The sequence below is a fragment of the Populus alba genome, chromosome 8, assembly GCF_005239225.2.
Source record: "Populus alba chromosome 8, ASM523922v2, whole genome shotgun sequence".
Taxonomy (NCBI): domain Eukaryota; kingdom Viridiplantae; phylum Streptophyta; class Magnoliopsida; order Malpighiales; family Salicaceae; genus Populus; species Populus alba.
In genome coordinates this window covers 5,953,865-6,192,850 of record NC_133291.1, presented here as the reverse complement: position 1 = coordinate 6,192,850, position 238,986 = coordinate 5,953,865, and the positions used below count along the sequence as shown (strand labels likewise).

General features: G+C 35.2%; 35 protein-coding genes, 2 long non-coding RNA genes, 1 other non-coding gene and 3 pseudogenes across 70 annotated transcripts; 18 read left to right on the top strand and 23 right to left on the bottom strand.

The window, feature by feature from the left end:
- Positions 1 to 562: 562 nt before the first annotated feature.
- On the bottom strand, positions 563 to 4,518 carry LOC118062391 (uncharacterized). Its single transcript, XM_035076118.2, has 3 exons — positions 4,044 to 4,518; positions 2,081 to 3,203; positions 563 to 1,293 (listed from the first exon to the last, which is right to left on the bottom strand). The coding sequence occupies exons 2-3, from the start codon at positions 3,142 to 3,144 to the stop codon at positions 1,101 to 1,103; spliced, it is 1,257 nt and encodes a 418-aa protein (XP_034932009.1). The 5' UTR covers positions 3,145 to 3,203; positions 4,044 to 4,518; the 3' UTR covers positions 563 to 1,100.
- Positions 4,519 to 5,092: 574 nt separating this feature from the next.
- LOC118062390 (magnesium transporter MRS2-5) lies at positions 5,093 to 9,424 on the top strand. 2 transcript variants are annotated; one of them, XM_035076116.2, is made up of 7 exons: positions 5,093 to 5,342; positions 5,934 to 6,541; positions 6,814 to 6,884; positions 8,029 to 8,157; positions 8,256 to 8,597; positions 8,954 to 9,001; positions 9,105 to 9,424. In XM_035076116.2, exons 2-7 carry the CDS (start codon positions 6,103 to 6,105, stop codon positions 9,333 to 9,335), a joined length of 1,260 nt encoding a protein of 419 aa, XP_034932007.1. In that variant the 5' UTR covers positions 5,093 to 5,342; positions 5,934 to 6,102; the 3' UTR covers positions 9,336 to 9,424. The 2 variants fall into 2 exon arrangements, with proteins under 2 accessions (XP_034932007.1, XP_034932008.1); XM_035076117.2 differs by lacking the exon at positions 5,093 to 5,342 and adding an exon at positions 5,381 to 5,759.
- Positions 9,425 to 10,069: 645 nt separating this feature from the next.
- LOC118062388 (uncharacterized) lies at positions 10,070 to 12,342 on the bottom strand. Of its 2 annotated transcripts, none has more exons than XM_073411006.1 (4): positions 12,191 to 12,342; positions 11,330 to 12,052; positions 10,774 to 11,159; positions 10,070 to 10,590 (listed from the first exon to the last, which is right to left on the bottom strand). In XM_073411006.1, exons 2-4 carry the CDS (start codon positions 12,039 to 12,041, stop codon positions 10,198 to 10,200), a joined length of 1,491 nt encoding a protein of 496 aa, XP_073267107.1. In that variant the 5' UTR covers positions 12,042 to 12,052; positions 12,191 to 12,342; the 3' UTR covers positions 10,070 to 10,197. The 2 variants fall into 2 exon arrangements, with proteins under 2 accessions (XP_073267107.1, XP_073267106.1); XM_073411005.1 differs by having other exon boundaries at positions 11,330 to 12,048; positions 12,191 to 12,311.
- A 696-nt stretch (positions 12,343 to 13,038) lies between these two features.
- LOC118062383 (probable inactive purple acid phosphatase 1) lies at positions 13,039 to 18,662 on the bottom strand. 2 transcript variants are annotated; one of them, XM_035076107.2, is made up of 13 exons: positions 18,278 to 18,662; positions 17,898 to 18,087; positions 17,599 to 17,690; positions 17,373 to 17,442; positions 17,154 to 17,276; positions 16,556 to 16,648; positions 16,159 to 16,288; positions 15,690 to 15,771; positions 15,233 to 15,365; positions 14,606 to 14,811; positions 14,402 to 14,527; positions 13,804 to 14,113; positions 13,039 to 13,491 (listed from the first exon to the last, which is right to left on the bottom strand). In XM_035076107.2, the coding sequence occupies exons 1-13, from the start codon at positions 18,319 to 18,321 to the stop codon at positions 13,186 to 13,188; spliced, it is 1,905 nt and encodes a 634-aa protein (XP_034931998.1). In that variant the 5' UTR covers positions 18,322 to 18,662; the 3' UTR covers positions 13,039 to 13,185. The 2 variants fall into 2 exon arrangements, with proteins under 2 accessions (XP_034931998.1, XP_073267105.1); XM_073411004.1 differs by lacking the exon at positions 18,278 to 18,662 and adding an exon at positions 18,196 to 18,214.
- Positions 18,663 to 19,496: 834 nt separating this feature from the next.
- LOC118062398 (uncharacterized) lies at positions 19,497 to 24,452 on the bottom strand. Of its 2 annotated transcripts, none has more exons than XM_073411007.1 (4): positions 24,315 to 24,452; positions 20,708 to 21,662; positions 20,519 to 20,575; positions 19,497 to 19,872 (listed from the first exon to the last, which is right to left on the bottom strand). In XM_073411007.1, exons 2-4 carry the CDS (start codon positions 21,519 to 21,521, stop codon positions 19,838 to 19,840), a joined length of 906 nt encoding a protein of 301 aa, XP_073267108.1. In that variant the 5' UTR covers positions 21,522 to 21,662; positions 24,315 to 24,452; the 3' UTR covers positions 19,497 to 19,837. The 2 variants fall into 2 exon arrangements, with proteins under 2 accessions (XP_073267108.1, XP_034932018.1); XM_035076127.2 differs by having other exon boundaries at positions 20,708 to 21,714; positions 24,315 to 24,446.
- Positions 21,874 to 24,789, bottom strand: LOC118062382 (pentatricopeptide repeat-containing protein At1g69290). The gene has a single exon (XM_035076106.2). The coding sequence runs from the start codon at positions 24,747 to 24,749 to the stop codon at positions 22,785 to 22,787; it is 1,965 nt and encodes a 654-aa protein (XP_034931997.1). The 5' UTR covers positions 24,750 to 24,789; the 3' UTR covers positions 21,874 to 22,784.
- A 73-nt stretch (positions 24,790 to 24,862) lies between these two features.
- Positions 24,863 to 24,936, top strand: TRNAN-GUU (transfer RNA asparagine (anticodon GUU)). Its single transcript has one exon. It is a non-coding gene; the product is annotated as a tRNA-Asn (tRNA).
- Positions 24,937 to 27,569: 2,633 nt separating this feature from the next.
- LOC118062373 (protein root UVB sensitive 3) lies at positions 27,570 to 32,836 on the top strand. 4 transcript variants are annotated; one of them, XR_004689739.2, is made up of 16 exons: positions 27,574 to 27,974; positions 28,083 to 28,140; positions 28,270 to 28,329; positions 28,423 to 28,461; positions 28,557 to 28,619; positions 28,774 to 28,830; positions 29,075 to 29,138; positions 29,303 to 29,386; positions 29,766 to 29,848; positions 29,942 to 30,071; positions 30,499 to 30,591; positions 30,821 to 30,959; positions 31,279 to 31,319; positions 31,437 to 31,624; positions 32,258 to 32,539; positions 32,752 to 32,836. XR_004689739.2 is itself a non-coding variant. In XM_073410733.1 (15 exons), the coding sequence occupies exons 1-15, from the start codon at positions 27,829 to 27,831 to the stop codon at positions 32,121 to 32,123; spliced, it is 1,287 nt and encodes a 428-aa protein (XP_073266834.1). In that variant the 5' UTR covers positions 27,570 to 27,828; the 3' UTR covers positions 32,124 to 32,240. The 4 variants fall into 4 exon arrangements, 2 of the variants coding, with proteins under 2 accessions (XP_073266834.1, XP_034931987.1); XR_012170453.1 differs by having other exon boundaries at positions 32,683 to 32,836; XM_073410733.1 differs by lacking the exons at positions 32,258 to 32,539; positions 32,752 to 32,836 and adding an exon at positions 32,082 to 32,240 and having other exon boundaries at positions 27,570 to 27,974.
- Positions 32,837 to 34,128: 1,292 nt separating this feature from the next.
- Positions 34,129 to 36,950, bottom strand: LOC118062374 (ureide permease 1-like). Its single transcript, XM_035076097.2, has 8 exons — positions 36,637 to 36,950; positions 36,091 to 36,382; positions 35,791 to 35,929; positions 35,525 to 35,699; positions 35,339 to 35,385; positions 35,143 to 35,240; positions 34,669 to 35,043; positions 34,129 to 34,565 (listed from the first exon to the last, which is right to left on the bottom strand). Exons 2-8 carry the CDS (start codon positions 36,316 to 36,318, stop codon positions 34,413 to 34,415), a joined length of 1,215 nt encoding a protein of 404 aa, XP_034931988.1. The 5' UTR covers positions 36,319 to 36,382; positions 36,637 to 36,950; the 3' UTR covers positions 34,129 to 34,412.
- Positions 36,951 to 37,392: 442 nt separating this feature from the next.
- Positions 37,393 to 40,753, bottom strand: LOC118062375 (ureide permease 1-like). The gene is made up of 8 exons (XM_035076098.2): positions 40,604 to 40,753; positions 39,974 to 40,282; positions 39,652 to 39,776; positions 39,344 to 39,547; positions 38,922 to 38,965; positions 38,766 to 38,830; positions 38,080 to 38,454; positions 37,393 to 37,902 (listed from the first exon to the last, which is right to left on the bottom strand). Exons 1-8 carry the CDS (start codon positions 40,604 to 40,606, stop codon positions 37,750 to 37,752), a joined length of 1,278 nt encoding a protein of 425 aa, XP_034931989.1. The 5' UTR covers positions 40,607 to 40,753; the 3' UTR covers positions 37,393 to 37,749.
- Positions 40,754 to 42,584: 1,831 nt separating this feature from the next.
- LOC118062372 (uncharacterized) lies at positions 42,585 to 45,060 on the bottom strand. Of its 3 annotated transcripts, none has more exons than XM_073410828.1 (6): positions 44,510 to 45,060; positions 44,021 to 44,088; positions 43,851 to 43,932; positions 43,260 to 43,474; positions 43,061 to 43,169; positions 42,585 to 42,925 (listed from the first exon to the last, which is right to left on the bottom strand). In XM_073410828.1, the coding sequence occupies exons 3-6, from the start codon at positions 43,869 to 43,871 to the stop codon at positions 42,785 to 42,787; spliced, it is 486 nt and encodes a 161-aa protein (XP_073266929.1). In that variant the 5' UTR covers positions 43,872 to 43,932; positions 44,021 to 44,088; positions 44,510 to 45,060; the 3' UTR covers positions 42,585 to 42,784. The 3 variants fall into 3 exon arrangements, with proteins under 3 accessions (XP_073266929.1, XP_073266928.1, XP_034931986.1); XM_073410827.1 differs by having other exon boundaries at positions 44,021 to 44,089; positions 44,895 to 45,060; XM_035076095.2 differs by lacking the exon at positions 44,510 to 45,060 and adding an exon at positions 44,174 to 44,497.
- A 4,019-nt stretch (positions 45,061 to 49,079) lies between these two features.
- On the bottom strand, positions 49,080 to 51,411 carry LOC118062371 (PLASMODESMATA CALLOSE-BINDING PROTEIN 2). The gene is made up of 4 exons (XM_035076092.2): positions 51,184 to 51,411; positions 50,528 to 50,770; positions 50,392 to 50,434; positions 49,080 to 49,591 (listed from the first exon to the last, which is right to left on the bottom strand). Exons 1-4 carry the CDS (start codon positions 51,233 to 51,235, stop codon positions 49,375 to 49,377), a joined length of 555 nt encoding a protein of 184 aa, XP_034931983.1. The 5' UTR covers positions 51,236 to 51,411; the 3' UTR covers positions 49,080 to 49,374.
- A 9,636-nt stretch (positions 51,412 to 61,047) lies between these two features.
- On the top strand, positions 61,048 to 63,124 carry LOC118062370 (uncharacterized). Of its 2 annotated transcripts, none has more exons than XM_035076091.2 (5): positions 61,048 to 61,358; positions 61,474 to 61,534; positions 62,140 to 62,191; positions 62,271 to 62,340; positions 62,753 to 63,124. In XM_035076091.2, the coding sequence occupies exons 1-5, from the start codon at positions 61,248 to 61,250 to the stop codon at positions 62,834 to 62,836; spliced, it is 378 nt and encodes a 125-aa protein (XP_034931982.1). In that variant the 5' UTR covers positions 61,048 to 61,247; the 3' UTR covers positions 62,837 to 63,124. The 2 variants fall into 2 exon arrangements, with proteins under 2 accessions (XP_034931982.1, XP_034931981.1); XM_035076090.2 differs by having other exon boundaries at positions 61,053 to 61,358; positions 61,462 to 61,534; positions 62,753 to 63,066.
- Positions 63,125 to 64,327: 1,203 nt separating this feature from the next.
- LOC118062368 (14-3-3-like protein GF14 iota) lies at positions 64,328 to 67,599 on the bottom strand. Of its 2 annotated transcripts, XM_035076088.2 has the most exons (8): positions 67,316 to 67,599; positions 66,613 to 66,699; positions 66,095 to 66,401; positions 65,615 to 65,702; positions 65,385 to 65,494; positions 65,132 to 65,280; positions 64,721 to 64,773; positions 64,328 to 64,631 (listed from the first exon to the last, which is right to left on the bottom strand). In XM_035076088.2, exons 2-8 carry the CDS (start codon positions 66,683 to 66,685, stop codon positions 64,626 to 64,628), a joined length of 786 nt encoding a protein of 261 aa, XP_034931979.1. In that variant the 5' UTR covers positions 66,686 to 66,699; positions 67,316 to 67,599; the 3' UTR covers positions 64,328 to 64,625. The 2 variants fall into 2 exon arrangements, with proteins under 2 accessions (XP_034931979.1, XP_073266868.1); XM_073410767.1 differs by lacking the exon at positions 67,316 to 67,599 and having other exon boundaries at positions 66,613 to 66,808.
- A 426-nt stretch (positions 67,600 to 68,025) lies between these two features.
- Positions 68,026 to 75,266, bottom strand: LOC118062367 (probable methyltransferase PMT5). Of its 8 annotated transcripts, none has more exons than XM_073410834.1 (11): positions 74,933 to 75,256; positions 73,727 to 74,620; positions 73,455 to 73,590; positions 73,007 to 73,247; positions 72,086 to 72,311; positions 71,658 to 71,817; positions 71,195 to 71,499; positions 70,420 to 70,552; positions 69,617 to 69,820; positions 68,710 to 68,869; positions 68,026 to 68,384 (listed from the first exon to the last, which is right to left on the bottom strand). In XM_073410834.1, the coding sequence occupies exons 2-9, from the start codon at positions 74,236 to 74,238 to the stop codon at positions 69,671 to 69,673; spliced, it is 1,863 nt and encodes a 620-aa protein (XP_073266935.1). In that variant the 5' UTR covers positions 74,239 to 74,620; positions 74,933 to 75,256; the 3' UTR covers positions 68,026 to 68,384; positions 68,710 to 68,869; positions 69,617 to 69,670. The 8 variants fall into 8 exon arrangements, with proteins under 8 accessions (XP_073266935.1, XP_073266936.1, XP_073266933.1 ...); XM_073410835.1 differs by having other exon boundaries at positions 68,026 to 68,370; XM_073410832.1 differs by having other exon boundaries at positions 68,378 to 68,500.
- On the top strand, positions 68,033 to 68,666 carry LOC140955847 (uncharacterized). Its single transcript, XR_012170497.1, has 2 exons — positions 68,033 to 68,240; positions 68,275 to 68,666. It is a non-coding gene; the product is annotated as an uncharacterized lncRNA (long non-coding RNA).
- Positions 75,267 to 75,717: 451 nt separating the features above from the next.
- LOC118062366 (protein KINESIN LIGHT CHAIN-RELATED 2) lies at positions 75,718 to 78,978 on the top strand. 2 transcript variants are annotated; one of them, XM_035076083.2, is made up of 3 exons: positions 75,718 to 75,984; positions 76,189 to 78,245; positions 78,398 to 78,978. In XM_035076083.2, exons 2-3 carry the CDS (start codon positions 76,213 to 76,215, stop codon positions 78,609 to 78,611), a joined length of 2,247 nt encoding a protein of 748 aa, XP_034931974.1. In that variant the 5' UTR covers positions 75,718 to 75,984; positions 76,189 to 76,212; the 3' UTR covers positions 78,612 to 78,978. The 2 variants fall into 2 exon arrangements, with proteins under 2 accessions (XP_034931974.1, XP_034931975.1); XM_035076084.2 differs by having other exon boundaries at positions 76,186 to 78,245.
- Positions 78,979 to 81,689: 2,711 nt separating this feature from the next.
- LOC118062365 (protein KTI12 homolog) lies at positions 81,690 to 84,097 on the bottom strand. The gene is made up of 2 exons (XM_035076082.2): positions 83,970 to 84,097; positions 81,690 to 82,887 (listed from the first exon to the last, which is right to left on the bottom strand). Exon 2 carries the CDS (start codon positions 82,849 to 82,851, stop codon positions 81,943 to 81,945), a length of 909 nt encoding a protein of 302 aa, XP_034931973.1. The 5' UTR covers positions 82,852 to 82,887; positions 83,970 to 84,097; the 3' UTR covers positions 81,690 to 81,942.
- A 4,721-nt stretch (positions 84,098 to 88,818) lies between these two features.
- LOC118062364 (uncharacterized) lies at positions 88,819 to 91,240 on the bottom strand. Its single transcript, XM_035076081.2, has one exon. It carries the CDS (start codon positions 90,544 to 90,546, stop codon positions 89,026 to 89,028), a length of 1,521 nt encoding a protein of 506 aa, XP_034931972.1. The 5' UTR covers positions 90,547 to 91,240; the 3' UTR covers positions 88,819 to 89,025.
- Positions 91,241 to 95,091: 3,851 nt separating this feature from the next.
- Positions 95,092 to 98,567, bottom strand: LOC118062363 (uncharacterized). Its single transcript, XM_035076079.2, has 3 exons — positions 97,901 to 98,567; positions 96,987 to 97,137; positions 95,092 to 96,858 (listed from the first exon to the last, which is right to left on the bottom strand). Exons 2-3 carry the CDS (start codon positions 97,129 to 97,131, stop codon positions 95,357 to 95,359), a joined length of 1,647 nt encoding a protein of 548 aa, XP_034931970.1. The 5' UTR covers positions 97,132 to 97,137; positions 97,901 to 98,567; the 3' UTR covers positions 95,092 to 95,356.
- Positions 98,568 to 99,896: 1,329 nt separating this feature from the next.
- On the bottom strand, positions 99,897 to 102,492 carry LOC118062361 (UDP-glucose 6-dehydrogenase 5). Of its 4 annotated transcripts, XM_073410806.1 has the most exons (3): positions 102,259 to 102,385; positions 102,187 to 102,218; positions 99,897 to 101,581 (listed from the first exon to the last, which is right to left on the bottom strand). In XM_073410806.1, exon 3 carries the CDS (start codon positions 101,577 to 101,579, stop codon positions 100,137 to 100,139), a length of 1,443 nt encoding a protein of 480 aa, XP_073266907.1. In that variant the 5' UTR covers positions 101,580 to 101,581; positions 102,187 to 102,218; positions 102,259 to 102,385; the 3' UTR covers positions 99,897 to 100,136. The 4 variants fall into 4 exon arrangements, with proteins under 4 accessions (XP_073266907.1, XP_034931969.1, XP_034931968.1 ...); XM_035076078.2 differs by lacking the exon at positions 102,187 to 102,218 and having other exon boundaries at positions 102,341 to 102,492; XM_035076077.2 differs by lacking the exon at positions 102,187 to 102,218 and having other exon boundaries at positions 99,897 to 101,599; positions 102,341 to 102,486.
- Positions 102,493 to 104,762: 2,270 nt separating this feature from the next.
- On the bottom strand, positions 104,763 to 110,810 carry LOC118062360 (beta-glucosidase 40). The gene is made up of 13 exons (XM_035076073.2): positions 110,239 to 110,810; positions 108,948 to 109,014; positions 108,153 to 108,211; positions 107,866 to 107,941; positions 107,695 to 107,766; positions 107,387 to 107,474; positions 107,044 to 107,299; positions 106,823 to 106,938; positions 106,264 to 106,496; positions 106,090 to 106,124; positions 105,700 to 105,802; positions 105,350 to 105,458; positions 104,763 to 105,252 (listed from the first exon to the last, which is right to left on the bottom strand). Exons 1-13 carry the CDS (start codon positions 110,371 to 110,373, stop codon positions 105,078 to 105,080), a joined length of 1,524 nt encoding a protein of 507 aa, XP_034931964.1. The 5' UTR covers positions 110,374 to 110,810; the 3' UTR covers positions 104,763 to 105,077.
- A 4,583-nt stretch (positions 110,811 to 115,393) lies between these two features.
- Positions 115,394 to 119,804, top strand: LOC118062359 (uncharacterized). Its single transcript, XM_035076072.2, has 9 exons — positions 115,394 to 115,596; positions 115,797 to 116,014; positions 116,636 to 116,750; positions 117,367 to 117,456; positions 117,681 to 117,854; positions 117,964 to 118,083; positions 118,867 to 118,977; positions 119,399 to 119,480; positions 119,686 to 119,804. The coding sequence occupies exons 1-9, from the start codon at positions 115,441 to 115,443 to the stop codon at positions 119,745 to 119,747; spliced, it is 1,128 nt and encodes a 375-aa protein (XP_034931963.1). The 5' UTR covers positions 115,394 to 115,440; the 3' UTR covers positions 119,748 to 119,804.
- A 2,232-nt stretch (positions 119,805 to 122,036) lies between these two features.
- Positions 122,037 to 127,429, bottom strand: LOC118062358 (probable WRKY transcription factor 57). 5 transcript variants are annotated; one of them, XM_035076067.2, is made up of 4 exons: positions 126,685 to 127,429; positions 125,294 to 125,440; positions 124,250 to 124,624; positions 122,037 to 122,466 (listed from the first exon to the last, which is right to left on the bottom strand). In XM_035076067.2, the coding sequence occupies exons 1-3, from the start codon at positions 127,056 to 127,058 to the stop codon at positions 124,264 to 124,266; spliced, it is 882 nt and encodes a 293-aa protein (XP_034931958.1). In that variant the 5' UTR covers positions 127,059 to 127,429; the 3' UTR covers positions 122,037 to 122,466; positions 124,250 to 124,263. The 5 variants fall into 5 exon arrangements, with proteins under 5 accessions (XP_034931958.1, XP_034931959.1, XP_034931962.1 ...); XM_035076068.2 differs by having other exon boundaries at positions 122,037 to 122,442; XM_035076071.2 differs by lacking the exon at positions 122,037 to 122,466 and adding an exon at positions 122,540 to 123,654.
- Positions 127,430 to 137,528: 10,099 nt separating this feature from the next.
- LOC118062357 (alpha-1,4 glucan phosphorylase L-2 isozyme, chloroplastic/amyloplastic-like) lies at positions 137,529 to 140,811 on the bottom strand (annotated as a pseudogene).
- A 234-nt stretch (positions 140,812 to 141,045) lies between these two features.
- On the top strand, positions 141,046 to 144,400 carry LOC118062356 (putative SNAP25 homologous protein SNAP30). The gene is made up of 6 exons (XM_035076063.2): positions 141,046 to 141,305; positions 141,928 to 142,436; positions 143,355 to 143,448; positions 143,529 to 143,653; positions 143,745 to 143,842; positions 144,060 to 144,400. Exons 2-6 carry the CDS (start codon positions 142,005 to 142,007, stop codon positions 144,157 to 144,159), a joined length of 849 nt encoding a protein of 282 aa, XP_034931954.1. The 5' UTR covers positions 141,046 to 141,305; positions 141,928 to 142,004; the 3' UTR covers positions 144,160 to 144,400.
- Positions 144,401 to 146,061: 1,661 nt separating this feature from the next.
- Positions 146,062 to 147,353, bottom strand: LOC118062336 (probable inactive purple acid phosphatase 9; annotated as a pseudogene).
- A 7,108-nt stretch (positions 147,354 to 154,461) lies between these two features.
- On the top strand, positions 154,462 to 157,590 carry LOC118062528 (uncharacterized). Its single transcript, XM_035076320.2, has 11 exons — positions 154,462 to 154,623; positions 154,721 to 154,868; positions 154,982 to 155,053; positions 155,237 to 155,308; positions 155,437 to 155,508; positions 155,596 to 155,739; positions 155,833 to 155,913; positions 156,006 to 156,077; positions 156,172 to 156,243; positions 157,073 to 157,144; positions 157,235 to 157,590. Exons 1-11 carry the CDS (start codon positions 154,536 to 154,538, stop codon positions 157,323 to 157,325), a joined length of 984 nt encoding a protein of 327 aa, XP_034932211.1. The 5' UTR covers positions 154,462 to 154,535; the 3' UTR covers positions 157,326 to 157,590.
- A 1,814-nt stretch (positions 157,591 to 159,404) lies between these two features.
- On the top strand, positions 159,405 to 161,874 carry LOC118062527 (uncharacterized). 2 transcript variants are annotated; one of them, XM_035076318.2, is made up of 6 exons: positions 159,405 to 159,940; positions 160,010 to 160,083; positions 160,291 to 160,536; positions 160,651 to 161,095; positions 161,292 to 161,376; positions 161,457 to 161,874. In XM_035076318.2, exons 1-6 carry the CDS (start codon positions 159,915 to 159,917, stop codon positions 161,646 to 161,648), a joined length of 1,068 nt encoding a protein of 355 aa, XP_034932209.1. In that variant the 5' UTR covers positions 159,405 to 159,914; the 3' UTR covers positions 161,649 to 161,874. The 2 variants fall into 2 exon arrangements, with proteins under 2 accessions (XP_034932209.1, XP_034932210.1); XM_035076319.2 differs by having other exon boundaries at positions 159,407 to 159,940; positions 160,303 to 160,536.
- A 2,589-nt stretch (positions 161,875 to 164,463) lies between these two features.
- On the bottom strand, positions 164,464 to 165,526 carry LOC118062526 (nodulin-related protein 1). The gene has a single exon (XM_035076317.2). The coding sequence runs from the start codon at positions 165,420 to 165,422 to the stop codon at positions 165,003 to 165,005; it is 420 nt and encodes a 139-aa protein (XP_034932208.1). The 5' UTR covers positions 165,423 to 165,526; the 3' UTR covers positions 164,464 to 165,002.
- A 2,853-nt stretch (positions 165,527 to 168,379) lies between these two features.
- Positions 168,380 to 175,240, top strand: LOC118062525 (uncharacterized). Of its 3 annotated transcripts, none has more exons than XM_035076315.2 (15): positions 168,380 to 168,655; positions 169,111 to 169,542; positions 170,272 to 170,349; positions 170,679 to 170,734; positions 171,239 to 171,358; positions 171,456 to 171,526; positions 171,843 to 171,936; positions 172,178 to 172,381; positions 172,664 to 172,915; positions 173,235 to 173,343; positions 173,494 to 173,561; positions 174,222 to 174,291; positions 174,367 to 174,441; positions 174,534 to 174,612; positions 174,962 to 175,240. In XM_035076315.2, the coding sequence occupies exons 2-14, from the start codon at positions 169,222 to 169,224 to the stop codon at positions 174,588 to 174,590; spliced, it is 1,575 nt and encodes a 524-aa protein (XP_034932206.1). In that variant the 5' UTR covers positions 168,380 to 168,655; positions 169,111 to 169,221; the 3' UTR covers positions 174,591 to 174,612; positions 174,962 to 175,240. The 3 variants fall into 3 exon arrangements, with proteins under 3 accessions (XP_034932206.1, XP_034932205.1, XP_034932204.1); XM_035076314.2 differs by having other exon boundaries at positions 174,530 to 174,612; XM_035076313.2 differs by having other exon boundaries at positions 174,521 to 174,612.
- Positions 175,241 to 178,958: 3,718 nt separating this feature from the next.
- On the top strand, positions 178,959 to 181,382 carry LOC118062524 (putative pentatricopeptide repeat-containing protein At1g69350, mitochondrial). The gene is given in 1 exon segment (XM_035076312.2): positions 178,959 to 181,382. A coding segment is annotated over 1 exon segment (2,247 nt). The 5' UTR covers positions 178,959 to 179,135.
- A 9-nt stretch (positions 181,383 to 181,391) lies between these two features.
- LOC140955841 (pentatricopeptide repeat-containing protein At2g03380, mitochondrial-like) lies at positions 181,392 to 184,070 on the bottom strand (annotated as a pseudogene).
- Positions 184,071 to 187,949: 3,879 nt separating this feature from the next.
- On the bottom strand, positions 187,950 to 194,711 carry LOC118062522 (uncharacterized). The gene is made up of 4 exons (XM_035076311.2): positions 194,051 to 194,711; positions 191,678 to 191,913; positions 190,769 to 191,588; positions 187,950 to 190,348 (listed from the first exon to the last, which is right to left on the bottom strand). The coding sequence occupies exons 2-4, from the start codon at positions 191,909 to 191,911 to the stop codon at positions 188,160 to 188,162; spliced, it is 3,243 nt and encodes a 1,080-aa protein (XP_034932202.1). The 5' UTR covers positions 191,912 to 191,913; positions 194,051 to 194,711; the 3' UTR covers positions 187,950 to 188,159.
- Positions 194,712 to 211,084: 16,373 nt separating this feature from the next.
- Positions 211,085 to 213,873, top strand: LOC118062521 (xylan glycosyltransferase MUCI21). Its single transcript, XM_035076310.2, has 2 exons — positions 211,085 to 211,477; positions 212,521 to 213,873. Exons 1-2 carry the CDS (start codon positions 211,339 to 211,341, stop codon positions 213,756 to 213,758), a joined length of 1,377 nt encoding a protein of 458 aa, XP_034932201.1. The 5' UTR covers positions 211,085 to 211,338; the 3' UTR covers positions 213,759 to 213,873.
- A 588-nt stretch (positions 213,874 to 214,461) lies between these two features.
- On the top strand, positions 214,462 to 217,745 carry LOC118062520 (uncharacterized). The gene is made up of 5 exons (XR_012170616.1): positions 214,462 to 214,551; positions 215,286 to 216,650; positions 216,885 to 216,998; positions 217,186 to 217,272; positions 217,378 to 217,745. It is a non-coding gene; the product is annotated as an uncharacterized lncRNA (long non-coding RNA).
- A 961-nt stretch (positions 217,746 to 218,706) lies between these two features.
- Positions 218,707 to 221,027, top strand: LOC118062519 (uncharacterized protein At5g01610). 2 transcript variants are annotated; one of them, XM_035076309.2, is made up of 3 exons: positions 218,707 to 219,111; positions 219,713 to 219,767; positions 220,471 to 221,027. In XM_035076309.2, exons 1-3 carry the CDS (start codon positions 219,106 to 219,108, stop codon positions 220,848 to 220,850), a joined length of 441 nt encoding a protein of 146 aa, XP_034932200.1. In that variant the 5' UTR covers positions 218,707 to 219,105; the 3' UTR covers positions 220,851 to 221,027. The 2 variants fall into 2 exon arrangements, with proteins under 2 accessions (XP_034932200.1, XP_034932199.1); XM_035076308.2 differs by having other exon boundaries at positions 218,726 to 219,098.
- Positions 221,028 to 221,635: 608 nt separating this feature from the next.
- On the bottom strand, positions 221,636 to 225,712 carry LOC118062518 (protein RETARDED ROOT GROWTH, mitochondrial). The gene is made up of 7 exons (XM_035076307.2): positions 225,298 to 225,712; positions 224,691 to 224,802; positions 224,315 to 224,471; positions 223,798 to 223,946; positions 223,374 to 223,525; positions 222,529 to 222,643; positions 221,636 to 222,069 (listed from the first exon to the last, which is right to left on the bottom strand). The coding sequence occupies exons 1-7, from the start codon at positions 225,588 to 225,590 to the stop codon at positions 221,947 to 221,949; spliced, it is 1,101 nt and encodes a 366-aa protein (XP_034932198.1). The 5' UTR covers positions 225,591 to 225,712; the 3' UTR covers positions 221,636 to 221,946.
- An 814-nt stretch (positions 225,713 to 226,526) lies between these two features.
- LOC118062517 (cell division topological specificity factor homolog, chloroplastic) lies at positions 226,527 to 228,813 on the top strand. The gene is made up of 2 exons (XM_035076306.2): positions 226,527 to 226,746; positions 228,064 to 228,813. Exons 1-2 carry the CDS (start codon positions 226,657 to 226,659, stop codon positions 228,652 to 228,654), a joined length of 681 nt encoding a protein of 226 aa, XP_034932197.1. The 5' UTR covers positions 226,527 to 226,656; the 3' UTR covers positions 228,655 to 228,813.
- A 241-nt stretch (positions 228,814 to 229,054) lies between these two features.
- Positions 229,055 to 234,774, top strand: LOC118062515 (mitotic checkpoint protein BUB3.3). 3 transcript variants are annotated; one of them, XM_073410655.1, is made up of 10 exons: positions 229,055 to 230,213; positions 230,311 to 230,447; positions 230,836 to 230,918; positions 231,590 to 231,841; positions 232,137 to 232,209; positions 233,007 to 233,087; positions 233,160 to 233,241; positions 233,337 to 233,437; positions 234,329 to 234,434; positions 234,567 to 234,774. In XM_073410655.1, the coding sequence occupies exons 1-9, from the start codon at positions 230,109 to 230,111 to the stop codon at positions 234,408 to 234,410; spliced, it is 996 nt and encodes a 331-aa protein (XP_073266756.1). In that variant the 5' UTR covers positions 229,055 to 230,108; the 3' UTR covers positions 234,411 to 234,434; positions 234,567 to 234,774. The 3 variants fall into 3 exon arrangements, with proteins under 3 accessions (XP_073266756.1, XP_034932194.1, XP_034932193.1); XM_035076303.2 differs by having other exon boundaries at positions 234,514 to 234,774; XM_035076302.2 differs by having other exon boundaries at positions 229,057 to 230,213; positions 234,329 to 234,774.
- Positions 234,775 to 236,354: 1,580 nt separating this feature from the next.
- On the top strand, positions 236,355 to 238,427 carry LOC118062516 (eukaryotic translation initiation factor 5A). The gene is made up of 5 exons (XM_035076304.2): positions 236,355 to 236,566; positions 237,233 to 237,355; positions 237,452 to 237,508; positions 237,585 to 237,659; positions 238,035 to 238,427. Exons 1-5 carry the CDS (start codon positions 236,444 to 236,446, stop codon positions 238,134 to 238,136), a joined length of 480 nt encoding a protein of 159 aa, XP_034932195.1. The 5' UTR covers positions 236,355 to 236,443; the 3' UTR covers positions 238,137 to 238,427.
- Positions 238,428 to 238,986: the final 559 nt, after the last annotated feature.

Genomic DNA, 238,986 nt, shown 5'->3' with positions numbered 1-238,986 from the left:
GTACAATTATTGAATAAATGTTTCCAATTTCATTGTATCTGGAGGACGAAAGAATTATTCCGCTGACAAAAACAGCAGTGATGGGCCAAGCTCTTGGCGAGATATTTCTTTACAAGGCATGAATTCAAGCAGAGCATCCTCTACATCGAAAACATTTACATTAATTCGTGGCTGAACCTTTCATATCATTCTGCAAATTTCTATACATTTCATCCAACGTCTCTTGTTGGTTCTGGACAAGGGCATCGACACATAAGATTCGGTTATTTTTGTAAGAAAGATTCGATACCTATATTATATAAATGATTACTCGAGCTGTACCTATTTTTCCCAATAAATCCATGACCATACCCACCTCTACGAAAGCATCTATCCCCAAAACTGCCATTGTAATTCAACCAATTGGAAAGAAGATCAGTCGTGTCTACATGCGCTATCATGCTGGGCATAAAAGAAAAACAAATGATGAAAACCATGAGACTGAAGAAGAAGAAGACTTTCATATGCGATCTTATGTTCCCCCCTCTCTCTATGATAATACACTAATTTAAGGATCCCCCCCCCCTGAATTGTAGATAATGTATATATTTCCTCCACTTGATGTACAGATAGAGTAATATCATCACAATCACACCATGCTTCTAACATCAGCAGAATCCAAATAATAATAATAATAATAAAAAATACCGCATATGCTTGAAAACAATCGTCTATTACAAAAAGGGCTATTAAACTAAAGGTTAATTTACAGCAATATAGACGCAAAAAAGAAAGAGTTAGTTATAAACTAGCTCTTATTCAAGGAGGAAACATCATACAGGTAATGGATTAGAGGTTCCCCTTACCAGTCCTCAGCGCCTTCCTTTTTTCCTGTCTTGAAAAGAACCAGTTTCCTTGCAGTCACACCAAGAACAACGCACATGGACAACAATTGCATTTTCAAAAGGCCTCGTGATGATTAAGTAGCAACCACTGTCAATGTCCCAATTTTAACTTAATTACCAGAACCTTAATTAAGGACAGCTCAGGCTTGCATTGTAAACAGGAAGCGCCTTAGGAGCTGAGATGCACTCTTCCATCATATGAGTAAGGAGCCAGTTCTAACGGCAACACTTGATTTTTCGACAGGAACAACAGCAATTGAAAGAACAACCCCGTGAGCAACATGAAAAGCAATGACACCAATGATAGGAAGCCGATTCTTGACTCACTGGGGCAGACGGTGACTCCAGATGCTGCTGCCGCTGCTCAATACCAGCTTTCACGGAACCATTTCTCATCCCATTTGCCAAACTGCAAAACCCCAAGAAATACAGGTCATGAGATTACAAAGTGTTATTATAAACCTTGTTTTATAATGTAGATGGAATGGCAATAGTTGTGAATCATATATGAACACAAGTGACGTAACTGGTATTAATCATGGCGGTTGGAAAAAATTAACAAGACAGAGTTTACTATTTTCTTGATTGTTATCAATTGACAGGGAGAGAGAGGATCATACACAGAATATTTATGACAACACCATCCTTTTCGGCCACAGTTCCAATAGTAGCAGAACGCCCAGCTACAATAAGAACACCTGCAGCTTGGCCACCTAAAGTAGCAGCTTGGCCGTTTACAGTAGCAGAGCGCCCAGCTACAACTAGAAAAGTAGCAAAATGGCCATGCATTTTTCTTCTTTCTTCTGCAACACAAAGGTATATTCCTCATTGACAAAGCATTAGGCTTGCGGAGTCTTAATTAATTAGGCACACACGCGAATATAATTGTAGAGTAAATCTAGACATCTTGTTTACATGCATGAAATACAAGCATGCCAAGTCCAGAGGCATTTCTGTCTGGACTGAATTCACACAACAAGTCGCAAACATACAAACATCCATGTATTCACTGTGTGCAACGTGAATGTAAACACAGATATGGTATGGACAAAGACTGGCGCCTTGCATGAATATGCATATTATGCATGAATAACGAGAGTCCACTAGTCTTTATGCACAATAGAAGTAATACGTAGTTGAGCGCGCATGAATTCTAGTATTTAAGTGTTTGCATATAGAGAATGGGAGCAGCTTACATTGGAAAAGAAAAGGACTCGATACTGTCTCCACTTTCATGTGAAAGGTTGGAAGTTCTAGGAGATTTCCAGGATACAGCTTGGTTTGGTTTATTTTCCTTATTTTGATTTTCTTCGGGATCCTTTATAGTATCATCTGATATTCCATTTGCTCCACCCTTCTGTTTGTAGGTTTCCAAGGCAGGATCTGAAGACTGATTATCAGTGGCCACCATTGCTTTTGGAGGGGGTGGGCTGAACATGACCAATTCACCTGACTGTTTAATATCTCCAGACAATCCCAGATCGCCCAACAATAAAACATGGTCTCTGGAGAAACTATTGTTTCCTACGTGAATGCTAAACAATGATTCATTGGAAGCAGCACTCCAATCCATTGGTGCTGGACCTTTATTTCTTTCAAAGATGGATGATGGAATCCTAAAAGGATCATATCCTCCTGGTCGTTCCATGACTTGGAGAGAAGGGGATTGTGTTGGTGACATGTTGTGCACCAGGGATTCACGAGTGGCATCAGAAACTGGGAATGTTAGCGTGTGATCTGAAGAGCCACACTCACTTTCTTTTGATTTGTGAGAATTTTCAATGGAAGTATCATTCTCATGATCTTCTGATGCTGGTTGAGTAATCTCGTGAGCTTTGTTGAGTGATTCAAAATCAGCGCATGCTCCAGGGTCAGCACTTTCTTTTGCGATCACATCAAACAGATCATACAATGATGAGCTAGAAGAACTCAGAGAAGAAGCAGAGGAAGGCGAGGAAGAGGAAGGACCTGACTTTACAAATGGCATGTGAAGATCCCCTTCTGTAGCAGTAAATTCCAGTTTTAACTCTCTTTGTTTACTACTAACACTTCCATCAATAAACTCAGGATTTGATTCTGAATTTTTACTGCCTTCGGTCCCATCAATTTTCTCTGGGCCTCTCTGAAGATTGTCACCACTTCCAACCCGAACACGAAGCTTTGGATATGTATCTTCATGATCACTGGTTCCGCTCCCATCACTAACCTCTGGATGTGATTCCGAATGCTTGCTGCTTCCGCTTCCATGTTCCAAGTCCATAACTGGAAAACATTAATCTGATCCAGCTTAGTTTTTAGTACTCTATTACTCCAGGAACCCTGCAGGATAAAGTTTTTTAGTATGAAAATGTGACAAAATTGTAGGTGAGATATGTTCAATGGATCTCAATCTCACAATTTACCACACATAAACAGCTAAAAGCTTGCTTGATGAAATGAAAACAATTTCTTTCAGAGACTAATACATGTGACTGTACAGGATACAATTAGCCGAGTAATATCAACAAATAACAATAAAAAAAATCGAAAGATTTAACGTGCTGTGATACTCAGTTTAAGAAATTAAGAACCCATATATAACAAAATAAAATCAAATTCAAGGGAGAGGGAGAGGGGATTGGATAATTAATACATAAACAAGTACGATTCAAGTTTAGATATGGTAAAGTGCACCTCTACTAGTCCACTGATTTACAAATGAATCTCTCTCTTCTTCCTCTCTTCTTTTTGTTTTAATAAAAAAATCTCTTTTCTTGCAATCTCCTTGACATGTTTGCTAATTCACAAACACTATGAAGCTAAACTGCCAACCACCAAATCTAACATCTTTAAAATTCGGATAATTTCCACACAGATTAAAAGCCATTCGTGTTCTGTTTGATGTTTTTTGTACCACAACTTCGATCATGACAACTCAAACGTTAAATAAAATTCTTTTCTATCTCATTTCCTTAATCCTCTTAAACGAAACAACATGCAAGAAGAAGCTCTTGGTTATTCAACAAAACAAGAATAAGAGCTTACTTTTACGAACCATCCGCAGCTAATTATTCATTAATTAATTTGCTTCTCTCTATATCTATACTAAAATCACCAAACAAAAACAAAGCGAAAAATCAAAGAAAAATCATTAGCAGTGATTTAAAGAATGTTCCTTACCTGAGATTTGATTTGAAAATGAACAGCCTAAATTGCTGTTGTTTTGAGAGATACATCCCCCTCTTCTTTTTCTTGAGGTTTTTAGGTAGGAAATTAAGGAAGCAAGAAAGCAGGAGAACGGGAATCATCTGATGACACAAGGCTGTGCTATAGTTCAGGGATTTCTAACTAACTATGGAAATCTTTCGCGCCATCTTTCCTCCTTTTTCCAGTTAATGAAAGGGTACTTGGAGTTTATTTTTGGGTTTTAATCTTGACTAACGGTAATGCGCCATGTCATCGAGTGAGGGACTGTCAGGTCATTTTATATTTATAGTTACTTGTGGCCCTCGTTATACAGGGAAGGAACGGGATTGATTGTTTGTCAAAAAGGAAGAAACTCTTGCCGGAAAAAAAAAATGGCAGAAGAAGAAGAAGAAGAAGAAGAAATGAAAGTGGAGGTAGTGAATCTCTAGATCGGATTTTGGATTTAGCCTTCTCCTCCTCCAGATCCAATTTTCCACTTTAGGTGGATGAAGTAATCACGGGTGCTTCTTTTATATAATTTGATGAAGTGGCGACTAAGAAAATTCCACTTGCTGTTGTTTGCTTTAAGCAAACCAGGTTTTTAAGAAAATGTCTCATCTCAATAGAGTAACAAAAAAAATTCATATTATTATCAGAACAACTGGATCGAAGGTTTCACTGTTTAAATTAGGTTAATATATTTTTTAGACTGTTTGATTGCAAGTTTCATAAATTTATATTTTAAAAATAGAAACATAAAATGTACTATATTTTAAATTTATTTTTTAATAAAATCTTATAGTTAAAAATTATTTTGAATGCTGAGAATTGAGTTTTAAATAGAATTTAATATATAAAAAATAATATAAAGATACTAACTTATTTAATTTGCTATACTTAATGTTAAAACCGATCTTCTAAAAACACTTATCTATTTTTTTCGAAAAACATTTGAATTAAATCTTATCTCGTATGAATTCAACTTTTTATAAATTAAATTTAAATTAAATATTAAATTCAATTATAGCATAATTAATTACAAACCGCTTAAGAAACTAAAGGTTGAGGTTGTTTCGCCTGGCTGTGGGCAACATATAAAATTCAGGCAGCGTGAGTGGCAAAAAACGGCGCAGGCACATTTGCTTCTCTTTCATGGTTACTGCAAGAAAACACTGTTCTCATCAGCTGGATGCCTGGATCTCCTTACAAAGAGAATATTCTTTTGCATTCTTTCTATCTCACCAGTTTCCACCCTGCAGCTTGGAAATTTAAACGATCTTTTCTTTTTAAATGGTACCAGTTCTCGTCTCTCCTTCCTGGGTTCATCTTTCATCATGCTAGTGTGTGTGTGGTGTGGGTGTATTCTTTCGTAGGCTTTCCTTTAATATCGATCAAAAACCTTGGAATGAAGTAGCGAGGTTTTGTCCTCTTATCTGTGTAATGTACAGTTTTTACACAAATTGATGTCGTGGTAATGTTAATCATTAGATGAGATTAGAAGCAAGAACTGTGGTGTAATTGATTCTTGCTCTTGTTTCTGTGGAGTTTTATTCTGGGTTTGAATAATTAAAGAAATTTGTTACTTTTCGCATAGAGTCAGAGATGGCTTGTGTCAATTCTGGATTTCTCTTACTGAAACACCCATGAGTAATCACGTTTGCCCACACACACACATCACCATCCACCTGAAATTTCAAGCTGCAGATTCATGTGCGTCAAAGTTTCAGTCTTTCGCTTTTTGATTATTCTTAGCTACCAGAAGGATTCGTTTTATCGCATTCATTATTAATTGAAGGATGTTACTTTCTTTCATGGGAACTGATGTGCATTTCAATTAATGAACTGATAGGGTTTATAATTATTATACGCCGCTTTACTTTTCAGGTCTGCGTTTAACCCGGAAATGTAAGAAGAACATGGATAACTATTGCTGAATCTTTTTTGACTAACTCAGATTTCATAGATTGGCGCATTAAAATCATCCAATGAGTGTTGGCCATAACCCTTCTACGAAATTTTGACTTGGAACCAAAAGAAGGAAAGTTGATGTCCAATGGAAGAATTCCAAGGTCTTCATGCACGAGCTGGTGTTCCTGAACCTGCTTCTTCTCATGGTAATGTAAGGCTTAATTTAGATGGGTATGGTAATCGTGGGTCTGGCTTTCCAGGCCTAAAGAAGAGAGGTCATGGTCATGGAAATCGCTCATGGATAAAGATTGATCAGGATGGGAACTCAAAGATTTTGGAGCTTGACAAGGCCACCATAATGAGACATTGTTCTCTGCCTTCCAGGGATCTGCGCCTTTTGGACCCTCTTTTTATTTATCCCTCTACAATCTTAGGTCGGGAGAAGGCTATTGTGGTCAGTCTTGAACAGATTAGATGTATAATCACAGCGGATGAGGTTATCCTGATGAATTCCCTGGATGGATGTGTTGTCCAGTACATGTCAGAATTCTGCAAACGTCTTCAGACAAATCGAGAACAAGCAGGTAAAGATATTTCTAATTTGGAACAGTTGTTTCTATGGCCTTGAAGCATTTGGTTGCTTTGTTGTAGGCAGATAGATGGAGTTTAAAACTTGAATTTCTTTTGATTAACTGGGCTTGAAGCTGTAGAGCTTCTTGCTTGCAACAGTAGTTTGCTCACTTCAATTTTTTTCAAACTGATTTCTGTTACTCACAATTATGACTATTTTTTACTTCTTGAAGTTTATAAAGTCATGCTGTACAAGCTGTATATAATTACTTTTGATTTGATCCAGAGGACTTGCCATTTGAATTCAGAGCTCTGGAATTGGCCTTGGATCTAACTTGCATGTCTCTTGATGCTCAGGTATGCTAACAATACGAGCCACTAGCTATTAAGGAAAGTGTTTCCATCTTTTTCTGAACATGTTGCCCACGCACACTCACAGACCAATTAAGTAAAGCCCTTAAACCTTTAGAAATCAATGATGTCATTGTGGAAAAGGAAGCCAGTCTTCCAATCAAAAGGTAATCTTGTAAAGATAATCCATGTCCAAGATTGTTTTCACTTCCCAAGATGACTTTCCACGTGGTATGGAATTGGCATTCTTAAATCAATGCCCTTTTTTAATATAAAATATTGTGGTTTTTTAAAGGTTGAGATGCTTGTGATGCAAGAATCGAACTTGATATTCCCTCTCCATATCAAACTTAATGATGCTAGAAAAATAGAAATGGCATGTGCTGCAGTCAGCCTTTTCTGGTTTGACACTTTTTACTTATACCATGAGACCTGAAGACAGTTTTTTATGGCTGGTCTGATGCTTTTTATCTTGTACTCTGAAAGAGGGGTAATTTCATGTACTCTGGTTAAAAAATTGTTTTTCTGTTACCATTCAATGAGTTTATTTAGCTGCAAGATAGGAGTTCATGACCTCCTGTCGATAATTTTGGGCATGCATTGTATTGACCAACCATGGTAGGTATTTGGTGCATACTATATCGTTTCATTGCATGATCAACTGATGCTGAGAAAGTTGAAATTCACAACATCTCGGAGGGCCTAATTGGATCCCTCTCTGTTATAACATTCACTAGAATAAATACATATAGCTTATGAAAGAAAGAAAAATGGTTTAGGAGAGTTGAATATGTAAACTGCCTCTCAATGCTTTTGCATGTATGGTTGTTACATGTCACTTGTTATTGGATGGTGGATTTGACCAAATGCAGTTCCAGAAACCATGTGGGTTAAGAGCGGGCAGCCATTTAACAATAGCTTTATGTGTGATGGAATTCTTGGGCTGCAATTCAGACTGGTCACTTTACGTAAATGTTCTAATGCTCAAGATCATTTTTTCAGAACACCTCTCTCCCTGGAATTCACTTTGGCAAACCAGTGGTAGTTAACGGGCCTTAGTGCACACAATAAAAGCAATAGATCAACTGGCAGTTTGAAATTTGAAAAATTGTGTGTAACTTCCTCACATTAAGGAGTTTTGGGTTGATAGGTAAAAGAACTGCAATTGGAGGTATATCCGGTATTGGATGAACTAGCAACATCTATTAATACTCATAATCTGGAACGTGTCCGTAGACTCAAGGGCCACCTCCTTGCATTGACTCAGCGAGTTCAGAGGGTAAATTTAATCTTCTTATTTTCCCCTTTTCTGTTGGTGATCTATTGTCTTCTTCCGCTTTCTTCCTCCATATGTTAGCTTAGAGATTGAAATTGTAGGTCCATGATGAGATGGAACATCTCATGGATGATGATGGTGACATGGCTGAGATGTATCTGACGGAGAAAAGACAGAGATCAGAAGCTTATGCTCTAGGTGATATGTATTTTCAAAATGATATCCCAGGTGAGGGCAGAGTGGTTTCAAAATCTGCACCTGTTTCGCCAGTAAGGTCAATTAGTGGAGCCCAGAAATTGCAGAGAGCATTTAGCAATATAAGTCCAAGTAAACATGGAAGCTTGATGAGTTCATCCAGTAATGGCGAGAATATTGACCAACTTGAAATGTTACTCGAAGCATACTTTGCTGCTATCGACAACAGTCTTAGCAAGTTGTTCTCGGTGTGTTCCTGCATAACACGTTTTTTAACTTATCTAGATTTATGTATGAGTTGCTGTGATTGGATAGTGCATGCTAATTGATATCCTACAAATGACCTGAGGTATAAGGCATGCATGACTAAAACCAACCAATATTTTGATTTTGACAATCCACGAATTAAATCAGGACGCCCCTCTTGGCAGCAAGCTGAAACACACAACCAGCCCAGGTTACTTAGAAATTTTATAGGTTCTAAAATGGAAACTATGGCGTCTTAATATTAAAAGGATGCTTGTATTTCAAAGTAGGTTTCTGCGTAGTGATGTGCAAGAATATTTACTGCATCATTATATTAATTGTTCTATAAACATTGCAGCTCAAAGAATACATAGATGACACGGAAGATCTGATCAACATTAAACTGGTAAGGGGTAATAATGACTTCTAATTTCTTACTGTGCCTTTCATTTCTGTTTTTGATCGAGGAAAAAAACATGAGATATAATTTTTGTCTCGTATATATACAGGGCAATGTCCAGAACCAATTGATTCAATTCGAGTTGCTTCTTACTGCTGCTACCTTTGTGACTACAATATTTGCTGTTGTGACAGGAATATTTGGGATGAACTTTGTAGCCTCAATTTTTGATTACCCGAATGCATTTAATTGGGTTCTGATTATAACTGGTCTTGCATGTGTATTCTTGTATTTGTGTTTCTTGTTTTATTTTAGATACAAGAAGGTCTTTCCATTATAAACTTTAGTTTATAGCACAAGCTGCTCCAGTGGAGACAAACACTTGATTTTTTTCATAGAAACCCATGATTCAATTTGATTTTCTTCTCACTCTCTGGGTCAATTTATGCTCTTCCAAGATGACAGGGGCTTGTTCTATGATGGTATGCATACATATATTGCATGAGGTTCTCTATTGAGGCGTGTAAATTCTTGCTTCAGTCCATAATTTTGGAGGTCCTCGTCAATGTGATACGAGGATCCAGTCTTCTGGAGCGGTTTGGCATCACATTTCTTATGAAGACAAATATCTGGCCTAGGGAAAGCACACCGTGCCTGGTCTGCAAGTTATACGTTTGATCCGAGGATCATCTCTGCTAATTTTGTAACTGGGATAGTGTATCAAGGGATTCAAGGCCTGTTTGCTTGTTAAAGTTCAGGCATAGCTCATGTACCCTGCGTCGAATGCAGGCTATTATATGACAAGAAGCTCTGGATAAAATTGTCCATTTCAACAGTACAGATATTCTCCTTTGAACTATAATGCTTTTAAAAAAACTAGCAGCGGAGGCCTTTTCTATTGCAACACCATAGGCTCTTCTTTCCTGGTAAACAAAGCAACCACCTTCCATTATTGGAAGGACATTTTCTGGGTGAATTTATAGGGTAATAAGCTATGGGTGGCATTGGAATTTCTGTGACTAAACTATTTTCCTCCTATTGGATCCGGACAATTTGAGGAGAGGATAGTGCATGTTTTAGAATAAAATTGTACATTTTTCTTCGCTAGTATAATAGTGATACTCAATCATCCCTGTTAGATACTTAGATCAACCATCAAGAACAGCATTTATTGAGAATTCAAGAGTACACTGTTCTCGTGTTCAGTCATCAGCTTTCCCTGATGTAGCAAATTGGCAGTGCACGCCATTGCCTTCACCAGTGAAGCTCGGGGCTTGCTGTATAGACGATGATTCTACTTCACCATGCAAGTCCATCTTAGGGCTTGTGCTATCCCACTCCAAGGCATGTAACCTCTTCTGGCTATTTTCAAGTGCAGCCTCGAGTTCCATGATCCGGACTACCAGCCTTGATTGAATTACCTCATGAAGACGCAAGCTGAGCTCCTTAGGTGATACGGCATAGTTTGCTGTATCAATGGGATCAGTAGAACTTCCACTTGCGTCATCGTCTGAATCGGATAAATCGTCAGGTTTCTTATGACCCATGTCTGGGCTTAGATCTCCCTCAACATCAAGCTCGAAGTTGGGGTCCATCTGCAGACAACAGCGCAAAACGAAGTGTGCATGTAATAAGGAACATGTTTAAATAGACTAGACATGCAACAGAAACTGAAACTTTGTTTAAACCAAGTACTGAATCATAACAGAAAAGGTATAGCTAGGTCTTGACTTCTTATCACTCACTTAAACTAGATCCATCGAGTCTAAAAAAATTACCTCAATTAAATCGAGCATTCTCTCTAAACTAGATGATTTCATGTTTAGCTCCAACCTCTCTAGTTCAGCTTCAAGCTCTGCCTCAATTTTACTCATTGCCTCGGAGTTCGCTGCCTTCTCATCATCTGGCTCTCTGCCATAAAATTTTATAGATTTATCCGATTCCTTTTTCGTGGAAACTTCACTTGATGCGCTGTTGCTTGGCTTTTCAGTGGTTCCCTGGAAGCTTGAACCCTCACTAAGTTCCTCGTTTAAATCCTGGACCAAGTTCTCATTCTGCTTCAACAATTCATTTAAGGAGTCCACTTCTCTTTTATTTGCGGCAACATGAGACATTATTCCAGCAGTTATCCCCAGGAAGAAAAGAAGCATTCTATCATAAGACCCTGCAGAAAGGAAAACCCGAAGCTCAAACAGAAGGAAAGTTAACTTCAAAGGAAGACATGCAGTCATATAATCAGCATTTGGACTCAGAAACCAAATTCAATGGAACCAAAAATGTCAGAAATGAAAATGTAAAGCAAGCTCATTGAGAACATGTGGAAAAGAACACAACCTTGTGAATAAAACAATCCACCAGTTACCCTTCTACTTGACCTGCTAAATCTCCTAGACTGTCCCATATCAAAATACTGCATCTGTTTTCTAGTAAGCATCAACGATCCATTTTCTTTCTCTAACGGCATCTCTTGTCCAAAATCATGGCTACCTCTGATTATCCATGGCTGTGCAATTTCTGTAGATGAAGATGGTAGTGAAGCATATTCATTTTCTTCAAACCCAATGTCTCCTCCATACAGTTCATGAGTGAGGATACTATCTGAAGAATCAAGGAATTTATTGATATACCCACTAGACCTATTCCCAAGTTGCCTGTCCGCTGTTAACCTTCGAAACGAACTCACTTCTCGTTTGATAGAATCAGGCAACAATTCACTAGATAAATAAAGAAAGTAACCCCTTCCATAAGGCCGATGACTCTGTAACTGTATTTCGCCTTTAGTAGCACTACTACTTGCAACCCCTATAAAATCTCTACCTAATGATTCATCAGTTGCTGAGTGCTTGCAGATACCTAGTCTGCAAAAGGGGCAAGTTTGCTCCCGTATTCGTTGCAGTAAATTCCAGGACTGGGATTGGCTGTGAAAATAATCCAAAGAAAAGGATTCAAATGAGCGTTCTCTTAACCTTGCTGAAGAATTCTTGAAGTAATTAGCTTTTACTGCATATCCCGCACCAGCAGCTACGGCCACTACCCATAAATCCATAACCAGCCTTCCTCTTAACAAAGAAATCAATCAACAATAGACTCCAAGAACGACAATCAAGTTAGGATCTAAAATTAAAGCCATTAAATAACAAATAGGCAGGGTTTATTAGAGAGCAAAAACCCAATGGAAGAAGAAACTGAACATACTTGTTTGAAAAACACAAGATCAAGGCATCAAAACAAAGGAAAACGAAGAGAAGCATTTTGATAAAGAGAGAGTCGTTCAATATTGCAGCTTTGGCCGCGGAAGAATGCAAACAAGATTTTGCCCCATGAAAAAGCCTTGAAAAGAACTTTTTGGCGCCATGTGGTTCGACTTCTAGAATTCCAAGCCACTTAAATTTTTATCACCCAGGAAAAAAAAATACACACGCAAATTGTTGATTGGTATCTTCTTGTTATCCAACTACTGACCAACAAAAAGAACGTGGCCTGGAATGTTCAATGCCCGTCGCAGAAAATGTTATGGGCAGGTCATATCACGCGCTGAAACAGCAAGTCCTTTTATTATATCATCTATCACCAACAAATGCTACCAATAATATGGCCTAATTAGGAATCCAGACAGTTCTTCGAGCAAAAAAAAAATGAAGGTCTATAAAACTTGAAGAAATATGGACTGGAATCAAATGAAGGCCAGGTGAACACTTTCAAGGTGAGACGGTAGGTTAAGCTTGCGACATCAAATATTTGACGAGTTGGGTGATACTGTCACCTCACCCCCTCCAAAAAAAAAAAAAAAAAAAAAAACCTGGTCCTAGTGTACAGCACATGGACACGGGCCACTAATTGGATTTGGATTACTTGATACAAATAAGGTTTTTATTTTATAAATAAATTGCTGAAATTGTAGGTATTTACCAGTCTTCATGCCCGTATCTAAGTGAATTTGTAAATCAGAGCAACTGCCTCTTGACATTTTTCAGTATTGTGATTTTTGTAATTTAATCGTTATTTCTTTTTCATTTTTTTTCAAAAAAGAAGAAGAAAGAAAATGAAAAACGAGCCAGGGAAGATGTTTTATTCAGACCTCTAAGTGGCTATTACATGATTATACAACACACAGCAAAAGGCCAGCGCTCTACAACAAAAAACTACAAATCCACAAACAATGCTCAAAGGATTTTCTTCATCAATGCAGGTCAAGATGCTAGGGTCATACTTGGGCAGCTGTCCACGGTGCAGACCGTGATGTCTCTGTAGCCCCGAGATATCTTGAAGGAGTCATAAACCTTCCCATCCCTGCTTTTCTTGTACTCAAACAACAGGTTAGAATGGTCAAATGCTGTAAGTTTTACAAATCCGTAATCGTGGTCTTTAAAGTAGCTCCAAGTAGTATTAATGGGGGTGAAATCTGCAAGGCTTGCTCCTCCTCCACCCGCAACAATATGTATTGTTCCATTAAAGGTGCCCTTATAGTAGGATTTCTCTTTGCTTGTGCAAATATTCTATGGCAATAAACAGGAAAAATAAATTAGATCCAATGGTAAGTGAGGTGTTGAATATATAAAATCCAGGTTGCACGTTCATTTGACAATACTTGACATACATAAACATCGAGTAAATTGGCAATTTTTACTAGAAATAAACTAACGTAGAGAGCCTGTTGTGCACTCACTTATTGCCCCTACTTAGGTTGCGGGCTTGGAGTGCCAGGCTTTAGCAATTTTAAATTGAATTGCCTTCACTTTCAGATTAATGCAGATAGAGCAAAGGGAAATAACTTGCTTAAGTGTCACAAGTGGAACTGTTTTGCATACCTGGTAAATGGGACATGTCCTTTCATAATTGTGAGCATGACCGTATATGGCTATATCAACCTTGTACTTCTGCCAAAGTTTTTGCAGGCTCTCCCTTCCCATAGGTTCCTCGAATGATCCTTCATCCGCGTAAAAGGTGGAAGAAGAATAACCTAGCACCCGATGAGCAAGGAAAATTAGCCAGGGTTGCCTTTGTCTATCAACAGAAGCAAGGCAGTGCTCAATAAATTTGTATTGCTCTGTTCCCTCCCTCCAATCATGTTCTGTATCAGCTATGCAAAATCTGAACATGCCATAATCAGTGGAATACCTGGTAGCAGGGATTCAGAGGATCAGCATATCCACTAAGAATTGCACCAGAAACTAGGAATCCATTAATGGCATGTTCTTCTAGGATAAGAAAAAATAACTGAAATGTCTAAGAAAATCCTCAGAATAACAGATTCCACCGAGGAAGAAACCAAAGAAGCCACAATTTATTTTTTCTTTTTTTTCTTTGTTTACCATTATAGAGGTTTGAACTAAATTACAAATGAGAAAAATCATAACACATTCGAGGTTAATTATATTAAAGTTTGTTCTGAAAAATTTCCCATACCAGAAATTAGCCCTGTTCTCAGCAGGGACATAGAACATTGTCTCAGCCAACACACCACATTCTCCTCCAGAATCCGAGTTTCCATAGAAGGATCCAGTTCCTGGCCAGTCACGCTCATGGTTACCGCTGAAATAATACAACGAAAATCACCATATAAGATGAAGAAGGTGAATAATACAAGCGGGAAAAAAAATTGAGACAAACCTTGCAACCATGTAAGGAACAGTTGATGCAATTGGCTCAACCTGTGCAGTAAACTGGTCCCACTGAGAAAGATACCCATTTGCATAGCATATATCGCCAATGTGGAAGACAATATCAATGTTTTTCAAGTCTTGAATAAGCTGCTTGGTAGTGTTAAGGGAGCCTCGCTGGTAATTGTTATATTCGTTGGAGCCATCAGCTTCATCCTGCAAAGTAAAAGGTACTTCAAAAGTGCACCAATGCTTGTGCAATGATTTGCTTACTATCTCTATTCATCCAAAAAAAAAAAAAAGCTTTACAATCCTTGAAACCGTGAAAGAATATATAGCTTTCTGACATACAGTGACGTTGACACAAGTATAAAGTTATTGAAGAAAGATATCTGTAATTTATGTCATTTAGACATAATAATGATGCATTTTTTTCTTAAAGGAGTGAGAAAAATATAAATTGGAAAATTAAAAAAAGAAAGTTATGTGTGTTGGGGCACCAAATCCAGAAATGTTATTTAAAAATTGCAACATCAGTGTGCATATCTTGCAAGTTACTAATGTTCCTGATGAGAATATCTGTTAAGGATGCGATTCTATATTTAGATGTGCATAATATTTGGGAGAAAATTTCAACCTTTCCCATGTCTCCAAAAATAACAACACGTTGTACAGAACTTTGACCCGGATATGGAGATGCTCTAAACTGGTACTCTTGACTCCAAACATATGTACCATTGAATAATTTATGCCCAAGCTTGTATGTATACCTGCATAATCAGTAAGGCAGTAGATCTTTAAAATAGTGCTAATCTTGTACAGATGATTAGTTTTGAGATGCTCATACTATTAGATGTGAGTGAGCTTCCTTTACTATCCTCTAAGTGCTCTATTGGAAACCATCACTTCAGCAAACAATTCTAAAAACCAAAAATATTTGCATATAACTAATGTAGCTCGTGCATGCATAATAAATGACATTAATCCATTCCTATCAACAGAGCTTGGCCATTTATTATTTCATGAGAAGTTAAAACACCAGAAATCAACATTGGTCCACAGAACATTGTAAGTTGCGATAAGGTATGACATACACAGCATTGGGCCATAACTCCTTCAGAAAACTTGTGTGTATAAATCCAGGATCACGCCACCCAACCGTCCTTGCTGGTGCACCTGACCATATACATCTGACAAGGTGAGTCATCTATCCATGGAAAAGAAGCAATCAAAACGTTTTTGAGAAAGCCAACCATATGGTAAACAATAAAAGATCTAGAGAACAACCAAGTTATAGGTGCAAGCTCAGATATTAGGATTAAACTAAATTGATAAATTTTTACCAATATGCTAACCAACTCAAAATAATGTAGCTAAATCTGTTGGAGTAGTTTTTTTTCTATTTTCCAGTGAAAAAAGAGACAGCATAGCATCTCTGACATGCCAATTCTAGCTGATGTACACTTCTTTGCATAGATAATCATAACCAAGATAGACAATGGGCTTTCATTCTAGGGTCACTTTCAGCCGGGTCTAAGTTCACAAGGTAAAAGAGCCACCCACCGCACAAGCTGTTACGATCAAAAGTCAGTGTCCCAGCCAGGGAATGTATATGATCACCATCTTTTCGACCCCATTCAACAAAGGGTTCTGCCTCATTGATCCCATATCCACTTGTCCATGTTACAGTCATCTGAGTTTGAAGTTCAGAACAAAGTTATAATGTCGAAGAAGAGTTAGCTTGACTACAATATAAAATATATTGTATAAACTGAGGCGACAAGGAAAAGATTCTTGATTTCTAACAAGCTTGCAACATTCATGAATAATTCATCAAAATATGTGATAAAAACACCCTTTGCTGTTTCAAGTTTTAATATATGCAACGAAGAACTTCAGATTCTCCTCTATGTATCACATGTGAACTTTTGGATAGAAAGGAAAGGAAAATTAGGCTTACTTCATTCCATATCTTTCCTTGTGCTAAGCGCGGGTAAACTGGTGCATTTGGATTGGTAAAAGCAACTTTATTTGATACTGCCATCAGCTTGGGCTATATGAAAGAACAGATAATTAGATCAAATTTGCAGCATGATTAACCATGGTGGAATGCAACCAACAACTGTACTCATCAAATAAATTTGAGATTATGGGATAACAGCGTAACTGTGAGAAAAAAAGTGCACACATTCAACCAAAATATTTTCCAAATAAATGATTGCATCCTTAAGGCCTGCCAGCTGATACTTCAAAATAGAAGGAAATGTGTAAGAATCAAACTCCTACATACAGCAGTGAGAGGCTAGCATACCAACAATCTCCCACACACACAAAGTAACATTAGTTAAGCTTGTGATACAATGATGGAAAGCGATTATATACTGTTCTTCCCTGCATGAGCTCCGCGGAACTGAATTAGGAAGGAAGTTTTACACAACAGAATTGAAATATGAAAAGAAGATTAGTTGGAAAATCAATCATTGGTGCCAATTACTTAATGTGGAATTATTTATTTATCACCTTACAAGTAAAGAGAGCATAGAAAGTCAGAAGCATACATTTGATAAACCTCCAGAAAAAAGCACAAAAGAGAAATCTGATCTCTGGTTAATTAACTGAAGCCTCAACGACCCCTTTCCTGTTTTTCTGTATCCTGGACTACTGTAGTTTGCATACTGATACTGCAAGATTAATCAAGTGTATTGGTATCCCTTATCACTTCAAGAAAGAGATACATTAAAGAGCAAAAGTCTCGCGGCAGGGAGGCCAGGATGAACCTTAATAGGTGCAGTACACAAAAATGGAGGAGCTAACTTCGAGCCATCATCAGGGGTGCAGGTGGAGGCACTGGAAATTGATAAAAAGTAAGCACTGTCAAATCGGTACATGATGTGTTGAATTCATTCAAACACTCACCAGAATATCAATGAAAGCAACCCAGATTTTGAAAATAGCAAAAATCAAGAAGCCGGGCCAGTTCCAAGATGCAAAAAATCCTCATACCTGAAATCAGCAGGAGAAAACACTCCTATCCAATCATCAATTGATGGGTTTGGAGAAGCATACTCCAATGTCACCCACTCAAAATTTCGCCCCTACAGCAGTGAAAGAAATTTTCAATCGCATAAAAAATTGTTTTCTCCATAGTGTTAGACCTCGGTCATCGCATCACTCAATTCAAAACCCAAATCCATATCAGTCACCAAAATATGTACATAACAAGGACCCAACTTGCAATAAAAAAAAGAAGCGTCGCTCATATATGGAAGCTGAATAAAAGAACCGGTGCTGCAAAAGCCTACCTTGAGTCCAAGAATTGAAGGAGAGGCCTTAACATAAGCATTTTCACTAAGATGAAGTTCTGTGTTTTGAACAACAATTCTTGAAAGAGGCTGCTCTCCATGTGAAGTTGTCACTTGTAGAAGAGTAGCGAGAACCAATAAAAATGCAAAGAATACAAGTCCTAATCCTCTCATCATCGGAACCCAATATCTGCCCATTCAAAGAAGAAAAAAAATCAATCCATAAAAAATGATAAGCTAACCTCTGAAACAACTCATGAAATGAGGTTATTTTTTAAACAATGACAGAAAGACTAACCCAGCAATACTGTGAATATATCAAGTAACGTAAGGACTGAACTATAATCAAGCAAAAGAAATGAAGTAAACAAATCACTAACCTGTAAAACAAGACCAATTTGCCGGTTAACGTATAGTAAAACATAAAAGAAAGAATAAAAGGGTCGCGGCTTTGATTGAATATGAATGGAGTAAGCAAGTAGGAGGAGGAGGAGGAGGAGGAGGTGGAGGGGTGGGATGGCAAATTATAGGAGTAGTAGGGTAAATATAAACAGGCTTGGAATCTTCTTTCGGAGATTCCAGTAACTTTGCGATAATGGTGGGCAGAAACTCAACCGTGTTGAGGCTACCTGGCCGGAGAACTATATCGCCGGGTGCATGAGACGGGGTGCGGACACCACACTTCACCGCTTTTCTGCCATCTATTTGTAGGTTCCCCCCCTCCCTTTATAATGCTATTCTATGCTTTTTTACCAAAAAATGAAAAAATGGCCACGCTTAAGTGAATTAGGCGCGCCTTTTTTCTCTTTATTATTTATATATATAAAAAAAGTTGGTTGGTAGTGCCTTTTATTCCGTTATTTTTTTTTTTTTGAAAAAAGCCATTTATTCTGTTATTAAAATGGGATAAAATCAAAAGTTATGCTTTGAAGTTGCATGAAGTTTTTCTTTTCGTTTTTTTTTTGTTTTTTTCGGGGGGAATCATTGCTTAGAAGCCAAGTATAAGTAGTATATTATTCTAAGACCATAATTCTGTCTCAGTGTTATGTGATTTTTATGATACAATGATATTTTATATTTATGATTTCGAGCAATTAACCTAAAAAATCATCAGGTTTAATAATAATATCTAAAAAGTATGTTAATAAAAAAAAATTTCAAATTTAATAATAATACCAAAAATTTTTTTCTAAAACCTATTTTTTTTATATTTAAATTTTTTTGGTCGCCCGGAATAGAACCCAGCATACACAATAGTAAGACACGTAAAAACTGATTTGGTCCAATTATTCATAGAAGAATAAAATTTGATTAGCAGTACTGATATCTTGGCTTAATTCTGCATTCTGAAACTTACGACCACTGCCGTGCAGTCCATAGTAATGAATTGGAATTCTATTGTTTTTTTAAATATTTTTTATTTAAAAATATATTAAGATAATTTTTTTTATTTTTTAAATAATATTTTTGAAATTAATATATTAAAATAATATAAAAATATTAGTTTAAAAAAAAATTCAAATGCTTTTAAAACATAAAAATAAACAAGGTTATGAGGAATCACATTCAATTGCAAAATGTATAGATGAGATCAATGGAGAATTGTAACACTTTTAATAATAATAAATAAAATAAAAACCTCACAAATGATTCCAAATCTTGCTTCTTTCTTTCACATTGAAACCTTCTTGACGAAAATACATAGGACAGGGAATGCATATTATCATGGTGTTTATCTGATATTTTACGTGTCAGCCAGGACATATTATCCATTTTAAACCTTTAACAAAATGGAACATAAGATCATGAATTGCAGCAAGCTAGGAGAATGCAGAATCTGGACATTTTCAAGAAGATTTTCCTGTCAATTACAGAGTGAATTGCTGCATTTGACCTTAAGAGCTCTAGGCCAGCTCTCGGAGATCTTTCATTTCCAATCTTCAAACAGAAATTAGCAGCCACAAGAGCAAGAGTCCTGGATAGCAATAGAAGATTAAAAACGAGAAAGTAATGGAGCACATGTAACTGGTATATGAGTAAAGAAAGGAGAGTAGCAAACAGAAAAGAAGTAAACTAGTATGAGCATCCCATTTATTTTTTGGGGGCGAGTGTCCCACAAGCTTGAAAAGATCAGAGCATTTTGCAGCTTAAACCCTATGCAAGGCTCCTTCTCTTTCTTTTTTACTTTCAAAAAAGTGATCGGTTGAAGACATGAATAGACTCAGTTGCTTAATTTTTAATAATCAAATAATAAGGCCTGTGAAGTTGTATCTCACCCAAATCTGCTGGCAGCACATTTAGAACGCAAAAATAAAAGAAAAAGAAAAAAGAAAATCTGTGCAGGCAACAATTCGAGATTCCAGACATATATTCAATAAATAAATAACGGATAGACCAGTTTGATGACCTCTTCTTTCTTTATTTGTTCCTTTTTATCCCTTTCCCTGGCTAATCTGACGTTCTCTAGCTAGGTGCCATGATTTATTTCCAAGATATAATTGCGGGAACAGGAAAAGGTATTTTGTAAAGCAAACAGTAGCAAAAAAATCCAAAGCATGAGAAGACTTTTTGTGCTCAAGCTCATCGGAATAAAAAGTAAAGCTTGACAAAAGGCACTATACCTCCAAAGCTGAGCTTGTGTAGAATTTTTGACTCCCGTGTCCCGCTCCACGCATTGCCTAATCAATCAAAGGCACGCATCAGCACACGGACTCGTACAGAAAGAGAACATGAAGAACAGCTCACCTATCCTACTGGATTAGACTTCATGGTTGAACAGAAAAAGGGCACAGTGTGAACTTTGAACTAACCTTGGCCAAAACAACTGGTTGAGGTGTTCTTTCCATTCTCACAAACGCAAGCAAATGACTGATCAAAACCTGTAAATCCACACAAGCCCCCACTGGTTTCGCAATCCTTGCATACATTAGAATAGTATGAATCATTATATTGAAGAGAAATCCCAAATTTCCATTTCATCGGATCCCCCTCACTTCCCCCAAAACTGTATACTGACGTATAGGAAGAGCATTGGAGCTTTGGAAGATCCAACGTGTAGCCTGCTAGTTGAATAGGTGACTCGTAAACACAACAAGTTGAAGGTGGCGCATTCTGTGGCAACCCTATGCCTGTCACTCCCTTGCAAGAATATAGTCCTCTACATACACGGGAGCGCGACCCCATAGCACACAAATCTTCAGCTGGATCAAATAAAGGAGAATTGGTAGAGCATCCAAGCAAAACAAATATATTTTCCCCTGTTAAAGTGAAAGGACTAGCTCGATCCAGGCTAAAGCTTCCTGAGTTCTGCATTGAACTACAAGTAGACATGAAGGGATCTCTGATAATTAAGATGCCACTTGAGTAATCGATTTCTGAGACATTGTAAATGCCGGTCCCGGTAGAGAACTCTAGTGTGCCAGCGTTGCATCTTACATATCTAGCAAAGTCCGGGTGCCCACATCCAAATCCGGAGCCGAAGGGGTACTTCACTGGTATCGTGCCACAAGTGTCATGACATGTGCCATTTATTGGGATAGGATTCACAGCAGCAGAGATGGTGAGATGGATGGGGAGGGAAAGAAGAATGTAGGTGACGATCCATGCATTTGAGATGGATGGCATTGGTGAGAGTTTGGGAGAATTAATAATCAATAAGTTTAAAATACGGAGCAAACTTCACTAGAGAATATTGAAGTTATGTTTTTAAGGAGGGCTGGGTGTTCTTTTCGGTGGAGCTGATCAATTTCGAACTCCTTTTGCTTCCTAAAAAGCAAACCATACACATGTGGGTTCTAGCTGTAAAGCAACGTACATCCTAGTAGAAGACCCATCAAACAGTAAGGAAGAGAAACAAGCTTGTTAATGTGAACAGGATTACCAGTAACTATCAAGTAGTGCAGGTGGAAGTGTAACATGTTTTTTTTAAAGAAAAACGATATTTTACAGCCCATTCAAACAGCGATATGATTTCCAATTTACAAGAATCACTATAGTTTCACACTGGATATCAAGAATTCGAATATCTATTTCAATACAAAATGATACATACTAAAACACAGAGACAGGTTTAAAGCCACTAAAACGAAATGTCATCCTAAAAGGCTGGCAAGGTTTACCTTGCTTTCTTAGCTATCTATCGAACTCTGGAATGGACAAGGGAGAAAAAAAAAACAAACAAACAAACTCCCTACAAGTGATTGCTTCAGCTGATTCATCCATCAATAGTGAATCTAGATCCTGTCTGAAGATATGGCCAAGTAAAACGCCCTCTCCAGCAAGACACAATAAGGAAGTTATGATGCAATTGATTGAAATAAGCACTGCACTAGCCTCGCCACAGGAGACAGTCCTTTACAGAATCCTGTATCATGACTAGAAGCCAAAGGGAACTCAGAATTATCTGGAAGCTAGTCCATTCACGTCATCCGAATAAAAGAATACAAATTTCATTTCCCTAAAGATCCTTCAAATCACCTTCATTTGATTTTAATGAAATTTAAGCAAATAGCAATCCTTGCAGTGTGAGCAGATTTTTCAGCAAGATGCTTCTGCATTCACCATACAGTTGAACCAACCCGATTTTCAGAAGCATTCCTATAGCCCACAGTCACACATCTTGGCAACATTCGTACATTCAAACCAGCCCAATTTCAGAACTACTCTTATTCCCCAAAGGTCATGCATCCCTTCCAGTTTAAATGTTTATACAGCCTATACTCTGCCAAAAATCATATGCCAAGGGAATAAAGTACTGAGTGACTCTTGTGTTCATTGGAACGAGCTTAAAGATTGAAAGTAGGTGCTTCAAATTTGAACTCGAAACATTGTGGTAAAACCTGTGAGCAAAAGCTCAAGCAGATAACTACCATGGAACATCCTTGAAACTCATGCATTTAGACCCACCCAATTCTTAAAAGCAACAAGTGCTTCCATTTTTCGGAAGTTCCTCTTTCTCAACTTTGATACTTTCAGCTTCTTATGGCTCTCCATGAACGCTTGCTTGTACCTCCATTTATCCACAAAAATCTTCATCTCCTGAGATTTTTCTACGACTTGCATCACTGCATCAAAGAAACCTCCTTTCACCATAGCATATAGGAATGCATCAACCAAACTTTGATCAAATTTAATACCCCTCTCTTTATCCGGTGAGACCTTTCGCTTAACCTCATTCCAGAGCATCAAAACACCGAAATATTTCTCTGCAGTCACATACCCATTAATTAGGGACAAATATGTTTGGTCATTTGGTTCAAACTGTAGGAAAGTCATTCTTCTGAAAGTCCTCTTTGCATCCTCTAACCGCCCAGCTTTACAAAAAGCATGAATAATTGAATTCCAGTCATGAGTTTTCACTTCAACTCGAGGGTCCTCAACGATTTCGTCTAAAAAAGCAGCCATTAGTTCAGGACGCTGTTTTTCCATTAAACCTGTCATAATTGTCAAATAACTTCCTTTCAATTCAGCTACTCCCTCTCTCATGTCCCTAAACAAAGTAAAAGCTGACTGGAAATCTTGGCTTGTCATTGATGCTTCAATTAGTGCATCATAGCTCCCCTCGTCTAATTGAAGCCCTTTGTTGCTAATATCCATGACCAGCTGTGTTGCTTCAGCTGTTCTATACTCTTTGCAATATGCCTTCAAGATTGGCAGAAAGACCCCAAGTCCCACAGAACCACCTTGAGCATCCATTTCATCAACAATACTGTGCGCCTTATCTGATAATCTAAGATTAACACAGGCACTAATAATACCAAACCCAGTTGATTTATCCGCAGCAATAGTTGCTGACTCCAACTTCTGAGCTTCAATGATCAAGTTTGCTAAACCCTTGATACCTCCATCTTTCATAAATCCTTTAACCACCTGACAATAAGTTTCCTCGCTAAAATTCAAATCTAGTCCATCTTGTTCCCTCAAACTACGTAGAATAGTTTCCGAAACAGCCTCAAAACTCCCTGACTTTACATACCCCCTAATCAAATAACTAAAAAATAAACTTTTATTCGAAAAACCAAAGCCACTCATTAAACCGTTTAACTCGATTATCTTATCTTTAAACCCCTTCAGTGCATACAAATAAGCAAGAAACCCAAAACTCAATTCATCAGGCTTAATACCCAGCACGGACATAGTTTCAATAACCTTTTCAGCTTCACTAACAGACTCAAGTTCGCAACAACACCCTTCTAGAGCCACATTACAGGCATCCATATCAGGTTTCATAAAATCCAATTTCTCATCAATAGCAATTCTACAACTTTCTTCAAAAACTTTCAAAAAGGCAATAACTTTATCATTTTTTCTACTAATTTCAATGAGAAAATCACCCCACAGTCGAAAAGGCATAAAAAACCTGTTCTTAAACATACATTTGATTAAAGCAAAAGCAGGAGCAGCAGTATTGGCACGTACCATTGAACCAAGAAACAGTTGTACCGTTTCAAAATCTAAACTTTTTGGGTTCTTCTCAATAACATAAACAATAGAAGCAAATGCCCTTTTGAGATTGATGGTGTCATTGAGAGAGGAAAGGTGTGTGATGAGTGAGTTAGTGAGAGACTTGGACGGGAAAGCTGAGTTTGAGGTTAATGACTTGAAAGACGCCCATGCCTCATTAGTGTTGTTAGTGATGAGGGACTTGTGAAGGGTGGATTCTAGATTGGTTACGTGATCTTGTGTTAAGATTTTCGGGGTTTGTCTGTTGGTGGTGGTGGGGGGGTTTGTGGTTGACGGTGGAGTCTTTTTAAGGGCAAAGATGGTGGGTTGCAAGAAAGAGTATAAAGTTGGGGTTTCGGGTGTGGTGCTGAAGGATCGGCGTCGAAGCAAAGGGAACACTCTTCTCCACATACTTTGATCACTGCGAATGTGTGACTTCTGTGTGTCGCCGCAGTTTTTGTTAAATGGATGGTAGTAGATTTTACATCAAATATTTATTTAATATAGTTAAGGTATCAACAACAGCTGGAATAGCTCAGTTGGCTAGAGCGTGTGGCTGTTAACCACAAGGTCGGAGGTTCAAGCCCTCCTTCTAGCGTTGAAAAGCTTTTTAGCAAACTTTTTGAAAATCATTTGATTTAATCTTGAAAAATTTTGACACTCGATCGTTGGATTTTTATGTTTTTTAAAATAAAAACTAAAAAATTTTCTTTTTTTATTTTCAAAATTTTTTTTCTTAAAAAAAAATGAGAATGATACCAAAGGTGGCCTAATATTTTAGAGTTTTCAATGATCAAATTAATATAATATTTTTTAAATGGATATGAGTTGAATCAAACTTTTATAAGAGCATTAAATTAGAGTTTTTAAGTTTTTCCAAATAAATCCATGTCATTTGTATTTCTTCAATACTCCATGGCAAATTTTAGAAACTTGATATTAGTATTTTTATTTTTTTTAATAAGAATTTATAATGAGTTTTGGTATGTGATGAATTTGAGAGAAAACTTAATATAAAATTGTATTTTTTCAATAGCTTGTGTGTCAAGACTTAAAAGTTAAATTTCAAGTTTTGTAATTGGATTTGAGCATTTTTTTTTAAAAAATAAATAATTCTCGTGAAATGAGAATTCTCTTGTACATAGATGGTAATGATGGAGATGGATAATGTAAAGAAATTTGATTTTCATATTGGAAGAGAAAGTCTTGCGGTGCAATATATAGTCAAAAAAAAATGTAGAGAAATATTAGGTATCATAAATTTGTGATCTAATAAGCTTTTTTTATTTAATAGGTGATCCAATATATTTATAAACCTTAGTCGTATTGACTGATCTCAAATATAGAGAGTGGTGTTACGATTGATCAATGAAAATATTAGTATCCATCATTAATTGTAGTACTTGACATTATTATTGATAGAAGGATTGGTGAATATCAATGATATGTTGATGAGAAATAAATAAACAATTAAAACAAAAGGAGGATTCACTGTAGTCTCTCTCATATTTTTTTTATTCATTGTAATGATTCTTTTGTCCTTGCATGAAAAATTGCATGCCTTTGGTTATTTTGGTATCTTTATAAGGTGCATTAATTATTGCTGATTTGTTTGGGGGTGTTAGTGTTCATGCAATGTTTTGTGAATAGTAAAATAAACAAAATACTCATGATAGTAAAAATATTGGTATTATACTGTGAATTATACATGTACATTTGGATGTAAGACATTTAATTCATTGTTGTAAGAGGCATTTGGATCTTTTAGTCTATGTTTTGTCGTTAATTATAAATTTGGTTTAGAATAATAATGTAATTCCTCTTTAAAATAATATTTTTTTCAATAAAAAGTTGTTGCGCGAGTGTTTGTTGAAATCGTTGCACACTTTGAGCGGGGCATGTGCAACAGTTTCTAACAATCATTTTTTTTTCTTTTTGTCATCCTTAGTTGATTCTTCTCTGTCTCCTTTTCCATTACAGACAATAGGTGTACTCTAAACGTGGCCGGTGTATTACCAGTGACCTTTTGTTCCCTTCTTATTTCATTTATCTTCTATCTCGGTAAATACATTATGATCCTCATTATTATTGTTTAAATATGATTTTTTAATTTTTTTTTGAAAAATATACATATAAGAAGGCATTGATTCATTTTTAAGGAAAAGGCAGTGTTCCTGACTCATATAGTAATGGCTAGTGTATCCTAAATTTGGTCCCTTTAATTTGTTTTTAATTTTAGATGTTATCCACCCTAATTTTCTTTTAAAAAAAAATAAGTTAGATGACATGTTGTTTGATATTTGACCAGTTTTGTTTGCAAAAAAAAATTGAGGCAAATATTTTTTTTATATATATATAAAAATCTCATTACTAAGCCGAGTTATGTATTTTCATTCATAACCTTAAAAAACTATCCCAATATCCGAAATCACCTAGAAATACATCTCAGGAACTTGATAAACTCCTTCATGACCTTAAAAGATTGTCTCAAAATCTAAAATCAACCCAAAACAAAAAAAAAAATTAACCGAGTGAAAAGATATGTTTTTCCAAGCAATTTCAAAATAAAAAAAACACCTATTGTGAGCTCTTCCTTGTCAAATGGGCAATTTAACTCCAATATCAATTATTTTTTAGACAAAATCGATGTCAAAATAATTTTTTATTGAGTGAAGATATGTTTTTTAGGCAATTTTAAGATAAAAAACACCTAATATGAATTCTCATTATTAAATGAGACAAATTGACACCAATATCAACTATTTTTATAAACAAAATCGATGCCAAAAGATTTTTTTTTTCTTAGAGTTGGATTCCAATAATTTTATTTCACCTCTCTCTAAACAAGGATCAAAAAATAAAATAAAAATGAAGTCCGAGACCAATTTGATTTTGCCCTTAAATTTTAGAAACTAAATGGACCCAGTATTTATAATTTGAAAAGTTTAGGGATTACAATAAACACTTGGCCAAAACTTTGATAAAGCCTTTCATTCCCTCGGTATTTGTCACTTTAGTCTTGCATTTTTCAATCTCGTCATTCCCATACAAATTAGCCTACAATTTAATTTAATAAGAGTCACAGAAAGTCAGCCAGTGCTATGCTATTTCCCTCCACCCCTTTTACATTTACCCGTTACTTATAATTAATTGATACTAAATAATGAATCCTTAACAGCGAAAAAATTGATAAAAAAAATAAATAAATTCCATTGCCCTCAATATGCATTGCACACACAGCAAGAAAAAAAGCAGATGATACTTGGAAATTTTTGAAAACCAAACAGACCCTGAACGGTAAAAAAAAAGACGAAGAAGAAAAGAAAAGGAAAAGGCCCAGAGCATTCAGGTCAGCTGCTAATGTATTACGTTGAAAACGAAGTCGTTTTCAAGGAATAATAATACATATTACAGAGGCAGCCAAGGAAGGAGCTGAAGTAGAGCAGAGTATCGAGTCCAGTCGAGTCAACTCTGTGGATCATCATCATCAATGGAAGAAAGAGTATCAGCAAATACAGAGACTAGATCATCATCATCATCATCAAAATTTATAATCGAAGAATGGAATGGATCTTCTTCATCAAAACTCTTTAAAACTGCGACTATAACTACTTCTCCTTATCTATCCATCCAGAGGTCACCTTTATATATACACACACACACACACACACACACACACACCTTCACTTCTCTTTTGCTTCTTCTTTATTCATCATTTTGAATTGAATCATGTTTAATGCGCAGATCTGGAAGTCGTTTTAATCATGTCTGGAGACGAATCCTTCAAGCATTTGTACCCGAGGCAAGCCCTCCCCCTCCCCCCCTTTCTCTTCTCTTAATTCTTCCTTGGCAAAAAAACAAAACAAAACAAAATTACTATTCAATTTATTTAACTAATTAATTTAAATTCCGTTGGAGTGAGGGAACGCAGGGATTTCCAAGCAGTGTAACACCAGATTATGCCCCTTTTCAAGTATGGGATTCATTGCAGGTATTATCATTAATTTATGAATTTTATTAAAAAAGAACCTTCCGTAGTAATCTATCATAGCTGATGAATTGGTGGCTTGATTTGGTTCTAAAGGGTCTTTCAACTTACATAAGGACCATGCTTTCAACACAAGTAAGCTCTATTTGATCACACTTGCAATAATCATATGATTGTCAAAAAATATATGTATATATATATAAAACTTGTTTCCTCAAATTGTGTTGAAGGCTCTCTTGAGTGCAATTGGGGTTGGTGAGAAATCAGCTACTGTCATTGGTGCCACATTTCAGGTACTATAATAGTTTTTTTTTTTTTTTTATCACTATTATCTTTGGCTTTCTACTGCTACAGATAATATGAATTGAAGTTTTTTGAAATTTGTGTGGGGCTTTTTTATTAAAAAAAGATTATAAATAATATTGAGAACTGAGTTTTTGTTTGCAGTGGTTTTTGAGGGACTTGACTGGAATGCTTGGAGGCATACTCTTTACATTTTACCAGGTTTATTGTTGCATTCTTTTGTGATTGCACCCCTTTTGTTTTTCTGGTCTCTGGGGATTATCTTAACTCTTTCACTTGTGAAGTGCTCTAGTTTTCCTGCCTAGTTAAAAATGCTCTTGGTAGAGTTTGGCGATTGATGCAAACCACCTTTTCTTTTGTTCTTTCTTTCTTTCTTCCCTTATTCTTTTTTTTTTTTTGGTTCATTTCAAGATTATATGAAACTGGGTAATTTTGTGCTTCTCAGGGCTCAGACCTGGATAGTAATGCCAAGATGTGGCGTTTAGTTGCTGACCTTATGAATGATCTCGGTATGCCCTGCTGTCTCCTTCTCCAGAAGGTGTACAGTGCACACACAAACTTTTGCTCCATATTGGCACCTGACATTCTATTTTGTAGTTATTCTCCATGGTTTCTCAAATTATTTTTTCCTTATGTCCAAAATTTATGAGAAAGTTTGTCAATTTGGCTGCAGGAATGTTGATGGACCTTCTTTCCCCTTTGTTTCCTTCCGCTTTTATTTTTGTTGTTTGCTTAGGAAGCTTATCAAGATCTTTCAGTAAGTATCCTCATAGCTTAAATGCCTGGTGTGGGGACCTGTAGAAATTGTCTGAAAACTGCTTATTAGAATTTTTGTTGTTTAATTATTTATATTGTCGGTCATAGTGATAATGTTAAGGCCAAAAAATAAATTAAAAGCCTAGTCTGATTCTATCTTGCTAATGAAATGGTTGATTTACTATTGCTGGCATTTATTATTTAAAAATATGCAAAAGAAATATGAAGCTAACAATAGAATTTAACTTGTTTGCTACAGTATATCTGACACACCTGCAGGATAGAATATAAAAAATTAGATAAACATAAATGCTCAGTGATCATCATTTGATTTATCTCCTTTTTCCTTTTTCCTTTTCCTTTTCTTTTGCTATCATTAGCTGGTGTTGCTAGTGGTGCAACTAGAGCTGCCTTGACTCAGCATTTCGCCCTTCAGAACAATGCTGCAGATATATCTGCCAAGGTACCAATTCTGCTATTCTGACCCTTGCATGACAACCTCAAGAGAGTTTTTGGTTGCTACTACAGCTATTGACTCGCTCCTATATATTTATAGGAAGGAAGTCAAGAAACAGTCGCAACAATGATTGGCATGGCCTTAGGAATGATCCTTGCTCGAATAACAATGGGACTCCCCCTAGCCATTTGGTTTTCTTTTCTTTCTCTCACCGTGTTCCATATGTATGGTAAGCTCTTGTGCTATGGTTTCTGACATAGAGAATTCTTTCTGACCAAGGAACATACTCACCTTCGAGGAACAATCAGGAAAATTATACATGGGTTCATGAATGAGTATGACTTATTCATATCAATTTTCATGTTGTCTTTATGGCCGAAGAACTAGATCATAATAATCTCAATGAAAAAAAAATTGGCACATAAATTGAAGGGTGGCAAGAGGTACACTTTTTCTGGTTTCTAAATCTATTTGCTTAGTTCAGCAATAGATGGACAGTAAGACTTGTCCTTTCATGGTGACAAACTCAGAAACCTATAGTTTCTCTACCTTCTTGTTTGCATAACCATGACTTGTAATAATAAAATAGTTTTGTGGTCATCTCATGTTACATCTGGCTTTATGTCTGCAATTAATGTTTTCATTTTCATGTGCAGCAAACTACAGGGCTGTTGGGTGCCTTGCTTTGACTTCTTTAAATATTGAGAGGAGCGCTATTCTCTTCCAGCATTTCATGGAGACTGGCCAAGGTAATGGTTTTGTCAATGGTGGCTAATCGCCCAAAAAAAGGCAACAAAGTTCTGGCATGATCATCCAAATTGATTCTTCTTTTCTTTTCTTTTCTTTTCTTTTTTAATGAAAACTCACTCTATTTCATGAGCTTACTTACCTGATCTCACCTGTTGGCAAGCTGGAGGTGAATTTGTTTATCTATCTATTTTTCTTGATTTTGACGCCATTATCTGAATTTGTTGCCAGTTCTCTCTCCTGAGCAGGTCTCTAGAATGGAACATGTTTTACCAACATGGATCACTTCTTGGAGTTCAAAAAAGGTCAAGTTACTACATGCCAATGTGCACTTGGGTGTGAGAGTTTCTTCACTTGACCACCAGGAAATGTGAGTTTTGGGTTATTTAAGTCATAAACTTTCCATTACTACAAGGTTTTGTTTCCTACTTGTACTATGTACCCTTGCTTTTTCTTTTTTTCCTTTTTACTTTTTTTGAATGACATTTATTCAGAGCAATTAGGTAGAAGCACCTGAATAATTGAACTACTGTTTGGCATATATCAAAGGCATTTCAAGCTAGGATTATGGCTTAAATCTTGACATATCTGCAAACAAAACTGATCTGAGCTGGCTTCTGCAAAATCAGTGCTCTAAAACATTTTGTTCTGTGTAAAAAACTAACTGTTCAAGCAATATTCTCAAACAGGAAGGAGGCGTTGCTTTCTGCAGTATCTCATTATCTTAAAGGTTAAGATCTAGTTTCTACCTTCCAGTTTTCAGTTTTTAAAATCATTAAAAAAAAAAACTTTGAATTTTAATGGGAAACCTATTGCTCATTTTGCTTGTCTATGCTGATCTTTTTAGCAAAATACTTGCTGGTGGAGAGGAAGGGAATCATCGATGTTATAATGCACAAAAATTCAACAGCTTCAGATGTATTGCAATCGTTTATTCACGCTCTTGTTATGGCCAAACTCATGCAAAAAAGTACATCTGTCTATTTGGAGAGCCAGTCATGGATGGATAAACATTATGAAGTTTTTCTTCAAAAGGTATCTCTCTCAAACTTTCTTAACTTCAATAAATTGCTCGTTTACTTGACCCTATGACCAAATTCTGAAGGAGAACCCAGAATGGATTCTCTTTCAGAGTACTGCTCTTTCCCGCCTAATTTGAGTTCTGTTGCTGTTCTTCATCGAGGAACTTAGAGGCACATTTTGGCTCTAGATGATTTTTATTCTACATCTGAGAGCTACACTGAGCAGAATTTCAACCAATAACTAAAAAGAACTTGTAATTGCCGTTCTGTTTCACAGTGCTCTGTGTCATAATTGGTCACCAAGTGAACCAGGAATTTTTACATGCGACTGAAATTTAATCCCTCATCTTTTATTTACTTATTTAAATAAACATTTGTATCCCTACAAATGAAGGGTCTAATCTTACTACATTAGCTGATCAAATAATGTCCACAATTATGTTTTGAGCAATGTGAATAAATATATCCAGAGATGTGAATCCATGATGGCTCTCCAAACTATTGCATTCTAAAGTTCCCTATATCGCCATTCTTCATTGAAGAACTTGGAAGCACCGCCCTGCTATTATTTGTCAAGGTAGCTACGCTATTTATAGATTAACTAACACATTTTGGTTCTTGTTCATTTCTATTCTTTATCTGGCAGCTAAGTTCGTTGGGTTGGAAAACAGGGCGCCTTCTTTCCCCTCCAGTCATCTGGAAGGCGAACTGGACAGATGTTTCATCAGATGATAAAATCGACTAGGTAGTACGTGAGTTCTGTTGCATTATAATTGCAAGAATTGCAGAAATTGACGACTACTTCATTGACATTCAAAGTAAATTAATTTAACAACGTGGCCATCAACTGAGGCTTTATACTGCCGTGAACACTGAAGAGCGAGGCTTTTTAGATGGTACACATCCGTGGTGCCATAATATGAGAACGGTAACTCTTTGTCTTGAAGTAGCTCCGCTATAGATGCTCTTGGTAGGCCTAGAATTATGAATTTTTGGTGTTTCCAGAATCATGTATACTTTAAGAAGTTGGATATGTCATTGGCTAATGGTCCAATGACCTCTTTTCTGTAGGAACTAGTAATACGAACCACTTTGATACTATATAGCTTTAGCTTGACGATCTGGGATGGTGGTTTGCAGTAACCAGAGGGAACTTGTTGGGCAGCACACCTGCTCCTGCGAATTGTTTTGGAGGCTATAATAGAGAATCAGTTTTTGCCTTCTGCATTTTGATGCATGTACTCCGCAGTCATGTGGTTTGAATTTGTCACCCCATATGGAGAGAGAGCGTCCCCATCAAAAGGATGTCTTCTGCATAAAAAACAGCCCAAGAAATTATTTTTGACATGCCGTTCTGCAGAAAAACAGACCTGCACTGCCCAACATGACATATCGCTTAGTGTTTGAGGGAAACTAGCACAAAAAAACAAAGTGAAGTGAAAATAACATCAGTTGCGTTTCCTTCGCAGATGATAATGTGAGCAATATGTCTTCCATATCTATGAGACAGCAATTGGGGATGGTCAAGGATGAGCTTGAACCATGACTTCAACATTCTAGGCTCTAGAATTAATTATCCTCTTTGTATGGAAAAATAATAATTAAAATGTCACCTTTCCTTATATTTTTGCATCTTGCTTTGCTCTTTGTTTTCCGTCGCTGGTTACATGGAAAGAGATCGATAGCCAGCTGCTCCCAGGGTCATTCCATATCCTCCAGAAATGTTTGCGTCTTTTAAAATTTCTCATAGTGTTTGTTTTCATGGTCCCAACCTGATTTTCAAAATACTTTCCCAACTGCTTTTTATCTAAAAAAGCATCAATTTTTTACGCACTTCTAAAACACTCTACACAACATTTCCATGTATTAGGACATGAAGAACAGCCAAACACATATTAGGACATGAAGAACAAGGATTCCCCAAGCGTAGTCTGTACTTGCACGGTCATAAACCGAAACCTGGGTTATTGATCGGTTAGATCCCGCACGTATCCTTCGAGCCCCGATTGAATTGACTGTAAAACTTGTTCAGGCCTGCGAAAATTCAGGCCGAGGCCTTAATTTTTCAACTTTTCATCTTGTTACGGGAAAAAAAACGAAGGAGATGTGAAAACAGAATGGTTCGACCGGAATTCACACAGTTTCTCCATGATAGACTCTGTATCTCTGCTTAATCGAAGGCTTCAATACCCAGTCAAAATATTGAAACCCTAGCCAAATTCGAAGACAAAGGAAGAGGAAAAAAAAGACAAAAATACTGAAACCCTGGCCATTGAAAGACAGAACGGGGGAGAGAGCAGAGAGATCATAAACTATGGATGGTCACAAGATATGACTCGTATCTATAACCCGTCAGGTAGCCCCGCGTAACTGTTACGCCCGGGGTTTTTAAGCTAATTAGAAACTTGGGCCAGATGGGCCTCAATTTATCCAATAAATTCGAGTGCTTATAAATTAATTCACGCTAGGCCCGTATTTTCTTATAATAGGGATGGCAGTCTTTTTCAAACACAAAAATGCTGAAAAGGGGAAAAATGCATATAAAAAAACAACCAAATACAACGTTATTCTGAAAAAGGGAAACTGATTAGGAGAAAAAAGGAATCCTGGTGTCTATACATTTCCGCCCTTGTCGAGCGGTCACTTTCCCTCGTTTCTTCCACAAAACCCATCCAGGGCTTGATTTAACTATTAAAAAGCATCTCCTGAATAATCCCCAAGTTATCAACTGAGTATAAACTTATAGTATTTCGATCCTCCTGCATACAATTTGTCTAGACTATGAGCAGGCAGTTGGTCACTCATTTTCGATGTCCTGACGATGCCATCAGAATCCCAACAGCTGCAATAAACATGAACAGCATATTTACAAGCAAAATGTATGTTCTTCGCGATGATTTTCTGTACTCTCCAAAGATGAGGATGCCCCAAAATGTGCTCACAAGTGGGAGTGCCTGAAACCAATACCCCATTCAAGTCAATGACCACGTAGAATGTTAGGACATCATAAATTCGAAATATATGTTATGCTCTTTTTAGCATGCTTAAAAGACTGACCTGAACAGCATCTGCTGCTGCATATCCTGCAGCCTGACCTCCCATAAATTGGAGACCATTCCCAAATCCACAGAGCAGGCCAGCCCCAAATGCCCAGCCTCTACCATTCCAGTCATTAAGATAAGCCTTAAGTGATGACCTCGGTAGGTTTAAAACAGGGCGGTAAAGGAAGGTGACATTTAGAATGATGGCAAGTACAAAACAAGAGACCGAAAACCAGAAAAATGCAGTGTAGACAACCAACTTAGGAACCCCTTTCTTCAAGGTGTGCCACTGATCATTTGTTGCCAAGTTAAAAGCTGGGGAGAACAGAGAGAAGCAAAAACCAGCAAAGAAAGTTATAGACAGTCCAATCACAGTGCTCCTTCCAAACACCTGTAAGGACAGCCAAACCACTTGTTTTACATTAAAGAGCTACACGCCTATTTAGAGGCAACACATTAAGAGAAATGAGTGCCAGGTTGAGCCACAAACCTTGATTGATCTTCTGTTCTCAAGCTCTACAAGGAAATCTGCTGTTCCAGCTTTGGCTTTCTCTGGAGCACTACTTACATTTTCCATATCCTTTACTCCTGTTCAATAATAAAGGAAGGCCAAAAAAAAATTGCCTTGTCATTCTAACCAAATGAGCTAAAAAGAAACGATAGAAGTGATCCAGCAAGCTATATACCCTTGGTTTGAGATGCTTCATTCGAATATGCGGAAAAACCTACAGTCCTGATAGAAGGTTAAAATCAGCAGTAGCATCAGCAAGAATGCCAGTTAATTCACCCAACTCTGGTCCAAAAAAGAAATTGTAACTTCATATGGAGCACAAAAACACTTTGCTTTTCTACATGAAAGGATGAAAGCATACTCTGTTACATTTTTGTTGTCACTTGTTATACCCTTGAGCTTTGCTTTGTTGTCGGCTGCATTAGATGAATGGACAGCTGACCCAAGACAAACAGCAATTAGGAAGCAACCAACACCCGGAAAAAGGATCTCTGCCTTGTTAATTTTGTCATCCAGGAAGTAATTCAAGGTTGTTCCTGTCAAAGAGAAATAAACAGGAGTGAAAAATACGAACCTTACAAAGACAGCCAATTTCCAACATGCCTGACTTCTTTCTGCACACACTACCTATAACAACAGTTATGCTGGAAGTAATGACTTCTGTCACTGACAAACCAACAAAAGCCCAGGCATACTGTGTGGATAGATTTCCAAGGCTGAGGACCACCCCACCAGCCATTGCAAACATAATAGAAGGCCAATTATCCTGCATCATTCAAGCCAGAACAATCAAACATCATTTGTGTACTTTTGCTTCTATGTTGCGGGTAAATTATGCCCAAATAAGTCACCTTACAATAATCAAAAGCAACAATAAGTGACTAACAGCGTACGAATAAGACTAATAATGTCGCAAACAGAACTTACCTGGGAAAGCTGGGTCGTAAAATTGGGCCTGCCACTGCCGATCTCACCAAAGGTCAAAGCTATAATAACAGCAGCCAAGAGATTTGTGATTGAATAATCAAGGTATGTGTGTTGAGGAAGCCTGCCTCTTCTTTCTAGTAGTGTCATAATAGCTGGCCATGTACCCAAGAAGAACAGGGAAAACAGCATGCATACTATAGCTCCTCCTTTGCTCTCCACTAGATACATGTTTAAGAGATAACTTCTAAATCTTTCGAGGAAATCAAAGGTGGTCTGATGCACCAGAAAAACTCTGCAGCAGAGAAGAGTTCTAAATTACAGAATATGAAAGGCAGTTGAAGTATAATTATGTTAAAAGGAGTATCATACAGAGTCAAAACTAAATTTAGAAGAAGCCAGTCGCTTTGTAAACACCGTTGACTCACATATACATTCATCAATAAGAATATCAAAGATGCCAGAAAATGAATTTCCGAGGAACATAAATTGCTTACAAACTAGTAGAAAGTAGTTGCAAACATTGAAAGAAAGCAAGTGCTAACGTACCAACCGAAAAAAAGAAGATGTGAAGCTGGATGCAGTATCTCGCGGAAAAAACCAGTGGAGGTTTCGTCTTGAGATTCTAAAGTTAGATCGAAATCTTCCATACATAACGGCAGATTCTTCTCCACTGATTCGGAATCTTTCGATTGATTAAAAACATCCTAGTATGAGACGGTAATTAACTGGCACAGTATTGCAAATGTGGAAAGATACTGAAAAAAGAAGCGAGACTCTAAAAGCGTTGGGTGTTCGTTTGTCTAAAGGGTAAAGTGTGGCTAAAACATTTCTGAAAAAAGAGAAGAAAGAAAAGGAAAAGGCCTGGTTAAAAGGGAAACACATCATCTAAGAATCCAATTCGTTTTGCACGTTTGTTATCTTCGGTGGCGGTCAAAGGACGGAACCATTACCATTTTTGTTTGTTTTTCTCTCGAGTCAATTTATCGCTGTCCAAAGGACGCCACCTCTTGACATTGGCTAACGTGTCTTTGACTTTTTAAACATAGCATCTCCCACTCCGTGGATGTTTGCAACCAGTAGGAACACAATACGTAAATTATGCTCTGTAGCTTTGTTTTTGTATTTTAAAAAAAATTATTTTTTTATTTTTAAATTATTATTATTATTGTATTTTCAGATATTTTAATATATTAATGTGAAAAATTATTTAAAAAAAAACAATTATAACAGCAATTCAAAACACCCCCTCAAACTCATTAAATCTCGAATCCCTGACAAGCTAGCAAACTGTAAATGTATTGAAAAAAAAAGAGAGAATACAATGAATTCAGGCATCAGAAGGATAAGATCACAAATGGGTTGCATTAATGGAAAAATACAGAGACAACGTGTTCCTGACTGAAGTTCCATAAAAAAAATCACTCCTGTTCTTCACATTTTAACTTTTCCTTCACCCACCCCCCTAATGTGTTATTGTTTATTCTTTTCGCGAAAGCAATTAAGAATCCGTGTTCTTGTGTTAATGGAAAGAAAGCATTTCCTTTCCATTGAGAGTATTGATGCATGGTATTTTCAATCTCAATCAACCACGTGGTCAAGGAGTTTTCTTCCTCCCGACAATATATGCGATCATAATTGAACTGCGACGGTAAACTATATTCATTTTCGATGCCCTGCTGATGCCATGAGAACCGCCACAGCTGCGACAAACATGAGCAACATGCTGGCAAGAAATACATACGTTCTTCGCGATGATTTCCGGTACTCACCAAATAGAAGAATGCCCCAAAATGTACTCACAAGCGGAAGCGCCTGAAATCACCAGTGTAAATGAAATGATCATCACTTGAAACGGTAAGCACATGCAGATCACTTTCTAAGATGAACTTAGGGTCAATGGTGCGTCCAAAATACCATGAAGCTATCAAAATTGTTTAAAATCATTAATTTGCAGCACTATCCCATGTGTGTGTGTGTATTAAAACTAACCTGGACTGCATCTGCTGCTGCGTATCCTGCAGCTTGACCTCCCATAAATTGAAGACCGTTCCCAAACCCACACAAGAGACCAGCAAAAAATGCCCAGCCTCTGCCATTCCAATCATTAATATACGCTTTCAATGATGATCTCGGCAAGTCCAGCACAGGGTGATAGAGGAAGGTGACATTCAGAATGATGGCCAGTACAAAACAAGAGACCGAGAACCAGAAAAATGCAGTGTAGACAACCAAGTCAGGAACCCCTTTTTTCAAGGTGTGCCATTGATCGTTTGATGCCAAGTTAAAAGCTGGTGAGAAGAGCGAGAAGCAAATGCCAGCAAAGAAAGTTATGGCCAGTCCAATTAAAGTACTCTTCCCAAAAACCTGCCAGTGATCAAAGACCAAAAAGAACCGAGTTGTTGTTTAGTTTTAAGAAAGAAAAATACATAAAACAATTCACCAGTATGCTGTGTTTTTTTTATCTGCCATAATTTCTTGTTTCAATTTTTTTTCCACTAAATGCCGATTTTTTGCGTAGCTTCCACTTCTTAATTAGTTTACAGTGTACTGTGTTTGGCCATGTGTTTGAAAATATAGCATCTCCTCAGATTAGGTGAAATAAGTGCAGGAGAGAGGAGGGCAGAGAAAATAATTCCGCTAGAAAATACAATGAATAAGTTTGTGAAACCACCAACCTTGATTGCTCTTCTGTTCTCAAGCTCTACAAGGAAGTCTGCTGTTCCAAATTTTGCCCTTCTTTCTGTAGAATAAAAGAAGGCAATAAATGGACAACTTCGATAAACAAAGTGGACGCAAATAATATGATAAGACAAATCCAAAAAGTAGCATACCCGTTTCTGGAAAAGCTTCTCTGGATGTGGAGATGTCTGTAGCCCTGCAAAAGCGTAATTTTAATTCTAACATCAGTGATATCCAAAACTCTTGCTTTTGGGTAACGAAATCGTCAATCAAATGAAAAGTAAAAGGGAAATTTATATATTCTCTGCAGTCGTTTTACTGGCTTGGCCAAAATTCCAGTGAATATTTTGCCCCATGAGAATAGAATTCTTAAGTGAACAAAATTCATCTTAGCATTGTCGGCATTTTCATTGTTTGCAAGCACTGAGATAAGATTTATGACAAAGATGAAGAATGAATAGCTAACTTTGACTCAAAAGTTCATAATTGACATGGAAGAGATAGCTGGGAATGTAAATGACTATGCATCAAATAATAGATAACATCAAAATTGAAACTATCTATAGAAGAAGACACATTTACAGCTGATTCGAAGTTTTCATCTGTATTGACAAACACCTGAGATAATTTGGCTCTATTATCAGCTGCATTGGACGAGTGAACAGCTGAAGCAAGGCAGACAGCGATCAAGAAGCAGCCAACACCCGGGAAAAGAATTTTGGCATTATTAATTTTGTCATCTAAGAAGTAATTCAAGGTTGTGCCTGTTAAGAACAACCAAAAATTGCAATAAAAGAAATTAGCCTAATGACATGCTATTGACTTCCATAAAAAAAAATTCATTCAGCATACAGCAGACAAACCCTATAAAAACAACAGTGTACGCTAGCAGTGATCACTTCTGTCACCGACAAACCAACAAAAGCCCAGGCATACTGTGTGGATAAGTTCCCAAGGCTGAGGACCACCCCACCAGCCATTGCAAACATAACAGAAGGCCAATTGTCCTGCATCAACCACCCTAGTAGATTTAAATACAAATGGTAAGTGATACGATGCCACTGCGAACAAGAGACCGAACCTAGCATGCCACAGAATCGCCTCAGAACAATCAACACTAAAAAGCAAGCAATGCAGAATACTGTAGAGGGCCATAATGCATAAATGCCTGATGGAGTTAGCAAGTAAATGCAACTCAACGTACGCTTAATTGAGAAAGCTGGGTTGAAAAGTTCGGTGCCTCATGCGTGCTCTTCCCTATCTCACCAAATGTAAAAGCAATAATTACAGCAGCCAGGAGATTCGTGATTGAATAATCGAGGTAAGTATGCTGAGGAAGACGGCCCCGTCTTTCCAGGAGAGTCATGACAGCAGGCCAGGTGCCCAAGAAGAAGAGCGCAAGAAGCATGCATGCTATGGCTCCACCTTTGCTCTCCACCACATACATTTTCAACGCACTACCGATGATCCCTTCTGTTGGTAGAATGATCGATGAAGGTATTCCTGAAAAACCCTTCAAGCAAAGAAACAAATTCAGCCACTCATTCTGCGCGGTGCCTCCTAGGAGGCCATACTGAGCAAATCTGAAATGATTTCTTCTGTCTTTTTTCTTTTAAAAAAATAATCATCGGGTTGCCTATAAAGAGTAGTAGTGGTTAGAAGTCAAAAATCAGGAAATAAAAAATCAAAGAAGAAGGTGTAAAATAGAAGAGCGTGTAGGAATCTGCAAGCAAAATGACACTTGGAAAGCATAAAGAATATACAGAATCAAAACAAGGCCTGCATATATAAGAATCAAGAAAGTCAACACACAGCGGCAACAGAAAATGCATACCATATTCAGATTCTAAAAACCCTGAAGAACCGAGCTTGAGTATTTAAAATCAGATCACTCTCCGTGTCCTAATATTATTTCACTTTCAAAAAAAAAAAAAAAAACAGCTAATAAGAAAGATAGAGAGAGAAGCAGGAGAAAAGAAGGATCGCCCACCGATAATGAATTATAAAACAATTTGAGCGACCTGGAACCCTTCCTTGTCTAAGTAAGTTTGGAATCTTTGAATTATCTTTTGCCTAACCTTTTGAAAGTGAGGTGATGTGACCCCCTCTGTTCACCTACTGTCAATGGTCAACGATATTTGTAGAGTGATTCGGGAAAATATCTGTAATAAGAAGAATAGCAATGTAAGAAAGATCGCAGAGAACTTGTAGATTAGAAGGTTTTATTTTTCAGTTTGTTTTACTTAATTAGTTTTTTATTTTAAGTTTAACGTGGTATTCGGCCAGCTTGCGTATAACTCTACTAATCTTACTAAACCTTAAAATTAATTAGTTATTTTTATTCCTATGACAGATGGTGTTCAACTTCTTCTTCTTATATATATATATAGATGGTGTTCAACTTATTCTTCTTTTATTATAATATATATATATATATATATATATATAGTCGCTACCATGGAATTATATACATAGAAGGTAGTCGCTAGTTGCTACCATGGAATCTGTAAGGATTGGATTCTGTCAGATCCACCCACCTTCCTTCCACCTCCGTATGCGTTGGCGTGGGAAATTTACCGGTAATCATGATTTCAATTTCTCGACTTGTGACTTCGAGCGAGTTTCATGATTTATTAATAATTATTTTTTACTCTCAATTATAATTTAAAAATTATTCTGTATAAATAGTTTATGATAAAAAATGAGTTAAAACAATTTAATTTATAAATAGCATCCATAGACATTATTTAAACATTAAAAAAAAAAAACAGATGTGATAGAAGTTATAATTCAAAAATCAAAATCTAATTTTTAATTAAATGAGATTTTGACACATTTTTTCTGATAAATTCTTGATTTGAATTAAATTTTAATTATTATTTTTTATAAATTGATTTAATTAGTCTTTTCTTATTTTTAAAACTCGTAAAAAAAATCATGACCCTTTTGTTTTTGGTTCAACGACTATAAATCAGTCGGTCACCAACCCAACTTATATTCTTGTTAACAGATCAGTCCCAAACCTTCTAAAATTACTAATTTGTCCTTTTTTCTTCTTTGATCTAATAATTCCATCTCCGCCAATTTCCTCGCCATAAAATTGAATCTGTAGGGATTTTTCAATTTCAAGTATATGATTTAGAAAAAGTTATTGATTATTTTTTTATCTTGTTAATTCATGAAATAATGTATGTCAACTCGATCTATTCCTACGTTTTAATTATTCAACAAATGATTGCACGTTACAACAATCCCTTGTGGATAACTTTCCTTTGATTAAACCAGAGTGTTGGGCTGAACTTTAATATAAGAATACTAATTTAAAAATAATATATTGTCTGACCAGAAAAAATAATTTTACGAAAAAGAATGTGAGAATTATGAATGGACATGATTTCATTTGCTATTGTTTGAAATCGAGATTGAATTTCCACTCTAAAAGGAGATGCTAACCCTAGCTCAAGTAGAAAATGTATGACGAAGAAAATTATATCAGCCATTTTTGTTGGGATGATTTTTTTTTTTTTTTCCTCTTAAAATCATTCGAGAGAAAACATAATTTTAGCTAATTGTATAAGCTAATTTCAAAATATTTTTTATCATGGAATAAAAAAAATATTTTTTATGATTAAAATTTGAGAATCCAATAAAAATCATATGCATAGCTGAAGGATTGATTCTAGTTCTGCTTAAAGTTTATTTTTGTTTTTTATGCTGGTGAGTTTGACTATGGTGTAGCAGTAGCACTACAATTTTAGCATGTGGACTGGGCAGAACTCAGCACAGAGATACTGTGAAGCAAAATACAAGAATAATTAACCTAAGAAAACATAACTAGCTTCTTTTTCTCAATGACATTAACAAACATATAGGTAACGTATATAACATTAGTAGCAACCATAAAATAACTACAAAAAACATAGATGATCCCCGAACCAAGCTTAAATGGAATGCAATCAGCAATTTCTCAACGTTGCCTTTGTTAGAAGCATGGGAATACGCTATTGGCCACATATTATGGACGGGTTGAAGATGGAACCTGTATTTCCGATCTCTCTCTTGATACTTCTTCTAAGTTCACTATTCTTGCCATCTCTCCAGACATCCTTTGCAGGAAATTTCCCAGCAGCCTCTGATCAGGAACCATGTTCAGCACCTGCAAAAAGAATATGCCATGTTAAATTTGTGTGTGTGGAGGTGCAGGTAGGGCGGACGGTCAAGTACAAGTGCATGTGTGCGTGCATGCACGTGGGAGGGAGAGGAAGAGAGAGAGAGAGAGAGAGATTAAAACCTTGTCCCCAAAGAAATTTTTTGTATTATCAGCTATGGCTTCGATAAATTTCAGCTCAAGAAACTGGGGAGTAAGCTTCAACTTGTTTGCTTCAGCTTCTTTCATGACCCTGAAAGAGAGAGAGCAAGGTTATTGATCCACTTTCATGAAATCGTGTGAAATACACTTAACTTGGAAAAAAGAAATGGGGAGTTTTCACCTATAGAAAGCAGCATCTGCCAGGCTCTTTTCATGAGCCTTATTCATTTGGTTCTCAATCTCTTGCTTCTGTCTTGCACTGTCTTTCTCCATCATCTTCTGTTCCATGAGAATCTTGCCCACATTGGCATTCTTCTCAGCCTCACTGACAGCCATCTTCTTTGTGGTCTCTGCCTGTTTCTCAACAACTCTCTGTGTCTCGATAGAAATTAAGACCTACACAGCAATGCACAATCTGCATCAATCACTCTCACAAATGCATGCATGATAAACTTTTACAGAGAAAATTTGGCATGCCAAATTGGATGTGTCCATCCATAGTATCCAAGTTTCTCAGTTGAATGAGGTTTTGCTATGTTCGTAAATACCATAACATCACTCTGCTAAAGCCGCATTAATAGACAAACTTAAACATACAAGCATGAACTGTCCGAGGGGGAGAGAGCCTCCATATCCATGGTAATCTCAGGAAAGATTTTCAACATGCATTATTCACCAAAAAAATCATCTTTTTTTTTCTTTTTTTCTGTCTCAAACCAGGTTTCAATGGAGGGAAAGTAAAAGAATGAATTTGACCAAGAGCATAGCAAACCTTAGTGCGTTCTTCTTCCATCTGTTTGAAATTCCTTATGCTTTTTAGAACCTCCTCTGGTGCTGCACGGAATATCCCTAACCTGCATTTTTCGAGATACAAGAAGGATTCAAGTATCAACACAGCAATACAGAGCTCTCAATCCTCATGAATTGGAAAACAAAGTGTACCTGATCTGTCTGGAGTGTCACCTGAACAGGATCATACTGGGTTATCAGAGGCATCTTTAGATGAAAACCTAAAAAAAAATAAAAATATGAGCCCGCAAGCAAAATTCCAGGAACCATAAAATGCAACTCATATAAACAGCCCTGTATTCACACCCGGATCTGTAATTGTCTGTAGAAGGGCACCTCCTCTCCAATATACTCCAACATGACCTTCTGGGACTTGGTGCAAGATAGATAAGCTATTCTTAATGTTTTATGACGACAGAATCGCTATCTATAACATTACCATAGAATGTCACAAATTACCAGGCTAAAGTACCAGATATTCCAACTTATAGGAATTCAACACACTTCTATAAACGTGAACCAGACAATGTTGAAAGACTAAAAAGCATCCGACCGCTCATAATCTTGGTCTGTCAAGAATTAAAAAATGAAGCAATTCGAACTCAAATACAAAATTAAAGATGATTAATTAAGTCAATTTACCATCAAAATTGGTATAGAAGATTCAGACTGAAGACCACCAGTTCAACTCAACTTAATATTACCATAGCTGATTGCTGAGCTATTAATTGGATAATAAATGCATTTACAGAGCGCGAACCCTGAATTTTAGTAAAATTACATACCAAAATCAGAAAATCAAACCAAATAAAGTAAAGAAATCATTATTAAATTCTCCACTACACCGCAGCACATCTAATTGGCAATACATATTAACACTTCTCATTTAAAACAAGACTGAAGCAGCATTAATAAAAAATCATTACTTAGCAAAAACAAACAAAAAAAAACATTTTAAGGACCGTCGACGTACACATACATATACATGACGCTGAAACAGTTAAGGACTGGCGAGGGAGAGATTAGCAAGGCGAATAAGGATAGGAAGGAGAGAAAGACAGTGAGAATCGGAGAGAAACCGCCGTTTTGAGGAGGACCATGCTGGGGAGCTCCTGTTCTCTGTTGCTGTGGATCCATTGAAGTGGCCAGTTGAAGAGACCACTTACTTTGGGGTTTTTTTTTCTTTCTTTTTTTTAATTAATGAAGATTGCGTTTTGCGCTTCAATTTATACAAGGAGACCATGTGATGTTCGGTGTTATTCAGCAGAGTATAGTTACGGTGTTAACAAATCATGATCGTCGGATTAGAATCTGGTGACTGTGAACCGCTTTGCTTGTCTACGCGGGTCCCTTATGAAAACAGCAGTCTATTTTGTATTTGTTTTGGGAAAGAGGAATGTGGGAAATGACGTTGCTCCTCGGTGTCCTCGTTGTCAATTTACCATCAAGATGATTATCATTTTTAAAGTTTTTTACTTGTAGCAGAGAAGGTGCAAGTTTTTGTAATTTAAAAGTATTTAAAAAATATATTTTGATATATTTTTAAATAAAAAAATATTATTAAAAATTATTTTACATCATAATACTTAATACAGATAATGTTGAAAGAAAAATACTTGAGTAGTTGAGTGTAATAAAAAAAGTTATTTTAGTGGTTTGAGTTTATTTGAAAGTGTAATAAATGTTATTTTTCAAAGGATTTTATTACTTGTAAATATATTAAAATAATAATTTTTCTATTTTTGATATTACTATATTAAAAAAATAAAAAACACTAAAAAATTAATTTAAAACTAAAAAAATAATAATAAGATTTAAAAACATAGTAAAACCATAATGATTTTAATTGTCCAATGAGTGTCGGTGGAGAAGCATTGATTCAGCAGCAGGGGCATCGATAGTTCAATTTCTCTCTACCAGTTGATTTCGTTTTAGGTATATGGTTTGCCCATGTCTTGGATATAAGAGTATATATCGTTTCCTATTTATATCGATTTAGAGTTTCCTTATTTAGAATTTTTAGTATCGGGCTAAATACACCCGAGCTTAGTGTGTTTGGGCTTGTTATGGGATTTAGCGCATGGGTTTCTCAGTCTCCCCTTGTTTTTTTTCACCTCTTATTTTGATTTTTTTCCTCTCTTTTTTTGGGATAAAAATTGGGCAATGATAATTTTTTTAATTTTAATAATGGAAAATAAGCTACAATGAGGGCAAAAGTCAAAAGAAGTCCCTGTACAGAATGATCAATGCCTTGTGATGACATTGTCTTGGCTAGAAGGTGCCTAGAAAGAGTCGATGGCGAAATTATTGCTGTTTATATTCGAGTTGCTATAAAAAAACAGTGTACTTTTGCATGCACGAAGGGACATTGTACTATAATACTATTGATGTATGCATTGAAGAGTTTAATAAGAGCATTTTTATTCCGTAGGTAGCTGAGAGTACTGGAGAGGCACGCATGCTGTGTTTTGTTCTCTTAGCTACAGCAAACTATACTCACAAGGAAAGAAACAGTGGTTTCATGTCCTATGGGTAGGTGGATTGGCTACTTTTTTCTTTTCTTTTTTTTTTCTTTTTTTTCTAACAGTGAATGTTCTAACGGATTAATAGGATTAATATTCATCTCAATTAATCTCTTGAAATTCTAAAATTAATAATCATATAAATTTTTAGTAATCCTAAAATTTATAACATTTAAACTAATAATATCTAAAACAACAAATTCATAACTTAACCTAATCAATAGAGCTGCCCCTTAATTATATCTACTTAACTCTACTTGTTATGTTATGTTTGGTCATAGCATGCCACATCGAGTAGGTAATGACACTATGCGCGTGGAAGCACGGGTATAAACAACGAGAGATGGAGCAACTCGGCCTTTTGGCGAAGCTCATGTGTAATATACCAGTTTAATACCTGACGTGTGAGTTATTGGTCCTGGTAGTTGGTATAATGTTTTTTTTTTTTAGGAGGAGGGCCCATCATAGTTCTTGCGTGTTTGTTTTCCGCCAGCTCAAATTAAATTTTTTATGGCGTATTTAGAAACTGTTTATACACTAGCAATTGTCTAAAAGATTTTATTATAGGTAAGCCAGATTTTATTAGATATTTGGAACTCCTTAATTTAATTAGCGCCAGAACATATTGTAAGCTATTGGAAATTTCAAAATTCCTTGTAAGATTAAATGTTGGTTCGTGCTCAATACTTCGACTTGAATGGAGGCTAATGCTCCAACGAGTATAAATGTTTTAATTTACAACCATTGACGAGACGACAATAGATCATTCAAGGAAGTTCGAGGTATTAATCTAAACCAGAATGAATTCATAAAAAAGATATTAAGTTAATTCAATTTTATGTTGAGAATATGATTGGAACACGTTGAATTTTATCTGAAAATATCCATCATGTAAAATAAAAATAACACGTATTAGCATATCTTTACTTCGAGATCGGTGCCTGTTATATTATATTTTTTATAGAATTAGTTTTTTGGGTTTATGGAATTAAACACCGTATTGTAAATTTGTAATTAATCAATTGTATTGTCAAATCATGCATACATATTTATCAAAAGATAATTTTTTTTGGTTCAATTGTAAGAGATCAATAGCAATTAATTGTCAATCAGAACTAAATTTTTAACTTTTCTCGTGAATTTGTGCTTGCATCAAACATTCTGGGCATTTAGGAGGAGCGACAGCAAGGACTCCCAACAAGTTGGAGGAATAGTCTTGCGAACATCGATCTTGCTCCTTGCCTTAAATTTCAAATTAGTTTGGTCTAGGACTAAATATATGGATACCGATAGTTTAATTAATTAGATTTTAAATTTATTTTTTAATGATTATTAGTTTGAATTTCTTCGAAAGTTATTAAAGTTTACATGATTATTAATTTTCAGAATTTATAAGATAAGTTGAAATATGTGTCTGATCTGGATACTTTTATATATATATATATATATATATATATGTGTGTGTGTGTGGATTTTGGCATATTAATATTTGTTGATATCAAAATGTGAATCTTTTTGAGGTTTTGGAATTCGATCTAAGATTATCATTAAAGGGTGAAAGAAGAATCCCACACAAGATCACAGATCGTGACCGTCAAGTTGGATGTCAACACGCCAGTAAACAAGACATGAAAGCTAAGGACACTTGAGGGTCTAGTCCATTGGTCAACAGTAAAGCTTGTCTTTGTGAAGGTCCTGGGTTCGATCCTCAAGAGTATCAGCTTGTCACCCCCGTGGTGCCTTACCTGCCTACTGGGCTTGCAAGATATTCAGTGGGCCCGGGGAATAGTCGTGGTGCGCGTAAGCTGGCCCGGACACCCCGGATTACCAAAAAAAAAAAAAAAAAAAAGACATGAAAGCTAAGGGAGGACACGTGCTCGTTCGATAATCACCAGTTTGGTTATCGCTGTGACTTTACTTTTATACATAGCTGTGACTTTAAAATGTTCTGTGATATTTTAAAAACTAATATCTCAGCCCATTAATTCCATGTTTTATTTCCAGAAGCTATAAACTTTTTAAAAATCATATTCAAAGCTGAAAGTGATTGCCAAACTTTTCCAAAAGGGCCTTTATTCTCCAAAGCAGAATTGAATTAAATGAAAAGTTACTCTTAGAGGACATGGCAAACTACATAATAAGTACACCTTGACGATAGGCGCGGGCAGTACAATTGAATGGAAGAGCAAAAAAAAAAAAAAAACACTCATTGCCATGCTTATGCAGGATGACGTGTATTTGTCCAGGTAATCATGGGATGGTAGAAATTTCATATCGCATCCTTTAACTTTAAGTTTGCCTGAATCAATGACAAAACTTGGAAACTTTTTTAAAAAACGCCATCGACGTGAAACGTGGCGTGCTGTGATGTGTTGTCACCAGGTTGGCTGGCCGTTCAGATGTCGTGCTCTCCCGATAAATAGACTGCTGATTTTTAACGGCTAGCAAGTCCCGAATTATTTATCAACACACCTCTTGACGCCGTCCGCATCAAAGATGTATGCATCCCGTCAAGTTACGATGTTACCGACCCAATGTGCATAGGTCGGCAACAACGAATGACCATAAGGGCTTGCGTGGAAGATTAACAGAGCAAAAACGATGTATTCTTGGACGATTAAAAACAGAAAAGAAAATTAACGCCTCCTAACTGCATGCATGCATCCACCACTAAAAGCAGAAGGCAAAAATAATCAAACTAGGCGTAGATGGTACGAATTTTTCATTAGATTGAAAGGAAAATAAAATACTACCACCTCTCTCTAGATATACAAATACTACTACGTACCCCAATCGCAGTCATATCAGCACTCAATGGGGAATCAAATTCCTAGCCTTTTCACATGGGAGGAAAGAAACAAAAAAAACCCTAGTGGGGTTTGACTCTTGATGACCCCCCCGGCAATCCCACCGTAAAACAAATGCCCCCCCGTCCTTCCGTGGCAAAATCTCATCCACATGTCAACCGCCCTTCCTTTTTTACCTTCATCCCCACAACAGAAAGGGAACTGAAAACAAGAGGGTTAAAGAAGATGCCATGAACCACAAGTTAGTGCCTTTAAATTGAGGAGCCACACCGCTGCCAACAGTGGTGCCCGTTGGGCCTAATCCGGTGAACAATGGTGACGGAGGAGGCGGAATTATAGAAGATGGCGTGTTTGTGCCCGTCGGTGCTGTGCCCGAGTTTGACGAGTTGCCGGTGCTGTAAAAACAAAAGAAAAAACCAGAAGGATAACTCAGACTCAGTACCCACTACCACCCACGTAATTAAAAAATCTCAGAGCACCCATTGTCCTGGAGCAACCACGTCATGAAAGCAAATGGATACCAAACTTAACAAAAACACAGCACGCACACAACTGTTGCATGATTGGCACTCAACATGTGGAAAACATACATGTCAAGCTGAGAGATGTCGAATAAATATATCGAGCAAGGAAGAAGAGAAATAACTTAAGAAATATCAACATCATGACAGCTCAAACTGTGAGAAAGATGCAGGCCCCTGACCTATAAAGATATGTCAATGCAATAATAAAGAGTGAATGATAGATCTACTTTTCTCAACCACTGTCTAAAATTTCTCTCAAGCCAGCATTATTAAAGAAACAGTTCTTTTCTTATACTGCTTATGCAAGCAAACTCAGATCAAATTCAAATATACCAGGTGGATCGCAAACGTACAAGTTTGACACGCAAGTGCAGAAAGTCTAAAAGAGACAGCAGGAAGTTAGATTCAAAATTAACAGCAACAGGATTTCATCAGCTTATAGATTCCTATTCGCAAGAAAAATTGCCTTCGCTAAACAATTACAAAGTTCTCTGAAGACAAAAAAAGGTATCCGAAGCCCTAAAAACAGATTCACACTCCACTCCCAGCGAAAACTTCATTTAAATACAATAGCCAAAATATCTGGCAAGATGAGAACAAAATTCCAAAATTGACACAGAAATCACCAACACAGGATGTCAGGATTACCAACTTTCTTTTAAAAAACATACCTTGAAGTTGCAGATGCAGGATATGTACACCCGGAGGCTACATCTGCACATTACATAAACATACAAAACAACGAGAGAGTTAGTGCCCCAAAAGACAGTTGGATAAAGAATGGGTGGATTGTGGGACTTCACTTACTTTGAGGTAGAGTGGCACTAGTCATGGCAGTTCCTGAAAAATCACAGGTCCCAACAGCTTGGCCTTTCTTCTGGAAGTAGCTGTTAACAGCATAGCTGCAGTGATCTTTTACAGTGTTGGGCTGGTAGCAAGGACCGCTTTGAATGATTTGGGTACAATCTGCTCCGGCTCCACAAGCATAATCCAGGGCTTTTTGCAGCTGTGTGTCAGCAATCCCATCCTTGCATATGCAGTAGGTGGCACCTACAAAAAACAGAAAACCAGCAAACTCAACTGTTAGTACGAAAACCACAACCTTTTCTTCTGAAAGCAACTGGGAATTAAAAAAAAAAAACGAATTCTAAACTAAATCAACAGATTAAAAGAAAAAAAAGGTGATCACTAGTGGACAGATGATCATGGATTAAGCTAAATTTTCCTCGGAGTACAAAGAAGAAGAAAGGAAGGAAAAACTAGAGCGCGAAAATAGAAAAACTCTTCCTTTCAAATAAATCATACCAGTATAAGAACCAAGAAAATAAGAAAGGAGATCACTTTAAAAGAAAACTAAAGAGACCCCATCTCATTAAAGAGAAATCCATTCATCAGTCCTTCAAAAATTTCTCCATCCCAGATCGGAAAAGTAAAGCAAGAACACAAGAACCTAATTAACTTACATGAATGACCAGTGAGTGCCCAGAAAAGCACTAAAAACACTAAAACAGCCATCGTTGATGTAGGGTTTTGGGGCTGAAATGAGAGAATTAGCTGTACTTTAAGATGATAGAACTTGAAAGATGGCTTTATATGTGAGTGTTGGGATAGAGGAGAGTGAAAGAGAGTTGAGTTTTCTAGACAACCATGGGTGATGGTGGGTGGTGAAGGTGTCTGTATCTGGTTAACTTTTTTTTTCCTCTACCTTTCGTGCTAAGACCCGATATTTTATTTCAAAACTCTTCTATGCAAATGGAAGTGGGTGACTGGGTTAAGGCAGCGTTTGCTTTCATGATAGCTAAATAATTTTGTAAAAAATTGAATATTTTTTAATTTAAAATAATTTTTTTAGATAATTTTAATATGCTATGTTGAAAATAAATTTTTAAAAAAATATATAATTTAAAATAAATAAAAATTTAAAATAACTGACGCTCTTGAAGTAATAACCATGTTATTATTACCTTTGTTTTTCAACGGTCATAAACTCACGTACATGGTTAAAACTTGACCACTACAGAACCCAACCTGGTTTGGGTTTATTGGCCTTTCACCGTTGTGTTCAAGGGGTCCTGCATGTGTGTTCTTTGTTCTCCTTTTCCTCTATGCTATGACCGTGAGCTTGCACCGGGTGGTGCCTCCTTTTTTCATTTTTCTTGTTCTTGTAAGGGGTTTTTTTATTAAAAAAATGAACACTGTTTAAAATAATAATATAGTAACACTGTTTAATTTATTTTTTAACAAAATAGCCGAGTTTAGTAACGAGAAACCCGATATCAGAAACAATTGTTTAAGGAGAGGGAAACAAAAACTTTTGATTACGGTAATTATGATAAAAAAAAATTCTATAAAATGAACTCAACAATACTAAAACAAAATCACGAAAAAAAAATCACCAACAATAATTAGATTGAGATATGCATGATAGGTGGCTTCCTAACCTATGAATAACAAATATAGTGCATTGTCACTGTTAGTGGTTTTTGTTGGTGTCGTTGAATTTATCTTATCTACATGTTTTTTATGGTATCAATAGAATTATAATCGGAGTTATAATAGAAGTTTCGGTGTGTCTTCAAATTTTTTTTTTATCTTCTCTCTCTACATTGTAATTGTCTACTTTCCTTTTTTTTTTTTAACTTGGTGATCTTTAGATTCATCTCGCGGAGATTTTTAGTATTGTATTAATAACGTCATCATCAAAATTTCATCGCCCTCTCATGATCTCTTTCTTTTCTTATATTTATATTGTCTCTAATAATTGCTTACTTGCCTCTAAACACGAAACACGAAGTGTAGCCCACTTTCACTATCATTGCCAACTTTTTTTTTCGTGTTGTTTGATTCATCATGTTATCATGTTCGAATGTTATTGATGTTGTAATTGGATTTTTTTAATGATTTTTTTTTAATTTTATCTTTATTGTCGTTTGTACGAGCTCGATTAACAATTCACCTTAAATGTTGAGTTTGATGACTTTAAATATCACATATTTCAATCACACATATATCAAACTACATTATTATAGGCAAAATTTCTTTTATTTGTGTTACTTGCATTTTTCTAAAAAACAGAGTTGAAAAGCGAAAGTACCCCAACATTAGCACCTAATTTACATGGTATGTTTGGCGCACCAGAAGCAATGGCAAGATATGACAGTACTTATCTTCACGTAGCATGCTCTGGTTACCACTGCTTTTTTTATTTTTTATTTTTTTTGTGTTGATATGTTTTTTACAAGTACCGACAAATTCTATAATTACATCTTAAGAATGCGTATAGAATCTACTTTTTCCCTCTTCTCTCATTGTCATCTGTACCAGTCAATTCATTACGCATTATTTTTTTTTTCATTTTTTTTGTAATATTTATTTCAATATTATTTTTAAAATTATTAGATTTAAACATTGCAGATATTTTTATACTCTGACCAGGCATTCTTAATCAGTCTATTTAAAGCCAATTATAATTTAATTTAATATAGTATTTAATTTAAATTTAATTGATCAACAATTTAAATTTAATTGATCAACAATTTAAATTCTTATTTAGAAAAAATAAATTTTATTTTATTTTATTTCATATATTATTCTTGTGTTCATCTTATTCATTCTGATATGTCTAAAAAAAAAAAAGGTAGATAGATACTTTGAGAAGTTAATTTCAATATTATTTTTATTTTATTTTTAGCGTGGTAAATTAAGGGATTGATCTCTGATTTACTTATGTATTATTTTTAAATATTAAATTTAATATAGAATTCAATTATGAACACTCAAATTATTATAAATATAAAATTTTATTAAAATTTTTAAATTCAATTCAATTAAGAGGTTACGAACACATTGAATACTCCACCCTTCGATTATTTGTCTTGTACTTTTCATGCCTAACCTCTTAATATTTATTTTATAATAAAACATGTCCGGATTGAGGTGAACGAGGGCTGAATTGAAAGTTAACCCTGGCTAATATCATCCATACTCAACCCCTGGCAGATGTTTTTAATATTTTATCCTTTAACTGTTTCTTACTTTTTAAGTATTCAAGAGTTTAATAATGGTTATATTTTAAAAAAAAATATATTAATATAATATATTTTTTTTTTTTTAAAAAATAATTTTTAATATCAGCATATCAAAACAATTTAAAAATAAAAAAATTAACTTTTAAATTTTAAAAAATATTTTTAAAATATAAAAATAACCGGCTTTAATTAAATGAACACGTGTTGATGATTAATATAAACTTTTTATTTTTTCATAAAAAAAGTAGACCGTATCCATTTTCTTTTCAGCTCTATTCACATAGCACCTCATCGATAGAGTACAAGAAAAAACAAGGAAGAAAGAAACATTTTACCAACAGTAGACATATATTACAGTACGGTTGAATTCAATTACTGGATGACCAAGCAGCTTAATTTTACTGGGTCCAGAAAATTCACCTAACTTCGCCATCCAATTACTGGGTCCACCAGTGCTCCATCCTGGCCAGTCAATCAAATCCTTAAAAACAAAATCAAACTATATCCAGTTGATTCACCTGGCTCAGTCATTCCAATTGATCGCATAATTGCTCAAGTGCTGGAGCATTTAATATCATCTGCATCACAGCAGATGCAGGACAAGTCAACCCCACCAAGAGGCCAACCAAACAAGCACGCCGGATAGATATAGCTTAAGATCACGTTTGGCTACGAGGTGGATGTTGTGTTTTTAAAGAAACGCAATAGCTGAGTGTTTGGTTAAATAAAAAAGGCTGTTTATCATGTATGGATCTCTTAATTTATTGTGTTTTGGCTGCAAGAAAATGAAAAGCAGCAAATTACTACTTTTTGCATGGCAGTTTCACTGTTCGCTGAACAGTGGAGCATGCCTCCACTGTTCGCTGAACATTTTTTTTTTTTACCAATGTAGTTAATTGATTTTCACTCGTGCTATTCAGGTGAACAACAATTTTTTTTTGTTTTTTTTTAAATTAGTTTAAGGTGAATTAAATTTACTCATAGTGTAATTTTAATTTTATTCTTGATAATATTTTATCTAATTTTGTAGTTATTGTCAGATGAATTTTGTACGTAATGAAATTATAGATAGTTTTTTGTTAAAATAATTTTTTTAAATGTGATTTATTTCATGATGTAATAGCAATAATTAAATCCATAAAATTAAATTAAAAACCATCAATATTAATATATATTTTTTAAAATTATTTTATAACCTCAATTTCAAAAGCATTCTTAACTAAACACATTTAAACTACTTTTTCTTCAATCTCAATTTTAACCACAATTTTAACCAAATATCTATTTTTTCAAACCAACTTCAACTAAAAGTACTTTTTATAAAACAATTTTTTCAAATCACAACCACAACAGTTACCACAATACTAAACACACTCTAACTAGTAGATGTTAAATTCACTTTTAATAATTATAAATTTGAGATTTTTTTAGTACCATTAAAAATTAATATGGTTTTTTAGTACCATTAAAATTATAAATTAATACGGTATCCGGTAAGCGCTGGGGCCGTTTTCTGGTGAAATGTCAAGTGCGATGTTCAATTTTGTGCCACTACTCGTTGCTCGTCAATCTGATTATTGCTATTAATTAATAGATTATACCGTACGGTACACTGCCAGTGTTTCATTCTAGGCTGCCATGAGGTTTATAATCAAATCCGTCCCATCGTAGTAATTAAACGATAACATATCGCTGTCTTGTAACACGTCCAAACCGCATTAAAAAAATTTATTATTTTTTTATTCCTGGACTGTTTCAATGTATTGAAATAAAATATAAATTTTAAAAATAATAAAAATATTATTTTAATACATCTTAAAATAAACAAATATTTTTAAAAATTAACTATCATGATACCCAGTCTAAAAATGAATTCAAGTTCAACGGTAAAAGAGAGTCCAAACATTACACACAATGCAGAAATATATCCTGTGCACCATCACTGAGGAATTTAAAGAATTAATGGCGGAACTGTACCCAGAAAAATACAGAGGAAGAAGGGGAAGAAGAAGAAGACGAAGAAGAGAGCAACGACAGGAGATTATCAAAGCAGTTATCTGGCTAACTTGGAATATTATTACAATAACAATAATAAAATTATAATACAATATGTAAAGGAGAAGAGATATTTCCCCGAGCAATTCTTTTAGATTATTAAAAAGAATCTACGCCAATGCTAGGCTGCCAGGAAGGTCAAAGGCAGGCTAGCATCCTCTAAACAGGCAAAACACTGCTAATCACACGAGGGAGTTATCAACAACAACGCATAACAGGTTGTATTTAAATAATTAAAAGGACAAGAAACAGAGTGCCTCTTTGGTTATCAACGGGGTCAAGAAAACAATCGAAGGTTAGGTGGAACCAAAGGGAATAACGCTTGGTCGTATTCCCTTTGAAATTATATACTTGCTTTTAGATCACTTTAGGCAGTGATCAGTTTCTAAAGTGCTTGATCGTGGTTTTGAAGTTTCTACCAGGAGGCCAAAAAGAGAATAATTGGACCACCGCCACAAAGGCAGATGCCTCCTCTGCCCTCCTCCATGCGCTGATGGTATTCTTCTTGGCAGCAGGATCGAACTTTTGCTGGGCTAGATCACGAGGAAGGTGCGGGGGCTCCCATCTTGATCGTTACGGTCCAGCTATAACCAGTCATCGATCGCCGGTGGAGGAACCTCGTTGATGGAAATGGTCCCAGCCCTGCGATTCCGCTTACAGGACGGAGCTCAAACGAATGCAACTTGAATTTGCGATCCTCTACAGTTGCGTGCTTTGATATTCCAAATTGGACGCTCTGGTCAATTTTAAAACATCCTAATTTCGTATTACAAATAAAACTAAATATATGCAAGTGTTTTAGGTATTTCAATGATAAAAAAATAAAAATAAACATTAATCCAAGGGTACTCTCGTGTCCTTGAAAAAACAAAACAGCTCATGTGGGGGATGTTTTTGAATTTTCATATTTTTTATAAAGTGTAATTACCGCATAGTCATGAGGTCTATTTCTTTTTTTCTTTTTTTCCAAGGCAGATGGATACTTTCAGTTTTTTAACCTTAGTTTTCTTGCGGTTATCTTGTGAGATTAAGAGTGTCATGATCTTTTTATAATTAAGGTGTTTGAAGCACCGCTCCATTTTCTACATGACGAGACAGCATATATCAGCATCCATGACATGAAAGAGCTTCGGTGGCAATTATTTTTATCCTTTCTTCGCCTCAAAAAAAATACTGAACTTGTAAAATTACAAAGTAATTCTTAATTTTTTAATTATATTAGATTTAATATTTATTTTTAATTTCATCCATTGACATTTGATTTTTTTTTTTTTTTTATATATTTAATATTTATTCTTTTGATTCCTGTTATTTTTTTTAATCTTTTTCTAATTGGATTTTATTTTTTGATTTAATCCATAATCATTTAATTTTAAATTTTTTAATTTGATCTTCATTCTTGTAATTACAATTCCTTTTATTTTTTATTTTCATTTTGATTGATTGTTTTGTGGCAATCTCATTGTTTAATTTCATTAAATTTTCATATTGTATTCGATGTTTTTTTTTTATCTTGCTTTTAAAATCTTGTCTAGGAGTCGACCCTCATCATGTCCGGGTCATGGGTTAGGTTGAATAATTGAGGTTATCGAGGTCAATTGAAATTTTTTATTGTGCATAAAATAAAATGACATTATTTTGATAAAACAATAATGACAAAAAAAAATCAAGGGGTGTTGGCATGATTTTCCCTTTGTTAATTGCATGATTTTTTATTTAGTTAAAAAGTAAAAATAATATTATTTTGATAAAAAAATAACAAAGAAAAAATTCAATTATGATCATTTTCTTTTAATTGGTCTTTCTATATTTTGATTTTTTTTATATTTTTTTCAGTTTCATCATTTTTCATTTTATTTCGTTTTGTTTTATATTAAATATAATACATATTCTCTTGATTGTTTTTTTTTTTAAAAAAATTATTTTCTTGTTTGTTTCCTTCTAACTATTATCCTTCAATATTTTATTTTATTTCCTTTTTTTTTTTCTGATTTAGTTTTCAATTTTTAATTTCCATTTTCATCATTTTCTTAATTTATTTATTTTTTCAATTTTATCTCTCATCATTTTTTTTTTCTATTCAATTTTGGTTGTCTTTCTTTTAATTGCTCTTTTTTAATCAATTTTTTTTTATTTTTCAATTAAATCTCTATTATTTTCTCTCATTAATCTTTATACCAGATCTGATCCTTATTATTTTAATTGTCATTTCTTTTATTTTTATAATAGATAAGAATTTTGTTTAAGATTTATTTTGGTATTTTATATGGTTATCCTAGTCTCATGACCATGATTGCTAGTTTCAAAGATTAGACGATATAACTCTATTTTTTTTTAAAATTTTTTTTTTATTTTATCATATGACTTTAGAATATTAGATCTTGAACTTTCTATATTTTTGTCATTTGTTTTATAAAATTGTCACAAACTATAAGTTAATCAAATAAATCTGGTTAATTTATTTACCACGTATAAATATCTCAACAAAATTAACCCTCATGACATGACAGCTAATGAAAAAAAAAAATCTAGTACCGACTACCAAGTGATTTCCAGCACATGCATAAAGATAAATCAGTTACGATTTCAATTCTAAAATATCAAAACCCAACCACGTAATCAATAAAATCCAATAGGTTTGACCCCGTATTGATAGGAGCCGTCATCCTGACTTCTATGATTTAATTTCAAGTTGGTTACGAGAAATAGAATTTGTTCGATGTGAATAGTTTATGAGCTTGTCTGGAGATTGGAGTTGTTGTTATAATTATTTTTTAAAATATTTTTTTAATTTAAAAAAATATATATATATATATATATTATTTTCAAACATCATCACATTAAAAAATAAAAATATTAAAAAATATTAATTAAAAAAAAAAAAACGATTTTTTTTTTAAAAATATTTTTGAAACACAAAAACAAAAACAAACAGTATTTATACCTTATTAAACCATTCAACTTAATTTACGTGTGTAAAATAGTAATTCGATAATACCAACTAATTATCAAGAAAAAAAAAGAAGAAAGAAAATTAGCAAGAGCTAGAACAAAGCGAAAACATACGAGGGCTGACAACATTTGACAGCACTTTGTGTCTCAGCATGGGGCCAAATATTTTCACCCAAAAAGAAGCCCATAGTACAAAACAAAAGAACGGAACTACACTATGATGGTGTTCAGTATTGTTCTTCAATTGTTTATTTTTTTAAATTTTAAATTGTTTTAATATATTAATTTTAAAAAATAAATTCTAAAAATATTTTAACATATTAAAAAAAATACTTTAAAAAACAATATCATTAACTAACGATACAAGATTTACTCAATCTTGTCAGCAACACAAACCCTATTTCTCTCAAAACCTTCCACTGTCTCTTTCCATCTTTCTCTTCTAACACTTTCTCCTATAAGTTCCTCGCTACTTTGATTTATGTTTTTTTTGGCTCTCTTTTTTTTTTTTAATTCTTTTCTGGTTTTGCTGACAGTGACAAATAAGATATTAGCAATTGCTTGGAAGTTCATGGTTGCCATATTTTGAGGTTTTTGTTGCCTATACTAACCCCCAGCATTGTTTCTGTTTTTGGGAATTAAAAATCAAGTCCATGATGGTTATGTTTTTTTTTTTAGCTTATCGTGTGGTTCTGGCTTGAACACTCGGGAACTGTTGTAAATTGTACTGTAGCCTTGTCTGACATTGTTTGATCCCTCTGCAACTAGAATAGCAAGTGTTTTTTTTTTTTTTTAACAAATATATATTTTCTTGAATTGTTTTAACAAATATTGGGCTCGGACGATTCAACGCAAAGATCTACCTTATTCCGCTCTTCGCAGGCTGGGCTCTGCATTTTCAGTTAGCCCAACAGTGTTTCCTTAGGATGCATGAGTTATATCAGGCTTCTGAGAATGGTTAAAGAGAGAGTTCATGAGTATATATGGTGCCTGTCCAAAAAAGAACGAGACGCAGTAACTAAATTTTGACCTTCATGCAGGCAATGGGAAATGGTGCTTATTCATGTAACTTAAAAAGAAAGGCAGTTTATCAGAATCCCAGGTCAGAAGCATGCAATAAGAGTCGCCCTAGTTCACTACATCCACAGTGATGCTACATGGTTGAAAGGCATCCATCAACGCGTCTTCTACATAAACCAATGCAACCCTTTCCAATGTGTTTGCGGCAACCTGCAATCGAAAGCTCGAGGTCACTGGGCGAAACAATGGGAAAAAAAGAAAGGAAAAGAAAAGAAAAGAAAAGGGCAAACTTAATTTCATATAAAAAAGGCAATGAACAAAGCAAGAGGTAAAGCATCACCTGCACGATATGGGTCCCAAGGATCCTTGGGACTCGGATATTATGGAATCAAACTCGCTGCAGACTCAACTAAATATTATTCAAATCAGTAACATCAAGAAACTAATTTAATTCCCTTGCCGGTTTAAGGCAAGGGAAACAAATTAGTTTTTATTGCGGTTAATTTGGAATAATATTTAGTTGAGTCTAGCGAGTTTGATTCCATAATATCCGAGTCCCAAGGATCCTTTTCAAATATAAAAAAAAGCCATTGATGCATTATATCTTGAAGAAGAAGATGGATTTTACTGTCACTTCAACTACATTCTCATTGGCATCGTTAGCATGTAATTAAAAAAAACACGCGTTAATTATCGTATAAAAGCGTGATAAAATACATACCTTTAAGTGCAGAAGAAATTTTTATTTTCAGGATACCGCTTGGATGCTCTTGAGTTATGTCCCTTGACGAGTTTTTTAAGGCAGCAAAATGGCCACTTGGGTGCTGGTGCCAGGTACCTCGAGTGCATGCACTCTTTAATATTGGTCATTCACAGTATGGATGACCCATTAAATATCTCTTTTTTTTTCTCCTTACTTCAGCATGGACCGTGCCCAATTATTATATATACTTTGCTGATGATTTATGAAGCAGGGAAAACAAAACGACATCATAATGATTCATCAAAGAAATCAAAACGACATCATAAAGATCAATATCACGATGAATATGTGACGGTTCACATAAATTACAAGTCAAATTGACTTGTCAATAAGAAGTCATCCATTAGCTTACACAACATAAATCATGAAGATTTTTTTATCAAGAGAAACTATATAAAGTTCACATCAAGCTTAAAAAGACATGAAATTGCATTGAAATGGACACATATTAAATCCACGGCTTCAAGTTTGGAAACCAGAACATTACTAGCCTAACCCATTGCTCTACCCAAGGCAGAACAAAATACAAACTGGCCCAATAGCCCAAACATCTCAACAGTCAACACCTTCTGCTTCAGTCTCTCTGTAATTTGGATCAAACGCTAAAACCCTAGAGAATAAACAACAGAAATTCCCTTCACTTTTCAATTTTAAACACCGAAACAATTTAAACACAAAATATAGATAAATAAGAAAAATCAGAGCTCAAATGGAAGGTGGGGTTGGTGGTAATGGAAATGAGAGGGAAGAGGAACAAGACGGCATGTCTATACATTCTCCATGCAAAGCTCCTCCTTCCTCTGCTTCCTCTCTCCCCAAGGTATCTCTGAATCTATATCTCATATATATATGTATATTGTTTTTTTGCGCGTGGAATTTTACCTGGATTAATTTATTTATTTTAATTCTCTGGGGCTAATTAGGAGCAATCACAGGTGGAATTGGAGCTAAGACTTTTAGAAGGACTTGAAATTTATCCTCCAGTCAAACTAAGAGGCAGGTTCTTCAAATTTCATCTCCAGTTTCAGTTTATCTAGTTCTGTGTAGCTCAATTCTCTCCATCACGGGGTATTTGATCAACTTGAAATAGGAATTGTGTTATTGTGTCACATTTTCTGCAATAGCAATTGTGTGGATTGAATTAAGAGTTGAATGGAAAATGTACATTGCATGTATGATGAATATGTCAGTGTGGCTGTTGTAACAGCTTGTGGAATTGAAATTCATATGTCGAGCATTATGAGATTATATTATGATGCTATTTGCTGGGAGTTTTGAGGAATTTTCTTCATTTTCTATTACTTAGTAGTGATAATTCTATTGCTGTGAAGACTTATGTGCTGGAAATTTGCAGTTTGGTATCAAGACTGTTGAGGTGTTATTTTGTTTTGATGATAAGGATACAAAGCATATATGTTCGAGAAGAAATTAGCTAGATCAGTACTTTCTATGTGAGAAGTTTCACGAGGCAAATACGAGTCATATCTAGCAATTAATTCACCTTGAGTTATTAATGAGACAATATAGATACCTCTAGTTCCACTTTTACTTTCATTTGTTTCTTTATTATTTTAAAATATTTGAAAAATCTTTTCATGCAGGCATGCATCGCCACTTTGTACTTTATGGTTTGATGGAATTTCTTCGGAGAAGGTTGTTCTGCCACTTACTCTATTTCCTTTTCTAAAAGTTTCCATTTACATGATTTAACACATTGATCACTCTATCACAGCTTTGATCGACAATTTTCTCCGGATGAGGTTTTGCAGTTGCTGGACCGTTTCTATAACATTGAAATGCTGGTACTGATTTCAATGATGTCTTTTACTTTTTATTTTTACGTTACAAATACAATGCAGCAATTCTCAGCACAGCAAATAATTCATCTCAGACACTATGCCACTGCAAATTCATTTTAAATAAAATGCTGGAGATTTTGATGCTAAATTTGACTCTCCCATTGCTAAACCTTGTACTGTTTTGTATAGAAGGAATGTAGCTCAAGATTTTAAACTATGTCTGTGAAGTTGGATGATGAAATATAAAGTGCTATCAGTTGAAGATTGAAGTATTTGTGAAATCAAGCATTTTAGTCTATGCCTTGAGAATGTCATGTAGTTTTTCTGCTTTTGCCTTGACACCTATAATCTCTGTTCTTGTTACGAGAACATATATAGTGTCGTTGATTTCAGCATGTTTCTATTTAAATTTCAGAAACCAGACGATGAAGAAGCAGAAATTCTGAATCACGAGGAAGATTTTTCCTTGCCCCAAAATTATTTTGTCAAGGAAGAGTGAAATAGACAGTTTTGATTTACATCTTCCCTTTAGGACTCCTCACAACAATCCTGGTTGCGAGCATTTTTCTCCATCATATTTGAGAGGAAGTCAATGTTGAGTGGAATCTCTAGAAGGACATTGTGAAAGATCCTTTTTGTTTTATTTCTTTTTTCTTCATGACTCGTCAAGCAAGATAAATATGTAAATTCTGGTTAATATAGTGCCATCTACCTTCTTAGCCACTATCATTTTTCAGTGGGTTTTGATTGTTGCCACACATATATTTATGGTTTTGCAATTTTGGTAGGGGAAGAGATTTTGGTGCCAAAGCTTTAGTCTGATATCCTGATTTTAGAAAACGGCAAAAGCAAGGTTGGGTGAGGGTCTAACAATAATGAGGACAAGGAGGTAAGGATGTGCTCTCATCTGAATCTCAAATGATTTGATTTTGAGTTTTGCTGATAAAAGAAATGGTTGTTTTATAAAATGTTTTTTTGTTTGAAAATATATAGTTTTTTTTTTATTTTTTTAAAATTTATTTTTAATATTAGAACGGTAAAATAAAATAATAATTTGAAGAAAAAAATCAGAATTTTTAAAAATTACAGAATGGCTGCAAGGCATAAATGGCGATCGTTTCCTCGTTTGTGATTTGTCTTCTACTGTGAAATCACATGTCGTTTGCTTCCATTTCACACTGACAAAAAACACATCCGTACGAATATTGGAACCTCCCATTGCATCCATATTGGAGATTATTATGTACCCTTTTATCAAATTATTTCACATCCTAATAGCTTGGAGTCATTAGCCGCAGGGAAATAGCTCCAGCTGACGAACTTTGTCTTACTGAAAGAAAACAAAATGAACCGCAACACACTGCAAAACCTCGTTTTCAAAAAAATTATTATTTTTTATTTTGAATTAATTTTATTGATACTTTTAGATAATTTTAATGTATTGATATTAAAAATAAAATTTGAAAAATAAAAAATATTATTTAATAATTTTCAAATAATTTTTAATAACAATCACTATCTTATAATTTAGTTATTTTCCATTTCAACACCCGTAGGTCTCATTTTGGAAGTTCAAAACTTCCCCCTGATTTTTTTTTCAATATTTTTTTTGTCACGTTTTCAAGTTTTTTACCGTCTATTTCTTCCAAACTCAAATGTATATTGTTGAAATTTTTATATTTTTAAAAAATTTAAAAAATATTTTTTTATTTAAAAATAATTTTTTTTATGTTTATAAATCATTTATTGATGTGTTGATGTTAAAAATAATTTTTTTAAATTTTATAAAATGTATTGATATATTTTTATAATCTAAATTTTTGAAAAACATACTTATAAATTTTCAACTTGTCAAGACTTGAGCAGATGTTGATGCAAATATATAACAAAATTATTTCATTATCGTCCAAATGATAATTACTTCCTGTTAATTGGAAGCTTAAAAAACGAGGAAGCATAAATGGCAAGCTGGGCAGATGATAACAGAAGGTAAAATAAAGGAGGTCCACGATTTTGATATGAAGTTTATGCGTGCAAGAACAATGAATAAAAACAAATTAAAAAAAAAACGAAAAACTCTGTTTAGAATAAAAGAAAGAAATAAAAAGGAAGAGCAATTGATAACATCAGCTTTTTGTAGGATTCAAAAAGAGCAGTGGCATAAAAAACTGTCATGACTGTTCCATCGAATCCCTGGCCAGGAAAGCTAATAAAAAGATGCCCACTTCTGCAAAACTGCAAAGTAGCTTGGCATCCACTTGCCATGTGCACCGTTCCCAAATCCCCCCTCAGTGCTGCGGAAAAATTACATTCTTAGCAGGGCAGCGGGAAAAAAAACCAGAAGTTTACTTCATTCAATAGAAGCAATTATACGAGAACTGACCTCTCCTTCGGCATGTTTTTCCTTTGATTCTTCACCTTTGAAGTCATCATCACCTGCATAATGCAACTTGTCTGAGATAAAGTTTAACAAGCATGGTTTTTTATTCACGAGTTTCAACCAACGGTATGCCTTGATGTGAGCCAATCTAAGGTGCAGAGATATAGAACTCATCCCTTATTGGGGCCAAAATATGAGGGGTGGCCAATTGTCCACCTCTCCTCTTACTTTTCAATGGTGATCGAGTCCTGATTGCTGAGTACCATTGAGTATAACATGGTCTGCCAGGGCCCGACTTCAGTGAGGCCATGATTTTGTAACGACGGTATTTTTTTTTCTTTCCAGTTTTCACCATGCTTTCCACATCATATAATGCAAATAAGACTCAATTTCTCATTCAGTTTATAAATGTACCTCCATCTTCAGGCAAATCAGAAGTCCAGAGAGTGAGGTTATCTCTTAACAACTGCATAATTAAGGTGCTGTCCTTGTATGATTCCTCACTTAAAGTGTCCAACTCTGCAATCGCCTCATCAAAAGCTTGTTTGGCCAGATGGCAGGCCCTGCAAGCATTAACATTAAAAAGTAGATCATTAGGAAGTCATGAACACAGGATAATACAATTTGGCAGCAGCCTTGATTGCAAAAAAAATATAATCTGACATACCTCTCAGGAGAGTTCATGATCTCATAGTAGAAAACAGAGAAGTTAAGGGCAAGGCCAAGACGAATTGGGTGGGTTGAAGGCAGATCTGTGCTTGCAGTGGCAGAAGCAGCCTAAGAGAGAAATGGAAACAGGAGGAACATGTCAGATGATTATAAAATTAATTAGAGCACGCCAAATAAATGGAATAATACTCTGAATATATTTATGAAAGAGAAACCAAAGCAACATGCCTCGTAACCCTTTAATGACTGATCGGCTGCGTCCTTCCTTTCTTGATCAGCCTTGAACTCAGCTAGATAGCGGTAGTAGTCACCTTTCCTGAAAATTCATGGATGTCATGACCCGATATTTTAAGAAATAAAAATATAAGAAGGCCTTTATATATCACTAAGTTCATGCCCTGCTACATAAAATACTTCTGGGAACTAATTAACTGAGAACATAACAAATCATTACACAATTCATGAAATTGCTGCTTAGACTTGTTGACAAGCAGGACCAGGGGATGAATCAGCAAAAGGAAATTTATGCCCCTTGTGCGCGCCACTTGTTCAAGAGGCAGGAAAAGTAACAAGTAATTAGATGGAGAGAAAACATTTCCCCTTTTCATGTATAGGAAATAGGATGCAAAGAGCAAAACATAAAAAACTGGCTGCAGGATCGAGGATAAAAGTTATAAAAGATTAGGTCTAAAGGCCAACATAACTCACATCTTGTAGTAGAACACGGTTGCTTCTCCTGAGGCGGAAGAAGGGACCAGATGGTCATCGATGATGGACAAGATGTCATTGCAAATCTTGGAGAGTTCCTCCTCCACCTTCTGGCGGTATCCCTTAATCAATTTAACGTTGCCGTCGTTTCCTTTAGATTCTTCCTTCTGCTCAATTGAAGACATGATCCGCCACGAAGCCCGCCTAGCACCAATTACATTTTTGTATCCCACCGAGAGGAGGTTCCTCTCCTCCACGGTCAGGTCACAATTAAGTTTGGCAACATTTTTCATGCTCTCAACCATCTCTGTTCCATCAATATTCAGATTTAAATTAAATTTCAGAGAAACTGGAAAACGGGCATAAATTAAATTAAATAAAAATAAAATGATCTATCTGTATGATAAAAGAAAAATGTCGACATGCAGTATAATTTATTTTTCTAAAAACGATCCAGCTAACCAAAAACAAAATGCCCTGCCCACAAGAAACGGTGAAGGAGCGAGAAATAGAGGTACCATCATAGCGCTCGGCCTGTTCAGCGAGCTTGGCCATGTAAACACGAGTCTCCCTCTCCTTCTCGGTTGACATTGTTGTTTTATTTGCTGAGAGAGCACAATGAATTCACAGACAAATCAAAATAAGAAGGTATGAGCTCTTGAAAGGAGAAATCTTTTTTATTAGAGGTCTGAAAGCGAAGGAAAGGTTAAATAAATAGAAAGGTGCAAGTGACGGGGGAGGTTGAAGACCAGATCTGGACCGTTAGTTGTTTTGAAAGAGAAAGCGCGCTTTTCGTGATTTGATTTCCTGGCTGAGCTTGGATCGATTCAATCCTATCTGTCGGAGGGGTACTTTCGAGATTTTACAGCGACCCCTATTTCTGAATTGAATTGAATGCTATCCGATCTACCTGTCCCTCCCTGTTCATTCATTTCTTTTATAGATGAATATTCGTGATATATTTCTAAAAATAAGGTTAATTCCAAGCCTGGCATGAATCGTTTACTCCTATGTATTTCTACCCAAAATTACCCGAAGAAGGATTTCTCTTCTGTTGCGCGGCATCAAAAGCCATTAACACTATCATCAATGAACAAAAGTAGTCTAATTAGAGCAACAATCACTGGGGGGGATGATAACAACAACATATCAGAATCAATCTGCTAGTAACTGACATCAAATCCCTGCATTTATTAAAAAGAAGGAAAGAAAGAAATAAACCCTAGCTGGCTTTCGAGGAAGAGAGAGCACAATAACAGTCAAAAGCAAGATACACACGTCACTGTTGAATTTGATGATTTCTTTCTTTTTATGGGGAAATGATGAAGCTCGATGCGATGGCGTGCAGATTTATAATAGACAGCTACTGGCAACTGCATGATTAATGAGTTGGTTTCATAAGTTGTTATATGTAACTCTCTCTTCTTGTTGAATTTGACTTCAGCACCCAAGAGGAGGAGGAAGAGGGCCAGGACTCTGTTACTCTATAAAATGCAAGGTAAGATTTAATTGTTTCCCCATTGATGACAGGGATGGCAAAACAACGTTTTCTTTTTTCTCAACACCTATTATTTAGCCTTTTCTTAATAGAGTTATTATTTAAATAAAGATCCCGCTAGATTGACAAAGTAACTTCTTTTTTTTTTTTACCACTAGCAAGCCGCCTGCAATTCATATCGTGCATTGCCACCGCTTCGCCAAGAAAAATCACAAAGGAGCATCATGACTTCCTCTTGCTTGTTGCCAAAATGTCATCACTGCCATTCTTCACGGGCAGCGTGGTGGAATGATTCCAGCAATACATAAAAAAAAAAAAAACAGGACACGTACTGGGTAGACTCTGCAACTCTCCACTTGAACTAATTTTAAGGCCTTTTTATTGGGTGTCTGATTCCGAAAGAACCAGCCTGTTTTTTTTTATATCTTTCATCTTTTTCAAATTATAATTTCTTTTAAGTTATTTTTCCGAATCACAGCTACAAAAGGTAACACAATCCCAGGCGAGAGCGTTTTTCAATGTATGTTGACAATCCAAGAAAATTCACATTTCTATGATCCTGTACAAGTAGTCTTTGATTTGCTAGTTCCGAAAGGAGTTCTCTATGATTTTCTCCCCCTCCTTTTTAACTGGACTCGCATTGTTGCAGTCGGAGCATCATCTTCCATTACCAAGCATACAGGTCGGAGCATCATCTTCCACTACCAACCAAGCATACAGATACTCTTTTCTTGATACCTGCTCAGCGCTTCCCAAACACATCACCAATGCCACAGAGCTGCCATTACAAAACTGCTCCCATGTGAGTGCTAAACCTCACAGCGTGCAATTAATTTGAGTATCTGATGTTAGAATTCAAGTCAATCAAGATTTTGAGATTTCTCTGGCTTCTTTTTTACTTCCCATCTCTGCATAAAAGTATTTACTTAAGTTGGGGAATTTCGAAGGGTCAGGGAGCAAGAATATATTTGTAACTATCATTTCCTTGCCGGTCAGTTATCACGCGACGGTGTAATACAATGAGTTGTCCAATACAGTGTGTCCCATACTGGAATAATAAAGAAATTAACACTCTTAAAAGAATTAAAAGAAAGAAAGAGCATGATGAAAGAATTACTACAAATGCTTTGACAAAAAATTTGGAATGCTTCGCAGCCCACTTCTGAATCCAGCCTTCTTCTAATCTACAGCCCACGCTTCCCTTACGTTTGTTTTAGCCATTGAACTCAAGCCCGGGCATTTATCACGCTGTGACGCTGTCAAAAATATTTCGTGATCTGGCAATAAGAGCATCACGATCAATTTCAAGGCACCGCTGTTAGGTCCAGGAAAAAAAAAAAAAAAAAAACCCTCCATTTTTCTCAAGCACAGATATTGAACTGCACCTTAACAGTAATGCTTTTTAGCCCTACGTGTTAGTCCCAGTTAACTCCATTATAGTTAACAAACTCAAGCATACATGCATATATGCACAAATCCCTTATCTAATTAACAAACTCAAGAACACGTTGATTTTTAAGATGATCGAAGGGCTTATATCTACTGTTAATCAGTAATGACCGAACGGTGCGGTATGGAGGGTTTTTTTTTTCCACCAAGAAACTCTGGAGCCCAGACAGTCAATGAAAGAAACAGATTAGAGAAAGAAACAGATTAGAGTCAGTGATTGGACCAGTTATCATTGGTATTGATCTACATGTTATAAAATGTTTATGGTGTTTTTAATGAACATGCTGCTTAGGGTCTTATGTTATCGTGAACCGACACAGACACAAACTGATCTGGAGTTCCTAATTCAAACTTTGTTTGTTAACCAGAAAAAAAACACTGCGCGCGCAAGCGGGCATCTCTGTTTTAAAGAAGTATTGCTTAAGGTGGAAATAGCACTCAAATCCTCAACCCCACGTTTTGCGAGGGTACCAGTGAGCCACGAGGCCACTGGTGAAATCTATACCATATTGAACAAAAAATTACCACCTAAATTTTTTATTGGCAAATTTTCCAGAGAGGATTAAAGGAATTACCGGAGCAAAATCATGTTCACTTCCATGGTCATGAGACTTCTGTTGCTGGATCACTCATTTTTTCACAAATGGTTTTTGGCAAACAAGCAGCCGCTGGTCACTGCCATTATCTAGGTCAATCACCCTAGCTTCCCAGTGTATCTGCATGGCAAGTGCCTGTGCCATCTCAATAGCTCCCAGTTTATCAGAAAAGATAACCCATCCCTGCAAAATGAGCTGGTTGCATTAGAAAAAGATCAAACATAGAAGAAGAAAAGAGAGTGACTTGACGCTTTTTTGTAGGTTGCAGAAAACAAGGTAAGGCAGCCAAGAACCACGGAAACAATGAATGGCAGCAATGCATCCTGAGAGGTAAAGTGAACACTTTTCTTTTCCTAATCAAATCCAGGCATGGGACCTAATCGCATCGTGGGGAGTTCAGAACATCAGATTATAGGCAGAATGGGAAGAAAATATTCCCAAGAGAAATGTGGTCATTGGTTATGAAGTTCGGCACATGTAATCACACTTTCAACTCGGCCAGCAAGATTATCAAGTATTATTGTTCCTCATTCCTTGTCAAATCTAGACATGGGAACTAATTGCACCCACGTATCAAAGCATGCATTGTATTGTATACTCTCAGAGTCTACATCATGGAGAGGAACATGGGGCATTCACAAAAAATAGAAACTGAGCGAGGAAATCTCCACACACCACAAAACCAAAACAAAAATGAAAGAAAGAAAGAGAACTGTCTTATAGGTCATTGCACAAAATTTTCAAGTATGGTTAAGAAATATCTGGAGGGATGTGAGATGTACCTCAGGGCGTAGAATTCGATCCATCTCTAAAAATAAATCCATCATGCTGCATCTTTCTGAACTGAGATGTGCGAGAAGCCCATTAGCATGAAGCAGGTCATATGTTCGGGGGTATGTGGGGAATGGCTCACACCTGCGCAAAAGAAGACAGTTTACTTACTTTGTTGCTAAATTGAAATAAAATAGCACTATTCCTCAACATGTTTTCATGGAAAAATTGATAAGATATGACCAGAAAAATTAGGAGAGGTTTATGAGAATAAAAGCATCATAAACAAGGTCCTGAATTTGCAGTGCCAATCCAAGGCAGAAGAAATAGTTTACTGCCAGCAGCATTCAACTCTTTAAGCTCAGGTTGGAAGTGTAAAGTTAATTAGCAAAGTTGATGTCCGTGATTTTTATGAATCAACTGCTTGAAAATGTAGCATCATCACTGTCATGATAAATGCATCTGCAGCATGGGTAAAAAAAAATTCACAAATCTTCTTTTAGGCAGGGCATCTTGAATTCCAGAAGTTGTTTTTGAGGATGTTGCTCAAGACAGGTGCACAGGCAAGAATTACAGAGCATTTACAAAGACTGCATTTAAGAAAAAATGTTTGGTTCACCAAAGTTCCTTAAAGAAGAAGACAAGTCCTGCAAAGTATTTAATTATCAAGGCATTCTTCAAATATCAAGAATAAGTCGGACAGCAAAGTTTCAAATGATTTAAGGTGAAACATACTTATAAACTACACTGATATAACAGCATGCATCTTAAATGGCACTAACATACCAGTCATGCAAGACACCAGCAAAACCACGATCAAGTATGAGAGGAAGTGTATTAGGAGCCCTGACAGGCACTACATTCATCACCCAAACTAATTTATTTTCCTCCAGCATTGCAGCATTTAAACCTCCATATCGAGCATTCATGTCCATGACGTTGCGTACCATGTTAAATGGAGGTGTTGGATCTTCATCACCTGGTCTCTTAGGATGGTCGGAGAAAATTATAGGTGAAAGTAAAGACCAGTAGTTTCTCAGAGCTGATCTCCAAAACTGAGAATCTTCAAAGTAATCTTCCGGCTGAACTCCTGCAAGGATGATAATGGATCAATAAACTAGGACATCTATATCATGTAAAAATTTGGAAAAAGAAAAGGAAACAAGAGGGAAAGGAACTTATACATTGAAAATGTCAGATAATAAAAGAAAAGGCAACAAAAATAAAATGTATTGAAATAATACTTTCCATGAATTTCAAGCTCTGCTGAGCTCAAATAGGGACCGGAGGACCTGTTCTGGATGGGAATCCAGCGGTTGCTGGTGGTCCCACTTATACATGACACAAGGGGTTGATAATAAGATGAAGAATCGTGGCCATCATTACAAATTGGTATAGCACCATGCTTGCTGCAGGAAAGACCAAAAAGAATAAAAAAAGAATTATTCTTGCTCTTCCAGAAAAATTGCAAGTCAGAGAAGAAAGGTGAAAAACACAGAAGCTCGATAATTCAAGTAAGCTGTATAATAAAAAGAATTATTCTTGCTCTTCCAGAAAAATTGCAAGGCATGTATTAGAAGCTATATAATAAAAGTTCAGAAGTCAAACCCACTCAATGTTAGCATGGGGAAAAAAATAATTTAGGGGATACTGGTGCTTTATTGTGAATATCCTCACCGAGTTTTATAGCAATGAACATCCACAGTTTTTTGCCAGATGAAAGTCTCATCCTGCTGAGCTATAAGATTCCAACAGATTTCTTCAGTAAATTCTTCTATTGGTGTCAGTGTGCTTCTCTTCCTCGTACTCAATGAACTTCCATGTGGATTGATTGCTGGTGAAGTTAAAACAAAGTAACCTCCAGGCTTGAGAACTCGATCCACTTCTATAAGGAACATACCATCTGTTTTATTAAGTCACTGTTAGAAAGTAAAGTGAGAAAAATTGAAAAACCAACAGTCCCTTCAAGTTCTCCAAATACACATATCTCAGAATAAGAATACTCGAAAGTCCAAGAACGTTATCAATAGTGACATTAAAATGAAACCTCCTCCAGCAATTCACACCTTCTCTCTTTAGGGGCTATAAATTCAGCAATACAAATATACAATCAACTAGCACATGAATTATTTTATTGTATCAATCTCTTAATCATTCATGTAGCCCCCAGCAATAAGAAATAACCATACTGTATTGATTTGGCACAGCATGTAATTATCAGCTTATTTATCATATAACACACAATGCACAAAGTTTCAAATCATCTCTCCTTTATGATGGGCACGTATTTTCTAGATGCAATTTTCTCTGAAAGGATTAAAGAGGAAGGGAAGACTCAGATAGATTTATGGCAGCTGATTGTCATTGTTGACTTTAGATCAGTTATCCAAAATCCATGGATGCAAATGGGTGCATTTAAGAGAACTAAAACATTTTGAAAAAGAAAAGGAAGAGTATTGTATTGCAGCAACAGAGATATCTGTTGACATATCAACAGGAGGCAAGATAGTAGCTATAAAGCTATTGCCAGCAGCACACAAAATAAGGCCATCAAGTAATTAGCAGAGAATATCCCTCATCTAGAAACTAATTAAATACCTTTTTTATCCCAAACAATACCGCATTGAGCACAATGAATCATATCAAATGACAATGATGGATATGGAAGTTGTCGTGAAATAAAATTGCCAATCATTGCTGGAAGACCTCTTTCAAGGGCCATTTGAACTTGGCTTCCGGTTGCCTCATATGCCGCAATACAAACAGACATTAGTTTCAGTGATACTAAATGAGCTCCAAAGCTACCAAATCCACAACCAATGTCTAGCACAGTTTGCACCTGTAATGAACAAGATATGTTAAAAAAGACTAAATAAACAGCAGGTAAGAAAAAGGGAAAACTAAAAGGCACCTTTGCTGTTATGGTCATGAATATTAATCAATACAAGATTATATCAGACAATAGAGTAATCTATTTTGTAATTGCTTGTGTTTTTGAAAACCAAATCTCCCCCAAAAAAGCATTAATAATGCTAAAAACACTTACACCAGCTTGAACAAATTCAGAGTCACCTCCTAATCCTATCATCTCTGCAACCTGGTGAGAATAATCTTTCACACCATCAAAGATCAATCCATCCTCAGAGTGGAAGGCAAATTGATTCTCTTCCAGTAACATCAACCTGTAACATTTTCTCTCTCAAAAGAAAGTAAATATATCAAAAAGAAAAATTGATAACCAGGAATACAATCATAACTTGAAATGACCATTCTGTTAAGGACCAGAATCCCAGTTAGGATCAATCAAAGAAGAGATACCTTTTGGTCATGCTTCCGGAAGAAAGAAACTGATCTTTGGTTATCTTAACATTTCCACTCCATATCACATCCTTACCAGCAGGCCACCTTAAGGGAATCTTATAGTCCTTTGGAGGGCGAACCAAGCATTGTTCCCTCGGTCTTGACATTTCACAATGCCGATCAAACTCCTCCCCATCTTTAAGCCCAGCCAACAAATTTGCTGAGACATTGTAACAAGGAACATAATTTTCTTGTTCTCTGCCACAAAGTCCCAGCTCTCTTTGCCGACCAGCTCCAGATGAGAGTGTTCTAAGCTCTAAATAGTCAACTGCCGCTTGCTCCTTTAACCTTCTATAATTTGAATAAATATCAAGCACGGGAGTGGGAGTCACGGAATCAAACGCACTCAGAGAAGTAGAACCCAAGATAGCTATCAGTCCAAGCACACAAACAACGCACAACAGCAACCAACTAATTGGCGGTCTGGGGCCAAAAATAGCAAGTGGTTTATTGAACCAAGGGCTTCTCATGTCCAAATTATTAAGCAAACGAAATTCAAAATCCACTAATTATCCGACTTAAACCTAAATCTCCAAGAAGTGCAGAAAACAAACCTATCATAGCATAAAAGCTTCTATATATGTTACCATTAATCCGCACAACTCCTACGAGCATAGAACACAACCTCCTTTACAATTCCCCAGCAACAAACTCGCATTATCCAAAGGACAGAAAACCAATACCGTTTCCTAATTGGGACAACCTGATTTCATTTTCTAGTTACGAATAGCAAATCCACGCAATATGGAAACAATGTAAGCTCTCGATGACGATGGATTTCAGATGACAAACAATGTCTTTTTTTCACTTTCCCAATCTCTAGAAACTAACCAATCAATCAAGATCAACCTGCTACAAGAGTCAAAAACACAAAAATCAGTCTCGCCCGATTTTGAATCCCTAACGGACTCTTTTGGATTCTTATCAAACAAACAGAAAAAAATGAAAATCTTATAACGTATTGGATTTGGAAAGAAGAATTAAGATGAAATAATTTCGACAGCAATTATCTCTCTCAGAGATCTCAAAAAGGAAATTAAAAGAAAAGGAAGATGAAGAATGACACGCAGATCAGATCCGAAAAGATGGAGAGAACCCGACTAACTAACAAACGCATTTGAATCATAAAAGCAATTAGGGTTTTTCAAGGGCAAGATAAATTACCGTTTTCGTTCCGTTGAAGAGGGCGTGATTCTTGAATGCGAGAACGAGAACAGAAGGGAGATGGAGATATTTTTTTGTCGTTGTCGTTGTTGAGAGTCCAATTTGATGGGTTGTTGCTTGTCTGGTATTGAATTTGTGTCTGTCACTCTATTGTGATGATAAATAAATAATTATATAGTTAAATCCAAAGGCTGTCCTATTTCTGAAATTAAATGAATTTTAGTTACTTTGTCTTTGTCGAAAAAGAAAGTGCTGGAAGGACAAAGAGTTCTAATCTATAACCAGGCTGTTAGATTGCTAATTAATTACTCCATTGATCTGTGGTTTGTGCGTTGCTGTATGTATATATAAAGTTAAATACTCCATTGATTGTGCTGTGCCTGTGCGTATATATCTACATCCTCACAGCTAAATAAACTCTTTGATACTCGGAATCTGATGGAGCGTCGAAATCCAATGTTGCTTTCTTTTGAACCAATCCAAGCTTACGGCATCATTTTTTTTTTATTTTTTTTAAGTGTGGTGTGTTTCTTCCGTGACAGCCAAAAATTTGCTACTGCATTACTCACCCTAATCTCGACACCATAACTCAATCTAGAAACTATCTTAGGAACTATAAGCAAATTAGTATTAATTGCTTTATTGCAAATTAATTATCGATACATGTTTCCACTTCACGACAGTCGAGAGGGTGGGAGAGGAGTCGCCGTCCTCGTTGCTTCCACATTGCACCTCTCTGCGCCTCCACGCCTACATATACATATGCGTGTATTATTTGCATCTTCAGGCCTTGCTTATTTTATTACAAATTCCTATATATTTTTCCCCTGCCAGTGTCTCCAAATGTCACCTTCTTCATCTTCAGCCTCATGTTTGTATAAATATAGGCAAACAGAGAAGAAGAAAAAATCAATGATATAGCCTAGCTCTAGCTCTAGCTCTATTGTCTGTTACAGCCAGAGCAGAGAACTTTCAGAAAAAGAGAGAGACAAAGTAGAAAGGTTTTTCTTCATCAGTATCTACTACAAAAAAGAATAACAGTGATCAGTAAGGTATGTAGTACGACTCATTTCATATCTCTTATCATATGAAGAAATATTATGTCAATTTGTGTCAGTTTATCTTTCAAATTTCTCTTATCTTCTGATGGTTTGCTGTTGATATTTTGTTTTGAGACATGCAAACACATTATTATATACATTCTGAACATGCTCTAATTCCTAACAACCTTTTTCTTTCACTGATTATTATAGCAGAGTTTGATCGATCCCTGCAGTGAAATGCCGGGACTAGCCATGGATGTTTTAAATGGAGGTGAATATAGAAGAGGAGATGATGATACAATTGGAGACTGCATGTCTTACAAGGGCAGTGATTGTAGCCACCGGATGATCAGGTCTCCAAGAAGCACATTAAGCCCTCACAGTCCATGTAGTGACTCCATTGATCTAGCCATGCATGGCATCGTTGACACCTCCATCGACCATCTGTATCACAATGTCTATAGGATGCAATGCTCTGATCCTTCTCCCTCCAGGGCTAGTTTTCTGTCATATGGTGAGGAATCGAGGATTGATTCGGAATTGCGCCATCTTGTTGGAGATATTGAAGAAACAGAGATAACCAAAGAGGTGACAATATCGGAGAATATAGAAGGGGATTGTGTTGCTGGCTTCGCAGCTTCCAATGACGATTATAATGGGTCTACTGACCAAAAAAAGGCTAAAAGCCAAGCTGCAAGCCTTAAGAAGCAGCTTTTCCGCATGGAATCAGAATCTGGTGCATCTGCAAGATGGAATCCTAAGAGCAGATCTTCTCACGAGAAGCCTCCGACCGATAGGCAGATGTTGGACAAGAAAATAAGAAGACCAAATGCAGTTTTTGCAGTGAAGAAGCAGGGAAGTTTCGCTTCTGTTCGAGAAAAGTTCCGGAATGGAATTGATCAGAATCTTCTGCAGACTGCGGGATTAGATAACCCCGACCTTGGACCATTCTTGCTTAAACTAACAAGGGATATGATATCTTCCGGTGAAAATCCGCAAAAAACCCTTGAATTTTCTCTTCGAGCAACGAAATCATTTGAGGTATGTGCAAATGGAAAACCCAATTTAGAGCACGTTATGTCTTTGCATGTTTTAGCAGCAATATACTGCAGCTTAGGCCAATATAATGAGGCAATTCCTGTTCTAGAGCGCTCTATTGAGATTCCAGTAATAGAAGATGGTCAAAATCATGCACTGGCTAAGTTTGCTGGTTGCATGCAATTGGGTGATACTTACGCAATGCTTGGCCAGAATGAGAATTCAACACTGTGTTATTCAGCTGGTCTCGAAATCCAAAGGCAAGTCTTGGGAGAAACAGATCCTCGAGTTGGTGAGACATGCCGTTATGTAGCTGAGGCTCACGTTCAAGCATTGCAATTTGACGATGCTGAGAAGCTTTGTCAGATAGCACTTGACATCCATGGGGAGAAAGGTGGCCCAGCCGCAACTCTTGAAGAAGCAGCAGATAGAAGGCTTATGGGCATTATCTGTGAAGCAAAAGGAAATTATGAATCTGCTCTTGAGCATTATGTTTTAGCAAGCATGGCCATGGCAGCAAATGGCCAGGACATGGATGTGGCCTCCATTGATTGCAGCATTGGAGACGCATATTTATCTTTGGCACGCTATGATGAGGCTATCTTCACTTATCAGAAAGCGCTTACTGTCTTCAAGTCAAGTAAAGGAGAGAATCACCCAGCAGTTGCTTCCGTTTTTGTACGTTTGGCTGACTTGTACAACAAAATAGGGAGGTTCAGGGATTCTAAATCCTACTGTGAAAACGCACTTAGGATTTACGAAAAGCCACGTCCTGCAGGGGGGGTCTGGCCTTCAGAAGAAGTTATAGCCAGTGGTTTTATTGACGTTTCTGCTTTATATCAGTCCATGAACGAGTATGATCGGGCACTCAAATTACTCAAGAAGGCTTTAAAGATCTACGGTACTGATGCTCCGGGTCAGCAAAACACAGTCGCAGGAATTGAAGCCCAGATGGGGGTCATTTATTACATGATGGGGAATTATGCTGATTCTTACAGAACTTTCAAGAGTGCCATAGCCAAATTTCGAGCAAGTGGAGAGAGAAAATCTGCCTTGTTTGGGATTGCTTTGAACCAAATGGGTCTAGCCTGCGTGCAGTGTTACGCAATAAACGAGGCTGCGGATCTGTTCAAAGAAGCAAGAAGCATCTTGGAGAAGGAATATGGACCCCATCATCCAGACACCTTGGGGGTTTATAGCAACCTAGCAGGCACCTATGATGCAATGGGCAGGTACTCTTTTCTTTTCTCAACTCTGTAGGATCCTGCTACATTAAACTGATCATTGAGCATGTAAATAATTACATACAATGTCCTTCACTTCTAGTTTAATTCAGGTATATATAAGGCTTCTTGTGCATTCCGAATTTGTAATTAATGGACAGGTTGGATGATGCCATCGAGATTCTGGACTATGTGGTTGGCATGAGGGAGGAAAAGCTAGGAACAGCAAATCCTGATGTGGACGACGAGAAGCAACGGCTAGTCGAGTTATTGAAAGAAGCAGGCAGGGTTCGGAACAGGAAATCCAAATCACTAGTGACCCTCCTTGATGCAAACTTTCAAATCATTAAGGACGATGATCTTGAGGTCTCGTAATTACTATGATAATCCATGATGAATGTAAGAACGAATTTTCTCAGGTGCAGGATTAGGTGGTTTGGTCTTGCTTGCTGTGTAAGGTTCCTGTCTGGACTACGGAGAATGAAATAAATCGAAATAGCAATCACAGGGTTAAGAGATCGGTTTCAAGCTTTTTTTCTCCTGGATAATACCATTTATTTGTGATGAGCAGAAAGGTGTAGCGTTCGAATCCTGCACTTCCCTTGTCGCAATCTCCTTTGTATGCCTTAGTCTTCAGGAAATAAATGTTGAGACATCATTTTCTTCTGCTGTTGTACCAAACTTCTCATTAGAATGCTTTTAGTTGCCTCTACCGTTTGTATAATATTTGTTTTTCAGGTCATTTAAGATATTATTTGTTTTTATATTTTAAAAATATTTTTTAAAAAATTATATATATATTTTTAATTTTTTAAAAATTTACAGATTATTTTAATATACTGATTATCAAAAATAAAATTTAAAATATATATAAAAAAAATATTTTATATATTTTTAATTAAAAATACTTTAAAAAATAACCATGTAAATGCGTTTTGTCCCAAGTCCTAAGCAGTACTTTCGAAATGAGAACATTAACTATGCATAGGGCAAGGATGAGATTATGTTTGAGCAACAAATAGGCCTCTCGCTTCTCGATAAAATAAAAACACACTTCCTATAAAAAATAAAAATGAAAAAAACTTTTTTTTTTCCAGGCAAAAACTACAAAATATGTATAGTTAACTAATTATATCAATTAATAGTCTTTGTAGATCACATACGCTGTTTTGGCTGCCAGCTTTGCCGCCAAGTCTGCTACGACAAATCTTAGTGGGAAAACATTTCAATGGGCGGGGAAAGAGGATGGTCGAATGACGGGCAAAGTAGCACGTGCACGAATACGGGATACAAGAATAGAAAATATATGAAATTACAAGAATAGAAAATTAGAAATCATGGTTTTTATACGATTATTAAGAAAAAAATTGGATGTCTAAAATTTAAATTATTTTTAAAATGATTGCACTGGTTATGAAAAGATGAATCATAATTTCATTTTTTTCTCTTTCAAATTTTTAGTGATGTTCATCTTTCTTTTAATTTGTTATCTGTGAAAAACATAATTTATTTTTTAATTTGGATATGATGATGTCATGTCTTGTTGTAAAATTTATATGAAAAATTATGTTGCTTATGTTTTTATTTTAAATAACTTGTGCATAACATGACCATATCACCAATCATAGTATTTCATAAAATTTTATTACTGTAAAAAATTATAAATAATTAATTAAAGCATTGAAGTAAGGTTATGTTTATTAGACATGGTTTTTTGCTATGTCGCAATCAATATTTTTTTTCATAAAAAAAAATAATATTTAAATGCTACAGGAGGATTTTAAATAAAGGAGAAAAATTAACTATTCGAGTAGTCTCAATTGAGGTTAATAAATTATTTTTTTAATATATATAATAAAAAAAATAAACAATTATGATAAATAGACCATTTTTTATAATAAAAAATGATTATGGTAGCCTATATATATAACCTTTGGAAGAATAAAAATGAGTAAAAATTAAGAAAAAAAAAATGGTCTGAGTTAGCCTAATAAACATATATCTTGGATGGTAAGAGAGAGTTAATCGTGGTTAACCTAGTAAAATGGCAAAAACAACCTTGGACCCATTTTTACTCCAAGACAATCCAGTAATACATTTAAAAATGAAAAGGGCAAAAAGATGCTTCTATATGCCGACTCTAAATATCTTGGCCCGAGGATAATTTTATATTTCTACTGTTTAAAAAAATATTAAAAAATCCTATTATCATTATCAGTTAGGTAAAATATTCTTGTCATTAAGGGTAAAATCATATTTTCAATATTACAATCTATAATGCGAATCTATAGTTACAGTGATTGGCATTGGGGATTTCACCCTTCTCTTACAGTTTATTTTGTTATTTGGTTTTTTTTTTTTTAAATCATGACACTTAAAAATATACAATACCAAAATGTATTTTAGCTGTATCCCCACATATATTATCGTCTTCCTATGCTTATGTCGACTACTAGTATGTGATTTCTATTTTCGAATTTAGACAGGGTCTCACCTCTCTATAAGCAGGGGTGATATCTTAGCCCCCTCTCTAAATATTTTCGACTACTTTAATGTTTTTATTTAATCACCTCAAACTATTTTTTTAATAAAAAATATATTATTTTGTTAATTTTAACACATGTCATAAAAACAAGATGTTTTTTTGAAAAAAGAATGAAAGGATGAAAACCTAGGAGAGGCGTATTATTATTATTATTATTATTATTATTATTATATCAAAAATAGTTCATGTGGTGTTTATATTATGGTTGTGATTTTTTTTTTGAAGTATTTTTTTACTTAGAAATGCATTAAAATAATATATTTTTATTTTTTAAAAATTTATTTTTGATATGAAAATGATAAAAAATTAAAAAAAAAATTAAAATTTTAAAAGCATGGTATCACTGTAAAAATAAACACAATCTAAATCTAGTTTGATGAAACACTCGGGGTAATTTTGGATTATTTAGCTAGAAATACATGATATTTAGTCCCTGTCTTGAGTTTACCCTGTCCTCTCGCGAAGTAATCAATGATGGAAATTTCTCACATGGAAATGGAAATGTGAAATGGCATGCAGTGCAGCATCTATTCTAATGGCCATATCTGCATATTAGGCTATAAGATAAAGAAGCCTATGCTGCTTGGTTGCTTGTTCAGAATCACAAATGCCTCGAGTTTTACTCATCCAATTCGCACGTTACCTTTCATAGTTCTAGAACCATAAAACAAATTTCTGTCGTCTTCAACACAAAAGTGCTGAAAAATTTCCAATTTCCATCTACAAAGCCTTTCGTTTATTGATATTGTGTTTTTTGAACAACCATTTACAAAGACAGTCGATTACTTGCTTAAGACAGGAATACAAACTTGCACCTTACGATAAGATCCAACAGGGACCATACGGTTGAGAGACTTTCTTGATCCAACAACACTACAACTCAAAATGCAGCACGAGAAAAAGGAAAATACAAGATCCAATGGTACACTGCTGCGTTATTAACAAAATATTGCTCAGATTTCAATGATACAAATAAGTAAAAAAAACCATATTTGTCGGTACTAGAACATCCCCTACAGTGGCACTACTTGCCCATGTTTGCCGGTACAAAAACTTGAACATCCAACACTAATTCAAAATGTAATTCTTATTGCTTCACTTGCACCAATGCCACTAGCAGTAGCAGATGAATGGGCATAGCATAATCCTCGTATTCCTTCTTTAAGTAGTTCCCAATTCCCTGTTCAAGTAATCAACAAACATCCTTTTTGCACTCTCTGCATCTGAAGGAGGGGGGGGTCCACTTAAGCTTGTCTGACCTGTCAACTTGATGAATGTCCGACGCAGTCTCCGTAACTCTGGCAGCCCAACTGATCTTGACATATTGAGAGTTGGTAAACCCTGGCCAAGAGAAATTCCATTTAGAGGTCCTCCGATTGACTGGGATTGTGCTTCTACAATGACATTGGTAACCTCTTGTGTTGCCCTGTCCAGCTCATATAGAGAATTTGCCTCTGAAAATCGTGTACTTTGTGTAGCAATTGTTGGATGTAAAATTTTAACATCCCGAGTTTTTGAGTCCACTTTTTTTGTTAAGTATGAAACAGCATCTACAATGGCAGCTGAAGATTTCTGAATACCATCTTTATATGGCGATAACTCAAACAGAGGAGAATCCCATCGATTTCTTCTATCTGGCCTCTCAAACCTTCTTGCCAGGTCCTCAAAGATAGTATCATCATATGTAGCTTCACACTTCTCCATACGTTGTTCATTCCATTTTTTACATTGAGTTTCTTCGACATCACAAAACAACACACTGTATCTTATTCCTGCAGCACGAGCCAAACACCATAGCTCATACCTGTAACCCTTGATGCTGTTCAAAGAATCCACTATGATTATATTGTCTTTTGATACAGATCTATCAACTTCAGACCGGAGCGCTCCTCTTAAATTCTTCTCTGCAGTCATGTTGGCATAACTTTGATTACGATCAAGATGAAAAGAAGCTTCATCAATTATTCTAATGGTTGAGTTAGATTCTGATTCTTTGAGAGCTTCAGCTAGGAAAAATGCAGCTGTGGACTTCCCACTGCATGGCTGGCCGCAGATTACAACCAAAGCCATTCCAAGGAAATTTCAAACTCCTTCAGAAAACACTGCCTGAAATACATGGAAAATGCATCAACGATGATCCATCTTTACTTGTGTATGCAGTTTCTTGATTGTGTACTTATCCCCCTTTTCGCTTGCATTCACAAAAGCATGCGTGATATTCACAGAATAGATTTGGAATAAATAGAGAGATTCCACACAGATAATTTGTTGCATGATCATCCTCGGTCACAATTAAAGAATAATAGCACATGCCAATCTCCAAAATGTTTATTGTGGATGTCGGTTGAAACTTTTAGTGTAGACAACATTGGATCGAAGTACTAAAAAAATAATGAAAGTGGTGATGGTAAACATTGTAACAGGCACATAAAAAGGAGGTATGCTTTGATTATTTTCACACTGTATAGACTACAGAAAAAGAGAAAAAAGGAATCTTTCCGTGTTTGTTGATTATGTTTGTCTCCTGCTCTTTTGCAGAAATTGATACAAGCACAACTTCTTGATATCACATCCTTCCCGGAATTGTGAAGTAAACACCATCAGTTTTATATCATGTAAGGAGTTGGCTGTTCCATTACAGCGGAAGTAATCGTATAGGATCATGATGAAGTGAATTGTTGCAAAAGGAAAGGACACGTTTGTGCATTGAAATACGGTTCTACTATTTATAAACAAAAAATAATACCAGAAGCAACCAGTTGCTCAAACTAATACCCGATTGGGCAGAAGGACCAGGATACCAAGAAATACATAGAATACATGAGACATGAAGGCAAACAACACACGAAGAAACCCATCAAAAAACCATGCCACAGATTCACAAGACAGTAAATGAAAAAATAAAATAAAAAATAAAAAATAAAAATAGATTTGTATCAATACATCAACAAACACAAAGACAACTAGAAACCTAAATAAAAATCACTTCAGTTATACAAAAAGAAAAAAGAAACACGTTTTTCTATCGTTGCATCTGATTAATTAATTTAGGAGAATCAAATTGAGGGCTGTGCGGGAGATACTACAGAGTACAGAGTAACCAAATAAAGATTATTATGAGTTAAAAAAGACAATAACGATCTCTGAACTTAAGTCAAATCTATTTTAACGTAATTACTGAAAGTTACCTTGATAGGCGGCAGCGGCAGCGGCAGATTGCGTGAACTTTAGCAGGCAGCAGCAGCGGTACAGAGACAGACGGAAAGAAAAAGGAAGCAAAGACCCACTATGAGTTAATGGATTTTCGAGTGATGTGTGTCAGTGCGTGTCTAGGTCAGACCAGGCCCAACAATCCCACTATACCCAGCCCACAGTACATTTCAATTAAAGTTCGAATCCCAAAGAAAAATCGATATAGTAAAACTTAGAGAGAGTTATTTGTCTTCGGTGTCATTTCTTATAATATATAACAAAACAGTATAAGTGATTCATTTTAATATTGTATTAGCTATTATTTTTTAAAGTAAAAAATATATTTCCCGAGAAAAAAAAATTCTAGAGATTAAGCTCCTGTTTGATTGCAGAGCATTTTTAAAAGCTGATGCATATAAAAAAATAAAAGGAAAGGGACTCGTGCTTTTTGCATGACCAGTGCTTTTGACCAAAACCATGGATCTTTTTTTTTGGTTTGCCTAATTTCAGTGTTGACTACCTTGAAATAAATTCTTTGTTTGAAAAATTATTAAAATATATATATTTATTTTTAAAATATTATTTTTGATAACAACACATTAAAATAATTTAAAAACTTAATTAGAATCTAAAATAAATTTATTATTTTTAAAAAATATAATGTAAACACAAAAACTAGGATAGTTATCTCAACAATATTTATTTTATTTTCATTAAGTTTAAACCCGTTTCTACTTTATTTTATTTTTCAGTGGTTTATCGATTTTAACAAGCATTTGAGTTTTTTATACAAGAAAAGGAAGAAAAAGAAAAGTTGTTCAGCTAATAGCCTAACACAAATAACATCGAAGAACACTCTAGATGGGAGATCATCATACATGTATTCAGCCAAGGTAATAAGAAAAAAATCCATCAATGATCCGGTTAATTTACAAGACACATGATTAAGACTTTCCACGTGCCATGCGAACATAGTTTTGACGTCTTTTTCTATGCCTTTTCCGTGTTACCTTTTTTAGCCAATCGCTTATCGTGACTGATATTTTTCAGCAATGATATGATATCTTCTACATATAAATGCACCCAGGCAAGCAAAGCTGAAAAGAGACCAAGAGATCCCATAACTCAATCCAAAGAGTAATTTCTAGCGAGCCGAGAAAAGCCAGCCTAAGACCATGAAAGCCATGTGAAACACTTCAAAAGGATACGCACTACATAAAACTCATTTATTTATATATATTTTACTCTACACGTAGTTCCATGTTTACCAGAGGACTTGTTTTTAAAGCAACTCCTCGTCGGCCCATTTGCAAAAAACATAAAACTAGCCCAGTGTCAACTCGGCTGGGTGTCTTCTATCAAACCAGCCCAGTGTCAAAGGTGATTGTTAAGCTATTATTACATATTGTAAATTCGAAATTCGAAATTCCGAACGTGACCGTTTCATGGGCTGGGCTGGGCTGGTTTCAGAACTTGCACTGCCACTAGTTTGAATCCAGAGATGAAGAGTCAAAATAAAATATAATAAAAATAAAAATATAGCTTTTTTTACTTGATTTTTCAGTTTTAAAAGGATAACCAAAATGACGTTCTAAAATAGTTTTTTTTGTTCTACAGAAAAGCTAAAAACATCATTTTTCTTAGAAAAAAATTAATTGTTAAAATAATTTGAAAATTATTAAAATACAAATGAATTGTTAAAATAATTCTTTTCCATTGAAATACATGTAAAAATATATATATTTATATTATTTTTTTAAAAAATACATCCACAATTTAGCTTTTATCGCTGAGATGCCCTGAGTCATGTTTTTCAAGTTGCTATAATTGGCCCTTGACCTTGATTCCCTACAATGCCAGCTGACTATCCTGCCACGTGTCACTAGCAAACAATTGAGCTGACGTGGTGTTTAATTTTCTCACCTCAATTGATTCTTTGACCGCACTTGGTGGCTGATGCAGGTCCATGGGTCCTAGAAAGTGGTCCTCTCACACCGGTCCAATGGAAGAAAATTGACAGCGGCAGTCTCGCGGAGATTTTCTTCTTGGAGAAATCGTTAAACTGTTTAACAATACATTGTGCTGTCCTCTAAAGACTGCCCAGATCACAGCTCTTTTTATTAAATTCATGTTTCAATTATATAACTCGATGGGTTTTTCAAGATAAAGATAATATTTGTGTTTATTTTGTTTATTTACTGCTAGTATTTAAAAAGATTTCACAACACAATTCGTGAAGCAAAACGATATAATCATATAGTAAATGATTTAGTGATAAAATTTTAAAATTTAAAGATTTTTTTTATTTATAGTTTTAGGTTCAAACCTTATTGTTATTAATATAATAGCTACTAGAGATTTACATAATCATTAACTTTAAAACTTATAAAATTAATCAAAATACATGTAAGATGGTTCGAATATCTATATTAATAATAAAAAATAAATAAAAAAACATTCGATTTTCTGTCCTGGCTCTTAATAACTTCATTTGTGGTTTTAAATCACGGTGGATGTGCATGGTTGTATGGTTTCGAGAACTATCCCTCCATCTTTAAATTAAAAAGTTGCACAATTAATATAAAATTTACAATTGTTTTTTAACGTGATTTAAACACGTAACATTAATTTACTACAACAAAATTACTTGATATCATATATCATTGATCCTGAATTTATTACTCCACGATGATAGAAAAAAACCGGTTATATATTAATTACAGCGTAGTGAATTGTTGCTTTGCTCAAGGGATAAGTAAAAAATTTAAAAAATTGATTAAATTGAGAAAATAAAAAGAAAAAAAAACGAACGTGAAAAAAATTAATTAAACCAATTAAATTTTTTTAAAACAACTAACCGGTTTGGTTTTGAATTTATAAGTCTGAAATCGAAAAAAACTCAACTGAATCAAAAAAACCCAAGTCAAACCAGAAAAAATCAAGTCAAATTGGTTTTGTTCTAAAAAAACAAAATCGAAATTAGTTGGTTTGAACTAGTTTTATTTTTTTAAAAAAATTAATTTAATTATTTTTTAATAAAAATAAAATCAAACTGAAAATAATCATTTCTTCTTTAATTGTGTTGTGGACTCATGAAATAAGATACAAAATTATAAAATTAGGATGTGCTTGGCATACAATAATATTTTTTATGACGTAACAATTACGCAAAATCACACTGAGAAAATATTTTGAAAACATGAAAAATAAATGTAATTAAATTTCATAGATACCGGGCATGACTGACTAAACATAACCTCTAATAAGGCAATTCATTTGTATTCGAAGAGATTGTTGTACAATTCACCAACCCATTTATAGATTGGGAGTGGAAATATGACGTGGATCAAAAGCTTCACGGTCCCACACGATGAAGTATAATACTGCAAGTTATCTTGTCTTTACTGTTTTACCAACGTTGTACTGGTTTGCGGATGAGTTGACATCATCGAACCATATAAACCGCTATGCTAAATTTAAATTTCCACGACACTACACGCAACGAAAATGTAAGAGATTTTTTTTTTTTAATTAAAAAAAACAACAACTCAAGTCCAGATTCCAGAATATGGCGATGAATATAGACAAAAGGCGAAGATAGATATGGATTCGGAGGAGCCATGGAGAATTTATATTTTTTAAAGTGTTTTTAATTTAAAAAATAATTAAATTAATGCTATTTTTAATGATTTTAATATATTAATGTTAAAAATATTTTTTATTTTAGTATATTTTTTTTAAAAAATATTATTTTGAAAATTATTATATATCACAATCTCAAAAAAATTCAAGCTTGGAAGAGGTTATTGTTGTCTCAATGCTAGGTGACTATACAACCAACTTGAGCCACAATTTATTTTCAATGATAAAAAATAAAAATTGATTCTTCTCGATTCCACGAAAATAAATCTTCAAAGGCAAGAGCAGTGTTCCAACCACTCCATATATTCCCATTTCAACGTGGATGAGGGGCCGAATGAGTGAAACAGCTAGTCACTGAGAATATCAGATATCCTGTAAATAATGCTTGACCAAGAAAACAGCAGTACCGTTACTTTTTTTGTACCTTTTTATCATCAAGGAAGCGTGATTTAGTGTTTAAACCGCATTTAATTCATTATTGCAGAGAGAAAACTACTTGGTGGCTGGTGCTAGGAGAGACTTTTTTTTTTTTTTTTTTTTTCCATTTTGTTCCGTGGAGAGAGAGGGAGCTAGGGAGACTCGAATATGAGACCTGTAGGTAGAAGAAAAGGCGAATTACAGAAGAAAACATGGGCGTGATATCAAGCTCGAGGCACGTCGGCACCTTGTGATGTTTCGTGATAACTTACGTTGTACCCAGATAGGCATAATTGTACAAAATATACATGTAGATGCGAAGGTGAAGACACGGTGCTTGAGCAAGTAAAGTGAAAAGGAAACTTCTCTTCCAAATAGCACTTTATATTGTAGTGTCTCTCCCCTCCCCATAAAGCAAGGCAGGAGGTGCGTGATTCTTTAACAGTGCATAAAACTCTGAAGACATGAACATTAAAATTGATTCTAGTTAACGATTAAGTTCAGTTGGGAATGGATTTTGCTCGCCGATAGAGCATACAGTAGGGGATTTCAAAACATATGTATGTTCAAGGCTTCCATTTCCATAGAATTCAAGAACCCATGAATCCATGGAAGAGTAACAGAAAAGAAAGAAATCCAAATACTATACATCGCACGTTTTCCAAAACAAAAGGACCAGTGAATTTAAAATTTGTAACGAGATAAATTGCTAGGATAAACAAATGAGATATCAAAAGAAGCTCTTAAGAAAGAGAGAGAGAGAGAGAGAGAAAAAAAAACCCAACAAAGTGAAAACACATGCTTCTTACATCTTCACAAGCAACGAATGGAAGAGCTACCTTGGCAAGACATCCTAGAATCTGAAGCAAAAGCATTCACCTTGTCTGTACACTCTAGCAGTCACTAGCATCTTCATCAAAAACCACGAGCAAAAAGTTTCTCCTTTGGAGATCTGACTGACCTACTTGCAGAAACTCATGAATTACCACGGTCCTAACCCATCTGACTCTCTTCCTCCATGGAGACAGGAAGATTAAGATCGATTAGCCCCCGCGTGGATATCTCAGGCACATCTTGCTCAATCACCACAGGTCTAACCCTGGCCGCTCCTATAAAATGGGACCTCTTATGACCACCCAAAGCTTGACCTGATCGGAAAACCTTGGGACAGAAAGGACATTCGTGTACTTTCTCTATTTTCAACCCCAATTTGTTCTCTGCTTTTCCAGAAGAATTCTTCTCAATTGGAGTTTTTCCACTTCTAGATTGAATCATCTTACTACTATTAGCAGTTGGATTAGGGACATAGTCAGTATCTACGCTGTTCTCCCCACTCTCATATATTGAATCACTGCAGCCATTATTAATCCTGTTATGGCTGGTTCTGCGTCCCCCAAGAGAAACACATTTGCTGCCCCTGTTTCGAACACTGCTGCTAAGATATTCGCATGACTCATTCTTGCATCCCTTTTGCGAATCCATCAAAGCTCTATCACCTTGATTATATACATCATCCAAAATGAAATCCTTCCCCAATTGAGTTCTAATATGCCTTGACATGCTTAATCTTTTCCCTGATTCAGCATCCAACTCATCATCATTAAACACAGAATCCACTTCTTGCTTCTTGAATTCACCATTCCTAGCAAACCCATGAACAGAAACATCTGATTCAACCTTCTTGGGACCGTTCCTAAAGTACCCGGAATCAGAATTCTCAGACTGATCATTCTCAGCAGAATTTACCCCCCTTTGCGTTGCTTTCTTCATCTCCAGTGACTCGATACCGCTGGACACGAAATTAATACCGTCATTTACATTAATCCTCATTTTCATAGATGATGATTTACCCTCTAAAACCACGGAATTGTTATCTGAAGAATCAGCGACTGAACTAAAACAACCTTTAAAACCAGAATCCTTGGACAACATCATCAAAGATTTAGCCACTTCCTCTTGTTCTTGCTCTATATCAGAAGTAGAAGATAAAGAAGCAGTATTTGTCAAAGATAATGAAGAAGTGTAAACATCAATAGCCTTGTACCTCTTTCTTTTGGATCTCCTTGGCTCAATCGGATCAGTTGTCTCACTATCTGACTGCTTGTCCATGATTATTCCTTTCAACTTCATAGTAGCCCCCGACTGGTCTTGAAAGAAGTTCTTAGAGTGACAAGCCATGTGACCACAAAGTGCTTTCAGTGATTGAAACCCCTTACCACATTCTTTACACAGCTTTTCTGGCAGTGAAGTAGTATTGCTGGAATCCGCCACAAACCTGGTTGTTTTCTTAGGATTCTCTCTAAGAACATAACCAAACTGACCACCAGCTTCAGACGCAGAGATTTGCTTACTTTTGTATTCGGTCGTGCTCATCTTAACCTTAGCATCTTCATCAGTTGAGCAAGTTCCATTAGCATTCAAATGGATCCTAATATGACCACCCAAGGACTTGCCACAGGGATATCTTTTGTTGCAATACTTGCAAACAAAGTTGTTCTTTTGATTGGTTTCCATTGATTGATCTAATCAAATTAACACGGGAAGAAGAACAAAATCAACAGCACAAATGTTACCTCGATCGCTGCATTTCAAGAAAGATAGGCACCCATTTGGTGAAAAAACGGAACCAGGACGGAGTCAAACCCAGATCAGGTAGCAGATAGAACAGATCACGAAGTTTGCTGCTTTGGCACTGATGATTGATCTAGAGAATCAAAAAGAGTGGAGAGATGTGACGGTCTTGTTAAAGTACAAAGATCAGACCCACTAAAAGAAAAGGCCATACAAATCCCCTTTCTCAAGTACACACATTAGACCTCTATAAAGAATTTAATGGGGGTGTTTTAATGCCAAACAAAAATCAAAGCTTTAATGAAGAAAAATGAGTCGAAAATGATGGGCGATGAGCAAGCTTTCTCCATGTGAAAGAACAATCAAAGCACGACACAACCATGGCTCTTTCTCTTTTCTCTCTCTAAAATAGAGATCCTCTAGCCCCCCCCCCCCCCTCTCTCTTATTTGTTTTTGTGATATTGTTGGAGGAGAATTCCATGCATGGAAGCAAAATATTGAATAGGGAAGAAAAGATAGGCAGCACGTGTACTCGAGCGAGAACCTTTCTGTGTGGAGATTGAACGGCCAAGATTAACTGGGCTTTTGAGGATCCCAAGGAATGAGGGTTTTAGTAGATACTACATTAACAACCAGCAACACTCTGACTGCACAGCCACAGCAGCATCAGACTCTTTATATCCCTTGTTTTGTCTTTGCTATATAAGCTCATACAAGTGAAGGGTCAGAATCTCTCCAACCGTTACCTCACTGCTCTTCCTTCATTTATTTTTGACCCTTTTCATATCATATGCAAATGCAGCTGCAATTTCTTTTTATTGATAATCTAATCTCGTCCTAAGAATTCGGAGCTTCTTCCTTCAAAATAATGTTGTTGCATCGTATAGGCATCCATGGACCGCTTGTCCCCCTAACCTAACCTCTACTTTCCAGGATCATTTATGCTTGAAATATCCCACTTCTCAAGGAAAAATGCATCGGTAACAAGTAGGGCATTGGATTTTCATGTCTATCATCTATATAGGACACATCTGCAACACCCATTTGAAAACAGCTAAAAAATCGAAAATCCACTCTTGCTGTTTACTTGCCCGTCTCTATTTCTTTGGCAATTCCAAGATTTCACAGTTAATTCCTGTTTAGTGCTATTGTTTTTCTTTTTTCTTTTTTCTTTTTTCAATAACTAAGAAAAAGGAAAAGTTATTCATTCGATTCCCGTGATTACTTCACAAATTACCTGACTTGCGTTATGAAAGGGCTGCCTGACTCATTGCCTGAACATGACTAGGGCATAGGATAATTTCATGGGATTTTATAATTTAAGTCATTTTCCTGCCCATCAAAATAGAGATGTTTCTTGTTATACCTATGGGGATGGTTGCTTTGATCAAGTCAAACCATCTTTGTAACGATCTTCTTGTCATATGCACGAAGATCATTGTTTTTTTTTTCAACTCGTTGCTTACCTTTTGATGTAATGCATCTTCCTTAGCTGGTCCCGTCCCTTTCGGTGATTTAAATTGACCCGGTCGTTTCGGGTTTTTTTTTTTTTTTTTTTCCATCCAACAGCCAAGAAATTATTTGAGGAAGCAAAATTTAGCAGCTCAGGATACTGATGTTGATAGCTTCTATCTACCACCAGAAACGTGTTAAAAAATTTCACAGTAACTTCCAAGATGACATCAGAGTCCGAGCAAAAAAGAAATAAGTATTGTATGTTTTGAACCGGAAAAAAAGAAAAAAGAAAAAAAAAGCAAGCAAGTAAAGAAGGAGGGTCCCTTGAGTAAAATTGCAGGCAACGTGATACTACCAATTGGAGATTGAACTTACTTTACTGGAATAGTTTTATAACTAGTCTTTTGACCCGCATTTGCCTGCGGGTTCAACTGTTTTTTTTAAAAAAAAAACACAAAACTAATGCCAAGATTGCAGGAATTGGTTTTTAAAGTATCATTAAACCTGATAAACTAGATGAACAATAATAATGTCATTTGGATATTTTTAAAAAATAAGATTATGAAAAGCTCTTTAAAAACAAATAGAAATAAATTAATCCTACATAAACCAAAACAAAAAAAAATTATAAATATCAAAATAAATTAAATACTTGAAAAAGATTTCAGTATCCCTTTTTTTAAAATAAAACAACGACATCATATTTGATCGACTTGGGCTTCACAGTCTAACCTGTCAAAGCCCATGATTCGAGTCATTAAATCCAATGAGTTTAATTTATTTATTTTTAAATTTTTTTTCCTAATCATAGGATAAAAGGCATAAAAAAATTATTTTAAAAAATAAAAGATAAACCAGAAGAAAAAAAATTAAATGAACAAAATGTCTAAAAACTACTTAAAAAAAAAAACATTGACATGGTGTTATACTAAAGCACCTCCGGTCAATCCATATCATCTTTCTATACCTGCTATCTAGATTATGAAACTATGGCAATCAATTAATAAATCAAATTTGACCAAATCAATTTTAGAAAAAAAAATTATGAAGTCAAATTCAAAATAAACCAAATGCTAAAGAAAAAATAAATCAATCTAACATATTTTAAAAAAATATTCGAACAAAAAAATATTGGATTGACATGGACTTTGTGTGTTAACTTGTTAAACTTGCGACCATAGTTATGGTCTTAATTGGATTTAATGATTTTTTTATTATTAAATTTACTTTTTACCTAAATATAAAATAACCAAAATTAAAAAAAAAAGTCAGAAAAAAGCCTAGTGTGCCTGGGCCTTATAAAGAAAAGGCCCGAAGGCATGGGCCTTCCAGCCTAGCCCACATGTTCAGGCTTGTATTTTTATATTTTTGTTTCTTAAAGCGGCAAACAACCTATTGCCACCTCTATTTTTTTTTTTTTTTTTTTTTTTTTTAAGTTGCTTGCAGATTGCAAAATTTAGTGATCAAAGGGTTTTTGAAAAATTAAGGCTTCATTTTTTTTTATTAAAAAACTATTTTTAAACCATAACACTTATAAAATACCTTAAATACTTTGATAACTTATTTATAACTTTAAACAACTCAAAAAACAAGTCAAAAACCCAAATAAAACCAATCCTAAAAATCTTCCTAGGGAAAGATCTACCTTCTCAAAAAAGTAAAAGTAAAGGGAATATTTAGATGAAACTCTCTCATTAAATAGAACTTATTAACACTAAAATTAATTATTTTTATGATCAGAATCAGCATAAATAAGTATTTTCTATCTCTATATCAAAATGTAACAACCCTCTCTTCCCCTCAATAAATATTGAAAATGAGAGAAATAAAATTTAATATTGAAATTGGATTGTTCACAACTAAAAAACCAATTATCTACTAATTATAAAGAAGAGAGGTTAAACTAAACTTGTCATATAAAATTCAAAATTACAATCTATCTTTTTTATTTTTTACTTTCAGTTTGATTTTATATCTTTGCGGCTTTTCCCCTCGTTGTAAATGAAAATTATTGTCTTGTAATATTCACTAAAAAAGCAATAAAGAGAACAAAATTTATTTTTATTGTAGTTGACCCACGAGTTAAAAACTTTAAAATTTCGCCGCCGTGAGAAGCCTTCACTTTAAACATAAATAAGAAAACTACTGATAGCATTATTAATTCATAGCTTATGACTATTGCAGTCTGATGGATAAAGATGCCTCCTCAAAGCGGTGTTTATTTATGCGACTGGATTGTATTTTTTTTATTTTTAAAATATCTTATTATATTGATATAAAAAATTATATTTTAATATATTTCAATACAAAAGGCAATTTTATAGTCCAAAAATCGCTCAAAATTGTTTGTGGTCATACATCACCTACTTTGTACACTGTCCCACTCTTGGTTGTTTTTTGGCCTCTTTTGGTGATTTCCCTTGGCATCATCCATTCCAAGTTCTTCAACATAATGAACGTGCAAAGAAAATGGACCCCTCGTACCCTAATCTCCCAGGCTTCATTGCGCTCATAGGAGGAGCACATGAGCAACCAAAAAGAGGTCGCACGAAACCGGCAGACTGATTTCTGGCAGCTGATTATACTATGATTGATGGATAACATAATATAAACGGAATAATGATGAAGGTGAGTGGTCCAGGTCGACTATAGCTGATTGCCGTCTTTATTGTGTCAACCTGAAGTCTTGGACCCTATGATTTACGCCTCGTTTGCTAGTCCTTGCAAAATCAAAACGAGCCTGGACAATGATTCCAGGACTGCTGCGTCGAGGCTAGGACAACTGGACAAGGAACCCAAATGACTTTCAGTGCCTTGCTCAAACAAGCTCAAGCAGTCCAGCACTTTAACCATGACTGAAAATATGACGAATTAAAGTTTGAGTCCTTTCCGGTGACGGGCTCAGGTTGAGGATCATACAAGTTGTAGCTGGTGCGATGCAAGGTTTTAATGGATTGGAATGACTTCAGCCCCACTTACAAAATAGGATACAGTTCATCAATAAGTAAGAGTTGTAAGTCATACAAAGCGGAAGGATGTAATGACTAGTGTGATCCATTAATCACAACGATTCCATTAAGAAAGGTTGATCATGAATGTACATTAAGCAGGACCAAAAACCAAAAAATTTTCCTTTTTTTTTTTCATTTTCTTCTTATACCCTTTTTGGGGGAAAACTCCTACCTCCTAGACAGTAAGAATCTTGAAAAACTTTCTTACAAAGAAAGACACCAGGATCCTGGTCCCTGCAGTGAATGCACATTTTGTACGCTAAAATGCCAGGAAACTAAGGGAGGCACTAGCTGATGCCATTGGTATCTCTTGTCTGGTTGTCACAGGTTCCTTGTCCAAAAATCTCTTCAATGATGTTACTTGTAGGAAGAAGATCAACACCCCTGATTGGACTAAAGTAACGGGCGTCCCAATCTTTAGCATCACAGAGGTCCAACAAGTATACCTGATCCTCATCATCACCACATCCATCTACTTTACTGGGCAAGCATTTGCTATAGTCACTTCTATTTACATGCAGAGCAGCCCTGGTGTCAACTGGACCACAAGAGTCAACTTTATCAGATTGGAACTCAAAAGACATGCAAGAGTCATCTTGAACAATGAAATCCACCCCATCTTGACCAGCATTATCGTCCATATGCTTAATAGCAGGATCGATACTGTTCATATCAAGTGTTTCTGAGGCATAATCTATCCCAGAATCTTCTCCTGTGGTGTCTCCACTACCATCTCCCACCTCATCAGAAGCACCACCAGCATCATCATCACTGTCCTCATTGATGTCATCTTCAAGAATATCACTGTCATCATTGATGTCATCTTCAAGAATATCGCCTCCCAGAGCTGCATGATCATATTGATCAGCAGGGGACTCGAGATCAGAATCTGCATCTTCTTCTAAAACTTGAATATAGGAGCCTCTATTGATCCGAGGCAATTCATCGTCATCACTGTCAATGTCCAGCAGGTTAGATCTGTTCTGAGCAGCTCGCTTCCGAAGCATAAAGACATTGAAGTAATAGCTGACAATTTCCTTTGTGGTTCTATCAGGAAACACTTGCGCCAAGTGCTTCCAAAAATTCTGGCCCAAGGACCCTGGCCTGGAATAAACAACTTCATGGAAAACCCGTTCCTCTTCCTTGGTCCATTTACAAGACACCTCCTCTCCCATGTCATAAAACCCCAAGTTTACAAAATTTTCATGCCCAGTAGATTTTAATAATTCTTCCCGCGCTTCCAGTATGTGCTGCCGCACACATCTGACAGAGCCTTCATCCAGGCACCCACAATCAATTCTGCCACAAGCAGCCTCATACCTAGTGGACAGACACGGTTTTGTATCCGGCATTGGAATGATACAAGTTCCCACCAACTTCTCTTCATTATCATTATAAATGTGATGGTCTGATTCAGACAATGAGGAACCATTTGTATTGAATGAGTCTGCTAGCTTATCCTTCTTCATATGCCTGTCCCACAATGGAATGCTGGCTTGGTGATTTGGTCCCAGAGGAACTTGTTTCCTAGGAAATTCATCCAAATAGGATGAGTAGACATCTGCCAGAGGTTTGGATGTTTTCTGAGGAAATTCAACCTCAAAATATTCAGAAGAAAGAGAAGAGTAAGCTGCTGGCCAGGACCCAAAATCTTCATCACTGGAACTGCTGGTGACTAACGACAAAGGAGCACTGGAGTCAGAATCTTTAGCAAAATTTGAAACTTCAATGAAATCATTCTCAAATGTCTCATGCCACTGAGTTTTGAAAAAGTTGCTCCCATAGCCATCTGCTTTACATGAAATGAAAAGAAATAAATAACCAAATCAACCAACATATTATTTCAACAGGTGAACAAAACACCATATTTACAGTTGTAGACAAACAAGAAGTGAGGTTCAAGGCCACAATTTCGACCTGCAACATCAGGTTTCTTAGGCACGTTACAATGTGCACCAGTTTCTGACAATTGAGTCAACTTATTGCAACATTCCACCTGTCTTGCCTGCTTAAAAGGAAAATCCTGAAACTCTTCATCATCAAAAGGCCGTTTAAAACCCATTTAAGCCTGAAATACAAAGAGCAAAAGGTTGAAGAAAAATTCAAGCAAAAAAATTGCCAAAAAAAAGTTTGCAACATATCTCATCCAGAGGAAGAACAGGGTGTGTGTGTGTGGGGGGGGGATGAAGAATAATTCCTTAGCTAGGAGTCCACAAAATTGAACTAAGCACAATTTCCCATATGCACGAGGATCCAGCACTGAACTCCCTTGAAAAACTCAATGGCACAATCGAGAATCGTAGGAGATAAATAACAAGCAAATCACCAGTAAACATGCAAGCGTATACTATCAACATTGAAATGCAAAAGGACATTTGTCCACGAGTTGTTAGATAATCAATACAGGATTGCTAAATAGCTTAGTAAGGGACAGCGGTAAAAATCAGGTAGCATTTATATCAGCATAGCATTGCAGCATCCAATTACTCGAAGCATAACTTAAGAACCTCTGAAATATTACTTTCTGACATTTACTAGCAGGGACATGAACGAAATTATCAGACCAGACACAAGCATGCAAATGTAACTGTAACCATAGACAGCAGGAGCATCATCAAAACCGTCCACAAACAGACACATAGTAGCCACTGCTAGCATTGTCTTCAACAAACAAAATCAGCATAGACACAGTTAGCGTTACGTTCAGTTAAGACAAGACACACGTACACGAACGGTGGTACAAAAAAAGATGGAAAAACTCATCAATACACAACTCTCCAACAACATAAAGTTAAGTATTTTGAAACAGTTGCCAATTAACAGTAATTTACCTTTACAATAAGTTGTATTCAAACTTCAAAGCAGAATAGGGCAAATTGATCGTAAACGACACTTATTATGCACCAAAGATGATTTATTGATGCGAGGAGACGAACCCCTAAATCAATTTCACCGAATAGAGAGTCCAAAAAAAATTGGGAAAAACCCTAACCCTAGATTTTGAGATCACCAATAAAACCGGTAAATTACGGGCAAAACAAGGAAGATACAGAGACCCAGTAACGAGATGAGCAAAACCCCTAAACTTATTAACAGATTCGAGCAAACCGGAAATAGATCGAAGACTATCCTCAACCCAAACGTAATTACAACAATCAACAAAATTGGACTTAAATTTTATGGGGAAATTACTGTAAAGACGAAACCGATTTAAAAAACATAAAGGATCGAGAGATTAGAGGTCCAGATGAGAAACCCTAACCCTAGAAAATTTTAAAATAACGGCTGGTATTAAAAAAGGTACCAATCGAAAGAGGATGACGCGAATTGAAAGAATTGGAGGTTGGATCTAAGTGGTAAGAGATAATTTGAGAAAAATCGGAGATCAATTTTGGGATTTAATTACGTTAAAGAGACGATGAAAAACGAGGATTTTCTTAAAGGTACGTGAGTCCCGTACACGACGCGGTCCGATATGCTAACCGGGTTAAATTTGATCAGGAGCTGGATCCTAATATAAGCTAGACCGGTCCGGAAGTATCGAAATTACATTAAGGTCCTTTCATAGCCTGGATTCATTTTATAGTTTTCAACGTCGAGTTATGTGGTTGGTCTGGCTTAATTTTCTCTCTTTTCCATTAAATTCAAAATTCTCCTTGATTTGATTTTTTTGAGGAGTAAATCTTGAATTGGCATAAGCCTTTTTTTTCCTTCATTGATTGTTTTTTTTTTTATTTTTTTTTTAATCAGTGTTTCGTTTTTAAAAATCAAAGATATAATGGGAATAGAATTCCAATTCCATTCTAAATAAAATACAATTTTAAATTGAAGGTATTAATTTTATATTTTTTAGTTCAATTTATTAATTACAATTTTTACCATGTTAAAAAATTATAATTTATATAAAATTATCTCAATTCAATAATTTAAACTATTAAATAAATTTTGAAAATATAATTTATATCATTTTCTAATATGATGAGGCAATATATCTCATCAAAGATAAAATCCTTTATTTTTTTATTTTAAAAAAATTTATAATATCTCACCTAAGATAAAATCACCATTTTTCTTTTAAAAATATACCTATTTTATATGAAATTAGTTGCATGTGGTGCATTTTGCTTTCGATTTTAAATGTTAGACTGTTTGTAAATAAGTTTTTCTTTATAAGAAATAAGTAAATATTATTTTTTTTTTATTAATGTGGGTGTCCGGGTCAGCTTGCGCGCACCTCGACTAATCCCACGGGCCCTGAAGTTAACGACCATGTAAGCCTCCAATGGCCATCATATGAGCAACCTAGGGTTTGAACCTGAGATCACAGAAGAAGCAAACCTCTTGGTCCCAAGTTTTTACCATTGTCAGTAGTTTTATATACACGCACACCATGACGTTGTCTACCGATTGTTTCTCTGTTTTTTTTTTTTTTTTCAAACCATCTAAAAGAAAAATGGTTACATTTTTAATATTTATATACATATGTTTGGGATTGTTTTTCCAAATCAAATTACTTATTTCATACTTTTACTTAAAATGATTTAATTAAAAGATACAATATATTTTAAATCTTCAAGAAAGATTTTAAAAATATATAAAAAATAACTGATAACGTTCTTGAAAATCACGTTACTACGGCATACTAGCTAACTCACCTTGTTGCGTTCTCCTCGGTCACTGGACAAAATACCGCAGGTTAATGACAATGTCGGATCCTACATTCTTCAACTGACAAAAGCATAACGTGATGCCCCCAACAGAATGATACTGTGTGTGTATATATATATATATATATATATATATAGGAGACAGGATAGCTGGAAAGAGTGCTAAAATTTCCAGATGTTCTGATTTATTACATTAAACCAATAAGAACAGATAAAAATTTGCTACCAACAAAAGAAATCCCAACACAATGGTGCCAGGGAACCCATCCATCACATGAATCCCAGAACTATAAAAATATTTATGGCTAAAAGCAGAAAAAATAAAAAATATACGATGAGGGGTCTCGAAATTTGTGATTCCACTACAACCTGCCCCGAGTCGCTTCAAAACATACAGGTCTTATGCCACAGCAGGCATGTCCTTCAGCCAGGCATCCAATGGCTTTCCAATGGTGTAAACAATAAAGCCAATTTGCCTCAACTTATCAACATCCACTACATTACGTCCATCAAAAACAAAAGCAGGCTTCTGCATATCATCATAGATCTTCTGGTAATCAAGAGTTTTGAACTCATCCCACTCGGTTAATATGCAGATCCCATGAGCACCCTTTGCTGCCTCATAAGCATCCCATACACACGTAACTTGCTTCATAGCCGTGGGGCTCGCTGGCTGAAGACGAGGAGGCCTATCCAATTCAGATTTGTGCATTGACAGATCCCTTTGAATCTGTTCCTGTGAAACCTGAGGGTCATATATGCTCAATATAGCCTTGTCACCCAACAAGCCCTGGCAAACACCTATGGCTGGGGTCTCCCTTGTATCACCAGTGTCTTTCTTGAAAGCAAATCCTAAAATTGCAATTTTCTTACCTGAGACTGTGTTGAACATGGAGGAAACCATCCGGTTCACAAAACGTGTTTTTTGGTACTCATTCACCTGAACAACCTGTTTCCAGTAGGTTGCAACCTCGGGGAGGCCATTGCACTCACAGATGTAGACCAGGTTCAGGATATCCTTCTGGAAACACGATCCACCAAAACCCACACTTGCATTCAAGAACTTGGGCCCAATCCTCGTGTCCTTTCCAATAGCATGGGATACTTGGGAGACATCTGCACCCGTGGCTTCACAGAGTGCCGACATGGCATTGACAGAAGAGATCCGCTGTGCCAAAAAGGCATTTGCAGCAAGTTTCGAGAGTTCAGCAGACCAGAGATTGGTGCATATGATCCGTTCCACAGGAACCCAATGGGCATATACATCTTTCAATGCTTGAATTGCCTTCTTCCCTTCCGGGGTCTCCCTGCCACCAATAAGAACTCGGTCTGGGTTGAAAAGGTCCTGAATTGCAGTTCCCTCGGCAAGAAATTCCGGGTTGGAAAGAATCTGAAAGTTGATGCCTTTGCTGTTGTGGGTCAAAATCTTTTCAATTGCTTCTGCAGTTTTCACTGGAACTGTTGATTTCTCAACAACAATTTTGTCAGTTCTTGATACATCTGCAATCATACGAGCAGCACTCTCCCAATAAGCTAGGTCGGCTGCTTTGCCAGCTCCAAGTCCCTGAGTTTTGGTTGGTGTATTTACTGATACAAAGACTATATCAGCTTCTGCCACATGCTTTTCCACATCTTTGCTAAAGAAGAGGTTCTTTCCCCTGCACTGTTTTACCACATCATCAAGGCCTGGTTCATAAATGGGAAGATGGTCACTATTCCAGGCAATAATTCGCGGCTCAAAAATATCAACAACCACTACTTCAATGTCTGGGCACTTCAGTGCAATCACAGCCATGGTAGGCCCACCGACATAGCCAGCTCCAAGGCAACAGATCTTCACCATATCTATATGTAATAGATAGCCTAAAATTAGAATTAAAATCACAATTCAGTGGAAGTGCACAATCACTTTTGCCTGATGATACAGGTAAGAGATCCTGGATACAAATTCTTCCTCAAATCTAAAATCAACTATTCAGTTAGAAAACTCAATGAGTACACGTGAACTTCGAAAACTAAAATCTTCATCCCATATCTCGGATCACACTATGACATGCTTTAGCATGCAATTAACATTCAGTTTGTTTCAATTTTAACAAGCTAGACTAATAACATGACTTACCTCATAGAGACATGGGGATTATAGACTCCATTACCTTAAAAATCAAAGATCCAACGTTGCCCTATAAAGCAAGAATTAAAAGTTTACGAATTTAGAGAAACCGGACAATTAAGTCCAACGTCTCCAAACTCTTCCTTCGAGTGTCAGGAATCTAGAGCAGGCATAGACCAATCATCCCATGAACAAAGATAAAAGCATAACAGATCCACCCATTATCAAACAGAATTGTGTGCTATACCCAAAACCAATGCCCATGAGCCAAAAAGAAACATGTGCACAAAGCAAGCAACGTACCAGATAAAGATCAGAGTGAAACTAAAACGGTTACCTTTGTAATCTTCTGGTTCTCAAAGTGAAATGGGGGAGGGGAGGGGTATAGACTAAGAAGAAACGGGAAATGCAGAGTAAGAGACAGAAAGGGAAGGCGAAGGCGGGAGCTTCTTCCGCCAAAGAATGAGGCAAGTGTAGAGGCTTGAGTTTACCTTGTATTTATTGTACTACTTCAAGATCTGTTTCCATGATGACCAAAAATAGCACTGACACGTTTCTACTTTAGATTTCTCCCATTTCACTTTAGCCACCTAGTTTTGCTCTCATTTATCTATCAATTATGAAAGCACAAGAAACCAAAAACAAAAATTCAAGAGAGTGCTTTCTACGATTTACTGTATCTTTTCTTCTTTCTTTTTTATGGTCAAACTGTCAAAACGTATATGTCACTCATGGTTATTATAAAAAAAATGCGAAATTGTGTATTCTATAAAAAAAAAAAATACAAGAAAAATAATTGTATAAATTCTATTTCAAGCGAGGTAAATTTCACACCCCCATCATTTTACTGAGGCTCCGACAGTGCGATCTGTATTGGGAAGTAATTTTGGTAAAAGTTGTCGTCGCTTCTACTGGCACGTGAGGATTAATTATTTTTTCTTTTTTAGAGAGATATGACAACTTGAATATATTTCCTAGAGGTTACTGTGTGGATGAATCTTATAAATCTTCTTAAATATATTCATGGACTAAGGAAGTATATGGATGTGCTCACACACGCATAAGCTCGTTTTCGTAGACTTTATACACACATATTATATCCTTGTATTACATTTTAAACAAAAATATATAAACGACAAACTCTAGCAATCAAATGATAATCTTTTTTTCAACAAAATCATTTCGAATTCGAGTTTTTTATGCAAGTATATTTTTATCAATACGTATGAAAATATATCCTGATAAATAATTTAAAATACAAAGCAAAATTCAGAACATATATACCTGTACTAACAAAATCATTTCGAATTCGAGTTTTTTTTTTTTTTGCCCCTCTCTTTGATGGTGGTGGCTCGAGGGGACTAGCCAACAAGTCGTGGTGGGAGAGATTGGTGGGTCTATGGAACCGAATGGTCATGAGTAGGATGGAAGCCACTTCAGGAAAGTATAAGATGGCAGTTAGAGATCCAGATCGGAAGGAAAGAGGTTGTCATGACCTCCAACATAAACTCATGCACAGTCTGTTCGAATGCACTTACTTTTTTTTTAATGCGTTATTAATCTAAACGTGAAAGACACTACAATTTAAATTAACTGAGAAGTGACAGAGACGAGCAGCAATGGACAGAAAGGGTTGGTCGTTGTTCAAGGAACTTGTTTAGGGAATTCAAGGTTTGGAATTTATACGAACCCAGATGTGCCATGTGCCATGCATGTGGCTGCTAATTTTGACATACAAGATGGATGGATAGACACATTAGAAAATAGAGACAAATAAAAAATAATAATTGATTAATATTATTGTACAAGGTATGACTGAATGTGTGTGTGTGTAGTAAGAAATAAAATAATGCTAACGAGACGTCCTAGTATACGTTATCGTTATAGACGGAAAATGGTAAAATTAATTATTTGCTACTCCTAATTAACAAGTTCAAGACAATGGCTGCCTTGGAGCACCCACGTACGAGCCATGATGATAAAGGTTCGGAGATGAAGTGAGAATATGCTCCAGCTTTCTGATCGCAGGCTCTCAAGGCTCCAAGCCAGATTGTGGCTTCATCTGTCTAATGTTAAGAGAAGAGAGATTTCTGTCCAATATTCAATGGCCCGAATCTTGTGGGGTTTAGTTTCTCTTTGTGGGCTCGTTTGGGCTTGTTGTTTATCTTTGATTCAAAAACCATGGATTTTGACTTCAATACTATCTTACAGGCCCATCTGTGTTCATTATCTTTTAGTATTCCGATCCAAACGGAGCCTAATATCTTAGGCAGTAGATAAAAAACACAAGATGATAATCTTTGGGTGCCAACCTATTACCCACATGGTAAAATCAAGCCATCTTCCGATGGCAATAAATTAGACTGAGATCTTTTCAAAAATTTAATTTTTTTTATTATTTTGATGTTTTATATCAAAACATAAAAAATATTTTTTTAATATTGTTTTTAAATAAAGAACATTTAAAAAAAAAAACATGTAACAAGAGAGGAAAAAGGAAAGGAAGAGAACCTGGAATTTAAACGATGTAGCCTTATTGACTGTTGAGGCTAGACGCGGGAAGTGTCTATTTATGTAGTGGATTTTTGTCGGAACCCACGTGGCTCCTTTCCTCGTACGGCGTTGGAATCCTTGTTTTAATCGGGTTTGGGATAAGATAAAGTGAACATTTTGGTACCTCTTTTTATAAAAGTTTTTAGTAACCGTCACTTTTTTATATTTACATTTAAGTACATATATTTCTTTTCTTTTTTCAAATAAGTCTATCTTTTTAAGTGTCTTATCTCTATTTTCTTTTCAATTAAATACTTCTCTTATAACTTATAAAATTGTCCAAGATATATCCTTTAAATCGATACAAGTCATCTTTATCGGAACCTTCTGTTAAAAAAATAATAATAACGAAGATGTAAATAACGATAAAGAAGGCATAATTTGCCTTGATTAAATACTTTGATTGAAATGATTAAAATATACCAGCACGATAAAGTAGCCAAATTCCATCCGATATTCAAACTGCCTACTGCCGCGACACAAACTCTAGCAGTCGAAAATTTGCATTTCTCTCCCAGCATTGAGGACGAAACCGTACTTAAATTGACATGTCTTATAAGTTATATAACATCTTGTTACAAAATTACGCTTGAAGAAAATTAAGACATGTAATTGTAAATCTGTGTGTGAGGGTGTCTGCATTTGCCCATTCAAATCTTCATTATTTTCTCCGCTTTAACTAGAAGTCAAGAACTTTTTGAACCATTGTACGGAATCCTTGGGGTACCTCTTCAGCTTGTCCTTGTAATCCACAAAGTAGAGACCAAACCTTGAAGTGTAACCAGCTGCCCACTCCCAATTATCCAAAAGAGACCATACAAAATACCCTTTCACATTGCAGCCATCTTCTCTGCGATAACAAAAACAATAGATTATTAGTTTGCTTGCAATACCATACTATCTCAGGAACATACATGTGCCGAGGCATGTAGGCGAGGGATCCATACTTGATAGAAGCTAGCAGGTTTGTCAGATAGTCATTGTGGTATTTGATCCTTTTCCCGTCCTTCAGAGCATCTTTAATGGGGGTCAAGGCGTTATTTGGATCGTCCATCCCTGAGAAGACCACAGAAACAGAAAGATTTACGGTTTTTCTTTCATGACAAGGCTTTATAAGGGCCCAGACATTCTTCATAATTCGAGATGAAGAAAAGAAAAGGTAGAGATCAGTTTCTATAAAATCATAACATGTCAATTGCATTCCAATTTTAAAGATAAATCGACACATCAGTTTATACAAGAAGAGAAACACAGAGAATGCCTTTTAACAGAACCCTATGATTATTCAGAAGATTACCATTTTCAGTTATAATGACGGGAGGATTCCCGTACTTTTGCCTGATGTGATTCATTAAGCTTCTCATCCCTTGAGGTACTATGTACAACCATATAGAATTCGCCTGCAGTTTTAGACAAGTGATAATGAATAGTTAGAAACACAGAACCCCAATGTGCTGCCATAAACGAGAGTTGAATATCAACGAACTTTTCTGTATCGGAGAATGAATAGACAAATTTCAATCCAGTGCAACTGGATTGAAGAAAGAAGAACGAAATCAGAAACAATGAACACTCATATGCTACTAGCTTGGCCCTGCATTTTCTTGCTTCTAGTTTTGAATTCGTATCGTATTGTTACTTGGTTTAAATGATGGATCATAATATTTCAGTTCAGAGAGTTGCATACCCGGTCTCCAATGGGCTTCTTATTTTCACCGAATGCTGAAAAGAATGAAAGCACACATATTACAACAGTTATTTACGATTTTTTTTAAAAAAATTACACTGCTGTTTCACTATTTCTACTAGGTAAAGGAAATAGTTGAAAAGAAATTATTTCGGAGGATTTTTGTTAACTCACGAAGGGTTATGGCACCAGAGTCCGCGACAGAGTCATTAAGGACTTTGCCAATTACATCGCCAAGTAGAGAGTCATTGCTTCGTGCATAAAATGTTGTGTAGTGATTGATACCAACAAAATCCAAAGACCCTTTAACAAGAGCAGCATCATTTTCGGTAAACTTCGGCAGTCTATCTCCGACTCTGTTTCTCATTGAGATTGGATAGTCGCCTAAGATCAAAGGTTCAATAAACCTGGAGGAAAAGTATAATGAATCCACAAATTAATATGGACATATTTTAGATATGTGCTACTTCTGTACTACATGAATTAAGCTTGCATGACTGCGTGTGGGCCTCAATTCTGATTGTGATTGGCTGTTCATAAGTATATTTATTAGAACCATAACAAATCGAGGGCATGATCTGGTCAATGGATAGATCATCAGCACTCGACTACCAGAAATTAGAGAGCGATCAATTCTTAATGTTTCTGAAACGGCCAAAAGAACCATCTCTCTCTCCTGTATAAGCTATTGAGAACCAAGAAAACTAGAACACGTATACGTGATTATAGATACCAGCCAAGCTGAAAATCCTGGGCTCTTTGGGCTGCTTCGATGTCTTTCGTGCTGTTCGTTGCTGGTTCAAACCATATCACATCAAGTGATATGCCCACACATCCTTGTTGTTTTGCCTGAAAATTTTCATATGATAAGAACACAAAATGAAAAAATAAAGGACAAAGGCAAGTTGTGCACCCTCGCAGCTAAGCTCAGGATAATATATATTTGCCTTTTACCTCGTACTTTTTCCTGTAAATATCTGCGGCAGTCCCGTGAGAAAGAAGCATGTTGTGGGCGACTATGTAGGGCTCAGTTGCTGAATTTCCAGCCCGGCAGAAGAGGTGGAGGAGGATAGAGCATCTTCCTGGAGCCTGGAGACCCACATCATAACCCTGAATAGCAACTGTATGAGGCTCATTGAACGTGATCCAATTCTTCACCCTGTCACCATAATTCTGAAAGCATGTGTCTGCGAATGTTGCAAAGTCCTTTCTGTAAATTAGAGAGATCATCTTAACCACCAAGATCATAAAGGTAATTCTAATTGCAATTTTGCAAAGTATAAGAACAATCTTTTACATGATCTGGGGGCTGAGCCATCCATTATATCTGTCGTGCAAGGCTTGAGGAAGATCCCAATGGAATAGGGTCACATAAGGCTCAATTCCTGCGTACGTTATGGAACATAGGCAATCTTTGACTGTTAAAAACTATATTAAACATCACTAACCAGTGACAAAGTTGAAGAATGTTTATTATGTTTACAAGCTATTGAGTGTTCTCAACATGGGACAAGGATACTTTAAGCTACATGATTTTCGTAGAACTCTTTCCTAGCTCCGAAGAACATGAATCTCGCTAGAGGATGATTTGATGCAAAGGTTTACCTTGAGCAAGTAAAGCGTTGATGAATTTGTTGTAATGATCAACTCCTGCCTGATTGATTTTCCCTGTTCCATCTACATAGAGACCACATCATTATTCCATGATATCACCCTCAAAAATGAATAACTGTAATTCACCAAAAAAAGAAGGAGGTAACTGTGCTGTAAACTTACTGGGATATATTCGAGACCAGGAAATTGAAAATCTGTAGGCATCCATTCCCATATCCTTCATAAGTTTTATGTCTTCCTGTTTCCAAATAACCACTAAGTAAATTGTTAAGATATATCTATATCTATAGTAAAATGTTTCGAAAAGCTAAAGAACACGTAGTATAATTGCTGGGTTCTTTTTAAAAAAACTTTATGCTGTACCATACCATGATTGACTTTCATATCTAAAAGTAATATTTAGTAGCTCAAACTTTCATAAAATGGGGGATTCATATGAGAAGACGTACATCAAAATGGTGGAATTGATCCACAGCCACATCGGCATTGCTGAAATCAATTATCTTGCCTGCAGGACCAATAACTTGATAAGCTTACTTACAGACATATCAAAGATTTTGAAACTACAACTTGACCTGACAACTCTCAACTTCAGAGCTGGTTTCTGAACTAGCTTGAGAAGCAAATTGCTACCTGACATTGCACAATTTTGCTTTATGCATTCAGCTACTACCTTGATGGGTGCAAGGTCAAACACTTTTACATGTTTAAAGCAGATATACAAAATGCAACGAATAGAAACCCCATATCATCTGATAGCAAGTTTGAACAAAAAAGCGGCAGTGGTTTTATGCAGACTCGGTACTTGATACCCAGGACTACTCTACTTCTACAACTAAAATTTGATTCAGTAATTTAAACTGAAATAGTACAGTAATAAACCAGGCACATGTCAAAGGATCTTCTTGCCAGAAAAATATTTCTTTTTTTGAGGGGTGGATATTCTCTGGGATGTGTTTAATTACCTTGGCTGTTAAATATACACATGCTAATTATGGAGTGGCCTTAGCCACTCTGAAAATGAAATAACAGATAAGTGCAGACTTATTATTTTGCTTGACTTGCTTCTTATGTTCAGGTTTCCAATGCAATGAACAATATTTCCATTAAATTATAGCTTTAAATTGATGCTGATTAATTTCTTGTGCAGTAATTATACCATAAGATTAGTTCAAATGCTAGAAAATCAGCTATTCCTATCAATGTTCAGACAGTGGACTCTGTTGCTGGTGATGAAGTATTACCAAAAGTATGTGAAAATTTGTCCCAAACACTCGGTCCCCTTCCACCCTCCTTCACCGCTCCTTCATACTGTAAATAAAATAAAATTAATTTTAGTAGAAGCAGTAAGTTGAAAACATCAAGCATTCTTCATGGCCTTTTTGCACAGCAGGGAGTTTTCTGTGTAAGAAGCAACATTTGCTGGAGCCGTCGTTCCAGCTCACTAAAACACGTCCGACAAGATACGGACAAATCATATGTGTGAAAGCAATATCCAAGAAGAAAAAAAGTAATCTAATTTCCGACAGGTTTTCGTCCAAAGATTCGGCCATTTTTAACTTATTCAATTTCTGTACACAATGATTAAGTCCGGATGCCATACTGAAGAACATAATTGGTGGTGTGATCAGCAGGCCAGCTCACTAAAGATTCTTAATGTTTGACTATCTTTTTGTTCCCCTTTCCTAATTAGGACAGTTGATTTAACAGATTGCTAGAGTCTGAACACGTTAGGGCTCGTCTAATTTCTTCGTCTAAACAGTACATCACATCAGTCAGATAAGTGATGAATTGTTATTTTATCTTCCCATGTGTTATATTAACCGTTGGATCTGCAACCCTATTTACGTGGGGAAAACTCTAATACTCCATGACATTTATTTAAATCACAGATGGTAATCTTGACCGGGGGTTAACATGCTCAGATTATTCGCGGGCATGTTTATCTAGGTTAATTATTTTTTTTAAATGTCAAACTATTTATTTTGATTTTTTTAAAACCATTCAAGTATCTAATAGGTTACGGGATAATCTGTTTAATAATTAACTAAATTAAATCAGGTTAATTTTAAATTAATACTTTTTATATCTAACTCAAGTTAGAAATGTATTAATCAAGTTTTAAATTTACATGTGGGTTGGAATTTAACAAGAATGATTTTAATTTAATAACAATAACATTATAGTTAATACAATTTTCATTTTTCCTTTCCTGTAGCGTTTCTATTTTTTTTTTTAATCAAGTATATATTACAAGCCATCTACGTTAAGCCATCAGGCAAGCATCACTGGGAGAGCCTGCTTTAAGCATGGGAGGGAGGTTAGTTTAATTTTTATTGTTGAACTTTAAACTAAAAAATAACACGAACACAATCTCGACAATATTTTCTTTCCCTCTAAACGTGAACGGGCTCTCTTTTTAATTAAAAAAATAGGGAGAAAAAAAAAGGCAAAATGTTAATTAACGAACAAAAACAGGCTCAGCAGGCTTTTTAAAGTAAAAGGTATAATCAATTAGAAGATAAAGAGACGAACCTGGAAAGCAGAAGAGGCCGTCCCAAAGACAAACCCTTTCGGAAAACTTGCCCTGTTAATCTGTGACAAGCATGTCTGGATCTGAAAAGCTACTGACACTATTATAACCAGGGCAATGCCTCTTCTCAGTAGCATCCTGATTCCTTTATTATCGATCTTTTGATACAGAAATCGATCTGGTTAATAATGATCGACGGGGAGTATATATACTGCTTTAGAGACACGCATACAGAGAGGGAGGGAGGGAGGGAGAGTTTCAAATCTGCACTGAGACGAAGAAAGATTTGGGTTTACAGGGAGAAGGAGATGGTATTGATATTGACTGGGATGCGAAGAACAATAAGTAATATATATAATGCAGCAAGAGCTAGAAAAAACGTGTATGGAACTAGCTAGCCACTGCTAACTAAGACTAGTAGTTTGGATTTATTATATAGAATTGGATATAGATTAAAAGGGACCAGACGATCAATTAATCACGACACAATATGAAATGGGATGAGAAAAAAACGGAGGTATGTGAAAGGTGATGATGGGATGGTGCTGCAGGATGTTTGAGTTTTTTTACGGTGGTGCGGATTACGAGATAGGATAGTGGTGGGGTGTTGACCACTGGTTTTTTGAAGGCCTGCATTCACACACATCTGTGTAAATTCCACAGTAACCATACATTGGATTTCCTTTATTGTAATTGAATCCCGGGTTGCTTTCCATGATTGCTTTTCTCCTTTAATGTTTTTCCTACGTTCCTTTCTTCTTCTTTTTTATGATTACGCTGTGGTACTGTTGGATTGTTGATGCTACATATTCCCACGTTGATTTCCAGGGAATTTGAATTCTCGTGATTTTCCCTTTAGCTACCCCACCCATTAATTACAAGACACGGGGGAGGGAGCAGTGATCCACTCATTATTAATCATGCTCAGTTGATGGCCAGTGGGTCGTCTTCTCTTTTCTCTGTGTTCTCACTTGAGTCACTTCTGGGCTCTAGCACTTCCAGTTCATGGCGTTAAAGATTTGAGTTTTCTCTATGGTTGGACCTGGACACTAACCGCGTTAGGTCCACACACCACACTCCACGCTGCCGAGTATATGCCAAGGGACATTCTTTTTCTTCGTTTTGCAATTTGAAAATGTTAGGATATAGTGCCACAATTGATGTCATGTATTAAGGCTTTCTTGTTCCACTAAAATTAACAAGTGTGCTAAAAAAAATTACCATTTAATGTCTATAAAAAATGTATAATTATTTGAGAACAAAGTAAAAATATAGAAAGAAAAGTGAAGAGAAAAAAAAAAAAAGAGAAGCTGTTGTCATGGGCAGCAGTATATATGAATTGGAAGTTGAGTTAGAGTAGATGTAATCCTTCTTTTTTATATATTTGTTTTGTGTTTTTTATTTATTTATAGTAATATTAACCTCTCCCGTGAACGTGGGTAATTTACCGAACTACTTTAAATATTGTATTAGTGTGTTTAGTCTTTAATGGACAACTATCAATACATCATCAGTCGGATTCCCCAACAGAAAATTTTCCTATTAATTTCTTCTTCTTTTTTTTTATTTTTTAATTAAAGATAGTCATGAGCGGGCTATCATGGATATATCTGGTTTTATATTCTTGGCATTCTTAGATACTTTATCAACCTAAAACTTACAAAACTTCTGTTAAGATCTCAAGGAAGCAGGTTTATTAAAGCGTCCATAAATTAATAAGCAATTTCTATACATATTATTACATTTGTTGTTCTTTTCAAGAACACTATAACACTCCAGTTTTTCTTTTCCGAGGAAAGAAAAGTAATATTTCTTTGGCTGTTTAAAACAAAGATTATATTTATTATTTTTTCCTCGAGGGGATTAACTTATAGATTGGAGATCAAACATTTTAATCATAAGACAACAGGTCTCGATGCTGCCAAGAGAATAATTTGTATTCCACACATAAAAAGAACAAGGCAGTTGATCTAATAGATGATCGTCCCTACGCACATGCCTACTGCCCTCCTATTTCAAAGGAGTTCAGTTCAAAACTTCATTTTATTCCGGCGATTCCTGCGATTGTTTCAGATACATCATGACTTCCTTGTGCATTTTAGTGGGAACTCGGAGTTTGGTGTGTCCGGCATTTTTATTTATTTTTTATATAATTAATGTGAACTAAAGATGCCTTTCTTCGCATTCTATTAGTTTTAGTTGACTTTGCCTTTTTGACGGCACCGGTTTAGCTGTAGTTTCACTTGGTGATCCCACTGAGTAGAGCTAGATTCCAATTTAATTTGATCCCCATTTAAGCTTGGATATTTTTTACATTATTTTATTCAATAATTAATAATTAGAGTGTTAATCTTCTCAAACCTAACTTGAAATATATAGTTATATTATATAGATATATTTGTAAAATATTTAGATTTTTTAATACATTATGATATATATAAATTTCAATATATAAAACATATGTATATGTATAATATTTATCATTTAATATATATATATATATATATTAACTATTTATTTGTTTATTGAGTAATAAATAATGAATACTTGAAACCGGTGGAGAATAATTTATAAATATCTAAATTTTTTATTTAATAAATAATAAATATAATATAAATTTTTTTAAAAAAATCCGACCCGCTTGTCCCATTACCTACGTTCCCAAATAAAGCACAGGAAAAATAGTGTCGGCAGGTAATTGATTCCTTTTTGTAGTGGCACATGAACTCCTTGCTTTCTAATGGAAGAGATGTTTTGGAAACAGCATGCTCTTCAATGTATTTTTTAGATTATTACTCGAATTTTTCAGTTATGAATGACAATGAAAGATAATCAATCTCATCACAATGTTCTTAGCCCACTATTTCAAACGATCCTTAGAAAACTGCCGTGCGTAGTTTCCTAGGAATTTGCTAAATGAAAAAAATGAAAAATGAAAAATATTATTTTAACTCTTTCATATTTATTTTACATGTTCTAAATGAAATGCTAAATAAAATATTAAAATGCCTTTTTAAAAAAATAATATTATTACTACATATTTTTCAAGAAAACTAAAACCAATGAAGAAGAGCCAACAAAAAATAAACAAATTAAATGCAGCCATTAAAAAAAAAACATCAAGGAAGAAAAAACAAAGCATTTGTTTCTCCCACTTCAATACAATTAGCTTTTTGAATTATTATTTTTTTTCATTAGAATATATATAATAAATGCTTTATTTTTTCCACTCCAATACAATTGACTTTTTAAATAGTTTTTTTTATTAGAGTATATATACATAATAATAAAAAAAAACCATATTTATACTATTTAAAATGCTATTTTCTATTACGTTTGGTAGAAGCACCACCCTTCACATATATATTTGTGGAGCTATAATAATTTGAGTGTTTGACCAGTGTTATGGAACCGGAATATCGGCATCGGCAATTTAGTGGCACCGCCACTGGATAATTCATCCATGTCGGTGATTAATATTGATTAGTGGATACGCAAAACATCCAATAAAAACTCATTGAAAGCCATAGAAACCCGGTGAAATTCAAATGGTTGGGACTTTTTTCTTTGAACCACTCGTGAGTTGTCTTTTTCAATGTTCGTCACAGATTTCTGGTATCAGCTCGCAGCAGTGTATACTGTCAACTTTTCGCCCTTACCCAGGTCCCCGAGTGAATCGATAATTCTCTGTTATAAAACATGCGTCTTTGGGATTTTTAGCAAGTTAGTAATCTGTTTAAGATTTTTTATTTTAACCTGCAAGACAAAAGTTTCTTAAACTTCGAAGCGATGCAACGTTATTTGTTTGTCTGAATTATATATATTTAAAAAATAAACAAAGGAGGAGGAAAGATAGAAATAATCTGCGTCCTTAGTGACGGAGTAGTCCTCGTCTGCTATCTTTTTCAATAATATCGTATACTGCAAATATATTGCAAATGAATTAGTTACGGTGGCGGCCGTAATAATTATAAGAGTAAAAACAAATGAATTATTATCGTTAATAATAATATATTATAAAACTATGTTTGAAGAAGCATATAATAATAAAATAATGTAATTAATAAAGAGTAAATAAAATATATAAAAACAATAGAGGTTAAGGGATAAAGAGAGAATCATATGAATTTATAATTATACATGTGTATTATATTCTCTCGATGATACCTCTATTTATAGGCACATATAAATAAATACTTGTAAATTTAAATTTTATAAGAAAATATAAATTTAAATGAACTTGATAATCATGAATGAACATAATAATAAAGGGTGTAAAAAAAGAACTTAAACATCCATATACAATGTATGGTTTTATAACATAATAATAATAATTATGGTTATAATAGTAATAATAATGATGATCACGATGATAATAAGAATAAAAAAAATGATAATATTAGTTATAATGACAGTGATAATAATTATAATAATAGTATAAACATCAACAATAATAATAACGATGATAATAACAACGATAATAATAATAGTGATGGTGATCACAATAAAAATATTAATAATAGTTTTGATGTTACTTATTAATAATAGTAGTAATGGTAATAAGTATAATGATAGTGACTATTAATAGTAATATCAGCAACAACAATAACAATAATAACAATGAAAATAATAACTGTTATAATAATACTAGTAGTAATTCATCATTCAATATTATATTTGTTAGAAATTGAGTTTTATTATTTTTCCATGCATGATAGTTTTGATCTAATGTCCCATATATCGGTTTGAAAAATTTATATGGCTTGATATTTTCTTTTAAATTTTGTATTTTTTTTTAATTTTATCAAAAATAAAAAAAGGTCATTTAGGTTTTTTTTCAAACCTGTTAAATAAATTAATTAAAGATTTATTATTTTACCTGATTTTGAAGCAAAAAATATCTGTACTATTAATATTTTTATATATATATTTTTTAAAAATGACTCGGTCCGGTGGAACACGGCAGATGAAATGGTTATTATATAAAATGAAAATGGTTTCTTTAGAGTGCTGTTTCTTTTATGCTAACCCTTTTTATATGGGCTGGGCTTGGTAGCTTTGGTCACCTGTCCCAAGGATGCTAGTGCATCCCCTTTGAGCGGGCTTTGGCATCTGGGCTCACTTAAAGCAACGGACGCACATTTTTATTCTTAACAAAGAAAAGGGAGTAGAAAGGAAAATTGAGGTGATTGAATATTTTGAAAATGGAGAAGGAAGAAGACGATGCGCCTCTCGCAGTTGAACTTGAAGAAATCGTACCGGTAAAACCCTCCTCCTCTCATTCAAAACAACTTCAAGGCGAAGACGTTCCTGTTGGAGTCACGGTCATCACGGGCTATCTGGGCTCTGGCAAATCCACTGTAAAATCCCCTCACAATCTTGATAAATTAATTTCGTTAACATTGACTGATAAGATCCTTCGCTTATCTGGGATTTATATTTCTATCTATCTATTGATTCGCATCTTCTTTCAGAAGAAAACGAGTGTTAGTAATCAAATGCTGTTTTGTCAAATATTTAGAGCTACAAATTTTATTGACATTAACGGGTTGCGCTGTAGCTTGTTAATCATATCTTGAATACTCAACATGGAAAGAGGATCGCTGTCATTTTGAATGAGTTTGGTGAAGAAATTGGAGTTGAGAGGGCAATGATAAATGAAGGAGAAGATGGTGCTCTTGTTGAAGAGTGGGTCGAACTTGCTAATGGCTGTGTATGCTGCACTGTTAAGCATAGTTTAGTTCAAGCACTAGAGCAACTTGTTCAGATGAAGGAAAGGTGCTGCTACTTTCTTTTTTCTTTAAAAAATGAATTTGATTTATCTGTATCTGTCACCATTTTATGATTTCAATTGCGTTCTTACATGTGCCATTCTTTTTATCATACTTTTTCGTTATGTTTGGAGAAGGCAAGGGTTTTCTAGTGAAGAAAAGGAGAGGGTATGCGTATGCGGGGTAATCCTTCTTCAGGAGAAAGATGTTCCTTCCTCTTCTTTACTTAGAGAGAGGAGGAAAGGGTTCGTTCATAAAAGTGAAAATATCCATCATTATTAGAAAGTGGAGGAAAAGGTTGGGTTAATGTTGTAAAGCATTTTATGAAATTACCAATCCAATCCTTTCCCTGGTTGTTAAATTATCAATATAGTTCCTTTCCCACCCTAAAACCCTAATTTGGGATTTTGGGATTTGGAGTTGTGCAACTTCTCCAATCACCCATTCCTTTTTCTTTCCAGTTCTTCCAACAAGGTTGAAAGATACGTGTCCTTCTCTTCCCTTTCCATCCTAACATAGTGTTCGTGGAAATAAGAGTTTGTCAACAAAATTCCCTTGATCACTACTTTAGGCTTATAAGTTATGACACAAGTTAATAATCTGTAAATGATCATTCTTTTTTCTGTAGACTCGATCATATATTGCTTGAGACCACAGGGCTAGCAAATCCTGCTCCACTTGCTTCTGTTCTTTGGCTGGATGATCAGTTGGAATCAGCTGTCAAGCTTGATTCTATAATAACTGTAAGTTTTGTTTTTGACAATTCAATTATTTCTGTCACTTGTCTGTCTGATTTAGAGCTTATGTTGTTAACCTTTTCATATCCAGGCCTTTCAACTATTCAAGCTGTTATCAAATTGTTTGTTGGATTTTTGCCATTAATCAGCTGCTAAAAATCAAAATTAGATGAAGATGCTAAACAATAAATAACAACATAAAATAGTGCACAGCCTTAGAAATAAAAAGAAGGAAAGAAATGTTTGAGAATGGAAAATAAAGTTCCTTCCCTTTCCTTCTATGGATATCGAGGAAAATAAATAATTTTTCAAGTTCATGCATAAAGAGTTTAAATGGGAAGCTTACTTCATGATCCAAGTTCTTTTTAAGTTTGTTTTTTGTCCTTTCCCTCATTTTTCTGAAAACCAAAGACAGGGATGTGGTTCTGCATGCAGTCCGAGCACCGTATTAGTGTGAGGCATTGATGCCCATCTTAATGTCATTCTGTGTACATACAAGTATAATATATTCTAAGTACTCCTAATTATTGTTTTTTTCTTTCTAGTTATCTTTTATTACAGCTTACCACAGTTTCTCCTTCTCTCTGTCTCCAACTCCCTCAACAAATTGCTGCTTGTGCAGGTTGTGGATGCCAAAAACCTTCATTATCAGCTCAGTGAGCTTCAGAATTCATCTTCGTTTCCTGAAGCATCTCTTCAAATAGCATTTGCGGTAATTCTCATTTTATTCTTCTTTCTTCTATAGTGATTTGGCAGCCTGCCATGTGCAGGTTCATATACAAATGTGCATATTTCTGTATGATTGTTTTACTATATGCATGCACATGCAATTTGTAATTGGATAAATTATTTTCTCGCTTCTTTTCCAATTTGACTTTATTGGTTATATTGATACATAAGGTTCCAATGACACATAAGTTAGGTTTTTTCTTGTAGGATGTTATCATTCTTAACAAGGTTGATTTGGTTTCTTTGGGAGGTTCTGGAGAGGCTTTGAAGGAACTAGAAAATGAAATACATAAGATCAACTCCCTTGCTAATATCATTCATTCTGTTCGGTGTCAAGTAGACTTATCTAAGATATTAAACTGCCGGGCATATGATTCCAAAGTAAGTCATATAAAGCTTTGCTTATTTTTTATCAGCATGCTATTTTCATTTTTTTATTGATTTTTATTTGAATGGATATTTTTTGAATACTTCTGTGTTTTGATCTTAGCACTTTGGTCATTTGGAAGTGTTATTAGAGGAAAGCAAGTCTTTATCTACCAGTGATCTTCATGATTCCAGCTTGCGAACTTTATGTATCTGTGAGTCGCAGAAGGTTGATCTTGATAAGGTAGTTTATTTGAAATGGATCATCAACAAGCTGTACAAATTTGTTGTGATGTGCTGCTCTTAGGTCCAATATTGCTGAAACCATGCCATTTGTCACAAGCATACACCCCAGGACTAGCATTTTCTTGCTCTGATTTTTACTCTAGTTCAGCTGCACTAGCAATTGCTATCATATCCATAAACATGAAGGAAATTGCAATTCTGTTTTGTTGTTTCTCTTAGGTAAAATTATGACCCTTTATATAGTGCACGAATGATAGAATATCTACATAGCTTTCGAGTTTTGATGTTGCTCTTTCATTGACTCAAGTCTTTGTGTTCCCTTTTCTTTTCAAGTCCCCATTTTGCATGGGTGCATGCTTGGTTTTTTGGGATGTATCTGTAACTGTATGAGCATATTCTGAAGGCCAATAGCTTCGGTTTTTCTCTATCATTGTTGCAAAATATTGTAGTATGACAGATTAAAATTTAGAAAATAGGATGAACATGGCAGAGAAATTGAATTTTGAATTTAGAGTTATCCTGGTTTGTGCTTGCTTGGCTGCATTCGTGAAAGCTGACAGTACAGGAAATAAGGGTTTCAGGGACACCTGTAGGAGGCTTGATCGAACATAATCTGATCAGATAATTCAGATATTAACATCCATTTGACTTTCTTGTGCAGTTAGGCTTATTTCTGTACTCTATTTTTCTCTATAAATAATTATTCCTTTCCTTCTCTGATGGCCTTTTTGTTGTCACATACATATCTTCTCGATGACTCCTGACATTCCAACTGCCAAAGGTTCGCCTGTGGCTTGAGGAGATTCTGTGGGACAAGAAAGATGGAATGGATGTATACCGCTGCAAAGGGGTTTTACATGTTCGAAACTCTGATGAACTACATACTTTGCAGGTAATTCTGGAAATTAAATGCCAAGAACTGTTTATCAAGTTGACTCATTTTCTGCTGCAGATTGGCTCTGAGCCTCTGACTATATGTTCACCAATGCCCATTTCTATCATAATACCTGTCAGTTTCATGATGATTTGTTTCGATAATGGAACCTTTTGCGGCCTCTATCAGAAAGGGTTGAATAATTTAGGAATACGGCTTACAACAGTAATGATAGCAGGGGGGTAGCACAGCAATAGGAATTCAATAGTAATTGAGGTCAAAATTTTGATTGCGTCAATGATTGAGGGTCTGAGCTGTAATTCAAAGCCTGCTCTGGTACCATTACCGATGCCTATATTTTTCTCGCACTGGAGCCTTTTCTTGACAAAAATTTATTTTTTGGTATCCTTAAATATGCAAATCTTTTCACACGTGGCAGGCTGTGCGGGAGTTATATGACATTGTTCCAGCTCGCAAGTGGAGAAGCGATGAAAATCAAATTAACAAAATAGTTTTTATAGGTAATTCTTGAACAATACAATATTTATTTATCTTGAAAATAGGCACACAAATTAACTCAACAGAAGAATTCTTTTCTAAAGCGAAAGGGGTTACTTTTAATATTGATTGGTTGGAACAATTAAAGAATGGTATAAAAAAAACATACAGTACTAGCTAGGAAACTATTCTCTTCTTTGTTTCTTACCTTTTCAATTTGCGTTGCAGGTCATAACCTGAAGGAGGATGTTCTTATTAATTCCTTCAGAGATTGTGTAGTAACAACTTAGCATGTAATGTTTACGAACGTATTGTTCAGTTCAACTCAATTAAGCATGACTTCTGTCTTTGTGCTCCCTTTTCTTTTCAAGTCCCCATTTTGCATGCATGAACTTGATCATCCAATACTGGCTGATATCATTAAAAATCTTTGCGCCTTGATTACAGGTGCTATACCACAAGAAAAAATTAGAAAGAATTGTTCGTTTATTTTTTAAAACTATTTTTCAAAAGTGTTTTTTTTTAATAAATAAATAAATTTATTTATTTATTTTTAAATATTATCATATTAAAATTATAAAAATATTAATTTAATAGTTTTTTCATATACTTTTAAAAAGAAAAAAAAATTAAAAAACCATAAAGCATCGTTCTTTATGAGTAAGTTGGTCCACAATCAAAGTACAGCGGGCTGTTCTTGTACAGACAACAGAGTTATGAGGTACAAATGGACCTGATTTGAGGTGACCAGACTCCAGCACTACCACTCCTTCATCTTGGACACGGGCTTCAACTATTCAGGTTGACTGGTTCTTATGATGGCTTCAATTTATATTTGTAAATGTTACGTATCAAACACAAATAGACAGAAAAAATTATCTGCCTAAGAAAGTTCAAACACAAACGTCTGAGAAAAGGAAAAGAAAAGAAAAAGAAAAGCAGAAAATGGTTTAATGGGGGGGCTCGCTTTCTAGCACGTCTTGTCGATTTGATGCATAACAAGTTCGACCTAACCACCCAGCTACCACCACCGTTCTTACAGAAAACCCTTCGGAAGTCTCGCGAGCAAGGGGCTGGCGTCTCATATGCCCTTCCTTTTTTGAAAACATCACACCGACTGCTATGATCAGATTGGAGAGACTCGTTTGCATTTATCATAGAAAAGACGCAAACCAAGTGATTATAAGTGGGAGAGTAACTTTACATTGTTTAATGAATCGACACTCATATATGAGAGCATAAAATCACACTAAAATTAATCATTGAATAATCAATGATTAATCAAATGAATAACGAATAATTAATAGTCTTACAAAATACAATGATGCTCCAAGAGAAACAAAGAGATATTAATTACCACCCCACTGCATGCATATCCACACCCAATCAAATAAAAGAAAATAGCTAAAAATAAGCATCAATATTTAATTATTATAAGAGTTAGCTACTGTGCTTAAACCAATATCCTTTCACCCCAAACTCTCATGTTTTGTTTAAAGCCATCAACTTAATTTATATATTTTTTTTCTATCATAAATGAAACAAATTTTGTGATTGTTTAGTTTCGGTTATGGGTTAGGAATAGGAGACCCAAGTTTTTTTTGGATGATGAGATTTTATGAAAAATAAGGAAAATTAAAGGAAGAAAAAAAAAAAGAATACAAAATAGCGAACTTATCGTGAAATTAAAGACAATCGTTGTCAATATGAGTCCAACGTTTAAAAAAGAGAGAGAAGACTGCCACATCATCGCAACTTAACAGTGCACAATGAAAAACGTTAACCCTCCGTCGGTGTTAGATCCGCCTTGAAAGGTGGCCAACAGGGTTACAGGGGAGAGGTCGGTCGCATTACTAGGTAGCCGGACCCTTTCGGTTCATCACAAGGACAAAGTTTCCCGGCAATCATGGATCATGCGTCCGAAGAGGCAACGTATCCATCGCGTAGGGGTTAGAGATTGGTGGTGAGAAAGCGTTCTGAGAAAAAGGAGAAGTAAAAAACTGTCGGCTGACTCTGAAGCAACATCGAAATCCACGCTCCTACTGATCAGCCTACGAAATTATGGACTGACCTAGTTTGCAGGGCCCCCCCTACTTCGGAGGCCTATATTCATTAATTATTCACGTGTGAAATTGACAGTCGTGTACGTATCATCAGTAAATTGACCGCACAGAACATCAGAAAAGCATCATAGATCGAAGATCACAAGCTGTTGAATAATGAATGGAAAGAAAAAAAAAACTATTTAGAACTTAGAAATGAATTCAGGTGTTTTGGGAGTGTGGTGATGAGTTTTTTTTTTTTTTAAGTGTTTCTTTAAAAATATATAAAATTATTATTATTTTATTTTTTAAAATTTATTTTTGATATAGTATATTGAAATAATTTAGAAATACTAAAAAAATAAATTTAAAGCAAAAAAATAAATTTTAATTTTTCATAAAAAATAGGTTAAACAATAACTCTAAATACAAAAAATATTTATACAGACGTTTACCCGTTGCAACGGTGCAATAGACCTTATTATTGTGACCTTATATATGAATTTTAATAATTTTAATTTATTGATGTAAAAAATAAAAAGAAATTCATTTCTATATAGTTTCAATTAAAAATCATCTTTAAAAGTTATTTTATATTACATTACAGAACACATACTGTACCTGCAAAACAAGTAATTAACACGAACTCGCTGTACAGTATATACATTAACTTGGAAATCTACATGCACAAATAATCAAAAAGTGGATATGACATAAATACCATCTTCTATAAGTGGCCAACGGCGCTTTACCATGAGCAACAAATACCTGATGCAGAAGAGCGCGCGCACAATATACATATCAATGTCAGCTACTGCCGGTGAGTATATATGGAAGAGTCTCAGAAAACTGAAGGTCACGTTTCGGGTTAAGAAATCAGGTTCGCCGCCCGCCTCGAGGAACATTGGGGCACACAAAATCTCTGCACTATATGGACACCTCCCTGAACATGTCGGGAAGGTTTAAACTAGATATCAGCTAATTTAACACTATTCAAAAAGATGCTGCACTCTACGCATATACATACATACATACATATATATATATATATATATATATATATATATATGCAGTTGTCCAAAAACTGAAACTACTACTATTTTTTTATCAAATAAGAAGAAAGAATTAAATCAGAAAAGTACAGTAAGTTAGTTTGAAGTAGTTGTTTGCTAATGTCAATATTACCCTTGCCGAGTTTTCCCTCTCTGAGTAGTAAAGAAGTAGATTCAACAACGAGTGAACTTCGGATTTGAGCATTCAAGTTAATTCTTGAAGTTCAATTATTCAAATACCCGTGGAAGTATGTCAGGAAGTGTTGTGCGAATAAAAGAAACAATAGAATATGCGTGCAATATTGTAGAAATTAAAGTTTTTAAAACTCAGATGTTATTGGAAATATTCATTAGGAGATTTCGGTGGTCGAGCATCCCTTTCTTCAAGTTGCTTCCGAAATATCCTCTGAGACCGTCACAGGAGAGCATTAAAAAGATAAGGCAGTTACCGTATATATGCAACCTATATAAGAAAATCAGAACACCTCGTTCTGTTGCTTTTCCAGCCAAAGAAAACTTTGCGAAACAAATGCAAACGCGTTACTAAAACACATTTCCAAATATAATCTCATCAAGCGATAGGAGAGGATAAAGTTCGAAGCTAACACTGGCGAGTTCTAAGATGTTCAGAGTTCTAAGCTTCACTAACAACAGCTATCCACTAAAAATTCAGAGTTCAGCCATGTAAAAAATAATTGGTTAATTTACGTACGGAGATCTCGTAGTCTAGGTCGCGTGGACACTTTCCCGCATATCAGAATCCATCCGCAATAACTTTCTTGTAATCAGAAAAGGATCATTATGCAAAAATCTAATAAGAAGTCGGATTGTAGTTGGTTTTCTTTGAATGGAATGAATCTGTAAATATTTTGATATTCTGCTAATAAAATGTTCTTATTTTTGCCTCCTTTTCCCCCCCGGTATATATTATGCTATTAAATTTAGTGAGGGTCCATTTTTACGTTTGACAGTATAAATTTTTGTTTTTAAAGAAACAAAGAGAATAAGATTACGATTGTCATTTCAACAAAATATGGAATGGAGTGACTACTTGCGGGGTGGTAATTAAAACAACGCTATTTCATGAAATATAATTTGTCCCCCTGCAGGAAACAGTGTACAATAAATGACTCGTGAAAACAGAATATCCGATAAATAATTCGAGACATCGCATAATATTTCGACACAAAAATGTCTGAATAAATACATTGGATCTTGACATATATTTAATTACATAACTAAATATCCTTAAACTTGAGTGGGTAGTGTGATGGTCTCCAGCTCACGCATGTAAACTAAGTATGTAACAGACGGCCCAGATTGTGAGAGTTGATTCATATTAACAATAACACTTCCCTGAACAATCCTACACACTCAAGCATGTTTTAAGGAGGATTTTTGCTGGCCATTTGTCGGTGGATGCTCAAGGAAGGGAAGCTTGAGTAATTTGAGGGCTTCATAAGCTGGCCTTGGATCGAGAGGTTTTAATTGAGATATGTGCAAATAGATATCTTAAAGATGGGATATTACTAAAGTTAAGAGTACTAAAACTACTAAAGTTGATTTCAGAACTATGCCATTAACGGACGCGTACTTCTCTCATACATGCCAAGAATGGAAAAGGTAACATAGATATTCATGCAATATTTGTAAGTTGAAATGTGTTACATTTATCAATTCAAGGCAAGTAATGAGTACCTTTCTCAATTTGATCAACGCATTCCAGGAGGTACGATATCCCCAAGCAGTCCTTCATCTGTTGGCAGTTGGGGAGTTCGCGTTGGCACTGTGTTGCACTCTCTTGCTCCAACTGGCAACGGTTGCGACTGTACCACAGTACTTGGAGGATTTTCTCGGGGTAACTGCATCCCGGGATAATAAAATTGCGACGTTGGAGGAGTCATGTGACTAGCAAATGTAGCTTCATGACTGATGATTCCTCCTCGAGGAAAACCAACTGTATGATGACAGTGTTGGCCTTCATATGTGGTTATCACAATGGCGGGATCTTCAGACGAGCGTTCAACCCTTTTCTTCACGGTGCATTTGCTATTTGTACAGCGATAGTAGCTCCTGAAGAATATTTGCGGGCGAGATGGAGAAAACTAAGGAATTAAGCTTTAATTTTACTTTGGAAATTGATTTTACAGAGAACGTCAAGTATGCATCAGAAATGTGAAAAAAGAAAAAGGATAAAAATGAGAATGCGAGATTACATATCCCTAACTCGGACCCCACATATATAGATTTTATGCAACTTGTTTCAAAAAGCACCCTAAGACGTAATTTTGAGTCAATTATAACAAGGGAGAAGTAAAGGATCTATATAGGCATTCATAATTACTTACTTAATTAAGAGAAAATTATGCACTGCAAGATCAAAATAAGGGTAAATAACTAAAAAATGTTGTGAATTTCAGTAAAAAACTGAGCTTTGTCCTTGATTTTAATTTTTTTAATTTTAATTTTTTATGTAAAAAACAAGCTTTTACGTTAATTTTAATTAACACGATAGTATCGAGAAAACAAGTGATTTGATAATGAAAAAAGCGATGGGGAGATGAAAACATGGATGAAGGGGCCTATTTTTTATATATAAATTAATTCACTTTACTCCAATAAAAAAAATTATAGTTTAGAAACTAAGTTGATTTAATTTTTCTACCTTTGAGCTCAACAAAGATAGGATGTATATATACTCTTAGGACAGTAATTAAGAAGAGAGGTGTAGTGATTACAGACCTGGGAAATGGGCTATTTTTAACTGCCTTCTGTCCATATTTCCGCCATCGGTATCCGTCTTCAAGATGATCAACTTCACTTTTAGTCATAAAAGCAAAGCGTGGCTGCCGGATTCGTTTTTGCCCCTTCTTTTTAACCTTAGTACTCCTGAAAAATATTTCACCTAAGATCATCAAAATAAATAAAAAAAACTAGAAAATTAAAAAGAAAGAAAGATAATTAAAGTAGATGTATTTTCTAATTAATAACTTGATTGCAAATAGATAAATCATGGTTTTTAGATTGTATTTTGTCACGTGTATTAATGTATATTTCTCTCTGGAAATCAACAGCCTGATGTGAACCACATCAAGATCTATCCAGTCTAAGTACACGTTCTAGTAGGATTAATTTGTCCTAAATGAAAAAATGTTATCTTTCAAATATTCAGAAGGGAAGGACGTACGTACTGAAGAGGAAATCACTTGTAAGCTACCTTCGTTGGCATTATATGTCTATAACATGCTGTGAGGGGAAGCATGAAATGATTGACAGCGAAGAAAATTAAGATTGTTACAAAAATTAACAAGAGAAGTAAAGCTAGGGAAGAAAATCCAATTCATAAACTACACATTAATGTATGAACAAAGGGCGAGATAGAAGAAACTTGAAAAAAAGAACGCATATTCTTGGCAGACACGCATCGCATTCAAAATGATTACAAGGTGTGCACCTCGACTATCATAGGGGGGGTGAATATAGAACATAAAACAAGCAGCAGCAGCTAGCAGCAGCACCACGAATTTTTTATAATAAGAAGAAGAGAATATCTCTTTACCTTATTTGAAACAAAAAGCAATGCGCAAGCAAATCGACTAAAGCAACATTTTCTCTATATTCTCTATCTCTTTCACTTACTAGTACTCAAAAAAATGATTCTTCAGTGCATGTTCATTGTGCAGTGTTAAAAAAAGATAGAGAGCACGCCATTCCCGCCGCAATAACGGCGGTGGACGTGGTTTCTCTTAATTATGCTTCTCACTTAAGCTTTATTCCGTTTAATTACCTCATCTAGCCCCGCACTTCACTCCAATTACGAAACTGCCTCCCCCCACCCCCCCCCCCCCACAACAACTTGCATGAACCAAACCCCCCACCCGACCCCTTTTTTTAATATATTTTTTAAAAAGTTTCTAGATCGTACGGACGCGCAAATTGCACTCTCTCTACCTTGGAAGCAGAAAAGGCTTTGCAAAAGGGGGGGAAATTCGATCCGGTTTCTGATTTTATCCCTCGTTATTCCAACTGCAAAATCTGTCTACTCTATATTTTCTTTCCTTGAATTTCAAGTTATTTAAACCATTAACCATATTGTTTCATGGACATTTGAATATCCAAACAAGTGAACTCACGGTATCTCAGGCGGTTTCCCGCCGGAGCCCGTAGACTTATCGGGCTGATCCTCGCTGGAGCTCGATGATACCGACGGGTAATTTGAAGTTGAAACGTCAGCGCCACCACCACCAGACCCGGCCGGACTTGCTCCTTGCAATCGCTGAATCTCTATGTTTCCCGCCAAATCGGACCTCTCTTCTGCTTCGACCGGATCCAGGTCCATAAACCGGGCTGGTTCATCCGATTGAAGATTCCAGCCGTATTCGCTGAGTATGGAGTTCTCTCTGTGGTTAGAGAAGAAACAATTGGCTCTATCCGAGTCAGGCCCGAGTGTCCAGCTTGACTCGCTGGTGAACTCGGGCCCTGGATCAGGATTTTCTGTATCGTCCATCAAATAATTTGCAGAGATCTATTGGGAAAAAGTTGAGTTTTCAGAGAGAACAAGAGAGTGAATTCGAGTGATAATACAGGAGAGAAAAAGTAGGGAGTGGGGAAAAACTGAAAAGATAGGAGTGAAAAAGGAGAGTGAGCGCATGTGGTTTCTAGAGAGAGATAGTTAGGGTTTTTGGGAGAAGTGATATGAAGGAAGTTCGTTGTGTTGGGAAAGACGCGTTGTTCTTAACTTTCTTTCAAAGGGTTCGAAGAAAGAAACCTTTTTGTCCTGTAAAAATATATAAATCTTTTATTTTTTTTTATCACCGAAAAACATTGATAGAGAGGAAAAAGGAGGGGAGAGAGAGGGAGAGGGAGAGGGAGAGGAAGAGATAAGATAAAAGACGGAAAAATTAGGGATGCGTCGACTGCAAAATAATAAATAATAATAATAATACGGGAGGCTGATAATAAGGGAAGGGGATGCGGGTGGGTCCCTTACGCGCATGAATAAATAGTACTGCTCCATTGTTGTAGTGGTGGTATTAGTAGAGGCTTCACTTTCTGACTAGAGGGTAGCACCCAGTTTTTACCTTCAACTCCGTGACGCTGGTTCTTTTGCCGATCTCTCCTTGTCTCCTCCTTCCGTGAGGATGAAGCTCTAACAACATCTATATGATTTTCCCCGACCCCCATAACACATTTGCGCATGACATGAAACTGCTTGCCAGTACTTAGCAGGCTACCTTCTTTTATATTTTTTAATTTACTTGTTGTTTCGTCTGTTTTTCTTAATTTCCCTTGTAATTTGTCTAAAATTTGATTGTGAGAGGGAAAGAAGGAGGGTTTCCCTTGAAGATGGATGTCGCAGGAGGCTGACACCATTTTCTTCATTTGTATGCCTTATTAGGGTGCGTTTATTTTGGTGTTTCAACTGGCTTTTTAAATTGCTTTTTATTTTAAAAAAATATTAATTTAACATATTTTGATGTTTTTCGTACTAAGTATATAAAGAAATATAAAAAGAATCATATTAATATATTCTTAATTAAAAAAAAATATCTTAGTAACCGCGTGGGTTCTAAAAGATGAAATTATTGCGCCGCGATAACTTGTTTGAATCAAAGTCTTCGGTTTATAGGAATCGCATTGTCTTTTGTGGTTTCGTTAAGAGGAATCTAAAACCTTGGGAAGGAAGAGAAGTAGAAAACAATGCGTATTTGACCGCATCCACTTTGAAGATTGGGCAAAAAAATATCAAAGATAATGTTTCTGGAGTACTGGACCATCTAGCTAGTTTCATAAGAACCACAGGATTTTATTCTAGTTAGGAAGGGAGGAACAAGCCACAAATACTAAATTTCACAAATCACTTATTCAGGAATACACACACTAGGAGTGAGATTAATTTCATGACATATATATACTTGACCCCCACCGTTATGTGCGTGCTTTCCTGCAGTTCGTGCATGATACGAAGCATAATTTGATCATGAAATTCTCTGAATATATACAGGGAACATAGGCGTCTAGGAAGGAAAGAGTCAGGCAAGCAAACGTTGTTGCCAGTCGTCAATTAATCAAAATCCAGATAATTGAATCGGATAGCAGCCAGAGCTAGCTTTAGTTTTGTCAAATGCTTTTAGAAACTTACAGCCATCAATCTTCAATATTGTCTAAGATAGAAATATGGCGACGGCGTCTGCGAGCGGAGGAGTTTCAACCAAACCTACGACTAGAGAATAGCTATCGTGGCCGTAGATAGGAAAGAAGACGAGAGAAATCAAGATCATCTCCGTAGGGTTAAGCAAGGGGACGGTCATGGAACAATTTGATTCCTAGGCCTTGGCCCACCAATACAACGATTGATGCCGACAACAAAACTACGTTTTGGGGTTCATTAATTCGAGCTTATCAAACATTAGGACATCTGTTAAATACAGAAAATAAGGATCAGCTGCACGAATTCATCCTCTAAATGACACTTATGATGACAATGAGATGAAATCATTTCTCATTTGGTTGTAAGCTTGAAATGGATAGCCATATCTCAGTCTTCTTGGAAGCATTATTTGACAATGGGATTATTCCTTTTATATGATGAAAAGTTGCAATCCCACAATGACGCTTCATTGTATCATGCTTGCCTAAACGTCAAGTAAATTTGCCATGTTACCTAAAAGGGGGGAAAACCTTTTTTTTTGTTTGATTGGTCAATTTTATAGCTTTAATTTGTGAGCAAATTAATTAGTAAGCTGGCAATTTGCAAGATTTCTGTAGTTATATGGGGGTAGGCCTATGTATTCGTTTGATCGGTCGATGTTATAGCCTTTTGCCAGCAAATCGGGTGATAATCTGCAAGGATTGTGTACTTAATTATACGAATTAAATTTCTTTCAAGTTTCTGCTAATTAACAGGATGCATCCATGTTAGTTAGTTTGATCTTAGCATTTTAAATTGAATAAAGGACTTATAAGATTTTATTAGTGTCTATGACTATGTTTCTGCTAATTTTATTTTAATTATTTATTGTTAATTTGATGGTAAGATGTATCTTCATACGAGCTTGCGCATCAATATCGATCGAGTTCTCTTTCAAAGCGATATTAATAAAGGCGCACATCCTAAACCATCTTCACACATTCAAAGAAATTTAATAAACTTTTTTTTGTTACTGCCTCCAAGATTTAAACCGAGAAAATCAAGGAATAAAGCAACGAATCTTCACCGGCAGGCAAACCATTTGCAGTTATTTTAATCATTTTATATATTTTTTTAGATGAGTTGGTGTTGGAAAACCACTTTTCCTTTATTGATTTTAATTTTTTCCAGTTAAATTCCATTAATTCCTTATGAATCTCAGTTTATCATCGCTGAAGAGAAGAACCAGGAATTTAAGATTGGAGGGAAAATAAGAAATCAAGTGATTTTTTGGATGCAAAACATGTGAAATTGAAGGATGTAATTACAAATTTAAAAATTGCAGGAATAAAATGTTAAATTTCCCAAATTTGGGGTGCCATGGCCCTCCAGTACCGTTCAATGCAGTTCCGTCCCTGCCGGAGTTCAACCAGTAAAATTTCTTTGAACTTGATGGACTTCTGACAGCCCAGGAAATAATTTTCAACAGCGTACAGGGATGAAGGGTCTGCCACGGAAGCCAACATGGTCCCGAAGACCATCTCTTTAATTAGTGGTGCTAGTTTTTCAACCGCTGGTTCTGCTTCTAGTAATAGACAGACCTAACCAAGTAACCACAGGCCAATGAACAGTCATGGAAACGATCCTCTTCCATCAAGGGAATCGCCGACCTTTAACTAGAGGAGGAGGATTCCCTTGTTAGATTTGTGGTTTCAAAAACCACACATAGTAGATCGTTGAAGGCATCGATCGCTATGAACCCCGAACTCTACCGTCTATTCAGCCACTCTATCATGTGCTACTTAATTCCCAGATCGTTAGGCTAAAGTGAATGGTTCTCTAGGATTTATCTATCAATTAATTAAGTTTTTAAATTAAAATGATTGTTTAATATAATATTAAAATCTTAATGAAAAAACAATTAAGAATTTAAATTTTACTGTCTTAATTTTTTTTAATAAAATCAAACATGAGATAATGACAAGTACATGTATATATACATGGAGAGGAAAGGGTTTCTCTGGCATATCTAACTACCCGAGCCGACTGGAAAAACGAGAGAGAAAGGGAGAAACGTAGCGTACGTGAGGGAGCCATAGATATATATTAAAGAGGCTAGATAGTGATTAAGGAAATAAATTGTTTTATTAAGTTGGATGGGATGCATAAATGGCCTTTTCCTTAAAGTCCAAAGAAACGCCTCAAGTATTTAAAGGGCGGGCATGAGGAGTGGGGACGGATTCGAATCTCTTTTATTAATAATTAAGCTAACTTGATCTTGAAGCAAGCCCGTCTCTTTCACAGAAGTTCATGAAGGATCTCTCTAATCACTGATTAGCACTAATTAAAACTTAAAAATGAGAGAGCTTCCATATAAACACGCATCTTTGGCATTTTACACGAAAGCAAAAATGCTTCACCCGTCACCGCCTGATCAATCATGGATCTGAAGCCGTGGAGTTTTCTTGCTGATGCCCGAAGAAAATGTAGGGCCTGTCGTCAGTGAGTTACAACTCGAAAGATCTTATTCGAGTATTTTGTATGATGTGGTCATTATATTCACGTGAATAATTATTATAGAAAGGTCAACACGGTCACTTCATGGAATCTTCTAAATTTAAACAAAGTAGCTCGGAGTGGGGTAATCAGATCGAGTGGTGGCGATCAGGAGATGTGGCTTGTGGCTTGTGGGAGCCCCCGCCGGCCCTCCTTAAACTATACCCCGCCATATCTTATGGTCTAGGGCAGTCAACATGGTTGTTTGCATTGCCATGTTGACTTTACCGTACGTAATTAATGCCCTCCAATTCTACAGAAAAATCTACGCTCCTCTTTGGTAGTACGTTCGTACGTATCTGCCTTTATACATATACATATACATATATTTGTGATTTATATAAATAGAAACTATGTGTGTTGTTCTATTGTTAGAAGCATTTAAGAGTGTAATAGCAATTATGTTTAAAAATATTTGTCTGTTTGAAGATGTATTAAAATAATATTTTTTAAAAAAATTATTTTTAATATCAACATATCAAAATAATTTTAAAATATTATAAAAAAAAATTAATTTAAAATAAAAAAAATTAATATTTTTTAAATATAAAAACATCATGTTCAAATAAAAAAACATGCTCAGTGGTGGCACGACCTCCTGTATGGAGACAAAAAAATGAAAAAGGGAACCGTAATATATGTGTGTTCCACCGATTCTACTACAATCTTGATTATAGCATATCGTATATAAAAACTTTGTTGTCATAATCAAATCTCATCATTCATTTAATGTTAATTGAAAACAACATCACGAGCACCACTGTATTTATAATCTTACATAGACTGGTTCCAGATATGAATGGTCAATTCGATGATTCATTAATTTAATTACTAAGCTGTTTTGAATATTGATTTAGTTAAATTTAAATGATTTAACAGATCAATAATAACTTGATTGAGTCAAAGAGGTTCCGAGAGTATTGTTTAATATAAATTCTATTTAAGATTGATAAATAACTTGAGTTTTCAACCTCGTCATACCACATATATCGAGTTCGAGAACTATTGGAACTACTACTAGGCAGGCAGCTAGTCGGAACTTGATCCGTGTGTCTTCAACCAAGGAATTTGAATAAGCTGAAAAGAAATCTTAAATCACCGAAATTTTGTTTATTTTTACTTTCAAATCAATAAACCCTTCGTGTCTAGCAAAATTTAAATTCTCTGCTATTAAATAAGCTTCTATTTATCACTAATCTTTAGGCTTCCCTTATTTAACCCACAGATATATAGTCGACGGATAGATAAATATTAATTATTCTATCAATAACATACTTATATACATGTTTAATCTTAAATATCCTTTCAAAAACTCTCCGCATATATATAGTTTTTAATTACAAAATCACTGCAATAATGCGCAGGAAAAAAGGATCAAGTTATGGATGAAATTTATTTCATTCTTAATTAATTACCTGTGAATTTAGCGAGGAGATTATTTTTTTATTTTTGTTTTTAAAATGACTAGTAATGAATTTTCATGGCCAACCATTTATATTTTTTCCTAATTTCTTATCCAAATGTTTTTGAATATATTAAACTATTTAATAATGAACCGTTACGCTATTTGAAAAGTATTGAGATATTATTCTCTTTTTTTCCATGAAAAGTAAACTAATTACATTTATTGTAATCTCAAAAACTTTCCACATAGATTCACCTATTTAATTACATCACTAATCACTAAAAAAAATGGCAAATAATATCCCAAATCGTACATGAAGAAAAGATAAATCACCCAAATCATTTCGTCCTTTATTTTCAATATATGTAAGATAATAAGAAGATGGCAGACAGCATGCTGAAATAGAGAAATTAGACTTAAAAATTAATGGTTTCTGCTAACTTCAGGGCAATCTTAAATTGTAGTGCACTGGATAGAGTTTTTGTTGGAGCATACACTTACACATCAGGGTATATATAACATTAAAAGCCAAGATGCTTGTTCATCCTTACAAACTAACTTGATCTAGATTTCGAGTCTGTTTGATTTCTACTATTTTTCCTGTACTGCATTGTGTTATACTGTGAGATTAAATATATTAAACTATTTAATAATGAACCGTTATGCTATTTGAATTAAAATTACAATTAGCTAGAGACATAATTTAAATTAAATATATTCTTTGAGAAACTAAATATTGAATTATTTGATAAATTAATTATTATTTTTTTGAGAAACACACAAAACAACACAAAATATTTTAAGTAATAAAAAAAATCAACGAACTACTAAATACTTTAATTAAGGTTATTTAAAAAAAAATGAATATTATATTTTAAACTAAGATTATTTTAAAATACTTCGACTTTTAAAAGATTAAGAACTACTGTATATATATTACGGTAAACTGATTAATTTTATAATTTTAAATATTTAAGAATATTTTTATATTTTAAATATATAAAATAAGATGTATTTCATCTAAAAAATACGACTCCTCGATTGTACTCAATATACTTTTAATTTGATTTTATAAAATCAACGTCTTACACTCTCAGAAGCTAAGTAACTAATTTTAAAACCATTATCAAATATATTTTTTAATAATTTTAATTAATTTTTTTTTAAACAAAATGATAAGAGCCAGAAAAACTCGTTATCTCTATCACTTTATTATTTAATCGTTGCACTGCATATCCATAAGTGCAGCATATATATATATGTACATTATATATACAATCTTCAACTTGTATCATTTAAACCCGCCCAAATCGCACCCTTAAAAAAACAACAAGAAGAAATTATGGATGTAATCTGCTAAAAGATATAAATAAAGAAATTGATTTTAGAGTCCCCTTAACCTTACTGTACTTGTAATTAATAAATTATTAGTTCTTTCTCCAACTATTAAGAGCACAGGTGCATTATTTAAAAGTAACTTTATCTCAAAAAACGTTGGAAAAAGAAAGACTATGAATTAAGCACCTTTTCGTTTGCCCATTTTATGGAGTAATTATTTTAAAAAATACTTAATTTCTAAGTATCGGGTCCATTGGGATCCTGGATCCTATCTTTTGTTTGCTTGCTGCTAATCCTAAGTTGTCTAGCCTTCTCTATAACTGAGATATTCTTTTTTAATCTTTTTTCTCTCTGACCAATTAATTTTCTTGCCATGCTTCATAGCAGAGAATGTACATTGGAAAGATACAGAATTAAAACGAGTGAGAAGAACAAAAACGGAGGTAGAAACCACTAAAGAGTTCATCAAGATTAAAATAGAAATGATAATATTTGATTGATTGACTATCTTATTACACATACATTGGGATAGCCTTGAAATAACATAGTAAACTAAGGAAAGAAAGGGACAAGAAAATAGAAATGATGAGGCATTTCTATTTTGACGACTCCTAGTTCTTGACAAGCTTCACTCCGGCACCAGCTAAACCTATGTTAAGGCCCGTTAATCAAAGGAATACACTGCGGATTGTCCATTTCCTAGAAAAAACATGGATGCCTAGCTTTGAAAAGTTGTTTTTATCTTTCATTTAGTTCGATTTGATATTAATTGGACAGCAACGTATATTGCAAGTCTAGCTGTAATTAATCGGGCAAGATCAAGACCGAGCACTCATGAGCTTCCGCGGGCTACTAGATAGTGAATAATAATAAGATAGAAATATATATATGGGCCAGGCCGAATTTAATTATGCCACGAGCAAAGGCATTGAAGGATATCTTAGTGGTATTATCATAAAAAAAAAAATTCTCTTGTTTGTAAATGAATTTATAATCATTACAGTTAGTGGTGGTGAGGGCATGATTTTTGGGCAACCCTATGATATAAAGAGCTACAGACTTGGTTAAACGAAAGTGACATTTGCTATAAAGTCACGATGAGTCTCGACCATTTGTCACTGCCATGATTGATAAATCAAGGGTCATGGGCTAAAGCATATTATAAATTATAAATAGAAACTAACGCTTCAACCGTGTAAACTTTAGCTTTTTAACAATAGAACTACATGGATATTGGAGGTTTGCGATTTCTCTCTCTCTCTCTCTATATGTATTCATGTTGTATTTTCAGATAAGGTTTTGGGTATCATGATAAATTCAATCTCTCTGACCGATCATGACTTCGTGAGAATCTATGAAAGCTTTGCTTTTTGGGATTCATCGCAATTTGCTCTGGGGCCAGATTGAATTTTTTCAAGGGCCCAAAGCTTGGAAAAATTGATTTCAAGGGCATTATAGTAATTACATTTAAAAACATTAAAAAAACAAAAATTCCCATTAAAATAATTAAGTGAAAATTAACTCTACACTATTTAGTAATTTTATTGTGATATAAAAATACGATATGACCCTCATGAATTTGACAATGATATTTGAACCTTTATGAAAACACAGAATTACCCTCAAAGCAAAACAAGTTGTTTTTACTAGCTAGGGGTAATTTAGTAAATTTAGTATACAAAGCACAATAAATTGTGAATACATGCGCCATCAAAATATGATATCTTTTAACCTTGGATGTAATATAATGAGTATGAAGGTATGGGAAATTGTTTCAAGGAATTATGCGGGCACAACTTCTGGGTGAGAGAATTTTAAAGAACGGTAACATTTGACTCCAAAAAAGAGCAAAATGTTAACCTTATAATATGATGGAAAGGGTAAAGGAATTTTGAGGAGAACTTTATTTTTATTTTTATAAATTTGGCTTTATTTTTTAAAATATAATGCTAATTAATTAATTAATTTAGACCTTTTCATTTTGTACCACAAGTATAATATTATTTATTTTCTTATTTTATTTTATTTTATTTAAAATTTGTTTTGGTTAATAGCGGCCGGGATTCCCTTTTACCCTAATTTTTTTTTTCAAATTTTCCTAAACATCCTTAATACTTCACTTCTTGACACTTTTAACATCCTCAATGCTCCCCTTCAAATTTTTAATCATGCATCGAACACAACTTTAATGTCTAAAAACAACATATCCTTGTCTATCACTCATGTTGAAAAGGACATCAAGAAAGGTTCTCTGATTTTATGAATATTTCACCGATTCAAAAAAATTTCAAGCATTTTATTTGCAAAAATTCCAGATTAAGCAAGCAGATCAAGCTTTCTATACGCTTCGCAATTAGTTTCTATACGTTTGCATAAAACTAGTTTATAGAATGCCTCCCACCTACTGGTTAGGTAGTATCTTCAAAGCCTAAGCTGCAAAGTTGTGTTGGGGAGAAATTCACATATTTTGTCACACTTTCACCTGTCAGCCATTGACTTGCACTTGGTTGGGCTGTGACTGGAAATAATGGCGCCTCGCAGGGCACATCAGTTTGGTCACTTGTTTTTTCTTACTTTATCATTGACTTCGGTTTGGTAGGGAGTGTACCTTAATGGGCCTCTTAATATTGGGGACATGCCTAACTTGATGAGAGATATGCCTCTAACACCAAGCAAGCCAGTGATTAAAGCAAAAGTCTCCCTTTTATCTCTTTGAAAGTGGTGCATGTTTTCTCCACTGTCGAGACTTTTTGGTCCGATGATCTATAAGCTTACTCCACTCCGTAGAGGTAACTTGCACGTTCATTTCAATCGGCGGCAAGCTTGTTCATGGGAAGGGAAGCTTGAAAGCATCTTTTGGAAAGTGTTTATTCTAAATCGATTGATCGGTTCTCCCTCGAATGTTATGTGGCTTTACACAATAATTCCCATTTCCTTGTTTATTATACAAAAATATATAATAATTTATTTGCGTTTAGTAACTCTTAATTACTATTAGTTTAGCTATAAATTCTCTTTATTGGTTGAATAATAAAGAATAAAGTAACTGCTCATCTCGACCTTTCTAACAAGGTAACATTTGCTAATTTATATTGTATATGCTTCCATAGTACAATTGCTAACATTAGCTTCAAAAGGTCATCCATGTCTGCATCATGATTAACAAAAGGTCATCTGTCATATATTTCCCCATCCTCTTGGCTTGGACATATGTAGCAAATGCTTTGCCTCCAATTATATATACCCTAGGAACAGAACATACTTTGCCTTTCTTTCCTCAGAAACCATTTCTTTCATTTTCTTATAGCAATAAACAATTCCCATTATATTCAGTAACTGCCGCTTGTATTCGTGCATGCACTTAACCTGAGAATTAGAGTTATTATTTGTAGACTCAATATAATTTTCATTTATAAATAATATAAATATGAAGAAATTATCTTTAAAGATGTGCTTTCTTTTTTGCTCAACATCACCGGTATGAACAAAAGGGAGACCAATAAAAATCAAGACACTGTTATCATCATTAATCGTCATCATTCCCAACCTTTCAACATAAGTGCCAAAGTTTTACTCAGAACTATTTAGTGCCAGAAACCAGATATCAAGAACCATGCATAAAAGGACCAAAAACTGCTTCCTCCATTGTTGTATAATCAGATAAAGCAGAAACAGATCTAGGAAATGGCAGGCAGGAAATAACCTTGCATCAGGATTGACAATATATCCAGTCTTCTCTTAAAGAAAGGCCGCAACCTTGATCTAGTTTCTTCTTTTTGCTTCCATCCCACTCAGATTGAAGGTCCTCGTCATAAGAAAACTGCAAAAACTCACACTTGTCTGTCAAAATATGATATGTGCGAAACTGATGAGGTCAAGTTTAGTGGTCCCAAAATGTAGATGGAATGCCTCGTGTCATGCAAGATTGGGACATTTAAAAAATGCGCTTGTGAAAATGCATTCAAGTGAAATCCCAATTTGAATGTCACAAGATATCTAAGTTGAGCACACTACAACCTGTAGGCTGTAACGTAGCAAATAGCAATTTACCTTTCCAAGGGTCGACAGTTTCCAAGTGTTTATGACCCAGTGATCTGTTATAGTACTTGGTTATGATTTTACTTAGTTCTGGATTGCAAAACGAATCCATCTTCTTGGTGTCGCCCCAATTGTTTTATTCTGAAACTTCTCACGACACAACTGTCAAAAAGTTATGGATACTTGAATTACTTTTGTCATGAAGAACATTCAATGCACAGTAGTCCTAGAAAAAATAGCAGCGCTTCAATTTCATGAGAAAGTGATATGAGGAAGAGAATAACATGCAAATTCTCTTTCCTTATAGAACTCATTAAATACTACAATTTTTACTATTTCACTGTGAATCTCAGCAGCTCCATTTACCGAAGACATGGATTAGCCACCGGGACCATCTTTGGCAGTTTTGGATATGGTTCAAATGTCGCCTTATTTGTCCCGTCAGTTTCCTATTGTTCAGACTGTTCTTCATCTGAGACTTCAACTTCCTCTATGGAGTCAACAGCAGAACTTTCTAGTTTAACTAACAATTCTAGAACTGACTCAGGCAACCCGATGTTATAAAAAATTCTCATTTGCTTTAGCTTTTGCCGCAACAAGTTGAGATCCTCAGCACCATACTCCACAACTATTGCATGAATCAGCTGGATAACACATGGAAGATATGAAAACATAACAGAAGAAAAAAATTGATCTGAGACAAAATCACCATGTCTTTCTAATATTACCTCTTCATCAATCATCCTAGTGATCTCAACATGCCGAGGCAGCAGTTCCTGAAAAGGTCTAAACTCCATTTCTCCAGAGCCTCAGGTAAAACTGTGTGATTTGTGCATACAATAGTTCTGCGTGTATCAAAAGGTCCAAGGAAATATTAGCAACCACAAATAGAAGCCAGCATATAGTGCAACTAATTTTTCCGAGAATGTTATGATTTTGTATAAAACTGTTTTAGTGAAATGCTGATCTTTGTATGGATCAACAATAATTCATGTGCATGCAAATGTGCACCCACATAGGCATGACATACATTGTGAAGCAAGCATAGTTTAGTTACTGCACAACTGGTAGCCACATAAGTGCAAAACCCATGCTGGGAAGTACCTCCGAGTAATAGCTTATGGTTCCATCCAGCTCAAACCCTTCCAATCCATCAAAATTCTTATCAGCTCCAGGACACAAAGTGCTGGACAAGTGTCATTCATTTGCACTGCAAAAGTTTCCCATTTCACAGGCTTCCCTGATCTCCTTTCAAAGTGAGCAATTATGTCTGGGAGAGATGGAGAGCATAGTGTATATTGTTGCTTCAACCCTAGTGTCTTACCCTCTACAGATTCATCCCGGGGTTCAATATGTAGCAAATCTGATCACAACAAATCATCAATTGGAACCATCAGCTTTGACATTAGAAATATTAATAATGACAATAATAAACCGTTCCTAATCAGTACAAATATGTACTGAGGTGCTGTGAAAATATCTGGACAGAAGCACACATACAATTTGCCATATTTTGTGATGAGCTCTTTGAACAAGCCATATTTGGACCTGAGTCCATACCCCCAATGCAGGATAATTCAGTGTTGGTAGTGTCATTGTTGATAGAATTTCCAGCTTTGTTTGACCTAGACTTCACAGAATAAGAATTCTACAGGAAGCTATTGTAAATCCCAGATATGATGCTCTTTGCAAAAGCTGAAACTTTCAGCAGTTTGCTTTTGTTTGTATTGTGGTTTTTGTATATTGTACAAACCTTTTTAAGTAATTTGCTTAAGTATATTTTGATCGATGAAAAATTCGTTATCAAGAAAAAAAAAGGTATCTTGAGTTAAGAAAATCCAAATTCATATCACACTCATAAATCTAGAGACTGAGCATAAAGTAAGCAGTTATCAGCCATGATGACTGAAAAAAAAATTAAAAAAAAAATATCTTACTTGTCCGGCGGCTACATCCTCCAACTTTCTCAAAGCATCAGCATAGGCTCCTGAAAGCTCCAAGTTTCCAATAGCATTTAGCAATGCTCTTCCCTGCAAAATAAAGAACACAGTACATAACAAATCATCAGCACTGCAAGTAAAAACCATATATAACTAGCATAGCAGCATTGGTTTTCAATAGTTGTGGCCACCAGAAAACCAACAGTACTGAACCAGTAGGCACTCCATAGACAGATAATATGCCTGTTTTACATTCATCTTCTCATATGTGGCATTCCAATTTATGATTAGCGAATCGCGAACGCTTTCTGCAGTTCTGGAGAGAATGATGGTGTGATTCTGCATGGTATTTAATGCTGGCTGCAATAGATGCTGAATCAGGTTCAAATGGATCTAAAGAGGGTGTAAACACAGTATAAAAGCACATGCGCAATATCAGTACATGCTGTTGAATGAGAGAACGCTAAATAGACTAGAAAGGGAAGAAGCTTTCGAGTACAGCAAGAACCTTCTTCATTGACTGTGGGATCTTTCAATTCTTGCCTTTCGTCTCTAGCAATGTTTTTGAAAGACAACTTTCTTCTTCTTGAACGATTGAAAAACCGTTGGGTTCTAGAAAAGAATAGATTTGAATGGCTGGCTCTGTAGTTGAAGCCTGAAACACATGTGGAACCTGAAACTGAATTTCAATTGAGCAGCAGAGAATGGTAAAGCAGCCATGAATTGTTGTTGTTCTCTGCTCTTTTTTAGATGGATTGGTGAAAGAGAGAGTGGGCTTTTGGTTTTTCCTCGTGTGACAGCAGCTTTCCTCCATGTTCAGGACGAGGGAAATATCGGTGGTAGAGAGTAAAAGAGGGAGTGGGGTTTCGGTTTTAGATGCGTCTTGTTGAGTAATCCCACTTAGGCCCATACCCATATCCCCCTTCTTACATCAACAACCAGTTGGGCTTGATCCAATAAAAACGAAATTTGAAAAAAACAATTGGGCCTGGTTAGAGACATCCAATATGGACTTTGACCACCAAACCAGTTTTTCAATTAAACTCACGGGAGAAAAGGACAAAAGGATCCCAACGGTCTAAAAATTGAGGGGGGACGTTTTCTTCCTCCATGAAGACGAGATTTTAGCCTTTCTTATTTTACGCAGTGCCTCCCATCTGTTTGATTCATTCAAACATAGACAGATAGGCACACAATATTTACCAAAAACTCTCTTTCTATTAGAAAGGAGGAGTTTGTTTTCAGGTAACCATTCTTTGATTCCCATCCACGGGCTTTACGTGAAACTTCTCTTGGCAATTGGAAAGGAATTATAATTGCTGCTCTCAATCTTCATTCTGATCTTAGGTACCCATTCTTTGATCTCTTTCCCTTCTTTAGTTCTACTTTTTAATGTGATGTTCTTTTGATTTGTCGTTCTTGCATTACTTCGAAGCAAGATGATTTTTTCCCCTCATGCTTATCTTGCTTATTGCAGCATGGTTCTTGATCTGTTTGCCTTATTTTCTGGATAAGACTGAGAGATTCTAGTTTTGATTATTTGGAACGTTAATCTTCACTCTTCAGGGATAAATTCCGTTGTTCATTTCATTAATTTGACATCTTTCTTTTGTTGTTGTGTTCAAGACCCAAGATAACCAAAAAGGAGGAGTTGGGATTCCATTTTCAGTGGTTCCTCCGTTTTTTTTCTTCTTATCAAATCTACGACCCATTCACATTTGTTAACTTTAATGTCTTGCAAAATTCTGGTTCTTTATTTCTTTCTCTCATCTATTTATGTTAATTGGAGTTATGTTGGTAATTGATTTCTGGGTGCTTTTAATGTTTGTGTTTGGCTTGAGATTTAATACTAATGGTTGGCAAATATGCTGTTAGCATCCTGAAACATTTTCTTAGTAAAGAAAATAAAATAGATTGGGAAGAAAAATCTCAATTGCCATTACAGCTGATTGACGTGGTTTATGTTTAGGTATCAGGATTGAAGTTTCACTCAGATACCATTGTACCCTTTTCTTGGGCTGTGCACAAGTTTTGCTCACAGTTAAAATGTTTGGATTTAGGAAATCACCAGCAAATAATAAACCTACCAAGCAAAGTTCAGTGAACCCTCCAGCCTCTTTTACCTCTAACCCTTTTGATTCAGATGATGAATCCAATGCCAAGCAAACACTTCATCACGAAAAACGAACTTCTTCTGAGCCCATGCTTAATGTCCCCAATGATGCTTTCGATGATAGAGACGGGTACAAGAACGATTTCCGTGACTCAGGAGGGCTAGAGAACCAAAGTGTTCAAGAACTGGAGAACTATGCTACCTACAAGGCTGAGGAGACAACAAAGAGTGTTACTAACTGCCTCAGGATTGCCGAAGATATCAGACAAGATGCTACAAGGACTCTTGAAATGTTGCATGCTCAGGGTGAACAAATCACCAGGACCCACAACATGGCTGTTGATATGGATAAGGATCTCGGTAAGGTAAGCTCAATGCGTTGTTATGAAATCATTGTTCGTTCGACTGTTTATAGGAATTGCATTAGTCGAGGTGGAAAACTGATGGTTGTTTTATTTAAAAAGAATGGAGAAAAGATGATGGTAATACTTCTTATCTTATTATCTCCAGAGTTTAGACTTGGTTCATTTTGGCTAATTCGGCCTACCTTGGATCAGTACTTACGAAAGTTCCGTGTTATCTGACTCTATGCAATAGCAAATCCATAATGTATCATGTTAGGTTGAGCAATGTGTATATTTATGTCATCAACAGGGCCTTTTCTTATATGCTTGTGTGAAGATAATTCTGTTTCAGTTGAATTTGATAGCAAGACCAAGGATTTTTTCTACATAAATTTCATGCAATTCAGCATATGCTTATTGGAAGGAAAAACGCTTGCAAGGGATGCAAAATTTTGGCCATGCCCCCTCATGGCTTCTTGGTCCTTAACTTGCATAAGAGAGTACGTTTATGAGGCATCAGTTCAGTTAGATAAGGATTGAGCTCATTATTTGCTTGATTAGATGTGAGAAAAATTTTGTAGAAAGAAAGCATATACCTTGAAGATATGTTGCATACGTAAGGCTTGATTTTTAAATTCTATAAAGATAATCTGTCATTCTATTACAGTAGTCTGCTTGGCTCAAGAAACTAAAACGAGGTCAACTCACCCAGAAAAAAAAATACAGATGTAAAAAAAAAGGAAGCTTTTATTTTGCTTTACTGTTTATAAAGAAACATTACCTGGTAATGGATTACCATTGAAGAGCATATATGACTTTTTTGAAAAGCTTTCTTCTTGGTTCTCCATTTGGTTTTCTTTGAACTCGTTTCCTGGATCCTTCCATCATTTCACAAACAGTTGGTGATAGCTTCTAATGATCTCAAACTGGTAATATCAGGGTGAGAAGCTCTTAAACAATCTCGGAGGCATTTTCTCTAAGCCTTGGAAGCCAAAGAAAACCCGGGATATAACAGGACCTTTGATCACAGCAGGTTTCTAGCATCACTGGCTTGTTTCATTTTCTAAGAATTGTTGCCTTGTGTTCTTCTTTGAACTGCTTTACTGGCTACAGATAAACCTTCCAAACTGAACCAATACAACAGAGGAGAAAGAGAAAAGCTGGGTTTAGCTCCTAGAGGACGTTCAGCTCCTACAACACCTCCTCCTGAACCAACAAACGCACTGCAGAAAGTTGAGGTTAGTTTCCTTGGCTGGTGATTGGAACTTGGGAGAATTCAATTGTAGTGTAATATTGGAATTTATGCATAAATGGCTGTGATGATATCAGGCAGAGAAGGGAAAGCAAGATGATGCACTTTCAGATTTAAGCAACATCTTGGGTGATTTAAAAGGCATGGCAATTGATATGGGAAGTGAACTTGACAGGTCAGTTTGACGTCACTCTCGATTGAAAATTTTGATGTTTTGGTGCATTGCAATTGCAAGTTCGTCAAAAACATTTTTCGCTTCTCTTCCTAGAATAAATCTTGAAAAGCCACATTCTATGCGAGCAAAGCTACTGTCTGCCTCATTGCAAGTCCTGTTAGTTGTGTCATTGATGCGATTTGTGATCTTATGGTTCTAAATTATGTCAATGATGCAGGCAAAATAAATCCCTTGATCACCTTAGTGATGATGTTGATGAGCTGAACTCTCGAGTGAAAGGAGCTAATCAACGTGCACGCCGTTTGCTTGGGAAGTGAAACACCGGGCAGCGTGGTATCACCTTCAGCTACTGAATCCAGAATTCAGTTTACATAACTTCTGTTTAGCTATTGCAGCGGCTAGTTGTATACAAAGTGCAAGTGTTGTTTCTCTTTCAAGATACTGTTAATACAAAATCTATTCCTCGCTTCTTTGGCATATAATTTCTCCTCAAGGATGCATCTACTTCACACACTCACAGGTTAGGAGAATCAGGACTATTGATGTTCCACTGACAACGTTAAATTATGTGAGCTCTATTGGCAGTGACATTCAGATTGTGTTACTGACTCCATTAAAACATATTCCTACAAACACGTATAATGCTTTTGTTCTTACTAAATAAAGAACAAAGACTGGTATTTAGTATTTACAGGAATGATATAAAAGGATAATGTAGTTTTTTAGCCACTCAATTTGCCGAAACAACCAGGAAGGCTTCATTTACAACTACAAACTAACTAAAAGCATACCTTCTTTTACTATATATTATAGATTATTGTTCATCTCTTCACATTTTATTATGTCATTATGCACAACATTGTTTATTCGTTTTTTTTATTCTAATCATTGAATTTTATTTCTTTTTAATTTTATTCTCACGTTATGTATGCAACATTTTATTTGTTAGGCTTCGCTTTTCTCGCGTAAATGAAGTGTCGGGAAAAATTATAATGATCAATTAAAGATCAATTTTATAAATTAGATTTAATATTATAGTTTAAAAAAAAAAGACCAAAATAGACCTACAATTCAAAAGGCACAAAAAAAACTTCAATTTGGTTAAAAAAATTCAATTTGTGCATCATTTAGTCCCTTGAGTTTTAGGAATTTATATTTCAATCCTAAAGTTCATTTTATTTTTCTTGTTTTAGTTTCTGAGTAGCAAGAGAGGAGAAAAAAAATCAGCAAAAAAAAAATAAAAGGAGAAAATAAAGGTCACGGTTGGGTATATTCTAACAGGCAAAAAAAAAAAATCAATCTTTGATGTCCATGAGCTCGTCTCACAAAGAGAAGTTTCATAAAGGTCGTTTGAATTTTTCATCTTGTTAGAAAAAGTAAATCAAGGCGCAAGAGAGTTTTTTAATCAATTTAGTTTTTTAGACTAATTAAATGGTATTTTAAGTTAAAAATAAGTTTAACGAAAGTTTTTTAAGGGCCCAGAACTCGAACCTCGAATTTCTAACCATCAAAGGTAGTTATAATTTGAGTTAAGAGACAATTTATTATCTGACCACATAAATAATAGATCCTCTGTTTTATTTAACAGAAACATGTCTATTTTTTTATAAAAAAAAAAGGGACTAGACACACAAGTCTAGTCTTGCAAGCCCATGCATTACTCGACTTTTTTTATTTTGCATCAAGTTTCATCTTTCCAGGCCAAGGTGCTAGCCTTTTTTTATAGTGCCTTTAAGTTTTTTTAAATTAGTTTTTTTTTAAAGGATAAAAACCATTATAATTAAAATATATTTAAAATATTATCCAATTCCACCATAATTTTAATATAAAATAATATTTTCTATAGTAATATTAATTACTTTGTGAGTTATTATATATGAAACTAATATGTATTTTAAAAATAATATATATGTTCAAGAATATTCAGTAAAATAAAATATCTATTTTTATTTTTTTCATTATAAAAAATTTTCATTATAAATTTATATTTTTTAATTGAAACTTATTTTTCATATTATGATGAGTTTTTATTTTTTTAAAAAAAAAAAAACAATGTTTTCATATAAAAAGTAATTTTTTTCCAAAAAAAAAACACATGAATAAGAAAAAAATAATTTAAAAAATATATTTTTTCCTTCTCGATTCAAATGATAAAAATTTTAATAAATATTTATTTCAACTCTTTTTAGTTTTTATTTAAAAAATATGCCATTGATATAAAATAAAAAACGTGTTTTCATTAAAAAAAAAATACATGAAAAAAAAAATCCTGCAATGACGCCCGCACACGAGCGCTCCAAAACTACAAGGAAACATGTCCTGCATGCATGTATAGCCAGCATCATAATTTCCTCGTAGAGTCGTAGTCTTTCAGATCTCCTCGCTTTTCACAGGATCGGAGTCTAGGCCCAGCTGGCCCTGTTACCATTTTGCTTCCTGGAAAGGGAAGCGTAGCCGAGAATATTGCCCACAAAAGCCCCCAGGACGAGCAGCCCTTGACATACCATGGGAAAGTAGAATCAATCAACTTAATCCTGTCTCCAGCTTCCTTACTAATGCTGTCTCCACCACTGAGAACTTCTCCAGATGCCAATATCTCCACCATATCATGCATCTGTCCATCCTGGTTCCCTACATAAGTAAGTGTTAGCTTCTCCTTGAACTCGCCTCCACGGTACATAGACCGGTCAGGCTGTGGAAAGATTGGATCATTTGGGTGGACCAGAAATCCCTTCCAAGTGCTTTCGCAGGTGAAGTTGCACACTAAACCTTTCATATCTATGCACATGACCCCACAATGCAAGGGTGACATTGTTTTTCGCAAACAAACGTTCCAAGTGCTCAAGCATTTTTTTCCTCAAGGGGCATCCCTGTTTTTGTTGCTAGTAGTTTACATTGGTCTGTGCCTTTGGACCACCACAAAAGGGGCCTTGCTCCGGTTAACTGATTCCAGATCTTGCTTTATAAAGTTATATTGGCTGCTCCCAGAAACGAAATTGGTCTTAGTTGATATGTACAAAGGTTTCGAGTCCAGGAGCACGGGTCCCAGTTGACTCTGAAGAGTTCCCTGGCATGTTAAATTTAAGGCTGTAAGGAACCCAACATTCACAACCGCCATCAGTTCCGTAAACTGCATTGGACCAATCCGGTTTCCAGGGCTGTAAAGGCCAATCATACTCAAGATTACCAATGCACACATGGTATGCGCACTTTGGATGCAACTGGTTCAGCTTGAGTAAAAAAATGGTCCCACAACCATTAGCAGCCTCTTGCATAGCTGATATCTCCGGGAAGAGAAACAAAAGCAGGCTTGTCACCAATAGCTTCTATGTCACGGAGGATCCACTTCATGGTTGATATGCTTCCGTCTTGTGTACTGATATATAAAGGTAGCATTTGGTGTTGGAGTTCCCATGTCTCCAAACAGGAAGGCTATCGTTTCATCCGAGTCTCCATTCCGTGAGACAAAACTCCGAGTTATTTTGACAACCCTTGGAGTACTCACTTCCATCCAGTTATCAAAATATTTCCAACTCGGATGGTGGACAAGCTAGCTAATTGAACTTTATCAACTACAGTTGTCGCTGCTGCAGTGAAGTTCGTAGGGTCATCTGGGCAAGAAACAGATGATACTACCTTCATCCACTCATGAATATTATACAGAGAAATAGGATCACAGTGCAGCTGGTCATGTGAAAAGTGCCAACGAGAGCAGAATATGACCACAAAACACCGTGATGGGCAAGGAAATGGAACCCGACCCCGATTGCCAGGAAGGAGAGGAAGATTGGAACTTGTAGCCGGTGGAGTGCTCGTTAAGAGAGTCAGGAGGTGGGTAAAGACCGAGCCAATCGAGTTTGGAAGGTGAGTCAATGTTAGACCAGGAAATGGTTACGTACTGTCACCAGATTAATTTTTGGAGGGCTGTTGGGGTAACGGAGATTGTGACTTTGGAGAGGGGAGTTTGAGTGTGGTGGGAGAGAAGGAGAAGGAGAGGGAGTTTCTTCGTCTTGATATCTTTCGTTTGTGTGGCAGAAACAAGAAGGTGAGTTTGATTGATCTTGTTGAGCTGGGATCTGAAAAGTGGGTGGGCTAGGCTTGTTGCCATTTTATTGTTTCTGATTGCGAATTTTCTTTCAATACTAACTATCTTATTTTTATACGTTCTGGATTTATAAAAATATCTTGGCATGCACTTTTAAGAGGTCATTTTTTTAATTAAAAAAAAAAAGTATAATCATCCATTTGCGGTAGTTAATGGGATCCGCGCATGGTTTTCTATGTAATTTGTCATGGTTTATAAAATAATGATCATTCCCACTTGATAAAAGATATCAATACAAAATAAAAATGACTACTAGCATAAAACTTTAATTTTTAATTTTTAGATTTGAAAGAAAAAAGAGAGGGTTGCTGAATTTTGGGGGAAGTGAGAAAAATGTTGGCTGGCATGGATTATGGGCATGAAAAATATTAATTTCGGTGTCAGGTTATATTTGGTGAAAGAAGTTCCAGCAAGGTATTCTTCGGCCTTGACCTTGCTTGTGAAAGTAAATTCGGGTTTTGTTTTGTTTTTTTTTTATTGATTTTTTTTTATTTTTTGAATGATTTTAAAGTTATTTAAAGCCATAATTGAGTTTATTTGTATATCTATGATATTTTTTAGGCGTTCTTGATAAGAAAAATAGTTTAAAATAGTTTTTATTGAAATATCACAACTCTGACTTCCCAGTGACTCTCTAATCATCAAACTCTATGTTAGCATTCGATGTTATCTATCTTATTTAAAAAAAATTAAAGGGCAGGCAACGCAATACACAGGACATAACTTTTTTTTGAAGTCCAGTGGGCAGGGTCACCCAAGCCTAGGTGCCTGTCCTTTATTTGATGGGTCCATCATTTTTGTTTATTTGCTTATTTGTTTTATCCAATTTCATTAAGATAAATAATTATATAAAATTACCTCAGTATTAATATACAGATTATAAATTTATTGGATTAACTTGAGTTGATGTTATTTTTGTTATTTTGAGATTGATTTTTTTTATTTCATCCCTCAACACTAATACCAGATTTATTAATAATTAAATTTTATAATTTTTTTATTTTTATTTTTGTGATGCTATCTTATTTTCATGATTTGGGGCACGAGTTTGGTTGGTTGATCAAAATCAATTTTTTTTAATTTCATCATTCAACCTAGAACCTAGGTTGATTTGAAATCATGTTTTGTAATTTATTTCAATTTGTTTTCGACAAGGTCATCATAATTCTATAATTCAGGTCATGAATCTTGCAGGTCAATCCAGGTTTACAGATTTAATTTAATATGTTCTTATTTTAAAATATTTTAAAAATATCTTTTAAAATTTTTCTTAGTTAGACTATTTTTTTACCACTCATCCCAATTATTCATGGATTCACAGAATCAACCAAGACACTTTAAATTAACTCCTGCGCGATTTAAATTTTTTTTTCCTATTAAAAAAACATGCTAGTAGTGCTCGATGTCTTTTCCCTTCAAAAAAAACTTACCCGGGGTCAATGATATAAATAATTTGGCTTTTATTTTAATATTTTCAAGGTTAACCTTTAGAGTATGCCAAATCTAAACCGGATCTCACACGATTAATCAATTTAAATCGAGTCAATTAAGTTACACTGATTAACGTCACAAGTAGTTGAATCACAAACTCAATCCGAGTTAGATTTGAAGTAACTGGTTTGATAACTATGAACAGTCACCCGGAGCTGGCCCTTTCAGGTGGGACGTGCATGAGGCCATTCTTCCCGTGACCTCATCAAGTCATAATAAAATGCAGTCCTTTCATGAATCCGAAGACCATGACTTTATCTGCAACATCCGTGAAGAAATTGGAATGAGACAGTAATCCTCTGTAGTCGGGGCAGCAGTCCCCAGCTCCTCTTCCCCAATGACAATCCTAATTAATGAGCCCAGATTTAGGGTTCCGGATCCACGTGAGCTGTACATGTTCACGAACGTTTTGATCCCATATATATTAAAATATGGCTATGCAATTAAACGGCAGAGAATATGCGTGGTTCCTGGATCCACACACACGCACCCCCTCCCCAACCCTCCCTTCGCAACTAACAGTTGATTTTTTTGTCGCGTCCATATCAAGCTTGGATAAATAATATTGGATTATTTTTAAAACTCCCCGTCCTCTCTTTTTTTTTAAAATATAATAATAATAATTTTTAAAAATATTTTTTTAAATATATATGAAAATAATAATTTTATCCAATTATTATCACACAAAAAAAACCGAATTAAATAAAAAAAATTAAGCTAAATTGATTTATATCATAAAAAACTAAACTAAACCGAAATTAATTAATTTTAATTTTTTTAAAAAAATTTAATTTAATTGTTTTTTTAATAAAAACTAAACCAAATAAAAAATCTTCATCTCTATAATTCACTCCAGTTTAACCCGTTTTTTTTTTTTTTCCTCGCAAACTCAAATCATTAAGTGTGGTCAAAAGAAAAATCTTGTGTATTTAATTTAAAGCTACCATTTTAACACAAATGCAATGAGATGTCTCAAAGTGGTCCTGCCACGTAATAGAAGAGTGTTAAATGATTTAAGTATTAAATTATCTCAGTCAACTTCACTAAAAAGAAGAAAAGGAAAAAATTAGTGGTCGACACCCAGTTATTCAAATGAATTTAATATATTTGACTCAAATTGAATATATACAATCTCAAGTTCTTCTTTTATCATAATTATCCATTTCTTTTATCAGTCCCGCAATCAATTAAAAAATATATTTAAAAATATAATAATTATTATTTTTTAAAATATTTTTTACTTAAAAAATATATTAAAACATTATTTTTTATTTTTTTAAAATTTATTTTTAACACAAAATATCAAAATAATTTAAAAATATATATATTTTTTTAGCTAATATCGGTTTGAGGAGCAATATAGTATATACCCTATAATTCGTGGCTAATTAATTTGACAAGAAAGATAAAAGTCGATTTCCAGAAAAAGTGGCCCCCTTTGTTCTTTGACAAATTATATTCGCATTAAAAGGGTTCTTCATGTGTCTCTTGCTTCGCATTAAAACCCTTCTTCTAACCCCATCTTCCTTTCCTTTCTCATTTCTCTCCAAGCCATCTCTTCAAACAATCGCTATCTCCCTTCCCCTCTACCTCTCTCAACCATGAAGAACCCTTTTTCTTCAACCACCACCTTGTCTAGTCACGGCCTCCTTATCTTGGCTCTGCTCCTCCTCTTCTTTGTCATATCATCAACCGCCACTGGAGTCTCTACCTCCGCTTCACTTGAGACATCTTCAAGAAACCAGCACCACCGCTTCAACAGTCAACACCATTCTTGTGGTTCTTCCCCTCATAAAAGCTCCTCACGTTCTTGGTGCATTCGGTTTCAAAGAATGAACGGCCGGCGACATCTAGGGTCACCACTTCCACCACCACGACCACCACCTATTGAGATTGATCCAAGATATGGTGTTGAGAAGAGGCTAGTACCTTCTGGGCCTAACCCCCTGCATAATTGATCAGAGTTCTTGATTTCATCACCGTACCTATATATAATTTAAACAGTACAGTGAATAGACTCAATACCATCTTTCATCTCTTCAGTATTATAGCACTAGCTATACTAAATATGGCCAAGTTCTTTCCATATATATTTTTTTGCTAAGATTTTCTTCTTTCTTGAATTATATATGATCGCTCTTTGCATTTCTTCTCTGGTCTTTCTTGGTCTCTACGGCATGACCTTCTCATGCCTGCCTACATTATTTCTTGAGCATCTGGTCGACTGATCGAATTCTTGAAAGGAGAGTTATGTATTAATGGATATACAGTGACTATTATGCATGCAGAAAAGGATCAGCTGTGCTTGTGTTTGATTACTAGATTGTGTTATTAGAAGATGCAAAGCTTGTAATGTGGGAGAGGCTTGAAAAGTTAGGGGGCAGTTAAACAAGCATGGAAATGGTCTTCAATCTTCATGTCATGACAAGTTCAGCTGTGGATGAATTTTGGTGGAGGTATGGACTTCAAAAGAAACCGAGTTGCGTTAATTAATTTGGAGGTGTATAAGCCAAAGTCAATCAAAGAATGGAGGCTGGGGGCAGATTTGTCTCCCCATGTGGGTCCGCAACCACAATCCTGACGTCGAGGGTATATAGCTAAGTAGATTAATCTAAGTTTCACTGTGTTCATTTTGTTTATACTGTTGCTTCTCTTCTCTCTCTCAGCTTTGTCATTGATGCATTCATGGTCAGCATCTCGCCTGTTTTCGGATGAATACACAAATCACTGTGGAGCTAGCTAGCTCGTTGGCGCTCTAACTGGGCAATGCACCTCTGCCTGTTATGTTATACGTAGTGTAGAAATTGGTAATGGACGTTTGCTTTAATTTATGCAATTACCTTCCAAGTGTGGTTTCACATCACGAGAATGAAGAAATGCAGGAGCATTCCTCAATTTTCCTTCTAGACATGATCAAAATGCCGTCCAAAAATGGCTGGACAAATCCATGTTTGGTCTGCATTGACAGCTTTATAACTAGTATTTTTATTGCTAACCAAGGTAATTTTACCTTCGGGTCTTCCCTTTTTGTGCATGTGCTCCTAGAGAAATCTGCAGAAAATGGACAAGTGCGCCGGTGACATTTCTTAATTCAGGTAATCCTGAAATAGCTTTTTCTAAAAAATTCTTCAATTTTTAAACGGGCAAGCCAAAAACCTTAATGATCAGATAGATCACAGTCATTTTTTTTGTTTAAATAAACACAATAATCACTGTTTTTTCAATTAATTTACGCCGATTGGTCTTTAGCTGACAAGTGAACAGTTTTGGTTAAATTTAATATTTGACTTGAATGGGAGTAGATGGAAGATTCAAATTGAATTAAAAAAAAAATCATGAAATACAAGGGTCATATTAACAAATTAAATTGATGAATGGCTGGATTAACAATATTAAATAGTGAAAGGACCAAGCATGCATTTAACCCGATTTTTCTCCACGTCATTGGACAAATGAAAACGGCAACAATATTGATAACTGGATAGCTTGACTAAGTAAGTGGTTGAGATTAAGTTAATTAAAATTAAAAAAAGGGCGAAGAGATAAAATAGAATATGGGAATTTGAGAGATAATAATAAAAAATAAAAAAATAAAGAAAGGCCAAGGTTACTAATGTTTTTAATTAGGCCAGAGCTAAAAAAAAGAAAACAAATACTGATTTTAATCTTTTTTTTTCACTTAAAAATACTTAATCAAAAAATAAAAGAAAAAAATTAATTAATCAAAAACTATTATGATCTCTAAAAACTTAATTTTAATCTTTTTTCATTTAAAAATACTTAAAGAACAGCATACTAATCTCGATAGACCTATTTCAAATCTTAAACTTGCAATCACTCTTAAAAACTAAAATTCTAACCAAATAAAAAATAACTTCACGAGTCTTAATTTATTTTTTAAAACATATTCAAGGAAAAATGTTGTTTTCATCAAATTTATTTCTCCTCAATGAATATATTTATATCAAGATTCATCATTTTAGTTGCTAAAATGTGGCTGTTTAAGCAATTGTTTTTTTTTCTTTTTTCAATGATTTTTTTTAAAAAAAATTTAATAACTGAGATGTAAATAAAATCTTTTTAAAAACTGACATGTGAAACTTTCAAAAAATAAAAAAGAAAAATTGAAAATTTAAGGTAATAAACTATAGTTTTTCGTGCCCAATAGGAAAGAAAAGAAGGTCTATGTTTTTTAAATGTTCAGTTCGATTGATGTGGCTTAAAACAAATATTAATAAGTTTCACAAATCACAAATTAATTAAGTGTTTACGAGGTGTAAGTAAAAAGTTTGAAAAAGAGGGATTCAGGTGTGATATAATTTTTTTTAAAATGATTTTTATTTGGAAATAAATTAAAATAATATATATATTTTTTAACAATTATTTTTTAATATTAGTATATAATAATTTAAAAATATATATAAAAAATTATTTTAAAATTTTTTTTGGTTGAGACACTGTTTGGAACATAGCTTCTTATAGTATATTTTTATACTGTCATAAATATTGTTTTTTAAAATGTTTTTTAATTTAAATAATATTTTTTGTTTTTAACATTAATATATTATGAAAATAAAATAAAAAATAAATTTTAATAAAATATAACTTACACGTATCTTAATAATATCGTATTAAGTCAAACTTCTGGAATATATTTTACATTTTAACCTAAATCGAAAAAATAAAGTGGCAGGCATTCCACTCGGCGTTTTCTGAAGCTGAGTGCAGTGTGCCCGTTTGGCATGGTGGCCAAACCGGTTTTTCACCAAATTTTTTTTTTTTTTGTTAAAATTGAGTGTAATTTATATTTTTTGGATCGTTTTGATGTGATGATATCAAAAATGATTTTTAAAAAATAAAAAAATATTATTGACATGCTTTTCGACACGAAAAACTATTTAAAAAGCAATCGCTACCACACTTCCAAAACCCTCGAACCAAACACCGACTCCGGGTCCCGTTAGTGATGGACTAATTAATAATCTACAATAATAATAAATATAGTAATACTTAATAGATCTTTATTCTACCTTCTCTTCCATTTATTCTTCGCATAATTTATAGTGATCACACTCACCCGACCTTCTCTTCCAAAAAATGGCGCGTCCATCATTCTCCCTCTCTCTCATCCTCATTTTCCCTCTTATCTTCCATCTCGCTCTCTCCAAAACCCTTAAACGCGACGGTGTTTCTTCAGATCTCTCCTTTTAACTCGCTCTGTAAAGTTTAAACCAAATATCTCTTCAGATTGATGATTTTTTAGTGTGTATTTGTTTTTGCAGTGAAAGCTTTAAATGAAATAAAGGCATCGCTAGGTTGGAGAGTGGTGTACGCTTGGGTCGGCGACGATCCTTGTGGCGACGGTGACCATCCGCCGTGGTCCGGCGTCACTTGCTCTATCGCAGGAGATTATAGAGTCGTCACTGAATTGTAATTACTGATAGTTTGATTTTTTTTTTATCTCAATTTGGTAAATATAGAAATAGGGGTTTTGAGAAATATTGAAAATTTGAGGTTTTTTATTCCTTTATTATTGGTTGCAGGGAAGTGTACGCAGTGTCCATCGTGGGGCCATTTCCTACTGCTGTAACCAATTTGCTGGATCTTACTAGACTGTAAGATTTGGATTTAATTTTTTCAATTTTGTTGATCTATTTCAGCAGCTTCTGTTTTTAAATTTATGGACTACAAGTACAAGTGGTGCTAATTTAATGAAGGCAGGGCGGTTCTTTATTTGATAGAGTTCATGTATTGGAAGTGTTTGTGATTTTTCTATATGGGTTTTTCTATACGTGCAGGGATCTTCATAATAACAAGCTCACAGGGCCTATTCCTCCGCAAATTGGGCGATTGAAGCGTCTTAAGATACTGTAATAGCCCTTTTCTTTTGCTTATTTTAAGTTTTTACTTTGTGCTGAATTTTTAAGCTTTGAGTTAATTTGGGTAGTTGTTGCAAAGTGTGATTCATTATGTTGGTGTTCTGTTGTTGTTGTGTCAGTAATTTGAGGTGGAATAAACTACAAGATGTTCTTCCTCCTGAAATAGGTGAACTGAAGAGTTTGACTCATCTGTAAGTGATCTAATTTTCTCCAGTATATAATATGATGTCGTTAGGGATTCTTTCATCTGAAAAGTCGTTTCATGTATCCTTTTGCAGTTATCTGAGCTTCAATGCTTTCAAAGGAGAAATCCCTAGGGAGCTTGCTAATCTGCCTGAGCTTCGGTATCTTTATCTACATGAGAATCGTTTTTCTGGGCGAATTCCTGCAGAATTGGGGACACTGAAAAATCTTCGGCACTTGTAAGAGGCCATCCCCTTCTCAGCATGTCTTTGTTGTATGTTAAATGGTAGAACTATATTTTTGCCAATCTAATTCTAATACCTCGTGTTTAGGGATGTTGGCAACAATCATTTGGTGGGTACAATCAGGGAACTAATACGTTCTGATGGTTGCTTCCCTGCACTTCGCAACCTGTAAGTTTATGTGATCCTGTAAGCTCACATTTGCTCCTTTATTTTTTGGTGAAGCTTTTGTAAGTAATTCTATATCTGACCTTGATATGTAGTTATTTAAATGATAATTATCTAACTGGTGGAGTCCCCGCACAACTTGCAAACCTAACCAGTTTGGAAATCTTGTAAGTTTCTCTTCATTTTTGTTCTTTCTTTCTAAAGGCAGCTAGATTTTCATTGATGTACCATGATTATAATTGGTTGCTTTATTGGTTTCAGGCACCTATCACACAATAAAATGACTGGAATAATACCTGTTGGACTTGCTCATATGCCTAGATTGACTTACTTGTAAGTTTCTTCTTCAAAATATTACTGCTACATTTCTCTAGTGTTGGTAATGCTCTCATCAGGTCAAAGTTATAACCAGCCTTTTGTCAAAAGCACTGCATGCCAGGGGCGGAGCAAGAAAAGAAAGTTTGAAGGGGTCAAGAAATATAAATTGAAGGGCCAAGAAATATTATAAATATTTACAATTATAAATATACAAGGGAGGGGCATTTTCTTGCAGGGGCCGGGGCCCCTGCCAGCCCCCCCTCCCTCCGCCACTGCTGCATGCCATGATGGATTGAATTGAAAAAATATATCATCTTGGATTGTCCTGCGATAAAAGAAAAAAAAAATAAAGGCTTGCATCCCAGCTATAGCAGCATTTCCATGAAGAAAAAATGCCTAAGAATGTGCTTTATCTGGGTGTAGATCTCTTATATTTTACATCCATAATTTGTTCAATCATTCTCTAGCAAACAGTTGAATATTTACTGTCTGGCCACAAATCTTTTGACATACTCACAAATGGCATCAAGGTTGAGGTATTTTTGTCACACAAAAAACTGTTCCCAAATAAAATTTGAAAATGCCCAAGCTATTTCATCTGAAGTGATTTTGGTCATCTTGCTGGTCTCCTTTTGTCATCCATATGTAGCCTATTCTCCAAGAATTTCTGTTCTGTTTCAACGTCATTAAACCCAATGCATCTTTTTGCTGGCATGTGTCTAGCCCCCCAGTTTGAATTGGTCAAATTGTTGGATCCAATTGTTAGCTAAGTATCTGTGCACTGTTAAATTGTGTATTCCTTTTTTTTTTTTTATTCATTATATATGCTTTCGTCATCATCCAGGTACTTGGATCACAACAATTTTAATGGGAGAATTCCTGACGCCTTCTATAAGCACCCATATTTGAAAGAATTGTGAGTTTCTTTCTCCCCTTGGACTTGGAATGTGATAATTTGTTTTGTGTGCATCTCGGTGAACCATAGCTAATTGAATGTTTTCTGCAGATATATTGAAGGAAATGCATTCAAGCCAGGTGTAAACCCAATAGGCGTTCACAAAGTCCTTGAAGTGTCTGATACTGATTTTGTAGTGTAGTGTAAGCATCAATCAGCCTATTTTTTATTTTTTGGACACTAATATTTTTGGCATGACAAGCCTATATTTATGTTTCTGCAATGAAATGGGAAATTTAGTAGCTCCCCAGTTCAAACTTTTCCCTTGAATGACCATAGTGTTTGTCTAAAAGGGATATAAAAAGAATGCTGTAGAGCCCAAAGGGGCCAAATCTCTCCTTGTCAGCAATCTATGTACCTGCATGTGCTACAGGATATCTAGGAATTTAATGCTGTCATTTTTTTTTTAATTATTATCACGCGTCTCCGTTTTGTTTTATGGTATACATGCTGAGCGCCGACGCCCTTTTGATCCGAATGCTGTTTTTTTTTTTGTTTTTTTGACCGAACAAACTTTGGAAAAATAGTCCCAAGACTTGGTTTACTCAACCTGATATTCGTTCAGCAATTGAATTAGGCACTATTGATCATTTGTCTCGCTTCTTCCTTAAAGGAGACCATCTGCTAAGAAGGTCAGCCATGCACCGAACACCCCCTCTTCTGCTCCATATTGTATGCATACACGCTCTGTCATGCTCTAAAACGTGACAGTATTTAAAAATGGAATCGTATTTTTTAAAAAATTAAATTTGTTTTGTATAAAATTTATTTATTTATATTTTTATATTGTTTTATTGTATTAATATTAAAAATATTTTTTTTAAAATAAAAAATATTATTTTAATATTTTTTCAAACAAATATATAATTCAAGTCATGATTTATATTTAAAAACATTTTAAACTATAATTATTAACGCACTTCCATGCAAGCAGATAGAATATGAGTCATTTGACCCAAAACCAGCCTCCTCTGTCTGCAAAGTTTTCCATAGGATCGGGCTGCTCTTGCGCGGTAACTAAACTTGGAAAACGTGTCACGCGCATTTTATTTATTTATTAAGATAACTTTTTTTGGGTGTACTTCGTCTCTATCAACGATTAAAAATACTAAACTAGAATGTCCATTCTCATATTAAGAATTAATTATATTTCTCCCCCATATATTTTTTAAAAAAACCAGAAAAAGTCACCACAACACGATGATTTCGTATTGACAAGAGAAAAACTTGAAAGAGTTCCAGTGAAAAATAAACTTGTTTTTGCGGCCCAGCATAGCCTAGTTCAGCTGAGATCAACCAGTAGAAGATAGTTATAGATAATCATAAAGCCATAGAACATTAGACCTGTCCAGATTAGTTATTATCAACATCCTAACAGAATTCCACCCTTTCAATTTGTCAAAAAAAATATATATATATATATATAAATAAAGATGTCAGCAGCATTCAACGTCTCATATATCTTGACTTGACAGAATGGCTAGCATAAGACTTTATGTGTTTTGCACTCTTGCATCATTATGTTTTTCTTCATCATGCGGAGCAGACGATGTGAGGCTGCCCCAGACGGCGTGAAGTTTAAACCGATGATAATTTTATCTGTGCAACTTCAGATTGGTGGTCTGGTGAGAAGGGTGACTATAACCAGTGTCCATGGGAGCAGGCTGGCCTAATCAATCTGGCTTGTATTTTTTCTCTTCGCTTTTTTTTTTTTTGTAATTACTTTTAGCAACAAATATTCTAATCAATCAGGGCACTAAAACTTGAGGGGCTCTGTGATATTTGCAGAACTTGATCAACAAGATTTTGGCTAATGACATCAAGGGTAAGTTTTGAAGGAACAGAGCATTGAAGTTTTTCATATGTATATATTGGCTTTCAGTGCCAGTGATTTATTTTCCTAGAAAAAATTGTTTCTTTTGCAGTCATATTTAGAATGGCATTGAATAAAATTTAAAAGCTAAATTGGATTTAAGAGTATATTTATATATGTATAATTCTTTTTTGCCACGTGGCCAAATTAAAACTTCAGCTGATACAACTTATCCACGAAGAACTTTTGTAGCTACTGATAAGTTTTTAATTTTCTCTATCAGGTTTAAACTGACTAGTCTTTAATTTTCTCTACCATGGTTGGAAGTTAGCAGCTTGACAAACAGAACGAAAAAAAGAAAAACGCTGCGGTGCACTTGTGATATATATATATCCAGTGAGGTATGGATATACGATGGAATTTTCTGAACTCATGGAATATAATTAAATTACTCGTTTGGATGAAGATATCCAAGTCAAGGGGCTGGGGAAGACTTGATTCTGTTTAGGGATCTTTAAATCCACGGCTTAGCTTTAGAATACGTGGCAGAAAAGCATGTGAAGCTGCCTTGAGGGTTAAATCAAGAATCACAGTTTTTCTTAAACTGGATTCAAAAGTTGACTTCGGGGGCTGCATGATAGTTTTCAAGTATGTTCCTCGTTGTCCCAAGCATAAATTAAGAAGAAATCCAGGTAGGTAGAGCAAAAGAAACCTTTTTCAATCCCCCTAATTAGAGGTTTCCAAAGAAGATTCTTATCCACTCCCCCGGCAAAAAGAAACCTGTAGAAAAGTCATCAAAACGCAATACCTTGTTCGTTGGAGTTTATTCATTGAGAAGCTAGCATCAAGAGAAAGAATACTTCCCTTGACAAATCCGAAGCATATCCATCACCTTCAAATAAACACAGCAAAAATGCAATGGAGAATCTGCTAAAGCAAGTCAGGTAAACGTGCTACTCTCGTTAACATCAATTGCTCTTAAGGATCCCACCATGACTGGCCGTTTCTGTTAGGGTGAGATTTTTTGGACAGGAAAACTCAGAAGAGCCTCGAAGTGCCAGAGAAAGAACTCCATCCTTCAAAGAAGGTACCTCTTAATATTCTTATGGATTCCCTTTTAACTTTCATTACGTAAAAGGTTTTATGTGTTTCTTGTATTTTACATGCTAATTTGCTAATAGAGTTTCCTAAGTTTTCCTACTGCTTATCGCTACCAACAGAAGACATATTCCAAGAGGAGACGATTGAAGGTAGTCAAATACGTATATAAAAAAACTATAATGAATCTCATTAGTGGGTTTTGCAGAGATTAAAAGACCTCAGAACTGGTTCCAGAGACAATTTTCTGGACAAATGAATAAAGATTATGATTCCAGTGGAATAGAGCATGTAACTGCAGTGGCAGCTGCTGTTTATGCCATAGCATCATCGAACGCACCAAGCATCCAAGAACAGGGAAGGATCAGCAAGGTCCCTGAACCTTCTCTGACCCAGATCAAAAGCAAAATGAAAGAATCGACTGATTTAATGTCAGAACCAGGTAGGGCATCTAAACGCTTTTCTAGGTAAAACAATTAGAGTGAACTATTAGGTATAAAATATGAGCTCTCAATGGTGCTTTCTTGAACAACAATTGATTAATTAGTCTAATCAGGTGAAGGTTCAATGAGAAGTCCTGAAAATGCCCCAAGGATTCAAACGATCTTAACATCTACTGAAAGCCTCAAAAGACAAAATAGCAAGGTGCCAGAAACAGCTATCGAAGAAACAACAACTAGTGATGATGCCGCTGCTGCCCCACAATTTAAAAGGACCCGTACAGTTACGGACAAGCCTGCTCCATCAATGAAGAAAACCCCAACCTTCGCTGATAAGAGCTTGAGCAGCACAAAGGATATGAAGCCTGAAAGTGCAGAGCCGATAACTGACGTGCCTACAACATGGCCAAGAATTACAGCACCAAAGCCTGATCAGCCTCCTACAAGCAAACCTGCTACTCCGACAACTAAAATCGAAAGGAAGGTTTCATCAACACCTGGAATAGACGGGACAAATGCGGATGCTTGGGAGAGAGCTGAATTGTCTAAAATTCAAAAGAGGTAGTCATTCATATGGAAAGTACTTTACTAAACCATAAAATCAATTACAAGCAAAACCAAAAAATCCTAACAAAAATTACACATGCCAAGTACTTGGAGTAATAAAATCATAGATTTGCAAAGATATGCTTTGATTTTTCATTGACAAGTAAACACAATGTAATGCGGTTCTACCACTAATAAAATGATTTGTCAGGTATGAGAAAACGAATGCCAGAATACTCTCCTGGGAGAACAAGAAGAAGGAAAAGGCCAGAAATCGACTTAGGAAAACAGATCAGGTTTGCTTCATTTACCTTTTATGTAATCCAACTCGAACTATATATCTTGGAGGTTGATGGAATATTTATTGGATCTGCAGAATGAGTCGGAGGGAAAACGATCAAAAGCCCTAAAAAAATTTTCTGCTGAGATGGCTGAAATCGATCAGATTGCAGGAGCAGCAAAAGCACAGGCAGCAGAAAGGCAAAGGAATGAAGAGCTCAGGGCAAAAGGAAAGGCAAATACAATCAGAAAAACAGGAAAGCTTCCCAGGACATGTTTCTGCTTTTGAATCAACCAATTATAAGAGTTCCCTAGCTAGTTCCAGAAAACATGGCTACAAAATGTAAATATATACGTGCTTTACACCATTCTGTAGCTTGATTTGCACTGATCACAAGCAATGTACAGACTATACTATTGATATTGTGGTGAGCAAGAGACGTTGTTCTTTCATCCATGATGTAGATTTTTCAATGAGAAAGTAGGGAGCAGCAAATATCGGTGCTGCAAGGGAAGCATACTCCTCAATCAACTTCTACAGAATATTTAACTTCACGGAAATTTCACATATACTTGAAGCAACACTGAACTGATGAGTTAATAAATAAAATAACCAATTATCTAGACCATCCCTCTTCCTGTCTTTTCTTGCCTGCTCTCCACTCTTTGTCCCTGCAAGCTTGCCTGTTCCAGGAACAAGAGAAAGAAATACAAACCACTTACATAATTTCAAGTGGAAAATAGACACCAAGAGTTGAAACTTTGACATGATATTCTTGCTGTACTTTTAGGGAGATAAAACAAGAAACTTATGTTGGAGTTCTTAGCTTTGGATCAAAAAATCGGGTGCCCATAGTTGAGCCTAGCCCAATTCGGCTGTGATGTATAAATAAGAAGAATAATGGTGGGATCATTTTTTCAGAAGAGTCGTATTTTTTCTCAATTGGAGAAAAATAAAAAAAAAATCACACTATATTATTCTATTTTTCTTATCACACAAGGAAAGTCAATTATCTCACTAATGAGTTTATTTCTTAACAAAAAATATATGCCAGAAAAAAAAAAGTAAGAGTTTTTTTCCGTAGCTACCATTACAAAAGGCCATCATCGTTATTGGTTAATATTGAAGGATTCTTGAATGATAGAATCTTGCCTTGGTTCAAGTAGTCAAGATTACCGCTGGATTTTTCTACTCATTGACATGTAAAATAATTCCTATATGATTCTGATAAATATTTTCAAATTGGAGTTTGAAAGGTATGTTTATTAAACTCCACACTTCCAGTACTATATTGTCTATATTGTCTTGGTAATTCTACAACTTAGAACCAGATAGATGTAGGCTTACGAGCACAAAGCGCAGTGATTCAACTCTGAGCCAGATTAATATATAAGTGATACTGTAGCGAGAAATCTGGTTCCGAACAGACAGAATGGAAGGGAAGGATTAATGCAGCCAACTCCAATTAGTTTAGGACAAAGGCTTGGTCGAATTGAGATGTAGTTCGCATCCCGAGCACAGAGTATAGTGGAGGGTCCAAGTAAAGTGGGCTCAGGCATGGTTGCCTGAACCAAACTCTCTAGAGGATATAGGTTGAGACAAGAAGCTTGAGCCCTTGCAGGGCGTACATCCAGCGTGGGTGTGTCCCCCAGCCCTCTTTATGGCTCGGGAGTAAGAATTCAAACGTCACATACTTGGATTTAGATAATATATCTGAATTTATTTTTTATCTTTCATAAGTCTAGGCCCAGCATATTTGCATTCAGGTAGCCCACCTTAAACCACTTTCGCTCCTGGTAGGCTTGGGTTATCATGCCTGATCCTAGCGTAATTGGATTTTGGTAACACACTTGGATCCATTTTCTCCCCTCGTGGGCTTCGACTGTCACACTCGAGCTCAATGTATTTGGTTTTAGACACCTTACTGGACCCAACACTCGTTAAAGAATTTTTATAATACCTCATGTGAGCTCTTTGGTATTTTATATTCTTAATATTTTGAGTGGAAGATCACACAAAATATCATAAAGGTAAAATTACACTCTAGAATCTAAGCACTTCTATTCACAGAAAAAAAAAAAAAGATTTATGAGCTATAAATACATAATAAAACTTTCAGAACTAAAATTCACAATCTTTATTTTTTATTATATATATATTTTCAAAGCATTTTTATCTATAATATTATTGTATTTTTCATCTAAAAATATATATTTATTTAAGCATCATGTATAGAGTCTTCACTTTCATAAAAAAATGATCTCTAACAAGTACTAGTCACAAGTTACCTTGACCTACCAAGCATAAAGTATAATCTATCGGCCATCTTAATTAGGAGAAATAGATAAAATTATTAATATCAATTAATTAATCAAGTTCTATTTATAAATTACTTGTATTTTTTAAAATATCATTAGGAAAGGATAATTTATAAACTAGCATAACTAAAAAAAATATTGGGATCTGGGTGATTGCGCTACTACGAATAGCAAAACTTTAACAGATTATGCTACTACCAGATGCATAATTCTATAATTCAATTGGTCGCCGCTAAGAATACTATAACCATAAAAAAGATTTGTAAAAGTCGCGCTGTCAAGTGTACTTTCACAAACATATATACTTGCGAAGGTTGCACCACACAATTACACAGTGATGTATCCTTCATAAATTTTTTTCACGGTTATCCTGTTAAAGCGCAGCCTTCACAAATTTTTATTTTTATGTTTGCTCTGTTCTTAGTAGTTCAATTAATTGAATTGATAACCGTGTTATTTTTAAAAAAAATATATATATATATATATATAGAAAAAGAGAAGCTCTTCGTACATTTGACAATTTCGTATAGGAAATTGGTTTTTATTTGGATTAGTCCAATGATCAGTCATTTAATCGGCATATAAAAGAAAATTAATTTGATCTAAAAACTGGTTGACAGAGAAATCACGGGATTAATTTTGGTTTCACAATTGTATGATGACTTGTAAGAGAAACGAGTTTCTCAAGTTAGAGATCACACTCATAAATAATTTACCATGGATTTAAAACAACGTGCCGTGGAAATAGCCAGGCGCGAAGAAATGGAGGCAAACAGTGATTTCCTCTACTGGGTCAGGCTGTGATAATATATATTCCGATTTATACTCAAATAAGATTTTTGATTTTCTGGCAGAAACTCTATTTGATCTCCCGGGTAATAATGTAGAACATGCACCGGATGCGATTATTATTAGCATATGTATCCGATATTGCAGGGTTTTTCTAGGACTAATTAAGGAACAAATGGTAACAAATAATCGACTCCGGCATGGTCAACAGGATCGTCATCTTTGTTCGCATTTTCTTAGCATCTCAATTCCCTGATGAAACTAGCTGTGCTGACTACGGCAACGAAAATGAATTTACAATAAAAAACCAGAAGATAGAGCTAACACATTAAATTAAAGAGTACTTGACACATTCATGGCCGGAGTCGAATATAATTAAGCTCCAAGAGCAATTAAACTTCACTGCGCGCGCGTATATATAAAGGATTATGACTGGAATTTAAAAGCGATGGAGCAGTACTGGACACATTAATTTATTTGCAAAGAATTAATTTCAAGATATATATATATATATATATATATATATATATCAAGGCTACTTGAAGAATCCTCGAGCCATCTTGAAAGCTCCCCCGAGCCCATCTCCAGACTTGTCATCGTTACCATCAGTCGAAGGCGGGACGGAAGATTCATGTTTTTCAACGGGGGCTGTGTGGCCAGAACCAGTAGTGCTGGGGGTGGTGGTAGGCTGGGAACTAGAATGGTAATGGTGGAGATAATTCTCAGCCTTTTCTATATACTGCCCCAAGCCTTTCTCTTCCAGCTTGCCATACTTAGAGGCAGCTTCAAGAAGATCTTCTGCGGCAGCAGCAACTTTGACCTTGTCTATCTTGTCTCTTTCATTACCGAATGAGGCTTGAGCTGCCTCCGACACTAACTTGGCACTCGCGAGAAGCTCGGAGGCAGAGGGTTGACGGTCATGCTCGGCGGGTTTGTTCTTTGGAGCTGAATCCATGGAAAGAGTGGTGAGATTCAAGAGAGGATTGCAGATAATTTATTGTTTGGATAATTGGATAGACGGTAGAGGTATTCGATTAATATATATGCAGCGTGATCATTTTGAGGAGGGAAAAGGAGAGTACAGATGTCTGGAAAGGCTGCCATTGTAATCAGCTGCGAGTTGTTTGTCCTCCCCGTGTACCCTTTCAGCGTCGGGGACGTGTCGCCTTCTTGGTTCCTCATGCAACAGCAAGAGCCAAGTGGGATACGTGTCGGCTCACGGTTGTGGTGGATATTGCCGAGTGATAGGGAGTGGAAGTGTAAATTCGTTTCCGGAGATCAGGTATCTAAGGGGAAAATTGACAATTAGAAATGTTACACATTGATTCGCGTGGAAATATTCAATGGGATATCTCAAAATTAGCTCCCATGGATTCACTCAATTATCAATTTAGTCCCAGAGTTTTTACAAATCTCTCAAAAAGGTTATTTCACATTTCTCAAAAAGGTTCCTCTGTCTAGCAGATTGATAAATTCTCCATCGATTTTCCTCCACAACGATGCTGTTTGGACAGGAAATATTATTTTAAAAGTATCTTGAACAAACTATAAATAAAATCTTTTAAGGTAATTTTTTTTAAAAATTTTTTATGTATGTCACGGGTAAAACTTTGAATAATCTTTATTTTGTACTCTAAACCTTTTATTAAGTAGAGTCAGTTTTTATTTTATAAAACATAATTTTATCAAATATATCTTATTTAATTTTTAAACTTTTTATTAAGTAGCGATCTTGTAACATTATCTAACTAAGTCTTAGCCTGAGACGACTGAGGATTTTAAAGATGTTTCAATGCATATGACCCCTTTTTTGGAAGAACGAATGTTGATGAAAGACATGAAAGGTGATTTTCTTGTTTTTTAAAAAACGGAAAATGCACGAGTTATGAGACAGTGTTTCATGAAGTGTATATATATATATATATATGTGTGTGTGTGTGTGTTAAACAATGTCATTTAAACTTTTTTTAAAATTTATCTAAAATTTCGGAAGTTTTTTTTAAAAAATTAAAATTATTTTTTAAAAAATTAATATTTTTATATAATTTTAATTTATTAATATCAAAAATAATTTTTAAAAAATAAAAAAAAATCATTATCACACTTTACTGAGCCATGACGACGTATTTTTCGTAGAGGCTGCAATTCTCCGGACTCTATAAGGGAGTGAGAGGGATTGGACCAGTGAGGATGTGTAAATAGTTTTCTTTCGTGGATGGGCCTTTGGCCCAGGATAAAAAGAAGTCAGCTCGATCGTGATTAATGGTGTTAGTTGCCTTCATCATTCTATAAAATTTCATTTATTTTTTACAGTGTTTATCTTTCGAATGAATTTTTTCTAGGAATTTTCAAATCTTTTTATTTTTATTTCATAAATCTTAATTGGTGAGAAATTATTTTATTATTTATTAAATATTTTAAATTATCGTAGTTTTTATAAAATTTGTTTTTCGATTTCTTAAAAATATCCCAAAATTTAATAAATAAGTATTTTAAAATAATTTATGTAGGTATTTTGAATTTCTCATTCCTTAAACATTTCAATTTTTTTTTTAAATCACTTTTATCTATTAAGTGTTTTAAAAGGCTTGACGAGCCAGTATTGGAGAAAATTATTTATTTTCTTAAGAAAATTTATTTTTTTAAAACGCGTTAATTTTTGAATTATTAAGAACTTCCCAGGTTTTAGTTAGGATTGATTTTGTAATATAATGTAATTTGGTCTAATTAAATTAAATTACCTGGGTTTTATAAATACAGGATAAATTTTGACCAAAACATTTTTTAAGGAGCATATTTATTGAATTGATATAAACAAGCGAATGATTTTGAGGATTTTTTGTCGGCACCTCTACAGTTAAAATTCTTACAAAGAAAAAGGTATTTTTAAAAAAACTTTAACAAAAGTTAAATATGAAGGGTCTGTTTGAGATTGTGATAACAACAATAATTTAAAGTATTTTTTGCTTATAAATATATCAAAATAATTTTTTTTTATTTTAAAAAATTATTTTTAATATCAACACATCAATACTATCTAAAAATATATATAAAAAAAATTATTTTAAGAAAAAAAAATTCAATTTTTTTAGAAGCTAAGTGCAAATACACCGGAAGAACAAAATGCGACAACGCTTCTAAAAATACAAGGAAAGTTGACATTTGATTGTGGGATGCGACCGCATATGTATTTAATGGTGTGTTTGAAATTGTGTTAGCAGTTGTGGTTTAAAGTATTTTTTACTTAAAAATATATTAAAATAATATTTTTTTTATTTTGTAAAAATTATTTTTAATATCAGAAGATTAAAAAGATCTGAAAAATATAAAAAATTTAAAAATTTCAGAAAATGTATTTTGCATTGCATTCCTAAATAGGACTTAAAAAGCGCAAATGGCATCCAATTGGCATCGAGTGCTTGTCAAGCGGCAATAATTTTTTTAAAATATTTTAAGCTATTAAAAGGAAAAGAATGCCCCTAACCTCACTTGAAAATAACAAAAAAAAACCAATACACAGATAAAAATACCCTCTGAAGGAAGTTTTAAAATCATTTGAAACTGTTTTTTTTCTAAATTATTAAAGGTATTTTTTACTCTTCATTTAAAAAGGAAATATTGATAAAGCTCATGAACAAAAAAAATCTTTTTTTCCCTAAAAAAATATTTTAATAATTCCACTGTTTTTTTTTTTTTTTTTTAAAATCCATGTCACCAATAATTTTTTAAAAAACACTTGTGTAAAAAGATAAAAACATCCTATCCTATTCCAAGGCATCAATTTTGTATTGCGAGGTATAAAGTTGAAAAAACACCGTGGATTTGTGAATCCACAGTGTTTCTCTACGTGTGCTAGAGTTTCTTTTAATTTTAATTTTAATTTATAAGAGTATTCTTACTTACAAGATCGGAAGCTTACCCAAAATGGATGGCCTTAAATGGAATTGAGAGGAAGATGAAGGAGTGATTTTGAAACTTAACAAATGATAAGAAAATTTCCTTTTTTTACCACCAATTCGTTGTCTGTCTGGCCAGATGAGCTCTGCATGTTGTAAGCTCATCAAGGCAGGCAGCCAGCAATCCTAATTTTCATCCAATTTCTTTAAAAAAAACAAAAACAAAACATAGCACCAGATGATTGATTAACTCAATAAATAAAAATTAAATACCATGTCCAATCCCTAAAAGGTACGTAAAATTCTCTTCTTTCAGATTTATTTCCCTCAGATTTCTTTATAAAATCGATTATTTTACTCAATTTTCGTCTCGGAATTTAAAAATTAGGTTTTCAAAGCACAAAACTTGACTGAAGGTGACATTAAAATTCTTCTTTGTTTTTAGCTGTTTGCTGCAATTAATTGATTTGATCAAGCGTTGAATTGGATGGATAGAAATTGAGGATTTCCTGCTGCTCTATTACCTACGAGTAATATTACTACGAATTGTGTAATTGGGTCGCAAGCTTCAGCTTTTATAGCAAGCTTTTTATAAAAGGAATTTAATTGCTTGAAATGTAGAGCAAAATGTGATTAGGTCTAATTTTTGTTAGTTTTGATTGGAATTTCTGATCTTATTTTCATTTATCTGTATGTGTGATGTGATGATTTGGATTTTGAGTTTGATTTTGCGTTTTCCTGTTTCAGGGAATTATTCCATTAGTGTGATTTTGTAAACAAAAAATTGCAGTAGGTGGTTGTTGGGTCAAGGAGCCCAACAACTTCAGAAACTGAGAATTTAATCAGTAGCCACAGAAAATGTACCAACGTGTGCCTGCGTCTGTAACAACCCGAGGTGGATCGCCCACAGACAATGGGGATTCAGTTGTGACTTTGGATCAAGTTCCGCGATGGAGTGATGCTGAGAGTAGATCTTCGTTCGGTTATGATAATGAAGACCCTTCATTTACAAATCCGTTTTTCCCTGATCCTTTAACGTCACCTTCTGAGGGGGAAAGCAGTAGCTGTGGGATGGTATCGAGGTTCCCAGTTGATCATGAGATCAACTCAAAGATATATTTATGGAGGGGCAACCCTTGGAATCTTGAGGTGGACGCTGTTGTGAATTCTACAAATGAGGTGAATGTTGGGTACTCCCCTTTATTTGGTTGAACTGCATGAGCAGCGCTATCCTTGGAACTGATGATTGTTGACTTTTTACCTTTTGTACCCAAGTGATCTATGGTTATCTAGATTTGACATCTATGGTTAGAAAGTGGAATGTCTGAAGAAACCTTTTGCTACTTTTGCAGCAGGTTCGGATATAGCTATACGTTAGTGGAGTTTGGTTTTTGGTGAACCTGATATAATACGGGTCTTTGAACCAACAGCTTCCACATGATCTACAATGACACCTGAATTTTAGAACCTGCAATCTGAATTTTTTTTTCCGTGGTTTGGTTGTGGGCCTCATATTCAGATTTTAAGGAATGTGAACTCTCTTTTTGGATCATGGAAAATCTTTTAAGCTCCCATTGCACCTGATATAATACGACACTTTAGAGCACCATAATTGTTTTATCTTTGTCCTCAGTGGATGCACTTGATCTATGAGTTATATACTTGCTGCTGATGTTGAGAAATTGTTTTTGACTCTATGCTTAAAGGGAGCACCAAGCCAATTCACCTTCTCCTCTTGGTGCATCCATCACTAATCTGTGTGCTCCAGCATGAAGATCCTTAGTAAATTGCATTGCTGTAGCATTTCAAACCCTTTTTTTAATTGCATCGAGCTTCCAAACATGAAAACCAAGGAACCAGCAATTCACTTATATCATCTCTAATTTCCTTCTAATTGATGGTTTATAGTTACTGGATGAGGCACACAGCAGCCCTGGTCTGCATGCAGCAGCTGGACCTGGTCTTGCAGAAGAATGCACAACACTGGTATGATGTCAATTGGTTGCCAGCTGCTAATATTTGAATATTTTCATTTGATGTGGAGGTTATATGTCATGTTTATGAGCACCAGTTACAGGGATTTTTAATGATCCACACACCACACACACACACACAAGCTCTTATCATGCAAAGATAGTTGATAAACAATACAAATTTTACTGCAGCAAATCTGTATTCATACTCTGGGGCAAATCTCGATATGGTCAAAACACTTGTGGTTGCTAAAGTTAGCTTGTTTGATTATTAGGTCATTTTTATGGAGATAAGAAAATACAAGAGTGGGACTGACTTGACATGCATTTGTGTGTGGTCAGGGTGGATGTCGAACAGGGATGGCAAAAGTTACTAATGCATATGACCTTCCAGCTAGGTATGCATGCTGGCATGTTCTACTTGATATGAAGCATTAATTTATTTTTGCATTATATCACAAAAATTTATTATCCTGTCTTGCTGGTTGTTGTTTTATTTAGATGGATTGCATCTGTGTCATTTCATTAGTGTTTGTTTCTTATTCACGGAATGGGTCAAGATAAATGAACGCTGTATTATAGTGGGGAACCCAGTTATACTGGAGAATTAACAATAGCTTCTCCAGATTGATTGTTGTTTCAGTCTAAGCTTGTGTTCCTTCTTCAAAACTCATGCTTGATGACTCATATTTACCATATTTACATATTGCACACTCTGCAATATCAATATATATTTTCTTTAAATTGCTTTCCATTTCTTGTCCTTAATGTTTTGTCTGATATTTGTTGAATCCTTCCAGCTTATTTGTTGCATTACGTCAGGTTCTCTTTTTGGTAGCTCTAATTTATATATTTTTTGTTATTTGAAATAGGAGCTAATGTTTTGCTTAATATCATGGCAGGAGAGTTATCCATACTGTTGGTCCCAAATACGCAATGAAATATCATACTGCTGCAGAGAATGCTTTGAGTCACTGCTACCGCTCTTGCCTAGAGCTTCTCATTGAGAATGGGCTTCAAAGGTTGTAACTCCATTATTTGCTGGTCTTCTGTTCATTTATTGTGCTTTTATGATTTCTAAAAACACCGAGCTAACTTTAACTTGACATACAAACGCAGCATCGCTATGGGCTGTATATATACGGAGTCTAAAAATTATCCGCGTGAACCAGCCGCACATGTGGCTATAAGTGAGAAATTTTCCTTTCACTACAGCTCTTTGTTTAGTTCTCTAGTGTTTAATGGGCATGTTAATATCGATCCAGGGAATTTTTTTCTTATTGTTAGTAAATTAATATCGTCTATCCATTTGAGCTATCAGAGAGAATTTATGTTGTTTTGCTGGAATAACACAATAACTTGCACTTCATGCACATAAACTCATTCATTTATTCCCACGTCTATAAATTTTTGTGTATATTTCTGATATTGTTTGTGTTTGGAGAGCCGAATGTTTCTAATGTGATTCATTGTCATCAAATTGATTTCCTGTTTGGTTTTGTTCAGGGACCATCCGGCGTTTCCTTGAGAAGCAGAAAAATAAGATTACAGCTGTTGTTTTTTGTACCACCACATCAACTGATACTGAAATATATAAAAGGTGCTTCTATATTTATGTTCCTTTCTGTTACCTTAGAGATGCACAAATGGCTGCAACCCAAATGAATTTGAGCCATAGCCCAAACTAGTTAGGGCAAGATGCACATTTTGTCATTTCTTTAAATAAAATAACGATGCCTCAGTTGAGACATGTCACATTTGTTATATTTTTCTTATGTAACCACTATTTTGTAAGAATTCTATCAACCGTCGTCTGTTCCTTTTACCATTTTCCAATGTAGACTGCTTCCACTATACTTTCCTCGAGATAAACATGAAGAGGAGGTGGCCATCTCAAAACTTCCTGCTGATGTTGGGGATGAGAATGGTGAGACAATAATAGATGAGCGCAAAATCAGAATAAAGCCTTTGCCCAAGAAAAATATTCCGAGACCTTCCCAACCTCCAGCGGACTTTCCTGTCATTGATGTTGGCTTGGTACGAAGGTTAGTTGACTTAATTGCAATACAAATTAAACATTCTTTTCTGTTTTGTTTTCTTTTTTCTTGTTTAAGATGGTCACTTTTCAGTTTAGATCACTACACTTTATTTCTTACTATTTTTAATTTTGAATATTTGTGTTTAAATGGAATGAACAGTACAATGGCTAATGATCAGGATTTTCTCAAAAAGAATATGCTCTTTCTTGAAGTGTTAATCTCATATAGTGGTTCTTTGAATATGACACTCACACACATGCTTGTCTAATCAATCATTCCATTTTACAGGAATTCATCATACTTGGATTCGTATTTGGATCCTGCCTTCATGTCTGTAATTAAGGATCCAGATCAGAGACGCAAGGAGCAATGGAAAAAGACTGCTCAAGCACAAAGTGGATGGAATTGTGCCAAAATGCTTGGATTCGGTGATCTTAGAGGCCCTCCATTGTCAGCCGCTGAAGAATGTTCTCTTCATTCAAGATACCTAGCCAAAGCAAATTCTCTGAATCTTTCTGAAATAGCAGAGATGAAAATTGTGTAAGCATCTGCACATCTTCATTTGCATGCACTTTAGATTTTAATTCCTTTTCTTTTAAAGGCAAACTTTGCATTGCCTAATTTGATTCCTGTTGAATCAACGTGATTGGTGTAATGTTCATTGGTTGTGGCTCTGAATTATCTTTTTGCAGCCTCTACATTCAGATCTTCTCATTATGAATTAGTCCACTGGGCTGCATAACCTTTTGCATGAATTGCATTTCCTTCATTGTACAGCATCTATCACTTTCATCAATGCTTAGTGTTTATGATCTCAGATTGCATATAATTGAATTTAGATCTTTTCTTGCTACTTTAGTTACCGTGGTGGGGTAGACAGCGAGGGCCGTCCTGTGATGGTGGTAGTGGGAGCGCATTTTTTGCTGCGATGTCTTGATCTAGAGAGATTTGTGCTTCATGTGGTAAAGGTAGTTCATTTTCTAGCTTTATTATTCTCACTTATCAGCTTCTTGATCTTGGACAATGCTGTCTTCAGATATCCTTATTCTTATCCTGTTATAATTTTCTTGACTTTGCAGTTGATTTAGCCTAACATTATCTGGATTGTTAAATTTCAGGAATTTGAGCCCTTAATACAGAAGCCTTATACGATTGTGTATTTCCACTCGGCAGCCTCTTTGCAAGTGTAAGTGTTGCATGGCTGACTTTCTAAACTACACACTTACGTTTGCTTGAAATTTTGTCTTTACAATAGATGATTTGTTGCTCAAGTGGGAGAATTGAAACATTTGTCAATGATATTTCTGCTCAATGCTGATTTGTTTTTCTTCCTCATTTGCTCTAAATGTGGGATTGCCTTTGGCTCTTTTTTTTTCCGTATCCCTGATTATGGTGATTGTTTGTCACCAGACATGTGCTCACAAAGAGGTACCTTTATGGAGAATTTGATCAGAATTATATTCTTGGAATCAGGAATTTGAATTTGTAAAGCTCAGGAATTTTCAATTAGGATTTGGATAGATCAGGAATTTTCAAGTTCTTTATTTGAGTTTCTACTTGCATTGTGGGAATTGCCCACCATCCTTGTCTTGACCACATACTGGTACCTTTATGGAGAATTTGATCAGAATTTTCTCTATCATAGGATAATCATGACTCTTGATATTTGTTCTTCGTACAAATGGGTTATTGACCGGAGCTTTGTTATTCCACCTGTTATTTTGTTTTCAAGTTTATGGGAATGGTGTTGTTTGTCTGGGCTGGTTTATAAAAAAAATTTTGAAGTTCATCTTTCTGAAACTGTAGCGTTCCTCATTTTATACTTGCCTGCCTCTTTGACAAACAGTCAACCAGACTTGGGATGGATGCAAAGATTACAGCAAATACTCACTCGGAAGCACCAGAAAAATCTGCATGTATGCAATACATGTTCACCTCTGTAAATGCATATATTTGTTTTCTTAGATCTGACCCCCTCATCTACTTTGTAGGCGATATATGTTCTTCACCCAAATTTTCACCTGAAGGCCACAATTTTCGCTTTGCAAGTATTTGTTGATAAAGTGGTATGTATTTTTATTTGAGTTTTTGTCAATTGAAATCTGAATCTATTTTGCAAGTTTACTGCTTGAATTTGACTCCTAGACGTGGAAGAAAGTGGTGTATGTTGATCGGCTCCTGCAGCTGTTCAAATATGTACCTCGTGAGCAGCTGACCATCCCTGACTTTGTTTTCCAGTTGAGTTTTCTGCTTCTCTTACAAATCGTATCCCTTGCCGTCTGTTTGTGTTGATCGTTGCATATCCTGATAATGGTGTATGGTTGCAAGGATGGAGTGGACAAACGAATAATATTTGGTTGTGGTTGTTTTTCAAATAACTTTTCGTGCTGAAATAAATGTATGTCAATGATTTTTTTTAATTTTTAAAAATTATTTTTAAAATCAATACATCAAAACTATCTAAAATATATAAATCATATTAAATTTAAAAAAAAAAATTAATTTTTTTGAAAACAAGGTTTGCAGTACACCTTGTTCCCAAACGGTTTCCTAGTTTTTTATAAACTGTTGATGTGATGCATACAGGCACGATTTAGAAGTGAATGGAGGAAAGGGTCTTATTGTGGACCCCAGAACAAAATATGTGTATCATCGGCCGTAGGCATCATCAGAGATACAGTTTCATCACGTGATTTTGCAAGTCAGATTGTGGTTTCTTTAATTTTCTCTCTTTTTTAATCGGGGCTGCATCTGGTGTTGAAACATGTATAAATAGCATCTCATTTGTTTATTTTATTTTATTTGTTGAGCAATGAATGATTGCTTTTGACAATGGGAATAAAAGCTAGCTTGTCCTTTATTATCTTTGGATGCTTCTCTACAAAATGTAAGCTACTGTGGAAGGTGGGTGAGTTACTGGTAATGTTTGGGATTGTTTTTACGGTTATTTTTAAAATTTTTATTTTAAAATATATTAAAATAATATTTTTTATTATCAAACATGTTTAAACCTAGAGTCCATTTGTCACTATAAGTTTAAATGTATTTTTAAAGGCCAAAGAGCCACTTTGACATGGTTTATCTATGACTATTAATTAATTTTGAACGCAAATAGCTCATGAAAAAAAAAAAAAAAGGTTCGTGTTTGGTAAAACAAAAACATTCAAAGAATTTTAATTTATTTCTTCTTTGAAAAAGAGCGAACAGTAGAAACTAGAATCATGAAGTCAATTTTTGATCCAAAGTAAATTTTTTACTTGTGTTTACAATAACTTTCAGTTTAAAATAAAAATCGTTGCTAACAAACATAAACATGCCTTTGTTTCTTAAGCTAAAGTTAAAAAAACAATTTAAATCAATATGGAAAAATCAAATGATGTGGTGATATTGAACAAATTCAAAAGCAAATCATACTTTCTTTAACACTGAGATCGAAATTTCACTAAGAAGAGGATGGAACCCGAAGATCACAGGCTTCTTTATGAAAACATAAAGAAAAATGCATACTGTGCCGAAGCTCCAACTGAGGATCCGGTTCAGAATCTAGATGAACTAAGCACATTCAGCCCATGGACGGGATCTTTATGAGTTGTTTCCTAGTAATCATGCTATGGCCCATGGAGACGTGTTTAGAAGCTGAAAAATTTCTCATTTGGGCCTAGCTCATCCACTCAACATATTTATAAATCTTCATCGTTTTAGGAGCAAGAAAAATAATTGATGGCGAGACTGGAGCGACACTGTCCAAGCCAATTCTTGAAGAAATATGAATTTTATGTATTTATTTTATTTGATATATATAAATAAGCAGATGATATGAGATTTAATCGTTTGGAGATGGTCAAATAGAAAGTGGGTATCCTATCAAAAGGGCAAAGAATGAAAATTAGTATTTTGGAACTGTTATTATTAATTTTTAAGTTAATTAGTATTTTGGAACCCACAGATGCAGATACAATATGGTTAGTTTACTTACACTCTGAGAGGGAAAGGGATTTCTTAACCTGGCAAAAATGGTGCAAGTTGCGTTGTCAAACAGCATCAAGAAACTATGGAATGTATGGATCGATTATACCGCAGTGGAGGCATTTTTCAATCTATTGAGGAAAACCCATGTTGTTTCTGGGATTGATAGCCATGGCCCTTAGCATCAGTGTGTTCCAAGGGTTACACTTTATGGGTAACCCCAACATATTTAGATGAAGAAATTTAAGGGTTGAAGCTGGATGGCTTTTTAACAAAGGAGGTGGACGCAAGCTCTGAACGTGGCGAGAGTTCGAATGAAGATATACTGATTTTCTTTTTTCAGCTACATTTGGCCACTCGAGTTCAGGTTTACTGGCAGTCTTTTGGTTTAGATTTTTATAAAAGAGTGAAGCATTTTGTTGTGTCCCCTAGTTTTTGGTGTTTTGTATTGCTCACAAGCTTTTCTTGGTTGATGTTATGGAATTTGCATTATGCTTTGAATGTGGAACAGTGTGACATTGCACCACAACTGAGAACCCAGCTTACAGAGGTTAGATCCCGTTAACAGGGCTTTTTATGATCAATCATTTGACTTCAATTGCGTTGTGGTTAATTTTCACTGAAATTCATCATGTATTATTATACAGGAACTTTTTATTTTTCTCTAGTATCGAGTCTTTGTAGGCAACTTTTGGGTTATAGTTCAACGCGGTGAAATTGTGCTCGCTTGCCTAATACATGCAAGTGTCCATGGAGAATAAGCTAGTTGGTAAATTGAGTTATCAAATGAATTGCAGCATGCTGAATGAGTTCGCTTCTTGGAAGGTTGAAGCTTAGGTACTCATTAGGCGGCATGAAGCGAAGAGGGGATCATGTTCAAAGAGTGAAGCTCGAGATAAAGCTACAATTAGTATCATACAACTACGGTGAGTCCCACATTTTTCTACGCTACATCTAATTGGCCTCAATCCAAAAAATTATAGTAGAAAAGGTGTTAATGAATCTAATTTAACATTTTCCTTCAGGCTTCTCCTCCGTTTTGTTCCCCACTTTTTTGTGGGATTTCTTATGTTGCATTTTGCCGGCTCAACTAGAATATGTTTAGACTGCTTCTGCTTCTTTACTTGCAGTGCAGATGTCCAGAATGCAATTGAGAACGAGAATTATGCAGTGGCAGCTGGATTACGAGATCAAGTTTCAAAACTGGAAGCAGAGTCTTTTGCTGCGTCTGCTAGAACTCTGGCATATGAAAATGCACAGTATGCATTTTGTTTAGGGCAGAAAGCGAGGCACAAATTTTTTGGTATGTAAGGTTGGCTTCCACACCATCATTTAAATCTTTCATCTGTTTTCATTTCCTTTATGAGGTTCAGTTGCATTGAATATGCAGAAACGAATCTGTAGAGATGCGTTTATGCCATGGGAGCACATCCTAAGAACTGAATGTTATAATTCTGGACTCGGTAAATGAATTCTACAGCCGCGGCCGTATAGAGTCTCTTACGTGAGAAGAATCAAAGTGCAAATATAAAAGATTAGGAGTTGCTTATCCTGGTGCGATGTGTCAACAATTCGTACTTCACTCTTTTTTATGTTTCCATGATTCTAGTGAGTTTGGATCTTGGCCTTGTAGCAAACTTCCATAGCTGCATGCTAGCTTTTCTTTCCCTGATGTCTCAGTAGTTCCTGAGGAAAATTTGGTTGCTCCTGAGAAACCGGATCTGGTAAGTCAAGTTGATTAAAAAATGAAGCATGCCCATGGCTTTTTTTACTTGATTGTTTTTACGCATATGATCAATGTGCAGGAAAGCTTTGATCATCCCTATACATCGTTTCTTTTCTATGGGATGGAGACACCAGGAGATTTTATCCTAATCAAGCAGCTGCGTGAAAAGCACAATAAGCCTCGTCAGTCATGAAGTGCCGCTTGATGGATATTTTAAAAATCCATTACCATTTCAATAGACACCATAATGACGATGGCGGCGTGCTTAAGCAGGCGAGTGCTGCCTTCTGGTCCACTTGATTTTGAGATTGAAGGCATGGAGCTGAAAAGCTTGTGGAATTCTATCTCAGTCATGTATGATTTAATGGCGCTATCTTCACTTGTGTTGCTGGAAATTTCAGATGTGATTTGATTTAGATCATGTGTTAGCAATATGGCATGATAACTTGTATATGGCTTATATTCTTTCCCCTGTCTCGTCTTGTTCCTTGAGGTTCAGGTTCTTCGTAGACATTACAGGGCAGAAACATGTCGTACTTGTGTTTTTATTCGTTTAAAACCAAAATAGACTTAATTATGACTTAGTCCTTGTAGTTTAACTCAACTAGTTAACCAATCCTTGTAGTTTAACAAACTATATTTTTTATTTATTTTTATTTTTTAATATGCTTGCAACTTGGTCTTTCTGTCAATTATATATTATTTTATAATAAGTTTTTTTTTCTTTTTAAAAAATAGAGTGCAAAAAGGGAGAAAAGATATTGGGAAAATCTGATGTGAAAAGAAGGTAATTTTCAAATAAAAAGAGTACTAAATCGAAGATGATCAATGATGTCAAATGGCAAAATTAATTGTTTTTATAGTATAAATACTAATATTTTGTTTTGATTCCACAACTATATATCTGCTTTCTGCTTTCTTGTTCCACTGATTTCATAGCGGGAGAGCACCCTTTATGTTGTGGCCCATATAACCAATCATTATTTGGTACTTGCTCGGGCTTCTAACTTCAGCATCTCTTCTTACACAATCGAGAATGTTGTGTCTGCTTATTAACAAAGAAGCAGAATGACACGCTACATGCCTCTTTTCAGGTCCTGCAAAACCTTTAGACAATTAAACCAGCTCCATGCCCACCTTTTAGTCACTAATCTTTCCAACACCGCCCAAGCCTCCACCAAACTCATCGAGTCCTATGCTCAAATGGGTTCCATTAAATCCTCAACACTTGTCTTTGAAACCTACCAAAACCCTGATTCTTTCATGTGGGGTGTCCTTATAAAATGCCATGTCTGGTCTCACGCTTTTGAAGAGGCCATTTTACTCTACAACAAGATGATATGCAATGAAGCTCAAATTACTAATTTCGTATTTCCTTCAGTTTTGAGAGCCTGTGCTGGTTTTGGGGACATGTTTATTGGTGCAAAAGTTCACGGGAGGATAATTAAATGTGGGTTTGATAATGATCCTTTTATTGAGACTTCACTTCTTGGTTTGTATGGAGAATTAGGTTGCTTAACCGATGCAAGGAAGGTGTTTGATGATATTCCGGTCAGAGATTTGGTTTCGTGGAGTTCGATTATTTATAGTTATGTTGATAAGGGAGAGGCAAATGAAGCTTTGGAGATGTTTAGGTTGATGGTAAATGAACGCGTTAAATTGGACTGGGTTATACTGTTAAGTGTCACTGAGGCTTGTTCTAAACTGGGCATTTTGAAGTTAGCTAAGTCCATACATGGTTATATCGTTAGGAGGAGAGTTGACACCTGTGAGGCGTTGGATAATTCCCTTATTGAGATGTATAGTTCATGTGATGATTTGTATAGTGCTGAGAGGATTTTTGTAAATATGGCCAGTAAGACTTTTATTTCATGGACTTCAATGATTTACTGTTATAATCGAAGTGGTTGGTTTAAAGAAGCTTTTGAGATTTTTGTGAAGATGCTAGAGTTGAAAGAGGAGCCGAATGTGATTACCATAATGGGGGTTCTTAAATCTTGTTCTGGGTTAAGCTGGCTTAGAGAAGGGAAATTAATTCATTGTCATGCATTGAAGAAAGGTATGACATTCCAAGATGACTGTCTAGGGCCAGTGTTAATTGAATTATATGCTGGATGTGGTAAACTAGGTTATTGTGAGAAGGTTCTTCATGCAATTGGGGAGAGAAATGTTGTGTCATGGAACACATTCTTATCGATAAATGCTAGGCAAGGGTTGTTCGCGGAAGCTCTGGTATTATTTGTGCAGATGCAAAAACGAGGACTAATTCTGGATTTTTTTAGCCTGTCAAGTGCGATATCTGCTTGTGGAAATGTGGGTTCATTGCAGCTTGGGCGTCAGATACATGGTTATGCCATCAAACGATGCATTTTGGGTGAGTTTGTCAAGAATGCTCTTATTGGCATGTACTCGAGGTGTGGTTTCTCAGATTCAGCATTCATGATATTTAATGATATTAAACAAAAAAGTAGTGTGGCATGGAATTCTATTATTTCCGGGTTCGTTCAGAGTGGTAATTCGATAGAGGCAATTCATCTCGTTGATCAAATGTACCTCAATTGTCTTAAAATAACTGATGTGGTCTTCTTAAGTGCAATTCAAGCTTGCGCAGACATGGTATGTCTTGAAAAGGGAAAATGGCTTCACCACAAACTCATTATGTATGGTGTAGAGAAGGATCTTTACATAGAAACTGCTCTAACTGATATGTACGCAAAGTGTGGAGATCTTCGAACTGCCGAAGGTGTTTTTCATAGCATGTCAGAAAAGAGTGTGGTGTCATGGAGTGCGATGATTTCTGGATATGGAATGCATGGTCGTATTGATGCTGCAATCACTTTCTTCAATCAAATGGTAGAATTGGGAATAAAACCAAATCATATTACCTTCATGAATATCCTATCAGCATGTAGTCATTCAGGATCTGTGGAACAAGGAAAGTTCTATTTTGACCTGATGAGAGATTTTGGCGTTGAACCCAACTCAGAACACTTTGCTTGTATGGTTGACCTTCTGAGCCGTGCTGGTGATGTCAACGGAGCCTACAAAATAATCAACTCAATGCCATTTCCTGCAGATGCTAGTGTTTTGGGTAATTTACTTAATGGGTGTCGAATTCACCAGAGGATGGACATGATCCCAGGAATTGAAAAGGATCTCTTGAAGATCAGGACAAGTGATACCGGGCATTATTCCTTGTTATCTAATATCTACGCAGAAATAGGAAACTGGGCTGCTCGTGAGAAGACCAGAGGTATTATGGAGCGTTCAGGCTATAAGAAGGTTCCTGGGTACAGTGCAATTTAACTTGACTAAAAAGCAATGATGTGAATTTGATCTCCCTATACCTGCAGTGAATTTTATTTTTTTCTTGTGATGAAAATTCCTATGAAAGAGTATCTTTTATGATGACCATACTTGAGAGAATATGAAAATGTTTAAAATTTAATCTAGAAAAATCTCTGCACATGCGTCCTGCAATTTAATCTTCTCTTAATAGACTTCTGAAATGCAAAAAAAAAAAAAAAAAAAATCAGAATCAATTTATAATTCTCTAGTTCGAACTTTTCGTCACCATCTTTATTTGTCTTTTTTACTTTTCTGTATTTGTATTGCCTTTCTGGCAAAGTGGTGAAATCTAAGTAAAAAAAATTGCCCTGGCAGGAATTAAATAGGCTTGGTAAATTACATAATAAAAAATTAATCACTCCACTTTTTTGGTGACATCCCACCTACAATGACCTCATTCCCTGTCTATGTCAAATGTGGATCAATGCTGTAAAGGATGATCTCGATATTGTGGATCATAGTAAGAAAAAACAACAGCAGCCAATGATTGACCAAGAAAACCAGCTACGTAGTAAAACTGTGTATATATAATTTTCAATCTTTGATTACATTCATCAAAAGAAAATTTGTTTAATTAAACTCGCAAAGCTCAAAACAAACTAGCATCTGGTTGAACTGGCATTTTCTGAATGAAGCCCAAGGCTTCCTCAGACCTGCCAGCACGAGCTACAGGTCAACCAAGCATGAATAATGCTTCATTGTAAGCACTTGTAATCCTGACATGTACTGAAAAGCTGCCATCCTTCCCCAACCGTCCCTGTATGGCTACATGCCTATAAGATGGATGTGAAGATCTCTTCGTTGGGTTTCAACTCTGCCTCCAACATATCACCGAAAATTGAAAGGGATCCACGACCATCCCCCTGAATTTCGTAGTCACAAATCATTGCACTCCATGTGACAGTGCTTTTCTTGCCCATATCGTCAAAAATAATACGAGCAGATTCAACGTTCCCGGCCACAGTTGGCATAAAAGGTCAAAAGTACAGTGCCAACATCAAAATGAGAGGATAATAGACCCCTCTTTACTGTGTAAGCATGAAAAGAAGAACCGACTTGGAGAGCACTAAGGGAAGCACAAGCTGACAAGACACTAACTAGCGTGACTGCATCAGGTAAGACAGATCCCGTCCTCATTTGGCGAAACAGTTCAAGGGCTTTGTATGCAGAGCCATGCTGATAAAGCCCAGAAATAATGGAATTCCAGACAACCACATTCCTATCTGAAACTGTCTCAAATATGAAACGAGCACATCAATTAATTTGGCATTTAGCATAACAATCCACCAAAGAGTTTGTGACAATAGGCTCCCGTGACCCAAGCTTTTAATACTCGGACCTTGAACTGACAGTGAACATGCTGAAAACACACTTGCAAGTTGCAACGGTAACGTCATTAGGCAAGACACGGCGCATTCCTTATGCATGAACAACTTCAAAGCCTCCTCGGAACAGCCTTTCTGGGTGCGCCCGACGATCATAGCTGTCCGCGAGATGAGATCAATATCACACAGCTCATCAAATACAGACCTCGCATCTCTAATGATTCCACACTTTGCATACACGTCTAGAAGGGTTGTCACCAAGTAAGAACCAAGTTCAAAGCATGAAGCCGCTTCCCTTGATGCAAAGCTCCTAACTTTGTACATGCAGTAACTAAGCTCCATAGTGTAATTGGATTTGCTTCAATCAACTCCTCTCTCATTCTATTAAATAAAACTAACCCTTCTTGAGCACAATTGTTCTGTACATAGCCAGCAACCATGAAGCTCCAAGTAACCACATTTCTATCAAGATTTTCATCAAACACGGCACAAGAACAGTCAACGTCTCCACACTTGGCATGCATATCAACAAGACCAGTCGACATAGAACTATCAGGATTCCCTAACTTGACAATTTGATAGTGTACGTACTTTCCTTGCAGGCCTTTTAAACATGGGAAAAAACAACATCATGACAATCTTTTAAGCACATTCTCATGCGATTATAGAACCTAACAATCTCTCAAAACACATTGTTCAAAAAATACCATCTGATCATCGCTTTCCATGAAGAAAACCCGGGTCAGGTATTGAGTCAAACAATAAGCGTGCAAAATCAACACGGCCAAAAGAACCATAAGAGTTAATTAATTTGGTGCTGCAAGAAGGATCCCGAGTTAGGCCGTGAACAATGAGGCAAGCGTGCATTTCCATGAGAGTATCGATGTTTTCGCGGAGACCCAGAAGGCGAAAGGATGGGTTTGGAAGAAGTTGTAGGGTATTGGGGGCATGTCTTGGTGGTGTACATAAGGTTGGTGTTCTAACTCTAAGAGCAGTTGATGGTGTGCATAGAGGAGAGATTTCTCCATTCAAGGTAGAAAGCTTTGTTTTTTGCAGATATGCTTGTTTGTGGAAAAGAGAGATTAGTTTCACCATTTATGTATTATAGCTACGAGTTTGGATCAGATGAGACCTCGCATAAGGGATCTTATTTCAACAAATTGAAATATGGAGCCACCATGGCACGACTATTTGCAGATGTGACCCAGTTGTTTTACTTTTAAGCAGAGGACTGACTAAATCATTCATGGAGTAAATGTCAGAGTAGATAGGCCCAGTCCTTAGTTGGGGAGAAAGGCAGTAAGATCAGGCACCAAACTGGTGGTAGATGAAAAATCTATCTTCGAAAAAGAGAAAGAACTGGGAATTCTGAGACGAAAATAGGGATATATATATATATATATATATATATATATATATAGAAATTGCTAGTAGATGCCAAAAGTCGAGTCAACATGGATCTTATTCAATTGTCAAATGTTTCCTTTTCTTTTCTTTTTTTTTTTGGACTGTGGCCTGTCCTCGTGAAGGGTGGTAAAAAGGAGAAATAATATTTTAAGTTTTAATACTAATAATATAGAACGAAGGATATGAGTGGAGAGGATCTCGTTGCTATAAAAAAATTAAGAGAGAAATTAAGTGGAATAAAGAATAGATAAACAAAAACACGAGGGGGCAGGAAGGAATGCAATGCGAGCTCTCTTATCAAATAAGGAACAAAGTCAAAGTGGATGTATGTATATGTATATATATATATATATATATATATATATATATATATATATATATATATATAAAAAGGACAAGAAAAGGACAGGCAAGGATGAGCAGCAGCACGCGAAAGATAGGTGTGTTTTGGTTTTTCTGCATGACGATACGAAACTATGCTTTACCAATCGTTTCGTATCTCATGCAGAAAAACCAAAACACACCCAACTTTTGCTGCTCCTACGTGTCTGTCCTTTTCTTGTCCTTTATATATATATATATATATATATATATAGCAGTGGAAAAGGAAAGGAGTTCCGGTGAAAATTAACATAAACCGAGGAAATTTACTTTTAACCTTCTCGCAAATAACTGTTTACTTGGAATTTATTTTTATTTTTTCATTCTTCAATGGGTTTGTTTTTCCGTGATCTCACAACAAGTTATGAATTTTATGGGTTAATTTAAATTTTTTATTTTTATAATTAATTTTTTTAACTTTATTTTTTAATATTTACTTGATTTGGGATTATGTTTTAAAATTTCTTTCAGTTTACTTTTTATGAAATTATTATGATCTTATTATATAGATTATGAGTTTGATAGGTTAATATAGGTTGATTTGGGTTATTTTTTTTGTATCTATTATTTAATTAATTTTTTTTCAATTTAATCCCTCAATACTAAGTCGATTATAAATTAAATTTTATAATTTATTTTTATTTATTTTATATGAGTTAACTCGGTTACTTAACCTGGGTTGTAAGCTTTACAGGTTAATCTGAGTTTAATCGAGTTGTTTGTTTCTTGATTTTTTTTTTTTTGTTATTAATTTCATCCTTCAGTATTGAGTTAATTAGAAATTGAGTTTTATAATTTGTTTTTTAAAGGGTTATCTTGGTCCCTTGATATGGGTCACATATTTAACAAGTTAATCCAGGTAAATCTGGGTCGGTCTAATATGTTTTAATCTCAATATTAAAAAAACATATCGTCTTTAATTTTATTCGTCAAATTATGTGTTTAACGATTATCTGGGTTATTTTTTGACCCGTCAAGTTGACCGTGTCATATAGGATCAACGCTCACAGTTAATTTTTTTCATATTAGAAAACACGTTAGCAATACCTAAATATTTTTTTATATTAAAAAAATTTATCTGACTTGCAGTGTATGCGGATAAAATAGTCTAACTGCTAACAGTAAACTAAAAGAGGTAGAGTGGTGCCTTTTATTGTGCACCATCTTACAAAATATTATTCATTTCAATAATATATTTTTTCTTTGCCTTTGGTTTTTTTTTTTTTCTCTAAATCTACATTTCTTCTTCTAATCTCATACATTTAACATTTGGTTTATGAAAAAATAAGTTCCATAATTTTATTGTGATTTGCTTTATACATAATTAGCTCGGTCTTATAAAAAGTGTCACAAGTTTAACAGTTTAACTCAATTGACTCGAGTTTTTTTTGTTTTTTAATTGATATTTTTTTTTTCAACTTCATCTTTCAATATTGGTTAATCATGAATTAAGCTTTATGATTTAATTTGATTTACTTTCCAAGAGGTTATCTCGATCTCATGACTCGGGTTGGAAGTTTAGCACATTAACACAATTGACTTAATTTATTTTATCTTTTTTAAGTGGTATTTTTTTATTATTATTATTTAACATTAGGTTGATTAAGAATCAGACTTCATGATTTATTTATGTTTGCTTGTTATGAGGTTATCTAAATTTAATTACTTTGGTCACATGTTTTACATGTTATTTTTGTGTAGACTTATGTTGTTTTATTGTGTATTGTTTTTAGATGGATTTTTTTTTTAATTTCATTATCCAACAATGAATTTATTGAAAATTGAGTTCCATAACTTGTTTTGATATGATTTCAATGGGGTTATTACAATATCATGATCTTGATTGCGGGTTTGACAGATTAATCCTAGTTGACTTGGGTTATTTTTTTATTATTTTCTATGAAGTATATTAATCTTATAACCCAGATTACGAGTTTGACAAGTCAACTTAAATCAATTTTATATTTTTAGTTTTATTATTTAAAATTAAATTGATTGAAAATTAAGTTTTACATGAGGTTATCATAATCTCATAATCTAGATAAGAGATTTAGTAGGTTAATCTGAATTGGTTTAAATTGATCTAATATTTTATTATTTTAATATTTAAAAAAAAACATGGTCTTGGATTTTTATGGTCAAATTAAGTTTTTATTGGTGTTTTAAAATATTTTTAAACTCATTAAATTGATAATGCCATATCAAATCAATTTGAATATTGTTTAAAAAAATTTAGCAATTTACCTGTCCCGAAAACCATATATAAATGTTATAAATTTTAAAGATTTATTATTATTATTATTATTATTATGATAACCACATACATTATGACAGACATGGAGATTTTTTTTGGGAACAGGTTGATGTGATCATCCATTCCTTTCAGACAGCTCCAACATCATATCTATGAACCAACGGCAACGGGAGCAACAACACGCTTCACTCTTCTGCTGCCTACAAAAGCTTAGGCTCTGTTCAAACAATTTCCCCTTTTCATTCTAAAAATAAGGATTTCAAGTGGATGTGACCCTAACTATAAGAAAGAAAGAAATTCTTTCATCAGGGAAATGAACGCTAGCTTAGTTCATGAAATCAAAAGGTTATAAAAATTGTGTCAAAATACTACTCCTGAAGGATCTTTACTTTTTATTCTTATTTTTTTTGCTTCATCTGCAAAAGATTAAGATGATCCTTTTTTAAAAGAAAAACACACACATTGGGAATACTTGTTAGTGAAAACGTGGCATTCATCTGCGTGATAAATAGAATCAACAGAAGCACAACTAATTACTAGCTTTTACCTTTTATTATTTGTATCAGAATATCAGCCCAGGTGGGTGAGAATCGGAACAAAAATCACCGATGTATCTATAAAAAGGCATGCAATCAGATATTATACATAGAACCACTTGCTTGTTGTTATCACAAGCCACAACCCACGATTTAAGGATGCTTCTGCCCTTTTGTCTCCTAAACGTGTTTGTGCCTTGTGGCATAACAAATGCACCCAACCGCCATTAATATACATCCAGGCCTCCTAATTCAATAGCCAATATTGGCCTGGAGATTTAGAAAATAATCTCTTAGTTCTCAATTTATTTCGCTGGGGTTGTTGCAGTGTATTGTTGTAGATGCGTGTTGATGTTAAACAGGCAATAGCATGGTGCTTCTTAGAAGCATAGTTTTTGAGAAACTTTATCCCTCCATGCATGAAGATCTCTCCTTAAAGGACACCCTGTCCCCCAATTACTAGAAGAGTACAAGTATTTCTAGGTATTTCAAAAAACTTGGTTTACGATTGGCATGTTTCACTTTAAAAAAAAAAAAAAAAAAACGTAGAATTGTTTGAACATTCCTGAGGTAATCTATCCGAGGACTGTTCAATAATTCAATGAGCATACACAGCTCAAGAATGCTGGTATACATCCTGGAAGAAATCACGCAATATTATTTATGAATAATATAAAGTTGGTTACCACCCAAAGACAGAATCAAGGGGACCTAGATTATGGGCTAAATGTACAAGGAGTCCCCAATGGATCACAACAACTCAATCCCCAGCGTCATAGAAACAAACTTTCTGCTTCCCTCTATAAACTATGAATTGACAAATGAAAGTCTCTTCCTGTAATTAGGTTAAAGGGTGGGATGGAGGATTACCTGCGGGGCATCTTTGCCGGCGGGGGCGTCTAGTTGTCTTCCCCCACCCTGTTAGGTTTCTGTCCTCCAGTCCCACTTCAATATTATGAAGCTGCTGAATTAGTGGAGTGCAAGGTGGGCTTGCTGTCACTGGAGGTGAGGGGCTAACCAGCGGGCGCCGTCCCCCCCTTGCACAACCATTTCTAGTGGAGTTCCGTCTCGTTAATCCTGAATGCCAAGGATGACCTGTGGCTCTCATCATCCCTCCGAATGTTTGAAGATCTTCTCTCACCTCGTGTCTCGAGAGTGAGGCAAGGCCAGGAAGAATGTCCCTCTGGAAGTCCCTCCGTTGCCTTCCTCTTCTTCCCTGGCCCCTTCGGGTTCGTGTTGGTACAGGAGTGGTTCCTGTATCTTCCAGTTTCAGGTTTTCTGGAACCAATGGCTTGGGCATATAGTCTTCTTCCTTGGTCTCTGTCAATCTCAAAGTCATCGACTCAAAGTAATCACTTACTTCCCATGATGTCTCCAAATTACCCTCGCAATCTTTGGCTCTTGAAACAGCATCAAACTTGCTCTCTAGATCCTCTCCACAAGATGAAACTATCTCCACAAACCAATGAAGAGGGTCTGTCATAGAAGCTTCACGCAGATTGCGAGTGGCATCATCCAAATGATTCTGGCAACTAGTTGATGAAATGGCAACTATTGCCTTGGCTGCTATTCTGATAAGTTCATCGGTTGGGATTTCAACTCTGTGCTCTGTTGACTGTAAAGCCGCTTCATGTGCCTTTTCTTCTCTGGAAATGATATTCTCCTCAATCTCAGGAACTGCAGGGGCTTCCAAATCTATTCCTACAACAATCTTTGCACTGAAGACTGGAACAGAAGGCATCAGAGAAATTTCATCATCATTGATGCAAGAGTTCAAGTCAATCTGGCATCTGAAATTGGCAACTTTTGTAGCTGGTTCTTTTGCAACAACCACAATTTCTTCTGCAGTCTGTTGAGCCAAGTCAGGAACAGCTGGATCACAAGGTAAGTTTATATCAAATACCTTATTTTTCTTGCTATTTTCCACTTCTTCAGATAGCTGAGGAAGGGCCACAGAAGAAAAGGTGAAGGAAGAAGACTCATTCTTAGGAATACGAGGCTTTTCAAAAATTGGAAACCCAAGATTTTTTTTGCAGCTTGAGTCGCTACCTTGAATCACACTGGTCTCAACAACATTAGGACAGGAAGCCAAATTCATTTTCTGAACAGCTATTTGATTAGGAACCTTTCCAATTTCACTCTTATCTTGTAATTGATTCAGAGAAGATAAGAAAGTTGATTCCCCCATATTTAAATCCATCCCCTTGGTGCCCTCATTCTTACAAGCATGCCTAGCTTTAAGCCAAGGCAAAGCTGCGAGATGATCCTCATGCTTTCTTTCTAAATCTATAACTTCAATACCTTGCTGCTGGTGTGCCACCTTGTTCGATGAGCTGTTCGAAAGCACTGCATTCAAGTTCACATCCCTAGCCAGCTTCGAGTCCATACAATTTGGACTCTTGTAGAAGTTTGCTGAACTGTGATTGATGAAATGCCCAGATGCTCTATTGTTAGTACCAGCACAGTTCCAAATCTCATAGTTTCCTGAAGGAAGGTGAACTGATGGTTCCTTGGACCCTGATGAGGACCCATGGTAAAATCCATCTCGGTTGGGCATTTCACAAACAAAGCTTGGGTTAGATGTAGAATTTCTGTTATAATTCCATTGGTCTCCTAAAAACCCATGGCTCTGAGTTGATGACTGTGAGCTCCTACTCAAAGTTGCAGATGAATTCAAATACGGGTGCGTTTGAACTGACATTGGTTTCTGGCTTAAGCTAACAGCAGACTTTTCCCAGGAGGAAACAGAGTGACGCCAGAACTTTCCCACATCAGAAGGAGGACCAATTGGATATGGACTGGGTATATGAGAAGCAACAACTGACTCTGAATAGTTACTATTGGAGATCTCGTGATTTCTTTCAGAAAGTTCTAAACCACGAGCTGTTCTCTCTCTCAACAGATCAATCTTGCCTTGATCAGTTAGAAAAAAGGTAGGAGATTCATGAGTTTTACTAAACAGAACTTGCATTGGCTGGGAAGAGGTAGGTTTTTCTGGAGAAGCAGACTTCAAATTATTTTTGCTGTGCCCTGCAAATTGAGACAGCAACATATGAGAATCAATAGAACCAAAGGAAACAATTGCAAGAACATTGCCAAAAATGCTAAATTCGAAAAGAAAAAAACCTCAGCAAACTTATAGTTGGCCTAACCACCTTGCCAAGTGAGTAAAACCATTTTCCAAAAGGTAGATCAATCCATGACAAGCTTCTTGGGGGGGGGGGGGGACTAAATATATGGTTCTCTATCATTATGCCACCTTTTTATTTGGTACGAGTTATGAAAACTTTACATGGAAAAAACAGCAAACACTTCCTAAAATATCTGTGCATGATATTCACTAGCTCCACCATAAACAAATAAAAACAACTTACAATAATGAAAGCTGGTGTAATGAAGATTTTGAATGAAATCAAAGAACTAAATCGTAATTTTGTGAGGAAACCTTGCCTGAGTCAAGTGTATGTGGAAACCAACATTTTCCGTTGGCATTATGTTGCAAATGTGGACTATTGAGAGCCCCATTGTCACTCCTGTAATGGAAATTTGCTGAACTTTCCTTGTGAAAACCTAGAAGCTCTTGTTTTGGCTTAGAAGCTAGTTCATGTCCTTGGCTCACTGCTTGGGAGGAGGTGCAACCTAGAATATCAACATATGCAGAAGCATTTGCCTCTTCAACCTCGATAGGCTTGTTCAAGTCACCCACATCAACTGGGCTCCTTAAACATGACTCAGATCTTGATGCATCTCCTTGGCAATTATTCTTCCCACCATTGCCAAGAAAAAGATTTCTTTCATTCTGAGATGCAATTTTAGGATTCCTGTTGGACACATAACTTGAAATTCCAGATACATTTTCGTCCCTTAATTGTTCCCCTTCTTCAGTATCTAGGTATTCATCAGCTGGAAGCTGAAGATCAAACATCTTTCTTCTCACCTTTGATGGTCTGGACTCTAGAATCTCCACATCTTTTGAAGCTCCACTGTTTTGAGATGGCAAGGGACTAGCTTGTGCACTGCTTCCTTTCAAAGAGCTCAAAGGAGAATGAATATCTTCAATGCCAGATGTGGATGGTCTGGCACATATTGAATTTGCCAATGGGAAACTACGCATATGCCATTTACGAGCATCTTCGGATGTAATCTGGGAAGCTAAAGGGCTAGATGAAAATGATGTCTCAACAGGCAATTGATTTTTAAGTAGTTCTTTCCTTTTAATTTCATCCATTAAGTCCCTCTGTATTCTGTATATACGGTGAAGTTCATGGAGCTGGATAACAGAGGGAAGAAAGAAAGTTTTAGGTTTGTAGCATACAAATGGAATACAGTTCACATCACTTGACTTAAAATGATACGCACCTGTCTCTTAAATATGGCCTCATGCTCAAGCATTGTCTGCTTTACTACATCCTTATCGTTCCCTGGATAAGCATCTGCAATGACCCTAGGCAAGAGACCATTGTAGTACTGCCCATTTGTAAAGTTTTTATCTCCATAGAACAGGGACCAGCTACAACTGTTAGAATCCTCATTAAGATCCCTCATTGAGAAATGTCCAGGGAAGTAACTTTCACACTGCACTTTTGTTCCCATTCCTGGCAAACAATCAAAGATATGAAGAAAATGTGAAAAAAATAACCATCAAAGAAACTATCATTTAGCAGCAGATATGCGAACTTTAACAGGAAAGATCACAGATTTTCTCTACAAATTTGTTACGGTAGACAAAAGGAAATGCTTTTCATTGACAAAGAGTCGACCTTTGACAATCATGGTGTTACAAATTCAATGATAATGTCATAATCAACCCAAAAATAAAAAGATCCACATGTGCAACATGCATTTACAAGCTTTGGCCATTCATCAATTCTCGTAGCACCATTAGTGTAAATACTGTAGCATACACTGACGTATCTAGACAAAAAGGCATAGATCAATGGCCGCACTGCTTAATCAAGTTAAGTCTTTTTCTGATAGCAGTAAGAAAAGCAAACGAAGGTTCTTTCAAAAAACAGTGAAGCATGCAGGTTATTAGGCATCAAACACCACAGTTAAGGAAGGGTGAAGAGTTCAAAAGGTCTGCACACTACAGCCATCAAGAAAGTTATTTCCTAAAAGCAGGAATACTTGTCTCAAATGACCATTAATTAACATATTTACCATAAAAAATGTGGTGAACACAATTACTAAGATGCAGTAGATTTGGCAGCCCCGAGCAACTGGGAAGGAACTGACATACTTAATTACAGGTGAGCTTACAGTCTTATATAAAGCATGCCACAGTAATTCACCTAAACCTGATTTCCCAGGACTGAAAAACTACAGATAAATTTCTAAAGAGGGTTAGACAGAGTGAAACTTTTGCCGCTTACAATCTCTTGAAAATTACTATCTACCCACAGTTCGAAAAAAAATCTTATAAAAGGGGGGAAAAAACTAGAAGAGACTGCTTGGATAAGGAAAGAAAGAAAAAAAAAAGATTCTTAATAAACCTCAAAACAATTATATTTAACTGCCAATAAATTGTAAAGGATCACTGAATATGCAATGGTTGTCCATGATCACTCAAATTGCTCACATCCTAAAATCCCCAAATAATTAGGCAATTTCTACTATTTCATTTTGATTAAAGGATCAATGGAGATGGCCCAGGTATACAGTAAAAAAGACCACCTACAAAACATGCAGTTATTTTCTCACAGATCATGTATGTCATGCCATAACCATACAGAAAGGTTAGAAGATGACCACTAATGAGATGTTCTTTTCAACTGGGGTAAGTAACAAGCAGCTTAATTTCTGGCCTCAATGTAAGAAGATGAAGATGGCTTCCTAATAAGACATATACCACTCAAAGCCTTCGAGAAAGCGCAAGCAATAAACACCTGTTCAATTTTCTAATGATACAAATCATCACACAAGCATAAAAACAGATGCAGAACGGCCAAAGTTAGAAGAGACCAAGATACCATAAGACTTCATGACTATACCTCCTAAAAAAGAATTCAATTTCAACTCATTGAAAGGTCTCCTTCTTCCCTCTAAGCTAAAATGAATAGAAAGCATACAAAACCTTCTGGCCATTTGTACCAAAGATAGAATGTTCTGAGCTAATGCAGCTAAGAAAAATAATAAGCACGGAACATATAAAACCAGGGTATGTATAGTCCATCACCATAGACTCCAGATATCCAAACACCTACATGGAAGCCGAAACTCACAGAAATGGCTAGATTTAAGGAAAAACCTAAAATAACGTAAATTTAATAAGCCCTATGATCAACAAGGAAAATTCAAGTATATTCACTTCAATTTACTATGATAAACATATAAAAGCTTAATTAGTCCGAAAAGTTAATACACCAGATCCCTCACTAATTCAATCTAAAATAACATTACGTATCAGCAAATAGCAGCAACAGAATCTATCATACAAAATAGTAAACTAACCCATCAAATCAAATTGCCCTTCAAAACAATCCAGAAACACCAGAAAAATATTTTAAAAAAAACCAAAATTCAGAGAAACATACACGCACACAGGTAGAGAGAAACACTCGCAATAAAGGAAATGGAAAAGGTCATAATCCCAACAATTTATCAGACTAAAAATAAAAAATAAATATTAATTAAATCATGAAATATATTAAAACCCAATTAACCAAGTCACCAAACAATAAAAAACAATAAATCAAATTATACAGAAAGAAAGTGCAAAAAAATAAATATTACCTCAGACCCACATCCTATTATCTCATCTCCTCAAGAATCCCCATAGATTCAATCATTCGACAGTTACCTCCACATCATGGACAAAATTCAAAGAGTCCAAGAGACTGACACTATCAAAACACACACCCAAAAAATAAGCTTAAAAAGAAACCAATAAAAAGTCACAGTAACACGACAAATAAGAAAGTGGGTGTTGTTGCAACTCCATTAAAGAAGCTTAGATCTTCCCCAGACTGAACAAAAGAGAGAAGATTTCGATCTACTGGGCCACTCTCTCTCTCAACAACTAAAACAAATATAAAAGAAAAGAATGGGTTTTGAGAGAGAGAGATTGTATTTTTATTTATTCTAGAGAGGGGGGGGAGATCCCAGATAAGAAATCTTTACACAAACAAACGACCTTCTAATAACAGTGACATGAAATTTGTCAACATCCGGTCTCTTTTTATTCTCTGCGTTTTCTCTTCACTTCTCTCTAGCTCTCTCTCGCTATACATTTCTGTTATTTTCCCATTTATAATATATTACTAGTAAGAAGTACTTCTTGTTGTTTTATTATATAGGTTTTTGAGGGGAAAATTTAAATAAATGGAGAGCATTTCTGGATTCTCTCCACCTTCCATGCTTTTGGTACAGATATTAAAAATATATTATTACATTTGACAGAAAGCAAATAAATAAATAAATTGCTACAGAGAAAACCCTGCACTGGCATTCCCTTACAAAACCAACTTGACAAAAACAACCTTGTATGTTGCTTGCCTCATCAGTGTATTGGAAGCTTAAATATAAACTTAGTCTATAGTGGTTGTTTGCTCCTTAATTAAGAGTAATCAATTGGCTAATATATGCACTTATTTCCATTCAAACCAGTGTTTTATTGACTAATTCAACACCCACACACACAAAATGGACTGTGAGAAGGATTGGGTTTCTTCAGGTTTTGGGCCAGATAATTAGTACCCTTCCATTTAGGGTATATTTACAAGATTGAATTTTTGATTCTCAACTGCTTGGTTTTGATTGGTTGGTTCTTTCTGTTTCCGTATCCAGGAGAGAGAAAAGGGAAAGGAAATGCTAAGATTATGAGATTATCGTGCCTCGTTAAGCCCAGAAAAGAAAAGGCAAGTATAAATAATTGAGATGATTAACGCATAACACGTGGCCTCTTTCAGCATCAACATCAGAGTACATACAATGGGCGCTTCAGTCAATTAGAATGTTTAGTGGATTAATAAAAAAATACCCCTTTTTTTTATTACTGCTGAGAAAAGTTAAAAGGTTGAGCAGTGTTATGATTTTATTACAACCACCTGTCGTTGTAATGGAATAATAAAAAAGGAGAGTTATATGGTTGTTAATATAATTGTGTTAAAGATTTATATAATTGTTAATTTTAAAATTTATAAAATTAATTAAAATATAAGTAAATTAGTTTAGATATTCACATTAATAAAAAATATATATATATAAAATAATAAGAGGTTAAAACCCCAAAAAAGAAAAACAGTAAAAGCTTGGGATGAACAAGGAAAGAAAGAAAGAAACAGAGAGAGCCCTTTTTTTTTTTCTTCTTTCTTTTTTTCTTTTTTGTCTTTGCGCATAGCAGCCAGCTTTGAAGGGAAGAAATAGAGGGGTTTTCTATTTTTAATTTTTTTTTCGGATGGGAAGGAGCGAGTAATTATTTTCATTTTAAAAGTCTTGAAGAAATAAACTATTGTGTGCTCACCTTTCGGACGAGGATATGTCCTGTCGAGCTAAGTTAAGACGATGCAATTTTAAAATGGTTAGGACATTAAACTAAGGTTCCAGGAGTTGAACTGCGCTCTTTCAAAGTCCACGTACATTTTTTATTTTTTCAATGCTAGATAAATTTATTCAAAATATTAATTTTATCCACGATGCAAGAAAAATAATATAAAAATTAAGTTTCAAGATATTCAGACCAATAGTGTTAGAGATCCCGACATTAGGATCTGTTACATAAATTGTTCGCCCACACCTGTGTTAGCGTGGAATAGTAACTCACGATATTTTTTCTTTTTTTATTATTTTGGTTCTTTAGTTTTTTTTTCATTTCAATACTTTAATTTAATTTTTCATGGTTTGTTCATTTGAGGCTGCATTTATTTAGAATTTGACTTTACTATTTGTTTTGGATTCATAGCTTGTGGAATCTCGAGATGTTGGAAAAAAAGATATTCGATTCATGCTCAGTTTGAACCAATTAAATAAGAGCATGTAGATTTTAAATAATAGGAGCTAAGGGGTTTAAATTCAAACAATATGAATATGTAGTCCCTTTTTCTTTAAATAGTCAGGGATGTAATTGCATGGTCAAGTAAAAGATCAACCCTCATTTTTATGGTCACTTCATTTCTATTTTTTTTCAATTTAATCCTTTTAAATTTATTTCATCCATGGTTCTACTTAATAGTATATTTTTGGTTACTTAAAGATACGGATCCTAATGCATGGTTGATGCTCAATTCTGCCAAAAAATAATGTTTGGTTGTATTAATCTAGAGCAGTCAACACTTGAGAGGCTAAATTTAAAAGTAAAAACCAGAGGCATGGACTAAGGTAAATGGTCAAATACATGGAGGCCGGGATGTGCTTTGCACATACCATCATAAGCAGGAAGTCGTCTTGCTCTAGCAATGTGTGTGGCTTCTTTCAATGTCTTTTATGATGATTGAGAATTGAATTTCATGATTTTTTATAATTTATCTTTTATGAGTTGATCTCAATCTCATGATTTGAGTCATGAGTTTGAAAAGTTAGACTAAAATGACCTTGGTTTTTTTTCTAGTCCTTTTTTAAAATTAATTTTATTTTCAATTCCATCACTTAACATTTGATTTATGAGCGATCAAGTTTTGAGTTTTTTTTTTCATTTATTTTACATGGAGTTATCTCGGTTTCATAATCTGATCTACGAATTTGATAAGTTAGTATAGGCTAACATGTTTTTTATAAAAATATATATTTTTTTAATTTCACCTTTTAATATTAGGTGAGTGGAGAATATTGTTCACCTATACCCATGGTATATAAATTGGATTTTTCTTTATGCAGGTAATTTCGTTCTTAGGACTTGGATTGTGGGTTTAGCCTGCTACGGGCTAGGCTTCGCATTATTTTTATTTACGTTCTATTAAGTTACCGTGATCTTATGACTTAGATGAAATGTTTGTCAAATTAATTTGGGCTGACTTGATTTTTTTTATAAAAAATATTTATTTTTTGATTTTATCCCCTAACAATAGGTTGGATAAGATCTTGCTTCATCATTTTTTAATTTGTTTTACATGTGGTAGTCCAATTCTTAGAACTCAAGTTGCGGGTTAACCTGAGTTAACCCGCATCAAGTTTTTTTTAAAAAAATTATTCTTACATGCATGGCCTGGTGAGAATCACTTTTCCTAATTTGTTTTATTTTGTATTTTATGATGTTATCACGGGCCTGTAACTTAGTTTGAAGGATTCTCAGGTCAATTAAGACTGTTGTGGGTCAATCTAATATGTTTCTATTTTAATATTTTTTTTTAAAAAGATGTCCTCTAATATTTCACATACTCGGTATTTTAAAAGGGTGCCGTCCAATATGCATTTGATTTTGATTTCATATTTGTTTTATTATTCCAACAAACATATTGTAGTACTATTATATTTTTTTTTATTTAAAAAAAAAATGACACGTGGCATGACGCGAGTCAATGATATAGTATGTGCATATGATTCAATGAGAGGGGTTAATGCCTTCCATTTGATAATATAATCTAGGGTGTTTTTTAATTGAAAATATATTAAAATAATATTTTTTTTCATGGTTTTTTTATTTATTATTATTGATAGCAACATATCTAAACTATTAAGAAACACCTATTCATAAGAAAAGCAATTTAAAAAAAATCCTTTAAAACATAGAAGCTAAGTTAATGCCAAAACAGGAACACTAGATGCAAGTTATGTCGAGAAAATGCAGTGGGACATGTATGTTCTGACTCATGCACAGAGCTGGCGATGTTAGATTAGCAGGAGAGAGATTATTTTCTACCTCCACCAACTCCCCTGCCCTCCTTTTTAATGAAAATTCAACAAGGGGTCATGCTTAACATGCTGCCTGTCAAAATATGGTTTCTGCTGCAATCCTTTATTTCTTTTCCATTTTAGAAAAAGAATTACCGCAGATTTGAGCATGTGTACATTGGCTATGATGAATGGTTGGAAATGCACTATCAATTATACTGCACGTTAACTATGTTAATTATGCTAATTAACTGAATTAATTATGTTACCAAAATACCTTTGAGATCCGACTAGGTGGTAAGCGGGGGATTGCTCCACACGTTACCATCTCAAAATATGATTGAGGGAGGACAAATTTTCTTGTGCATGTATCAATCTAGATATAAATTACCATCTCGAAATATGATTGAAGACAGATTTGATATTGACAGGCAAAAATTAATCAGAAAGATTTACTATTAAGAAAAAAAAGTGAAGTCAACGAAACAAATTTGGAATCCAATAAGTGATAGGAGATTAAAGAATAGATTTGAATAAGAAAAATCTATGTAATAAAAGATCCACAAAAACCTAGCCGCTGGAAAAGGAGAGAGGGAGAGATTTCTCAAATGAACATCCCAATGCCACCCAAGTTCTCCGTTCAGCCCACCTACCAGCCTTGAAAAAGACTTGATCACTGTGGGCTTGTAGTGAACTCCATCACTGACAAAGCTCAACTGTTCCAAACCACAAGGTGATCCAATAAGTTAGTCATACAATTGAGGTGTTGATTGGCCGGAAACCGCTCCGGGAAAAAGCACCCGCCGCTGCAGTTTTTGCTGGAGTAAATTTTAGCTGCTATCTGTGAGTTATAACACTGCTTCCCCAGAGAAAAAAAAAAAAAAAAACGTTATACTTAAAACATGCAGTGCTATATGGCTGGGCTGCAGGTGCCCGCAAGCCACCCCCCTGCATCGTCAAGAACGATAAACCGGACCGCAACCACCACCACGAGGCGGATTCACTGACAGAAATTAAATATGAGAAACCCGACATTACATGGATATAAAAATAGTATTGCCCAAGAATTGGTTGCCGTGACATTCCATTGCTTATTTGGGTCTGACATTGAATATGGCCACATTATCATGGGCGTTGTTAGTCAGAAAATGTTTCTAAGAACTCTGGGAAATATTAATGAGGGTTGGTCCCATAGGTTCATGTCTGTTTGAAAGATCACAGGCTATAATGTGTGGTGGAGATTTGGATCACCTATTTGAAATATTTGGCTAAAATTCCTCCTCACCTGGTATTAGTATTAGTATTACTGGACAGGAATTTGTTCACGCATTTGGGGATCTACTAGCTACGGATATCCCGCGGTACGGTAGGGGGTGGTCGCCAGTCAAGTATTTTCCATTCATTTGCGTGTTTCAAATATATTTTAAAAAAGAATTATTTTTTTTAAATAAATACTTTTTATTAGTTTTAAATTATTTTAATATTATGATATTGAATAATTTTTTTAAAATAAAAATATTATTTTAATGTGTTTTCAAGCAAAAAAACAACTGTAAATAAATTCATAGCATGTTTCTTTATATATTTTGAAAAATATTTTTAAAAAAATCTAGAATTTTTTTTGCTTCAAATTAATTTTTTTATATATATTTTAAAATTATTTTAATATATTAATATCAAAAATATTTTTTTAAAAATTAAAAAATATATTTTAAAATTAAAAATATTTAAAAAAAAATCCAAAGCTTTCCCAATCACCCCATTCAAAACACAACATCCCTGTACGGGATATTATTTTTATATTCATAATCTGAACATCTGACGTCATTAAAGTGGTCCCTTGCTCGTACACTTCTATTGTCACTGTCATAGAAAAAATATGTGAAGCTCTCTGTAAGCTCCAAACCAGGGGAAAGATTTGGCTGACTAAATGCTGTGGGGCCCACCTAATGGATCGCGATGACCCGTGTCCCATTAGAGTTAATTGACTTTTAGATTGGATGTTTTGTGATGGTTTGATTTATGGTCACGTTACCATGATTTTATTTCCCGCATTCCCATTGGCTTAAATGAAAGGACTAGTGTGGGGTCCAGCTATATACAGCATCCTAGCTCTGCATCAAATCAAGATGTCCTGTTAAGCCGAAAGTAAGATTTATTACAGTGCTAAAACTATCTCAGACAACATACCTATTTACCTGTGAGATTTCCCTCTTCTTATAGCCTCATGTCCCAATATGATTTTTCTTAAGAAAATAAACTTGTCGGTTTGAAAATATTGAATATTTTTTAAAATAATTCTTTGTTGAAAAGTATATGAGATAATATTTTTTATTTTTATATTAACATATTAAAATTATCAAAAAAACACTAAAAAATATCAATTTAATATTATTTTAAGTTAAAAATACTTTTCAAAAATCAACTAAAAACAAAAAAAAAAATCCGTGGTAAACACCCCCAGACAAAACAAGCCAACTAGCCAGGTTCAACTTTCTGCCTGGGGTCGATATAACAACCCGAGTATCGAATTTTTTAAATACGATCACATGAAATAACATAGCATACACGTGGCGTATTTTTCAAGTGTTCCGTGTCGAGAGAAAAAAACAATCGGGCATGATATGGCTGTAGCAAGAAAGGCATATGGTTGTTTACAGTTGTAGGTGCCTAACTTTTTTTTTTTTTTTTTTAATAGTTTGCATAATTTTAAAAGTGTAATGATTGTTGATGGATAAATTGAAATTTTATTTGACGATTTAAATTAATAGAATGAGATTGTTTTTTAATATTATATTAGAGTTTTGATAATCAAACAATCACGAGTTCAAATCTCATCATTTTTATTTATTTTATAAAAAAATAAAGTACAAAATAATATTGGCATTTGCAAGTTTCAAGCTCAAATGACTTTTAATTGAGGGAATGCGTTAAAAAATAATATAAATCATATTTTGAAATCTCATCTAACAGCTTAAATTATTAGGTTGAGATGATTATTTGACAATAACAGTTTTTTTTATTTTTTGTTTATAAAATATATTAAAATAATAATTTTTATTTTTTAAAAACTATTTTTGATACCAGGACATCAAAACGATTTAAAAATATCAAAAAAATAAAATAAAAAAAACAAATTTAGATTTTTTAAAAAATATTTTTAAAACACAGACTTTATAAGAATATGATTTTTTTTTTTTGGAAATGGCGGCATGAATTATTGCTGGAGGAGGAACTTCAGTGAAAAATGATATTTTACCATTCATCAATGTTAATATTGTGCCATTAATTCCTCTATAAATGATTTAAACCGTTATATTATTTAATCAACATTGCAGGTTTAAAGGATTTGTGAGTAGAAGTTTTTGTTCCGTTGCCACTCACTTGTTTTCATAGATAGCATCGTAGATTCATGGGCGCTGGCTGTTCTACAGCGATTCAAATTTACTGAAGTTTTTGTTTTTTAAAAGTCAATAATTTGTAGATGAAAAATCACCCTTTCTTAGGAAAGTAAAAGTTGAGGAGCACTCAACTGATGGCTCAATAATATAAATTTAAAATTAAAAGATTTATTTTTTTTAATAATTTTAAGTTTGAATTTTATAGTTACTAATACGATGGTTTTTAAAGATTTATATAGTTATTAATTTTAAAGACAATAAAGTTAATAAAAATACAAGCTCGAATATTTATATTAATAATAAAAAAAAGAACAGAGGAGCACCGGAAACAATGCTAATCGAGTAATCTCTGTGTAGGTAAACTCACTCCATGCATTGGCTTTACGCATCTTCGATGTGAAAAATGCAGTAGAAATCCTTAGTCTCTCCGCTACTATCATATAATTGAATCTACCGAATTTTTTGAATTATTAAACCATGCAATTTTCTTGTAGATCCATGTAATCAAATTGCTATTAAATGGGTTGTTTTCCCGGAAGTAATACATAAGAAATCACGGGACACGTGGATTAACGCTTGGTCATTCAAACAATCATGAAGAAAATCAGAGGCGATACAGAGTGTTGCATAGAAAACTTAAATTATCTCATAAATTACTGCATTAAATACATTGGTGTAATGTAAGGTGTCGTTTCATATTAATGAAAAAAAAAATTCAAGCAAAAACATGCTTGATTGAACCATTGCGTTTATTTTTATTTTCTTGTGTATAATCTAAAAATAATTAAAAATTTTATATTTATGTGAATGATATTATGTTACCAAAACTACCTATGCTATACAATCATAACTATTAATCTAGTGTTACCATAATTTCATAATCATGCTTACCATTATTATTATAGCAACATTATTCTTCACTCTATTCTCATCCCTTCAACTTTCGCTCTCTTTTTTAAAAAATATAGCATTTTTTTTTTCTAGTTTTGAAAATCAAGCTAGCGATATCATTGATGAATTTTTTTGACAGGTCTGCAGAAAAGGCTTACTTGGCTATTCGAAGTAACACAAAAGTTAAAATCACCAAGGACATCACTACTAACGAACGGGACACCATGACAAGACAGAGATTTTGATGGCATGAATTAGAGGAACCGAACGGGTTGAAGCTTTTTACAAGGATTCTCCCGTATGACGAAATTCCAATAAAAAACGTGCATGGAGACGATGAGGATGTGATTTTTGAGGACGAGTCGGACGCAGAGGAAGAGGATTGTCCCGCAACTAGGCTATCAGATAAAATACGGCTGCGCAAGCCTCGAGGAAGAAACCCTAATTGTTAAAGCTCCGGGCATAAAGATAGGCTACAAGTCTTCAGTAGACAACTGGAATTGACGGAAGGATTTATCATGGCTGATTTGGGAAATGGCTAATACCTTGCCAAATTCAATATCATCTTATCTGGTGGTCCATAGATGGTGGTCGAACTCATCCTGATTGTCCAATAATGGAGGTCGAATTTAGACCCGGAGGTGGAAAAGACTGAGCAGAGTACGGGTGAGAACTCCAAACCTATTCATGGAGTATTACGATACACCAATCCTTTTTAAGATTGGAAATCACATCGGCCATCCTATCCGTGATTGGGAGTTTTGATGACGTTACATGTGCCAATTGGTGTGCTTCTCATTACTGGTTGTCTCCCTGCTCTGTTCTACCGAGTTTGATTCGTTTTATTGCTTGGTGAATAGAGAGGGAATTCACTTGACCTTATTTGACACGTCCAGATCTGGGCGTGTTTTTTCCAATCTTAATGGGATTTTGTGAGTGGTTCGTTGTTCAATTTGTTAAAAACACATTTCAAGAAACAGAGACTGTAAAGGGAGTGAATGATAACTTTTATTGCTTTGATTTCTAAGACTGCTTTCCCAGAATCTATTAACAGTGTCGGCCTATAAGTTGATAAAAACGTAACGAACTTCTTCGGTGCTGCAACTACTCGTTAATGTGGATGTTTTGGATGCTATGATCTAATCCGTTTCCTGTGACTCTTTTTTTAATCCTCGAATCACTAAGAAAACCTACCAGCATCAAGTTGATGAAGTTCAGAGCAGGACAACTAGATGGAAAGTGGAAAATCTATCTTTTGCAGGTGGTTAGCTCTGTGCCAATCAGTTCTTGAAAAGTTAAAAGAATCTCTGGGTTCAATTTCCCAGTGGCAATTATTGGTTTGGTTATGAGTGTAATTCTTATTTGAATTGCAGAAGCAATGCTTTACATTTGTGGAAATTGGCCTGCAATATCTGGCATCACGTTCTGAAGGGTGTTCGATGGTTATTGGCCACGGGAGGTGTCCTGGATTTTGGTTGGATAGTTAGATCGATGGATTAAAAACCCATTTGATTGATTTTCCTGATGAGTGACGTAATGTGGAAGGGGGAACTCTGTCATGCTTGGATTTGAAAAGTTCCGAACATAATGTTAAAGAATTGTATGGGTATGGGGATTGGTTGCTTGATCGGGACCTTTCTTGATTTCTCGCCTGCAGGAGTTGCTGATCCTTTACATCATGGTGCTATTTGGGTTGCTATTCCCGGTGTCTTCTTCGTAATTCTTCTTTTTTTAGGCTCCTAGTCCTGCATCTGTATGATAAAAACCTCTCTCTCCTCTCTCTCCTCTCTCTCTCTCTCTCTCTCTCTCTCTCTCTCTCATTCTTACTCGCTTTCCGAAGGTCTAAAGGCATACAGTAGCAGTGGGCAAAATTCAAGGGACAAACCATCAATGATACTAGCATATTATATTGGTGCGTGGGTTAATAACATCTTTTTTTTAAATATAAAAATAAAATAGAGTACGATTTTAAATGTTTTGGTTTTGGCAAGGTCTAGCTGTTGTGAACCTAGATATAGTAGTTTTGGGTCTAATATTACATTAATACAGTATAAAAATATCAAAAATTATTAATTTAAAATAAATAAATAAAATAATTTTTTTTAAAAAGCATTTTTAAAGTGAAAAAAACAAACATGTTTTAACTAGGAAATTCAAACCAACATGAAATGAAAAAACATTATCATCACCTAACTTTTCTACAATATAAAAAGAGTCACATCAATTTATTTTCTTTTTATAATATAAAAAAAAATAAAAAGAGGAGAAGAAAAAAATAGAAAGTATCTTAAAAAGAAAAAAATTAAAGGGAAATAAATTATTTGCCGGTGTATTAGGCGTTGTTCCGTGATGCACTGTTTATTATGTTACTATAGAAAATGCTTTATTTGAAGATGATGATTGTTCAAATACTTTCCGTACTTTTAACCCAGTTCATGTATTTTTACATTTGAAAAAAAAAAATTATTATTGACTTGTTGTGAAACTCAGACCAATATACTAGCTATTATATTATTGCATAATTAAAAAATCTATTTTTTAAAAAATATATTGAAATGATATTTTTTATTTTTAAATTTTTTTTATGTCATCACATCAAAATAATATAAAAACATAAAAAAATATTGGTTTTTTAAAGTATTTTTAAAACACAAAACAAACATGTTTTAATAAAAAAACTTAACACATCCTCAAATGAAAAAAAAAATTACTATCACCTAATTTTTATACAATATATAAAAAGTGTCATTAATTTATCTTCTCTTTAATGTATAAATATAATTAAATAAAAAAAATCTAAAAAATAAAAAAAAGTTAAAAAATATTTAGTGACCGAGCCATACCTCATAGTATTGGATCAGGCTACAAGCCGGACCTATCAATATTTTTTAATTAAAAATAAAAAAGATAACATGTCCATAGTAATATAATATTATCTATAATATAAACACTTTATATTTTTAATGGTTCACGGTGAAATAAATTTATATTCAAATTATCTGCATAATGTTTTTTCATGTATTTTAAAGTATGGAAGTATAGTATAATAGTTGGAAATGAAAGGGTATTTCGTAATTCAATCCAGCGGATCTATAAAATTTCACAGCTAACCTTTGCGTCAAAGAGAAGGGCCTAAAATCTCGTTGATTGCCCGTACATGTATCTTTCAAAGGGTCACACTCGCACAAAAGGCGCTTAAAGCGAAAATTTGATCCACTCTGGTGCTTTAAGGCACCCGGAAAAGCCCTCTGCCTCTCGAATTCCTGTGCCAATCTTCATCCAAGAATACAGGGATTCGAAACACAAAATGACCAACCCTCGTATTTATGTTTCATTTTCCCGACGGAACGACACCTCTCGTGCGCCGGGCCCTCCAGATGAGCATCGGAATGTGCGGAGCTAGATAGCATCTCGCTTTCCCCCGCCTTTTTCGAGAAAGTCACCAAAAACTGAGCCCCTCCACCTCGACATTTACCACATTTATCTCTTTGAGGTAAATTCGGGAGCTTATATACCGTGCGAGCGACCTCACGCGCTGCAAAGTGGTTTTGAATGCAGCTAGTCGTGGTTCAATGGCCATCATCTGTTGTGTCGGAGTCAAACTATTTCCCCCATGCTTTTAGACATGACAATAAGGAGCTGAATGGTCATGTCTGCTCATTTAAACGTTTTATTCGTTTCTTTTCTTTATTGTATATTTTTTTGGAGGGCAGGGATGTAAATTTCAATTGAAAGGTCCATTGGGAAAGGATGATTCGCATGCCTAACCGGGAAAGGGATGTTCGGTTCATATACAAGCAGAGCTCATAGAATCCAGATGCTTTAATCCATAAAAGATATGTTAGTTTTTTTCAAATTTACGAGCATTGATCTTGGTTATTTTATCTTTTCAAAAACCTTAAAATAATAAAATTAATTATTTACTATGGGATAGAAAAAAATTATAGCTATCGACCAAGATCTTGCTTGATTTTTCACTTCTTATAAGATTTTAAAATGCCTTTTTATCTTTGAGAATATTTTTTTTTATGGTTACTTGTTCATCATGAGCCAACACGTGGGCGACATCCTCACCATTTAAAAGAGGCGCGTGATCAAATATTGCATCAACTTCAAAACAGAGAATCTCGTACCACTCAACCACAGTAACCAGAAAAAGCACACTGCTAAAGTCAAACAAGTTCGCAAACAAAACCTATGGATGCAAGACTCAGGTATATTCTCATGTTGAAAAGCGACGCAAAAGTGATGAAAGAAGACAAGAGAGAGAGAGAGATGAATGAAGTTTCAAGGATAAAGTGTCCAAAAATCTTTAAACTCACTTTACATTACACCCAACATTCCAAGTATCGTTTATGTTAATCCTGAAGGTATATTTTAATTTGTTAAATTTTATTTTTATTTTTTTAAAATTATTAATTTAAATTTTACAAATCTCAAAGTTATTAAAGATTTATATGATCGTTAACTTTAAAACTCGTAAGATTAGTAAAGATACGTTCAAGTTGATCCAAATACCTATATTAATAAAAAAAAATTATTATGTTATTATAAATTTTCCAAAAATCAAAACATGGTTTTAAAAGTAATTATCTTTATATTTTTCATAACATTCTTCCGTTTTAAAATCATAACATAACAAGTAAAAAAATATTATTATTAAAAAATTCCGATCCGTGAATACGTCAGCCAGATATTTCTGGTATTTCCTTTCATATTCCGTGAATATAAAAATGAAACCTCTGTATCTTCAAGATCCTGCACTTGAAGGACGTATGAAGGCTACATTTATTAATTTGGCTAGACTGCTGGTACTCGAGCTCGATCCTGTTTGGCATCAAGGGTAGCCATTTATGGCCGCTGCACCAGAAAACAAAACGGCAGTGGTTTCTGTCCGTGTGGGTCCTTACTCAAAAACTCCAAAACAGATAGATTCCGAACAATAAATAACACAAGACATGCCCTTTTCTTTATTTATCATCGAACAATATTCCATGTCTTTCCTTTCCTTCTCCCTTCTTTTATTACTTTAAATCCTTCACAGTACTTGAAATTAAATATAATGTTGTATAATCCTACCATCTTTTTGTATAAAAGGTGTTTTACAATGTTAAATTACTAATTTAAAATCATATGATATAACAATGATTATTTAAATAATTATATTTCATTGCACTTAAAAAAAAAATTATCTTAATTATTTATGTTAATCGATCACTTCTCTCTTTTACCACAACTACAGCAGGCATTTGAGTAAAATACACGCACAGATGGCTGAAGCTTAACAACCGTGGAGTCTCTTCCCAACAAGTATTTATTTTATTTTATTATTTATTAATTTTTGCAACCAAAACGCAGAAAAAAACAGTCATATCATTCCACACAGAATGTACGAACTCTAATTCTAACATGTCCAGATTTTCACACACGTGGCGTAAGGGCAACCGATGAGTATAATTTCCCATCCATTTATTATTTATTAATTAAACATGCCTCGATGGAGATCCAAACTTTCCTTCATTCGAAGGAATCGGTGAAGTCTGCTCCAGTATATTTTTATCTTGATTAATTTTATAAAATTTAAAATTAATAAAGATGTAAATTTTATTCAGCGTTTTATTTATTCCAGTAATGCTCTCTGTTTTTTTTTATTAAAAAAAATATACATCAGTAATGCTCTTAGCTCTGTAGTTCTGCTGCTTGTACAAATTAGTTCACTCGCCAAGAGAAATTGTGAAGAGAATATTAAGAAAAAATCGACACAAAGCTGTCATTGTTGATATGCCAGAGTAATGGCCCACTATGAGCTCTTTGTTTATTACAAGTTAATTTTTAAAAAATCAAATCAATTTATTTTTTTAATGTTTATTAATAATTTTGATATATTAATATTAAAAAAATAAAAAATATTTTAATATAAAAATTTACTTTTCAGAAACAACTCTTATAGTTTGAATTACCCTGATTGGCTGTTTAAAAAGAATCAGTTGACTGGGAAAGCAGCTTTCCAATGCGACGGAGACCACGGAATGAATCTATAATCTAAATAGAAAAAAACGTAGCAGTGTTTTACAATGAGTGCCCGGGGTAGGTAGTGGCAATGACAACGGTGCCCTGGCATGTTCTGACAGGTTGGCACTTGTCAATAATAGAGTTGGATGCGGTGTGGTTATCATTTTGACATCAGCCGGAGATGTTCTCAGTTGAGAAACCGGCTGCCCTTTGACAATTACTCGCCACCTGCTACCTGTCCTGTCAATTTTTTATTTTTATTTTTATTCTAACTGCGGGGGTTGGAGAAGCGTAAAGCCATTGTAACTGAACTGGAAAAATATATTGCGCGGTAGGGCCCACTCAATCTACAACCCTTGGGTTTCAAATCAGCTGCCAGCGATCTCATTTATTTAACCTTTGTAGCAATGGCTTTGAAAGTAAAACAAAACTTATTTCGATATTTTATTAGTTGTTTTTCATATTTATTTTTATAAAAAAATAATATACGAAGGAAAAATAAAATAAAACACGGATCTGTAAAAAATGATAATGTCTCATCCTAAAACTTATCTCTGATTTCTGTATTTATCTATTTTTTAAGGATAGATTTCAATAATAACTAATACTGTTAGTTACTCTCTAAAAAAAACCCTTTAGTTTTTGTTTTCTCTTCTCCTTTCTAATCTTAGACGTTGCTATTGCTGGTGTTCGACAACGGCTCTCGAGAATGTGATCATTTCTCTTGTTTATAGTTATAAACATGATTTAAGGCAAGTTTCGGATCTCATATTAGAAGGATCTATCCTAATATTTTTTTTAAAATATCAAAATAATATTATTTTAATAATTTTATTTTAAAAGTTGACAGTTAATTGCAGGGTTTTAAATACATTAATCCCACCTAGATTTAAAAGATATTTAAAAGTGTGGTTACGATTGTTTTTCAAATTGTTTTTTACTTGAAAATACATTAAAATAATTTTTTTTTTATTTTTTAAAAATTATTCTTGATATTAATATATCAAGATGATATAAAAATATTAAAAAAATATTAATTTAAAACAAATAAAAAATAAAATTAAATAAAATTAAATTTTATTAAAAATACTTTTAAAACATAAAAATATAGGTTACATCTGTGCCACCACGTGATAGCCTCCTTGTCCGGACAGTGAAAAAAATTGTTACAGCTTTTGGAGGAGGCATCATTGATTTGGTTAACCCGCGCAGTGAGCATGTATATATATATAAAAATTCCTCACAACATGAACCAAACTTTCATTTCCTTTCTTATGAAAAAAAAAGAGAGAATAGATGAATATAACAGTAAGATAATTCATTTTACAAACCCGATAAATGATATGCAAAAAACGACAAAAAGTATGGTTTCGAATCGCAACCATTTAAGAATATTAGGTTAAACATCAAATTAGTCTATTCTCAATTAAGTCTTCGAGTGATGTCTTAATTGATGAAAAGTTGAATAATATTTTTTTTCTTGTTTTGATCTTGGGTCTCTATAATAACTTAGAGATCATAGATCAAATAACTTGGTCAAAGTATTATTAATGACGGTCGATAAAATCTATACATTTTGCACACGCAATCCACCTGGCGTCACTATCATCAAATAATTTTTCAGGAGAATTTTTTTTTAAAAGAGTCTTCGGAAATATGATACCGAATTGTGGCCACATAGCCCAAAACTGCACAAAAGTTAGCAACTAGGTAGAGTCGCTCGTTCCTAGGTAGCATTTATTTCACCAAGAAAGATTTGGGACACCTTCTGAACATTTTTCGTTCCAAAGTTTTTATTTAGTAATAATAGTAATAATAATAATAATAATGAAGGTAGTTAAGTTTTTCTGGCTTAATTATTTTTTAGTGAGAGGTGATCCCGCTGCATCAACTTCAAGCAACACTCCATTTTCCAAGTTTATTTAATGTTGACATGAGCACCTTTTGTCATTTATCATTTATTAAAAGTGATGATATCCATGCTTATCATACCTAAGAAGATTTTGAGTCATTAAATTAATTATTTTTTTTAATGATTAACTGTATCATCTTATTTTATTTTTATATATTATAGAATTGATTTAATTAAATTTTGAGTCATTATATTAATTATTTAATTTAATTAATTTCAAACTAGTCCAATTTAAGCTTCAAGTAGTTGGATTTCTAAATCCAACCACCTATAAATTATACCAAATTTCAGAAATATAATAATATTCTCCACGTAAACACGAAATGAATTTTTTTGGTACGAGACATGAACTTGTTTTCGCTTGGTAGCAATGGCACAACTCGAACGAATAATCACGAGGACAACCTAGGGACTATCGTATCCACATGTCCCTTCCAATTCCCGGTACTATTCCTCGAAACCAACGAAGAACAGTGATTCGGCTTCTTGCAACCGGCCAGTCACCGAGATTATCAGCATATGATCCCGGTCAGTGTAGAGCGTTTTCCGTTAAACATTGAAGAGGATACAGGGCGTGGAATTTCATGGTCGTTATTTGTTTGTCCAGGCTTCTGTTTAGCTGTGCACTCGTTTTGTGACGCGGCTGTCCACAGCTACTAATTTGTTTCTCGTCCATATCTCTCAATTACTTGTTTCTTTATTCCCTTGAAGAATAATTTAACGCGAGACATCGAGGGGTGGCTCCGAGGATCAATATACAATCAGCATTTGAGCATCGATGGCCAATTAAATAAGAAATTCTCTTGGTAGGTGGTTTCCCAAGTAGCTCAATGAGTACAAATCGCTGTCATATTACTAATTTCCTGTTACTTGAGCCCAAATTATTTCCACGTCTTATCATGGCCTCCATTTTGGTCAGACCATACATTATTTTAATTATATGGTAGCATTAGCAGCCGATCGTCTTCTTGACGAGGTATCTCCCTCTCGCATAAAACACCGTCTTCTTACAGGCAGAACTCCAGCCACGCAACAAAACCATGTTGAAGAAGGGAGTTCCTACAACTGCAATTGTGTCCTTCGTGTTCGTGTTTATGGTGTTCTTCTTCACTTCCCAGATAAACCTCTCGTTGCTTTCTGGATCAAACGTGGCTTCTGCGATAGCCAGGAGTAAACCAGGTATGGGTTACGTAATCCTTCCATCGATGATCAGGATTAACTAAGTTGTGATTGCCATGATATTCTTCTCAATTACAAACTCATATATCAAAATACCACGTTTCATTGGTTGTCTGATAGAGTTGACCTTCTGCAATTCCTTATCACCTAGCTAGCCTGGAACCATTTTCTCGTTTTTCGTTAATTCTTGTCTGGTTTTCATATAAAAACATGGATCATGTGTGTTGGTGCAGCTATTTCTTGTTTTGATCTTGTATAGCTCTGTATCACCTGTGAAGACTTCACATGGTTGTTAGCTAGCTTTCAAGTCCCGTGTACGATCGTGAAAATAGACAAAATAAAATTGCAACAATTTTTGTAAGGGGAATTATCGGATGGACTTGCTCTGTTAAATTAATTATTATTAACAAATCACATATAAATATAAATACAATAGATCATTGATTCATAAAAAAGCTAAAAAACACAGATCCACTCTAAGAAAATATTAAATCAAGTATCCAATAATGATGTTCCGTTGGACTTCGATCCAAATTTAATTCACGGACTGTTTCTTTATGGCGTTTCTTTAGGTAATTCAATTCAATCTTTCTTCTGAAGCTAAATGGTTGTTTAGGAACACAATTAAAACTATATTTTTTAAAATTTAAATTTATTTTTTTATGTTTTTAAATCTCTTTATTGTGTTGACGTCAACTATCATTTGAAAAAATAAAAAAATTTATTTTAATATATTTTCTATTAAAAATTACATTATTTAAAAAAAAGCTATTACAACATTTTAAACATCTCCTAAATCAAAATAGTGATTCTTGAACTAAAGCTATTACTTGTTTTTCCAAATCACTATGTCATATTACAAAGAGAAATTAAATCAATACAAGTATTGGACAAAAGTAATACTCTGTTTATAATTATAATTACAAATAGGTTCGTAATAAATAGCATAGTATAAGAAAAAGAAAATGCTGAGGAAAGAATAGAAAAGTGATCTGCACAAATGTTTGCCTGCATTCAAAATAGACATGCTTTGTGTTTTACAGTTATAGGTATTACAAACACGGCACGGGAAGACAAGCAAGCACTTTCACCTTCTCGTTCAGGGGTCGAGAACACAATCACCTGCGACTGTTCTCACAGATACTATGATATGTGGTTTATCAACGGTCCAACGCTCTTGGATCCAATCACATCAACGTTCTTCGCAATCGGTGCCACTAACTCGACCCCACTAGACTCCACAGTGAAATTCCATCCTTACCCTCGGAAGACGGATAAAAATGCCAAGGCTAAAGTCAACGAACTAACACTCACCTCAGGTCCACCAAAATCCTCCTGCGGAATCAGGCATTCTAGTCCAGCCATAGTATTCAGCACGGGCGGGTACACAGGAAACTTCTACCATCAGTTCAATGATGGTCTGCTGGCTCTCTACATCACCATTAGTTCTCTCACTCTTGATCAAGATGTCATCCTAGTGGTCACCAATTGGAGTGATTGGTGGGCCAAAAAATACGCTGATCTACTGCATCGATTCACCAGGCACCCCATCGTCAACATGGACAATCAGACCAGGACACACTGCTTCCCGTCAGCAATCGTAGGGCTAATGACACACGGTCCCTTAGTTGTGGACCCCACATTGCTACCCCGGAATAAAACACTCCTTGATTTCCATGCACTCCTACAAAATACGTATGGCCCCCGAGGTAATTATCTTTCGACATCTGGTAAATCAAAGGGTGCCAGGCCCCAGCTTGTTCTGGTGAATAGAAAAAATGGTGTCGGTCGTGAGATCTTGAACTTGAAAGAAGTTCTCAAGGCAATCAAGGAAGTGGGATTTAAAGCAATAGTGTTCGAGCCAAAGCGAAATGCTTCGGTGAGGGAAACATACAGGCTACTCCATGGAAGTCATGCAATGCTAGCAGTACATGGTGCTGCGATGACACATTTATTGTTTCTAAGAGTAGGAACGGTGGTGGGTGAAATAGTGCCGATCGGAACAGATTGGCCGGCTAAGACATTCTACGAGAAGCCTGCTACAGTTTTGGGATTAGAGTATATGAAATATAAGATTGAGGTTAACGAGAGTAGCTTGGCAGAAAAGTATCGGGTCAATGATTTGGTGCTTAAGAACCCTTCAGCTTTTGTCAACGGAAATTACACAAAGGCCATGGTATATATGAAGACCCAAAATGTCAAGCTTGATATCGTTAGGTTTCGGGCATACTTAAAGGAGGCTTTTGTGAAAGCTCAAAGATTCATGGACAAAGAAGGCTAGCTAGCTAGCTAGCAGGCATTTTGATGCTGTTTTTTTTTTTTTTTTTTCATCTAATGAATGTTGATGTTTTCAATGATTTTGTATATACATCATTATTCCATTATTCTTCAAGAAATCCTCGTCCTTCTCCCCTCTCTTCCTTAATGCTTTTCAATCTCCCGCGACTATTATATGATGACATCGACTTCTGTCTCTAATCTACTGATATACAATGTTGAAGTTAAGTTTAATTATTGTTGATCACTTTTAAAGAAATATGTGCGTGTGACACAACCTTTCATATAATGGTCGGGACATTTTCTTTTCACCATATAATAAATAGGTTCGATTATCGCTAAGACAAGCCAATTGCAGGTCGATCCACTAAAAAACTGAGATGTGAGAAAGATTCCTTTCTTAATTTGGTTACGGGACGACTCCTTTATTTTATAGCATCACTAGTGTGTTTTTTTATGGACCTTGTAGCAAAAATTGGTGTGGGCTCGATGCAGACTTAGTTACGGGCTAGACTGTCCAAGTCCAAGGTCCGATATGCCAGTCTAAGCCTGCGATCATGTGAGACGAGATGGATCTAAAGACTGGACTTCAGAAGGCAGTAATTCGTGGACCGGAACGGAGTCAAAGCTACTGAATGTTACTTTTTCAGGTACTTCAAGCCTCTAGACTCCAAGATCGTACCACCTTATTCATATAATTTGGCCCGCCATCATCAAAACTCCCTCAAATTTCTGCAGTCAAAATCTGGAGCTTCTGAGCATCGTCCTTTTCAAAACTCTTCATCTTTTCACACAAGGTACCAAGCACATAAATGCTTTATGTTCACTCATTGTCAATTATACATGCTTGTCTTTCATCTCATGTCTTCATACTCCATACGAGTAGGTCATTTGAATAGACATTTTGTATTTGAACCCATTTATTTGTTATGGCTGTCTGAAACACATTGTCCATTTATTCATTTAGTACTAAGAAAACATGCATGTTCAGACCGTCATTGTTTCATATCAATTTCACTGTAACTACTTGGAGGGATTTCTAGCAGAGTTTCCCATCTATTCATGACTTAATTAGCTTAAGAAAGTTAGGAACATTTCCAGAAAAATGTATCTTTTCTCTTCTCTGTATTACCTTAATTGTGACCGTAAAATCTTGTTAATGGAGCACTTCGCTATACCCTTGTTGTGCACATTCAATGCGGTGATACGTGAGGGTCTGACATATGAAGAGATGGAACTCCTGATATTCATTGGGATAGACTTTGTGGTTATTCCCTTTTTAACTTCTCTGGAAGCTCAGGTACGACTGTGTAAAACCACCAAGGCATTGATTAGTTGCATGAAAGTACATACCTTGGAGTTTAACATGATAAATTTGTGAGAGTCAGGACTAACCAATTATCATATTTAACTAGCTATAATTCCTTCTGTATGGGGGAGCTTTTTGCTGGCATGGGTGATTTTATACTCTTGTTTAAACAGCAATATCTGACATTATTTCTCCCTTTCCATGTAACTATGCTCAAACAAGGGTGGATAGCAGACAGACCTTGACTCTTTATGTGATAAGGAATTCTTTAATTTTGCAAGAAGACGGTATACTTTTCAACCTTTTGCTCAGAGCACAGTATGCTTACAACGCAATCTTATACAACCATGATTTTCTATGCATGGACGGTTTCCATGGTTCTTTAGTCGAGTTCATTGTAAAAGAAACCGAAAGGCTCCATCCTCAGGTACGCTTTCAAGAGAGAAAAAAGGCAAACACTCTAACAAAAATCATGATTTCGTAAATTTTAAGTTCTCTCCTCTTAAATTATGTGGGGCGATGTAAAAGTCCAGATGCGAACCCATTCTTTTCAGAAACTTTACCTGACCCAATGCTGCCTTCTTTGCAGTAACCAATGGTGAGAAATATTCTATCTTCATACATTGTGACGGGCCTAATTCAAGCTAGTGAATTATGCTGAGCATTCTACAATCTCAGAGTGAATAAATTTCTATGATTATGCTTGCTTTGATTTGATAAGTTTGGCCATCATCAACAAATTTATCCTCAAAACCCCATCTCTCTGGATAGCTACAATATTTGGCATTATGGGCACCGAATCTAATTGCTTCGTGATTCGTGTTCTCGGGAAGCATGTTTGTTGTTTGATACAAATTCAACCAAATGCGGCGCCGCGCTCCGTGTGGTTTCGACATCATTTTTAATAAACTAGAATTGGGATAGGCTGTTAAAACTTAAAAGCATTAAGAGGTAAGGCATTTCGAATAAAATGACAAGTACAATTTAATCTTGCTGCCAAAGGAACCTTTTTGCACTCTGTACTAATTTCTGCGTAGTCAATTGAGTTCAAATAGTAGGTTTGTTCAATATTTGCTGGTCACTAAACATGGTAATGTAATAAAAAAATTTTATCATATACCTTGCAATATGCTCTGCTAAAATGTGAATTATGGTTTGGGATTTTGACATGATTAATAAACTTGCACCATACTGATGTTTGATCAGCAACTCATCTCTTTCTCACAACTTTCTTTTAGGAGGTAAGGTCTTGATCTACAATGTGTGTTTTCCGTGACACAATCACCAAACACTGCATATCTCAAGTGACACTTGCTCATGCCTTCTACTTCAGTTCAGTTGAATAAATGAGCAGTGATTCTTTCTAAAATAGTCGAGTTTTGTGCTGAGTGTCTTCTCTGCTGACGGATTTGGTCTCTTTACTGATGCGATACGAGGTTCTGCATCCTTGTGCTGGTTCAACCAATATAAACAAAAAGGTTTGGAAGTTGGAACATGTACTTCAGGGATCATCTTCCAGGGCTGGTGAAAGCTGGGGATGATGGCGACTGTGGTTCTTCCATGGTTTGTGACATGGTTTGCTTGCAGGTATGCCATTGAACCGATCATTTTACTTTATTGCAAGTAGGTCCCAGTTTATTTATACACCATGAAGCAAGTGCCATTTTGATGGCAGTCAATGGTTTCAAGACGTCTCCACAAGGACTCTGTACTTTCGTGGAGGTTGAAAATCGACCTCTTCTCTACCTTGAATAAGCCAAGCGGACCCCTATGAATGCTCAAGAGATTTACCGCGCTTTTCTTTTATTTTCTTTCATACAGAGGAATTAAATTTCATTGATGATTAAGAAGATTTCGTTTTCCTTTTTGAGAATGAGAATTTCTTGCGGAATCCATGAAGTGTCGAGTCTTGCCTCTGATCTGAGGATTGGCATGGTACGCCATAATGAAACTTTACTATGGTTTCCTAAACCTTTCTGATACCTGAGCCAAGTAACATGCTAGTATTTGCACTGCCACTTTTGTGCTGCGTAATTTACTGGTAAATTAAAATGGACGACTTCTGCAAGAGAGTTCAATCTAAAATCCTGTCTTTGTTTCTACTATTGGACTCTTATTGCAGGCTCTGTCACGAAGAATCCACTGCGGAAAATTTGCTGCAGGGGTTAAGGTTTGGGAATCCCCTTTTGATTACGAGGCTGCTATCAAAGTGCGGGTTAAACTGCTTCGATACTTGTCTCCTTTTTTCTTTTTCTTTTTCCTTTAGTCACATTGTCATCCTTTCCTGTCATCCTTTGGGCCGTGGTTCTTGCAGGATCGAGCTCAACTCATGGCGTTGCTCACATATGAAGCCGTGGAAGCAGCTGTTAAGAACCGAGTAGAGATGAAAACAAGAAATTATGGTCAATAGGTAAGGGTCACCCAGCGGGATGACGGAGCTGATTCCCTACACAAAGTGGAGCCAACTTTAGTTGCTAATCTGTACAATAACTGGACCATGCCTCTGACAAAAGAAGTTCAGGTTGAATACTTGTTGAGAAGGCTGGACTAATGCCCTAGTCATGTGTGTGTGTGTTTTTTTTTTTTATAAAAAACAAATCTGCAGACTGCTTTTATATAGTTATAAATGCCTAGCATTTTATGAACGACAAATGTTATATGTTATGGTGTATGTTTTATTAATAGAATTTTTCCTCGTTTGTTACTAAACAGCAAACACTGTCACCGATGAAGCAGTCTGCCTGGTGATCCAGCAAGATGGGGCTGTCAACACGAGAGGCAGCTGCATTGCTATAGTTGTCATTGTCGACTAAGGAGCTGGAAAAATCGCGGGTTCAGGCCCACCATGTTCCACTGCATCTTTAATTATCTGGTATAGACAAATGCGGGGACATGAAGCAACCCAAAGAGAGAGAAATCGAAAGACTTTTCATCAGTGTTAGCTCCAGGGGATCTATCCTTTCCACTTCATCTCTCCCAGTTTGGTAGGCAGTCGCTTTCAGAGTCTTGGGGGCCCTTGCTATATGCATTTTACCATACTTATGGCCAGATGATTCCTTCTTAACCATCAGCCTTGTTTTAGAAGCACAGCAAAAAGTACTTCCATGGAAGAAAGATTTGACATGAACTTGTATACAATTTGCTTGCACGATACGTCTGTCTTTGTAAATCCTAAATTGTTAGTATTATAAATTCCTGAAAAAGGCTGTAATTGAAACTAAAATTTAACACTGGGAATTTTTCTGATACTTTCTAAGAAGGATTTGGATCTAATTTATAGCGTTAGAAATTGAAATGAAAATATCACACGAACAATTTTTTTTTTAAATGTAATGTGAATATGACATGAAACAGAGAAGAATTAGAAAGGAAACACAAAGCAAAAACTCTTTGTGCGCTAGAAACTATGAAATCATCAGAAGTTTACATTAACTTCTGCATAAAATTTTCATCTTATTTTTCTCTTGCATAGCTGTTACAGTTATCCATTTTAATAATAATAATAATAATCAATCAACAAAGGATGGATTTTTTTTTCCCAAAAAAAATAGTAATTGATAAACAGAGAATGATCCTGTGACACGAAAAAAGAAAGAAAGAAAAACGGGGACGGCAAATAATAATCCAAAGGAATCGCACCAAATTCTACCATCACCCCTTTCTGAAATTTACAGAAACACCCTCGGTTAAATTGAAAATTCAGTGCCTAGAGAAGCGTGAGCGCCGCTTTTTGTTTTTTCTAATGTGCTGTGCAGCTGCACTTTTTGTCCCTTTGTGCCAGCCAGTGTTCAGATTTTAGCCAGAAAAGCAACCCCACTCCTTTCCTTTTTGCTGTTTTCAGTCGTTTCGCACCCTCTCTCTCTCAAGCCTCAGCAACAGATCGAAGAGGAGAAAGAGAAGGCCTGTACTCGGTGCTCGAGAGAGTTTGAGGCAATGGAGAAAGCATTAACAAAAGTGAATAGCTTGAAAGTAGGAAGCTTATGGATCTCAAAGAAAGCAAAAGAAGAGTTCTCCAACATCACTGAAGACATCAATGTAAGTGATGCCTGTACGTACTCTAATTCCCTTTTCCTTTAACTTTATGTCTGTGTCATGATGATTTTGTTTTACCGTACTTTTATTGAGCTAGTATGCCTTTTGTTTTAGGTGATTTTGGTGTAATGTGGGTTGATTGGAGGGTACCCATTTAGTGATATTGTGCTAATCTTAAATGGATCTGTTGATTTTCATGGAAACAGGAGTCATTTTGGAGATGGGTTTGTTTTTCAAATAGTAAATGATTATGCCATCATGGGAAAAAAAAGAATGTGTAATGTGTTCAAGATATTTCCTTTTATTTTGTATTGAATCCAAGGGTTTCGAAAACTTAGAGGTTACATTTTAAGTTTCTTTTCTGGGGTTTACTGACTGGAAGAAAAGAAAAGGAAAAGAGAAGAATTGAAGGAGACCCAATTGAGTTTCTTGTATGAAATAATTGTGTTTGAACCAATGAAAAAAGAAAACGAGTTTTAGGATTTCATTCGTGCGTCTTGTATTGCAAAACGGAGTTTTTGTCCCCCTTTTTTCTTTTTTGGCTTGTATGGTAGTTTTGCTTTGCTGTGAAACTTGTTTTGTATATGGAGTAAATTCAGGATTGCTTGTGGTTGCAGACTATCTCAAATACTGTTGAAGAGAAGGCAAGATGGGTTTTCAACAAGTTGAAAGGTACGTAGAGAATTATATGTAGCTAAAGCAACAGGTATTCTTGAGGAAATGACTAATGATGCACGGTGTTTGTTTTTGTGCACCGATGATGTTTAACATGCCACTGTTGTTTTTTATTTCAATGTCTTTGATATTCATTATCCACCTCATTGCGGATCGTTTCAATTAGATACAAGGTTTTGTGTTCATTTAACTGCATTACTGTTTTGAGAGGCACTTGAGGTGATACAATGCTGTCATTTGTAGATCAGAATTCTGGAGAATGTTCTGAAAGGAGAATCTTTTATCATTTGTATGTTCCCTGGCTCCATTGAGTGATTGTTGCTTTTTCGAAGAAGTTAGATAACCATGATACTGGGCCAACAACGATACATGTGATGCCCACAACAGTTTTTATAGTATATGCGTGTTTACACATTTGCAGTTCCACTAAATTGCTCGATACATTACAATCTTTAGTGAATGTTTTGCAATCTCCTTCTCATCTTTAATATGCATTATTACAATGGATATTATCATTTTGCTTGCAGAATTGAGATCCTGAAACTATTTCAAAGTAATTAAGGGCTCTATTTCTTCAATTGACTCGAGATTAATTAATATGGGATGGTTAACAAGGACATCAATTTTTAAAAGTTTCTTTCATTATTGAAGTCGTCTCTTTTATACCAGATGCTTAACTGTATGTTAACTTTTTCTGCAGGAAAGCCACTAAAAAGTTTGCCAGATCTCCTCCGAGAATACAATTTGCCACCGGGACTTTTTCCCCAGAACATAACTTGCTATGAATTCGATGAATCAAAGGCCAAACTGATTGTGTACTTGTCTTCTGCATGTGAGGTCAGCTTCAAGGACTCATCTGTAATTAGGTATGCACCTCGAGTAAAGACAATACTTACGAGGGGAAAGCTGACAGGTATTGAGGGAATGAAGACAAAAGTGCTAGTATGGGTTAAGGTTACGAGTGTGGCAGTTGAGAGCTACAAGTCTGATAAGGTGTGGTTTACAGCTGGTGTCAAGAAGTCTAGGCCTAAAATTGCATATGATGTACCACAGGCGGCTATCAGGGTTGAGGAATTTTGAACCAAGGATGTGGAACACCATCATCATCCATGGTCAATGCTCGTATTTTTAGTCATTTTTTGGAATTTAAGCATAATTCGTGCTCTGTAATCAACGGATGAAAAATCTCTTGCTATGGATGTAATATTCGAAATCCAATCGCCTCTATAATGGAACTTGACTACGCGATTGCAATGAGTTCGAGATTTTACACTTACCATTATTAGCGTTTCTGCACGAGTGCATTTGGTGGAATAAGGATCGTTGAGAGCCAAGAATGATGACATGTACACGATCACACTGACGAGAGCTTTGGCCATAAATTGCTACGGAGGAAAATCGACCTGATGCACGTGCTGGATGGATACAGCTGAGCAGAGCGCACTTGCATCATATGGTCGATTGCTTATCCGCCTTTACTAAAGATTTTCCATTTGATACTGGGCATAATGGATGGTGTTTATGCCATCTAAAGTCTAAACACCACATGTAAATTCCTCATGGTGGTACATAATGTCCTCCACGGGCAAATTGTGACAATTCTTGTAGCTGCAAGTTTTCCAACTAACAGCAAATGTCACCACTTTGTTTCAATCAACAAAAATAAAAATGAAACCCGTGCTGATGTTGCGGAAAGAACAGCACCGTCATAACCAGAAGCAGAGATTTGCTTTTGGGGCGTCAGCCCAAGATTATCAGGACGGCGAGGTTGATACATGCCTGACCTACCTCCAGTCAGAGTCTTAAGGTTCTACCAGCAGCATTGCCCCCTGATGCAATCATTACAATAAGAAGCTGAACTTCGCTGCAGGTGAATATGTTTCCATATTGATTTCAAAAGAGAAACTAAGCGTTCAAACATACTGTCCACATAACTGTCAATACATAGCCGTGCCAACAGTTGAAAAGGTTGCCTTTCTGAATTTTCTATCAGCTAAAGTGACACTACAAAAGGGACACCGGAAACTCTCCACCACTGAAAAATAAGATCATCTTATTACAGATATCTATTGAAAAATTGATCTGCTCTACAAAAGATTGAATTGTTAATTTTCCATTTGGCGATCCTAACTTTCTCGTATGCCAGGGTATATCAAATCAGCTATGTATCTGCACTTCATCCTTGAACTATCTCATAAATTGATATTATATTCTCTATGCTCAGCAGGAATATAATGCACCATTCCAGAAGATCAGATCGTCTGTTTTGGATAACTTCTTGAAGAAAATGAATGTTGTGCTGCAAGAAGGGAGGGATGGGATGAGAGAGCAGCTCCCAGATGAATATATCACAATAACTATCACAACAAATTCAGAAAAGTGAGATGTGGAAACTGTGCTTGTGGAGATTATTGAGCAATTGCCAGATGAATAACCATTAATTTACTACTTGCAGTCCAACTGCAATATTTTGGAGGAAACCTGAAAAAGTCCTGAAAAATACTGCAAATCAATCAACGGTCTACTCTCTGTAAAGATGTCTGCTTATTTAAATTTCTTTACATTTAATGAAATATTTCAAGCATCCTCTCATTCATGCAACTGTGCTATCTCCAATGAGCACCACGTATTATATGCTATTTCACGCCTAATTCTCTATAAACACAATCACCACAATAACCGTACACATAGCTATTTAAAATTCAGTAATAACCAAAATCCATAATATTCATCAGGTACAATAAAAGCAGATGCATACCTCTACAAATTTTAATTTGTAATCCAAACTTCCAAAGCGTTGATTAACTTCATACTCCTCCCTGAGGTACTCATATATTTGAGCATATTTTGCATCCCTCCAAGCAATTTCAGATCTGGACAGTGAAAGAATAGAACTGGTAAAGGCTGCAAAATGCATGTTAAAAAATCACAGCATATACAATGCTGTTTTGGACACTTCTACAAATTCATCAATTTTACAATTTCATTATAGTCAACCTGTAACCTGCCTTTTCTAACCGAGGCTTGTCTCAACACTTTTTCTTAGATAAAGGAGTCTACACTTTAATGAGCAATGAGATTCTGTGAGGAACCTGAAAATATAACGAGGCTGAAGCACACAACACATTCATTCTCGTAATGATACCAGACTAGACCGACAAGGAACTTAAGAACAGCTTATTGGACAGCACTAAAGAACATCAATAGTTTATATGCCCTGTGGAATCATCATAGTTTGAACCAACATCCAAAGGATCCCATGCAGAACTCCTCATCTAAGATAAGCAGATTCATTCAGATGCCAAATGCGTTGCTTTAAATTGAAGACAACACTACCCAAGAAAAAGAAGATTCTTTTCTGAAAAAGTTTCCTGCTCTTTAAAATCTTCATGCTTCTTAATGACTGATGACAGTAAACATATGGGGAAATGGAACCGAAACCTAAAAGGTTCACAGGTGCTTAACAAGAAGATCTTACTGAAATTTCCTAACAGCACATGGTTTTACATCTGAAAGGAAATTAGATAATAGTGTGTGAAAGAGACAATTTAAAGTTATAGTATGCAAAGAGAAATTTAACAAGCAATGGTAACAATGGAGCACCTCTCAAAAAGACCGACTTTTAGAATCACATCAGCCAGATTTGAATTAGCCTTCCCAACAAGTTGAAGGAGCTTTTTCCTGCCCATTGTGAAAGTTCCAGTTTTTTCCATTGCACGATTTATGCCAGAAAACTCTTCAACCATCCCGTCAACCTTAGAGAGAGTGAGGGAGAGGAAGAGGGACAAAAGAAATTAACAATTTACTTTCAGTTTAAAGTTCCTCCAATTGGCATCCCATTCCAAATTGTGCTAACCATTTTTCAATAATAAATAAAAATGTTTCACAAGTTGAATCCTGACATCCAAATGATTAAAGCTTCAATTACTTGAAATCTGCCACACTGTGTTTTGAACAACCAAATGTCTTCTTCTACCATGTAGATTTCGATTTACATCATAAGTAAAGGATACAAATGCAAGATTACCTGTGAAACAAAATAGTCCAAAGCTATGCTTTGCCCAAGCACACTTCCAATAATGCGAATACTATCATTGTCTAAGGTTTTGAGAACGATGTAATCTAGACCTCCCTGCATGTCCTCAGCCAGAAGTGGTTTCTCTATTATGGCATAATCTAATAAAAGAAGAAATCAAGGGCCAAACAAGAAATCATTCACGTATTCAGAAATTATCAAAAAGTTAAAGTGATTACAAAACAAATTATGGGGCTGACAGAGCAAAACTTGGAAACATTGAGAGACTAATAAAGCCATCAGAGTTCGACTGAACTCAACACAACCAAGCCCTGATCCCAAACTAGTTGGTGTTGGTTATGGATTATGATGACTGTCCTAAATGCGATTCTCATCTCAATCATTAAAGCGCAGAATGTACCACATTTGCACAATATCACAAAACGTTAAATATATCTACTAAACAAGACAAACAAACTAGCTCATGTCTAAATAAGACAAATTATAGGATCTTCTCAAAGAAATTTACCATCTTTCCTCATCTCGGAAAGCAATCCAGAAGTGTGCCTCCTTACTATTTCCAGGTACCTTTCAACTTCATGATCCTCGATATTAAATAGAACAGCAGATCCATATTGGAATACAACCATGTATCGGCAGCTGACATACCCTCCTATTCCAAGTGCCTGAATTAAAAGTCAGATGGTATAAGATGACAATCAAACAAATCGGCTTGAAAGCATAAATACACGTTAGAAAGGTTTTTTTTTTGTTGGAATCTTAAGTATACATGATTCCCACCACTTTTATCCATATGCACAAGGAGGTAGAATGTTTGGAAAACTACCGAAGCTCAAAAGATCACAGAAAAAAAAAAACTACGTAATTGTTTTCAGTCCGCTTACACTAGTGTCTGAAGAGAAATTGAAAAATCTGAGGACAGTATAATTTGTCGAGCGAGAGGTAGGAGGAACAACATTGCTTAAATTCTCTGCTTGCATGCTCTTCAAATTAATACTGCCAAAATCACGAATCTGAGAAAACCAAACCATCAAAGAAAAAAAAAACACAGAACCACAAATGTAAGAGGAACATAAAGCATGGAGAGGATAGCACATAACGAACCGAAGAAAGACGCTCGCTATCAAAAACCAAAACCCAGCAACATAAACGTAGGCACTTCAAATCATCACCTTTTAGTGACCGGACAGTCAGTACAACAGACACTGTCTCTATCTAGACAACATTTTACTAACATTAAAAGAAGTCTCTCAGCAGGGGAAAAAACAATCTTTAAAGACGGTTTTGCATATTGAAGCGTAGTTTTAATCCAAGTCACTTCATTTTTGCAAACAAACACAGTAAGCCACAAATTTCAGCCAATAGAAACCCACCAAAGAAAAAAAATTACTAACCTACAGGGAAAGAAAAAAAAAACACATTGCCAGACACAGAACAAAGAAACCGTAAGGAAAAAAAAAAAAAGAACATTAAAAACATGAAGTGGCAGACCTGGTACAAAGGAAGTAAGCTTTGACGGGAATCTTTCCAGTTTCCTCATCTTCTTTAGGTCCCAAAGGATAGTTAAGAGCCAAATCATGAGACCCGGATTCAATTTCATTGCTATAAACCGAAACCCGGGAAGGGATTGCAGAAAATGGCCTGAATTTGAAGCCACGGACAGTTTGGATTAAAGGGTGTGAGCGATTAAGAGGTTTGGGAAGGTTGGGTGAAAGAAAGTCAGAAGCTTTTGTGGTTACGTGGTCGAGGAGAAGAGAAGCGGTAGCTCTCCACCTGCTGCCCATTCACTTTGGACAGGAATGCTTCTTTCTTTTATTATGGGAGCTAACAGTTCTTTAGTTTGGAAAGTAAAAGGTTATGTTAGTCTGTTGTGAATCGTGAGTGATAGATACATGCCCTATTCTTTGGCCTCTAACTTTCTTGGCTCTAGCTGCGCCTTCTACTCCACTCCTCTGATTTTGTTTGTTAACAATTATGGCCCTTTATTTACTCATTTTTTATTACTTTTTTTGGTCATTTTACTGTTTTGTAACAAATTTGCATTTATGATAGGGTTTTTTTTGCAGTTAAATACATTTTTTAAAGTATATTTTAAATTGTTTTTTTTTGCTTGAAAAAATATAGAATTGAATCTTATTTATGTGTTTTTTTATGATCCAAGGAAGGGGGAAATTGAAGTACCTTTATATCACGTTATACTCAATATTCTCTTACACAAAAAATTATATTGAATTTGATTTATATTAATGGGGAAATTTATTTACTTTCAAATCTAAGTTAAAACTCACTTTTCAAATAAAATAATTAATTTTTTGATGTATAGCAAATCGATGTTAAACGATTAAATATGTCAAGTATTTTTTTTAACTAGATTACTAATTAAATAAGACTAAATTATAATGATTTAAAAAACATATTAATTTATTGTATTTCAATTAATAAATTTTTATGAATGTGAATTTTAAAACTTGAATTCGATAAATTAAAAGAGACCATGTAAGGATTTGATTCGTATAAATTTTCTATTTTAAATTAGAGACCATGTCTTTATTAAGAGGGGAAAAAATCATTTTTTATGGTAAAAATTAGGGTGGTAAGTGAGTACTCAACTACTATGCTGCCGTTAATTCCGAAGGAAGACTTGGCTATGAGGTCAACAAGAACAAAATAATTGCAAACTAAACCATATAAAAACGCCGTCGTTGGAACAGGTAAATAATTTATCACTCCACCCCAGGAAGGCAGCGTGAAACAGAATTGCCACTCCGCGAGCAAAAACATAGCAGCGAGACGGTGTAGGTGCGAGCGCCAGAGCGAGCGAGAGAGGAAAGAGAGCTTACATAATCGGAAATGGCGATATCAGGAGATCTGAGGGTCTCAGCGACACTGGCCTCTTACTCTAAACACCTTCTATGCTCTTTGCCTCCCTCGAATTCCAAGGTCTCCACTCCGTTTAATTTAGCTCCACTCGCTTCTGTTTTCACGTGTGTTCTATGTGCTTCCCATGTTATGTCAATTTATCTGTGTTGGCTGGGGAATTTGAGAAATACTTTGGGAAATGAGATGGGGAAGATTGGGGTTTTGGGTTGATTTTTGAGGGAGAACTGGTTGTTTGTTACTAAAACGGGGGCATATAAATATCATTTTTTAATTGTTCATGGAGGCTGATAAATTATGGGTGTCCTTTGTTGTTTCATTTGGTGATCTGGGCTGATAGGTTTTCGGCATACAAGGGTCAATGCGTATGTGATTATGTATCATTTAAATCCGTATGCAATGATTTACAATAAAGGAGAACAGAAATTTAGAAAATTTATGGTTTAGAGAGGTGCTTAGCATTATGTATTTGGCACCTAGATATATTTTGAAAGTAGATTATGGTGAAGTGAAATTGTCAAATAAATGACTTCGAATGCAGGTTTTATTTCCTGAATTTATATTTACATGCTCTAAGGTTGTTCATTTCATGTTTTAAACTTGAAGAAGCATTTGTCCGATGTTGTGGATGCACTGAGTTGGGTTAGCTTTTGATCTTTCCACTCATAATATCTTGGACTGAAGAACAGAGAGGCTTTCCAAAGCCATATTTATGCACACTGACACATTCTGATTATTACTCCAGGTTTCACGTATGAAACTGTAGAAGTTTCATCAATGGGAGTGGCCCAAATTCTCAAACTTTCAGAGACAGAAAAAACAATAAATTAAAATGGGTTTCAAGTGACAAGATCTTTGCCTCTATGGCCAAGATTTTCTGTTTATTTCAGCCCCTCTCCGTGACTAGATTATGTGGTGTTTTAATTTGGTTTGATGTGGATTGCCATATCAGCAGATGCTGTTCACATGAACACCTTGTTAGCAGGCATCTGATGAAAGGCTTAATTGGTTCATTTTGAAGAGTTGAGACACATCAGTGAGAAATATCAAATTTGGAGTGCCGGGCTGTTTAAGTTGAGGATTTTTATACTAATTCTGCATTTATTTACGGAAATACAAAGACTTGGATAGTATGCTATGGTATAGAGAACCATGCAATGTTCAGTAAAATGAGACAGCATAGGTACAGGATGACCAAATGCTCTGCGGGTAGTTGTTACAATATTTGTGTCGGAACTACTTTAGTAAAAAGAAAATCTTTTGCTCTTGTTTTTTACATCTATGTATTTTTAGTATTGAAGAATTTTTGGCTGGCAGATTTTGGCATGTATGTTGGTTTATGTCTCACTATAGTTAAGTCTTTTGCTCTGTAATATATAGGTAGAGTTCCTAGGCTTCCTCAATGGAGGATGTGGCACTTCCCAAAACATGCTCAAGTGGCCTGGCTTTAAAATACACGGTCACTTTAAACGATCTGCTGGGATTGCTGAAGATTACCAACTATCCTCAACTGCAATTAATCAAGAAGCTGAAAGCTTGCTCCTAAGTGCCATAAACATGAGCTTCTTTGAGCGTTTAAACTTGGCTTGGAGGATAATATTCCCTTCACCAACTCAAAGAAAGAGCTCAAATGCAAGGATTGCCAAACAGCGTCTGAAGATGATTCTCTTCTCTGACAGATGTGCAGTTAGTGATGAGGCAAAACGGAAAATTGTGAACAACATCGTGCATGCTCTATCAGAATTCGTGGAGATAGAATCACAGGATAAAGTTCAGCTGAGTGTCACAACTGATACAGATCTTGGGACGGTGTACTCTGTGACAGTGCCTGTACATCGGGTGAAGCCAGGATATCAGGAAGAAGACGAGAGTGGATCAATAACAAACATCGAGTACAAAGATGCTGGAGAAACTTCTGGTTCTGTTGATGTTCGGTTTGATTTCTACATCCCAGATGAAAGAACACGATGAATTGTAAGCTTAAATTTCAACAGAGGGGGGTTTGGCTAGTATCAAAACTTTATCTTTTTCATATTTGGACCTTTAGCCACGAAGATAATCTCACTCCTATGTATATGTGAAACTCCTGTTGAGTGGTTGAAGATTTTGCTCCTTTTGAACTTTCTCTTCGATTTGGCCTTTTGCTTTAATGACGCTGGAGCATGTGAATACCTTGATATTTATTAAGAGAGTATTTCAAAACGTGGGTTAATTTAATTTTATTTATATTTTGAATTGTTTTAATATTTTAATTTTAAAAATTATTTTTTTTATATATTTTAACATGAAAAATATTTTAAAAAACAATCACAACTAGAATCCTAAATACATGCAAGTTTTTCTTTCACTTATTATATCTTTTTAATGTGCTTGAGAGTTGTATGAATTTGTTGAATTTTCACGTCTTTCGTTGTGTTTTGATTAGTTTCAAAATGGTTAGGTTACATTTGAGATTAAGGAATGTCTTTCAGGGTTTCAATGCGATTGACCGCCATTCGAGATACTGAAAGATACAATGCTGCCATCTCCACTGATCAGCTTTCCTCAAGGCATGGGAGATGGTAGTGTTTACTTCAGGTTCACAAAATGGAGATTGATGAAGCAGAGACGTTGGAGTTGCTTGGTGTGCTTGTCTACTCAAGTATTGCCCAAATTCCAGCTTCAGGAGAATTATCACAATTTCAGTTGACATTGTACCGTCCTGGAGAAGACAACACACCGACTGGTCCATAGGCGGTGCACTTCCCTTCCTACAGGGTACTAGGGTTCGAGCAGCCCAGCCTCTAATGCATGTCAGGAAAAAAAAAAAAAGATGTACAAAAAAAAATCTTCAAAATGTTTTCTTAAAAAATACTCCGTCAAATTATCAATATAGTATCTTGAATAGAATAATTTAGTTTTTTTTTATCTTCATGTGGTACTCCAATAGAAAATAATATTTAATAAGTTATTTTTTATTTTACATAAAATGAGGAGAGGAGAAGTTTAAAGAGAAAAAATAATTTTATTTTTATTTTATGATTTTTTTCCAAAAAAATATATAGAAATAAATTGTTATTTTAACAAAAAAAATTAACACTCCATATAGCCATTCAAAATCAATAAATAGAGGGGGAAAGGATATTAAAGCATAAACACTAAAAAGTACCCCCTCAAAATGCACCCAAGAAACACACACACGAAAAAAAGAAGAAAAAAAAGAACAGTCTAATGGTGGTTCGTTTGTAACATAGATTCAAATAATTATCCCGCTGTTTACGCTGAGCGGGAAGGAACCTTTTCTTCTTGTTCACTTTCCCTGCGTCTTATAGCTTATTTATTAGGGCAAACTACGACTGAAATCACAGTTGGTTTTGTGATCTAGACTAGGTTTTCTTCTCTTCCCCATTCAAACACCTCCTTTTGTGTCTTAATTTTGTACCCAAATGAAAGGCGCGTGTTTAAATTTCGAAAACCCCATCGAAGATGCAGTTTCCAGGATCCGATTCGCCCCTCAATCCAATAATCTCCTCATTTCCTCTTGGGATTCCGTCAGTGTTCGCCTCTCTTCTTTATTATTTACTTTAAAAAATTAGTTATAGATTTTTTTCTCGACATTATTATATTTACATCTGTTTGATCGTGTAGAATCTTCGATTATACGATGTGGATAGCTCTCTGCTTAGATTAGAAGCTCCTGCTCCCTCACAAGCTGCTCTTCTCGACTGTTGTTTCCAGAGTGAGTCCGTTGCTTTTACGGCTGCGTCCGATGGTTCCATTACAAGGTTTGTTCTTGTTCTCGTTTTTATCTCCGACACTACATGTTTTATCTTTCTTTATTCTAATATTAATCAATTTATATTATTTATTACTTCTGATTCAATAATTGCTTCCAATACTATGATCATAACTTGCTTAATTTTTTGCATTTCAGTAGCATACGGTGCTAGCTTTTGGTAACATTGCCGGCCTCTTCTTTTAGCGACTTGGCTATCAGGCTGGGGTTTTGTTTATTTGGGCTGATTTGCTCGATTATGCTTTGCTTACATTGGTTTTATTGGAGAGAATATGTTTCAATCATAACTGTGTGTTTTAGTTAATTTTGTTGTTTGAAGTGGTATGCTATGGTTTTCATGCCTTATATCTTGACTCGTTATGGCCAAATTTTTCTAGGTATGACTTGCACTCAGGAACTATTGATGCTATTGGAAATCATCAGGACATGGCAACATGTGTGGGATACTCTATTGAAACATGTAAGCTATCTTTACGCATCCTCACGAGTCACATGAACATGAATCTAACTTAGAACTTGACACATGTTGCTTTCTTTCTTTCTTTCTTCCTTTCTTTTTTGTTATTTTCTGCTGGACAACGAGATAAATGTGTACTCAACCTCAAATGGTATATTTGGCAGTAAATGTAGCTTTCCCTACTATTCTAATAATTGGAAAACTTATGCATTTATATTCTTTTCCTTGGAGATCTTTATATTTCTAAAGAGCACTATTAAATCCTGTCAAGTGTTATCTGAATAAGGTCAGTCATACATCTAATTAACATGTTGTTGGGACTGCTGACAAATTTTGCGGATATCAAGGATAACCAAGTCTAAGAAAGCAAAAAATAAGACCTTTGCATGCATATTTATTGGGGTTTTTATCATCCACCCGCCTCATACTAGAAACCTTGCATTCCATCCTTTAGATTTCCTTTTAAAGGTTAGGGTTTCTGTTCTATGCATTATAATTTTTGACCTTATGATATATATGACCATGGCAATGCAATGCAGTTTTGCTGTAAGATTTGGTCGCTAAGACATACAAAGAGCCCAATTTGCAGCCTATTTGCATGTGGATCTGCTATTTCCTTGTTGCATCATTGATGTGGGGGATTCTGATGATTCTTTTCTATTTGGCTTTTATAGGCCAAGTGATTTCAGCTGGATTAGACAAGAAGGTAATGTCTTGGGATATGCGCTTGGCAAATCCTCTTGCACTCTTCAGAAATCTGGGTGCAGAAATTGATTCCATTTCTATCTCCGGTTTTGATTTGATGGTAGCTGTTGGAGCAGCAGTAAATATATATGACTTGCGGAACTATGAAAGAGCGGTGGATTTCAAAGAACCATCTATGGATGTAGGGATAAGTTGTGTTGCTTCAGTTCCACATACCAGAGGTACAACTATAATGATAATGTGATCTTTATAATTCTGAACATGCAATTTCTGGTGGAAGATCTCTTTCGCAGGGAATGCCATTATTATTAGAACATACTGATTCCTTAAAAGTGAATCAACCAAACTGTAATTGTTTTACTACCTATCTAGTGTGTGGTTGGTTGTAGCTCTTATGGTATGAAGGTTTTAATCATTCTTTAACCATTCAAAATGACATTATATTCCTTTTCTTTCTTCCAATCCCCCTGTCCTCCCTTTCAATCTTTTGAATATGATTTTTTTTTTTTTTTGCAGGATATGCAATTGGGTTGATAGATGGACGCGTAGCACTGGAGATTTCAAATCCATTAAATTCGAATTCCACTGGGTCAGTCTTTTGGTTTCAAGCATGCTTCATTTGTTAAAGATCTGATATTGGTAGTATATTTTCAATTTTAATCTTTGTATTCTTTGTTTTCTAGTGGTATTTTCGTTTTTCTTTGTCCCACTGCTAGAGGTTTGAGTAGAGTAGATCCGCAGAATGTAGAGGAATTTTCCTTTTACGTTCTAAAGATTTTGACCAAGACTAAACTTAATGCCATTCCACATTCTCATCATCCAAGCTTAGGACCAAGGTCAAGGACAATTCTGCATTTGTGACAGACAAGTTGTATAATACAAGAGGCATCCCAGCGATCATGGGATATGTCAAACTAGATTGCCAAGGTAGAACTCGATGAGCCGGATGGAATTGCATCCTTTTTGTTAAAGAGTTTTAAATCTAAAAACTTTCATGGTTGTCCTTTAGCAAAGAGATTTAACCTTTTTTTTTGTTTCTTCACATGCATGTGCACTAAACTAGATATACTTCTGTGGCATCACTGACTCCTCTCTAGAAGTTGAATTTAAGTTTCTGGTATTGAGATATTAATGCTGCAACATTTTGTACGGTTTTTACATGGATAACACAAGTTTCATAATTTGTTCTCAAACTTTCCATATTGCTCTTGGTAATCTGACCATTGTGGTATATGTTTGCTCTCATACTGCAGAATAAAATATTTGAGCTGGAGCATTTGTTGTGTTCTATTTGCTATTGTCTGTGCAAGTGCATATTTATCATGTTGATCTGAACAATTTGCTAATAGTCTTGCAATGCGTTGCACTTTTCAAAATCAACTGCAGATACACTTTTCGGTGTCGCCCTACGACAAAGGATGGAACGGCACATCTTGTGTCAGTTAATGACATAGTTTTCAATCCACTGTAAGTACAGTCCAGTCAATTGTTTGCCATCATGTACTCTGAAACTTAAATTGATGGTTATTTTTAAATTAGCATTGGTGGTGCTTTTGTTACTGGCGATAATGAAGGCTATGTTACTGTATGGGATGCTAAAAGTAAAAGAAGATTACACGAGGTATGTTCCCATCTGATTACAACAGTTAGCTGCATGCACTTTGATTTCTTTTCCAATCATATTTGTAAGTGGTTCGTCCCTTTTCTTGTTTTCAGTTTCCTAGATATCCAAATAGTGTGGCATCCTTGTCATACAACCATGTGGGGCAACTTCTAGCTGTTGGATCAAGCTACACATATCAAGATGCTAATGAAACGTATGCCACTCCAGTTGCTAACTCCTTTGTGATTTTGTTCTACCATACTCTTCTTTAGGGTTTTTTAGGGTTTATTTGTTTTTGTGTTTAAAAAATATTTTTTAAAAAAATTGAATTTTTATTATTTTTTTCTTTACTTAAATTTTTTATTATGTTTTCAGAAAATTTTAATTTGTTAATATTAAAAATAATTTTTAAAAAATAAAAAAAAAATATTTTAATATATTTATAAATAAAAAATACTTTAAAAAATAATCTATGAAATTTTTTTTCAGCACCTTCATTTTATGCTCTTGTGTTCCATTGTTTTCAATTCTAAATCCTATTTTCAATTCTAAAACACACTCTATGTAGTTTAAAAACTTAAAATAAAATTAAAACATTTTCTTCAAATTCTGATTTATCTTTTTGAGTATGATTTAATGTCCAAACTATCTTCATCGGATTCCTTTTTTCAAAACAAATCTAGTGATACCAAGATTAGTATTTTTTTGTGGCTAGAATATGTCCGGCTAAAACCTCTCTCTTCTCTTAATTGAAAAGATTGAAATGTACAAAAATAAAATGTCATGGTTGAAATATAAACTTTGTTAATTATAAGAACCAAAATGCAAAAACAAAGCGCTTTCTGAAGAGTGCAAAAGTAAATGGGCAGTGTTTTAGGAATGTGTGAACAATGTCTAGATAAATGGTGAAAAATTATTCTGTTTTTTTTTTAATGTTAATTGTTAATATTTTTGTCTTTGCTGCATATATCTTCATTTTTCTGCATTATATGATGCAAGAAAACCGACAATGGTCTCTTATTTGATTATGGCACAGTGTTGCCTAATACGTGTCAATCAAATCGCTTAACCATGCATTTTTCTCCATGTGACTTTTCCATGACAGGGAGGTGTCCCCTCAAATATTCATACAGAAAATGGAAGACAGCTATGTTGGATTCTCTTCTGAAGTTTCAAATAGGAAATGAATATTCGCATGCTTGGAAACGAAGGTAATAGATCTAATTTAGAAGATAAATCTGCCCTGTAGTTTTCGCTTAATTGCTTAAAACAATGCAATTTCCTGCCCAGGTATTGATAATGGAGTCAGTTCCCTTTGTTTTTTATTTTTATTATTGCTTCAGCCCTTTCGTTTTCAAGAGCTTGCTCCAAACTGCAAAGTTTGGGGGAGAAGGTGCAAAACATTTTGTTTTGATTCTTCCATTTAAGATATTCCTTGTACCTGTAACCTGTAACATATACCACTCAATTCAATGGTTATCCTGTCCGGCTTTAATTTGACGCCGTTTGGTCACGCAGTGCTACTCTGTGGGACCCTTTTCCGATTCTGCACTTTTCTCTTCTCTTTTTTTTTTTCTTTTTTTCTGTTTTCGAATGGAACAGGATATTCATAAAGAAGGATTTGTTTTCTGTCAAGTGAAGAGTGTTGCCTCGTGCCTAGTACTGAGTATTCAATGAAAAGAACTGGCTGTTAGAAGTACGTGTCAAGGTTATATTTTTTATGAATTTTCCACATAATAAAAGTCAAACTTAAAAATCAAGTTGCCTGATGCAGACCTGAGTGTCAATGTGTTTTTTTAAGTTATCTTGTTTTTCTTCAACCAAATTCCATTTTTATAATATAAAACATAAATTCTCCTTCGCAATCGAGCATGGAATACAAATTCTGAGAAATTTGATTTTTTAAAAGATTTTTTTTAATGAAACGAATTACTTGATACATTTACAAAAGTTGGGGGTGTTGACTTATCTCTTGCATTTATTTTTCGTTCTCTTTTTTTTTTTTAATTTTATTCATTAATATTTGCTTACTTTTAAATTTATTTTATAAAATATTTTGGTTTATTTTATATAAGTTTATTCTAGTCTCAAACAAATCTAGTATTTAATTTATACTTAATTTTGTAAATATTTATTTTTGTTATTATATATTTAAGTATAGACAAATTTTATTTAAAAAAAATTATAAAATTAACAGGTTAGGTCATAAGGTTTATGCTAGTATAACATGTCCATTTTTTAATGGCAAAAAAAAAAAATATTTTGAATTTTTATTTTATATTTAAAATATTTTTTTTTATTATTAGTAATTCCAGTTGTTTTTAGATAATTCGAGTCGGTTAGGTTATGTCGGAGTAATTTTTACACGGTTTAATTTTAAAGATACGTTTGGGAGTGCAGTGAAGATTATTTTTTAAAGTGTTTTTTGCTTGAAAATACTTCAAAATAATATTTTTATTATTATTTTTAAATTTTTTTAAAAAATTAGCACAATAAAATGACTAAAAAATATTTAAAAATTTAATTTGAAAAAAAATAAAAACATGATTTGACCATAATATCAAATAGGTATTAAATTTAAATTAGACAAAAAATCCAATAAAAAAATGCAAAATTAATCTATTAAATTAAATTTATTAATAATACCACATAATTTCTTCCAACCTGCGTATTTCTTTTATGTTGGAAAGAAAAAATCAAGTGGCAGCATAACTCAACCCTGTAAACTAAACTAGTTTGTAATACGGATAAAAGAAACCGTGGCAACAACGCAAGGGCCCGGCAAGGTCAATTTTTTTTGTTACGTGGCAAACTAGTTTGTGCTTTCAGGAAGGGGGGAAAAGGAGTTCATACTAAGGAGGACACGTGGTAGAACAGAATCGTGCATGTGTATTTTAGTCAAGAACTTTACACAAACACTTATCCCAAACAGCATCAGCACAAGCAGCCCACGTGCCGGACTGCGTACTAATAACGCATGAGGACCAAAAATATATTTCATCGCATCGTTCACCGTCCATCTCTTAAATCCAATGATCCAAACTCACTCAAAATAAGTGGTTTTACAAAAAAACCCAACTATTAGAAACCCTAAAGACCCTCACTTTTAAATAACGCATCCATATAAATAGCATAAATTGATAAAATCTCCCTGTCCTCTTGGTACTCTCTGTGTTTTTTTATTGTTAGTGTTTTCTAGTTCTCTTGATCAATCGCCGCCATGTCTGACGAGGAGCATCACTTCGAGTCAAAGGCCGATGCCGGAGCTTCAAAAACTTATCCTCAGCAAGCTGGTACCATTCGCAAGAATGGTTACATAGTCATCAAGAATCGCCCTTGCAAGGTCAAGTTTCACTATCAATCTCAATTTTAGATCTGCTTGAATCTTTTTGTTTTGATTTTTATCTGTGTGTTGGTTTTGTTCCAGAATATGCATGCCTTTTATGAATGTCGGATCAGAATTGATTTTATTATTTTTATGGAATTGATTTGGTTATGGATAGTTAGGGTTTAGAGCTTACCTACAGTCATGTTCAGTGTGTTAGTTGCTGTTGTTAACTTTAAAAACGTAAGAGGAAAAATAAAAAATTATTTAGATTTGATAATATACTGTTCAGAAAATGTAAAAGTTTGTTGAATAATAACATGTCTATAGGCAGAATCTAATGCTGATGGTAATTTTGCAAGCATGATCGAAATAGCCATTGCTCTACTCGTTTTGTGAAGGTAAATCTCAGGATACTTCGATTAATTATAAATAAAATCTTAGGATAATTTGATTAATTATAAATATGAAACAAGTTATGAACTCGGATGGAAATTCTACTTGTCAGGTGTAAAGCTTGTTTGTTTGTTTATCATGTGTATAATTCATTTAGTGATGTTGAGCTTTGTTAACCCATGTTGATCATCCTATTGGTTCTTTAGAGATTGCGTTCCCCTTTTTTAAAAAAACTTCTGGGTTTTGTATAACACTTATTAAGGACATGCTTTTAATTTTCTTTTACAGGTCGTGGAGGTTTCGACCTCCAAAACTGGCAAGCATGGCCATGCTAAATGTCACTTCGTTGGGATTGATATTTTCAATGGAAAAAAGCTTGAAGATATTGTTCCTTCTTCCCACAACTGTGATGTATGCAGTTTTTTTATCTAATTTATTTTACATCAATGAGTTATTCATCACTGAAGCTTTTTCATGATTTAAATGTCTCTTTCCATTGCATTGTAGGTTCCCCACGTTACCCGTACTGACTACCAGCTGATTGATATCTCTGAGGATGGATTTGTTCGTTCCTTACTCTTTCACTTTTTTTAAAACTAGGCTAATTGGACTCTTTTCTAATCTGTTTTTAAATTTTCAGGTGAGCTTACTGACTGAGAATGGCAATACTAAGGATGACCTGAGACTCCCAACTGATGACAGTCTCCTCACTCAGGTTAGTTGACATTCTGTTCTCCCTAGTGAATTCGATTAGGCAACAAGATTGTGCTGCCTCTCAGGATTTTAACTTTTTTGTTTTGTTTTGTGGTCGCTTAATCTGCTTGTGTATTTTGTGCTTTGAAATTGGCTGGATTTTTGTTATGGAGCAAAGGCATGTGCTGGATGTGTAAAAATCTTACAGTGCCCTTAAATGCATGTGCTGGATGTATAAAAATCTTACAGTGCCCTTAAATTCTGCTTTTGCGCATCAATTTTTGTACTGTAGTTTTCAATCTATAGGAGATAAGTCCGATTCAGTCTATTTCAGAAAATCCATGAACCTCTTTGTTATGCAGAATATTGTTGGTCATGTTTTCTCTTTGTTATGCAGATTAAGGATGGATTTGGTGAGGGGAAAGATCTTGTTGTGACGGTGATGTCTTCCATGGGAGAGGAGCAGATCTGCGCCCTCAAGGACATTGGCCCCAAGTAATATGCGCCTGCTTCATGCAGCGCATGCCCAAGGTTGACGGCTGATAGTTGTAGCTTTAGCAAGGGGTTTTATGTGGGTTTGAGAACTGGGCCCCATTTAAGTAAACGTTCTGCACCAGATGCGGCCTTATATATGAAGACTTGCCATTATTTAAGTGGCTTTTTATTTGTAATGAATGTTATTCTTGTGGTTCTTGGCGTGGAGAAAGTTTGTTCTGCCATTAAGACTGTATACAACATCTTTTGGCACCTTTGGTGGTTTCAAACAATTTACAGTTTTTATTTCCTTGTAGGATCCAGTTCCTTTCCTCATCATCGTTCCTTGTGCTTGACCGTCGATGCTCATGTTATGTTCTAGTAAGCCAACTTTTTACTTGTGTGTGTTGGGTTAGAGCCGAACCTAAGAAAGAGAATTGAGATTCTTCTCGAAAATTTGGTTCTTTCACATGTTCGCCGAAGGATTCACGCTGGTTGAATCATAATTAATAATTATATGACAGTAAACTATTTAGCAAAATGGAATGCCGTTTTCCGAACGAGTTCCTGCTTTCGTCATGTTTTTCACGGCTGCAGTCTGATTTAAATGTTAGCTGTCGAAAGTGGCGTACAATTGAATTCTCGAGAGATGTGTATGAATCCTCGTAGAGTATCCGAGAATCGAGCATTTGTTGTTGCCTGGTTAGTAATCCTGACGAGATATGACCAGAGCAATTCTTCAAAAATTCACCCTCCAACTTTCAAGGAATCCTGTTGAGGTTGGTCTTTAAAGTGTATTATCACTTTTTTGACATTTTGCGAGACACGAGATGTCCTAGGTCCTCTTGCGCAAGCTTCGGTACCTCTGATCAAAT

Bases quoted from the DNA above. Each gene is read 5' to 3' on its own strand.
- LOC118062368 (XM_035076088.2), bottom strand. From the start codon at position 66,685: ATGTCAACCGAGAAGGAGAGGGAGACTCGTGTTTACATGGCCAAGCTC. The intron at 66,402-66,612 runs GTACCTCTATTT...TTGATGGAACAG, and splicing joins ACAGGCCGAGCGCTATGATG to AGATGGTTGAGAGCATGAAA. The intron at 65,495-65,614 runs GCATGTTGCTTT...TTTCTCTCTTAG, and splicing joins AGTCATTAAAGGGTTACGAG to GCTGCTTCTGCCACTGCAAG.
- LOC118062374 (XM_035076097.2), bottom strand. From the start codon at position 36,318: ATGTATCTAGTGGAGAGCAAAGGAGGAGCTATAGTATGCATGCTGTTT. The intron at 35,241-35,338 runs GTATATAGCTTG...ATTATTGAACAG, and splicing joins TGAAGCATCTCAAACCAAGG to GAGTAAAGGATATGGAAAAT. The intron at 34,566-34,668 runs GTCAGTCTTTTA...TATTGGTTTCAG, and splicing joins CAGCAGCAGATGCTGTTCAG to GCACTCCCACTTGTGAGCAC.
- LOC118062391 (XM_035076118.2), bottom strand. From the start codon at position 3,144: ATGGACTTGGAACATGGAAGCGGAAGCAGCAAGCATTCGGAATCACAT. The intron at 1,294-2,080 runs GTAAGCTGCTCC...GGGGTTTTGCAG, and splicing joins GAGTCCTTTTCTTTTCCAAT to TTTGGCAAATGGGATGAGAA.
- LOC118062363 (XM_035076079.2), bottom strand. From the start codon at position 97,131: ATGGGTTTTAAACGGCCTTTTGATGATGAAGAGTTTCAGGATTTTCCT. The intron at 96,859-96,986 runs GTCGAAATTGTG...CATGTAAAGCAG, and splicing joins TAAGAAACCTGATGTTGCAG to ATGGCTATGGGAGCAACTTT.
- LOC118062526 (XM_035076317.2), bottom strand. From the start codon at position 165,422: ATGGATTCAGCTCCAAAGAACAAACCCGCCGAGCATGACCGTCAACCC.
- LOC118062388 (XM_073411005.1), bottom strand. From the start codon at position 12,246: ATGCTTCTCTTCGTTTTCCTTTGTTTTGATGCCTTGATCTTGTGTTTT. The intron at 12,049-12,190 runs GTATGTTCAGTT...GTTAAGAGGAAG, and splicing joins ATCTTGTGTTTTTCAAACAA to GCTGGTTATGGATTTATGGG. The intron at 10,591-10,773 runs GTAATTTTTTTA...TGTTGTCTGCAG, and splicing joins GAATGCTCGATTTAATTGAG to ATGGACCCCAACTTCGAGCT.
- LOC118062373 (XM_035076096.2), top strand. From the start codon at position 27,829: ATGGAAGAAAGAGTATCAGCAAATACAGAGACTAGATCATCATCATCA. The intron at 30,960-31,278 runs GTGAGTTTTGGG...ATTCTCAAACAG, and splicing joins TCACTTGACCACCAGGAAAT to GAAGGAGGCGTTGCTTTCTG. The intron at 31,320-31,436 runs GTTAAGATCTAG...TGATCTTTTTAG, and splicing joins AGTATCTCATTATCTTAAAG to CAAAATACTTGCTGGTGGAG.
- LOC118062521 (XM_035076310.2), top strand. From the start codon at position 211,339: ATGTTGAAGAAGGGAGTTCCTACAACTGCAATTGTGTCCTTCGTGTTC. The intron at 211,478-212,520 runs GTATGGGTTACG...TGTGTTTTACAG, and splicing joins GATAGCCAGGAGTAAACCAG to TTATAGGTATTACAAACACG.
- LOC118062518 (XM_035076307.2), bottom strand. From the start codon at position 225,590: ATGGGCAGCAGGTGGAGAGCTACCGCTTCTCTTCTCCTCGACCACGTA. The intron at 224,803-225,297 runs GTCTGCCACTTC...TGATTTTGGCAG, and splicing joins GCTTACTTCCTTTGTACCAG to TATTAATTTGAAGAGCATGC. The intron at 223,526-223,797 runs GTAATCTTGCAT...ACTCTCTCTAAG, and splicing joins TGGACTATTTTGTTTCACAG to GTTGACGGGATGGTTGAAGA.
- LOC118062525 (XM_035076313.2), top strand. From the start codon at position 169,222: ATGTACCAACGTGTGCCTGCGTCTGTAACAACCCGAGGTGGATCGCCC. The intron at 171,937-172,177 runs GTGCTTCTATAT...TTTCCAATGTAG, and splicing joins GATACTGAAATATATAAAAG to ACTGCTTCCACTATACTTTC. The intron at 172,916-173,234 runs GTAAGCATCTGC...TTGCTACTTTAG, and splicing joins ATAGCAGAGATGAAAATTGT to TTACCGTGGTGGGGTAGACA.
- LOC118062515 (XM_073410655.1), top strand. From the start codon at position 230,109: ATGAAAGGCGCGTGTTTAAATTTCGAAAACCCCATCGAAGATGCAGTT. The intron at 230,214-230,310 runs GTCAGTGTTCGC...TTGATCGTGTAG, and splicing joins TCATTTCCTCTTGGGATTCC to AATCTTCGATTATACGATGT. The intron at 233,088-233,159 runs GTAAGTACAGTC...TTTTTAAATTAG, and splicing joins GACATAGTTTTCAATCCACT to CATTGGTGGTGCTTTTGTTA.
- LOC118062390 (XM_035076116.2), top strand. From the start codon at position 6,103: ATGGAAGAATTCCAAGGTCTTCATGCACGAGCTGGTGTTCCTGAACCT. The intron at 8,598-8,953 runs GTGTGTTCCTGC...TAAACATTGCAG, and splicing joins GTCTTAGCAAGTTGTTCTCG to CTCAAAGAATACATAGATGA. The intron at 9,002-9,104 runs GTAAGGGGTAAT...GTATATATACAG, and splicing joins ATCTGATCAACATTAAACTG to GGCAATGTCCAGAACCAATT.
- LOC118062366 (XM_035076083.2), top strand. From the start codon at position 76,213: ATGCCGGGACTAGCCATGGATGTTTTAAATGGAGGTGAATATAGAAGA. The intron at 78,246-78,397 runs GTACTCTTTTCT...ATTAATGGACAG, and splicing joins ACCTATGATGCAATGGGCAG to GTTGGATGATGCCATCGAGA.
- LOC118062358 (XM_035076067.2), bottom strand. From the start codon at position 127,058: ATGGACGATACAGAAAATCCTGATCCAGGGCCCGAGTTCACCAGCGAG. The intron at 125,441-126,684 runs GTGAGTTCACTT...AATATTTTTCAG, and splicing joins GGGAAACCGCCTGAGATACC to GAGTACTAAGGTTAAAAAGA. The intron at 124,625-125,293 runs GTCTGTAATCAC...AATATTCTTCAG, and splicing joins AAAAATAGCCCATTTCCCAG to GAGCTACTATCGCTGTACAA.
- LOC118062527 (XM_035076318.2), top strand. From the start codon at position 159,915: ATGGAGAATCTGCTAAAGCAAGTCAG. The intron at 160,537-160,650 runs GTAGGGCATCTA...TAGTCTAATCAG, and splicing joins TGATTTAATGTCAGAACCAG to GTGAAGGTTCAATGAGAAGT. The intron at 161,377-161,456 runs GTTTGCTTCATT...TTGGATCTGCAG, and splicing joins GACTTAGGAAAACAGATCAG to AATGAGTCGGAGGGAAAACG.
- LOC118062382 (XM_035076106.2), bottom strand. From the start codon at position 24,749: ATGTGGAGAAGAGTGTTCCCTTTGCTTCGACGCCGATCCTTCAGCACC.
- LOC118062528 (XM_035076320.2), top strand. From the start codon at position 154,536: ATGGCGCGTCCATCATTCTCCCTCTCTCTCATCCTCATTTTCCCTCTT. The intron at 155,309-155,436 runs GTAATAGCCCTT...TTGTTGTGTCAG, and splicing joins TTGAAGCGTCTTAAGATACT to TAATTTGAGGTGGAATAAAC. The intron at 156,078-156,171 runs GTAAGTTTCTCT...TATTGGTTTCAG, and splicing joins CTAACCAGTTTGGAAATCTT to GCACCTATCACACAATAAAA.
- LOC118062516 (XM_035076304.2), top strand. From the start codon at position 236,444: ATGTCTGACGAGGAGCATCACTTCGAGTCAAAGGCCGATGCCGGAGCT. The intron at 237,509-237,584 runs GTTCGTTCCTTA...TTAAATTTTCAG, and splicing joins ATATCTCTGAGGATGGATTT to GTGAGCTTACTGACTGAGAA. The intron at 237,660-238,034 runs GTTAGTTGACAT...TTTGTTATGCAG, and splicing joins ATGACAGTCTCCTCACTCAG to ATTAAGGATGGATTTGGTGA.
- LOC118062372 (XM_073410828.1), bottom strand. From the start codon at position 43,871: ATGGAAGAAGAACGCACTAAG. The intron at 43,475-43,850 runs GTTTGCTATGCT...ATTGCTGTGTAG, and splicing joins TGGAAGAAGAACGCACTAAG to GTCTTAATTTCTATCGAGAC. The intron at 42,926-43,060 runs GTTTTAATCTCT...TTCTTTTTGCAG, and splicing joins AAAATTTCTTTGGGGACAAG to GTGCTGAACATGGTTCCTGA.
- LOC118062367 (XM_073410834.1), bottom strand. From the start codon at position 74,238: ATGAGAAGCCCTTGGTTCAATAAACCACTTGCTATTTTTGGCCCCAGA. The intron at 72,312-73,006 runs GTATTTAATTAG...TTAATAAAACAG, and splicing joins TATTGTTTGGGATAAAAAAG to ATGGTATGTTCCTTATAGAA. The intron at 70,553-71,194 runs GTATGTTAGTGC...TCTTTTGCGCAG, and splicing joins GCTGGTGTCTTGCATGACTG to GTGTGAGCCATTCCCCACAT.
- LOC118062398 (XM_073411007.1), bottom strand. From the start codon at position 21,521: ATGCCATCCATCTCAAATGCATGGATCGTCACCTACATTCTTCTTTCC. The intron at 20,576-20,707 runs GTTAGTTCAAAG...TTGATTGATTAG, and splicing joins AACCAGTTGTTTTGGCCAAG to GCAATGCGTGGAGCGGGACA. The intron at 19,873-20,518 runs GTATAGTGCCTT...ATTGCTATCCAG, and splicing joins ACACAAGCTCAGCTTTGGAG to GACTCTTGCTCTTGTGGCTG.
- LOC118062375 (XM_035076098.2), bottom strand. The intron at 38,455-38,765 runs GTTGGTGGTTTC...GATCACTGGCAG, and splicing joins AGAACAGAAGAGCAATCAAG to GTTTTTGGGAAGAGTACTTT. The intron at 37,903-38,079 runs GTTAGTTTTAAT...TGGTGATTTCAG, and splicing joins CAGCAGCAGATGCAGTCCAG to GCGCTTCCGCTTGTGAGTAC.
- LOC118062371 (XM_035076092.2), bottom strand. From the start codon at position 51,235: ATGGCTGTTTTAGTGTTTTTAGTGCTTTTCTGGGCACTCACTGGTCAT. The intron at 50,771-51,183 runs GTAAGTTAATTA...TGTTTTTTGTAG, and splicing joins GGCACTCACTGGTCATTCAT to GTGCCACCTACTGCATATGC. The intron at 50,435-50,527 runs GTAAGTGAAGTC...TGTAATGTGCAG, and splicing joins TAGTGCCACTCTACCTCAAA to ATGTAGCCTCCGGGTGTACA.
- LOC118062517 (XM_035076306.2), top strand. From the start codon at position 226,657: ATGGCGATATCAGGAGATCTGAGGGTCTCAGCGACACTGGCCTCTTAC. The intron at 226,747-228,063 runs GTCTCCACTCCG...TGTAATATATAG, and splicing joins TGCCTCCCTCGAATTCCAAG to GTAGAGTTCCTAGGCTTCCT.
- LOC118062519 (XM_035076308.2), top strand. From the start codon at position 218,997: ATGGAGAAAGCATTAACAAAAGTGAATAGCTTGAAAGTAGGAAGCTTA. The intron at 219,099-219,712 runs GTAAGTGATGCC...TTGTGGTTGCAG, and splicing joins ACATCACTGAAGACATCAAT to ACTATCTCAAATACTGTTGA. The intron at 219,768-220,470 runs GTACGTAGAGAA...CTTTTTCTGCAG, and splicing joins GGTTTTCAACAAGTTGAAAG to GAAAGCCACTAAAAAGTTTG.
- LOC118062360 (XM_035076073.2), bottom strand. From the start codon at position 110,373: ATGCTACTGAGAAGAGGCATTGCCCTGGTTATAATAGTGTCAGTAGCT. The intron at 109,015-110,238 runs GTTCGTCTCTTT...TTTTATTTACAG, and splicing joins CGGCCTCTTCTGCTTTCCAG to TATGAAGGAGCGGTGAAGGA. The intron at 106,125-106,263 runs GTGAGTTAACAA...CATTCTTTTCAG, and splicing joins CTCTGGTGCCATAACCCTTC to CATTCGGTGAAAATAAGAAG.
- LOC118062383 (XM_035076107.2), bottom strand. From the start codon at position 18,321: ATGTTTTACTATACGTTAACCGGCAAATTGGTCTTGTTTTACAG. The intron at 18,088-18,277 runs GTTAGTGATTTG...TTGAATGGGCAG, and splicing joins AAATTGGTCTTGTTTTACAG to ATATTGGGTTCCGATGATGA. The intron at 14,812-15,232 runs GTTGAAATTTTC...TTTACTTTGCAG, and splicing joins TTTTTGGAGACATGGGAAAG to GATGAAGCTGATGGCTCCAA.
- LOC118062365 (XM_035076082.2), bottom strand. From the start codon at position 82,851: ATGGCTTTGGTTGTAATCTGCGGCCAGCCATGCAGTGGGAAGTCCACA.
- LOC118062370 (XM_035076090.2), top strand. From the start codon at position 61,248: ATGGAAGGTGGGGTTGGTGGTAATGGAAATGAGAGGGAAGAGGAACAA. The intron at 62,192-62,270 runs GTTGTTCTGCCA...ACTCTATCACAG, and splicing joins ATGGAATTTCTTCGGAGAAG to CTTTGATCGACAATTTTCTC. The intron at 62,341-62,752 runs GTACTGATTTCA...TTTAAATTTCAG, and splicing joins TCTATAACATTGAAATGCTG to AAACCAGACGATGAAGAAGC.
- LOC118062356 (XM_035076063.2), top strand. From the start codon at position 142,005: ATGTTTGGATTTAGGAAATCACCAGCAAATAATAAACCTACCAAGCAA. The intron at 142,437-143,354 runs GTAAGCTCAATG...TGGTAATATCAG, and splicing joins TGGATAAGGATCTCGGTAAG to GGTGAGAAGCTCTTAAACAA. The intron at 143,449-143,528 runs GTTTCTAGCATC...TACTGGCTACAG, and splicing joins AGGACCTTTGATCACAGCAG to ATAAACCTTCCAAACTGAAC.
- LOC118062361 (XM_035076078.2), bottom strand. From the start codon at position 101,579: ATGGTGAAGATCTGTTGCCTTGGAGCTGGCTATGTCGGTGGGCCTACC.
- LOC118062364 (XM_035076081.2), bottom strand. From the start codon at position 90,546: ATGGAAACCAATCAAAAGAACAACTTTGTTTGCAAGTATTGCAACAAA.
- LOC118062359 (XM_035076072.2), top strand. From the start codon at position 115,441: ATGGAGAAGGAAGAAGACGATGCGCCTCTCGCAGTTGAACTTGAAGAA. The intron at 115,597-115,796 runs GTAAAATCCCCT...GTTGCGCTGTAG, and splicing joins TGGGCTCTGGCAAATCCACT to CTTGTTAATCATATCTTGAA. The intron at 117,855-117,963 runs GTAAGTCATATA...TTTTGATCTTAG, and splicing joins GCCGGGCATATGATTCCAAA to CACTTTGGTCATTTGGAAGT.
- LOC118062522 (XM_035076311.2), bottom strand. From the start codon at position 191,911: ATGGGAACAAAAGTGCAGTGTGAAAGTTACTTCCCTGGACATTTCTCA. The intron at 191,589-191,677 runs GTGCGTATCATT...TCTGTTATCCAG, and splicing joins AGGCCATATTTAAGAGACAG to CTCCATGAACTTCACCGTAT. The intron at 190,349-190,768 runs GCAAGGTTTCCT...CTCAATTTGCAG, and splicing joins TCCACATACACTTGACTCAG to GGCACAGCAAAAATAATTTG.